Below are 288,358 nucleotides of genomic sequence, written 5' to 3'. Positions count from 1 at the left end.
TTTGTTTTTTATTTAGTTTTGGTTAGGCTGTAAAAAATTGCAAATAAGTCCGCCATTTAACTGTGTATGCCTTTGATATTATTTTAGTATGTATGACATTGTATATTACGGTTAATAACGATTGATTATAATTTAAATAAATTTACTACGTATACCTAAAACCTAAGCAATTACCAGTAAAACTAGAAATCAACTAACGTCCTTCTACATCGGACAACAATTTCCCTGACTCCCCCTGTTGATCTATTCCTTAATTTGTTTACCAACCTGCGTTACCGAACCACTAAACTCTTTGGATACCGAATTATAAAATAATTTCCTCCTCTTTTATTACTCTCCTGGAAATAATAAAGTTATTGCCTTTTAGAGGGAAGTAATAAATTTTAAAGGGATGGGAGTGATTAACTTAACCAACGCACCATATACTTAAACACTATGATAATTTTATAAAATATTGTTTCAATATTATTAAAAATCACCTTTAAACATAATTTAAGACTTTTTTTAGTTTTAATAGACAGTTCAACGGAGATGGAGAACCTTTTAAAAAAAAGGAATTCTAGGCATTTAAATGACTTGTGACCTGTGACTGACTGGTTTAAATTATTATTTCCGACACTATAAGTCATTACTCAAACTAGGATTTACTATTCTGCCTATGTTTATGCTTTAGCTCCTTTACTTTTAAAAATAATCAACAAACGAAAAAATTGCGCTAATATGGATGTTTAAGTTCCACAGTATTTAAATTGACCACTACTAAGTACTAAATAAACATGTAAAAAAATAGAAATTGCAAATTAACAACATTACAAATACTTTTGAAAAACTTATCTAAGTTATAGTAATCAAAATACGTAGGTAGGTATATAGTTATTATTTATAATTTGTGACACCGGTGTCATTAGTTTGACGATGTCGGTCACTACGAAACCCGGTCACTGGTAAAAAATATAAATAAAAGTGGAATAAAACTATTAACTGATAATTTGAGTTTTTCTACTGACATTTCTTGGTGGAACTGTATTTTAATTATAATAATAAAAATACTAAATTGTTTTGTTCCACTTTTATTTATATTTTTTTACCAGTGACCGGGTTTCGTCGTGACCAACATCGTCAGACTGGTGGGACACTAAACAATTTTTTTTTTTTTAATTTAAAAAAAATATGTATAAATAAAAGTGGAATAAAACTATATACATATGTTTACTATTATAATTAAAACCATGAACGTATTTTTGAATTATTTTAATTAAAACGCAGTTCTACAATTAAATGACAGTAGAAAAACTAACTCACATAAATATTCAAAACGATGCAAATGAACTTATAAATATATTTTTTGCATTGTGCCAATCAATTTTTGAGTGCAGTATAATTGGATGGGGTAGAGCGAGTGACATAGTGTTGAATAGTATATTTGTTGCACAAAAATCCATTATTAAAATAGTACTCAGGGTCCCGATGCAGACATTTAGTGAAGAAATACTTCACAAAGTGCAACTTATCACACCAAAACACATATAACCCTAACAATACAACAACAACACACACAAGATCCACAACACAAAGGCAACATAAACAAATACAGAAACTTATACCACTTTCTGTCAAATGAACCTTGAGTACTATTTATTCATACAAAGATGCATAAAAAAAAAACAATAACGTATCCCTAACTCCATGAGGCCAAGAACCCGGTGTTGAATTTAATAAACTATGATATTAAAATCTATAACCTACTTCCACTATCCATTGAAATAATAAATGACAATCAAATGTTTAAAAGGAGCTATGCAAAAAAAAGAATAGTGGAGGTAGGAAAAAATAAAATGGATTGTGTCATTCGGCCAAATAAATTTTGAAATATTTACTCATCACTTAGTACTTACGTGAATTTAAAGTTTTCTTCGTGTAATTTCATTGGTAAAAAAAAAACAAAAAGCACATTTTAAAGCGTCCTCGGAACGGATTACACCAGTAGATATATTATTTTTACATTTTGTAAACAGACAATGTAATTTTTTTTAAAACCAGTCAATAATTGGCCATAAATCCTTTAAATGCAAATACGTTCATATTCCTTATTAAAAAATATTTTTTCTCTGTTACAATATAATTTGAAAAATTATCTCTTTCCTTGAGAAAATGTTGCCAATTATTGACTCTTTGAACCCCAGTTAATTTATATTCCTCAATTTAATCACTTTTACAAGCCGGATTCTGATAACGAATATTCTTTGATAATAAAACTTTAGATTCCTTTGAACCATCAAAGTCAATGATTGTGAGCATTGCTTTATACTTTATAGGTTTAATAATTTAAATGATGATCAATGGAGAAAGCATCGATGTAATCGTTCTTTAATTAAAGTAAGTAGGTACGTTATCAACATTCAATTAAAACGATCTAAGATACAGTATACAGCTATTTTACATTTTTGTCCTTTTTTACCCTTTTCGTAAGAATCTTATTTTTCTAATGAAAGAATTATATATTTTTCATTAAAATCATTAATTGAATAAATTTTGAACTCCAATTATTGTTTTAATTTTTATTTTTAGTTCATTCATTTCCAACGCTCTGGAGGGTTTTTACATTAAATTTTCAATCGAAACAATCGAAGCGCATACATTTATATGTACCGAGCAAATATTTAAGAGCTAGGCACCACAGATCATTTGAACGTAATTATGCAGAAAGCAGCCAGCCATGGAAAAGTGAAACTAAGATGATAGGATTTTTATGAAATGAGTTAATAATCAAATCTACACAATAGTCGGAATGTTTTTGACTTTGACAAATGATAAACAATGCATACATTTTTTTTTATACTACAAACAATAATCTTATTAAGTACACTAAGATTTTTCTAGTGTTGTGGGTGTTTTCTGCAAATTGAGGAATTCCGTTTTTGTGATCGACCTTTTTTTAGAAGGTGATTATTGAAGGTGGTGTGTGTTAGATTTGTTTCGACGTTTCGGCTACCATTGCAGGAGCCATCTTCAGGTTAAACTGGGCGTTTTATAGAAATAAGTATAAAAATAAATACACAAACATAAACACAAATAATGTTAAAACAAGTACATATGGCAAAAATGAACAGTAACGTGAGACGAGGACGACCAAGAAAGACGTGGCATGATTAGATAAACCAAAATCTTAAGTCTGGTCATGTCAAAAGCAGACAGAACCGAAGGGCATGTATGACAAGATGTATGAATGTGGAAGAAGCTGGGAATACATGCCAGGATAGACGTGTGTGGCGGTCCGTTCTCTCTGCCTACCCCTGCGTAGAAATGGCGTGATGGTAGTAGTAGTAGTAGTAGCACAGACACCCAAATAACATAAACAAAGACGACAGGCTTAAATTAAACCCAACATGGTTCCCAGCACTTTATACTACAAAAACTAATAGAAATGTGCCTACTGCCGACTGCGACACGGAACAAATTACCAATACTTAAACACATACTTTTTCCAACAAAACGCTCGGTTTATCCTGAAGATGCCTTTTGCAATGGTAGCCAAAACGTTGGAACAAATCCAACACACACGGTATCGCCCAAAAATAAACATATTGATACCTAATGATATAATTTATGTACATTGTAATTGGCAGTAGTGCTGTTTTGTACATTTAAATAAATAAAATAAATTATGAGAAATATACATGATAGATTTAAACATTAAACTGCATAGCGATAATCAATATAAATTTAATAATCACAAAAATACAAATGGTAATAGAATGATATAAATAAAAGCGCTTAAACAGTAATAAGACTCGAACACAAAATGGCTAAATGACCCAATAAATTATTCTTCCATTAATAAATGTATTTCTTTTATTGTCAACATTGAACAGCGGAAGACATCAATAGAGCTAAATTCATTATCAAGTTTATGTTGTCTCTGAATAGGCGAGTGAATATAATAATTATTACTAGATTTGTTAATCTAAAATAGCGTTGCCTGTGTTTGTGGCGTACGAGTTTTAGGAACGTTAAATTTTATGAGGATCGTCAAATCGAAGACGTCCAACCGGCCATTCAAAATTTTATACAAAATCATAAAGTCGCTGATTGTCCGTCTGCTAGATATTGTCCTTAGATTAAGTTTACATGACTGGTGAAGAAAGGCTTTAGTTTTCTCAGTGTTAATGTGCGGTGTGGAGTGTCGGACATGGAGAATCTAAAAAGAAAAATCGATTTTTCGAAATACGGTGTTCGCGGCAAATGCTGCGGATTCCGTGGACAGCCTGGCGTACAAATATATCTTTACTCCAGGAATTAGACATTAGAGAAAGACTGACATCCATCCTCCTGGAAAGTGTCGAAGGATAAGGATAGAGCGGCTCAGTCCCTGAATTATTATTATCACTTACAAATGCCTACAGAACAGCAAAAGACCATTTCAGATGGAAGAGACTGTCCACGGACGAGCGATACGTTATTGAATTATAATTCATTTGTTCAAGGGGAAACGATAGTTTGAAATTTGTAAATCTTATGAATTTACGTTGAACTTTTTCAAATTTACACTGGTGAGGCGATGAGACATAAAATGGAGACGAAATCGTGGAATTATGTTCATACCAACTACCGCATTTTGAATGAATTCAGTAAATTGAAATATTTTACTGTTCGTAATATAAAACCTTAACTTTCTAAAGCTTTATTAGTAATTTGATTAATATGAGGAATAAAAGTAAGATCATCATCAAAAAGGATTCCAAGATCTTTAACTTGTGATAGTTTTCTAATATTTTCAATTTCGAGGTCATCAACAAATAAAAGTATATTAACCATCCGGATTGATGAGTGCCAGACGTTATCCAGATATGCAGAAATCCGGAAAATTGAATTGACCATTGTATTAAGGAAACGTTTAAATAGAAAACGCAAATTTTATTAAAATATCACTTTTTTATTTCTTTTGAAATGATACGGGGAATTAGAATTAAAATTATGCAGAAAATTTTTATGCAAACATTCAAATTTTCCTATGGAAAATAAAGTTGTACTGAGTACTGACAAATCGGTACAAAAATACTTACTTTCAAATTTTAATGCGAGTCCAGAACTTTAACCTATCTTATGTTAGTAAATATTTGTATCCAACCACTTACAAACTTTTTATGTCTACCGGTTTCGAGACGTACACTACACTAACATGCAAATACTTCACCTTTACCACCACCGTAGTATGATCGACAGTATTTACGAAAAAATGTATAAATTATGTGCCGAGTTAAAGGGGATGCAAACACCACCATTTTCGAGCATGCACGAAAATTAGGTTAATAATATTCAGTGTTATGTCAGCAAATAGGTGGGGATTTGGGCATAAGAAGGGGAGGGGCTAGGACATCGAATATTACACTATAAAGATAAGGGTACGTCTCGAAACCGTAATATTTTCATTCATATACAATATTATACTCCGCAGAAATTTGTTTTTTGTACAATGTTGTATTTTTAGCCTGTCAAACCATATTTGCCTCCAGATCTCCTCTGGAGGAGAAATCTGAGTACTTGCTAATTTTCCCTTGTTACATTTGTATTTCTATAGAACCATCAAATTACATTTATCTTCCAGCTGCTGTTGACAGCGTATTAAAAGATGTGCGTAAGTGCTTACACTGCCTACACAGCTTACTGCCAGTGTTGCCAACCTCCATCGTGCGAAAATCGGTAGACAGAAAAATAAATCGGTAGATTTCGGTAGATTCGTTGTCCAGGGGGGTGGTGGTGGGAAGGGGGGGCGTGTTTTAAAATTTCCCTACCACTTTTCATTACAAGATTTCGCTTAACATGCTAGTGCTTTTTTTATCTAAATTTGTTGCAACAGAGAGGGAAAACATTGTTTAAAAGGGAATATGGAAGCCTAGGCATTTACAGGGCTTATGACCTGTCATTGGCTGGTTTAAGTGGACACGGTAAAAATGAATGGTACTTTTTTCTACAAAACTGTTTACCCTGAAAATGGCTCCTGCAATGGTAGCCGAAACGTTGGGACAAATCCAACACTCACGGTATCACCCAAAAAAGAAACATTGACAAATAATTGTGTTTTTAAAAAATATACAAATTATGTAAGAGGAATTATTAATTTAACACTATGTTTCTATGTTTTTTTCAAATTTCAGAATATTGTCTTTTGCTTGAAGTAACACGATGTTACATCACCGCGTGTAAAGGAATTTGTAGCACAGCCTTTTAAGAGTTAATATATTGCAATCAACAACTTACCAAAAATCAGTTTGAAGGGATAAAGCTCTTCATTTTAAGTATATGATATCTATTATAATATGCATATTAAGTTATTTTTAATGTTTTGTAATTTTTTTATAGCACCTAAATTTTTTTACATTTTAATTTTAAACATAAGTATACTATCCGCATATACACATACGACTTAGATCAGCTTTAAATTTTATACGAAATAAATATAACTGTAAAATATTACGCTGAAAATTACCTTTTATAAATTAATATTTCCTATCGACCTCAAACCTGAAACCTCAGTAGATTAATCACAAATAACTATCGACGTGCTAGTAAGTGACGTGATAACAATTTATCACCATGGTTGTTTATCGTATTCGCGATCACAATACAACATCCGCGAACACCTAATATTAAATGTCAAAATATTTACGTTTCGCGACGTATAATCCTGCTGCGCAATCACATATTTTAATTTCACCGGTGTAAATATGGAAAATATTCCAAAACTACTATTTTCATTTAGTTATTTATTATTTATCATGCTATTTAATGTATTTGGCCGGCAGTTGGCAGGCCAAATGTTAATAAAAGCAGTCGCCATAGTAATTGTAATTTAATTTTCACTTTTTTGTACTATATACTCCTTACTATTTTGCAAATGCAATATATTGTATTATTTTTTTATAGTAAACGCCGATTTTTCGCCAATGAACTGTATTTATTTACGGGGAAAACAAAAAACAAACTGACACGAGCATTGACTTAGAGATTACACTCTCGTTGACTTATGACTGCGATAACTTAGTTCATTGTGATCGCTCAAATGCTTAGCATGTTTTTAAGCACGTCGATAGTTATTTGTGATTGAGCTACTGGCGTGGTAAGCAAGCCACACAGTACACCACGAAGCGGACTAATATTTATTTAATTATTTTTTGAGATTTCTTTTTTTGGGGTAGCCATCGAGTGGAAAACATTCGTCCGGGGATCCAATAATTTTGCGCACGGAGAACTTAATTATTTTTAATTCCGCCCGGACAAGAGAATCCATTATGTTCTCGGTTATTAATTTAGTTGTTAAATGTGTTTTATACTGTTAAAAGGTAAGTACTCTACATTGAAATAAATAATTATTTTAATATTTTCTGTGCAGTCGCCACGTTCCTATCCCTCTCAACTAGGGTTGCCAGATGTCCGGTTTCTGACCGGATAGTCCGGTTTTATTCAGATCTGTCCGGTCAACAAAATCTTGGTAAACCGGACAAAAGATAGTTCGGCTTTAAAAAACTAGTATAATTTTGGTCACTTGCGCTAAAAAAAAACCCGGCGCGGCGCGAAAAATAAATGTCAAGCATTTCGGAATGAAAGTCCATATGGCATTAAGAAAAGGCTATCTTTCAGATCATCAAATACATGAATTTACTAAAAATGCCCTAAATGTTTATTATTATATTAAAATGGCTTATATGGAGAAGTGGTATAACTTTGAAAAAAACAAAGATCTCAAACGCGGAAGATTGCCGACGCTAGATCAATTGGCTGTGTTATGGTCATTATCTCCATGGCAGCAGCAAACTCCCCCTGAGAATATTTATGAAGAACTGGCTGCACTTGAAACTTGAAAGTGTTTTTCCTTCACTTGAAGCCGAAGGCACCTCCATTAAAATGTGGTGCAAAATTTTCAATAAAGAAGCAGCACCGAATTTGTTGAAAATCGTACAATACGTATGTAGCATTCCCATATCAAATGCTTTTGTAGAATTAATATTCAGCGTGATGAAGAATTTATGGTCAGATCAAAGAAATCGTCTGGCCGTTAACACTGTTAGAAGTGAATTGTACATTTTTCAATATTAATGCAAGTTGCACTGAATTTAGAGATGCAATCTTGGGCAATAAAATTTTATTAAAAGCAGTGGTATGGAATGCAAAATACATTAAAAAATAGATTTATATATTTAGATTACTTTTGTGTAGTTTGTTCTTTTGTGTTGTTATTTAATAATATTTTTTTAAATCTTATCCGGTTTTTTTTTTCAACCCATCTGGCAACCCTGCTCTCAACTGTGCAATTATCCCTTATCTAATAATAAATATAAGTTGATAACAATTTCATCAAGAGACAATCTTCTTCCCCCGCGTCTCCGGGGGCAGGGGAGGAGACAAGGCCAGGGGGCGAGACGAGGCCCTAATAGGCGCGTAATTCCGCCCCATCCGAGTTTGTTAATAATTCCCGCTTCAGGCGGAGCCCTATATCCGTCATCAAGCCGAATACGTCTCGCGAATTAGTGCTGCGACAAGTATTTACATATTTGTAACGAATCAAAGTTATTCTGTAGTCTAAACTTTCATATTTGTATGCAAAACATATTCACAGTTTGTCTACAATCATGATACTTCTCGACTCTAACTTAAAGGCAGCTCTACACGTTGGCCTATACGTTCGCCAGTACGCTGGCAAACGTGCAGTGAGGCTGGCAGAGCTGATACACACGCTGGTACATACATGCGCTCGGGCTCAACCTGAATATTGTCGGTTTTTCAACACAGATCAAAGGGCGTTGGGTAAACAAATAATTGGACAATGTTTTGCAGAAACCATCCAACCTACAAATTGGCAAGCTAATCCGAGTAATTAAAAAAAACATTTCCTTATCCAAGTGACTTGCTCTTCAAGTAATTCAGAGTACTTAATATTGTTCAACAGTAAATATTGAGAACGGTAATGGATACACACATAAATAGAAACAAATACCCAAGCGTCAACCACAACCATAATAGAAGATACTCCAATAGGGATCTGATACTAAATGAAGGATTCAACACTGTTCTGGCATCGAGACAACACTATTACGTTGGCAAGAAGGCCCATAACTTTTTGCCAGAATCGTGGAAAAGCGGTTGTGCTGTCAAGTTGGGGAAGGTGTTGACCTCGCTCTTTCATGACTTTGGTCGTAGGGAGTCAGAAAAATTGATGCATGCCACGGATTGGAGTTTTTTACTGGATGTTGAAAATAAAGAATATTTTTTTAAAAATACAAATGACAATCATGAAGTTTCGTAGTATATTAAATAAATTTTCTGTGTTTTATGTATGCATGTATGTGTATGCGCATGGGTGTATGTATATGTGCGTGTATGTACGTATATATGTATATATATATATTTATATATGTGTGTGTATGTATATGTATCAAAATGTGTATACGAGTAAGTTTATATTTTATTAGTATGTGCTTTCTATTAACTTGTAAACATTACCGTGTATTAAAATGTAATTGCCAAGCTTGAAACGGGGTATGTACCATTGTTAGCCGGGCAAAGTGAACATAAAATTATCTTCCACTCCTTGACTATGTATTTGTATTCATCATATCTTTGATCTTCGCAAATTTGACCACATAACCGAGTATCGCACGCAACTACACTGGCTCAGTATCAGGCATAGAAGAAACATTTACATTCTATCACTTCTTCACAATATTTTAAATAATCCCACTTCACCTGTTTATCTGAGAGAACTCATCCAACCTCTTTCACAACACGGACTATCTCTTCGTTCTAGTAACGAGAGAACCCTTTTAATACCCTGTCATCGCTCTAATTTTCTTGCCTCCTCTTTCACAGTAGTACCCGCTCGATTGTGGAATAATCTACCCACTAATGTTAGAGACGCCCCTTCTTTATTTACATTTAAGTCAAGATTGAAATGTCACAATCTAAATATTAAAATTATTCCTTTATCCTTCTTTTTTCCTTCCCATCCCCTCTCCTCTCTTCATAGTAGTGTTAATTTTTTTATATGTTTTTATTTTGTTAATCTTTGTTTCTATTTTTTGTATAAAATTGTAAGATTCAATATGTCCATGTATTTATAATTTTCTCAAACTGAACGGTTTGGGTAGGTAGGAAGAAGTTGCCTTAAGGCAATATGCCCGTCTTTATATGTATATATATATATTGTATATGTTTATAAAGTGTCAAATAAATAAATAAAATTATATTTCTGATAGAATGTAAAAATAAATAAAAATAAACTAAGATAATTGCATTTGAATGTTTTCAAAATTCAAAAAAATATTACTTCTCCGTGTTAAATAGAAGAAGTTAGGTTTCATTAAAAATTACAATAAAGAAGCATTGTTTACGGTGTGCCATGCTATATTCAACATTTTTATTATTTTGTCAATAAGGTCACAGTTTTAAGATTTCATTGCATGGATGGTTTCAGAAAAAAATCATCGAATTATAATAATGTAGTAAACTGTATTATGTCAAGTATTTATTCTATTAGTTCTAGTCTACAAAAATGGTAACAAACTCATAATACTGTTGATAAACTAACTAACTATATATTTACAGCATTACAGCTAATCTCCGCAGTTTTTCAACTCATTCCGATATTATCAAAAAACTTTTAATAAGTTATTTAAATTTTAATTGGTGCCACGGGCAGTAAAGGAATTTCGTAGGTACGATTTAAATTTCAGGGCACATAAACCGCCACTATTTCCCATCGGCTTAAAGGTTTACTGAAATCTATGTTTACGGGTTACTTTAGGAAACAGTACCGTAAATCGCTATTTGGTTCGACTTGACTATTCTACAATCACTATATGTAGAGATGCTCATCGGATGCCGCTTAATCCTTAATATCACGAATAAAAAAATACGAAAATAATACGCTTCAAAAAAATATGATTAAGGGTATAAATTATAAATCAAGTACCTCGTATTGTATAATTAAAATAATTATTACCTATTAATTATAAATATTTAAATAGTATATAATAATACTTAAATATGGTAAACGAATGCTCTGCGGGGATCACATAAAGTTTTTTTTCCACAGCTAGATACTTGCCAACTACAGTAATATAAATAGGTGCGAAGGTTTTCACGGTCACTGTTATCAATATGTTTATTTTTTGGGTGATACCGTGTGTGTTGGATTTGTTCCGACGTTTACGACGTTTGAATATCACTCAGCTTACCCTGAAGATGGCTCCTGCAATGGTAGCCGAAACGTCGGAACAAATCCAACACACACGGCATCACCCAAAAAAGAAACATATTGACTACAGTAATGTGTATATTTTTATTACATACAATAAATAATGTAATATTATCGTTAAAGTACGTTTCTATAAAGGACAAGGTGAGGCAGATCCTAAATATTTTAAATGAAACATTTCCGACATCCTGATAATAGTGTTTGCTCGTATTAAGGAGATAATGAATGCTTTAATTAGGAAAGTTGCTTCATAAAATATTGGTTTTAATATAATCATTCAAAAATAGGATCTTCTTATTGTTAATGTTATTATTAAATAGCACCCCGCCTTCGTGGGCTAAATCTTTATCACAAAACAAGTCAAATTCAAAATACTGCCTCCCTCCTTCCATTTTTAAATGAATGAACCATAATATCGTGTAAAAAAGTATTACCGTCTCCAATTTTACCTCAACTCTAAGAAAAAAAATATTTCTAGTAGTGGGCAGTGGATGTAGAAGTTTAGGATATGACTGCCAAACATAGTTTAACATAATTCCACTATAGTTAGCAAATTCATTGAAACTTTTTTTTAAAAAAAAGGAGAATACCAAAAACCATAAACATAATGTTTTTTAAAAATAAAAGATGCATTAACAAATGCTGCTTGCCTAATCCAATAACAATAATTTTCAATATTTTGCAAATCACTGATTAAGTAATAAATAGTATTTTACCATAATATTTATTACTTAGAATAATATTTACCTATCTTTTACTTGCAGGAAAATTTGTTCAATGTTTACCATCAAGTCAAAGTTATACCATTTTCCCATTGTAAGTACTTGCTTAGCTGAATTTACAAACATGGCCATATAATAACTCACTTAACAGCCACTGATTTTCTCGGCCAGAGGAAAACAAAATCATTATTTTCGGAGAAATGTCAAATTGCTTTTAAAAATTAGAAATTATATTCAAGATGATGTTTTTTAATGTTTTCAGGGTAAATATATTGTGTGTTTATAATGTCAATAATCGGTATAGTTTTATGAGGTGACGTGCACGGAATGATTCGATTGTACCATTTTTCTTTGTTTCGCAACCATTTTGAATCTGATGGCGTAGAGAAGCTGCTGTCTTGCACAGTGAAATTACAGACATTTGTAGTTAATTATAGAAATCGTAAAAACTTTGACCAGTGAATGACGCGAGTGGAGGTATTTTTTTTACTAAATATTTTTGACACCTTTTCCAATCGGAACAATGTGTACAATTGGCAATAATGCCAATCAGCTGTTTGTCAATCAATGTTGACATACAAAAAAAATTACGTAATTTGTTTAGTCTAAAAAACATGAAAACGTCAAATTTCACACACAAATTACGAATATCAGCAACAAAACCTAATAGCTGCCGTTTTTATGTTGTATTATAAGTGAAACCCTTAAAAGTTTCGTGCTTTACCATATTATAACCAACAAATATTATTGATCCGTAAGATGTTTGGAGTGTTCAGTTTTTTTGTGAAATATCGTTGTTGTTGTGTGTTTCAGATGATGTAGTTCTATTATCTATTAAGTTCTAACCAAAACTGGCAATGGACAACGTTATAGAATGCGGAGGGTTTACTTTTGTTCATAATTTTGACTCAGGAAATCTGGGTCAAGTGGAACAAATACCTAAAGCAGATATTGGTGAGGAGGAATAAAAATTACTCGTTTATTGTACAGAAATTGGGTCTTCTCTCTATTAATCTTCTGTTTTTGTTCAGTTCCCACCGCCAATACCGTTTCTAATGTGTTGGAAACCCCGGACTACGAGTTCAATGTTTGGACTCGGCCGGACTGCGCGGGGACGGAGTACGAGAATGGGAACCGGACGTGGTTCTACTTCGGGATCCAGGGTGCTCCACCCCTGGCCCTGGTGAAGCTGAACATCGTGAACCTGAACCGCCAGAGCAAGATGTACAGTCAGGGCATGGCGCCCGTCACGAAGACTCTTCCGGGGAAGACTAACTGGGAGAGAATCAAAGATAGACCTACGTATTTTGTAAGTTTTTTTTTAATTTTAAATTACCATTTTCCTCGATTATAAGATGGCCCCTTATTTTTTGACCCCAAAACAAATACCATTTTTTTAAAAGTAAAACAAAGTCATAACGTCGTCTTAATTTGAATACAACATAAGTCTTTTTTTTAATTATTACGATTAAATTATTTTCACCTTATGAAATAGCATCTATCTCTGTCATTTAAATGACAAAATTTTTGGCAGAAATAAGATCAAATATAATGCATTGCCTGTAAAAATATAACAATAAAATTAAGTGATCTGAAATATTTTATTAAAGTATGTGGTAAAATAAGAAACCGAACTTCAGTCCTCTAATATTCCAGATTCAGTATCTTACCACAAACGGATTTCATTGTTTACGAAAAACTTTCTGTTTTGATTGTTACAAACCTCAGCCTAGTGTTAAGAAGCCAAACCTATTTTGGTCAAAATTGAACTCGCATGTTTTGATTTATACTATTCAAAAATACAAATATCTTATCCACCTATCTTATCCATCATGTATATGGGGTTTTGCCAGCAAAAATCAGATCTTGAAAATACAAGTTCTTTAGAACATAGCTCTAAGAAACATTCTTGGACTTAAATGGGATTCCCATGTCAAGGATATCTACCGACAAACAAAGATACTGTCTTTCAAGGTGATGCCACTTCATAACATAACCACCTCTATTTTAAATATCATAAACTTTTCTGCTCACACAAATTTGAAACACACATTTGGTCATGATATTCACAATTACAATACGCGTTACTCGGGGAATCTTCATGTGTCTAAGTTTCGCTCAACAAAGTTCGGTAGTAGGTCTTTGGAAAATATTGGCCATTCCGAATATAATAAACTGCCATCGGGCATCGGAGCTAAAACACGAAATATCGAATAAAAAATCCAGAAGTGTCGCAATTAAAAAATATTACTTAAATCTTTTTGATAGTGATAGTTATTAATGTAATTTATATAGATGGTTTAAAGTACTGTGTTTTTTGTTTCTTATACAATAATGTTTTCTTACTATTTCGGATGTATTAACTATGTATGATATTATGTATTGTCAAAGGTTGTTCATATAGATAAAAATTATATTGACTCAAATTAAGTTTTTCTGGGTGATTATGGCATCTGTCATTCACACTCTTTGCCGACATTTCAGATGGCATTGCAGCCTTCATCATCTAGTGTCTATGTGTGTCACATTCTGTCTTCTTTCAATATTACAAAACTCAAATTGCAATAGTAAAAATCTAATGAATGTAAAATGTATACACTCTATTGTGTATTATACTAATAATGACTTTTTTGCTATTTCTAGTCTCTAGAAAACATATTCACTTTGAGTTTTAAATACCGTACTCCTGAGAACAAGCAAGCGACAACGTACTTCGCCTTTACCTATCCTTACACGTACACCGAGCTACAGAATGCTCTCATGGCCATCGACACGCGGATGATGAACACGGGCGTTGGAACAGAAGACGATATCTACTACTGCAGAGAGTGCGCTTGTTACTCACTGGAGAGGAGACGACTGGACCTGATAACCATCACATCCCGACACGGAATCACCACCGTGAGAGAAGAGAGACTGAAAAATTTGTTTCCGGATCAATTCACACCGCGTCCGTATAAGTTCCTCAACAAAAAGGTATTTGGTAATAAATTTTATTTTTGTGACACCTTATTCAGTGATGGGTTACCTATGACACGTGTGTCAGAGGTGACACGCCAAGACATTTTGGGTGACACGCATCGTTTACAAATAATCAAAAATAAATAAATAGTTACGCTAGTTAATAAATATTGCACTTTTTTCGTTTCCTAGGCTTACTTTGTTTCTCTTTCATTTACTAGGGCTGCTAAAATTAGTAATATGCCTAGATGTGACACAGCACCCGTGTCAAGCCAGATTTTTTAAGAATTTTGAAACGCGGAGCTAAAAAAGGTTACCCATCACTGCCCTAGATCATTTTTTCTCGACATAATTGAATTACGATCAATTCAAGTTATTTCTGTTGACTTAGAAGATGTATTTTTATTAATCTAATGAAATATTCAAAGATATGAACAATAACAACAACATTAGCATCTTAATACGTTGGTCAAATATTGATTTGTGATTAATTTACAAACTTTGTTGTGGTTAGTAAAACATTGAGGCTTACCTCCGTTTGAAAATTCTACGACAATATTTTTTGTATGTGATAACAAGTATTTATTAGAAATAACTGTGTAAATAACTTATATTTATAAAATCAAAGCTTCCATATTTCACCAATATGAAATGTCTAAAAAAACAAAAAACTAGCTCTCTGATCACAATCGTCTATGTAAGTTTTATAACTATAGCTAGTAATATAATAATACTTATAAAGAAATTGTTAGTTTTATTAATGAATGTGATTTATAAATTAGTTAATAATTTTCACAGGAGTTTGAATGTTTATGAGCAGATCCACAGAAAATTATAATTATTAATTTATTTAACATACACTAAAAATTCATATGTTACTTTTTGTTGTTATTGATAAATTGTTTTTTTTTTGTGATTACAATCTGTTGGTTAGGTTTGTTACAAAGAATTTCTTAATGTAGTAAAGAATGTACAACATTTTATATCTATAAATTATTTTTATTTTAAATATATTAAATAATGAAATAAATTCTAAAAACAAAAACAAATTAGGTCTATTTTAAAAAATTCAGTAAATAGATCACTAGGAACCCGTTTTGTTGCATTTTGTGTTAGTTATATTGTAAATTTTAACTTTTTTTTCTCATTTTTAGAGCCCTACATAAATGAAATTACTTTAAAGTTATAACTTAACTAATAATATAAAACAAATAATGATAATTTTATTATCAAATTAATTCTCAATAAATCTTAATTCTTTTTAAAGGTAAAATTAAGGGGGACACACTAAAGTTTGAATCACAAATAGTCATTTTGGAACAGACTGTTTTGGACAATTGTAGTTAGTTTCTCCAAAAAATTGTAATGTGTTAGGGATATCCAAAAAAACCAAATGTAAAATTTCCAGTGGTACTGCTCATATGCCATAAAGATGATTATCTCATATTTTATACATTGTAAGGTGTAATTATTTACCCCTCAATCGATACAATTGCATAGTCATCGCCTAGACTATAATTGCATCATCAGTAATGGTTGCACGATTTTTCAGGTAATTATCCTGTCGGCTAGAGTCCACCCAGGAGAGACTCCTTCCAGCTTCGTCCTGAACGGCATCCTGAACCTCCTCCTGAGTCGCCACGACCCGGTGGCCATCTGCCTGCGCCGGCTCTATGTGTTCAAGTTCCTGCCCATCCTGAACCCGGACGGAGTGGCGCGAGGCCAGTACCGAACTGACACCCGCGGAGTTAATCTCAACAGGGTCTACCTCGCCCCCTCTCTGCAGCTACACCCCACTATATTTGCAGCTAGGTCCCTCATAAGGTAAATGCTTATCCATATTTAGATCGTCTAGTTTAGTGGTTTTCAACTTGTAGGTCGCGACCCCCCAGGAAGGTCGCAAAGCCTTTTTTGAGGAGTCGCAGTTGCAAGCAAGGTAAATGCAAAAAACGAGAGTTTTAGGTCATACACTACAATTAAAATACAATAATACCACAGAAGGTTATGTTTGTTATTTTCTAGCAATTTGTCAAATATTGGTTCTATTTTTGATGCAAAAATAACCAAGTTGATTTCTGTTTGGAGTCCTATATTTCTCTTTTTAGTTTTCACGCCTACCATTGAAGAGAACCTTAGTTAGCGCCTGTGGGGTGCAAATGGTTCTAATAATTTCAAAGCTTCCCTTGCCAGCTCTGGAATTCTAATTTTCTCTACTCCCAGAAGACATCAATCTTATGCAAATTAAATTTATAAAATTTATAGACAGACCTTGCTGTTGACAGCCATACTCGTACTTTGCATTTTATTTTTTGATAATTAATAATATGGTCACAATAGAATGAAACTTAAATACATTGTCGTTTAAATCATTAACATACAAGTAGTATAATCAAATTAAGGTCCTGGGGGTCACCAGATTTTTATAACTAGTAAAGGGGTCGTATATTCAAAAAGATTGAAAAACACTGGTCTAGTGTATTTGTCAGACAAGTCTGAAAAAATTTAGTATCTAGTTTTATGTCAATTTTTTTTCTCTATCATCTGATGCAGTTCTCAGATGACTGCAAAATGCTACCAAAAATATATATGTAATAGCAAAAAACTTGTACCTAATTAAATGTTAATATTGCTTAGGTCACTTCAAAAATATTCCAAATGGCATATTGCCGTTATTAAATGAATAAAGCAGGCGTATTGCCAATGTAGGCAATCACTAAAAATCAGTCAATTTTTTTTGAATCATGCACTAATCGACAATATACGATTTTATGTGATCATTAAAATAGTTATTTTCTCATTGTCTCTCAACTTGTAATTTGGAGAACCCTGATTAATGAACTGGACGATCGATTTTATAATATACTAATACGTAGATAAAATGTACTCTTAAATCTGGCCACATCAAAAGTAGACACAATTTAGGGACACGTATGATATATAAATGTAGGAGAAGCTGGGAATGATTTCAAGAAGCATGTGCTATTCCTCTTCTCTGCTTATCCCTGCCGAGGAATGGCCCGATGGTAGTAAAATAAAATGACTATGGTTGTATTCCCTTTTTTTATACAGTTTATACGATTATATCGTCTAAATAAGTTCAATACCCCGGAAAAACCATTTGTCAAAATGTTCAGGGGGGACAAAAAACCTTGTAATTTTGTAAAACTGTTTTCTTTGTTTGTTAATAACATTGTGTCGATATTTGAGAAAGTAGACATTCTTCTCTTTGCCGACGATCTTAAAATTTCAAAAACTGTTACCTCTGATACCGATTGTGGAGTTCTTCAGTCTAATTTGGTAAGGCTGTACAACTGGTGCCAGAAAAATGAACTTTATTTAAATGTCGACAAGTGTTGTGTAATATCATTTACAAGAAGTAAAAAACCCATAATATTCGATTACAACATTAATAATATCAATCTGGGAAGAGCTACACAAATAAAGGATTTGGGGATAGTTTTTGACGAAAAATTGACATTTATTCCTCACATTGATACCATCACTAATAAGGCAATGAAATGTCTTGGATATTTGCAGCGAACTGTAAAGGATTTTAATTCCATCACTACCCTCAAAGTGCTATTTACTGCCTTGGTTAGAAGTAATTTAGAATTCAATTCAACAATTTGGTCACCTTATTACAATGTTCATATTTTAAAGTTAGAAAGAGTACAACATAAATTCCTTAGATTCATCAATTACAAACTTAATATACCCGCTGAAAATATTGATTATGATAATTTATTATGTACACTAAATATGTCAACTCTATGTAAAAGAAGGATTATAAATGACTTATTAAATTTATATAAAATAGCGAATGGCGTATTGGACGTCCCGGAATTAACCAGTGTTATCAGCTTGAAAGTACCTCTTCGAAATACTCGGCAGCTAACGTTATTTTTTGAATCTCCTGGCAGTCACAATTATTATTACAATTCACCAATACCTAGACTACACCGGCTAGGTAACGAGTATGGTGAAGTTGATATATTTTGTCTGTCTTTATATAAATATAGGTTAAGTATTCAAAAGGTTATAAATTAATTTATGTAAAATTTCTTAATATTTTTCTTTATTTACTATTTCTTTTTCTCATGTATCTCTTTAATAATGTATAAACTTATATGTATGTATATGTATGCGTGTATGTTTTCATATGTAAATTTTTTAAATATTTTTCTATGTATCATATACCTATGTTGGTACATTTCCTGATTTTTACTTATTATTGTATTTTTTAGCTTTTCTTATGTTATCTTTTATTTTAACCAAATTTACATACTTATGTTTCACTGCTGCACTTAAATGTAATTTCTAAAATATGTAAAAGCCCATTGGGCGTGTAAATCAATAAATAAATAAAAATAAAGAGATAAAAAATTTAATTAAATACACTTGGTGTTGATTTATATTTGAAAATTCATTTTTACTATCGTATGCGTTTATAAGAAGTTAATTGTGGCAGTTACGCGTGACTTACTCGCTGTACTGCCTTTACGTAAATAGAGTACGTCTCATCCGCTGTATTGGATTTAGGGATACACGCAATATTGCTTGTTTCTTTATTGGGGATGATTCATTCACAGTATTGAATTTAATAGAATACAAGCAGACTGTTGGTCAATTTTAAAATTGAAATACACCAATCAATGCAGCTTATCCCATTTAACTGAAAATGCCCAAAAAACCTATTTTTATTTTTTGTCTCATTGAACTTACAAAGAAAATATAGTTCAAACATATTTGTCATCTGGTGGAACACACTTATTTTTAAAAAAGCACATGATTGAAAAGATAGTTCAATTAGATAATAAAGAACAAGTAAACATAGTATTCATATTATATATGTATTACATAAAGCATCTTTTGGCCAGCTACCTGCTGTCATTAATTGCTCCAACTCCTGCGATCAATAGTGTGAGAGAAAGCAGTCAACCATTTCCTGACTTTGATACTTTTTCAACATTTCTACAATTCTGCCAGTGTTATACAGTTTATTACTTACCTCAATGTATTTTTAAGAATAATAAAAACAAAAGGTCACTTACTAATAAAAAGTAATTGTTGTACAATATTGCTATTGCTGAATAGATTCATAGAAACCGTATCTTTATTATGTGACTTAATCATTGTTGACCGTCTGTTTCTTTAAAATAAATAAATATCCAGTTCTGCCAAGATGTCAGGAGTCTGATGCTCGAAAGCAAAGGTTCAACTCGTTGTTACTCTGCCCATTAAAACAACAAAGTGCTTCAAGCTCGTGTATAGAAACTTTTTTTTTTTCTCAGATATTACCATTACGGGTTCGAGAAAGAAGATGATTATGACATTTCGGAAAATGTAATAATTCCTCCTACTTGTGAAGACTGCTCATCTGACTTCCTTTTGGATAAAGATTTTGAGAATCCGGATCAGGTAAAATCCAGAACATATCTTTAAATTTTTCATACAAATATGAGAAAACACAACTTGAATTAATTATGCCTTTAAACAGTTTTCTGTTCTTTGTTGATTTGAGTTCACATTATTTACTCCAGAAACATTAAGATGATTTTATGTCCACATTCTGTTTATTTTTCATTAATTTAATTAATCATGTTCTGTAATTAAAATAATTAATGATGGTGACAGGTTGTGGTGATTTGGTAGCGTTATAGACACCGAATCTGAGATCCAAGGTTTGCTGATAAAAACATTATATATATGACTTATTTTGATTGTAAAATAAAATGGGTTCAGTGTTGGTTACTAAATAAGCATTCTCCGACAGGAGAATCTAAAGTTCTACCAACTGAGCAGCAAGCGGAAAAAGACCAATCTCTGCAAGGATCTAAGTCATCGCTGGTCCAACCTATCTCCATTCAGCCTCCGTCCCCCCCTGCAGACCAGATCCTCGGGAGCTGGCAACACTTCACTCCGCTCCAAGGTCAAAGTGGACAGTGAAGACGACACCTCCTCGTCACTGCTTATTACCAGCCCAACTCTAGCTGATCAGGTCAATTTAGATCAATTAATACCGGATTTCAAATTTCTGTATTTTTCAATGTATTTTTTTAAAATTTATGACAATAAGGAAACTTAATGCCACCGAAATAAGATTGCGCGCATGGTTTACTGGACACCGACATTCTTAAAACATAGGAAAAAAAATTTCATATTAAATTAATCATAAATGTAGCCTCATATTTCAACGTAAGTGATATCTATCATTTCATAGAGCCGGGTTGTGGTCCCATGACTATTGTCACGAACCTGCGAATCAGAGGTCCGAGGGTCGAACCCCACTCTACCACAACTTGATTCCTATTTTCTAATAGTGAGTTATTTACAACTCGTTGAAAATGGCCCCCGAAATTGAAATATTTGGGTAAATCATAAGAAAGCAAATATATTTTTTTTATTATAAAACTTATTGTACATTCTTAAAACCTCAGTAGAGAGAGACCGGGTTGTGGTCCCATGGGTAGTGTGGTGGACTCCGAATCAGGTCCAAGGTTTGAATGCCTCTAGTACAACTTGTTGGCCATTTTCTGATACGGTTTTTTGGGTAAATCATAAGAATGCAATAATTTATTTTTTATCAAAAAAAAACATTCGAATGGCTAAGCAAACCTTTTATTTTCAACATCAAAATAGTTTGATTTTAATAAGAGTTAAATATCTAAATCTGAACCTTCAATTCTACTTTTTATCCATTAATTTGACCTCTTTTAGTGAATACATATTAAACCTCGTGTGCGTTTTTCTCCGACACTAGTGACTAAATTAGCTTTCAAATTTCAAGGTGGAGGATCTGAATTTAAACCAAAAATCATTGGATGGCTTCAACCCGTGTAGTTTGGATGATGAGTGCGCCGTGGACCACATCATCAGGCCGTCGGCTCCCGGCAGGAAGGGAGAAGACACGCGACCCTCTGCGGGAACCAAACTGGAGGAGATGAGGAAACTGATCGCCGCTCCGGAACTCACCAGTGATGATGACGACTCTGTCATGTGCGGAACACATCCTCTGGGGGACGCTCCCAAACTCTCCACTATAATGTAAAGCTCAGTGATTACGTCTTTATAATTCCTGTTTAGTAGAATGGTTATAAAGTAGAATAATTTGCCGATTCCACAACAGCAGCGGTTCATAACCTTTTTGAGGCTATTACCAATAAAGCGGGTGAGATATTAACAAATTTTCAAATCAAATTAGCTAGTGCATTTTTTCTCTTTAAATAACAGAAAACACCCGTTTTTTTGAAAATTTTTTATTAAATCTAAATGTAAGTCAATGACATTGTTGTTTTTTTTTAAAATTTACTGCATAAAATATTTTAAATACACAGATAATTTAAGAGTCCTCCTCACTAGGGAAACCTGTTCCTTGTAGAACTGTACAGTGTTAAAAAAAAAATTTGCACAATGTCATTCAAATACTTTTTTATTTCTTCTGTCCTAATTTTCTTCAGCCAAATTTTGATTTCTCTTTTGATATATTGTTTGTTATAAGGTTACTTAATTTTATGTGAAAGCGTATTAAATAATTTGGCATAAAAATAATCCTCTCACCTTTGTCCAAATGTTGCGTTAAAGGGAGGAATATTGACAGTGATATTACTTCTTGCCCTTGTTATATATTCATGTCCCTGAGCAGGAGGATGACGATGTCCATCTCCAAATCTGCCCAACAAAATAATTTTAGCGTGTATTAGGTTTATTTACCTTTAAAGATTTCTGTAGATTGAGTTCTTATTAATACATTGAGAATAACTTATATTGCTTAATTCTAGAAATTTATTTATTATTCGGTGCAGTTTTGACCAATGCACATCGTAGGTCGTGCTCCAAATTCAATCAGTTCCTTGCTTTTGTTTTTATTCTTACCCTTGTTGAAAATCCACTATCACACCTGTAAGTTGTAGGGAATGGGATCAGTATCTTCAAGGCGTTTTCCGATAATAATGTTTACGAAATGTTTCTTGTTGTTCAATATATATTTCCAGTGTGTTATCTTTCAAGTCTGAAGAATCATGCTTTGGCTTCAATTGCAGTATCGCGAAATAATCCTAGAAAAGGGTCCTAGCACCTTAGTATTTATTTGGCAATTTTGTTAATATTTTTTTATTGTAACTGAACACTGAACCGATCCGATCTTTGTTTTTACCCCTCAGAAACTCCCATTTTACCCCCTAGGGGATAATTACTCCCAGGGGGAACCACTGCACTACAGTCTACTCATTTAAAAATTGTTTGGATGCTTTTCTGGAGGAAGAAATATAAGTTGTAATGTAAATTTCGTTCAAATTAAGTTTTATGCTACATAAAATAACTTTTGTTTGATATTTTGAAAGATACTAAATAGTCGTGAAGAAAATAACGGTTTTGGTAGTAAAAATAAGAGGCTTTGCACTTATTTTATGATGTTATTATAATTTTCATTTATTTTTTATGACCACAGAACTGGAGAGATGTCTGTGAGTGAATCTCTGAAATTCAGCCAGTCGTGGTGCGTTGCGTGTGTAAGGACCATCAAGGAGTTGGAAGGGAGAATGCCCGGAATTTCCAATATGCTACCCGCTAGATACAAGGTATTCCCATTAGTTCATAATTGTTGCCAGAAGTTAGTCTCTGTCTGTATTTTATTGTGATTAATTACAGAACTAAATACATAGTTAAAAATGTATGATATACTGCCATTTATGCTCCAAAACCTTTGCAGTTGTCAATAGTATTTTTGTTTCTCTATCCATTACCATATCTAACTCATTTCAGACCAATGGTGGAGATCGCCATCTTTGTTTTAACACTGCATTATAAGTTCATAACCTCAACCTTTCCTCTAAATTCTCACCTCTCTTTTAGCTATCCATAATGTTAGGTCGATAATTATTTTACTATTTGCCGTGTTACGTAGGACCCTTCGGGAGTATCGGAGCAAGAAGCGCAGCACTCGCAGTGCGTTAACTGTCACGCCCCCCTGCGCAGTCCCCCTCCCAGCTCAACCTCCCAGGAGCACATCACCCTGCAGGTCAACAAGCGCAACTCCACCTTCCTCTCCACCGGTCGAAGCAGGACCAAGAACTCCCAGGTATTATGCTTAACTAACCACCCTTTCTAACTTTTTTAATCTGAACCTGTATTACCACAAAAAAATTACTTAAAATATTTTCAACCATTTCTGTTGGTATTCCATCATATCTTTATGTTTTATTTCCATATTTCCAATTATCATAGAATAAAAAAGGACTTGTACATCACCTATAATATATAGTGGAGTGCGTTTGAATCTATAACAACCCTACGTTAATGTGTTAGTGCCTGTCAGTGAACCAAATAAACACTACTATTACACTAGAATGATTTATATGAAAACTTATTGTTACACACACATAACGCAGCCATTATTAAATATTGAAATGGGATTGTACATGTGTCTAAACTTAATATCACTAAAAAACAAAGACATGTAATAATAAAAAAATGACTTGTTTATTAGTTTGTGAAAATAATTGGCCATGTTAATAATAAATCTATAAAATCCATTCGGATATCTTATCCTTAACTTAAACCTGTGTGATAAAATTTCCCTTCATTTTATTAATCTTCTTTCCTGGGTCCTCTTCCTGTCTCCTACCAAACACCTTCTTAATCCCACATTCTATGCATTCCTTTCCTGGATCCCTCTATTCATTATTTTCCTCATGTAAAATCTTACTACTACGTAATACGTCTATATGTACTAGCTCTATCTGTCTATTCAAAACAGCTGTAAACATAAAAATATACACAATTTATAGAAAAATATAAAAAATCTACAAATTATGACCAAACAGAAACTGAAAGCGAAACTTTGGTCGGTCGCTAATTTACTGCTCCTTAATCTTATTAAAAAATATAACATAACAAAATACTTTAAACAATTGTAACAAAGATTATTCACTATCCCCCTTCGTTGATAGCCTAGAGAATTCCTAAAAGGAATAGTATAATTTATATTACTTTTAGGTATTGTTAAATTAATGTTTTCAATTTTTTAAATTTAATTTTTGTTCTGTGTTATTTCTAAACCATGTAAAAAGAGGTTCTGGTATATATTATTTCCAGGATACCCAGAAAAAAGATTCTCGCAAGTCCACTCTCCCGGGTCGCTCGGCCACTCAGGACAAGGAGTCGGGGCTGTTCCTCTACATGGACATGCACGGCCACGCATCCAAGAAAGGCGTGTTTGTTTACGGTAACCATTTTCCGGACTCTGCGTCCAGCGTGGAGTGCATGTTGCTACCGCGCATCATGTCGCTCAACAGCGCACACTTCCATTTCACCTCCTGCAACTTTACCGAAAGGAACATGTATCTCAGGTCAGTACATGGAGGGTGTGTTTGTGTATGGGAGAGTGTTCCAGTAATCACTCACTGCTGGGAAAGTGGCTCAGCCTAAAGAGAAATTTCATCTCCCACAGGATGGTTTCCAAACATGACTTCTGCTCTTGTATGGTTAACCAATTGAAAGATATCTTTAAAAAGTACAACCATGTAAATAATAATGTGTAAATAGCGAAGCTACTACCTTTAGTCTAATCAAAATAGTATTACTGGAGACAACTTAGTGTATTCCACATATACAATGGAGGGGGGATTTAAGTTGAGTAAACTACCCCGAGTCTTCTTAAATGCCTACCTACCCAGCCGTTTTTGTATTTATTAAAAATGTATTTATTTATTATCTAATTATCATTAACAAATTCAATATTTAGCATGTAAACCATTAGTCCAATAATCGATGACACACAGATGTGCAACCATGTCGTGCAAATATAGATCGACGACCGACAAAGCGAGTCATCATTTTATATAGAATGCAATACAACATATTATGCCAGTCTAACAGTATTGCACATAACAACGAGAGCATCGTCCTGCAGTACTTAAACATCGTTCCTACCATGGAGATATGAAGAACAAAGGAATGTGGCCTATAAAGAGATCACAAGGCGTGGTAACCTCTGTTCTCAGCCAACTCAGACCTAAGTAATGGAATTTCTAACCTCCTGTCTGTGTTCTAGGGACCGACGTGATGGCATGTCCCGGGAAGGTTCAGGTCGCGTGGCCGTCCTGAAGGCCACGGGACTCACGCGCTCCTACACGCTCGAGTGCAACTATAACACGGGCCGAATCGTCAACCCCCTCCCGCAGTCTCTCAAGGACACCTCCTCCCCCCCGTGCTCGCAGCCTCTGTCCCCCCCTAAATACACCCCTGCGCTCTTTGAGGAGGTAATAGTTTCTGTGTTTACTTTTGTCACACGTTTTTTTAAAGGAATAACCTGCCAAGGCTCTATTTTAGAGGCATCAGCAGGTGGGAAAGAGATGATGTGGGAGGAAGTTATGAAAAAAAGATCGCAATAATTGAGAAAAAACGCTTTCTTAGATTTGCCGCTTGCAACTGACAAGAATTTAACCCGCAACACCAATTTTTATAGTTAGCTGTCCAACATACTGCACCATGGCGATTTGAACTGTTTTTTTTTATCATTTTCTTAAAAAGGTAGCCAGCTGGAGCTGATATGATGCCCGTGAATTTAAAAAACTTAAATTGGCTCTTCTGTAAAGTTGCTCTACATGTCGCTTGGTAACTTTTTCCTTTCCAGCATCGTTATAATTACCCAGATAGTACTATAACTATCTCTCTTTTCTCATATTCACAGATCTGTTTTAAATAAGTCACTCGAACCACTGTTGTGCAGCACGAACCGAAAGAGTATCAACCTCGTATATATTGCAAATTTGTTTGGTCCTTTTCGATGCCTTCCTTTTCAGGTAGTAAAAATGTCAAATATGGCAAATTTCTTCCTTTGAGACCTCCATACTCGACGCACGATAGTTCACGACTGAACCGACCAAGCGCAATACTGTCAAAGAAGCGTTTGTAGTATACACTCACACCTTTATAACGTCGTATCGTATGATCCGATGTGACCAATAATGAACGAGATATGCTTAGTTGAAAAAAAGGGTGCGAAATACGAAATTACTTTTTCCTTAACCTGATATAGCGCAATTGTTTTGCCTCGTTAGGATATTTTCAAACGAATGACACATTTTGATTTTCATTTTTAAGATTATAATCTTTTTTATACAAATTTAAATAAGGGGTTGAATTTCCTCACTAGGTTTCCTTTTTTAGCCGAATAATGTTCAGCGTTAATATTTTTGGTTTAACCAAATACACTACTGACTAACTGCTGATTACAATAAGAAACTTCAGCCCTACGGGAAATTGGATACAATTTTTTTTTCTTATGGGAACTTTGCCATATATTAAATTATATGGCAAAGTTTCTTGAAAATGTACAAAAATATTTTTTTATAAAAACTAACTACTTTGAACGATGTCACTAGTTCATAGTAATCAACCAATGATAAGAGAGCTGTGAAAGATATCCGGTTTACTTACCATCAACGAACCAATTGACAGAACTGACCGAGAATAAGCAAAAGAGAACCTGTAATGTCACATGTGGACTAATTTCAGAAATACAAAACTTTTAAAAATGATAGCACTGATAATACGATATATGAAAATTTCAAATTTAAAATTTGGCTTAGTTTAATAGTCTATTAACAAATTTAAAAATAATAAAAACGCTGAACTGCCTCATTGTTAAATAAGTCATTTTTATTTTTGAATTATTTAATAATTAAACATTTTGCATTTTTTTCTCATCATTAATAAGATAAAAATATACGTATTTTTAAAGATTATAGTTAAATTATTGCTTTTCTTATTTAATTAAATGTCCAAAAAAAAATGTTTGTAATACTTGTTTATGATTATATTTGAAATGGGTTGTGGTCCCATGACTAGCTTCATGGACGCACGGATCAAAGGTCCATGGTTTGAAACCCACTCTGTATTTTTATACAAAATAAATAAATTAATTACCTGTGTAATTGAGATTTTGTCTGTTTGGAACCAGGTTGGCAGGGCTCTGGGAGCCTCCTTCTTGGACCTGACCGGGCAGCACCCCAACTCCAGGATCCCCAACTCGGAGCACAGGAACCTCCACGGGGTCCGGGAGTGGCTCAAGTCTCGCCAGCGAGACCAGCGCCCTACTCAGGTCAGTTGCACGGACCGCCACTCACCCAATTAGAACTAATTCATCTATCACTACTCGTTGCTCTTTTTTTAAATTATGTTTTCACAAGATTGAACAGAAATATATAAAATTTTTATGAAGGGAATATGGAATTCATTTACAGGACTTTTTGGGGTCCGATATTAGAAATGTCACTTTGCATTATTGAACTGTTAATTCTATACTGATAGTTAGGTAAATATCTAAAGTATACGGTGATTGAAAACTCAAATGACTGACTATGTGTCTTGGCCCCAGGCGGATGAAGAATACAGACAGCTCTGTGTATTAAATAGAACCAGAACTGTGGACATGTGTTTTCGACTCAATGGCTACACTCGGGTAAAAATCCTGAAATAGGAAATCGAGTGGTAGTGATTGGCACGTTTGCCTACCACTCTTGAGGTCCTCAGTTCGATTCCTGGCGGGGTGGATGTGAACAATTGGTTTAAAGGTTGTTCTACACTGCAATATTTCATTACTCCTAAACTAGCACCTGAAGTCTGAGACTACCTTACCTTCCATGTGACAAAAATGATCCAGATACACTGCAATTGGAGTACCAATACAGTACACCACTGGGTGCAGATTGGGAAATTGTGACGATTCAGCCTGTCATTAGCTGGTTTAAATGACTAACTCAGAGGTTCAAATCCAGTACTTTTATACAAACATTTGGACGTACTAAAAATATTGTAGATATATTTTTACACTTTGTTTTTTCCTCAGAAGTTATGTCTTTGTTTCAATTGAGATATATGTGTATGTGAACGTAGTTATGCAGAAAGTTGCCAGCCATTGTAAAGTGAAACTGAGATAATAGCACCTTTGTGAAAATAGTGAATAATCAAATCTACACAACAGTTGGAATGTTTTGGACTTAAACAAATGAAAAACAATGAACACATTAGTTTTTTTTTTTTATATTACAGACAAAAATCTTATTGTGTAATTGACCAGTTTGAATGATTTTTAAAGTACAGTAAAATTTTTCTAGTGCTGTGGGTTTTTTCTGCAAATTGAGAAATGACATTTTTGGGATCGACACTATTTTCAGACGGCGATAAATACAGTTTTTGTATGAAAGCGGCCTGGCTGTTTTTAGCAGAACATAAAATGGACCTTACGGCACATGATAATATCAATATCTAATTTTTTTTCAAAATTGTGGACTAGCTGCTTTCTGCATAACTACGTTCAATTGAGACAAAGACATAATTGTGTCGTTAGACAAGACATATACAAAGGATGAAGGAATTTATGTCAGAGGATTTACCTCTAACCCTGGCTTATGATCTGTCATTGGCCTGTTTGAACGATCACTTTACACACTTTAACATTCACTATTTTGACTATGTTTGAACATCCGTATTTCTCCAACATTCTTCCGTCTGTTGATTAAGTGAAATAAATACTCTTCACGTATTAACTTTATCTTGATTTGTGAGTCCCTTATTCTAGAAATCTCTGATTGCCGATACTTATACATAGATAAAACCAAACCTCTATTGTCTTTATTTTTCTTCATTGTGATGTGGGTGGTTTTCCATATTAATTTGTCATACTACACAAATTTAAGGTTTTTAAAAAATATATCAACAATGTGTTCATTACATTTCAACAATAATTTTTTTAATTAGAAAACTGTGTATGTATTTTTATTATTATAATTCAAATGCAGTTCCACCGAAAAAATGTCTGTAGAAAACCTCAATCTACATTACATTTTGATGAATGTGTTTTACGCAACATTATTAGATCTGCTGCTTATGTAAATAACATCACTCATATTAAATATGTTCATGTATTTTTATTTTTTTATATTGTTTATTCTACATCAATCAAATGAACACAATACTCAATTTCTGTACACATTACATTATACATATATATTATTGCATATAATATTATAGTAATTATTGGAAATTAATGTGATTCTTTCACAAGTTAATACTTCACTTTACATTGTCTTGTTAATCCTCGTGGATGCTCGTTTTAACTGAGTTTACAAATTGAATAATTATAAAATAAAACCTGCAAAAACTGCATATTATGGAATTCGATCCTGGAACATTTGGGTTATCCAGTCCACTACTCTATCCGACTAAGCTCAGAGTGCCGATCTCCTTGTGTTATTATTCTGTCTTAATATAGTGGGTGCGTTTTATATTCCAAACCAATGTTGTCAGGCCGTCATTTCGGTTTGATTGTCATTTGTTGGCTCGTATTTAACAGTTGTGGAGACTGTTTGATAACAATCTGTTACAGAGCATCTACTCCGCAAAAAAGTGTTGAAGTTATAAAAACATTATATCTAAATAATCGTTCGATTGTGAATACTCCAGTAGCCAACATAAACCAAAAAATATTGATGCAGTGAGGCATCTTAGTTTGTTAACATCCAGGCACCTCCCTTTGATGCCGTTCACATTGAAAATGCTTGAGGCAATGCCGTAACAGTTTCTGGTGATCGCTATTGTGACATGTTGGAAAACTTTTTTAGGCCCAAATTGGATCGATTAGGCCTGCAGCACGTGTGATTCCAACAGGTCTCGTCACACACAGCTCATGCTACGGTTTTCCCAGCCGAAAAATGTAAAAAAGTGGTGAAATCGACTGGCCCCCCCAATCCCCTGATTTGACTGCCACCGATTTTTTTCCTACGCGGGTACTTGAAAGGAAAGGTTTAAACTGGCAAACCAATCACAATCGTGATGCTTAAGGACAACATCTGAAAAGAGATTGCCGAAATAACACCAGAAGTCTGCAAAAATCTTATGAAAAATATACTCAACCGATATCATATTTTAAACATATTTTTAAAAGCCATTGTAACGTACGCGTTACCACGATTTCGCGCTGGTTCTTCACCTGCGTCTGCCGCAGTCAGACTTCCCAGCGTAAACGAGAAGCCACCCTCAGTCAAAGACAAAATCGGAAGGCAGGGGCACGACTGTGCCGTCTGCAAGTCAACCTCAATAGCCCCGAAAAAGACTTTCCTCACGGTTCAGAGTTCGGCACTCGACAGATTTATTATTCTAAATTACACGGCTTATAAAACTGCACACGTCGAGCTCCTCGGGGCTAGCCGTAACGCTGCGCCGGCTGGCGCTATTTTCATAATATTATATGTAGTATAAACCACAATTATTTGCTTAATATTGCGGAGTAATTACTACAACTTGGGAACTTCAAAATCTGCATTTGTGAGGTACCCACTATTTTTAATCCTCCTTCGTGATTGCTACAAATAGATAAGTCATGCATTCAAATCATAATATGATTTAAATGAATCACGATTTGCCTATTTCTAGCTTCCACGGAGGAATATACAAACGGATTACTCAAAAATGGTAATTTTGAAGTTTCCTAGTTGCAGTAATTACCCCCGCAATGTGTAACTAATACGCATATGCATATCACTTCAGCATACTCAACACATAATACTGATAGCTCAATATTCATCTTTTAATGGAAATTTTATGTTTCTTTCTGTTTTGTTCTCAATTTCAGTGAAAAATCAAAATTTCTTGCCCAAACCCAGAAGAAAATTCTAAAGCTTAGTGTTTTTATATTTTTACATACGGTAAGATGCTCGACGATCTTCTAATTCATGCATCGCCATATTGGTATATAAACTTCATCATCTCTGTCCTATAATAATACTGCTTAATATAATTACTATCTCCATTAACATCATGACACCCATTTATCACGGCTCTTTATCACTTTCTGGGAATAGCCACAAATTACTTAAGATGTTCATTTTGCTTTTACAAATGTTTCTTTTCTAACAGAAAAGGTGGTGATTTCGGCTAAACCCGTAGACAGAATCTATTCATTGTCTCGCATTCCACGTAGCATTAGTTGACAACCGAAAGTTCCTCTCGGATCACTTAACAAAGCATGGGCATCAGTTTCATTATTTAAGGATGGTAGTTTAGAGTCCCTCGATGCTTAGTTGGTAGGAGTCATTGGATGTAATAAGTGGATATTTAATAACCTCGCTTCTGCTCTATTTGAATTTAAAATGCTCATTCCTAACGAATAATACCATATAATATATCACTAATTGCAGCCAATTAGTAATTTAGATCTTTAAAAAAATGTGTTACTTATATATACATATATTATAATGAATTGATATAAATACTAAAATACAGATTCGGTAATCACATTCAAATGCATAAATAAAAGCAGGAGGCATAATTTAGTTTTATTTACTTAACTTTTGTACATTGACGGGCTTATTACCAAATGGCAATTTCTTCCAACCAACCATGATCGCATTAGCAAAATTATAATTGTTATGCTAATTTTTATTAATATGTTAGCTTGTAATATTTTGATTTCAACTTAAATCATTCAGTATGTTGTTCATTTACATTTTGAATGTGGGTCATTCTCTTGTGCCAAATATAACAGTAAATGCCTATGACACATTATATTATGAGAATATTTTATTATATTAGACATATTGTTACCCTATAGTATTTATCTTAGATGAGGGAACAGCTTACGGAGACATTCAATGTTTGATTTCTTCAATAGGTGGCCGCAGAAGTGCAGACGCCCGCCTCCAGCTCGCGAAGTCCCCGACCGGCCTCCCGGAAAGAAAATCTTCTCGCGGCCGACCCCAACCTCCGACCTCTCTCTTCGTCCCGACTCCACTCCTCCAAATACTCGTCTACCCGATCTAAGGTACTCTCGGACACCGCCTTCTCCTCCAAATCGCAAAGAAACTTATCGTTGATTTCTATAAAAAAACCCGTGGTTGCGAAACACAGCGCGGCTTTTAAAGCGCCGCTTAAGAACAAATCTCCCAGTCGGAGAATCAGACATTGCAAGTCATCGGAAGATGCGGACAGCGCCAAACCAGCCAGAAGTTTGATGGAATCGACTAGGATCAACAAGCAACGCACCTTAAAGGCAGAACTCAAAGTACAAAAAGAATCGGCTAAAACAAAATCCAAACCTCGCGCCAAAGAAGGAGGATCCGCGTATCAGAAACAGCCCGCGCAAGTTGCAACTAAACCCGCAAAGAGACTTAAAGTCTCCCAATTTGTTAAATATTCTGATAGTGGAAAGGAAAAGTTTCGCGGAAGGAAAGGCTTCGGTAAAGCCGGCGTTTCCACTTCTCTCAGCAGTCCGGAAGATTCCTGGGATGGCTCTAAAGATCTCCCTAAAATTGCAGCGCACAAATTTCTGTAATTATCTCAGAACTAACACCTTAGAATTTGAAGACCCCGTGAAATGACATGTTATCTGTACTTTATCTGTACTTTGCTGTATCGTGTACATGGAACGTTTTTGTGGATAACTTTAGAGTTATATTTATTATAGATCATGTTTTTCAATCATTTCATCGTACTATTATTACATTGATAGTAACCTCTCTGTATCTTTATTACATTTGCAAATCTACTTGTGTTAGACACAATATTATTTGTATACATACTACTCTATATAAATATGTAACTTTTTTAATTTGTTCAAAAACAAATTATAAGTATTTGACTGTCAAATTTTTATTTTGTTTTTTTTTATATAATTTTATTTGTGGATGATCGTGGTTTATTATTTGTTAAATTATTCAGATGTGTTTAGTTTTTCCTCAGTGAATTATTTTGAGTTACTAACTTTATTATATTTTTAAAAATGCAGTCATCAACCAGTGCCATACATTTGAATAACTGTTTGTTTGGAAGATTTTATTAGGAAGAATCATTTTATTTAATAATTATACTAACTCGAGGATTCGGTTTCATTGATGGTGACTGCTTATAAAAAAAATATGCTTTATAATTGAATTTACAAGTAATAAAATTGATAAATATTTTTTATGAGTGACAAATAAACAATCTCTCCAACTGTAGGAATATATATTTACATATTTATTTACTGAGATCATTTTGTGGGTGATAATTTTACATTTTCTTTATTTTAAATATAATTCTAGATTTTATTGGCTAATAATTTATTCATAAATTGTATATTTTAAAATTAATTTTAGTTATTATTGTATCTGTGATTTCCCGCCATTTCAGTCCACATCACAATTGGCTATAAAATTGTCATTTTTAATATTTATTTTAAAATTTAACCTCATCAAAAATACTTAAAAATGTTCTTTAATAATATAAATTTATTGACTGTGTATATCGGATACATAACATTCTCAATTTACTATGGATTACCGTGTCACTTGTACTGAAATGTAATATACATATACTATAATACTATGTAGTAATTTTATAGCTGGTTTTTAGTATTCGTTAACCTCTGGCATAATTTCGCTTCCCACGAGACAATCTCACCAAAAGACAATTCATTCTTATTTGAATACAAAAATGACAATCAACGATCAACAAAAGGCGGTCATCCTTCGAGAACAACTAAAGATGGTTAATCATAGTGGACAACAAATACAGTCAATCGTTATTTACAACATAAAATAAGATAGTCAATCTTCGACTTTACGAAAGATTTAGTCTTCTCTACGTTTAAGGAAATCCAATCTCAAGACTGTTGATGGAGATCTGCTATGTAATATTGGCTCAAGTTGGGAATACAAGACAATTGGATTTATATAATATTTAGGTTATTGCGGCACCTTTTTGGGAAATGGTTACTTCTGAAGTTATGTTTTGGTGCTCGAGTCTCTAGTTGGTTACCATTCTCCGCTAAATATTATTATTTCGTATCGGGTGTTTGGTAGGATTAGTGAATGTCTCATTGTGTAAATTATGTAATGTCTGAACTTAGATAAGACAAGATACACTATGTACGAGGACGTATTGTGTGTTGTAATGTGGTCGGCTCTCAGCTGTGAATTTATGTTTATTATTTTCATAAATCTTTATAGTTTTTATTTCTCTTTGCTATGCTTGATATTTGTAGTACATATCTTATTGTTGTGTTTTATATACATTTTAAATTGCAAAAATTCAGGTGATTTTTAAGGGGTGCATTTCTATCTAATTAACTAATTGTTTATTATTTATAAATTTATACCGCCGTATGTTTTATGACTGTCCAAAATTTGGTGAACATATTTGCTCTTATTAAAAAACCTTTATTTAAAAAACTATTTTTATTTCAAATCCCTAATGGTAGTTCTTCTTCTTCCAAGTTCTCGCTGATTTTGCGTGAAAATTATTACTTTATTTTTACTAAATAGTAAAGAACATGTCATTGAAAGTACTGTCCATCACTAGCGACTACTTTCTCCCATATTTCTGGCAGCATTTTTTGGCATATTCATAAGAATGGAAGTGCCGCTTAGCATGAAAAAATTGTTTGTTTACACTTCGGCGGAATAGCATATACCGTCATTTCAAATTTCAAGCCTAATGGCGAGCTTCGTGACGCAGTTGACTGAAGTATTGCCCAGTGTAAAAGGGCTTAGATAAGACCATATGTCGGTAAACAGCGAGAACTTATTCAAATGCCTATTGCATTGGTAGGTACACAAATCATTATGCTTATTTTGACTATTAATTTGCTACTGAAGGCAAGATGTCTGTCTTCTGCATCAAATGCAAGTCCAGAGACTATGAAATACAATAGAACTTTCAAGAAAGTAAATTAAATTTTTACCCCACATTGCAACGTGAGTTTTACTGCATACATATGAGCCCATTGCGAGTGAATTGAGCCAACTGACAAAATGGTCAATCTTTTGTATTCCAAGTTTTAACTCTTAGCTTTTTGCCTATTTTTTTTTTTATTTAACTGTTTTAGTGTTTTTAATTAACATAGGTGTTTTGAAAAATCATTATTTGGTCACCAGGAAAATGAAGGATTTTGCATTATTATTACTAATTACAGAAATGTTAAATAAGCAATGAATTTATTTCACCTTTAAAATATCAGTTAGTTCACTTCACCTGCAATGGGCTCATATTTACTTCTGTATTTCAAGAATTTAAGATAAAAATATACCAAATTATGATTTAATTCCCAAAACTGATGCATCCTGTTTTTTGCTGAAAAATGACCATGATCTTATTTTTGCAACAAAAACATGTTCCACTCTGCTGGTTTGGCCTTGTCTACTGACAACCATTTCTTATCAGGGTTATCAAAATCATGTTATTTAATATTGTTGTTTGATCAAATAAATTTACTTTACAAATAAATAAACTTCTTTACATGTATTTTTTGTATCGCTGTGTAAGATTGCTTACATAAAAGTTATGTTTTTTGTTTTTGCACCACACCAGGCCAGGAAGCCCAACTGCAGTGGTAAATTACAGCACGGAACACCTAGGCTTGAGAAAAATCCCATTTAATGTTTGTGTTCTTACCGGGAATCGAACCTGGAACATTCCGTGAGTGAGTCTAGCCATTACACTACGGAAGTTGAAAATTAATTTATTCCGTTAAGTGTAACTTACTTTGTACGAAGTTCTGAACAGTTAATTTTTTTTTTCACATTTAATATCGTCCTGGACTAACATCAAATGTAGGTACTCGTACAACAACTGACAATTTACATTGTAAAAATAATAATCGGAGCTTGGTATTAATTATTTAATTAATTAAGTGCCTTTTGCTCTGTGAAGCGTAAACAAACAGAATAAAGTGTGAATTAAAGAAGATGTAAAAAAAAAAAAACTACTTTGAACGAAGTCACTAGTTCATATGAATCAACCAATGATAAGAGAGTTGTGAAAGATTTCCGGTTTACGGTAAAACAACGAACCAATTAGCAGAACTGATCCTGAAGAAGCGGAAGTGAACTTGAAACGTCTAACGCGAGTCATTTCATAAATATAAAACTAAAAAAAAAACATATCGCTAATAATACAATAAATATACAGATATATTTTGTTTTATATAAATATATAAAGCATAAATAAAGGTTTCAGCTCTTTAACTTCATCAACAGATAAAAAATGAAAGGAATTTAGATGTTTAAATATGGGCAGAATAGTGAATGTTACACAGTTTGTAAAGTGGCCACTTAAACAAGCCAATGACAGGTCATAAGCCCTGTAGATGCCTAGACTTCTTCATTACCTTCTCTAAAATGTTCTTCATCTCTGTTGTAATATGTTAAAATATATATATATTTTTTAATTGGCATTGTTCAATAGGTAGGCTATTAATAAATTTAAAAAAACACTGAACTTCCTCATTGGTGTAAGGAGTTATTGATAAGTGGGTAAATATGTGATATTATCATGAGAAATGTCAAATAAAAATAATACAACCATAAATAATGCTGATGGAAAAAGCCCCTGGCAGGTTGCGGATGATTCCAGTTCTTCTGTTGACAATGATGTTACTCAATAGTGGCACAAGGACATAATATATATTTTTTTAAAGCATTAATTGAGTGCTTCTTTTTTGTTATATAAAATAAATTTGATATAAGTAGGTACGAGTCTCTAAAAATATGAATAAAAAAAAAAAAAAGTATAAATTTATATGCAGCCACAATTAAAACTGCAATAAAAACTAATAAGGCTCGTTGTCCAATGATGAACATTTCTGGCACTGATGAATAAATCCATAAATTTATTTTTATTAAATAAAAAAATATCATATTTTAAGACATCACTAAAAATAATATCAGCATATTTTTTAATGTCGGCCTCGTGGTGTAATGGTCAGTGCGTTTGCCTACCATGCAAGAGATCTCGGGTTTGATTCTCGATACGGTTGATATGAAATATTGATTTAAAAGGGTGTTTTCACACTAAAATATTTCATAATTCCTGGACCGGAACTGAAGCGCAAGACTGATCATCTTACTTTCATGTTACAAAAATGACAAAGATATGCTGCGATCAGTGTACCAATGCAGTGCCCTATGCACCATTAGGTGCGGAAAGGGAATGATGACGATTTTTAAAAGGTCGTGAATGTTTTATCTTTTCTTAGGATAGTTTTTACAAAAGTAGATATTATCACACATTTTATAAAATCACAAATTAATGTGATTTCTCAAGTTTAATTTTTGATACTCTTAAATTCTTAAATGCATCCTTGCGATGCAACAGAATTTGAGTATAGATATATTTTTTCATAATATTTTGGTATGATCACTTGAAAAAAAATATAGAGCTAGGTATAAATAAGTAAGTGTCACAAATTAGCCCATTGCCATCATCTTTATCATTCCCTTTTCACACCTAATGGTGTACAGGGTACTTCATCGGTACATCAACTGCAGTGTATCTTGATAAATGTTTTGTATGTAGTAATAGTTATTGTAGTAAAATCTCCTGACTCTGTCAAACCAAGTCATCGAAAGGGTCGAGAGTTTCAAATACCTGGGAGTATATGTTACGGAAAATGGCAGCTTTCAAAAAGAACTGGGAGTGCGGCTAGGAATAGCAGGCACCACATTCAATAGTATGAAGGCTGTCTGGAGATCGGATATTTGCTCAGTGAAAACCAAATGCCGCCTATATAACGCCTGCATAACACCTGTTCTCCACAACGGATACAAATCGTGGCACCTCACTAGGGCCCAATGTAGCAAAATTCTGAGTTTTGAGAATAGGTGTCTCAGAAGAATATTGGGTGTGTGATATTTTGACTTTGTGAGGAATGAAGTAATAAGAGAACGGACGCAGCAGACTCCAGTGACAAAGCGGAGGCGATACGGTTGGCTTGGCCATGTGCTGCGGATGCCTCCTAAGAGCCTTAACCATGCTTGCCTACTTTACAAGGCATCAGGTTCTTGACGTCCTGGACGTCCACTGCTGTCTGTTCGTCGGCAGTTCGTGTCAGAACTACTGGATGCGAAGCTGATTTGGGAGGATGCACAGGAGCTGGCAGCCGACAGAGATGCTTGAAGGATCTTTGTGGACACCATATGTTCCAACTAGGCAGCGGACATGGTATTATAATAATAATAAATAATAGTTCGTAGTCAATTCCTCTTAAAATAGTACAAAGATTAATTATTAAAGTAATTCTAAAGAAACCCTCAGCATTCTATACGAAAAGTTTATATAAAATATTTAAGGTTCATACAGTAAACAATCTTTATAAAATAAATTATATTATGCAAATTTATCAAGAAGAAAAAATAAAAGAATTTAACATGAATAAGTCACTCAGATACCAATATAATATTAAAATTCTTAAATTCCACACAAGTCATAATCAAAAAAGCTTTGTCTTTAAAGGTGTGAAAAATTATAACAATCTTCCCAATGAACTAAAAACTATTAAAAATAATATTTCAATAAATAAATTTAAAGTAAATCTAAAGAAATTTTTTGAACACTTGTAAAAACTACATTAAATTTTAATTAGTATGAATGTTTTATGATTTTTCTTTATAATATATCCTTTGTTTTTTTTTCTCATGTAAAATTATACAAACTCTTATAAATAAACAACTGCAACAGTGTAAGTCACTCTCCAAGCACAAAAGTTAGTCTCTTTTTTTGGAGAGTTACAGTGATAACATTTACTAGATGTGTAAAAGTAGATATGTATAGAATTTTTTTAAACATGTACCTTTTATGAAATTTATTAATAAAACAAAAAAATAAGATGATCAGTCTTACGCTTCAGATACGAGTCCAGGTAAAGACACTTGTTTATGTGAATTGTCGGGAATCGAACCCGGAATTGGAAGGTAAACGTGCTGACCATGAAACCAAAAGGCGGTCAATAATAATTATGAGATAAAAATGCATTCACTTTTTTATTGAATGGAGGTAAATGATATGTTTTATTTTATTTATTTGTTTCTTGTGATTGATATCAGTGAAGTTTTAAAATATGTCAGCTCTAATAATTAAAAATTCTCTAATAAATCAGTGATGATTTATTATTATTATGGTTATAATTCACGTCGATTCCAGTTAGAAATTGACTGAATTGATTCACTCAAACTCTGAATCAAAAACAAACCGCAACGTTAGCTGATGACAGTTTAGTGACGTCACTCTTACTCACTCTACTTCGGAGCCCCCTCCCCTCTCCGTGGAATAAGTGGATGGCTCTCAAACGGTGAGCCGTCAGCACAAATATTTTGTAAGTAATATTATCTTAACTCTCATCGATAACCATGAACTAATAGCGTCTACCCACCCCACCTTAATTTTAAATACCTTGTCAAACCTTTTTCCAGCGTTTAACCAATTAAACTGACTATAGTCAATATTAAGTTATTATAGTTACTTCAACTGTATTAAGCTTTCAAATTTTAACACGATTTTGAGTCTATGTTTCAGGTTACAGAAGCATACTACATGTGTGGACATATTAATATCCTTCAATTTATTTGTTTAATTTTTTGTTGTCGTTGGGATTTACCTGCAAATGTTGCACACATGAAACGCAATAAGAAAGTTGTAGTTTCCCGTGTAGATTTTACTGTTTCAACCATGAGACAATAAATATTTTTTTAAATATTCAGTTTCCACGAATAATATTGTAAATATGTCATGCACAATTAGAGAAATTAAATAAAACAAATTTTCTGCTTTAAAAAGCATGATATAATTTGTAAAGCTTACGTCATCAAATAAAAAAAAAAATAATAATTTAAAACTCAAGAGTTAAGACTGAAATTTGAGACATGTATAATGCTAGAACAATAAACAATTATTAAAATGCATACACTATCTTCACAGTCTGTACTTTTCTCTAATAAAATAACTACTGTAGTCGTATCTATTTAAAAAATAATTGTGTTTTCTCCCAATTATTAAACATAACTATCAGTCGAGATTTGAGACAATTTGAGACTTATGCACCTGATTTGAGACATAGTCTCAATTTACCTTCCAAAAAAATGCTTGCAGAAATCTCCGAATATTTAGTTTCATTCTACCAACCTGCGCTGAAAGTGTCAAACATGGCGTTGACTTGTTCACGAAAAAGTGCCTCACGAGATCGTATTATTAAATCGATTTAGACACTACAGTTTTTTTTACTAATAATAGAGTTTTGAGGCATATGTAATTCAGAAATATATTATAATAAGAAAAAGCGATGATTTGTTATCTTTGAAATCAATGAATGCATCATTTAAGACGGAAAACATTGCATAGCTATAACATAATACTATACTCTGACTATACCTACTGAGTTCCTGAGTTGTCTGACTCAGAGATAATGTAGAACTATTACTAGTTCAGATCTGCCACTTAGTACTACGGCGCCGTAACAACCAATTGACGTTTAGGTATAATAACACATTCCTATTGGTCAAATTTTGTATTTGCGCTATTTCACGTTGGCGCTTATATCCGTCGAAAAAAAATTCCGCGGGAAATTCAAAACTTTCCCTAAAAGTTTTTACAGCTCATAGCTTGATCATGAGTAATAGTTAAAAATCAGAAGTATTCACTTTTTTTCCAAATTGTTACTTTTACCACGGATTTTTAATTATTACTACTGATCAAACTACAAGTTTATATTATGAAGGAATTAAAGCTTCTCTATCATTAATGATTCTGCATTTCGAAAATAATGAGTTTTGGGAATTGATTGCCAACCCATAAAATTTAATAAAAAATCTTAGTTTCCTTTTTTGTGATTTAAAAGTGAATTCACCACATTTAACAACAAACTTTTATAAAGCAAACTTGCCCTAACACTGATCATTAATGGTAAAGAGGCTTTGAAGACAGAGGAGATGAAAAAAAAGACACTTTATATGGAACATGATTTTTTTAATAATTTAGTTTACGTTGTTAACTTTGATTCAGTGTTAAGTTGGATAAAAAAACGCCAACATGGAACACATACTTAAACATGACAATTTTTATTTTAAGTTCTGGAAAGAAAAACATGCCAATTGAACGCTTCAATACATATATGGATATATTTAAGTTGATATAATACAGATTTATGCAACAAAAAAAGATAACATTGGAATACAATACTTTCTGAAGAGCTAAACTTATTTGAATTATATATATATATATACTTATATAACATGTTTATAGTTTTAATGTATATATTTTAGTCTTTATTCAGAATAAAACATTACATTTAAATTAAATTTGATACAACTTTAAAACGCATAAAAGAAAAATAATGTGTCGTGGTTCAGATTAGGGCTTCCAACCCTGCAGCTGATTTTCAATCTAGGTTTTTTGCAGAATGAAAAAAATTCAATCCAGTGAAATCCTCGTATTAGCGGGATCCTGCATGTTTTAATGCATAGCTTAAAGTTCCATTTACAGGAGTACAATATAAAAGATATGAAAATATTGTCTAATAAACAGCATCAACCACAAAAGACAATATTCTGGGACAATACAATAATTCCACTTGGATCCTGGGAAAGAACAGTGTTGTATTGTTCACTTGTAAACGGTTGTTATATTTTGTATTTAGTGTATTGTATTATCGAGACATAATTGCAAAAATATTGTAACCAACAAAAACAATATTTTTAAGGAGAACACTAGACTTATTCCTATCAATGAACAAGGAATACACTTTGAGAATCAATCTCTGGACTATTTATTTTATTGATACCATAATAATATCTTGTTAAAAGATATATGACTGTTGACAGATGTGGATAAAAATCTATATCAACCAATACCGTGGGATCTTGCTCCAAGTGGAATCAGAAAATCAATAGGGATCCTAGTATAACGGAATGTGCACATACTCCCAGTTCAGAATACATCAACTTTATAATAATACAAAAAATTTCAAAATAATTAGCCCCTTTTCACATCAAAATTTCTTTCTGGAAGTTATGATTACAGAAAAATTTAAAAATGCTAGAATAGCTCTTATCTCAGAATATAATTGCAACAGCTTAATGCTACTTATTAAAATAATATCTACTTATTGCACATTAAAAGCAAAAATGTCATATTTTGTGTACTGAACAAATAAAGTGAAGTCCATATTTAAAAGAAATACTGTATGTTAGCTAAAAAAAGACATAACATATTTAATTTGCAATAATTATGTGAACAATAAAGGTCCATATTTAAAAGAAATACTGTATTTTAGCTATACAAATACATAACATATTCATTTTGCAACAATAAATAAATAAATAGGTCAATAAGAATTGTTTATTTAAAAATATGTGATAAAAACCATCTGTATTTATATGCAAGAGTAAATAAATAACAGTTACTTAAATACAAATTAATGATTTTAAAATACAAATTAATGATTAATATTTTTTGCTTTTTACAACAGCCAATTTTTGTAAAACATTTAGATTCGAATCAAGTAAAATTACTTCTAAAATTACTTACATTCTAAATAGAATCATATTTTCCTGACAATATTTTATTTATTTCCTGTGTCTAATTGAATAGTTGTAATTTAAAAATCAGCTTTACAAATTTTACTTTTATTACATTTATAACCACTCAAAATTTAAATTTTCCTCTATTATATACTGCAAGTTTTTATGGATATTTGATTGAATAAGATTATTTGGATTATTTAAATACCCATTAATAATTTCAATCCACCTTGTAAATAAATTCAGAAGGCTATTATATGCTAATTTTAAATAATAACCAGTTCTCTCTCTCAACAATACATATTTGTGATGAATTGAAGCTTCTGACTGAGTAAGGGATTGTTTGCAGGCCTCACAAATATTGTCACTTAACAATCTACGACAAATCCAACCAGCAGAATATCCATGGGCTCCAACTTTACTTCTCTCCTGTTGAGAGCGTAAAATAGATACATCATGCACAGTAATGCTATTGCATTCTGCTATTAACAAACTAGATAATGACATCCTAGATTCATTATTGAGCTCAGGTTCTGAAAGTAATGTGGGACCATCACGAGAGAAACTTAAAAACTCTTTCAGGTTTAGTATCATGCGCCCTCTATCGTCTTCACAGTTAAGTGTCGGAGAGTGTGACGACAAAAAATTACTAATAAGTGCAGACTTAAAAGTGTTGACAAAGTCTCTGCATGTTGGATTCACATTCTTTCCATTGTACATTCTTATTGTACCAAAAAAGTTTTCCAATGGATCTTGGTTGAGACGTCGCAGAACTAGTTTTTTATTACCAGCCTGATGCAAGTCTGCCCAGAGCCCTTGAACACCTTTGATGGTCAAAATATAGTTTTTTAGAGATGGTACAATCGTCTCTCTTCCTGAATTCAAATTTCATTTTCTTCAATTTGTTAATAGCATCAATCCAAAATGCATGGTGTGTAGACTGCGGTGTAGTAATGTATCTCATTTTACCCTTGGAAAAGTTGGTAGCACCATTTGTACTGTCGGAGAGTTTGTCGAAGAATAAGACGACATCACTGGTGGCTAACAAACTTAATTTTTTGGGTGATGACTCTGAAATAGAAAAAAACAAGTATTTATTAAAGACTAAATATTTTTAATTCATATTTTGATCTCATCCGGCACATTTAGATACATACCAAATTCTGCAGCAAAACGAAGAGCAGCAACCGTCCTTTCATTCAACACTCAGTTGCTTACTTTCATTTTTCGGATTTTATCAGGTATAATGTGTGCATCGTGTATTGATTTCAATAACCTCACATCTCCAATCCTTGCGTCCCGTTCATACACAAAAATTAAATCATTACAACTTGAAATTTTAGCCTCAGTTGATGTATTTTTATTGAGAAAATTATTTTTTAACCCCTTTATCAAATGGGGGAGGTCATAAATTATAAAAACCCTATGACTACATATTTCAAAAAATGTTTCATCTGCAAACAAATTTCAATAAAACATTAAACATAATATAAAACTGAAGTAGTATTATTTAAAATATTTGTAAAGAAAATCTGAATGTAATTTTGCATTTATAAACTAAGGAAATAAAAATAATTCTATCTACCGTTTTAGAAATTAATTTGTAGAATTAATTTTAAATAAAAAACACTTTGTATTTATACACCACATACGAGTTTAATATTAGTTAGTACACAAGTCTTGGGTATTCAGAATTCATCACCCATCATTAGGTGTAAATACAAACCTTTGCAAGTTTATGTTAACATTTGATGATGGGTAATTTTGAATACCAGAACCTTGTTTTCTAACTAATATTAATTTCATGATTGACGTATAAATGCAAAGTTTTTTATTAATAAAATATTAAAAATAATTATTACCATAATCTTTCCCATTAATCAAATACATTCTTCGTGTTTCTTCTCTTAAATATTTAAGTGCTCCAACATTCGTTGCACCTTGGTCACATATACTGGCCTTAATAATAAAACCAGTGTCTGAAACAGCAGCGTACACTTCCCGAATACATTTAACTGAATGGCAGGAGTTGTCCCTTCACAGAAATAGTAAGCAATATCATAAAAAATCTCCCTTATCATAAAAACCAGGGCATGGTCCGCAAATCTGAAATAAGAAAAAAATATATATTCTCAAAATTATGACATTACAAATGGAACTAAATAATTTGTTTGCAATACTAATTTTTTTTTAAAAAACAAACCTGGCTTTTTCTCAATTCCAAAATCGAGAAGCTTTTGGAGTCCTTCATTTTTCACACCAAAAGATAGTTATGGTGACAGCGAAATTATTAAATAGTAATTAATATTTTTTTTAAATGCTCTTGTGTTTGCATTTATTCCTGTTCGGAAACTCAATCCTCCAAGAAGTCTATATAAGGTTCGTCTTGAAGGCGATGCAAAATTTTTCTGCACGAGTATGTAACCCTTGGGAGAGTTTTTCAACAAAGCAAGGGACAAAATTAGCGCAGTTTTGTGGTATATTAAATTTTTATTTTTGCTTCCTGGGCTATATGTTCTTCAGTAAATAAAGCCGGTGCTGCTTCAGGAAGTAGCCTACAGTTTCCCTCAATGAACTTTGCCTGAAAATGTCTGACATACGCGAAATGCATAGCGAATTCTACTATGTGATGTGTCTAATTTTGGCAAAGCGATATAGTTTGACGATGTCCCCGGATACATGGCAAGAAAGCATACAACACTTTTTTGACATTGTTATAATTATCACAGGCGAGAAAAATAGAAGAGAAAAGGTGAGAAGACACACGCACGCCGTAGATTTAAGGTTAACACACGTTTTAAATTTAAACAATTTTTCACACGCGCTTTTTGCTTTTAATAGAAGAGAAAAGGTGAGAAGACTGACACAAACCGAAAAAATAACGAAAACGGGACACGCACGCCGTAGATTTAAGATTAACACAGGTTTTAAATTTAAACCGTTTTTCACACATGCGCCATTTGCTTTTTCTAACTGTGTGACGTCATGATGCGACATCAGCGCTCGTACGTAGCAAGTGCGTAGCGCTTACTCGAAATAGCGATGCGATACTACCAATTCCATTACTACCAACACAAGGGGGGTAAAACTCCATGACTACCAACACAAGGGGGGTAAAACACTTCGCAATAGGGACTGTCACCCCAGTGGTCTGACTGAGTTTCACGGTTGCAGCACCTGTGCAGGTATCGGCCGGCTCCTGCCTCCGCCCCCACGCTCCCCACCATACCTGTACCGCACAACTGTAAACCATACATCGTGTATCGGCGGCAGATTAGTAAACTAACGAACAGCAGTTGTAACGTTGCTCCGTTCGACTTGTTTCTAGTTTATGTTTACTAAATCGACGAATCGGCAGTATCTCATATTTATTTCGTAGTGCAACTTTATTCAAAATAACCAAAACAATGTTTTACAACATGGATAAAGTGCTTTTCACCGTCGCATTGTTCACCTTGACAACGAGAACAGGTAAATTTACTCATTTACGTAAACAAGCAGTCAACTTTCCTTCAAACTTTCAACACAAACGACAATGTTTTTAAAAATGGGCGTGTAAAACACTGTCGAACTGTTTTAAACTATTAAATTATATTGTTAATTAGTTTTATAACACCTCACAGATAATATTAAAGCAAACATTTCTGGTTAATTTATACCTGGATCGATTTATAAATTGTCTAATTGAAAGTTACTGGTGAGTCTTAACCTCAAAATGTTAACTTATTAATTCAGGTACTTTAAAAAAAATCTTACATTAATAAACAAATTTTAATTTAGAGAAGATGCATTGTGGATGTATTTTGCCGAACTAGAACGCTAGAAGTTATATATTACTAGAAGCATATTAATTTATTTACATGTTTTCAAAGTTGAACCTACCTTTTAACAACCCTTTTATATTAAAATTCAGAATACCCTCTATTTATGATTTTTTTTACCAAAGCACATGTCATCCGTTTTTACTAGGTAGGTACCTAATATGTTTGGTATTTTTATTCTACATTGGAGGATATATATTATACACTCATGTTTAAAAAAAAAATAGGCAGCCTAAAACGGTACGGGAAAGAATAAAGAAAATACTTATAATTATCGATTTTGGCACAAAGTTTATTAAAAAAATAGTCGTCAGTGCGACAGTTCGGTGTAATCTCTTTGGGATCACGATTACAATGGGAAGTTAACAGAGTTATCTTCGACTATATAGACAGATATTTATAGAAAGAAAAACCGATATTTGTGTACAAAAATGAGTACATTTGCATATGAATATTAAAAATGTTTTCGTCGGTTTTGACATTGAACATGTTTAGAAGAAAAAAATTTATGAATATTCTGCTTTTCATTCGGAAAACTTAATTTTACTTTGAAAATAAATGTTAACTTCCCATTGTAATCGAGGCCCAGATGACATTACAGTTTGCGACGATACTAGGTAAACAACATAGATATAGTATATTTATTCAAAATAAAATGCATATTCAAAGCAAAAAGCAACATTAACTCTGGTCTTGTATTGTTATTGTATACGGGGTTTATTGTAATAGGTACATATTGATTTCTTAGCCCAGTGCCACTCCTAACTGTTGGGTACAGAATGTACCTTCCCTAACTATTTCAACAAATGAATAATAGTTGATATAGGTAAGACTTCTCGTAATTTGCTCGGGACACGAACTGACACAAACCACGAACGTAATTGAGTTATGAAAACACGCGATAATATTGTTAGACCAGATTTTGAAATGCATCTTCTTGATTCAAAAATAATTCATTAATATTAATCGCGTTTTTTCTGATGAATTGTACTGTTTTTGGGGTCTAGATTTTCTGATATTTTAAATGTTAAATTTTTGTTTATTTAAAGACGCGGACGGTGAAAAAAATAAGTTTAATAAAAAAGTGCTTAAAACAGAAAGCATAACATATTATTCTTCAAGGACAATTTCTTAAACCAAAAAAAGTTTTAACAATAAACCTAAATTTTAAGGTAAATTTTATCATGTCTTCACATATCAAATATCAAATAATAGGGGCATAAGAATCTAACTTTATGTCGCTTAAAAACTCATTAGAAATCTGTTTGTTCCCCGAGCACAAAAAAGTTATTTCAATTTTACCAAATGGAAATAGGTTTATGTCAGACTTTTCCCGTTTCGGTTAATTGGTTGCGTTATCGTCCAACTGGGTTGTCAATTTTTTATTTTTTCATGCAACCCATATTGACGAAAACTTAACAATTATTATTCGATTTGAATATCGGAAACTTTTTCACTTTGTGGTATCGGATTTTACACTTATTATTTGTTTTTAAATGTAAAATGCAATACCAAAAACAGCCTGCTTCGAGGTTACAACCTCATCATCAGTAAATTTAGTATAAATCCTGGATGTAACCTCGAAACTGGTCGGCGCATAATACATAAATAAGTTTAATTATTATTCAACAAGTATAAAGTTATGCCTAGGCATAACTTTTTGCTAGCGAATTTTTATCCCCTAAGGGATCAGGGTCCGTACTCTAACGGGAAGTTAAAATTTATCTTCAATTTTACCTACAAAGTAAAATGAAGTTTCCCGTATGAAAAATTTAATATGTTTAGTTTTTAATTTTCTTTTTTAAACCATTTACAATTTTCTTTTCTAAACATATTCAATTACAGGTTGCCGACGAAGATACTTTGAATTTTCATACAAATAAACACATTTTCGTACATAAATATCGATATTAGTTTATACCGTCTCGATATATACCGATGAAGATATTCATGGGTAGGAAAAGCTAGTACCTAATTGTTCTAAATAACCATTTTCTTTATTAATTAGTATTGTTCAAAATTGTTTAAATTTCTTTATGACTATTTTTTTTTTCTTGATTTTATTTATAAGTACAACATATTTATATTGATAATTTTTTTTATATAAGTACATGTTTTTATATATTTTTTATCGTTTAATGTTATTCAAAATCTAAAATCAAAGTTTTCTTATTTTGTTTTACAGGTTCAAAATATTTATTTTGCCAAATGATTTTTTTATCAATATTTTTATAACTTAAAATATTTTTTGTACTGTTTATCTTTTCAGACTTCTTAATTTGTGAATAACTGTTTAGTATTACTTAGTTTTCAATGTTATATTTCACTTATAAATCTACTTATATGTATGCATATTATTGAATCCGCAACTTATATGCTAAAGTCACCAAGTGCTATTTATTTTAATAAAATAAAAGAAAATTAACTCTATGAGCTTTTTGCCTATAATTTTTTACTAAACTTATTTGATATGCTTAACCCTTATACTGCTAAACAACGATATATCGTTGTTCTTAATCCCTATCATAAAGTTCTAACTAGACTGATGCTGACGTCATAATCCCCAAAAGGGTAAATGAATTCAGGAACTGCTTGTTGCACTTAACCGTCAGTGGTATAAAACATTTTCAAAACATAAAAAATACTTATTCGACGGGTTATATGTGAAAAGCAGACATAACCGAAGGGCATTTATGACAAAATGTATGAATGTGGAAGAGGTTAGGATTGTATGCCAGGATAGACTTGTGTGGCGGTCCATTCTCTCTGCTTACCCCTACGGGGAAATGGCGTGATGGTAGTAGTAGTAGTAGTAGTAGTTATTATTTAGTTTCGTACCTATTTCAGCCCTACGGAAAATTTTATACAAAAAATGTTTTCTTACGCGCAGTAAAAATTTAAGCATTAAATTGTACGCCAAAGTTTCTTGAAAATGAATAAAAAATCATCAAAAATATTTTAATGAAAACGAACAACTTTGAACGACGTCACTTGTTCATATGAATCAATCAATGATAAGAGGGTTGTGTAAGATTTCCGGTTTGCTAATCGTCAATGGACCAATCAACAGAACTAACCGAGAAGAAGCGAAAGAGAACTTGCGACGTCACACGCGGATTAATGTCAGAAATACAAAACTTTAAAAGATCGTAGCGCTGATAGTACGATACATAAAAATTGAAAAAAAAAACTTTGTCTGTTAAAAATTTATTCTTTTAAAAACCACTAAACATCCTCATTATAAATTTACTTATGATGTTTAAATTCGCAGTGCTTTTAAGAAAAGAGAAACGACTAAACACAGGAAACTTCTAGCTAGTCGGGACCTGAAACAGTGAACATTTTTACATTCCAAAAACAGTGAAATAAAAAATAAATCAATGTTAATAGTTAGATTTTTAATCACCTATATGATATTTGAGAAAAATAATTATATTTGGTGTTTTCCCGCTATTAAACCCGATTCAGTGATTACGAAAATATTAATGTACTTCCGTAATGAATAACTAATTGAATACTTTACCTTTAATATAATAACTCTTGTCTAGTGAGGTCCCTATATCACCGGAAAACCCCATAATTAAGAATATAAACAAATAAGTAAAGAGCCATAAAACATAAAAATAATTCACCATGAAACCTAATGATTGTCAATTAGGACGTTTGAATATTAAAAAAATCATTTGTTAATTTATTATAATGGGTACCCACAGTAATGGGAAATCAAAATGTTTTAGCTGTTCATTAGGTAGTAATTATTACTCTACTAACAAAACGTAATTATTACTATACAAACTCTATTCTACAAACTATTCTACAAACCAAACGTAAATGAGGTATATTAGCTCGATATTGATCCAAAAATACTTCAAGAAAAAGCTTCTTCGATTTCGTGCTCTTCGTAAGAGTCATATTATAAATTATTATCACTATCACTTAAAAAAATATCGTTATTGTCTTATTCACTTTCGGAATAGGGCTGCTAAGCCTCCGAGTTTCTCGGCGAGGTACTATTATTTCTTTATCACTTTCACTGTCCGGTATCATTTGGAATGATATATTTTGTAAATTTATTCATAATATGGAGAAACTAGAAGAAATAAACCAAGAAATATTCTATTAAAACTAACAAAAAGATATTTAAAGGAAGATCTTCTATCAGGTGTTAAAGCCAAGAAAGGAATAACTACCTCGGATCTTAACATCTCTGGTGAACAACGTAAAATTTACTTTTCTGACCATCTGACCCCTATTAACCAACAATTATTGAAGGAAGCGAAAACGTTTTCAAGAGAAAAAAACATAAAATTTTGTTGGGTAAAAAATTCCAAAATATTTATTCGACTAAACGATACTTCTCCATTACATTTAATTACGAAATCTTCAGATATGGAGAAAATAAAACTATAAAAAGGAAATTCCCCTCTTTTTTCCAAAAATATAATGTTATACATGGATCCTCATTCTTGATTAATTTCATTATTATATTATGTATATTATTATTGTCAAACGATAATGATAGTGTTCATCACACATATATTTTCACTTTATTAATTATTTTTTATATCCAATACTCATATTTCATGCACCTATGTGGAACATTTCGAATTATTCCTCATAACGAAGTGATTACAACCTTATTATTTTTATTGATTCTCATATTTTGTATAATATTACTATTCCTAACTGAAAAGGTCATCTTGATTTCTTTTCAATTTTTTGTTCTACACTATTATTTTGTATCTCAAAGGGCACGACTCTAAAATTATATTACCAAAATGTTCGTGGACTACGAACTAAAACTAATCTTCTTTTCAACTCAATTTTAAATAATGAATATGATGTGATAGTACTGACAGAAACATGGCTATGCAGTAGCATCAGCAACCGAGAAATATTTGATGATAGGTATACCGTTTTTAGGAGAGATAGAAATTATGCAGAAACAGGTCAAAAATTTGGTGGCGGCGTGATTATAGCTGTCCGGAAGATTCTTTTACCAGACAGTCATTTAAATTGGTCAACTATAAATGAAGATTTATGGGTTTCAATTCCAACTTATTCCAAACATAATATATTCATATGTTCTACATACTTACCCCACTGTCGTTATCATCTTGAAGACATAAAACGCCACTTTGAGAATGTTTCTAGTATTATGTACAAATATCCTGATGATTTATTCATTCTACTAGGAGACTATAATGTACCTAATATAAATTGGAAATCTAATTCTGAGGTTAATTACCTTTCTCCGTGTGAATTTAACGATTCACTTAGCACTAATTTAATTGATAAAATAAACTTTTTGAATCTCAAGCAATTTAATTCCCAAAATAATAGTAATAATCGCATACTTGATCTCATTTTAAGTAACAGTGACCTGTGCAATGTAATAACCTGCGACGATCCTCTCGTTACAGAAGATGTTCATCACAAATCACTTTGTATTGATATCACTGCAAGAATAGAATCAAATGACGCAAAAAGTGGTTCTAGACTTAAATTTTCATATCATTCGGCAAATTATATAGCTATAAATGAACTACTCTCGGAAGTAAATTGGAACGATAAATTTGAGGGACTAGATATAGAAAAAGCGACATCAGTATTTTACTCCATACTTAATGATGCAGTGACTTTATTTGTACCAACTAAGACGGTGAAATCTTGTGAAAAATTTCCAAATTGGTATTCCGCATCACTAATAAAAATAATAAATGAAAAACTTAAATACCATAAAAAATGGAAAACTTATAAAAACCTTGCAGACTATAAAACATTTTCTCTTCTCCGTTCACGCCAGAAACAAGAAGCCAAAAATTGTTATGACCAATACATTGATCAAACTGAATTAGCTATTCAGAAAAATCCTAAACAATTTTGGTCATTCGTTAAATCGAAAAAATCTCTAAGTTATTATCCAACTGAAATGTTTCTTCATGATACAAAGAGTGATAACGTGCAAAGCAGTTGCGAGTTATTTTCTACCTTCTTTCAGTCTGTTTTTATTAATAACGACATTGATTTACCTATTGTGGACTCTAGAAATGTCATTGACATTCAAACTGTAACATTTAATTCTAAATTAGTTCTTAAATATTTAAATGATCTAGATCCTTCAAAAGGAGCAGGACCTGACGGATTTCCTACGTTTTTCATAAAAAGATGTGCAACGCAATTGGCATGTCCGTTGTCATATCTTTATAACCTATCATTAAAAGAAGGTAAATTTCCAATGTGCTGGAAGAAATCTCACGTTACTCCTGTCCATAAAACTGGTGATCTACACAATATTGAAAATTATAGACCAATATCTAAAATTTCAATTTTTAGCAAATTAATGGAAAAAATCATCACTGAACAAATTTCTCCAGCGGTGAAGCACTTCATTGATCCAAACCAACACGGTTTCTTTAAAATGCGAAATGTTTCTACTAATCTTGCTGAATTTACAGATAGGGTTCTAAACGTAATGGGCAGCCGACATCAGGTCGACGCTCAGTATACAGATTTTAGCAAGGCTTTTGATAAAATCAGTCACAAAATCCTTCTTCACAAATTAAAATGTTATGGCTTTCACGGTAATCTACTACGTTGGATTGAATCTTATTTAAAGTATCGCCTCCAATCAGTTGCACTATTAAACTATCAGTCTTCATTTAAACAATGCTATTCCGGTGTACCCCAGGGATCCCACTTGGGTCCATTATTGTTTATTCTTTATATTAATGATATGGGTAACGTCTTTAAATTTTCCGAATACAAAATATTTGCCGATGACACAAAAATATACAAGAAAGTTACTTCCCTACAAGATTGTCTTGATATGCAAGAAGATCTTGAAAACTTCTCTACTTACTGTGTAAATAATCAGCTCATATTAAATCCGCTTAAATGCAAAACAATTACCTTTACGAGAATAAAAAATCCGATGGATTATTCGTATTCTCTATCGGGTACAGTCTTGCACCGTGTCCAAGAAATACGAGATCTAGGTGTAGTTCTGGACTCAAAAATGACATTTCAATCACATATTGATAAAATTATTGAAAAAGCATATAAAATGTTAGGTTTTATTATAAGAGTATCTAAGCCTTTTAAAAATGATCTAACAATAAAAAATCTTTATTATAGTTATGTAAGAACCCATCTTGAATTTGCGTCTATCGTTTGGAATCCACAATACATTACTTATATTGACAGGCTGGAGAAAGTACAAAACAAATTTTTAAAACATTTGAATTTCCGATGCTCTCTTATATTTCCAAATCATGAATTATCTGGACGTTTTCACAAACTGATTAACCTCGAAAAAAGGAGAACATTAATGGACCTCACATTCCTCTATAAAATTATTAACAGTCTAGCTGATTCGTCCCAGCTCCTAAATAAAATTCAAATTAACTGTCCATCACGTGCCCTACGAAATCACCCAACCTTTAGAATACCTAGTGTCAATACGAACTATTGCCAGAATTTGTTTTTACACAGATCGTGTTCCACTTTTAACAGCTTTTTTAACCATATAGATATATATCATACAGGATTACAATTATTTAAAAATAGTGTATTGAAAACTTTTGAATAAAACTCCGGTTGGTCCCTTTTTCTCTTATATCACTCAAATTACATACATTCATATTATTATTATAAATTAAATTTCTCTTTTGAAATTTTGTATTACTTCTAAAATCGCTTTAATGAAATTTTATCGACTTCCCTTGGTTTAAAATCTTCTCCTTATATTGCTTTTTCAAATTTTAAATGATTACTTGCCATACTTGTTATTCCTTCTTTATTTTTTCTTTTTTCTCTGCTGCCATTGGCATGTTTTTATACTTGTTATACTTTTAAACTACTTTTAATTACTTATATTATATATGTTAATAAAATCAATATATTGCTGCTCTTACTATAATGTGTCATTAATTTTGAAGATGTTTTTTAAATTGACCTAAATTTAAATTTACTGTCTTATATTTCACTTAAAGATTCTTCTCATCGTTTCTTTGAATCCCTTAAAATAAATATGTGTTTATGTTTTTCCTTTTTTTTAAAAAAAAAATGTTATTACTATTTTATTTTATTTTTACATCTGAGTATGTTTTTCATTCTTCATTCATTCTTTATTTCCATTCTTAATTCTTAATTACTCTTACAAGTTTTCTTCATTTTTAATATTATTTCCATTTGTAAATACTCACTACAAACTACAAACCTTAAAATATATTTTTTTTTCACTTAAATTTAAATTTTTAAACAACTTTCATTTATGTTTTCTTTTTCCTTCTCTTTTTTATACTTTCATAATTAACATTAGATTTAATTGCTTTTTAATATGGAAACTTCACTGGTCCATTAGAATTAAGTCCAATTGTGTAAAATATTATACTTTGTAACTGTACTGTATGTTTCCTGAATAAAAGAAAATAAAAATAAAAAAAAAAAAATAATAAAAAGGACGCTTCGCGGAGTTAAATTGTTAGTTAGAGTAACAAAGTAAGATTAAAAATATATATGAATGTAAAAAATATGTAATTTACCTCAGCTGTTTGTAATTTCGGTAACTGTTGTCTATCTCGCTCAATCCATTATGCGTGAACTAGCTATTAGTGAAACGGAATATTTTTCTTAGAAGAGATATCAATTTGTGAGACAGTTGTACAAAAACATTATTTTTTTAAATTAAAATTATATTATAACAACTACCAAGAAATAATATCACTTCTTAGTACATTTACCGGTTACCTTTAAGTTTCAATCTAAATAACTCCCTACAAACATTTGGACATACTCAAAATATTGTTGATTAAAATAACTTGCATAAAAATTTTTAAGTAATTTTAGGCATTACCTAGGAGGTGAAATAATTTATCCAGATGAAACTCACCGACATCAATAAAGGTTTCAGCTCTTTTAGTTTGCAAAAGTCAACAGATGGAAGACTTGAGGTAATGTAAAAATAATCATGAATGTGGATATAAACATACCCAGAATAGTGAATATTTCGCAGTGTGTAAAGTGGTCATTTAAACCAGCCAATGGCAGATCATAAGTCCGGTAAATGCCTAGACTTCCATATTCCCTTGGCAAAAATGTTTTCCCTCTCTGTTGCAACAAATTTCAATATATATTTTACTCAATTTTTGTTTAGATGCATCGATGGAAGTGGTAGGTTTGATAATATATAACAGAGCACTTTGCCTCGCAATCAACAAAAAAACTATAATAATTATTTCGTTTCAATAATAACAATGCGCCTTGAGATTGCAGTACGAGATCAGTTTTGTTTGTTTTTATTTTCAATTAAGAAAGGGTTTACAACCGCTGTACGAAAATTGTCTATTTGCGGCACGAATTGTCTATCTTACTCACTCCATTAGGCTTGAATTAGATATTTATGAAATGGAAGATTTTTCTTGGAATTGCTATTAATTGATAAAACAGTAGTGTGTTTGGAAAACAACGTATTCGATGAAATATGTTTTAAATGTATAAATAAGAGGATTTCTGATTAGATTCTTGAAAAACTGCGTAGCAGCGTAAGGGTTAATTAACAAGGATGCTTTTTTACACCAAGAACCAGGAAAAACTTTTTGGATTTTACTGATTACAGAAATGTAACATAAACTATTAGTTTACGTCATGTTTTCTGGAGCCGAAAGTTTGTTCTTATTAAAGGTGTTAAAAGTATCAGGTTCTCGACGTCCTGAACGTCCACTCTTCTTTTTGGCTGCAGTTCGTGTCAGTATGCATAAGGCTGTTTGTGGATACCATAAGCTCCAATAGGGTGCGGACAATAATGGTGATGATGATAGTTCAAAATAATGCACGTAAACAAATTTGGAAATCCAGATGCGACGAAATTAAACGAATCTTACTAGATTCTTGCAAAAATCCACTAACATGAACCCTCATTTAACCTTTCCGAGCCTGAACGTGAAAAAAACCAGGAGTTCCTGAGCGGGGTACCTGGAATATCTCAGCTAAAATTTTATAAATACGACTTTAAAAAAAAAATGTCCATATATATTTATAAAACTAGTTCATAATATTTGTAGTTTTCTGCGAAACCCATACATTTATTCATAAAATACTGTTGCGAGAGGATGCTGTATGACATCGCGCTGCTCTCGGTGTGACACGTTAAATAGCACTCATGCCACTGGTCTAATGTCGCGCTACTCGTTAGCGGGGAGTTGGGAGGGAGAATGCATGTAAAATGTTAAGCACGAAATCTGGATTTTTAAGGTTATGGCTGAAAACAAGCGACCAAATAGCAGAAAGCGCACGTGCAATCTGACCAACATATAAAAGATTATCAAACTATAAACAAGAATTGTAATGTTTGCTATTTTTGCACGGGATAAAGCAAAGACAAATGAGAATCATTTTGAAAAAAATATTTTAAAAATTTTGATACATTCTCAACATAATGGAGTTGGATTATGCAAAAATGAAATCAATATGATGATTAACAAAACGTTATTTAAAAAAATACGCTACCTGGGCCCCGATTGCAATGGGAAGTTAACATAGTTATCTTCGACTGTCTATAACGAAAAATCGATATTTGTGTACAAAAATGAGTATTTTTGCACAAACATTTAAAATATCTTCATCGGTAACCTATAATTAAACATGTTTAAAAGAAAAAAAATGTATGTATATTCTGCTTTTCATACAGAAAACTTAATTTTACTTTGTAAATAAATGTTAACTTCCCATTGTAATCGGGGCCCTGGGGGACCCTTGACACCCCCTTAGGCCCGGAAGGGTAAAATATCATGGAACCTCTTTTTTTTCTCACTGACATGGAACCCTATCATATCGAAGTCAACCTTCAGTCTATTGGACCATATTATATAGAATGGGATTGCAAATTGCAAACAATACCTAGGAGCTAAATCTTACCATAACTTGTAAATAGTTTATAACCTCTGTATATGTAAAAGCCTTTTGGGCGTTAATAAATAAATAAAATAAGTAACGTATAATATTTCAACTTCTAGCAATATTTATTTAGATTTAGGTCAAGTTCTGACCAATCGAAAAAAGTCACCGTGATATGCTTAACTTCAAACTCATCTTATAATAGCAAATCCAACCAAGTGGAACATAATATAATAACGTTCAAGGATGCAATCTCGCTCTTCGTCCAAGACGAAAATATATTCAATATTAAGCATTTTAATTATATAGGTACTATTACCTACAAAGCACAGGTACATTTAGTGAAGTAATAAGGAATCCCTCGATTTTCGATTATTATTTAACTTTTGGAGAGTAGGTAAAGCACGATATATGTAGGTATGCTGTTATGTACTAACAAAACAGATAACTCTCGTTGATCGTGGGGGATACGATCAGGATACGTATTCTGATGGAATGTTAAAATTTATCTTAAATTTTATCTGCAAAGTAAAAATAAGTCTTTTGTATGAAAAATAGAATATGTTTACATTTTTTTTCTAAACATGTTCAATTATCGGTTACCGACGAAGATACTTTAAATTTTAATACAAATATCGATTTTAGTTTATATCGTCTCAGTATGCACCGATAAAGATAGCCGTTCATAATCGCGGCCCTGGACACGGCCGCGATTATCGAAATCTCGCCATCAACGGGGCACATTTTTCAGCTGAGATTCTATATCTGCTCCAGCCGATTCGCCAATCATTTTAAGCCAATGCAAGTTTGATCGTTTTTTAAACCGATCAAACCAACCTTTTCTTGCTTTAAATACATCTCCTCCGTTTTGAGATTTTAAAAGACCCAAAAAAAAATTAATTTTGTATTTTTGTTGCGCAGTTTATTGCACTGAAGACTATAGCAATTGGAAATTCTTATCTACTGCAAGTTTGCTGCCATTTTCTTTCATTTCGATTATTTTTAGTTTCTTTTCTGAAGTCACTACATTGCCAAAAATATCGCGTTATAACGAATCTACACTCTTCGGGGTTACCCTGTATAAGATATTGTTTAGCAAGCTGGTCAAAAGTTTAGTTTGTATCTATAATAAGCGCCGATGTTGCCTACTGAATTTTGGATCGTCGAAATTCTCGACTGTGGCGTTTATGTCATACTTTCTCAGAGAGCTGGTAAACAGGCTACGCTGTGCACTGTGGATATGTGGGTTCACCATATCTGCACTAGTTCACGGAATGATATAAACAGTGCGATTTCCAGGCGACTGGTCCGCTGAACGCTGAAGCCACTATCACTCCTTCACATGGCTGGCTCCGGACTCGGGAACAAGATAGGGTTGGTTAGGCTCCCATTGTATAACGTTATCCCCTACAGCTACATATGTACATAGTACTACCGTACTTTGTACATATGTAGCATTTACCAATGGCTTATTCCAGAACTTGTCCAATCGCTGGAAATTCCGTATTATGTTATTTTTTAATAATGTTCAAAAGCCAAAGGTTCAATAAAAACCCGATGTTGAAACTTAACTCTTAAAAGACTGTGGTAAATAATCCCTTTGCGCGCGGTGATGTAACATCGTGTTACCACTAGTAAAAGACGGAATATTCTCAAGTTCAGAAATTTAAAAAAAAAAACATGGAGACATAATGTGTTAAAATTATTTTTCCTTAATTTATGCAAAAAACGTATAATTTAGCCCTGTTATAGCAAAATAAAATTTTAATCATAAATACGCCGCTCATATTACGCGCATGCGTCCCCCATCAATTTCATCAACCTACTGAAGACTGAATCTGTTTTACACAACACCCGCCAAAGTAGGGGGATATTTTTTAAAAGACCATGGTAAAGAATTCCTTTGCGCGCGGTGGTGTAACGTCGTGTTACCACGAGCAAACACGGAATATTCTAGAGTTCAAATATATCTGAAAAGCGAAGATATATAGTAAAAAAAACACGAAGACCAGTAGTTCAATAATTTATTTCCATAATTAATAAAAATAAACACGTTATTTAGCCCGGCTAACTTTATTACATGCGTGTATCCAGACGATATTGTCAATAACCGAATAAATCAGTTTCACACGAACATCGGCTACAGAGCAGCGTCTCTGTCTTCCTTGTTATGAATTCTATCTTCGCGCTCTCTCTTATACAGATGTGTTGCTGAATTAGCGTACATTAATTCTTCGCGTAGCAATGATAAATATTTGTTGTATTAACATCCAGCATAGTTATTCAAATTTTGCTTTCCAAATCCGGTGTGAAAATGTCCATTTGAAGATTACAAAAAATACGAGTTCATCATTTTTAAAAATAAGAGAGATATATCAATTCTTGTGTTCTATGTCGGCTAGTGTGACATCACAGCCACACAAGAGTTAGAAAATAAGAAAGTGGATCCGCTGTAGCACTGAAAATCGTTGCATATTATGCCACTTCTACCGTGCAGTGCCACTGTGGTACCGAAAACAAAATTGTGCAGTAAAAGAACTCTCACATTTACATGTCCAGGTGGATGAAAAATACAGTGGTGTGTGAAATAGAATCAATAGGAAATTGAATTTAGGCTGGCACGATCAGGTTAACGAAGTTAGTGGTAAATTTTATAGCAATTTGCACTCACTTAAAAGATTACATAATTTCTTGCCAATTAATGTTAAGCAAACATTAGTCCAGAGCTTACTTCTTCCACTCCTTTACTATGCGGATGAATGTTATTCAGATGTTAACTCTGAATTGCTTGATAAATAAGATAAGGCGGCCTCCGTGGTGTAGTGGTAAAGACGCTTGACTCACACAAGGAAGGTTCCGGGTTCGATTCCCGGTGAGAATACAAAAAAAATAAATGTGATTTTTCTCAAGCCTGGGTGTTCTGTGATGTAATTCACCACTGTAATTGGGCCTCCTGGCCTGTTGTGGTGCAAAAAAAAGAACCATTGCAGAATGCTTGTAAACGTCATATCTTTAACCTACGCAAATTCAACCACATAACCGAATATCGCACACAACTACACTGGCTCAGTATCGGGCATAGAAGAAACATTCACATTCTATCACTTCTTCACAATATTTCAAATAATCCCACTTCGCCTGTTTATCTGAGAGAGCTCTTCCAACCTCTATCACAACGCGGACTATCTCTTCGATGTAGTAACGAGAGAACCCTTGTAATACCCTTTCATCGATCTATTTTTCTTGCCTCCTCTTTCACAGTAGTAGCTGCTCAATTGTGGAATAATCTACCCACTAATGTTAGAGACATTATTTACATTTAAGTCAAGATTGAAATGTTACTATCTAAATACTTAAGTTGTTTCTTTATCCTTCTTCTTTCCTTCCCATCCCATCTCCTATCTTCATAGTATATTGTTAACAAAAAAAAATGTTAATCTTTGTTTTGAATTTTGTATAAAATCGTAAGATTCATTATGTCTATGTACTTGTAATTTTCTCAAAATGAATGGTTTGGGTAGGTAGGTTGAAATTGCCTTCGGGCAATATGCCCGCCTTTATATGCATATGTAGATGTATATAAGGTGTTAAATAAATAACTAAATAACAGATAATCAAAATACGCTGCATTTGGTTTATTAATGAAGTGTGCTATGAACCATTGGGTGTGGAATGGGGAATGATGACGGGTAATAAACAAAATAGTTTTTTGTTCAGTGGTATTTTTCTATCTTCACCTTGGGGGTGAGCATATTTATGTATTTGTATTTTTCGACCCAATTTCAAACTAAAAAAAAAGCACCAATTCAACCATATTTTATGAGAATTGATATGAAATTACGTATTCAGTATTCAGTGAAGATTAGATTTGAAATATTTCAGCATCATATTCAGCAACTTTCAGGCCACGAAAAACCTTCAGTTATTTATTTAATTGTTTGTTATTCGCACCACACAACCCAAGAGACACAATATTTAATTACACTGACTTAAACTTAAAATGTGTTTTAAATCCAGAATTAGACCACTGCACTACTTACATAAATGGTGAAGTGGCCAACGTTTGTTTAAAATTTTACCGATAAAGCGGTTTGACGATGCCACTGAAAATCCTGTACCTAGTTAAATTGTATAAGGTATTTTAGAACGCATTCACGGTAGCTGGAAAAAAGTGTCCTCGAAGAAATTCAGAAGTCAATGGTTGTCATACACCATCACGCGCACGGCCTTGCACACTTTGATGGAGATCGTCAAATGACCAATGAAACCCCGCGATTCGCTCCATAGACTGTAACCTCGTTTGTCAGAATTTCATAAAACATTTTTAAGGAGGATTTTCTTAACACAATAATATAATACTAGCAGGCAACAGTCGACTACATGCCAGGAGATTCGGCTCTTCGGGCCTCATATAAAAAGCCCCTCAGGCCTCAGTTGAGATCACGGGCACTGTGAAATTTCACCGCTTTGAGCCTTACAATTATTTTTTTGCTGTTCGAAGCAATCTAAACGTAATAAAGAATAATATGTCACTCAGAATAATACTACGAAAACCACACAAAAAATACAGATATAATACACTTAATATCCCAGTGGCCTCCGTGGTGCAGTTTTTAAGATGATTGACTCACACGCCGAAGGTTCCGGGTTCGATCCCCGGTGAGAACACAAAAATTAAATGTGATTTTTCTCAAACCTGTAATTGGGCCTCAAAGCCTGTTGTGGTGCAAAAAAAAGTATTTACGAAAAAAGATCGATTAGTAAGTGGTTAACATTTAATAGCGAAGAATATGTCAATTAAAATAATAACAGTGAATTATCGCCGACTGCAGCGTTGCCAACCCTACCGATTTTGATCGAAATTCTACCGATATTTTAATATTTCTATTTTTCCATTTTAAAAAAATACCATTTATTTGTCCCCGACACAGGCAATCCACTTATAGATGAATAAACCAAATACTAACTTTTTCTGTTTGGTCATAAACCTACTTTTTCTGCCATTTTTTTATTATTATGAATGCTACTTATCCTTCGGTCGTACATAATACGTACGTTGATTGGTTAGTAATGGTAAATAGAGATTCCTGGTTATTTTCTAATTCGATTAATTAAAATTATGTCATTTTTCTTCATAATTTCATAGTTTCTATTTTATGAAATGAGCCCGTGTCAAGTTCGGAAGCTAAATCACTTGCCGCCAATTTGGAGAAGTTCGGGTTTTTGCTGTCGTTAGTCATTTGGAACGACGTTTTATTCCACGTTAATATTGTCAGAAAATCCACGAAATCAGACTTAAAACTTACTCATGTCCAGCAAAGTTAATTACTTTGACGAAGAAACGCTTCGACGATATTTGTTATTATAACTTCTCCTCTATTTTTTGTTTCCTGACAAGGATCTGGATGACGGCAGTTCTACTGTAAATCTCTCAACTTTTTATACTTCTCTTACCGCAATACAAAAGCTTCATACATACATATTCACAATTTTTATAAAATATGACATCTACAGACACGAAGCAATAATCATATAATTATTTTTATTTTATAAAATCGATAGGTCTACGCATTATAGGCGGGACAAAGTCAAATTTACTGGGGGGTATTCCCTGAGAGGGTTTTTATATTTAACTCCTCTCAATCCACTCGAATCATTGATTCCTAATATTCCCTTAACGTTTTACGGGCCTAAAACAAAATGCCGATGAAATTGCTCTTTACTTTTAACGAACTGACATAAAACACGTCATAGAAATGAATATCATGCATCTCAATATTCGTATTGTTCTCTACTGTAGGTACTTACATTATAATGTAGATAATCATTTTCATTACTTACATCATATATAAACGACACCTTGCCGCTTATAAGTTAAACTGGTAAAACTGTAATAAGGTAGTGGGTCTACAGTCACTATTCTACTGTTTCAGGCGAAACAAATTCCTTGGAGGCGGAGAGAGTGTGACGTAGAAATAAATACAGAAATGTAATTATTTGAAAAATCTTTACTGCACGTACTTTATTCAAACAAAACATACAGGAATATCCTCATATATTTGTTTTATTCAATTCAATGTATTTATTTTTAATATAACATATACATTACAAACATATATTCAATACGTACATATTATAAAAAAGGAAAAAAATACACGAAAGAGACTCATGTCAAAGTAGTAGGAGAATCCTACTCCGGAAAACCCCTTCGGATACATGGAACAGATCAATATCCAGAGCGATGTTGTTCAGCATAGCGGTAGCCCTTCCAACAGGCATAACCATAGGCAGGTTGGTCCTGAATATCGAAATATGAAACAATCTGTGCTGACGCTGTTTTAGGTAATTATCAGGAACATTCAAACCAATGCTCACCAGAATCTCAGAATTATCGATCATACCGCGCAACAATCGATAAAAATGTATAGTCAAATACACATTCCTTCTAGTCTCTAAACTGTTATAGCTAAGCATACCCTGGGTCGGGTAGAGCCAAGGGTAATAATAACCCGCACTCTCTCGTGTAGCGATATCCCAGAAACTTCTTTTGGATTTTCTCTATCATAAGAGAGTACTTCAGTTCATGTGGACCCCAAATCATCAAGCCACTCTCGAGTCGATTTTGCACCAAGGAGTTGTAAAGAGTTCTTAGTACGCGGGCATTTTCGAAAACCCTGGCAGTACGCAGAACAAATCCTAACATCTTCAATGCATTACCACTTTTGTACCATACCGCAGCCGGTCTTAGCGCGAAACAATACTCGTACAGCAGTGTACGCGCAGGCGCCGCGCCGCGCCGGTGCCCTGGATTAGCACGCTCTCATATTGGTGGAGATTTCTTCAAAGTGTTTATATTTAGAAGAAATATAAGATAAAATTGCTAACAAAAATATAATATAAATAAAAAAACACAAGCGAGGCGCTCCGCTCGCCGCGTAGTGTGGAAACCCCGAGGAGGTCCGTCAGCGCGGTAATATATAGCTAGTTGTGCGCTCAGTGCGAGTTCTTTTTGTTATTACTGCGGATAAAATTGATGAACCAATTAATACAATTTATTTATTATCATAATATTATATAAATACAATTATAATTTATTCAAAGTTCCTTTAACTATCTAACTAGGGTTATTTACCTCGTTCTAAGACAGTAAAAATATATATACACAAAACAGTAATCAATATACAGAAGCAATAATAAAGGTAACGGAAATAGTGAAAAACATATTGAAAATGTAGCGAAAAATATAATAAAAAACATTGTATTTTTTTTTATTTAAAAACATTGTATTACCGAAAGTATAATTTTACGTAGAAATAAAGGAAAATGACACAAAAATGTATGTGATTTAAAATGCTTGTATTTCTTTTTAAAAACAAAAAAAAAATCTTTCTTCCACTTTCATATTCAATCTCTATAGTATCTTCAAATTATTAAAACAAATTTTAGTTCTATACTTAGTCTTTATTGAAATCCCAGATGCCTAAGTTTAGTCTAAATTTTAAATGGCGTAATCTGCCGGTCTAAAAGTAATAATATTTTAATTACATAAAACTTTTAAGTATAATTTTTAACAGAAATACCTTTAAAAATTATAGTTTTTATCTAATTTACGTTTAAGTTTTTTTTATTGCGCAATTAAAAAAAAATATTCGTTTTGAAATGGCAAAATCGTATGATTTCCTCATTTTGCGTGCGTTTTACCAGACTACAGCCTTAATGATATTAATGCTTGAATGTTGATTTCTTAGGCCGGGTTGTGGTTCCGTGGTGGTATTTGGACTCACGGGCCAAAGGTCCGAGGTTTAAATCCCACTCTACCACAAATCGATTTACATTTTTACATCACTACAATTATTTAAGACTTTTAGAAAATGGTCTGGAAAATTTAAATATTAATAAGAACTCAAGTATTTCTCTTTACCATTAAAAAAAAGTTACTTTTAATAGTAGTTAAAATCGAATTTAAAACAAAATATTTTTTGTATTAAAACAGAAATATTTTTTCAAAACTTCCATTGTTGATTTTTAACTATTGCTAACGTTTAAAGAACCCGGCCTTAATAGTGCCATAAGAAATTCGCATTTAAAAAAATGGTTTCAATATTGGGGACTTAAAATTTTAATATATGTATATATTCCATTGGACGTTGTGATGGTTGAAACATTGTTATGATTGAAATAAGCACTTTTGTACGAGACTTAATACTTCTTATTACTTCCATTATATTTAATTCCAGGTTGGTGTCACTTTTGGACTGTGTAGATTTTATCATATGTTAATGATTTGTATAAGTTAGAGGGCTGAAACTCATATAGTTAAAAAAATATTCAAAAATATTTATGCTCATTAATATCGTTTTTTTTATGTTACGAGTACCGATTTTGCACGATCTCGTTACACTCTGTAATATTAAACGAAAATTATTAAGGCTGAATAAATAACTGTAAATGTTCCATTAAATAGTTAAGTGTTTCAATAAATCCACCCTACTGTTGTACACCCCACACTGGGGTCAATTGAAACGAATTTTTCCATCTTCCTAATGTGGTTACTGTAGCTTAACTTATGGCGATATAGCCACCGAGTGAGTTTTGTTAAGGAGCCAGATATATAATCCTTCAAGTGGTATAAACATATTATCTTTAAATACTGAAGATAATCCACTACATGCAATTAAAGTCAAATTGTTTCAACTGTCCCCGGTCTGTCTTACGGAGACCCCTGCTCGGGTCATTTTATAGCGCGGCGATGTCCAAAGTCCGACACAACATACAGTATGGTGCATGCAGATGCATGTAATAACGCTTCGTAAAAATATTTGTTTTATAAGTTTTTTCTTAAAGTTCAAAATTAAGTGCACGTTGGCGGGTTTATTATTAAAAGCAATATCTTCCAGCCAACCAAACAGCGGACTGAAAAATTGATCAAAATTTCTGCTTAGCAAAAAATGTTTACGTAAATACACAAAATTATTTTTAAATTTCAGCGTTGTTTAGTGAACAGATAGAGCTAGCACATATAAACCATATTATAACTTTAATTATAAGTAAGAAAGGAAACAGGAAAGGATCCAGGAAAGATAAGGAATAAAAACAGTGAAATTAAGTACGTAATTTTTATATTTCACAATTTCAAAAATTGCTAACCCCAAATAACGATATCGTGCACATACTTACCTTTTAAAAACATTTATAATATTCCACACAAAGCAGTTGATTGTGGCAGGTGCAGATTTAGTGCAAAAAGTCCGCACCTTTAAAATATTTTGAATTGATAATAAAGATTTTGGATAAAAACTCCATAACTATTTCCGGGGTAGGTATTAAAACACGAGTGCAGTGGTATACGCCACGCACGCGCGCGCACCACAGTTTTACAACCCTGTGTTATTGTAGGGAAATTTGCAAACTCGGTACGTAGGTACTGATTTTTTTCGGATTTTAGTAAAAACAATGGACTTCTCACAAATTACTGTTTTTATTTTGAATTCTAAAAAATAGTATACTTGTGATATTTTCCGGGTTTTGCGGTGTATTTATTATTATTTTTGTCGACGTTTCGGACAATGTTACAGTTCATATCATCCAGGCTGATGTCACTGATGGACTCTGTAATCAATTTGCTGTAATACTGCGTGAAACATCGGCAGAAAGATGAATAAATATACAGCACAACAACCCGGACAAAATTCACCAGTATTTGAATGGCCCTAAAAATGATAATTAATGGTAATAATAATAAATGGGCCGTAATAATGATATTGTATGTTTTTAAGTCTTGATAAAATACAATAAATATATAATACACACATCCCTACTTTTTATTGTCTTCCGAATCAAAATTCCCTTGATTTGCATTGACGTATAATAAATTAATTTTATAATAAGGAAGCTGTGTTTAGGCGGCCTCCGTGGTGCAGCGGTTAAAACGCATATTCACTCATGCATGGGTTCCGGGTTCGATTCTCGGTGAGAAAATTAAAAATGATTTTTCTCAAGCCTGGGTGTTCTGTGCTTCGGCACCACTGTAATTCGGCCTCCTGGTCTGTTGTCGTTTAAAAAAAACATGAAGTATTTTTTAAATAAAAATGTTGATTTGTTTGATTAAATTAATGTTGGTATTTTGTAATCATGTCAGAGAAAGCACTGTTTATATTCAATTTTGGGTAGCACTGACATCCTCATTGCGAATGCAAATCGAAAGTACAAATCTTATAGCGATGTATAAACGCAAGTTCATTTAAACTTAAAAATGATAATTTTATCAATAATCAAATAATGTATATTTCAATTAATAAATGTGATGTATATATATATAGTGCTGGCGATAGACTGCTACCAGTGTGTCGGTACTGACCCAACCAACCCTTTCCTCTGCAACGAGTTCCTCGACGACGACCAGGACTTGGCTCCACGGGGGTGTGACGACGTGTACGGCGCCAGTTACTGCATCAAGCACATTGGCCGCTTCGAAGGTACCCTTAAGGGATGGACAGGGAGCAGCGATGGGCCTAATCCAACCTAACCTAACTTAACCGGAAGGCTCGCTACTAACACTGCTTGACTGATATTATATTTCTTGAACTTTTAATAGGTGGTATGAATAGTATTCTAGCTAATAACAATTTTATTTCAGGGTTCGAGATTTGCAGTTCTGGGGAATGCGGTATTGTTAAATATTATTAATTCCGACACTTTACCTTTAATATTTACATGTTCCACAATATCACATAAGATCTCATTTGAAGTACAGTGGAATTCGAATATTAGAATCGCGGATAGTGTTATTAAATTACAAGTCCCATAGTGATTCCACTGTATTAACTGAGTATAATATTATATGTGTCACCCGGAGCAAATTTTTGACCTCTGATTCCTTATAAAAGACAACATTTGCAACAAGTGGTGTCCCCTCAGACTATGCTTTTTTACAAAACATGTGATATTTGCACAAAACCTATAAGTTTGTTTGCTCATCATAATAATATATACTAACCAATATTAATCTCTCTCAATGTAGATTATCTAATATGCTACATACTATACTAACACGAGTAATTTCCTTACTTCACGCTGCTCGCCATGGACTGGACTGGACTATATAAAGTGTGGAGTATAAAGTGCTTCCAGTGTGACTCGGCACAAGCCATCGACTGCACGGACGTTCTGATAAATGAGCCGGATAACACCTTCACAGCAGATGAGTGTGATGATGTGTTCGAAGCGCAATACTGTATCAAGAGCACAGCACTAAGGGGTCAGTTGAGGACAAACTAATGTGACACATGCTTACTACGTTGCTTACAAAAGTTGATTTATAAAAACAACGAAGAGGTTACTTTGAAACAATCTGTTTGAAAATTCTAATATTTCAGAAGCATTGAAAATTTAGATTCCTCATAGTGTTACTATTTGAAAATGTAGTTTTATTCTCAAAAATATATAGGGAAAATGAATAAAAAACACAAGCCTTATGTAGAATTTATTGTGCATGCTTGGCAAGCGGACACATCGTAAATACACTCAGATTTATTACAAACCTGGCTTACTAATATTACATACTGCTCAAATTTAGAAATATTGTAAGTGATGCAGTCAAAATTCCATGATATAAAATATTTGCTCATTACAATAACATCTAGAGAAATACATACAAAAGTTAGACCCGGAGATGAAATTGTCTGTCAGCACTGAAGGGTCACAGTTTGTCATATAGTGCGACCTACACAGGCCATGCGGACAATCTTGAGAACAATGTCGCACACTCAATTTATAATATACATAAATCTCGCTTCACATTACATTTACAAAGGCCTCGACAGTCAAAAGCTAAAATAGACTATAATATTATTTTTTTCCAATTGATTATTGCAATTTCAATGCACTGTTTTTCCATATATTTAAAATACCCACACATTATCACCAGAAATGTTGTAAAGGAGAAAAGAAAAAATTAAGTTTGTTGCAATTAAAAAAATATATACAAAGATATATATATATATACTTTACAACAGAAGTTTTTTTTCTGTAGAATAGTTTTTTCAAATATTAATCATTTTCTTTTATTACAAATAATGAGTATTTTATCCTAAGCAAATTTCCTGTGATGATGTGTTCAAAATGTGCACTTCAGAATATCATATTACATGGAATATGATAGCTCCCAAATTAATGAACATGAATATGAAATCTACAATTTTATCTAAGGAATAAAATTCTTACATTTAGAACATCACATTTTGAAATTTGATGCCAATCAATCGGTACACCTTGATCCAGTTTAGCCTATGCTTTATTGCAAATTGTATAATTATATTATTTCTATAGCAAGATAAATGCAATGAAATGTCATTTGTATAAACATAATAACTTTAAAATCGAAAAACAATTAGATAATTCCTCTACAAATTAATAAAATACTTTATTTTTTCTTTAAAAAATGGTCCATGTTGTTACATACATAATTAAAAAGGCTTGAAAAATAATTGGCAATTCTACATTTACACATAATTTTTTAACACATTTAATTAATTTTGATTTGGGTAATTTATGCCAAAACTTGTTACACTCTTTAGTTATATAATTGGAAAAATTTATTGCAACTCACTTTAAAAAACGGCTTTAATTTTATTCCGAAAGTAATTTGTTGATTGAAAGAAGACTTAACATTATTTTGAATGATATTTCCGCACAGCCTAAATGAATATAATTTTATTAAATAGAATTATTAGATTTGTCAATCGGAAAGGAAACACTATGTACCGGTGAAAGTAAGAGCCAATTTAAATAGGTGTTGTTTCGCAGGTGGTATAGGAACCAAGCGTTACTGCTCCGCTCTGGACCTGGGGAATTACTGCAACTATGTACAGCACCTGGGAGACCAGTTGGAGTACCGCTCGTGTGTATACACATGCTCTACAGATGGCTGCAACTCCTCAGGTTCCATCTCTTCCAGTTTGTGGCTCCTCGCCTTGCCGGCCGCACTGGTCGCTCGCCTCTCCAGATAAAAGAAACTGTCCGGAAATAGTGTATACGGACGCATTACAGATGTCAGGTTAAGTCTATGTTGTTTTGTACATTTTATTTTAACTATGTTATTTCGATAATGTGACCTTTGAAATTACGCTATTAATTAGTTTACAATTACAAACGACGATGTAATAATATTAAATAAAGCGGAACAATCAGATTAGCGAATAAAAATTCACATTAAATTACAAATGATTATCTTACAGAGTGACTCGAAAAGATTACGTATTATCCGATGATTTAATTATATTTTAAGCGTCAGTATTGTAGTCAAACATTTCTGCAAATGTTAGTAAATAACGATTTACTGTTTTTTTATGTCTACTGTTTTCACAATTAACTTTGTGATAGGGCACTTACTGTTCTAACATGACAAAAAAGCTGAGTGAGTTGTTACATACTGACATCAAATTAAATTACACATAATATTATATACCGATATAGGTGTACACTATGAAGTAGTAGCTATTGTTTCCGCTTTCTAGTGGTTAAAATAATACAAACTAAACATAAAATCATCGGTGCGTATGCAAAAACATACGCAAAATAGGCAACATTAAAAATCTTTGGTTTTGTGGAAACAATTTTAAAAACTATATTAGTCGGCAAAATACAAGCAACATTAAGTTTGACTGTAAATATATTCCAAACTAGGACATACATAATATATGTAGAGTAAGTGAAGGGTGCAATGGTTCATTAGTTAGCGGAAGGGATCACGTTGGGTTGCCCATAACTACACGGTTAAATATGTAAGTGTGATTGTACAAAATACGTATTAAAGCACCAGAATGTGTGCGAGGTCCATAGAAACATCTTCCGTGGATGTGCTAGTGAAATCGTGCGTACTAATTTTAGTGAAAAGAATGATAAACGATAGTTACATTAAATTCTAAACAATGAAAATATCACCCGTTTAGTGTAAATAATACTGAACATCCCAAAGTCTGCCTCAACCGACAATTCCGCCATTATAATTATATTACATAATGTATATGTATTGCACTCCAACTCCATTAATTAGCTCTAAATGTCTATACGTGCCTGTCTTATGTATTGTTCTAATTGATATTAAAAATTGTAAAAGTATGCTGTTTGTACTCTTTTTTCCCCGATACATTGCTGACATCACTATTGTGATGACACTTTTTTTGCTGTCATCGATCGACATAAATCGAAATGAAGAAGATTTACACTTACTTTAATGTCAAAAATCTATCAACCGTTGTCCTTCGCATCTCTAAAACACAAACTTCAGTCTGTGAATACTAAAATAGAGTTACAATTTGTAATAAAATGACAAAAATATACAAGCGCTAACTGTTCACACATTTCTCCCCATCTCGCGCCACCTAAGCCTTAGTAACTACAACACCAAATATAATAAAATTCTAAAAAATATTTTCTCAACTATCAAAATTAGCTTTAAGTATTTTGCTTATAATTAGTGGCTACGTTGCGAAGCTTCAGCACAAAAGTACCCTTTTTATTTCACCCTCCCGACACTCAATTGACAAACATAAAATGCATGGTGAAATATAAATCATCCGATAATTTCTCATACAAAGCAGCCTTTATGAAATACTCAAAGATTATTGTCAAATATGTACTTCAAAATATAAATTTTAATTTATTCCAAACAAAATTAACTGTGTCGGCTGCAGTGTTTTGAAAAGGAAAATACATGTCTATATTTACTGCGAAAATAGCAATACATAACTATAAATACTAAAAATATGGAATTAAAATAATATACATATTGGAGATCCATTCATCGATAGCTAAACATAATTGAAATATTTAAAAAAGAACATCGACAAATTCTAATGCATAAAATCATTCCGAAATAACTTACTATGGAATAAACAAAATTAATCAAAATATATCGATGTTAAGTATATTGGATATAACAATATGGTATTATTAGTGGACCCGGTAATGTACATTTTTCTTATGTGATCAAGATATTCGTAGCATAATTATAATATGTTAGATTGTCAATAAATAAAATTGAAATACAATAATAAATTCATTACAAAATTTAAGTTGATGACAAAATAACTATGGTAAAATACACTTAAAAAGACGATAATGTAACAAAACAATGAATGTAAATTATAGTCTAATTGAGGAAATAAAATCAAATGTACAACATTTAAATAAACATCAATGGTATAATGTGGCAAACTATACTGAGAATAGACACTCCTGAGTAGACAATAAACAACTTTAATACACAAATAAAGTTAAGATCACTTTCTTACAGTTTTACCGTAAATATATCAAGTTAGCTTAAATGCAGAACTTTATCATCGGTGGAATGCATGTTTTATATAATACAGATAATTTTATATTTGACTACCAAAGTTAACATGCAGAAATGAAATCCATTAATTTATGTTGGCCAGGAATGTGTGTTATTCGACAAGGAATGTTAAAAGTAATTCAAATGTAAAAATTTTGTGGTATAAAAGTAGCAAAAAGAATGATGTAGAGCTCACGCAGAAGCAATTTGCTAGCATAAGCTTTTAAGAAAAGTAGAAGAGCACTAATATAATTGCCGCGTTGGATGAAGTAGGTAAAATAATTAATGATTTACAGTAGCCAACTGAGCCTCCAAATCGCGAACTCGCTGTTGCGAGTTGATTAATTGTTTTTTCACAATTCGGAGCTCTTCACCCTGACGATTGTAGGCCAACCGAAGCTGAAAATTAATAATTACTTTTTATTCAATTCAAAAACATTTTTAAAAAAAGGTCAACAAATAATACATAACAAAAGGACAGTTAAATAGTTTAGTAAAAAATTCATAATAATTTTATTTCAAACTCAAATAAAAACTTGACATAACTACGAGTCAACAAATGTTATGATAACTTAAATTGTTTTCGTGAAAGTTCAGAACAACCCACAACACAAATAAAACTTTATTCACAGCAAATAAATAATAATTTCTGCTACTAATAGCGTTTTTCTCGGTTAAGTGTGTAAATACGTATATCGATGGTCCCTACGTGTACTATTGAAACAGCATTTCGCGCGGTTTACAGGAGAGCAAAAACAAAGCTTGATATTTTTTTAAGAAGCTATCAGATACTATAGTAAAGTAGTAAAATTGTTAATACATGATATACAATATACACATGTTTGCAATTCTACAATATCTGACAGCTTCTTAAAAAAATTATCATGTTTGGTTTTTGCTCTCCTGTAAACCTCGCAAATTTCAGTTATCATACTATACAGGGACAGTCGATATATTAACACCCGATAATGGGTAATTCTGGATACCCAAAACTTGTGTTCTAACTAATATTAAACTTATATGTGGCGTAAAAATGCGACATTTTATTTATAATATATTTGAATACTTTTTTTATTAATACACAAATAAAAAACCCAGATGCAACCATTATCTGAAAAGATAAGAATCTAACACATAAGTTTAACAATAGTTTTTGAATTACAAAATGAAAACTAAATGTCAGCAAGATACTCGAATACAATATTACCTCATTCTCCGTAGAGAAGACATCTCCCTGGTTGATTTGCCTATACAGGGGAACTTGCTCGTCTCCCCCGGCCGGCTGAGCACCAAACATCTGCTGCAGACGGTGGAACTTGGTGGCCTGGTTGGCGCTTGTCTTTTGACTCTTTTCCATCACCTGATTGTTAGAAAGACACTATAATATAATGCCCCCTGAATATCCATTAATCTAATAGCTTGAAGTCAGTTGACATTTGAAGTTTTCTGATCCCCAGTAGCATCGTCATTCATCATACACTAATATAGTTTATTTTACACTTATGCAAGCGGAGGGCAAGATAGATAGAGGGTAAAAGTAAAATAATATCATGGCTCAGGAATCTTCGGCGGTGGTTTGGAATACCCAATGCAGCGATGCTCATCGGAATAGGCCAGGATTGAGAGGAGTTTCAAGTGACGGTCGCCAAACTCTGATAGGAGTGGTACATGAAGAAGAATAGATGAGGCGGTCAGCGCAGAAGTGACGCGATCTACAGACATGTGGAACTGATATAATCACATCCAAGGTTTAGCCATGTACATAGCGGGTGCGTGCGGTGACTAATATCAGTAGGAATGCTGACAAAAAATAATAACGTTCTTACTTTTAGAAGTTATTAGGTAGGTATAGGTATGTTACGTATGTAATAGATAATATTGAGGCAACACTGACAGAATGCATTAAGTCAACAGTCTTTATATATTTCAGATATTTTTTAACATAGGTGTGAGATGTTGATTTTAAATTTTATGATATACCTAGAATAAAGATTACTTTTTCAAAGCTTAAAAAAAAAAAAAAAAATTGTGGGAAAATAATCCGTTGAAAGAAAAAAAAAGCTTTAAATGCGATTATCTCTCGGAACTAGTTTTAATGACTTAATGCATTCTGCCAGTAAAGCCTCGATATATATCCATACTAATATTATAAATTTTAATATAAATTAAATACTAACATTGTCGGCTTCGTGGTGTAATGGTCAGCGCTGCCTACCATGCGAGAGGTCTCGGGTTCGATTCCCGACATGGTTGATATGAAATATTTATTTAAAAGGGTGTTTCTACACTAGAATATTTCGTTGTCCCTGGATTAGTACCTGAAGCGTAAGACTGATCATTTTACCTGCATATAACAAAAATGATTATGCACTGCAATTACTGTGTCCTGTGCACCATTAGGCGAAGTAAGGGAATGACGACGAATATTATAAATGCAAAAGTCTTTGTTTATTTGTTTATGTTACCTTCACGTCTCAACGGAGCGACTGATTGACATAATTTTTTGCAAAAGGTTAGCCGGAGAGATTAGAAGTAAAATAGGATAATGGATAGCGGATGTATGACAGCAGTAATAGGAAACGATGGAAAAATGGTGAAGAATGATAGTGGAATAAACACCAATATATTGCCAGAGAGCAGGCGTGTCACGTTAAGCTATAAGCATCACAATACGCAAAACAAGAACCGAGGGTTGAGCCGAATTCCAATAATACGCTACTTCACAATTATTGCTATACATTATAAGAGTCGATTTTCTTCTCTTACACAATTGACGTACCAATACGGGGCGGCAAGTATTATTACCTGAACGGTGTGATTGTCTTCCTCATTCCTCATCTGCCAGGGACGGTAGTCGGGAACAGTTTCACAACTGAGGAAGGCAAACTTCTTCTTGTTGTTATTGTCCTGCGCCTGCAAGGCTGGAGCTTCCTTGTTGTAAACTCGGGGCTTGTGGGTGGCGATGCTGACTCCTGAATATCCACAATTCCAAAAGTAATTAATAATGATCTTCCAATAAAATAGTTTGACTATTAGAATGTCCGGCAATCATACTGTTTCTTCCCGAAAATGATAATTGTCCGAGCTCTTAATAAAAGAACACAAATTAATAAAAGACACATTTTTAAGAATATGTACAACTAATGACGTGAATCGTAAATGTGTTCCGAAAAACTTGTCAGTGATGTGTGACAGTTCGGAAAAGAAAACACACCAATGGCTTGACAAGTCAAATCCACAGACAAAATGTATGGCTTTTCTACTTTGTTGATTAAAATATTAGAAAAGGTTGCCAGTTAATGACGTGAAAATGGATGTTTTAACGGCACATTCACAATACAGGGTTTCAAATAACAGATCGAGCTACATAATAGGAGATATAGTAAGTGTCAACCTGTCTTCATACTGAAGAGTAGAGGAGCCACATTGCGACCACTCATCCATTCTCGGGCCGACAGGGAGGGGAGGGGGGCGGCCGTGTCGGGGTACAAGTCTTCCTGCAAGTGTCAGTCAGAGTTAGTTCCTAGCTGGTGCAACTCCCAGCGAGGGGGGTAGGACACGACAACATTACCTGGAAGTGATCCGACTTCCTGGGGACCACCATGGAGATGGGTTCGCAGAGTCCGCGCGCCGTGTGCAGCTTGTAGAAACGGAACACTTCGCACTGAGACACATTCACTCCTCGCTTGGGCATGAACCCCAGACCTCGCTGTAACGTACATTTGACATTATACAGGTGTACTGGTATATGCAGGTTGTGAAAATATTCAGAATATAGCGCCGAAAATATTAGCATTTATTGATTATATTTTCATACAAAAAAATACTAAGAGTAAAAAGTGTACCGGAGTTCTTAGTTAGTTTCTGGGTGTACTAATGTGTGATGTAATTCAGCACTGTAATTGGTCATTTGGCCAGTTGTGGTGTAAAATATATCAAATTGCTATCACGAAGCGGATAATGGGGGAGATTCGTACATGGATTGATGAGTGGATCAGGCCAAATAGGTATAAAAAAAAGTGTTTTTATTTAAAGTGTTACTTATTTATAGAATAAATATATTATGTAAATTCTTTGCATATTTAGGGCATGTTTCAAAATGATGTAAAATGGTTCTCTCGGCACAGGACACCCCAGGGAAAATTATTGTAAAAGAATAAATAAACAAAGCGTTCGAAAGGAATATAAACATCTTTAGGTCCTCAGTCTAGAATTTTATATTGCAAAGTGCGTAATTTGATATCAAGCCTCTTTTTTTGTTTCGTCGGTGAAAGGAAGAAAATGTATAGCTACCTGGGGATTTCCAGAAAGAAACTGGTTGAGAAAATGTATATAGGGAGCTTCGTCTACTACTTCGTAGTAACGGATGTTTCCATCTCCTTTCCCAGCGAGGTAAACCTGGGACACAAAAATTAAATATTCATTTTATGAAAATAACATAAGAGACTTTCCAAGGTTCACATCGCAGAATCTTTAATCTTACCATATTGGTGTCGTAGTCGTAATACGGGAACACGACTCCCGAGGAGCTGTCGATGGTCTCCGTAGTGAGGGGGCGATCCAGGCGATGTTGGTCCCACACGCTGTACTGGCGGTCGCTGTGGCGGCTGAAGCCAACGGTCAGCACGCGCCCGCTGCTCCCTAGGAAACTCGCCTTGGCCGCCTTGGTGCCCTGGTGGCACTGCCCTTCCTGGAGGACAAGCGACATTACAGGCTGATCCTCGAGCTGGATTCACACAAGGACAATATTATCTTGTCCCAGCTCCATGAACAGCCTCGACAGGACCGGACAAAGAGACAATACAACGATTCAACTGTAGTAGTGGAAATGCAAAAATTAATATGCAACGCGCATTACAAGGGAGTTTGTGAAAAACATTATTTATTTTTTACCAAGATGTATTGGAATTGTTGGAGGACAAACTAAATAAGATATTTTTTCAGCTGAAATTTTCGGCAGAAAAATGCACGGGAGCGACACGCATATGCTAAGCATGCGGATATTGTCCTACTGTCCTGTCCATGTGCATTTGCATAAGGACAATACGGCCACGGGCAGTAGTGGAGGTATGTAATGCATTGCCTACGGAAATAGCCTGCCCGTACATCTCTAGGACAGTCTCGATCCATTGTCCTGTCCTCTAACTCACAAGGACAATAGATTCAATGCTAGGACAAGACAATATCGTACAGTTCTGAGCCCTACTAAAATAATAAGTTATAAATAACCGCAATAGAATGCATCAACTGGACAGCAACACTTACAGAGACGAGGATCCCGGATCTCGGTTCGATGATGCGGAGCTTCTTGTCCTTGCAGGTGGTAGCCAGGAGGGAGCCGTCCCTGTTGAAGGACATGCTGTAGATAACATCGCTGTGACAGTCTATCACATTCATGGCCTCTCCCTTGCCGACATCCCAAACTATAATCTGGAAACACCAAAAAAAAAAATTGCATTAAACTGATATATTATATTCAATCTTAAAAAAAAAACAATAAATACAGTGCGTTCGAATGTTAAATAACCCCATGTAAATGTGTTAGTGAATAAAATATTCTAGTGTGCCTACTAACACAAACCGAATTTGTATGTTTACTCGGTTCACCGACAGACACTAACACATTAACATACAGTTATTAAAATATTGTGTTTGTTATTCCGTGTGATGTTTGGATTATGTGATATCACATCGCCACGAATTATGGGCGATGCAATACAGTCTGAAACATCAGCAAGAAGTACTAAAAATACACCGCACTATAACACAGAAGAACACCATAAGTTTTACATTTAAAAGTTTACCCTTTAAGGTTTTTATGAAGTATGATTCGTAGCGTATGGTACTCACTAAGTAATCAAAACCGGCACTGAGGAGCACATTCTCGGCGCACGGGTGCCACTCCAGGTAGGCTGCCCTCCTCTTGTGTCCCTTGAGCTCCACCAGCCACTCCGTGAGGTGCATGGATAGGCCACCGTCCGGGATGTGCCACAGTTTCACCTGAAAGACAAAATAAAAAGTTGTCGCGGTCGAGAATCAGCCTGGAGATAGCCAAATATGTATCATGTAGACAGGGTACGCTTTAGGCATTGAAAGCAGTAAATTTAAGTATAAGTTAAAGGCATATTTGAGAACAAAAACTTTTTTGGTTATGTTTTCAATGCTTCCATTTTTCATGCGAAAAACTCAAATAGAGTACTGTTTGCAAATTATTTAAATCAATCCTAAAACATGGAAAAAAAAAATATTTCTTAAAGATGCCATTGTTCGTAATAATATATATAATAATCCATTTTTAAAGCGCTAAATTAACATTAAATATTCTCATAGGATCCACTCATATGGACACTTAACATTATACATATATTTTTTTAATATTTTGCTTCTGATTGGACCGTAGTTGATGGTTTGAAGTAAATCTAATTTGATAAACGTACTGGGACACTTTTGTTGCTGACTGTTTTTCATAGGGACACAATATCTCCTACTACCATATTTATTACTTTTTAGATTTATTTTAAGCCTTTTATTCATTTTTCACCAAACAGAACTTTTAATTAAGAATGACATTATAATGCAATACGTACTGTGGTATCGTCGGAACATGATGCAATAATATTATCGTTGAAAGGATTCCACTTAATGTCCAATACGGGCCCGCGGTGTCCCGTTACTCGGCTGGCGTTGAAGTCGAGACGACCAGTCTATAACAAGCACAGATAGAAAATGTATCCTTACAATACTAGTATTAAAATAAATCCTGAAAGAAAATTACTACATTCTTAAAAGAGAAATAAAGAGAAAATGGTAAACATAATTTAGACAAAATATAGTAGCGGCAGTAGATGCCATACGATTAAGGAGTGTTAAAATAAAAACAGCAATCTCCACCATCGATCTGAGATGAGTTAGATATAGCGATGGATAGAGAAACAAAAATACTATAGACAACTGCTAAGGGTTTGGAGCATAAATGGCAGTATCTCACACATTTTGGACTCGATGTATTTAGATCCGCTACAACAACAGCAGCCTCCTTTACATTTCAGAACAAAAACTAAAAAACAAACCAAAACCATTTAAAATAAGTCAATAATTTACTGATTAATACCAAATAAAATATACACAGAGAGTAACTTCTAGCAACAATAAATTATTAACTAAAATAATAAATTATCCTTGCGGCTGCATAAACTATCTAGACTTGGCAATAGTACTTAAATATTTAATACATATTAGTCATATTACTCGAAATGAAAAAAGTGGAGAATGCAGTTTCTGTTTTAACACGACTCGGTTTAAATAGATGTAATCCAAATTACTGTCATTTCTTTGCATGTGGGATATTATAATAGCGATACATGTGTTTAAATATTTATATAAAAATATAAATCATTTGTATATCATATAAATCAATCATAAAGTCGTCAGAAATTTTAAATGCTGTAAGTGACAAAATGTAAATTGTTCCAGTGGGAGAAAAACTAGCCATTCTAATAATAATACAATTTATTTTCCCCCTCTCAATTTACACTGTGTCTCTTGCAGCATTTCAAATTACCATCAACAATATGTATTTTATATTAATTCAAATACATATTATGGTAAGCTCATTTGCCTGCCATACAAGTCTCGGTTAACTTCCCGACATGGTGGATGAGAAATATTTCTGTGTCTTAGGTTTAAAAGGGCCAACGTGGGATTTATTTTTTTTCTTGCCAACATTTTGTAGATAAATAGTTTCAAACACCTCAAATGGTTTATTATAATGTCACAAAATGGCCGTAAAATTACTCTCGATGTAATGTTGTGGTTTACAACATTGGCTATTTTAGACACAAGCCGCAGATTTATTTAAAAGGGTATTTTTACACGGCAATATTTTATAGACCCTGGACTAGCACCTAAAGTGTGAGACTGATCATCTTACCTTTATGTAACAATTGCCAATGCAATGCCTTTGCAATATGAAAATGATAATGACGATGATTTTAAAATAGAAAAATGTCTTATTTGTAATTTGGTAAAAAACATATATATTTACTGTTTTTTTTTATTGTTTAAGTTTCATTGCCACGAAGTTATGTTCACAAGAAGCTGCAATAATCTATGTATATTTTGTACTAGGTTTATCTGATTTCCATGTCTTTTTTTCTATTATAATGCTATATTAAATAGACTCCAGGAACTCGGCAATAGTTATTCCCACGTATCGGCTATATTTAGTGTAGGATATTGTTCTTGTAGATCAAACCTATTGAACTTTTTCAAAGATGGTGAATGGTAATTCAGCCTTTAGTATAATTGTTATATGAAACCATGCATTATGATTTTCCTGTTATATTTATCTTTTAAAATATTTTATTATTTCATCTAATTTTTACATTTATTTTTAATTGTTTTAAACTTCTACTAAATGTGACATATGTTTTTACGTTTAATTTTTGTTTCTAAATTTTGAGTATAAAGTAATGTACAATATGTTTTTTTTAAAAATAATTAAACCAAATATGTTTGTATTACAAGTTGTTTAAAAGGCAATTTGGCCGAATATGTTAATAAAACTATTGTATGTTTTGTTTCTCGCTGATATTACCAAGAATGTTCAAAGCTTTAATATGATAAATTAAAAATAAATAAATAATGGAGAAGTCATTCTGAAAACCAGTTGACTGTGTACACTGGAACCTCATTTTGCATGGTTTTTAATTAAACATTAATTTAACCTTAGTAATATACTATTCGTTATCGGAATGCCTTACGGTACTCGGTGAATAATGATAGTAAATAATCTTTTCTATGATTTATATTATTAAGTATTTTGATGTCATGTTATATTTTTTTTTTAAATTAGGGCAGAATAAATATTAAACAATTTTTGATTTTAATACAAGGAAACTTATCCAGCATTGTTCTTTTTTTAGTATACTTTTTTACACGGTACTGTGTGGAAAGTATCCCAAGTGTAAAGAGGTTACAGTGTATTTGATTTGACAGGAAATGTTCAGTAAAGTAATGGGTTACATTATCCAAGGGCAGCACGAGAAAGGCGCCTCCTCCTGCGACCTCGGTGACGATAGCCACAAACTTGGGGTTGACGGCGCAGAAGTTGGAGTCGTGGGCGTTCCTGGTAATCTTGATATTGTCGTAACATCGCTCCCGCTTAAAGGACACCCCGTACACGTGTCGGAACTTGGAACTTCGCACTCCGCGGAACCATAACTGTGAAAACAATTTAAAGATTTAAAAAATCATTTTAATTGCTAGTTTTATAAATTTACATTCATTTGTTCCCATAATTTGTTTATTAAAAAGCAGTCTTAGATCGTAAGATTTTTTTATTTAGATATTATAACATTTTACAGGGGTAGTTAATTAGGAATTTACAGGGATAATGACCTGTCATAGGTTGTAACAAGTGATCACTTTACTCACTGTATAACACTGTGTCACTCCACAAAAACAATAAATAACCTAATCAGTGCACGTAAGGGTTGCTTATTAAAATTCATGACATGTTGATTTTATATTTTTGTGCAACAACTATGGTGAAGGTGTATAGAGGGGTTTTGCATGTCGGTTAAATCGGTGTCCTGACAAAGAGACGGGTACGTCTTGAAACCGGTAGACATTGAAAAGTCGGTATGTGGTTATATTCAAATATTGAATAACATTCAGTTTTATTTTTATTTTCATGATAACATAATTTCAGGTCAAGTAGTTATGTCCCCCCTGTGGTCTAATAATCAGCGCATTTGCCTACCATGCAAGAGGTTTCGGGTTTAATTCCCGAAATAGTTGAGATGAAATATTTATTTAAAAGTGTTTTTACACTAGAATATTTTCTAGTCCCTGGACTAGCATCTGAAGCGTAAGACTGATCATCTTGCCTTTATATAAGCTGGCCAATATACCATTAGGTGTGAAAAGGGAATAATTAAATTATGAATTTATGTATTATTGCATTTTCCAATGTTAAACAAGTATCTAGTCAAACAATAAATAATGAAACTTCCAAAAAATACATTAAATTGTTTTATTTGCTTTCCTAAATAACATGTATTTTGAAAGAAAGCTTTTTTTTCAAATATACAATAGTGAAAAATAATATGTATTGCTGAATGGTTATTGGGAAAATACAAGTGCGAACCATTTAAAATAAAAATAAATGTTAAAAAAGAGATATTTGCATTCTTATGATTTCCCCAAATATTTCAACTTGGAGGCCATTTTCAACGAGTTGTAGATAACTCACTATTATAAAATAGGAATCAAGTTGGGTTAGAGTGGGGTTAGAACCTCGGATCTCTGATCCGTGAGTCCAGAACACTAGCCACGGACCACAACCCGATTTGAATTATTTTTAGTGTACTTAAGGTTGAGTAAATACAGGATAAAGGAAATAAATTGATTAATAGACAGCTGATAACTTCATGTTACAAATAAATATTACTAATAAGGTTGATACTTATATTTAATTAATAACATCTATCCTATAACGACAGCTCTTGACGTTACTAATAATCATTACACATCATGATAATTTGATGTAATATTGTGCATGCTATCTACAATCAATAATTCGGGTCCAAATAAGGAAACAATAACCAACGGAAAAGTGTCAATTAGCAATATACATTTACTGAGACCGGCAGTTATGAATACTTATGCATAATTAATTGTGCCAAATACAATCGCTAACAGTATTTATTGGAAACTTGGATCTATTTCCTGCAGAAGATAGCTTCTCCACCCTGAAATACAAATCAATCAATGTTGAGCGAAGAATACAATAGAATTGTTGCATATTCAAAACATGCTAATTAGTAAATACTTTCCACACAGCGATTCATTCATACCGTGATATCATAATGAGAATTATTTCAATCATATTATCGTAAACAGAGAAAGTTTGCATAATTGTACTACAGTTAAATTTGGTATTTAACTATTTTTGGACATTTAAATCAAACGGAGATAAGTATGCCTCGTTGTGTAGCGATTGGTGCATTCGCCTTTATGCTTGAGGTGGACCTGAAATATTGATTCTACACTGCGACATTTCACCATTGTTAGACTAGCACCTGAAGCGTAATACCGATCACCTTACCTTCCATGTAACAAAAATTACAAAAAAAATTCGTAATGGGCTGGGTGCAGATAGGGAAACGATGACGATTAAATCAATGAGTCGAAATGAAATATTTTATATAATTAACGATAAATATAACAAGTATCGCACGAAGCCTAAATAAAATCAATGTTTAATTTTACCTGGATATAATTGAATCATTATCCGAGAAAAACTTACAATACTTTTATCATCAAACCATTTCTCTGCAGAGTGCGCAGAAAGGATGGAATTCCGCACAGGTCAATATTGGCACAAAAGAGAAAAATTTCAACAACTAAAGAGCTATGCAAATTATACTGAAATTAGAACAGTGTTCGGTATAAATTGGAGCTTGTTTCATCCACAACACAACAATGAATACAATTTGTGTTGTAGTGCCAGCACTAACATTGTGTTGAAAACTAAAATATGATTTCACACAAGACAAAAAGCATTATTCCCATACTACAATACTTACTGCACTTGTATTATTATAGTGAGTGAACATAAATCCCAACTACTGAGAAAATTCACTTTTTGCACAATAGAAATGAATTGTTCACCATGATTCTTGATCAAATTTCATTATGGAGATTCTTCATTGAATTCCCCTTTGAACATTACTTACAAATAGTGATTTCATACACCAACTTTTTATATTTCTAAGTAATATAATTAGAACATTTGAAGATCAACAAATTGTTTGCATTAATTTAAGTCCTTCATTAATAACTAGTCCTATAACTTGACATAAATATGTTAATCTCGCATTAAAACCACATAAAAAGAAGGTATTTATGTAATTTTATAGTTATAACATTTAGTTTTAAGAAATAATTAACTTGTCAACTAATTGTTTTTGACCAACAATAACATGTTTTTAAGCTATAGCACATAATTTCACGTATTTTCAATTTGTATTGAGAAAATAAGAAAGTAAAAGGTATCCAAATCACGGAGAATTGATCAACAATATTTTAAGTTTGTCAAAATTTTTGTCAACAAGGACTGGATTCAACTCCCTGGGGAGCTGTTAATATTAACATATTACAACAGAGATGAAGAACATTTTATACAAGTAATATAGGCAGAAATAGTAAAGGTAATATAGGAAAATATGAGCAGAATGGCGAATATTACACAGTGTGTAAAGTGGCCACTTAAACCAGCCAATGACAGGTCATATGCCCTGTAGATGCCTCGACTTCTATATTACCTTCTCTAAAATGTTCTTCATCTCTGTTGTTCATCTTCATCTCCATTTACAAATATGTAAATGGAGAATTGAGTCTACGTTTTAAAGGGTTCATATTATTAGAAGGTTTAATTTTCTACAAAATATAAATTTTTATATGGCATAGCTAGGAATCTAATATGTGTATTCGTACCACATGGGAAATCTTATAATTATTTATATTTTTGAAATAAGTACGATGCAAATAGGTGCGTAGATTTTCACGGTCACCATTATCAATTGTCAGGTAATCCCGTGTAGGTTTGATTCATTCCGACTTAATATCTACCGTCGCAGGAGCCATCTTCACACAGTTCACCCTGAAGATTGCTCCTATAATGGTAGCCGAAACGTTGGAACAAATCCAACCGACACCGGATCACCCAAAAAAGATGATACATATTAATGATGCAACTATTAGCCGAGTTAATTGTACACTTTTAGAAGCACGCAAGATCTGCGGAGTCGACTCACCTGGGAGTTGGTCATGATGATGGGGAGTAGGAGATAGCAGCGGTCCGCAGGGTCAGCCGGTGAGGGGTTTCATGCAGAGCAAACTTCAGTGCCCGACGGTAGCATAACACACCACACATATCAAGTCTACACACTAATCTAACACTGCAAAACACATAACACAAGTAGTAAAATAAAAGCGCGTGACAATAATCTTCAACCACGGTAAGGCTCTCTAGCACCAAACAGGAAGTGGAGAAATGACCATTACAACTGTTGCCATAAATTAAAATAATAAATGAGGTGAAAAGGAAAGTGTACGGGGGATAGGTCTAGGCAGCGTGAACACACCGGTCGCAGTGTTCACTCGTTCCATTAGACAGCCGCTAGTTAACAGATACTGCTGTAATAGTCTCTACTCTACATGGTGTTCCCTACGTGTCTTCCCCTTTTTACTTTTATTGCAATAATATACATTCGAACAGTTGATAAACATTATTTTTTTAACAACACAATTCATAATTCAAACTAATAAATTAAAAAACTTTAAGATATGTTTTTTTTAAATATTTATCTAGCGCGGGTTTTTTTGATCGAGGCATTATTTTAATCTGTGTAGAATATTGTTTCATATTTACGTAATAAATAAATAAGCAGTTGCTTTTTAAGACCAATTCCATTAGTATATCTTTTTATTCACTTTTAAAAACAATAGAAATATGAAGATTTATATATTCGTATTTCAAAACTTTATATTTTCAAAACCAGAATTTCTAAACATTTATTTTTGAAACATGAAGCAAAATTGAAGGTAAATTGCCAATGATTGGATATCTTTTTTTACGCAACTTTTTTTTAATTAAAAAAAAAACTTACATTACCAACTGGTACAAGAAGTATAAAAATTTTAGCATATTTTCAGACGTTGCCTGGTATGCGGGCGAAATAATTCAGTAAGATGAATCTCACTCGCTTCAATAAAGTTTTCAGGTCTTTAACTTCAAAAAAAATCAAGACATGGAAGAATAGAAGAAATATCGACATTTTTAACTCGAGTCTGCGAATTCAAATCATCTATTTATAAATATTTTATGATTTTCTATAGTAACGATTAACAAATTATTTGCAAAAGCTACTTATGCTAATGATCTGGTGTTTATTCATTTTATATTTTTTATATCTTTTGTATGCTGACATACATACATGTATATGTACATATTTCTTGTTATTTTTATTTTTCTTTTTATCAAATGTTTTAATATTGTTTTTTAATTTTTGTATGTCTAACTAGTAAGTTATCGTTATTATATATCGTTATATTTTATATCGTAAAAGGCACTTTGCCATATAATAAATAAATAAATATTAAAAAAAATAAAACCCTAAAAGATTTTTTATTTTTATTTTTAAATATGGATTAACAAGCGCATGTTTACATAATGCGTAAAGTGAACACTTAAACCAGCCAATGACAGGTCATAAGCCTTGTAAATGCCCAGACTTCCATATTCCCTTCTCATAAATGTTCCCCATCTCTGATGTAATATGTTGATTATGTTTATTATATGATTGTTGATGTTCTCATTTTCTAAAATTGAACCCATTGCTGGTCATAAACAGCCTGTACTTATTGAGTGTCGGTAACTAATGATCCAATGAATGTATCTCACTTAACATGAATATTGGTGCAGGTGTTTCTGTTAATTAGAATTCATCATACTCATACAATATAGTTATATGTAGATTGAATTAATTATAAGGTTCTGATCTGATCATCGAGAGAATTGGTCCAATTTCTACACATCTGAGATAGGTATTAAGATTTTTTTAAACACACAAAAATATTAATAACTGAATTGAAAAGCGGTTATAAAATTTATATTTGAAGCACTAACTGGTTATTTAATATTATTAAAATAAAAACATTGTGTTTTTATCCACTTGTTTTTATCTGATTACCGACTTCGAAGACTTCTATACGTATAATTGGGAATTTATTATACTTAAATCTTATTTTATCATTTTAACGCTGTCTTAATTTCTACCTGCAGGTAGACATTAAGTTTACAAGTGTGGAGTGAGGGGTGAGAGGGGTTGAAACAGTTGTTCTAGAATTAGTCAGGAGTGGACTAAAGGAAATACTGTTTGATTATTTTTTATGGCTTTATTGATTTGTAAGATTTCTAAGTTTTTTTTTTTTTTTTTGTCTAATTAATTGCAATGTTTCATTTTCAACACGTGGAACCCTTGACCGAGTGTCTTTATTGAAATCATGATTATTTTCTATTAGTCGGTTCGCAAATTCACTTCAAGTGTTCTCCATACCTCCCCTCCACAGACACAAAATACTAAGTGACATAAAAACTTGATTTCTACCTCCAAATATATGAGACTTAAGACACTGTTAAAATTATGAAATGGGATTTATATTGTATTCTAATTATATCTCAATAAAGGAGTATATGTTGTTTCGAAACCGGTCGGTTATAAAAAAAACGGTTAAAACAAAGTGTTTTTATTTTTATTGAAAGGCAATTATTGAAGCGGCAATATAAATTTTTAATTAAAATATAAAAAAATCAGGTATGCAGACACATTATCGCATTTGAATTAATCCTGTTAAATATAAAATATTAATATTTAAAAATCTACAAAAAAAAGTACTAAAATATGGATGACTTTCACTGGAATGTTTAATGATCACAGCGAGTATTATCATTAGTGGAGTTACTCACTCTTACACAACGGGGGCACCCAACCGAAGCACTAAAATCAGATAACTACCGCTGCTAGATTACCATAAAATTATTTTTGCATGGCGTTGGGGCCTACAGAACAGATAACATATTATTACAATCCGACTCATAGCAGGTGAAGATAATCATTAGATTATATTATTATAAGATAAAAGATAATATAGCAGAGCAAACTTCATTAATATATTTATGTTTAATAATGTAATAATTAGTTTGCCTATCAACAGATGGCGTGTCAAGCGCAAAAAAATACATTCCTCTCGGGGACAATCTATTACTACGCAGCTGTCAAAATCACAACTAATTTCAGTGTATTTTGACTGTGTGAGAGCATTTTGCTTGCAATTCAAAAAACAATAACTGGAGAGTTTTATGAGTCATTATTGGATCGATTTATGGCAAAAACTACTGAAGTCGGGCCTCATTCGCAACAGAAATACACCTCTTCCGTCACAATAATGCCCTGGCTCGTTTGTTAAGGAAAGCGATGAATTGGATTTCGAATTGCGACTTCATTTTGTACCCAAATTTAAAAAGATGGCTTCGCGGAAAGCGATTTGCATCGAATTAGGATGTTCAGTTAGAAACTAAGGGGTATTTTGCAGATGTGCCGGAATCGCATTATGCGGAAGGAATAAAAAAGATGAAAAATCACTGGGATCGCGTCGAGCTAGGTTACGCTTTCAATGTTGCATAGTTTAAAAAGTAAAGTTATCGGATGTAACAAGTAGTAAAAATATAATCTTGGCATGGACTAAAAATATAATCATTTAACCTATTTTTAAATTAATTTTAAAATCCATATTGCTACTTTTTTGTTTTACTATAGGCTCAAATAATTACAAAAACTTTTGTTTTGAGAATATACTTAAACATCAATCAAGGCAATTCAAACATCTCAATTTTACAGCTAAACAATAAAACAAATGTTTGACGTCAAACTGATAAAATCAATTCTGATAGTGCAAGATACAACCGTATCATCAAAATACATGCGCAAGAAAAATCTGATAACCAATCAATTTCAGAATAAATAGAAAATGCTTCAGAGTGAAAAGGGTGAAGTTATTTATTAAGTCTAGTTATTATAGAAATTTTCAGGGGCATTAGACCCAAGTATAATGGACCCAATAACTGTGATAAAAAACAAGACTCGAGATGTGGTAGACTGTGGATCAGACCAAATCACATCCACAGTCCACAAATAAATCATTTTTAATTCTAAATTATCGTAATCTCAAAATTATAGTGTCTTGCATAAAATTCCTGATAAATTTCTTACATGCAAGAAAGAAGACAATAGACCCCGAACCATGAAGAAATTAATGCACAATATTTTGGGAACTAATAATAGTTTCTTTTAAATTGCAATTCGTATTTTTGTAACTATATTCTTATGTATGTTTCTGTGAATGTCACTAATAAAATAAACTAAGAATATACCTAAAGGCGTATTCTTAATATTGCTGGTGGCATTCCCTTTCATGATTATAAATATTTTGTCAATTCGATCTCGCTTCCTGTATAAATATTGGGTTAATTTACAGTTTTTCATATTTATTTATATATCAATTTGATATATTGAGAGTGAAAAAAAAAAACAAAGAATAATATACTATGAAATCTAGGTGATCGTGTAATTCAAAGGCGTAAAATGCATGAATATAAAAAAAATAAATGCTCATACAGTGGACTATCTCAAGCAATTAATGATTTTAGGCGTACTTACAGTACTTACACATTAATTAACAAAAACAGTAAATATGATGTCACTCACTTTTGACACAGGCTTGTTGCAAGCGCGGATGTCTACAGAGTTGATCCCTGAATTACGATCGCAACCATTCAAAATATCGATAAAACACTTTTCAGTGACACAATCATCTTTCACGGGCGGCATATCACGCGTAATTTTGAGTTATTGCAAAAAGAATTCTAAAATAACAAACAACAGACCGCCGAATGACAGGGGTGACAAATGCTGTGCTGACGATTTTTTATTTTTATCTATGATTTTGTACTAACAAAGGCGGTGCCAGCTAAGTTGTAGGTAAGTACGATTTATTTATAAATAAGTGTAAACACTAATATAGAATCAGTCCACAATATTTATATATTTTTAAAATTGTTTTATTCATTTTTCTAAACAGTAAAAAGTTTGTGATGATAGTTTCAACTATTTATGGATTTCAGATGTTTAAACGTTGAGTTAAAAATTTCTCGAAATGCGATCTTTTATACGAATGTGTGGGAAATCAATGTATGACAGAGTTACAAATGATGACATCAGGTGAGTGCAAATCTGAAACTGCTTTAATTGATATGATTAAGATAGGTCACTAAGATGGTTTGTTCATATAGAACGAATGGGTGACGAAAGAACGGTAAAACATATATTCAGGATGTTCTTTAAACCCTGTCACATCCGAATCCACGATGATCAGTATGGGCAAAAAGACATATTTGCATATTTAAAAAAATATTTTGAACAAAAATTTTGTTTTAAATAAAATATTTAAAAAAAACAAATGGTTGCTTACTTCTGCAGGGGAGAAGAGAGGGAAGCGCTGTCACTCGGTTGTCGGCGCATCAGACTTCCTCTTCCCCCTTCTCGTTTCTCCCCTGCAAAAGTAAGCAACTATTTGCTTTTTTTTATGTTTTTAAAAAAAAATTATACGTTCTAAAAAATAATTTTAATGTGCCAATATGACTTCTTGCTCGTACTGATAATCGTGGTTTCGGATGTGACAGGGTTTAACGAACACCCTGTATATGGTGAAAATTAATGTTATAGTTTTACGAAGACGACCAAGAAACACGTGGTATAATCAGATAAACCTACATTTCAAGTCTGGTATAAGGTCAAGGTATTTCAAGTCTGGTATAACCAAGGTCTGGTCAAAAGCATACAAAACTAAAGGTCATATATAAAAATATTTATAAATGTGAAAGATGCTAGGGATGTATATCAGGATAGACATATATAGCGGTCTATTCTCTCTGCCTATCCCTTCGGAGAAATAGATTGATGGTAATATAAATGACATACTAAATATTATTGTACATTAGGCTTTTCAGATCAAAAACTGAAATTAATATTTTATTACAACACTGGATAAATAAAATTAAAATATCTATGAAAATACTTAAAAATGATTACAAGCCTATTAGAAATTTGTCAAACTAATGGATATTTAGTTTGACAAATTTCGATATTTTAAATATAGTTCATTTCACAAAGTAAAACAAGGAAAAAAATGTAATATGGTATCAAAAAGTAATTTAGGATGTTTGTCGTAAAAAAAACGGGTCAAGCGTCCTTGAATTTTCGGAGTTGTAAACCCCTGTTTTTGTTTCCGGAAACCGTACGTATATGATCATCCTACGAGCTCACGAGCCCAAACTCGCGGGTGTTCACGCATGGTTTTTGTTAAGCTAGGGTTTCCTAAGACAGCAGTGCCCGTATCTTAGCGGTCTTAATGAACGGTGATGCGGTGGACAGCCGCCGTAACGGTGACTAGAGAGCGGTTTCCTAGGAAAACAGTGTTATCAATACTGTTACGATGGCTGTCCACCGCATCACCGTTCACTACGGCCGTTAAGATACGGGCACCGCTTTCCTAGGAAACCCTAGCTTTAGTATCAGTGAGTTCGGAACGGAGAAGTTTGGGGAGAACGGGAATGAGGGGACTGCTCCGAGTTTTGGAGTAAAGACGAGGGCATTCCATTTACGCCGCAGTCTCGATAAAACGTGTTATGGTCTCTTTTTGTCTCGTAAACGGAATCGCCATTTTTTTTTGTAAAGCGCAGCTTCTAATCTTTGGGTAAAAGTGTAAAACTTATAATTGCCTTGAAGCTACTTATGTAAATTCGCCAGTGTGTCTTGACCCTACCACTCTGTAAAGCTCGGGTTTCCTAGGACAGCGGTGCCCGTATTTTAACGGCCGTAGTGAACATTAATGCGGTTGACAGCCGTCGTGACGGTGGCTAAAGAGTGGTTTCCTATAAAAATGGTGTTGATAACACCGTTAAAAAATAAAACCACTCTCTATTCACCACTACGACGGCTGTCCACCGCATCACCGTTCACTACGGTCGTTAAGATACGGGCACCGCTGTCCTAGGAAACCCTAGCTTTACTGATGCGGAGCAACCTTTTAAAACGAGAAAAGGACAATCGAGACTAATAAACCACAGACTGAAATTAAACAATAAACTGCCAGACAAAACTAAACAAAAGACTCAGACAACCTTTACAAAATGTATGTAACCCAGTAAGGGTTTTTCAATGGAAAATTCAAATAAAAAATTTAAAAAATCATCTGCCTACCCACTAGATCTGAATAACTAAATTACTATTGTAAATTCTTAATTTACTGCTCCGAGGGATTATTTCATCATGTAAATTAATTTAAGTAATACTTGTATAATACCTGGAAAGTACTTGGACGCTGACAGGTGAAAAACTTATTTAAACTAATTTGCTATATTTCCCCTGCGGTTAAATAATCTCAAACGAATTATAATTTAATCCCATGTTTGATCAGTCCATTATTTCTATTCACTGATAATCTGTCTGAATGAATAATGTAATAAATTTATTTTTGTTCGATTTCGAATTCTTTCAATAAAGAGTTTTTAGCCCCTGCTGTTTTCTAATACAAACACACATAAAACATTGCGACACAAAACTAGTCACAAGAAACCAAAATATCCTGGCTAACCAAATTTTTTATGTAGTTTTCAAGGTGAAACTAATTATTTTTTATGTTTACATTCAATTACACCATTTTCATTTTCCTTTCAACGAACCTTTTTTTTCTCATCCGTGATTTGTGAAGCAATCATTACAATTGTTTAGTGGTGCTTCTTGCACGAATTCATTCATATATCCCTAAAATAATATTTTTTTAAAAGATTTCTTTCCTTTTTTCCTGTTGAAATTTTCAAGAGACAAAAAAAATCAAACCATTTTTTATATCAATATTTGAGTATGTCCAAAATGTTAGTAGACAAAAGACTGGATTTCACCCCCTCGGGAATCGTTAAGATTAACAAATTACAACAGGGATGGAGAATACCTTAAAGAAGGGAATATGGAAGTCTAGGAATTTACAGGGCCTATGACCTGTCAATGGCTGATTTAAGTGGTCACTTTACACACTGGGTAACATTCACCATTTTGCCTATGTTTGAAAATCCATGTTTCTTCAATTCTTCCATTTGTTGATTTTAGTGAAGTTAAAGAGCTGAAACCTTTATTGTTGTGAAGAGATTTATTTGACTGAATTATTTCACATACTAGGCAACGCCTGAAAACAATTTTCCAATTTTTAAACTTTTTTTGGACCAGTTGGTTTTCTTACAATATTTCTATGGTAGATTAAATGTCGTAGCTAGGTTCATGAGCATCGCTAGCAAAATTTGAACTTCGCGACCCCCAAGACTTATTTTCTAAGATAAGAAAGAAAAAATAAGGTTGCGGGTCAGCAAAGTATTTTTTTACACATTTGATGGTATTCTAATTAAAATAATACAACTATAAGTAATGCAATGCAATATCTAAGTATGTATTTTGTATTTATTACCCAACTACATAGTATGTAGTTGTGTAAAATTGCGTGAACATCAATTAAAAAAATAAATTATATATTATGAGCTACGTACATTATCCTTTTCGTTTTTTATGGCCTTATATCACCTCCCAACTGGAGTGTTATAGCCAGTATCAAGTTTTCGTTTATTTATAATATTTACACATGTGTTTTTATTATTATTATGGATAACTTATGTAGCGCCATTTTCGTAATAAAATACCTTAAGGGCGCTTTACATAGTATATAGTAGCATACATAGTGATTCTATTGTTAAATTAATTTAATTGAAGCTTTTAAATTTGTAATTTAATTAAAACAATTTATTTGGTTGTCACATGCTACGGATTTATTCAAATGATTTAGAGAACAAGTGGGTTTTAAGTTTTTTCCGAAACATCACTTCACTTTCACAGCCTCGCACCTCTGCTGGGAGAGCATTCCATGCCATAGGGCCTGCGACCGTAAATGCGCGTTTCTCTAAATTTAGTGCGCTGTTTGCGTAGAGGTATAATAACTTTTCCTCTCGCCGTAGACGTAGCTGATCTAAGTGTGAGACGCCTGTCAGCTAGTTCATCTGGAATGCATAGTTCCCTTAGATATTCCGGAACAGAGTTGTGCAGTGACTTATACATAAGCCAACAGAGTTTGTATTCGATTCTCTGTGGAAAACGTAGCCAGTGTAGTTCTCGAAGTAGTGGAGTGATATGACTGAACTTAGAGATTCCGGAAATAAGTCTCGCTGCGGCATTCAATACAGATTGTAGGTGAGTCAATTTGTTCATTGGTAGACCTGCATAGATACCATTACAATAATCGACTCTAGACACTACAAACGCATTTATTAATTGACGGGCGGCATCAACCGGCAAATTTTTGCGTATGCATTTAATTTGTCCCAGCTGGTAGAAGCATGAACTTATCGTTCTACTAATTTGAACGTCAAGAGAAAGGTCAGAATTGAGTAAAACTTCCAGTAGTTTAACGGTGGGTAAAGCGGTACTCCCTACGGTAGAGCCGTATCCTGGATCAAATTCTGTCGTCTGGCTGAAACCACAGTTGTTCAGTTTTCGATGGGTTTAATGTAAGTCGGTTTTCAGCCATCCAGTTTCCTATTTTCTCGATGCATCTATCAATTAAATTGACAAGCACACTTCTCTCGCCTGGTTTGCAATAAAAATAAATCTGCACATCATCTCCATAGCAGTGAGACCACAATCCACATTATTTGATAATGTTCTCTATATCTTTAGTGTAGAGGAGATAGAGGAGTGGTCCGAGTACTGACCCTTGAGGCACTCCTGTAGACACCAGTGGCGAGCGGTGAGTTTTTAAATTGGTAAGCTATGAAAATTCTGATAAAATGTCCATAGCGGTAGTATGGCATATAAAAAACAAGTCTATTTTATATTTAATCAATAATTCCTAACAAATGGCTCCAGCGGCTAATAGTTTCAGTAAAAATATTTTTAATGTAGCACAAACATTTGATTTAAAAAATACAATTTTAAAAAACATAGATCCAACCGCGCAGCTATATAGCGTTTTGGGCCAAGGGTCGAAAAAGTTATTAATAAACTGGATAATTCATTAGCGCACCAGTGCATCTTTGGTTAAATCAGACTATTATAACTTGTCTTGAAATAAAACACCATTTCTTAATAAATGATAATAATTAAATAATTTTAAAGTATTCCTTACCGAGTACGATAGTTCACCAAACGAAACATAAATTACGTTTTAAGAATCATTGTTTCATCGACTTTTATATCACATTTTTATTCACAAAACGACATAAGTTATACATATTATAATTCTTCATATATATTTATTCTTAACGCTATACACTAGTAACGTTTTTATCATAACTCTAACTAAATTTTAAAAGTTTAAATGGATACTGAAGAATAACCTACCTTATTCAACTGTCATCGTATGCACAAAAACGAATTACAATCAAAAAACAATTAGCAAATCTTTGTTTTTTTTTAAACCCACTAAAGGATTTAAACTATATTATGGATTAAAATATCATTTCGTTTCGATTAAAATATCAATATATTAATTTATTTTAAAGCAAATTTACTTTCAAACCACCGAAACATAAGTATGATCAATTACTGTCAATTACTTACTTATTATTGTAACTTTCGTGTTAAGACAAACAAAATATATTCGTTATCTCTTTCTCACACATAACGAGTGTGTAAATTGTCACCTCCCTTAGACTGTCGTAAGTCAAATTGATGTATTTTAAAGAATACTAGCCCTAATGAAAAAGTATTGAAAGACTAAATTGCATTAATGAAAGCTGCAAGATTTTACTGTAATCGCAATTGTAATTTTTCGAACGAGATTCTACAGTTTTAGGTTAAAGACGTATTTGAATTAGTGATTTTAAAGTGAGCAGAGTAATCTCGTGTAATCCAGTAGTAATATTTTTTGCCAATAGAGGCGCAACTGGTCGCTGTATGGAATAAAGGAATATATAAATTTACTTACCCAAGAAAAGTAATATATTTTTTGGTGATGTGTTTTTTTCTAATAATACTACAGTGTTATAAAACATTACTTACGATGTCAAAAAAATATGATAAGCTGCATGTAATCGATTATAAGGAGCATTCGCCCCTGGTAGACACCCGAAAGTTAGTTGAGCTTTTACCCTGGAACACAACTGCATATTCTCTTTCATTAAGATATGAACTGAACCACATATGTGCCTGATCACGGATACCATAAGTTTTCTCCAGACGTTCAAGCAAAATATTATGGTCTACAGTATCGAATGCAGCACTCATTTCCAGAAGAGCCATCAACACCAGATTACCAGAGTTTACCGCCGTTATAATGTCAGATAGTACTCTTATCACTCCCGTCTCCGTGGAATGAAAACGTCGGTATTCCGATTGCCTTACCGAAAATAAAGAATTCTGCTCGATATAGTTAACGAGCCTATGAGAAACTATTTTTTCTAGTATTTTTGATACGATAGGAAGATTTTAAATAGGGCGAAAACTGAAAAGATCTTCCACATCTAGTTGAGAATTTTTTAAAAGTGGAGTTACATTTGCTTTCATTGTGGCTCTCGGAACAATGCTGCGCTCCATAGATGTATTAAACAAATCTGTTAAAATGGAGCTAATACGTTAATGCATTTTTTCAAAAGCCATGTTGGCATCAGATCTAATATACATTGTTTGTTGGGTAATGCCGCAACAATTTTTTTAACCTCATTTATAGATGTGGGTTCAAATTTACTGAGTTTTTTAAGGGCATTAGCTAAAATTACAGATTTTTTCGCTGAACTACACGCTAGTCTGATTTTTTCGACTTTATTTGTAAAAAAGTCGGCAAAATCAGTGGCAGTAGCGCCTGTGTTAGATGTCTCTACTATACAGTCACCACGAACAGATTGAAGGCTTCGCCAGAGTTGTTTTGGAGACTTTTTCTGTTCAGTGGTTTTTGTAAACCAGAAACTAGATTTTATTTCTTTTATAAATGTCCTATAAGAGGCTTGCATATCTGTTAGTAATAAACACATGTTAGTGAGTCAGTTTTTATTTTTTTGAAAACTTTATGTATTGTATAACATATTTACAACTAAATACCATTTATCACAAGATATTTACATATAATTTTAAATACACGTTTCTCAGGTGAGGACAGGAGAGTTAGAATATGAGAAAGGAATGGAATATTAATCATTTGCAGGGCATCCAAAAAAACATGGTTTAAGTATTTTTCATCAAAAAGACATTTACGCATAGCAGAGTCCCGGACGTGGATTTTGAAAAGGTGAGAAACATTGCGGCAGTGCCCAGTGCGCATTCTGCGTATGGAGGATGTCTCAAACTTGTTTAGAATCACATCGGAAAACTAAGGCTTTTCTTTAACATTTGGTTTCAGTTAGAAAAGTTTTCTACCCTTAGATTGGGAGGAGGCTACCCAATATTTTTGCCATGTGCTAGGTTGTTTCTCCTTTGTCATAACGAGGAGAGTCAGAAGAGTTACATACGGTGTTCAAGATATACCGCATATTTTTATCCATTCATCATCAATGGCGCTACAGCCCGTTGTGGGCCCTGGCCTCCTCTAGATTTTGTCTTCATTCGTCCCTGCACCCTGCGGCTCTTTTCCAGTTCGTCAGGCCAATTGCTTTAATGTCACTTTCCACATTATCCAGCTATCGTAATTTTGGTCTGCCTTCCGGAGTGGTAAAAATATTTTTTTTTGGGGTACGGTTATCATTCATTCTGTGCACATGGCCCAACCACTGTAATCTTCTTATTTTGATGAATTGTGCAATGTTGGGTTCACCATTCAGTGCCTCTAATTCGTGATTAAACCATTTCCTCCACACTTCGTTATGGTTGACAGTACCAAACATCTTCCTTAATATTTTTTATTCTAATACTAATATCATATTTTCATCTCTTTTGGTCATAACCCAGCATTCGGCTCCATATACAATGACCGATCTGAGGATTTTTTTGTAAATAATGGTCCTCGTTTTTTTAGTGAGAAATTTGGATACCAAATGTTTAAAAAAGCCATAATGACATCTATTATCTATTACCAACCTAAAAAATGATTTTTTTGGAATAAGCAGTAATGCAGAATAAGTTACTGTTTACGTCAGAAATATCAAATCGCTTTAACGCGGAAAACTGATTTAATTAGGGTGAACGATAGTACAAAACTTATATCTCACAAAATGGACGTTGGTTCAAAAAAGTTTTGGAGCCTGTGATTTACTGTGTACAGAAAGCATAGATGAAATAATTATTAGAATGGGGTGAAGTAATTTTTTTCTCTACTTTCTGACGTCACCCATTTGGATTGATTTTTGACGTATTGCTTTACGGTATTTCGGCGTTGTATTATATTTCATTTTATCTTTAAATGTCGTATTATCGCGGCATTTATGTTGTACATCATTTTATTTATTCACAAAAATAAAGTTCATGAGTTTTGTCTTTTGTTGAAATAGAGGTTTTATAAAGGTGTGTATTCTGTCGTCAGGGTCCGCATATTTATGCAAAGGCTTATTTTCCAGTGTTTAAAATGCGGTTTTATGCTTTTGATTATTTAGTAAATCTTGTTATTTCAGATTCAATCGGTCATGTCGGACCGCAAGGCAGAGTTAGAGCGAAAAAAGGCGAAGCTTCAAGCTCTCCGAGAGGAGAAAGATCGAAGACGCCGCGAGAAGGAGCAAAAGGATGTCGAAGAAGCCACCGTAATATGTTTTTATATTAAGTTGTTTTTAATTAATGATTTCGTTTATTTTATAATGATGGAGATGTTTGCATTTAAATAGTTCGTAATAATATTAAACTTAAGTGCATAATATTTTTGTAAAAATCCACTCGCGACGTCGCCTTAGTTTACAGCCCAGAACAAATGGTTAAATGTTTGAATAGAAGGGAGCGCAATAGTAGAAGATAGAAGTTTGGTTCATTGGATTATTTATTTATTTAACAAATTTACAGACGTTGTCCAATTTCAACAAATCATACAACGAAAAACAATAAAAATACAGTAACAAATAATAGAAGCAATACAACAAAGAAAAGCAAAGACAAGTTAATAAATTAGACAGGCATTATGGAATCCAGGTTAATTCTACAAATATTCAGTCAATTTATTGGGAATATTTCTTCAGTCTATTAGTAAAAAAACAATCAAAATAATTTAGATCTTGATTTTCTTTCATAAATCTTATCATTCTCAGTAGAGGCGCATGGAAACCATAATTAGTCTTATGATGACCTAGGAACAGAATTTAATTATTTCTGAGTCTACGTGAAGGAACATTAAGAGATATTTGGTGGAGAATATAATAGTCAGGACATCAAATAAACCATTAAGTATTTTAAACATGCAAATTAAATCTGCATTAAATGGGCGTTGACGTGAGAGACCGGATATATTCAGGGAAAGTTGCATGTCGGTATAATTATAGTGATCTCTTGTGATTCCTAGTTTGAATGCAATTTTTCTTATAAATTTATGCTGAACTGATTCAATGTGATTTATATGAGTAACATATGAAGGAGACCATATTACGGAGGCGTATTCAAGAATGGGACGAACCAATGAACAGTAAAGTGTTTTTTAGAGTTAATATGTTTTCAAAATCGGATGTAGTTCTCTTAGTAAATCCAAAGAATTTAAGAGATTTGTCAATGTGTTCATGAAAATTTAGTTTGTTGTCTAGAATCACCCCAAGATCTCTTATTGAAGTTACAACGGAAAGAATTTGGTCATTAAGTTTATAGTCAAAATGTTGTATGTTGTCATTTCAGGCGTTTACGCCTGTAGAACTATTAGGCAATATTTTAGGCGCCACCACTCCATGCTCCAGCACACAAGGCGTTGTGTTAATGGCTGCTTTTCACTTTTACCGCCTATTCTCATATCTCGGGGAAGTAAATATTTTGACGACAATGGGGTCATGTGCTGTGTGGATGAGTGGTTGGGACAAATGTTCTACCAGGAAGCCATAGAAATGCTGGAGTCTATATTAATATGGAGGGATAAAGTGCATGCAAGTCCAGGGGGATGACGTCAAAAATTTAAAGTACAAAAACTTTTTTCATCCACTTCGAAATAGGTTAGGGGTGTAGCGTATCAAGCAACCCTCGTATTTATCAGACACGAAAATTAACATAAGAACCTGTTGACGAATCGCATGGATGTAAATATCTTTAATAATGTTGTCAGATCCGCGCGGCAGGGGGCGTGGGCGGTGAGAGCCGACGGGACTTAGATGAGATGCTGTCCTCGCTGGGAGTGGCTCCGGTGCACGAGGTGCTGTCTTCGCTCTCCTCCCTCCCTGCGCACTCCTCCCTGCCCCCGCTGCCCGCCACCCCCGACTCCAGTCTGCTGTCCATCCCCCCGGGGTAACTAACTACGCTTTACATAATTTCATATCTCATCATCACCTCGTCTTCATTTAACAAAAAATATCTTGAAATTCAAACAATTTGAGAAAGTATCGATGTTCGAACCCCGTTCTACCAGAACTTCAAAGACCAAAAGGGAAAATTTGTATTCCTTTAGAATGATGACAAAAACGTAGAATGATGTATTTTTAGGTATTATGTACTCGTTTGATAACATTTGAAATTATTTAGTGTCAGTTTATTGTTAAGTCTTGACGAAGGAACAGTCGTGTTCTGAAACCGGTCGGAATATTAAATTCATTTTAGTAATTTTACCCAAAGTGCGATATATATCTATAATGAGAAGTATTCTACCTCCTTTCCATTGCAGAATTCCCCGCCGCTCACTGCCCCAGCTGAGTGTGGTGTCCGTACAAGCCACCAACATCCCACCCAAGGAGGCCGTCACCTATACCAAGCAGACTCAGACCAACAACTCTTCGGGACACGATCGCGACGGTTAGTTACGCTCAATTCTGTACTACAACAGTCAACATGCGTGTTGAAGCCGATTAAGCGGCGAAAGAATTAACAAACAAAATAAGTTTTTTCTTGACAATATACAAATTCAGATTTGAACGCGTATTAGGGTGATGGAAATTCCAATCTTCATAGAGCGAAGTGTGTTCTAATACTTGATAGTATTTCTTCAGTTGTTTTCTTCTAAATTAGCGTGGGCTACTTGGTAGGGTATAAATTCATTGTTGTTGTACTTTGGTGCAAAAGAATGGTAAAACAAATTCAATCGATTTATTCTCTTATTAATTTTTCCTGAGTTCTTTACATCCATATATTATGGTACATTGTTTTATCGCATAGTTTAACATAAGTAGTTATCATTAATTATCCTTCATATGTCCATCCTATGTGAGATGTGTTGTGTTGTAGTAGTAATAGCCGCGTGTCTTTAATGATCGTATTTGGAGAAATAAGTGTTAAGACACACGGCTTAGCGTAATAACAGTGTCCAATTAGGAGTGCTATATTTCTAACTTGCACTATCTGTAAAAGTTAAATTTGTGGTTTTATTTTGAATGCGGATACAAAATACAGTAATGTGTGTGATTTAAGGATGCTAAAAGTCTTCCATCCTCTATAATTCTGAAGGAATGTTCCGTTTAGTTTACAACCCTCCCATAATGCATGTCACACTGTCTTACAGACATAACATAGTACGGGCATAGTTTTTGAATTAATACTTGCATCCTGACTAATACAAACATGTGTATATTATGTACCTACACATTATTCTTATTAAATGCACTTATGTATTAAATCTTTATAAACTTATCGGTATAAATAAAGTTAAACATTAAACAGATAAAGTAGCTGTAGATAGTTTTGTATTGTAACAATCAGATTTATTTTATTCTAAGATGGTAAGTTGAAAATAGTATTTTCAACATTCTTTACTCCATTTATCAGCACAGAAGGGATGTTGCATATTGAATAACTTTATTTTCCAATATTAAAAGCTTACTTAGCTGCTGTGGATGTTCGAAACTCAACAGCCAGTGTTTAGGTCCAAAAGAGAATGAAAATATAATTTCATATATAATTATTTGCTGAATAAATATTTGAAAAAAAAACTGAAGCGATTCTCAAATTATATTTTTACAATAGACATAATTTGATATGAAAATCCTGCATTATGTATACCTGTTTTCATTATATTATGTATATACGTACATATAATATTAGAATATTGTAGTCGGTGGCCGAGGTTATTGGAGTACTGGTAAATATAGCTTGGCTGTAGGCTGTCTTCATACAGTTTGGTGGAGTTTGTTTACTTATTCTGTAGGCTGAAATCAGAAGCTAGGTGTCTTGTGCGAATAACTGTTTTTCTTTTCTCATACACCTCTGTGATGTTATCATCTTTAAAATGTTAATTCAAAATTACTTTGGTGCTCAAGTAAAGCTATATAAGTTATAAACACACATTCTATTTGTACGTTATCATAAATAATGGTTTGTAATTAATGATATTGAACCATTTTACAGACAATCCTCATGTAAATATCGTAAATGAAATGATCACATTAATCTATTGTGTCTGCAATATAAAAATTAGAAGATAAATATCGTAATATGATGTTTTAAATCGATACTAATTGTGAATGCCCTCCATCTCCACAATTGGTATTGGTTTACCGGCGAGAATGAGTTGAGGACTGTCTGTGTTATGTGTTAGTGTCCAATGTATACATATGTATGTGTTAATACAAGTTGGAATTGGGCGATTGTGTGTGTTGATGTGTTTTATGCTACCCTAACCAAAGGATGCTCTTCCAATGCTTCACCACTTGCAGGATACATGGAGGACTGGTGGAGACCCCGGAAAGGTAATTGTGGATGTCTCGAGCACCGCACTAACACTGCACTGACTGCACACGCACACCGACTTGACCGACTCTCACAGACTTACCAGCACCGTAATATTACACTACTTATGCCAAATTGCAAGCATTTATACTGTATTATGTCAACATTAACACCATCAGCAAAAAATACATCTTAATGTCCCACTGATTAAACTAAATACACTTACACTAAATGCGCAAATATTCTATTTTATAGCTTATTAAAAAATATTAATAAATAATTTCTTCCCTAAAAATGGAAAAACCATACCTATTTTTGCTGAAATATGTAAGCGGTCTTCTTCAATGTAAAAATAGAATATTTATCACACATTTTACAATACAGCATGATATCACACAAGCACTGTTGGAAAATATTAAGCATTTTTGTTAACGCTTCGATTATTAATTTATGTATTCTGTGCATTATCTTCATAATACGCTCCGAAAGATAATCAATTGTTAAATTCTATCATCAAAAATACACATTTAAATCCCGAGTACATATTATAAGCAATTTGAAAGCTAACTAAAGAGATTTTTTGATTTGTCCCATGTAATCTAAAGAGTAAAATAAACTTTTTTTATTACAATAATTTAGAGGAAAATAACGTTATTTTGTAAATGCGATGGATTTTGATTAATACTAATTATATTATCTCGAATAAATCACAGATCTCTTCGGGAAGCTTTGATAGTATTGAAAGTATCGGGCGAAGAAAGTAATTACTTTAAGTTTTATTAGGCATTACTATGTCAGCAGTTGCAATCCTTCTAAAAATGATGTTTTTTCTCCTTTCATTTCATAGCACACGCGACAGACTACTACGGTAAGTTATTATTTCTCCTGATTGTCAACACATTCACACTCATTACTCACATTAAGTGTTCTGGCCAATTAGTCTCCTCTCATTACAGTGTGTCTAACTAATAATTACTCATTCTAACTTTCGATTAAATGTGAATGAACTAGCTTTTTGCATTACGTCGATAACTTTGCTAAGAAAAAATACATGGAAAATTATAAGAAATATAAAACAAAAACCAATGAAAACCTTCCGGAGTTCTCCACTCATTCCACTTCAGTTTTCAATAGTCTAAACATCCTTCTCCATATTTCCGGTGATCTGTCTGAAAGTGCGTCGAGACATATTTAGCAGTCTTTAGAAATACCACAGATAGATTTTGTTTCAAACTTGTTCCTACTCTTTTTGAACATGATATTAGGTTATAATTTTTTCGCGTGTTCTCAATTGTTCAGCTAGTTATGTACTGATTTGAAAATTAACACACATTATTGGCACAAAAATAACTCGACACTATTGATGTAAGTCTTTGTTTAGAGAAAATAAAGCTTCGCCTGCGTAATGTGAACTAGACTAGTAATAGCGATCACCGTTCTCGTCTTTAGGACTGTTGGGTTTTGTTTCGACGCATTTTCGGTTGAATAATACACGTCTGTCCTTATTACTCTACTCTATCTTAGTATATAATGTATCTGGTAAAGTACGGCGTAGCGGCTGGTGGGCGCGGATAGAGGGTACGCTTGCGGGCCTAACTTGGCGGGTTACTAACTTCCTTCTACTCTTCCCACACGGCTGGTTTCCCTCGCACCTTCTCTAGTCGCTGTTCGCTTGTTATTCTGTACACTGCAATCCGTGTTGTGAATTAAACTTACATATTCTCTCCATTGAGTATTTCTACAACAGTTCATAAGACTTGTTCAGCATTCATATTGACTAAATATAAATATATTGTATTCACTGAAATTGGCTTTATTCATTTGAGCCGATTGGATTGCTTCTATACCTAGTTAAGATTTATTGTTAACACACCGTACTGACTTTGTTTTGTTTTTCCTCTCCATTTCAAGATGAGTACAATCTAAACCCGGGTTTAGAGTGGGAGGACGAGTTTACAGGTAGGTCCCTTGACAGACACTACTTTCCTACACGAACCCTAATGGAGCATGATTTGCTGTGCTGTGTTAGGTTTAGAGTAAGTAGGATTAATCACTTGGTTATTCTATGGGTCTGATGATGAATTCTCGCTACTTACGGTGTGGCTATAGCACTCGGCTATAGTTGTACTCTGTTCAGCTAACTGCCATTATCACAGTATACCACCGATTGGATCCAGCATGACATTGGAATTACCTATATCCAGTAAAATAGTATCCATCCATGTAGATGTATCGCTTGTTGCCTTGCCTATATTTGTATTTATTTCATTGAGTATTTATTATACACATGTATGTATTATATGTAATCCACCTTAATGTGGAGAGCTCGGGAAAGTTGTACCTTTATTTGTTATTTTCTTATGCACTTTTAAGTATTATTCTTTGCACCGTTAGAGTTTGTACTAGAGATTGGAGTTAATATTATTATTTTCTTTAGTCCGTATCACTCGAGTGGAGTAAATAATATCGGTGGACTCGTGAAGTTTGCTTTTATTCGCTGTAATATTGCAATACGGATTGGCTTTGTCTTGCTTTGATCATATTGTTATTTTTAGAATTTCAGTTTTTTGCATTTTCATTGGTTTTTAAAGTAATTTAATCTACTAGGTTTAAACTTTTTTGTTTTCGAGCCATTCATATTAGAGCGTTCTTGTTCCGATTCACACTGATTTCCCTCCCAGAGTTTGTTCATTATGATTTTACTTGGTTCTGAATCTTACCACCCATATTAGATAGAAATACATTTTCACTTTACTTGTTGCTATTCTTGTTTTGTGTTATTATTAGACAGATCCTTTATACTAGCCATCTGTATGTTTTTACTATAGCTAACCGCATTTTTCTGCATTAGGGTTTTTTAATAATTAATGTAAAATGTCTCGTCACATGCCTTCGCATTCCGGTTTCGATTCCCGGCCGTTAAACACAAATAACCAAAATGTTTTTTTTCACTATTATTACTACTGCCATTGCGTAATCTATATTAAAAGCACTTCCTTGTCATCAAAATAAATTTAATTTCACCTCTAAATTCCAAGTACATTTACTCAAGTTAGGTTAGGTTAGGTTAGTGTAGTGTAGTGGTAGGGCCTCCTGCCCGAGTACGTGGCCGCCTTATTGACCGCTTCAGTGTTGACGTTTGACGACTACGCGCGCCAAGGAGAGGAAGAGGAGCATAGCCTCAGCGCAGGAGGAGCGGGGAGCGGAGCGGCAGCTTTCCACTCGCGCCTGCCGCCCGGTATCCTTCCCCACGGCCTCCCGCAAGTCAAGGAGGTGCAGCCCGCCGTCACCGACACCGGCAAGGACGAAGACAAGAAAGAAGGTGAGGATATACTCAAATGACATCTCTATTTCCTTTCAATCGCCAAATCAAAAATCTCAGAATTATTTTTGAAGTGAATTTCAAATTTGTTTTATCTAGCCTTCATTCCTTTTCTATTTTTCAAATAACTGATAATTCACATAAATAAGTGAGGGGCTTATCAGCTTTCCCTTTTAGTAGCAATAATTTTATTTTAAGATGTCAGAACATCTGATATATTTTTGAAAATTATATTGATTTTATATACTTAGATCTCGATAAATGTTTTTCAAAATATATTCCTAATATAAAATACCGTATTCCAGTCCGTGAATTAAGTGAAGATGAGAAGCAGATGATCATCCTGTCGGGAGACTTCCAGCGCTTCGTGTCCCGCGCCGGACGGGTAATGGAGCGCGCTCTCGCCGAGAGCGTGGACATCTATACTGACTATACGGGGGGAGAGGAGGATGATGATTCCAGGCGAGACATTTCCATATATTACACACAACGGCATACGTACATCGTATTCCCGGGAATATTGTATTGATAATACTATAAACGTTTATTAATATAATTTATAACACTTAATATAACAATAATGACATTTAAATAATAAATAAACATCCCCAATACTAAATCACATTCCACATACTACGGCCATGGGTAATATTCTCCGCCAGAGTAATTTCTGAATTCTTGTAATACGAACATTTTATTTTATTAGTTTATGTAGATATAGTCTAAAGTTTTTGTAAATTATATTATTAATTATTCCCTTTAAAAATTATTAGTCGCATCGACGAATATGCGACAGCAAATTCGCTGTATCTTTTTGCCTCGCATGCCGATAATCATTTTGTCGCTTGTCAATTCAGAGCTTGCCACGGTCTCTCAGAGACAGTTATGTCCAGCGACGTTTCTTTGTGAGATTTCTTAATTTTTTTCTAATATTAATATCGAAGCGACGCAAATAGCCTTTAAATGCGTGCTATGAGCAGAGTTTTTCATGTCGGACTACCGTGTACGCGTACGGCGTGTACTGCTCCCGTGCGCCCGTCCCGCTCTGCCCCGCTCGTTGGACAGTAAGTAGTAAGTATGTATTAAATAGCGCGTTATCTCTAATTCTTGTCCAGTCGTGTTACTTCAGTAATCATAAACATTTTTTATTGAATGCTGTGAATAATTTGTATTCTTATTGTTTTAACGTTATCTAAATAGATCATGAATCGGGATTAACATTTCATCTTTAGATGAGTTATGATGTAATAACTTATATTTTCATATAAGTTATTAATTTAAAAATACTTGGTACACTTCCACTTATTTATTTGACCAATTAGAGCTTTGTAAATATAAGTTATTACATCATTACAATGGAATTCCATCAAGAATTGTCAAAAAATAATTTAAATTAAAAAAAAATATTAGATGAGTTACATAAAACCGATACATTGGAAAAGAATGGTCTTTATTTAGTAATTATGTTTTCGTTGATAATAGTTTTTCTATAAACGGATTATTAGTTTATCCTTTAGCATTCTGTATTCTCTTAAGTTTGGTCTGTGAATATTTTCTTCTTATATTATGTAACGATTTTATAAACTAATATTAATATCATATTAATAATTGCAACACTAATATTTTCTTATTGACAATTAACGCGTTTTAACCGAGATTCAAAACCAGAATCTTTATGTATACACGACGCAAAAATCTTTACCATTTCGTCACGGAAGCCATCAAAGGGATGTTCTATTACGTGTTTTGCTTCTGTGGAAGTTTTAAATACCCACAAAAATCTGACTAGTAAACAGTCGCTTAAGGTTTTTATTTATGCAATTTTGTTCGTATAAATGTAAGTTATTTCTACACTGTTACATGAAAATGATATATGTTTTTTTTTATGTATGGTAGAATTGTACTGCACTATTTAGCCATTTTACTGGAATCATTTTACTATACTGCCATTATTAAAATCGTTATATTGTCGTTTATTCTTCGTATATTGATATATTGTGAATAATTATTGTTATATTGTCCTTTAAAATCAGCAGTTAAAAATAGCATGTGCCAAAGGTTGACATTATCTACTAATCCTTATGGTGTTTTATCTTATGTCCGCGGTGGCGACGGTGGATGCGATAAAGATAATAAATACGGCCGATGCGCGTTATAAAATTAGCAGGGACAATCGAACAAATATATTTTTTTTCCATTTTTTCATGTTTTCTCTCCGATACTCTGCTCCGAAAATTTTCATTTGTCTCGAATTGAAGCTAAGTTTTTTTTTTAAAGATTAGGCTGAACAAAAATTACATATTAAATTTATTTATTGCGTAATTGATAATTTTCGTATTCATAAGGTCTGAAAATCCCATCTCCGGTGGGTATGAGTTATTGAGGGTAAAATATCAACAACAAAAAAATTAACCGCTCTTGTGTAAAGTTAAAGAAAATCACATGAATCGTTGTTCTACAATCGTGATGATGTAAGTTTAATAATAATACATTTTATGTGTACACTTAAAGAATTTATTTTGTTAATTCAAGGAACTATTTATGGTCAACTAAATAGATAAATTACAAAATAAATTCCTTAAATACACTCAATATAAATTCCCGGGCTTAAGTAATTTAAATTTACCCTGCCTTCACAAACGGCGCATAGTTGCGTATCAATTATTTCTTTATAATTCACTTAATAATCGGATCGATTTGCTGTCTGAAATACAACATTAGTGGACAGCAACAAATGACTGACTATAAATAAAAATTTATATTTAACATGCTTACAGGATAACCCCTAATGTGACTGTCAAACTCCTCTCTCGTGATAAACATTCCTTTGGATTCTTATCGCCTCTTTTTATCCATTGCAGAGAAAAGAACGGCAATGCTTGCCTGTCCCTGAAGCGCACGTTCGCGTGCGAGCGCTGGTCTCGCGGCCGCTGCGCCACCAGCCTGGACTGGAGCCCGCAGCATCCTGAGCTGCTCCTGGCCTCCTACCACAACAGCGAAGACGCGCCCCACGACCCCGACGGAGTGTGTCTCGTGTGGAATACCAAGTTCAAGAAGACCACTCCCGAGGATGTCTTCCACTGCCAGTCTCCCGTCATGAGCGCTACATTCGCCAAGTGAGTCCGCAACAACCTTAAGAGGGGTGATAGTGGCAACCTTCCGGAATTATCCGGATGTGTAATGAATAGAGACCGGAAAACAGCGGTGTTTTTATTTGTGAAAAGCGGTGTTATTTTTTGCCAAAAGCGGTGTTATTTTTGAAAACTGGCGGTGTTATTTTTTAGAACAAATTTGAGTACACAGGTTGATAATAAAAGTCAATGGTTTTGTTTTTTTTGCATTAAAAAGATTTATTTTTCAAAAATACAACATTAAAAACACTGAATATTATAAACTAACAATATATTTTTTTAAAAATTGAATTTAAAAATTAAGCAAATATTACATAAATCGCGGAATATATATGTGTGCAATGCACATGCAAAGACGGTCACCCAAAACCACCTTTAACGTCTCAACACATTTAGTCATGAACCACGCTGAATCTGTCACTACACTCTTCACATTTTTAAACTCAATATTGTCGTCTTTCCAGGCATCTATTATAGCCCTGACACAATTTGTAGCGTTGGCTGACTCTAAAAATTTTACCCATGCCTCAAACAGTTTTACCTCTTCAGGACTTGTATTAATTCTAAATAATATGCGAACACACAACGGCCTGAAGAATCGGTAGTTTTGTCGCAAAACAAATCAATTTTTTTGTTTTGTAAAACTTCTTTCACTTTGCAGACTCTGTCGGAAGCCACAATTCCGAGATACTTCTCCCTTAGTGTTTTTGTGCACGGCAAATCTCCAGCACCTGAAAAAAAAAACAATTTTAAACTGAGAAAAAAAAAACAATTTTAAACTGAGAAAGGAAAACTGTATTTTCGACAATTTTTTAAGTCTACTGTCAAATGTTTTCATTCGGCGTTAGTCTTGAAATTATAATAGTGTTTGTAAAAGTTGTGGCTTTGGAAATTGTTTTGATCAATGATGTTTATGAAACAAATTCACTGCGTACTATAAAAATTACAGGTAAAATGTTTAATGTCGTAATTTTACCACTCAATAAATATGTGTCAAAAACAGTTAGGGTATCAAAATCGGTAAAATAATATTAAAAATAAATGATTTGCTCAGATTAAAGTAAATAAAAATAAATCAAATACCTTGCATATATTTGTCAATCCTGGCTCTGAAATGCGGATCACCGAGTTTTTTCAAAGGTATGTTGGCTTTGATAAAGGTTTCAGTCATGTCTTTAGCCAATTCCGTAACAGCGTCCTGTCTTCTGGTGACATCTTTTATTTATAAGATTGCTTTGGAGTGCAAGCTGAATTCTTCTCGGCATTTTTCCTATGTTTCACACCATGAATATGTTTTTCAATTCAAAATATTGTCATATTCAGCAGAATCGGCACATAACAACACTTTTATGGAAATATGACAGTTATAAAAACAAATATGGCCTCCAATTCGAATCAAGCCAAGATTCCATAGAATGACACAGAGAAACAAGCGTGAAGTTAGCAACTTAAAATATTCGGAAAATATTTTATGGCTGTTCATAGCTTGCTAAGCTTGTTATTTTCCAAAAATGCCAAATTTAGCGTTATTTTCAAAAAACACAAAATTTCGCATTATACAACTAAAAATGCCAAATTTCGCGTTATTTTTCGTTTTTATCGCGATCTCAAAATTTTCCAGTCTCTAGTAATGAAATAATTCTTTATGGATGAAAATAAAATTATGTAAAAATTTTTTTTTTAGTAAACTGATATTCTCACCTGTCAAAACCTTGAATAAGAAAGAGTTTTTTTAATGCAAATATAAAAATTGAATTGTCTATAAATCATCTTATTTTATAATTTTTATTTCCGCCTTATGGTAAAGTGCTTAGCGCATTAGGTACGCTCGGAAGATGTTTGGATTTGATTACTGACACGGTTAAAAGAAATACCGGGGCTGAGTCAACAAAACAATTAAAACAAAATAGGTTCCTTCTAAAGCGATACATTTTTTCCAATGAATAATCCAGTCATCCTTGCGCTTTTTGTAGGCATACTTTCTTCTCTTTGAACGCTTTGTACCACTCAAATGCTCTTGTTTTCGATATAGTAGAGTCACCGTAGGCTCTCTGCAACATTTATCATCAACGCGTCAACCCCGAAATTTCGTTTGCAACATAAAATTTAAGACAAATTCTATGTTATTTTTTTTTTTCTCAAGTAAAAATCGCACCATGTACTCGAGTACAACCAATGTTTTTGACTGCTGAAAACAAACTAAATTACAAATAGCGCTCGAACTTAGCATCAATATAGAGTACAGTTGTGCCAACTTTGCAAAACAAAAAATCTGAATAGAGCATAAAAGAAATAATTTATATTATTACATTAAGTATGTAAACAAAAGAAGGTAAGAAAAATTTAAACAAAAGGAAAATTGAGGTGATGCGGATAGGATAGCTAATTTAATTACATTGATTCTTTGTTGTCAGATTCCACCCTAACCTGATTTTGGGCGGCACGTATTCGGGCCAGATAGTCCTGTGGGACAACCGCGTGCAGAAGCGAACTCCCGTGCAGCGCACGCCGCTGTCGTCGCAGGCTCACACTCACCCCGTGTACTGTCTGAGTGTAGTGGGCACGCCGCACGCGCACAACCTCATCTCCGTGTCCTCGGACGGCCGGCTGTGCAGCTGGTCGCTGGACATGCTGGGCTCACCGCAGGAGACGCTGGAGCTGCAGCACCGCCAGAGCAAGCCGCTGGCCGTCACGTGCCTCGCCTTCCCGCACGCGGACGTCAACAACTTCGTGCTGGGCAGCGAGGATGGAAACGTTTACTCGGGTGCATATACATCTTATTTGTTTAAAGTAATTGTCATAAAAACAAAACATCGAATGCTACAGTTTGGCCTCGTATAAGCATCAAATGCTCGTTCTGGATTCTTAATAAAACTGCGTATCAAACTGTTGATATGTAACTCTTACAATATATTAAATACTCAAAACCAATTGCGGTGTCCTAATTTAACGCTTATCGTTCCCGATTCCTCCTAAACACCAAAAATATATATTTCCAGCAATGTATTTTCAGAATAGCGTAACTTTTTTTTTATGGGATCCATTCACATTGACACAGATCATAGCTTAATGTATTTTCAGAACAGCGTAGCTTTTTTCTCATGGGATCCGCTCACATGGACACATATCATAACTTTCTTATCTTTTTTAAAAATATCTCACTTCCGATTGGACCGTTCTTGGTTTAGAGTAAATATTATTTGACTGACATTCTGGGACACATTTGTTGCTGACTGTTTTTTTATAGGGACACAATATCTCCATTTACCATATAATGACTTCAGTTTCAGGCTGTAGCCATCGTTTCCTAAATGAGACACGATATTGGCGACTACAGCAGGCATAACTGCGAACGTGTTAATAATAGTACGCATGTTTAGGTTGCCGTCACGGGACGCGCGCGGGGGTTAGCGAGGTGTACGAGGGCCACGCGGGGCCCTTGACGGGGGTGGCGAGCCACGCCGCGTCGGGGGGCATCGACTTCTCTCACCTTTTCCTCACCTCCTCCATGGACTGGACCCTGAAGCTCTGGAGCCTCAAGGTATATTTATTACAATTTTCAATATTTTGACCATGTGCATTATAGAGGAGGCTGGATTCCACTCCCTCGACTTATCGAGACATTTAGATATACTCAAAATATTGTCGACTAACTGGTATATTATAAAATTGAAAAGTATTTTTAGCATTGCCTAGTAGGTGAAATAATTCAGTCAGATAAATCTCACCCACATCAATATAGGTGGCGATGCGTGAGCTGGTTCTCGACAGTAGGTATATTAAATTTTGTAAATGTCACAGCGCAAATGGATTACAAGGAAATGGAATGAATGGACTGACTTTTTTTATAGTTTTTCTTATTTCTCAGCTTAAGCGGCAAAAACTCCACACTGTAAATTTGTTTTCGTTTATTATTAAATATGTTTTTCGTGGCGATTTATTAAAATGAATTATTGGTTTAATGTTTTGCGATGCGTCTTTGTACAGACAGTCGATTAGCGATTAAACATGTACTTCAATCGAAGTCAAAGCGGACACTGCTCCAGGTGGCAAAATAATCAACTAAATAGTTTTTGGAACTATAAAGGTGCAAAAGGGACAGGATTCAAGTGGGCGAGAGAAAAGGAGACAGGTATAGGAATTTATTTACGCTGTGACACATTTTCAAACGACCTAACCAATAGGTTTTATATCTTTTTATTTATTTTACGTAAACGGCATAAATGGGGAAGCTCTGTGTTTTTTTTGTATTTTTTTTTATTTCTTAATAGACCATTAAACTAAGCCAATTAAAATAAAATATAAATTTTTACGTATCATATTACCAGCTCAATGATTTTTTTAAGTTCTGAAATTTTGAAATTACTCTGCCGGTGACGAGTTCTCTACGGTGAGTTCTGCTGATCGGTGAATTGACTGGAAATCTATTGCAACACTCTATCATTGATTGATTCACAAGAGCTCAGTGGCGTCATTTAAAGTGGTTCATTTTTATTAATTTTTTCATACATTTTTGAGAAAATTGACCCTATAATGAAATGCTCCGATATATGCATTGAACATAAGAAATGAAAAAAAAACATGTGAAAAAAATAATAAAATAGCATAACTATAAAAATAGTAAATAAGTAAATCCACATAAGTACCTGGATATAAGTATAAAAAAAGCAAAAACATTTTCAAAGATAGAGAAATGTCAAAGAATAGCAAGTGTAAAAAAAAAACACTCAATTTATTACTATAGTAAAACCCCAAGTTAGGTTTTTTAAGGGACCGGCAAAAAAAAGTAAACAGAAAGAAAATGTAAATGGAGCTTACTGAAAAAAAATAGTTCAACAAATTATTTTTTTATTAAAAAGTTTATGAAGAAATGTTTGAACGATTTTTTAATTGTAAATTTTAAGTGTAGGTACATTTAAATATTAGTTGAAAGATATACAATATGTAATATTTCAATGAAACAGAGTGGGACAAATGATTGAAAACATGTGTTGACGGTGTACTGTAAGAGAGGATTCTTATCTATGAAAATATTTATTGTTTTATTGCAATGTATAGGGTCAAACCAAGGGTACTAATGAGGGTGAGTTTTTAAATTCTATCTGCTGATTTACTGAAATTCTATCGCTATCGTTTTTTATCCTATTTATTTATAGTAATAATTATAAATCTTAATAATATTTCTAATCTACCTAACTTTGGACCTTCATGTTCTGCATGTAAAATTTTAATGTCTTTTGATTCGTCAAATAACTTAAATCAAAACGCTGTAATTGATGGGTCTGTAATGTAGTTCAAAGTAGTTGATTTTGAATTGATTTTTGATTGAAGTCAGTGATTTATTTAGTTAAAAAGGAATTCCATAAGTCATATTTCTCCAAAGATATTTCGTAAAATATACAAGACCTATGTAGGATGTTTATCGGAGTACGGATATTTATTATGGAGTCCCCATTTCACTAAAGACATCGAGTTACTGGAAAAAGTCCGAAGATGTACTAGAAAAATCCTTAAATTACTCAAAAGGATTCCTTACCACGGTAGATTAAAAGCACTAAGACTTACATCATTGGAAGAACGACGGAAGAGAAAGGGACTTGATAGAAACTTATAAGATACTCAATCATCAAATCCCAACACAAATTTACGGTGTCGTCTCCAATTCCACCTCAATCCCAAGAAAAACTTCCTTTCCAGCAGGATAGTTTCAGACTGGAATAAATTGCCAAGCCTAGTTGTCCATTTCATTTCGGTCCATCAGTTCAAAAACAGTTTGGATGCTTTTTTAAAGGAAGAAGAACCCAGGCAAAAAGTAGTACACGAGATTTAGGCGCATTAGCAAAGGCTGCCTGCCTATAAGGAATAGAATAGAATAGTAGAAAGAATTACACTCTAATATTTCATAGTCCCCTGGACTGGATCTGAAGAGTAGAACTGATCATCTCGCTTTCACGTATCAAATGATTAAGATACGCTGCAAGTGAAGGGCCGATGTATGATGATGATATTTATTTATAGTAAATAAATGATACACATATAAAAATATAATATTCTGTGATTCCAGGAAAACAAACCTCTGTATTCGTTCGAGGACAGCGGTGACTATGTGTTGGACGTGTGTTGGTCCCCGGTACACCCGGCACTGTTCGCCTGTGTGGACGGCTCTGGGCGCCTGGACTTATGGAACCTCAACCAAGACACCGAGGTAAGCATTTCTGCACTAATTAGAATCAATAAATCATAATACTTTTTATGTACATATTTACTATCACACAATGGAGTTTTAGGTCTTAACAAGCTAGGAATGCATGTCAGGATAGACACGTGTGGCGGTCCATCCTCTCTGCCTGCCCCTACTCAGGAATATGGTGATGGTACTAGTAGTGGTATTAACGACCAGATTGTTTTATACTAATTGGCTTAACAAATTTTAATGACGTTATCTACATACATACAAAGGAATATGAGTGAATCAGTTTCAATTACGTCAATATTTTTAATAAAATCGTCTCCCGAGTCTGATGATGTCCAGTATAACAAAAACTGGTTGCTCGTAAATATTTTATTGTGAGGGTCAGCGTGAGAGAGACGGAGTGTTCAGTGGCCTCTAAGCACTCGGGTGTTAGTTTCCGATCCTGCTCCAGGAAAGTCAACTAGATTGTTGAGGTTTAGAAACTGTGTATTGAAATGGAAAAACTATTTTTTTAAAAGCCAAATGGTATTTTATGAGTTTTATTATTTATGGCGTGCAGGGTGCACTAATATATTTGTTTTTCATTATTACTATAATGTAGTGAACATCATAAGAACCCTGGGTCGGCCTTGGCTATATCTACTCCACTCTTTTCAGTCTGTTGCCCTTCCTCTCCAGTTCCCCACTTGCAACGTTGCCGTATCCGCGTTGATGCAGTCCATCAGATTTTAAGCCTTCCTGGTCTTCGTCCTGATGAAGCTGATCACATCGGGCCCTCCGTAGATGTCATATAGCTCGCTATTGTAGCGACGACGCCGATGGTTGTTTTCTCTCACCGGGCCACAGACAACTCTGAGGATCCTTCTTTCGAACGCTGCAATGGTTCCCTCGATATTCTTTGCCATAACCCAGGTTTCAGAGGCACATATCAGGATTGGTGAAATCAGTGTTTTGTACAGTGCTATCTTAATGTTTCTTTGTGTTAGTTTAGATCGTAGTTAGTTAGTAGGACCGCGTAGTAGCGACGGCTTGCAGCCATTATTCTCCTTCTGATTTCTTCCTGTATAGTAATGCTCCTATATGTTGTGTCGGACACACTCAGCTTTGAGAGGATTGTGTATTTATAATTAACGTTGTATGTAACTAGGTTCCAGCGGCCAGTATCCAAGTGGACGGAGGAGTGGCCCTGAACAGAGCCAGTTGGACACCAAATGGACTGAATATTACCGTTGGAGATGATACCGGCAAGATCTGGGTCTACGATGTGGCTGAGGTAATTACATACATATGTATCCTTGTTAATTTATCACCATCAATGCTATATATGCATCTATAACACTAAAAATCTTATCTACTTGAAAGTCAATGTTGTTAGAGTGTAAACTGAAAGAAAATGTACGATAATAAACACCTTTCTTAAAACCTATTTTTTATATACATGTACTAGTGTCGCGGACTCGCGGATCATAAATCTAAAGTTCGAACCTTACTCTACCCCAACTTGATTCCCATTTTCTAATAGTGAGTTATTTACAACTCGTTAAAAATGGCCCCATTTGAATATTTGGGTAAATAATAACACAATTTTTTTTTCTAAAAGATAAAATGGCCCGAATAACCATGTCAGAAGATGGGAATCAAGTTATAGTAGAATAATGAGAAATACTCAAACTTCTGATCTATTAGTCTGTGATACCACCGTGAGATTACAATTACACTGGAACCTCGTTGTGCACGTTTTCGAAATGACAGTCTAAAAATATTTTTTGAGCATTAATTTAACAATATGTTATTTGAATGGCCTACATCGCCCTTCCACTTATTTTGGATATATGATAGTGATAGTGAACAATCTTTGTTATGATTTTTCAAAGTATTAAGAAAAAAAATAAGACACAATAAATACAGTAAAACCGTTTTACATTTTTCAAGGAAGCAGCAAAAAAAAGTGTTAAACTGAGGAAAACGCTAAAGAGAGGAAATAAAAAACTGCAGAAAAATTGTATTAACATTCATAATAGGGAAATTCCATATTTACGTATGATTTCATTTTAAAAAATTGTATTTTTCAAGTCAATGTGTTTTTTTTATTGAATTTTAAAAAAACATGTTTAAATAATTTTATGCCGGTACTTAACCTTAAAAACACAAAAATAATTTGAATTAGCATAAAATGCATAAAATGATTTTTTCCCCAAATATTGTGAAATTTTATTTATATGGTATCATTTTTTAGTATGGCACCACAGAAATTTGACTGTCATTTACATCGCGGCAAAACTGTTTCACACTTTAACGATAACCGTTTAAACAATCTTCTTTCCAAATTATGTTTATAACTTCAAATAATATTTCTATCACTAAATTTTTTAACTTTCTGTATCGTAATTTATTGATGTAAAGGCTTCATTCTTCATGTGTCCACCGCATGCCACAATTTAGTAAAATGTAAAAATTAGACACTTAAACAAAATAGTCAATTACACTGAACCTACTTTGAATTTAGTTTGAGTCAACAATTTACACATTTTTTTATTTACCATTTTTGGCGGCGCGCTGCTCGGCGTCTTTTGACAGATCGAATGAGTTTTTAAAATTTTTCAACATAAAACCGTATGAAAAACGTAAAAGACGTTAATTGGGGGGATATTTGAATGAGAATCTATGGAAAAAAATGGAACCTAAACATTTCTGCATAAAAAGCGGGAGGAGCGTAAAAACCAGGTTTTACTGTAGTAAACAATTTAATTTTTTTGAAATTTGATTTGATTTTTATACAAGGCATTATTCTTTTTTTAGTTTTTTTTTATGCAGTACTGTGTGGAACGTATCCCCATTTAAAAAAAGTTTCCAGTGTCATTCCAATTAATTGAAATTACTGATGGAAGGTTCCTTTATTGTTAAATTGATTAAATACAGAAAGATAAGCGTGACGTTTGCATTATGTTGCGTTTGTTACAGCACTTGGCGCTCCCTCGTCACGATGACTGGAACAAGTTACTCTATACTCTGCAAGAACTGCGCAACAACCAAGCTGATGAGGAACTGGAACGTGCTGGACTCGCTGCTACAGCCTCCGGACCGGCTTCTCTGTCCAGTGTCGGCTCTAACCCACTTCGCTGAATACTGCGTCTACCCTAACTGCTACTTAATATCAACAAATGCTTTGTAGCTTTTATAATGTATATAATTTGATAACCACGAAAAATTTAACTCAGTTTTGTATAAGTTAATTTTTAGTTTCATCAGTCTATCATATAATGGATACGCAGTAGATTGGGCAATTGAATCATGTTTATGGTCTTTAGCTCTTCAGCAAAACATTCTGCATTAAAAAAAAATATATAAACTTTTTATGAAACACTATTTGACATGCATTTGATTATTACCAATGACGTATAATTAAATAGACACGTTACTAGCGCAAAGAAAATGGCATTTCAATATGGGGTTATTAATTGCTTTCAGTCTCTAACAGACTTTCATCGTTATCAGATGTGAGCTTCGCAGAAATATGCGATGGCATGATGGTGAGTGATGAAAAAAATGCTTTAATTGCACTGCAGTTGTGAAAAGTGAAACACATGTCGTTTCATTCATAATTATAATCCAATTTATGGTTATATTTTTAAGTACATTTTTCAAAATTTTGACAGCAGCTCTCGGCTAGTGTCGTATCTATGGTAACGAGTTACAAAGAAATAAATATGAAATAAATAAATATGTATATCTCTTTCTTACATGAATGATTGCATGTGTATCGTGATATGCTATCTCTTCTATTTTATATTGTTGAGAGCAATGCAATATTTGCTATATCTTAGATGTAGTTAGTGTGGGAGTAACGTGTCTATTTATTATATGTCTGTGATTATTACCTACATATTCAACAGGGAAATATTACGCAATAATTTGGATACATAAAATAAGTTGCACTCTGTTTTGCATGCAATAAAATGCATCAATTGTTGGAACTATTTGTGAACCTTGTCTTCAAAGTTTTTTTCAGAAAAAATGGTTTACCATGAGAGATTATTTAGATAATTACCACCCAGTACCACGTAAAAAAGAATATTTAGATTCATAACAGCCCCTGTGTACTAGGAGCATTTAATACATAAAATTAAAAAAATTATAATCATCTCACTGAAGGAAAAAACCGACACGATTTTGTACGCATATCACATTATTTGCTTTCTCATTAAAATTCAATGCGTTAAGATAATTTTGAGTAAAATATAAAGGAATTTCAACAGCATAAAAAGGAAGTTTGTATACTTTATTTGTGAGAAGAGTTTAGTGGATTATTGAAAAAGTATGAATGTAAATATTATGAATATGTGATCTGTTGAATCATAATAAGTTTAGTTTAGCAGCATTATTATTTATGTAATTTTTAAGCCCTATTAATAAAAAAATTACCTTTAAAATGGTCACTTGTTTTTATTTACATTTATGTAGTTCGTAAATGTGACTGTAAAAAGTTTCACAGTCCTGTAGTATTACATATTTGATTAAACCCAAAAAACTTCAAAAACCCAACTGCCGCGCCTCAGCCTGAGCTTCAAAACTTGGTCAGTTTAGCTGTTAGGTCAAGTTTGGTATCATTTTCGTACAAACCAAGGATGAGAAATTCATTCTGAAACCATTTTTTCAACCTGGCATAGTAAAAAACAAAAATTTGGAAAAAAGTTACTGAAAAAGTATGTTTTTACTTATCCACCTGTAACTTTTGAAAAATTGTGATATTTATAAAATAAAAAACAGTAGCAAGTACTCGTATTATTTTTATTTATAAAAATATAAACTTTTATACCAGTTTTCCAAATAAAAATATGCTTAAAATAATAAATAAAGCTGCACCCCGAGGGTGACGGCGAGCTGCGGCTGTAGGTCATATTGACATGGAGACAGTGGTTCCTTGGATCAATTAAGGATTGAGAAAAATGTTGTTGAATTTTTGTGTTCTCACCGGGAACCGAACTTGGAACCTTCCGTGCATGAGTCGTGTGTCATAGCCATTAAACCGCGTAGGCTGCATTCCTCTTTAAATATTTCAATCAACATCGAGGTGTTGGTATGTATCAGTATATCTTCAAAATGGGCATGGCAGGCATTGTTTACCAATCAATGCATTAGCATTAGAAGATTCCTTATCATTTGATGATTGGAATTGGAATGGCTATTGGAATAGCTAAATTGATAAGAGATTGATTTCCATTTTATCCTTTGTAATTTTCCTCGTTTAATAAATATTCAAATATTTTAACTACGTACCGAATTGAATTGTTTTTAACGCCGATTTTCCTTTAGTTAGTCATACAAAATAAATATCACTTTTTTATATTATATTGGATACATGTATATTGTGATATATTATAACAGATATTTCTTTAATATATTAAGTACTGATCAAACCCTCTAAATGCATTATTGCCTATACTGAGAAAATCGATTTGAATGTTTGACTCGACAAAGGTCTTTTTCCAGAAAAGACCTTCCTTCCTTATTCATATTTTGGGCATGGTACACATACTCACGAAACCATCTCAGTTCCTGGAGGGGCCAAGTGGCCGTATGGAGCGGTGCGGTGAGAGGAATTAAGGAGATGGGTTCGGATCCCAGCAGATAAGTTAAAATAATCTCCTACCTCCCGGATCGATCCTGTCGAGTTGACTGGAGGCCGAGAGATGCCTCTGGGACACTTCGCATTACTCGCTTAATTCGGAGACTATGCGGAGATGCAGTAGCGGGAGCGGTATGGGGGATGGTGTGGATGCGGCCGCTCCGCAAATTAAGCGAATACGGTTGTCTCGACGACACGGTGGTCAATTCTCAACTAACTACCGGGTGGATGAGGTACATAGGTAATGGTATTAGTGAGAATATTTTGTCAAATGTGGGTAACATAAAATATATATAAAATTATAAATAAAAATGAGGTGCATAATATCCGCGCGACCAGTTCCTTCATATAATTGTTTCTGAGAAATTAAACTACTTTAAATGCATTTTTAAGCGTGCTAAATTTGAAATTAAATCTTTGAGGATATTATCAGTTGATAAACCTCGAAAATCAACATATCGTTATGATCGTAGGATAGTAACGGAAGTGCGAGAAATGTGACTTTGATTTTATTTTATATTTGATTTTTAAAAGGTTTTATTAGGGCTTTATATTCCAGGTCAGAAAAAAAATATATAAATAATTAGTTAGCCCAAGTATCAAAGGATATACTTTTCAATTTATCAAGTTATGAAAAAGTGTCAAAAAAATTAGCTTAAACCGCTCTCATGTAAAGTTGAAGAAAATTACATGTGTCATTGTTCTACGATTATGTCAAATATATGCAAGTGCATTTTATTTTCTTTTCTGCATTTAGACTATTTAGATTTAGAAGGTATATCCGCATACAGATGATTGGTATAAAATAAAAATCGTGATATTTTTGAACCCTGGTTTTTGGAATATTTATTTGAATACTAATGAAGCAGGAAAAGGAAGATTAGGGATAATAAACGCTACAACTTCCTTAAAAGTATTTTTATTAGCCACATTAAGTACCTGAACTTGGCACTTTTTTCATACAAAACCACATCAATAACCAACCATAATTTACAGAGTCTAAAGTATTCACAATGTAACGCAATACATAATGGTAATGAACCGAGTCTGTTTGGCCCTTATTACATACAAAAAGATTATGAGCATTGTTCATGGTATAGAGCTAGTTAGATTATTAACATCGGGGAATGTTTTAATACTAAAACAATGTAATAATAAAATGAAGGAGAATGCTTATACATATTATGTGCCTTTTGTACAGTGAATTTATTCATTGCTATCTTAGTGTCATAAATGATTTATAAAAATGTTCTTCTATTACTGAAAACCAATCTATTCTCACAGAGCAAAAACTCGACAATTCAGAAAACTGACTATATTTTTTACCCACTCGGGTGCACACTACTATGTATGTAATAGGAACAACTTAATTTAATCAGCCTCAACATCGGACTTAACTCCTATCGCGGGTCTTTTAATAACTACTAAAATATTTGGTAGACACAACGTTGATGAGCCATTCTTATTCGTTATTAAATTATGAATCCACCTACAGTATCTATATATAATGTATTGTATTACTAATTTTCACATTCAATACTAAGAGTTCATTCTCAAACTCCTATTGTAATATGTAAAGTCAGTGACTATAAAAACAAACATAATATTTAGACACAATATGGAAGCATTCTTGTGTTTTCGAAGAGAAAACATTGAGTTATGTGTATTTATTACAAATATACTTATAAATAATGATTGAGTCGGTGTATACGTTATTTGATATAAATCTCCATTATTTTGTTTTCAAAATAATACATAGAAACAAAAGAAAGTCATTTTTGCAAAGTACTAGTCTCGAAGACAAAATTCTTATCTACTAGTAAAGTACAAATTACAGTTACTTATTGCGTCATTTCTGAAGAAACATTTCATATCACCCCGATGTTGTGTGGCTTCAGTAATACAATAAACTAAAAACAGTACGACATTGAGCTATGAAATTATTCCCTTATAATAGTTACGTAATGATTATGAGAAATTTCTTACTTATTCAAATGTTCGATAAATCATAATATTATGTACTACATACATACAAAATACTGAATATGGACCAATATCACCAAGAAACCGTTTCATGATCAGATCATTTCTATGCAACAGGTGAACTAGTGCCAGAAGAGTGAAATTTATTAGGTGTTATTATTTCATAAATATTATTATCATTTTTACTGTTACTCAAATTTAATTTCACTGGCCGCTATATTTTATGTAATTTCAAACGTGTAGACTTTGAACGTATTAGACGGGGATTTTAGTTTTTAAATTTCACCTTTTGACAGTGGGAAAATATTGACCAAATATAGTTATGGCACAATACCGACCTGGCACTTCTTGCGGACGGACACGGATCGTACAGCGAGTGACTCGAGAGAAATATTCCGAACTGTAGAGAAACTTACGTTTTAAGTAATTGACTGCGGACTGAATCACACTTGTTACAAAAATGTATAATAATATAAGCTCAATGAGAATTAGCGTAATTTTTCAAGTCAGATACGGTAATTTTCGATGTTTATTTTACTTTTGTCTGGGTAAAGTACCTAAGTCGGATATAACTATACGAGGTATTACATCGAATATCTTAATGGAGACCTGACGCGACTACATCGGTAGTAAACTCGCTCAACTTTCATTCCCCGCACAGAGAAGTAACGTCGACTAGCAACTCGCGTAATATACAATTCACAGCAAACATTTTTGATTTCCGCACACAGATTGTTTCGGTCTCGCCGACCGCGAGTCCCGATCACTAAACACAGGCGGGTTGGACATCGACGTCGACGTCGCCGTCGCCGTCGCACGTATATCAGCCCTTCCCGAAGGTGGGCAATATGACAGAGACAGGTTTCCGGGCTGAGGAGGCCGGCAGGAGCTCCTTATCCGGCTGGCTGTGGATGGTGTCGAGTTCCTGCGTCGTGGTGAGTTTACACTCCACCGAGTGGAAGTCGTGCGGCGGGGACACGAAGGCGAAGGTTCGTTCTCCCGACACCATTGGGGAGCTGAGGGCGCTTTCCACATCGCAAAAACTGGATCTGAAAACGGATATTTGTTACAGTTTGCTGTCTGTAATGAGTAGGTACAAATGAGGAAATCCAGTGTTTTTTAAAATTATTTGTTTATTTTATTTAAATTAATTTTTATGTATTGTATTATCATCGCTGTGATATTTGGAAGTTTTGTAATTTTGAAAATTCCAACCGAAACTTCAGAATTACACCGCTCGTGACGTTATTCTGGTCAGCGAGAGATCAAAACACACATCTGAAGGGTGAAACATAACTGACAAAAAGCAAAGGAAACGAAATGTTTATTATACAAACCGCTGGTTGCCACAACAACATATAAATCTTATAATTTATTGGCTATTCATTGCTAACACGTGGTCACATAAACCTGTGACGATGCAAAACATTCATTTTTATTAATTTTATCATACGTTTTTGAGGAGTTTCGCGCTACAATTAAATGATGTTTTTTTCTGATATTTTTTGTGACAATGTATGTAAATTTAGGTCAAAAATTATATAAATTTTGAGAGAAGCAGATATTTAACTTTATTATTATTATTATATACATATTTTTTCAATTAGTTTCTTTTACATTTATTTTATTGAACATAATTTAAATTATTGTATTAAGTGTAAACAATTTTTTGGTGTGTGCATGAGTTTCTTACACTAATATACAAAGAAATTGGCAATATATGTGTACTTACTGTTTGTTTACCTAATAAAATAAATAAATGCTCTAATTTTTACCGCGTGTTAGCAAACATTTTTTATATCTTAATTCCTGTAGTGCTGAATTTCCTCATAGGATGAAATGTACAAGTTAAGTTTTTATTAACGCTTCTGCAGTGGGGATAAAAAAAACGCTCGAATGAGCGTTTATCGAAAATACCCTATTGTGTAAAAATTCAAAAGAAATAAAAGAAAATAAAAACATACAATATCGATAAAACGAAAAAGGATTTTCAAGGAACTAAAATTATATTCTTATATATGAAACATATTGCTCAGCTTCCTGTCTGTGAATATATGGCGAGTTTTTTTTTAAAAGGAGACTCGTCACAATAAACTTTCACAGGTCGCGGTGATGTCATGAGCCTATAAGGTTCTCATGCCCAAGTGTTAAGAGCTTGTCCAGAAAATGCGAATTCGTCGCGATTTTCTCGTGCGTAATACGTAATCGCGAATCAAGCGCGAGTCAAGACTCTCGCGAAGTGCACGCGATTTACGCGCGTATTTTGAATTCGCGCGACGCTTGTGGACGCGATGTATTGGCGCGAAACGTTTCGCGGCGAATTCGCCCCTTCCGGACAAGGTCTTAGTAAGGGTTTTCTCGCGTCTCAAAATAATTCTGAAGAGTGTCACAGCTCTTTTACTTCATAAAAAACCTATTATATCGCACCCCCAGCAGCCTGATTCTAAGTTCGCGATAATTTGAATTTACGCTCCAAGTGAAGCGCGGCAGTGATAATTTCAGCGTTACTGTTAAATAGGCACTATCAGGTTTTGGTAGGTTTTTCTGTTAGTGCTTATTTCAATTTATGTTGAAATTTTTCTTAGTTTAGTTATATGTTTATTATTACAATTAATATTTCGATGTTATTCTTGTACTTACGTTTTTGTTGTCTATTGTTTGTACCTATATTGTTATTCCTTTCTGTTTATGTTGTTCTTATGTTTATTGTAAATAAATGCAACTTGTTTTTGGCCGATGTTATCAAGTTTTGGTTTAAAAAAAAAACATGCGACATCACGGACTCAGAATCAGACCGCAGATGTACACTCTCGTAAGTCTAAATTTGGCTATTTTAAGTTGTTAGTTTTATTTTTTTTTCTTTGGAGAACACTCACGTATCTCTACGATTTTTTTAGCAAGATAATTATGCATATTATGATATCGCAATGTGCTTCTAATGAGCAAGTGCCACAAAAATACTGAGTATTATAATGTCAATATACATTAAGTTACAAGCATTAATAAATTTTAAAAAGTTCGGTTTTGCTTTCCTATAAGATGGCAGATTTAGACATGTCACCTAGACTCGCGGTAGTAGCGGTAGTGCTTACTTGTGAGGGGGCGGCGAGGGGGTGCGGGAGAGGGGGAAGCTGGCGACCTCCCGCGGCCCCGACAAGGAGCGGATGGAGCCGAAGGTCTGCGCGGGACTCAGGGGAGCGCCCGGTGCTGACAGTCCACTGGAAAAAAACACAATTGTTGAATGTCGGTTTCTGTACACCATCCGGCAGGATGCGCCCAGTTCCATTGAGGGGTACGAGCTGTGCATAGAGTTTTTATTCCCATTTTATTATTGCAATGGTCTTTGACCCTTCCGGAAAAAAAATCAGCTTAAACACCAAAGTCTCTTAAAAACTTGTAATATACTAAGTAAACTTCGATTTTATAACCTAAAATATTTGACGTTTACGTAGAACCAGCCCGTTGATAAGAGAGAGAGAGAGAGAGACAGCGGTTTACAAAACAATTAAAGACGCATGTGTATTCTACCATTTCTGTGATGAAAGAGAGCATTTTACAAACCAGTCTGGTGATGAGGGAGTCAGCGCTTTACAAAACGACATATATGTACTACTATCACTGACATGTCGGACATTCTACTGTAGCATGAAATAACATAGGATGGATTCGTTACCTAATATATATTTTAAAAATTATTTCATTTAGGCAGGTAAAAACACGAAACAGTACACCATGAGGCCGGCTAATCTCCACGCGATTTCTTTTAGCAAAATTTTCATCCGCGAGTAGAAATTAAATAAATGAAACTAAAAAGGAAAATAAGAAATATGTGGACACATATTTCACACCCACCCAATTTTACTGGACCTACGCGTTAAACGGGCCCGTACGCGTAAGACACAATCAGTCATTTTTAGTGTTCGTATAAAGGGTAAAATATTGAATAACGTATTTTTTTATTTATTTAATACAAAAAGGTTTACAATGATATTTTTCGAGAAGAGAAGAGAACTTGAAACGTCACGCGCGGAGTAATTTTAGAAATAGATTTTTTAAATCACAGCGCCGCGCTGATAATATGATACATAAAAAAATGGTTTAGTTTAATAGTTTTTTTACAAATAATAATAATGTTTCTAAAAAAAACACTGAACTACTTCATTACCTAAAACCACTATTCTTTTACAGATATTTTTTTTAGCGTTCTTCCAGAAAATTAATTTTCTTTTCAGAAAATATAAGACGAAACTGACACATATTTTACTATGCCCATATTTCAAAATGAAAACAAAAATGTAAAATAGGAAAAAGTGTAAAAGGTTTCCTTGTTTAGGTACCTACCTACACCTAATGTACAAAATGGACACTTTATATTTTTTGCATACAATGTCTCATTTAAAACAAACACGCATTTAATAAGGTTTAACGACTCAACCTCGTGGCTACAACCTAACACTCTTATTTAATTTCTAGCAGGCCGGGACGTGAAAATAAAAACAACGTCACTCACATACTATAGAAAATATAAATAAATAATAATATTTGAAACTTTTCTTTAAACGTCGTATTGACGTCAAATATACTTATAACGTAATATTGCGAAAAACGCGAATACAGTAAAGTTAAGCGCAAAGCTCGTATAATGACGTCATACTTCAGGTTCGCCGGTGCGGTAAATCGGTGCAGGGAAACAGAAGACTGCCCATTATATGGCAGTACTTATACCAGGCGTAGGTGTATCCCCGCATGACGATGCGATGTAATTATTTCAGGCAGCTCCGAAGGCTGCGTTTGAGCTTGTTTTATTGACTTCCGTCTCGCAATAATAGCGACCTTTCTCGTCCGCAACAGCCGACCGATGCGAGACGCTGCACTTGACACATTATTAGGCTCCTGTTGTGACATTGCGACGACTCAATTAATATTGTTCATTTTTATATATATATTTGGACCCCTGTATTTAGTAGCCTTGCGTGTCATGTACAAGGCTAAGTTACTCGGAACAAATCGTTTTTGTTTGTCATGGAAATGGGATGTTCGATCACTGATTTTGGTTTATTACCTTTATGAGTCCAATCACCATCGTTGCAAAGTCCAAGAACAATGGCGCGTGATAACTACTTTTAACGACAGTGTGAATATCTGTTGAAGATATTCCATCTTTCCTGCATTCTGCTTCAAGATTATGGCGTTGTAAACTGAAAAATGGGCACTGAAATAACAACATATGTTCGATACTCTGTGAAGAAATATCATCGCATGGACAATAGTCATCATTCCTTAATTTAAACCTATATATGTAACATTTCATAGATCCGTGTCCGGTAAAAATTTAAGTCGTTTCGAAAGTATTTTGGTGATGACGACGGAAGTTTGCTGCATCAGCCAGCGTTGGGAAAAACATTTTAGTGATTTTACCTGTAGAAGAAGCGCGGTAATGATCCTGCCAACGCTGCTGCGTATTTTGTTTTATACAGCGTTTAGCAAAGCTAAGGGGAAATTCTGAGAAGAAAGGTGCCGTTCTTTTACAAGTTGCGGCTATTGCCCGTTCATCCACTCTCTCGTTTCCTACGATACCAGCATGTCCTCTTATCCAGCATATTTGAATCATCATCTCTCTGATTTTTAGATGCTTAATTTTACTCTGAATATCTACAATTGATGGATTCACCGACCAAGTATCAGTTATAGCTTGAACGCCCGAACGACAATCTGATAATATTTTTGCAATAACTCACCTCTCTGGTGGTTTTTTTAAATAACCATTCGAGAGCTTCTCGTATTGCGAGTAGTTCAGCCTGAAAAACTGAGCAGAAATTGTCTAATTTGAATGTTCTGCCTGGCAATTCTTTATCAACCTCAAAAGGTTGTTATGTATTCGGTGTAAACATAGGTTGTGACAGTTTTTTCCAAATTTAAAAAAGAACACCAAAAGTAAAACCAAATGGTAAAGGTAGGAAAATTTGCCGCTCTGCAAGATATTGTGTACGCTTTTACATTACAAATATTATTTTTTTACAAGCTTACAAATGTCAAGTAGACGAAAGTGAGCATTTTCGACATCTTCTGTTTGCGTTCAATCGAGGGAATAAAGCTGCCAAAGCTGCTCGCGATATTTGCGCAGCGTACGGTGCAGATGTTATGTATTATTGACTAATTTGTTATATTTTTTTTGGCTGCGTCATTTGGAACAAAAACAAACACAACCCAATATTTTTTTGCATTTTCAACATAAAATTAAATTGAATGTCTCTCTAAGTCCTTTTTAAGTTTTGATAATTAGATCCGGGTGGATAGCTAATATAGTTATGTGTGAGAAATAGAACCAGAACCACGGACGAGTGTCTTCGATCCGATGGCAACTCCCAGATAAAAATCCCGAAAAGGGAAATCAAGTGGAGATCGAAGTCCGCCGCGTAGTGTAGTGGTTGGCGCGTTCGCCTACCATGCTTGGCATCTGGGCGTAAGACTGAACGAAAGGAAGACTAAAAGTTCACGGCCACCCTATCAGTAACAGCATCCAGAACCTCAAGCATGCTTGGTAGGCGAACGCTTCAATCTTTTTTCAAGATTTTTACCGCAGAATCAGCAACCGAGTCTATTTCACACACGTTCTTCCTACGTCTGATTAAACAGTACGTAGAATAAGTCGTACGAAATTAGTTATTATTTGACCCAGGGAAATTATAGTTTCTAATAATCTTAATATGGTAAACTAAATAAAATATTAATCATAACCAATTTGGTATAATTATTACAATTATAATTTTAGATTAATATTGTTTTTTTAAGTTTAGTAGTTTATTAGACAACATAATATGTTAAGTCTGATTTCGTTATACATCTAAACTTCGTAAATTGAACAATATATAAAATTAATACACCTAGTAGAAGAACATTATATGATGTGAAACGAGCTTTAATTTCAAATGAAGCTTTCATAATTCATTATTCAAATACCCGTTTTTAATTTCCACTAAAAATATCTTAATTGATTTTAATAACAAAACGGCCGTTTTTTAAATAAGGTTGTGACACAATAGAACTTATACACAAATGGTAAGGTCAATTGAGATAAGATAACAATCCAGTATTCAGCAGTTTCAACATTTCATGTGAATTGTGAATATGCCCCTCATATGTGAGATTAGGCATATGTTATGATCATATAACGCTAATGTTCCTACAGCCCGTAGTCCGTAGTCGATATACCGATACGATGAAGAAGCTCGGGTCAGTGCAATGGTGTGACGTAGTGCTCGTAATAATGCTGAATAGATTCCAGTGTAGATTGTAGATGTAGATAGGGTGCCCTCGCTCGAGTCACTACTCACTACTCACTGCGAGTAGAGTGTAGTGTGTAGTGGCTAACCGTAGAGGAAATTATTCCCATTACGGAGCTCGCCAAATTCAAGGTTACCTCGAGGAGTGTTACGTGATATTTATATTGGATAAACATGGTAGTGTTAAGTAAAGCTAATTTGCCTATCAAAGCGCATACATAAACATAGCAGATACTAGATTATTATATACACGCTACACTATGGTTTATCAGTAGCAAAAACAATTTCATTTAGATAGCAACATCTATGTACATATTGTACATACTTGTAATGAGCGGTGCTTAGGAAAGTCGTTAGGTAATGAACTATTTAAAAAAAAAAAAAAAAAAAAAAAAAAAAAATATTAGCGTTCTTATAATTTACCCAAATATTTCAATTTTTGGAAATCAAGTTGGGGTAGAGTGGGGTTCCAACCTCGGACCTCTGGCCGGTGAGCCGCGATACTAGCCACGGACCACGACCCGATTATGACCACAACCCAATGATCTCATTAATAGCGATACTGATTTGTTTTTAGTCTTGAATATTTTTTTCAATAGAAACGAGTAAATGAATTGGTCGTCTGATTAGTAATAATTATGCGTGTCATATTGTGTCATATTATGGAAAATCTTTTGCCAGATGGTTTCATTTAAGCGCTCAAATTTCTGATTTATGCATAAAATACAGTATGCAGTCTAAACATTTACTAACGAGATTTCGTTTGCGAGCATTAATTTAAAATCATTTCAAACTTTTCAACTTCATTATAGACTTGTACATTTTACAGTATGTTTATTATTTAATCCATTCTATGCCGACATTATACCAGAGTATAAGGGATATTGAATAGCGGCATTTGAAGCAACTTCTAGGTAAAATGGTCTAAAATACCAGTAAAAGGGGTGAAATTGTTCGGATCGATCGTTCTTATAGCTACGAGTATAATATCTCTCGTTTTATCCTGAAAACACATCCTTCGAAACGCAGTCGCCATTGTCCCCAGGCGCGGGGAAGAGTGGGGGTTGGGGATGCCGGCGAAGGGAAGGGATACGGACGGTGAAGGGGGAGGGAAGAACTTTCCAAGTTTTCTATTTCCAGAGAAGCCTCAATCTAATTTTAGCTCCCAAGGTTCTCGGTACACCCTCGGTGGGTATTATTTATCACGCTATTCCACTTCCCCTGACCAGTCAGTAATATATGCGCAGACAACGGACCTCATCCCCTATTAAACCGAGGATCCCGAATTAATTTGCATCAATTTTGCTGATAGATTGTATGCAGTGGTTTTTTTATCGTAAAACATAATATTTGGAGGACTAACTTTGTGATTTTCCATATTAAATAATATAACTGCGTATTTACTTTAAATACCAAGTAAAAGTAATTTAGGTTCTTGCTATTTAGTAAGATTAAAAATATTTAGTGTAAAAATAAAATAAATAAATACAAGTTTTTAACCTTTTTTTTCTCCCGACCGGTTTCAAATTATATTATAATGAATAACTACAAAGTGAGTGCTTTAAATATAAATTTAATAATTAGTGTAAGTTCATTTTTAAGATTTGACAAAGGAAAAGTCATGTTCTAAAACCGGTCGGCATATTACATTTATTTTATTGATTGTGTACAAACTAAATATAACCTTACATATAACTTTTATATAATATGGAAACTTCACTGGTCCATTAGAGTTAAGTCTATTTGTGTAAAATATAAAACTATGTAACCGTACTGTATGTTTCCTGAATAAAAGAAAAGAAAATAAAAATAAAATAAATAGTTATAAAGTTATTATAATCAATAAAAAAATTCATTGATTTTGTTTGATTCGGCGATTTGATTTTTATTGCTCTGATTTATCAACTTTAATAACAGTATAATAGTATTTCTTAAATTGATTTTAAACGTTTGAGATTTTAAACTTATTTAGAGTTAAATGGATTTCTGTTGACAATAATTATTAATTAATCTTAGAATCTTGCACTTGCGAAATAGTTATTTTGAGGTGCTAAATGAATTAAAATAAAATAAATAAATAAATCAGTAGTAATATAATACGTTAATAATTAGGAAAACATGAATGGATATTTTCGGTTCGCACGCAACATATACTCGTAACTATGGGGGAGTGTAAAAATAAGTATATTGTAAATTATTAACGACTTCACAAAGAGCCCCAAGTTCAGCCGCTAATCGCTAATCGCTAATCGCTAATAAAGACGTCGAGTAGTATTACGTATTAATACTCGACGTAACTAAAAATAGAGGAAAATGGGGGAAGTTTTGTCCGAACTATTTACATAATGGCACTATTGAATGCCCTCTATATTCTACAAAGTTAAATTGTTCATTGCGCATTCCTTCGACAAAGTTATTGAACTAAAACCAATAATTTAAAGGCTATACTATTTATACGTTTTATTGGAAAACGGCCCCGTATTGGGCAGGGAAAATTAGCTCTAGCGAGAGTGTGAGAGACTTAACACATTTTAAAAATATATTTTGAAATATGTAAGATATTTAGAAACCACAAAAACTTAGAAATAAAAATCTAAAACTACGTAAAATAATGATTAACATATTACAACACAGATGGAAAAAGTTTAAGAAAAGGAAAATCGGAAGTCATAAGCCCTGTGAATGCCCAGACTTCCATGTTCCCTCCTCAAAAATGTTTTCCCTCTCTGTTGCGACAAATTTAGATCTAAAAAAACACCTAAGGGAGGAATCCAGCCTGTCTACAAACATTTGGACGTTCTTAAAACATTGCTGATTTACAGGACTTATGATCTGTCGTTGGCTGGTTTAAGTGGCTATTTTACACACTGTGTAACATTTTGCCTATTTATGTATTTGTTTTTTTAATATTTGCGTATTCTTTTTTATAAGTTAATGATAATGTGGGGTGTCCCGTGGCGAGAGAGACATTTCATAGAATTTCGAAACATGTCTGTTTATAAAACCAACTAGTCTAAGAACAAGTATAAACATTGAAAAAGGTTATCAGGCGCGGTCTGGTATGTGAAATAATTCAGTCAAATGAATCTTAACAACACTAATGGAGGTTTCAGCTCTCAAAAAATTAACAGATAGAAGAATTAAAGCAATATGAATGTTCTAACATAGGCAAAATGGTGAATGTTACACGGTGTGTAAAGTGGCCACCTTAACCGGCCAATGACAGGTTATAATCCCGTACACTGGTAGACTTTAGAAGCTGGAAGTTACGTGCGCGGTTTCCTGCTCGGAAAATGCATTCGCAGGTGCGTAACAATATGCGACGTGTTCTGCATAGTCAGCGCTCAGCGCGCAACATTCAAGTTTATTAATCTTGACATCGACCCGAGGACATTGACAGTGAAGAAGTCGGATGGAGAGGGAGACGGCGGGCAGTGGCTACAGGCTACAGGCTACGCGACTACCGGTTGTCTGCGCATACATAGATTTGTGTTTTGTTTGGTTTTAAAATTAACACCTGTTACTTTAATAAACTAAAACAAGTGTTACATTCGAAATCCTAATTAATAACTTCACAATAAGCTCCTTTTGTAGGTGTATACTCAATTTTATTAAATATTTGTGTATTACCACTTACCTACTTTTCTGTATCTACCGGTTTCAAAACGTATCCGTCTCTTCGTCGGGACTTTTCTTTACGTAAATACCATATCCACAAATGTATCCAAACTTTGACCAAATAATGTCAAACTTGCTTTTTATACAAATAACAATATTAATAAACAATTAAAGTATTTTAAAAAAATGATTCAGTATTTTACCAATTAAAATGCAATTTTGTCCTTCAGTTTACGTTGGAAGAACATCAAGAAATTTTGGTATTCGTGTTAAAGAGCACATGAGGTGTCTTCGCAATAACAACTTCTCCGAATTCGCAAATCACCTAAAAGACTTAAATAAAGATACAGGAATTAAAATCCTCTCTCTCTGATGGAGCTACAGCCCATATCGAGCTTTGGCCTCCTGCAACTTTTGCCTCCAACTCTGTCGGTCCTCAGCCGCCGTCTTCCAATTTGCTGCGTCCTTTCTCACTTCATCCTCCCATCTCAGCCTGGATCTTCCCTCTAATCTCTTTCCTCCCGGGTGCCCGCTCATTATTTTTTAGGGACGCGTGAGTCAGGCATTCGCTGTACATGTCCGGCCCATCGTAATCTAAGCAACTTCATATGTGCCGAGATGCTCGGGGCCTGGTAGATATTGTACAGTTCTTCGTTATACCGAATGCGCCACTGATTATTCTCTCTCCCTGGTCCGCAGATTCTTCTGAGTACTTTTCGTTCAAAAGTGTCCAGCATTTCAGCCATCTTTTCTGTCAGTGTTAGCGCCTAACACCCATATGCCAATACAGTACGTATAATTGTTTTGTATATGATAATTTTGGTTTTCCTGTGGACGTTACGTGATTTAAACACTGGCAGCAAAGAAAAGTATGTTTTGTTAGCTGCTGTGATTCTTTTTCTGATTTCTGCTGGATCCTCATTATTCTCAGTTATACTAGAGCCCGGGTAGGTGAATTGCTCGACCACTTCGAAGGAGTAGTTATCTTTGTATTAGACATAGCCTCTTGCTCTGTGCGATGGGTTTCTGCTCTGTGACATCATTTTTATTTTAACAACATTGATTTGCAGTCCCACATCTCGTGCAGCTGTTTCCAAGGGATCAAAGACCTCTTTAATGGCTGTTATTGATCTCCCGACAATGTTGATATCATCCGCATATCAAACAAGTTGATTACTCTTATAACAAATATTGGAGCTAGTGTCTATCAGAGTTCTTCTTGTGACATGTTCAAGCACAATATTAAAAAAAGATGGGGCCAGGCCGTTTCCCTGTTTTAATCCCTGGGATACTGCAAAGTCTTCCTTTAGTTCTCCGTCTATTTTGACCTGACATCTTGAGTCTGACATGGCTGATTTGACAAGTTTTGAAGGGATTTAAAACTGTAGCATTATTTCGTATTCCCGATCTATGCTATCATATGCTTGTTTGAAGTCGATGAAAAGTTGGTGTATGACTATTTGTCAAACTCTCAGCATTTTGCCAAAATTTGCCTAACGGAGAATAGTTGATCTGTTGTGGATCTACCAGCTCGGAAACCTGCTTGATACTCTCCCAGTATATTTTCTGCGTATGATTCAATTCTTTGTTTTGATATTGTTATTGATTACTTTCTTTCAGCACAGAGATGCTAAGGCTACAAGATTTCAGAGAACTCTTTTGGGCAGCTTTTCTCGTTTGACAATGAGCAAATTTTCCGTGTATGTGGGCACCGCACCGCCAAGGAGACTCATGTCCTCAGATGCGGTGTGCGGTATGTGATGGGCAAGCTGTTTTGATATTGTGGCGAAGATTTTGTATGCTGTGCATATAAGTGATATGCCTCTATGGTAGTTTTCACTCCTCTGATATTTTCTCTAGGGTCCATATCTATTTTATTTATAGGGAATTAAAATCCAACATACAAATAATAAAGGGTTAAACGTAAGAAATATTTCACATTAGGAAAGCTTTAAAAAGAATGTTCCTTTGATCAATAATCAAAATTATTTTCAATATGGCCCGTTATACGATATTCCATTGTTATGGTCACAATAGCATGGACGGTAAGTAATCTAGCCCCCATTTACATTATGTTTTAATTGAACAATAAAGTTTAGTGTTTGAAAATGTTAAGCTGTGCGACAAAGCGCTTGGGCGAGTGGAATTCTAGCAAATTAAAATGATCATCATCATCATTCCCTTTCCCCACCTATTGGTACATAGGGCGCTGCATTGGTACATTAATCGCAGCGTATCTTGATTTTTTGTTACATGAAGATAAGATGAATAGTCTTACGCTTCAGGTACCAGTTCAGGGACCATGAAATATTCTGGTGTAAACACCCTTCGAAATAAATATTTCATATCAACCATGCCGGGAATAGAACCCGAGGCCTCTTGCTTGGTAGGCAAATGCGCTGACCATTACACCACGTGGCCGACAAAAAAAAAAAAAAAAATAAAAATCTATTAAAAAAAAAAAACAAATATGGATATAAAAAATTGAAAGAATGGTTCGATGACAATATTTTGTCTCTGAATACTAAAAAACATATTACACCACTTTTACATTGTAAGAACAAGTTATACCTTCAATAAATATTTGTATGCACACTACAAAATGCAATGAAGGATATCAGTTTTATAATGATAATTGCCTTCAAATCACTGAAAAAATAAGCATAAAATATTAAGGCATTATAATTGATAAAAATATAAAATAGAAGAAGCAAATAAATAATATTGTCAATAGAATGAGAAAACTATGTATTGATTAGATTAAGGAATATATTAACCATCGAAAAATTAAAATCAATTTATTTTGCATTAGCCCAATCCATATTACAGTACGGAATAATCAAATGGGGTGGTGCTTTAAAACAAATATTTTACCGGTCAAAAAAATACAAAGAATAATTATAAAGGTTATTAAAAAAAAACCGCTTTCTTTTCCCACTGTTCAATTATTTAAAAAATCTAGGGTTCTAGATATAAAATTGATATATAAAAAGAATCGTTTGCTTCAAATACATAAAGACAAAATAAATAGTATTGTTACTAGGTCACAAAACGTAAGTACGCGACCTAGGACAGGTGGTAATATCTTAATTCCCAAATTAAAAACAACTACAGCACAACATCAGTATACTTACAGAGGAATATTTTTATTTTATGAAATGAACAAAGAAGATGAAAAGTGCAGCCAGTTATACAATATATTTAAGAAAGATGTGAAAAGTTACATTTATAATTCTATTTTGGTGTAGAACTGATTTAAAACACCGTTGTCCAACATATATTTTTTGTAATTTATATATATTATCCTAAAAATGTTAATAATTAAAAATAAAAAAAACAAACTATTGTAAGACGGTATTCCCCATTATTTACACAGGAATTGTTTTTTTATTTTACGTAATGGGAAACGTTAATGTAAATATGTGTATTTATTTAATATAAAAAAAATATAATATTGTTTACTTATATTTGCTATCGGAAGAAAATAAAATTATATCAAAAAATTTACAAAAAATAAACATTTAGCATAGTAAATAATTTGTCAATTGTTCGTGCTATTTGTGTAAAAAAAATAATAAAAGAACTGTTTCAACATTATGGTTAATTAAATAAAAAAAGGTATCCGAAGAGAAGCTTTTGTAGATTGTAGGTACCGCAGTTACTGTCGGACATGTGACTTACAGTCTGCTCGCTGATTCCTGGAAGACGGTCTGCACATACACAAGTGCAGTTATCGATGGATGGTGCGTATCGTTCCCATGACTTGGTGTCTATTTTGGTCTGAATTTTTTCGTTTTAAGATAGGTGCGCAACATCTTTATCAACATCAATATCTTTTTTTGATAATATTAGACAAATGCGTGTGAGAGTGGTATAAGGAATTATCTATAATTTTTTATGTTATTAGAACGCAGATATTTAATATATTATGAATTCAATAAAAAAACACAAGTTCACTTTCAGTAGCACTTATATACCTATTCTACTGCTACTGGTGACCGCCAACGGTCGGATACGCTAAACTTAGCAAATGCAACATACACTACTGTGTTCATGTAGTATAGTGCATAGTGCATGAGAGCCTGCAGTAGTTTGTGACTACAAGTTAGTAGACGGTAGACAGTCATTTCCGCAAATCCAATTATGGGTGTGCTGTGGTCTGTGGTGACCAGCGGGCGAATAATTTCTACTGAATTTCACTACCACAACCACACTCGCACTATACCAGACTTGCATGCCCGACACGCGACACATATTATACTTGTACTGTGTAATCTGTGTAATCTGTAATATACGATACGTACACACTGTACACATCAATTCGTTTCGATTAAAATATCAAAATATTTATTTATTTTAAAGCAAATTTACTTTCAAACCACCGAAACATAAGTATGCTAAATTATTTACTTATTATTGTAACTTCCGTGTAAGACATACAAAATATATTCGTTATCTCTTTCTCACAGATAACGAGTGCGTATATTGTCACTTCCCTTAGACTGTCGTAACTCAAATTGATGTATTTTAAAGAATACTAGCCCTTATGAAAAAGTATTGAAAGACTAAATTGCATTAATGAAAGCTGCAAGATTTTACTGTAATCGCAAGTGTAATTTTTCGAATGAGATTCTAAAGTTTTGGGTTAAAGACGTATTTGAATTAGTGATTTTAAAGGGAGCAGAGTAATCTCGTGTAATCCAGTAGTAATAATTTTGGCCAATAGAGGCGCAACTGGTCGCTGTATGGAATAAAGGAATATGATATAAATTTAATAACCAAAGAAAAGTAATATATTTTTTTGGTGATGAGTTTTTTCCTAATAATACTACAGTATTATAAAACATTACATACGATGTCAAAAAAATATGGTAAGCTGCATGTAATCGATTATAAGGAGCATTCGCCCCTGCTACACTACGCACACAGATGCGCATCTATTATCATCTACGAAAGAACAGCCAAATGTGAACCAAATGTTTTTACAGTTATTTACTAGGAAAAGGACAATAGATCCTGTAAACTGTATACCAAAATAAAACAGGGACCCTTCGAGTATCGTCTATCATCTTGTTAACCTTAATAATAAGTTAAAGACTGCTATCTTTGTCTAGTTTTTTATATTTTGCTTTTTGTGCTGTTACATGTTCACTTAATTGCCATACTTACTAGTTCTTTGCTCAATGTATTTTTATTGTGTTTTTTTATTATTTTGTATTGTTAACTTTTTAAAATCATTCTTATATTGTTGAAATTCCATTCGTCGATGCGTTTTGTAGCTGCAAGACGATTGTGATGTTAGCTATCATATTATTTTTATCATATTATGTAAATGTTATCAACTATCAAATATCTAAATTTAGTAATTGGGGTCTAAAATTTCGACCATCCATGCGCTCAGTAGCTGCAAGACTTATTGTAATCTAACTTCTATTTTTATAAATTTGCTTTTTATTTCGTTTTTTAAAATTTCACTTAAACTCTAAACTTCATTGTCAAATAACAATTTAAAAAATAAAAATGTAAATAGGGGCTAGATTTCTTACTATCCATGCGCTCTGTAGCTGCAAGACGTGCTGTTATCTAGCTCCTATATATCGTAATTGTAATATATCATAATTTGAGACGAGGAACTAGAATCCCAACCGTCCATGCGCTCTGTAGCTGCAAGACGTGCTAAGATATGTATTTATTGTACAGCGCCCTTGAGGTGATTTTCACAAAAATAGCGCTACTTAAATTTTTCAAACGTTATTATTATTAAAGAATTTATGTATTTTATTTGTACGTAATTCGATAAATCGTCCGAAGCGAATATGGGAACACGTACAAGTAGATTGTGTAAAATTTATAAGATGAAGCAACAATAATATCCGATACTTCTCTAATGAAAATATTCCTACACGAGTATGTATGTTGCGAGCACGCGAGAAACGGTGCCAAGAATGAGACATTGACACAATTAATCGGTTGGGATGATAATTCTACGACATTATTTTATTGTTTACGCGACAAACATTTATTTTATAAAAAACATAACCTTGTGGACAACTAGACGAAATTTATATATTTTATCACCATAATGATCTTAACCAGAAATGTAAAACCGGATAATAATTTCTTATTATAATAGATTATGCGTAAAGCCCGTTCATTCTACAAATATATCAATGTAATGGTTAAGTTGAATATTTTAAAAGTAAAATAGCTAACACTTAATTATAAACGAAAAAAAATCACATGAAAAACTTTTAAAATTGATGTATTTACCATACCCGGTGAGGATAGACAGTATCTAATATGTTTGCTTATAATATAATTTAACATAATAGTACTACACCTAATTTTATTTAATTGTACCCCCCTTCACTGTTTTGCAAACAGAAAATATATTGTTTTATTTATTAAAATAAATGCCGATTTTCAGCACTGAACTGAAAAATTATTCCAAAATAAAAAAACAATACAAAATAATTTTACATTACAATAAATACACATAAATTATTAAATTAAAAAATTAGCTTCCTTCAGATTTTTTTGTTGATGGCTGTTAGGTCGGCGTAGGTATATTTTTTAAAGACAGATGAAGATTGAGATTTTTTTAAGACAAAAGTTTAAAGTATTCAATTTCCATAACGAAAATAGAACATGATATTACAGGCGTCAGGCGGTGAGATTTTCAAGCGGAAAATACTCAACACTGTTACTTTACACCATATACTCGTAAATAGTACACAGTTATACAGTTATATGGATATAATATATTTATATTATATATTGGAGCAGAGTATAATATTACCCGTGTATATATATAGATGACGATAAAACTAGAAATAGTCAAGTTTTTAACTTGGCGGGAGTAGGGGTACACGACGGAGAGGAGATTTTCAGAATTAAATAAAACGCGATGCGTCGGCATTGAAAACAAACGATATTCAGTTATGCTAATAAGCAGAAGCGCAAAACTATGTATGCAGTTGTTGTTTTATACATCGAATAATTTTATTACGTACATTAAATTTTCACCATTTGTACCTACGTATTACACACCGCTTTATTCGCAAGAGTTTGGTATGTATTATGTATGAACTTCAGCTGCTAACTAATAACTAGATAATATTGACTGTTGAATCGTTTTCGGAATTGGCGAGTCATTACAACTTGTAATTTAATGTTTCACTCTCACTAACTCATCGAAGAAATAATGAGCCAATCAGCCAATACACATATCACGAGTAATTGTTTTCAGATGCTGTTTATATAACGTGGCAGATGTTCGAGCGAATGGTTAGTCGATACTTAGTCGTGTAGACTGTAGACGATCTACTAGCACCGGCTGATATTCCGATTACGAAATAGGCAGTTAGAGACTTCTGAAGGCAGAAAGTTTACGTGATAAGCTTTTGGATTGAAGCGTGCAAGTTTTCCTTCGCGTTTTATGTTGATTATTTTTATAAACCATTACGATTAATTTGTTCGTATTTAAAATATTTTTTCATTTACGTTTTAGAATTTATATTTTTTAAATATAATTCATTATACAAACATACACACTAGTACACTTATTACATTAATAGAAGTTACTTTGACTTTCTACTGGGGTTAGTAACCCTATTCAACAGTAAAACATACCTTATTTTCCTAGCTAAAAATGCAATATGTAATAATGAATACAAATAATAAAGAACTTTAAAAATGAACAACAAACAAGAGCATGCGCTCGCCACCTATCAGCTTCAGCCATCAACAACCTCGCAGACTCTCCGCAACCGATTTACCTACACTATTTATTATCTACTTATCTTCTCTTCAAGATCGTCGAAATAAATCCGACCTTCTAGTCCTATTTAAAATTCTCAACTCACTCTTTGATGCGACTGAGCTCAATAAAATTAAATATCCCAACTAGAACCTCAGACAAAACTTACTATTTCATACCGATAACCATAGAACTAACTATGGTTTTTATTCCCCTATGCCTACAATTCTTGGGTCTGCCAACAAACATACCAGTCTTGATTTCTTTGATAACAAGTTGTCTTCTTTCAAGCACTGAATAAAATTCAATTATAAACACCCCTCTCCCGCTTCCACTCCCACAAAGTCTACTATAAACCATTAAGTCTTTCTAATTTTTTTATAATAATTTTCTATGCATAAATATTTCCTTAAAAATGCCCATTGGGCGTATTTATAAATAAATAAATAAAATATTCTTAGAATCTCTCCATGTATTTTATTGTTTTTTTAAAATACATATTTTTATCCCTCTTCTTTCCTCGGTTCCTCTTTTTCTCTCCTTCCAAACTCATTATCTGATTCCACATTCTTCATCCTTTAATATGAATAAAATAAAATATATTATTTAAGTTAATCATAGAAATATTGAGAGAAGCAGATATTAAATTAATTTCATTATTATTTACATATTTTCGATTTCTTATCTTTAACATTTGCTACATTTAACTTAATTTAAATGATTGTCTTAAGTGTATTTTTTTTGGTGTGTGCATGAGTGTCCTACACTAATATACGAAGAAATCGACTTTATTTATTTATATATTAGAGAAATCACCTAAGCCAAATTACAAACAAATATTCTACGAGTACTTAAACACTAAGGATAAATCCAGCAAGCGAAGGAGTGCGGTTTAGCGGAATATTTATGCACATACTCGTGCTGTTTGTTTTCCCAATAAAATAAATAAATATGTGCATGTCTTATCTCCCCATTAAAAAACAGCTGTTATTTTGAATTCATTAGGTTTTTTTTCATGCGTAATTTTTTATACATATTTTCGTTTTTTAGTACAAATTTTTGACCAACTCTTTTTCTGACCAGTCTGTTTTTTGATTGGCTGTAAGATATTGATTTTAGCAATACGTCCAAAAAAGTACTCATTCTTTAGACTCGAAGACTTAAATAGATAAATAAAAATAATAAAAAAAACTATTTAATAGTAGTTTGTAATATTTCACCGAGGATCACGCACACAAGAGCTGCTAGAGGTGGATAGTAAATTAATTGATTAATTCCCCCTTTTGCACTCAGTGGTACATAGGGCACTTTACTGACAAACCAAATGTAGCGTATTTCAATAATCTGTTACATAAAGGTAAAGTGATCAGCTTTACGTTTCATGCCAGACCAGGAACAATGAAATATTGCAGTTAATTAAACAACCTTTAAAAATCAATATTTCACGTCCATTCTACCAGGAATCAAACTCAAAGTCTCGAGAATAGTAGGCGAACGCGCCAACCGCTTCACAACGATGCGTACTTATCTCTCCACTTCATCTTTAGAATTTTTACCTGAGAGCAGCCATCGAGTCGAACACACTCGTAAATGGTTTCGGTTCTATTTCACACACATAACTGTATTCTTCATACGCCGGGATACAGGTAGAAAATAAATGCCTTTTTTAGTTTTCTGTTACATGGTTTAAAAAGAATAAAATTGTATTAACCTAATTTTTGCATCTTGACCCATCAAAAACTATCAAAAGGGACTTTGTAGCCAGGCAGCTATTTTTTATACAGAGGTCGAGAGAAATTAGAAAATATAAGATCTAAAGGTGGCCCCATATCTGGATGGGTAGATTAAGCCGACCTCGGGTGACATGACAATCGCCCGGAGACTTCAGGACTTCAGACTGAGAGAGCGCAGGACTATAAATAAAATATTTTTTTAAAAAAAAGTACTGACCTCATGGACGTGACGAGGAAGGGCAAAGGGGCCGGGCAGGAGGGGGGCCCCCTACTGCGGGGGCAGGCGGGGGCCGTGTGCCGAGGGCACCACTGCCGCCACCGAGACCCCCCCTTCTCCAAGGCAGCTGCAATAGTAGGACAAATAATTTAAACGTGGATAATAAAACTTTTATGAATAACTGTATTATTAGTTTAACTTATTATTCATTAATGTAATTAAAATTACACGATCATAGGTTTAAAAAGGACTTCGCTTATTTTAAAAATATTATTTATTTCTGTTTTTGTACATAATGTTAATCATACATTGGCGGGCTTATTGCTAAATGGCAATTTCTTCAAACAGACCAATAAAATAAAATAAATATTTTCATAAGTCAAGTTGCAAAACGTTGAAAAAAAATGAAAAAAAGCTCAAGATATACAAAAATATAAATAATTATATTTGTATATAAATTACCTTAAATCAATACTATTACTGAATGAGAAAAACGAATAAAGAGGAAAGAGGGAGAGATTAAGGAAGATAAATGAGATGTTTCTTCAGACGAGATTTAAACAGAGATACTGTAGTAACATCTTTGATGGTGGATGGGAGATGATTTCGCAGTCGGACAGCATGGACACTGTATGGGCTATAGAAGAAAGAGGAATTGCGGATGGTTATTAAGAGGGTGCTTTGAGAATTATAACGAAGCGGTAAAGCATGAACTGATAAGCGTTGAAATTTTTCACGGACAATACTGACCTATTGACAGATGCAACCTTAAAAATTACTTATTTTTTTATTAGGAGGATTTTATATGTATGTAGAACAAACCTCCGTCCACTTTTAATTCATGAACAAAATATTGTTTAAATAATTATTAAAAAAACCTAGAACCTATCCATTAAATCGATACCTCAGTTTTAGGGAAATAACTCAAAATCTTAAAATTTGGAGTTAATGATGCTAGATGGTAAAGAAAAACCCCCTTTCCATATTTCAATAAGAAAATAAGCCAAGTTTGGCTGCGCAACATTATCATTAATGTAAAAAAAGTCATACATAAATTGTAAAATAATAAATAAATAAAATAAAACAAAATGAATGCAGCTCACGCAAAATGAGGTATTTTGAGTAATTTCCCTATGGAATTAGTATTTCAAGAACTTTGTGTAAAAAACGTGGATGATATATTCAAAATAACCTCAATACTACAAGTTATTAAAGAAAGATAAATCATTACTACTCAATCGATGTTTCAGAATATTTATTTGGATAATATTTAATAATTTAATTTACACAGTCGCAATACAAGTGCTGCACAAAATCACTATTCTTTTACCGGCAAAAAAATATATAACACTCTCCCAGATAATTTAAAAAAACATTTTGAAAAATACAATTATTTAATAGGAAACAGAAAACTCATACTAATGCAAATATAAATTTATTTTCCATGGAAATAAAAATTATATTTTGAAAGAAATTATTACTATACCTGTATTTGAAAATATAAAAAAAGAAAAAAAAATGTAAGGAAATTTATTATAAAATAAATGTGAAACGTACGCCCTCTCTAAACAAGAGCAGCCAGTTACATACATATGAATAAGGTGTTAACTCTCAAAAGACTGTGGTATATAATTCCTTTACGTAGTGATGTAACATTGTGTTACCACATGCACACAAGCAAGAGACGGAATATTCTAAAATTCAGACATTTGAAGAAAAAAAAAATTAAGACATACTGTTAAAAATTCCTTTCACATAATAAAAAAAAATAAACGTACAATTAACCCTGTTATAAGACATTACATTAAAATCGTAAATACACCGCTCATATTATACGCGTGCGTCCCCTATCACTGTCAACAACCGACGGAATCTGTTTCACACAATGTTGGCCAAAGAACAGCGTCTCTGCCTTCCTTGTTATGAGTTATATCTTGCTCTCTCTTATACAGATGTTTTGCTGTATTGGCGGACATTCATTCTTCGTGTAAATATAATAAATATGTTTTGCATTAAAATCCAGCATAGTTTTACAAATTTTGCTTTACAAATCCGGTGTGAAAATGTCCATTTGAGGATTACAAAAAATAAAACTTCATAATTAAAAAAAAAAAGTCTTGTATAGTATGTCAACAAGTGTGACATCACAGCCACACAAGAGTGGAAATACTATGGGAATCTATCTATGATACGAGGGTTGCTACTTAAGTTTTGAGATATGGCAAGACCAGTGTAAATATGTCGAATCTGACATTGTCATCGTAAAGTTTGCCATTTTTAATGGTAAACGTACTCAGAACGTTTTGTCATACGAGTGATGTTTGTGTTGTTTGCTTGAAAAAATTTTTTTTTTTTTAAATGGAACTAAATCGTGAACATTTTCGTGCGATGACTTTCTATGACTTTCGACGTGGATTAAACCAACAAAAGTGTACTGATCAACTCGCTGCGACTTTTGTTGATGAAACACCATCTTGAGCCTGTGTTGTGTTTTGCTGGTTTTCTGAATTCAATCGTGGTCGCACTTCGTTACAGGACGAATTTCATGAAGGTCGTTCAAAATCAGCTGTTGTGCCAGAAAAAATCGATGCTTAGCGCAAACTGGTATTGCAAGATTGTCACGTGACATACCGTGAGATTGAGGCATGCTTAGGCATTAGCTCCACTCGCATAAATTCAATATTGCATGAACATTTAGTCGTCAAAAAGATTTGTTCGCGTTGAATATCGCATAATTTGACAAACGCTTAAAAATAGGCTCGTGTCGATTGGTGCAAAGAAATGTTTTAAAAAATTTCAATCGCCGTGCTTCAAAAGACGTCTGTTAGATCGTGACAGGCGAAGAATCGTGGATCTATGCATATGAATCTGAAACTAAACAACAATCGACTGTATGGGTCTTTCAAAACGAGCCAAATTCAACAAAAGTTGTACGCGCACAAAGCACTTCGAAGCAAATGGTCGCCTGTTTTATCGGAATAACTGGACATGTCGCGACCGTTCCATTAGAGCAACGTAAAACGGTCAATTCTGAATGGTATACCACTATTCGTTTGCCAGAAGTGTTCGGAAAAATAAGGGAAACCAATTGCAGAAGACGAATCACTTTCCCCCACGACAATGCAAGCTGTCACACATCAGCTCAAACAAGTGAATTTTTGAGCATTTAAAACATCGAATTGATGGGTCATCCGCCGTACAGTCCTGATTTAACCCATTTTTTTTTCTTATTCCCGCATATCAAAAAAAAAAATGCGAGGTCAACGTTTTTCGACGCCTGAAGAAGCGGTTGATACGTTCAAATCACATGTTTCGAAGGTACCTCAATCGGACTAGAAAAAGTGCTTCGAAATTGGTTCAAACGCATGCAAAAGTGGATCGATCTTCAAAGAGAATATTTTGAAAAGCAATAAAGCTATTTTAGATTATAAATATTTTTTTTTACTTGTCTATCTCAAAACTTAAGTAGCAACCCTCGTACATGTGATTTTTAATGTTTATTTTGTACTTTGTTTAAATATAAAAAAGCGTACAAATACATGTTTAATTACTATTATTTAATTTTGAGGCCATTTTCAACAAGCAAATAATTGTGTAAGAAAATGAGAGCAGACCTCAGACTTTCATTCAGAAGTTCAGAGTCCGGGACACTGCCGCGGGAATGGGAACAAGACTGACTCAATCTATTATATTACGTACATTAGATTAGACTTTAATTAGATTAAATAATATATACGACTCCCGAGATCTGTTTAATCTTATAAACTTTAGTGACTTAAAAAAAATAAAGATGTTCAGATGTTTTTTATATCCCTACCACGTGCTCCAATTATCACAAATATTTGACTGTACCAAGAATACACAATCTAGGTAACACTTAAGTAAACTTATCCTCGCATAGGTTTGCCTTATGTACTAAATTTCTGGTAGCAAGCGTAAGTGATATATTATATGGTTGATTATTATTATTATTATTACGGATAACTTATACAGCGCCATTTTCGTAATTAAATACCTCAAGGGCGCTTTAAATAGTGATTCTATTGTTCAATTAATTTAATTGAAGCTTTTAAATTTGTAATTTAATTAAAACAATTTATTTTGTTGTCACATGCTACGAATTTATTCAAATGATTTAGAGAAGAAGTGGGTTTTAAGTTTTTTCCGAAACATCACTTCACTTGAGTCCTATCTTTTACTTTACTCTCACACTACTCTATATTGATTGCAACAATTAGGACCTAGTTTATTTTATCAGTGTGTCTTTAAAAAAATATTTATCTTTCTATGTGTATATTATTTAATTTAATTATGTTAATTAAAAGAAAACAACCAATATTTAGTAATTTAAATGACTTTTTAAAATTATTCGTACTATTTGTATATTCGCCAATTATATTGGAGCCTTAATAATGGACTAAAGACAAAATTTAGCAATACGTATGGGACAATTTTTCATTTGTGCAAGTATTATTTCACCATCGGCAGACCCAGGAGCCAGGAGCCAGGAGCTAGGAGTAATAGCTTATCTATTATCGTACCACAATATAATAAGCAGTTTGATGTTCGTGATCCGCGATTATGACACTGTTGTGAGCGAATACATCAATTGTCAAATGGAATCATTATTTACAACAAACGTACGGAAGTTTAACGAGAATTGAGTTTGTTCCAGTTTGTACTGCAGTCGAACTGTCATAATATGTTACCTACAGACATGAACTGAAACTGTTATTGTATTTCACAGGGGTTACGGTATGTATTTCCCGGATCTACTCATACTTGTACTACTACAGATACACGGGAAAAGGCCCTTATCAACTTTATAGGCAAATAGAGTCAATGAAATATATATTTTTTAAATTAAACCAATCGACAGGTTATTCGATAAACCCTTATGGATTGATGTATAAACTAGTATTTAAAAGTGAATTAAATTGATATATAAAAAGTATTATTAAAACATAATTTACATATTGTAAACAACATGATGCACGGTAAAAAAATGTATATAAATATATAATTATTATATCAGAGTGATAAGAGACAAGATGTTATTGCCCTGTCGGTAATAACTCTTTGCATTTTTTTTTCCAAAAGTTTTTATTCAATAAAATACACACATCATTACAATATTAATTCATTATAAAGAAAACAAAGTATTAAAACCTATTTTGTCCCGATAAACTATTAAGTAATAGTTTGTCATTGGGTGCTAAGACATTAGTTTTAATTAATAATCAAATAAAAGATTACATACATAATATACGTATAAAATAATGAACATATTTTATTTTGTTTTTGATGCTTTGAAAAATATTATTTTAAAAGCAAGAAAATAGAGTAAAATAATACAATTAAAATTAAAGAATAGTTATTTACTTGAATATATTTTAAATATAGGAAAAAAATATGTACACATATACAAATAGTGTGGGCTCATAAATGTAATCAAAACAAGATGAAAAAAACAAAGTAAGTCGAAAATTTCAATTCATATCTACAGAAAAAATAATAATAAGAAAATTAAAAGTACCTACCTATTAAAATTAAGATCTAAAAAATGTAAATAAAATAAGAAAGAAATAAAAGAAAAGGTTAACCTAAGAAAATAACAAAAATGTATTCAATGAGAGATAAAAAATGTATTACATAAATAATAAATCAATATAGGAACGTTTCGTCTACTGGCCACTTTCGTAATAAAAACATTATTTTATTTTTATTATGACATGTTTTTATGTCAAGTGGCATAATATTAAATATTTTTGGAACAATATAATCCAACGTACGTTGTCCATATTTATTTTTAAATTTTGGTACAACTAGGTAATCAAAAGCTGTGTTCTAATTTATTTGTAAACATCGAGCTGAACATCTGTTGGATAATAATTTTGCTCCATAAAATACCCTTAACTGGTAAAACATTTAATTTATTATATATGAATGGAGTATTATGTCTCTGATTGTATACATAATTGGGTGCAATCAATTTGACAAGTGACATTGGTGAAAAGTTGAAAGAAGCCCGTGTTGGTTCTGAAATTTCCCACAGCAAATAAAGTACGATTATACAGTTTAACGAAAAACAATGAGAGGAAAAACGTCGCAGCAATAATATCGATTATTTATTTTTATTTATTGTTGCGTACACAATGCTATGTTGGTATAACACATATACATTATTACAAAATAAAACATAAACCAATACAGCACCGATTTCGTACACAACTCAACATACATAATGCAAATATCTAAACAGGACAGCGAGACGAAATGAGAATAAGTATTTACTTACAATTTTATTTGTGTTATTGTTTTGTGAGTTCGGATTGTGGTGTGTGGTATATAGAGATAGAGTGATGTGTGTGGAATGTGGTGTGTATGTGGACGTAGATTTAGATTAAAAAATAGCTAAATATTATTAATGTCAATGAGACTCAGCTAATTATAATATTATTATCACATTGTATCACCATAATTCCCTTTCCGCATCTAACGGTGCATAGAGCACTGCATTGGAACACAAACTATTACATTACATTACATTACAAGGCTAATAAATCAAGGACTGAAATTATACAATAAACTACCAGACAAAACAAAACAAAAGACTCAGACAAACTTTTCAAAAGATGTACGAAATATTATCAACAACAGAGAATGAATAAAAAAAAAATTATTATTTTGGTAAAATGAATTTAATTACCCGTAAGGGTTAATAAATAAATTTTCATTTTTTTTTTTAAAAAAAAGGTAATACGCTTCAGGTGCTAATCCGGGGACTATGCAATATTCTACTGTACAAACAATCGTAGTAGTTTTAAATAAATATTTCGTGTCAACCATGCCGGGAATCGAACCCGAGACCATCTGCATGGTAGGCAAACGCATGTCATATTATAACATACTGAAAAATAACTTATACAGCGTCATCACAGTCACAATGTGTAATTGCTTACAGCGTGACTGCGTGGAGCAGAATACTAATTCTTGAGAAGAATTTAATTTAATTATTGCGATCTCACCGGGAATCGAACCCAATGGCCAATACCCTGGTGCGTTTTTGACATAGACATTAAGCGCATAAATACGAAACAAACAAAGAAAGAAAACTCACAGTGAGAATGCATTAATCATAATATATCATATAACGAGCATTTCACAAGAAACGAAACCACTACGTGTTCTATCTTCTACTCGTATATCTGAAACCGACCAAACTTCCTTACGCGAGGAAAACCTTGGGTCAGAATTTTATTATATTTTCTTATCGCATCTTATCGAAAGTTAATAATAACTTAATAATTAGAAGAGTAAGCTAAAAAATAAATACATATTTTATTCGAAATGCTCGAAAAATTTTGAGCGCTTTCTAGTCATTTATTATTACAAACAAGTAATTATAACTAGACAGGTGATACTGATTTCGCTTAAAGTAAAACGAAATATTCGGTAAATTACAATCTGTGTGTTAGTTACGAGTTACGAGTTACGAGTATCAAGTTAAACAATACTGCTGGGTTCTAACAAACTCGGTTTAAAACAGTTACTTTGAGCAATCTCTAATTTGATGTAGTTAAACGGAAACTAGGAACATAATCGCTCGAAAGTATTTTATTATTCTGGTCATATTTGTACCAAGAGATAATATTACTAGAAATAGCCCATATTAATTACAACGATTGTTTTTGATTGTCTGTTCATCTATATCTGTTCGTCTGTAGTCTATAGAAGTAGAAGGTGGAAGGATTCGCTACTGAAATAATAATATGGATGTATTTTGTAAGCTTAACGTTATTCATGAAATGTCACGTGTAAATATTTTCTTGATTGAATTTGCGCGAATCAACGAACACCGTAGAACGGTTTATAATGTATACGCTGTTCTCTATCTACACGTACTTAATGCAAATTAATATGCTTCAATTGTTGCGTATCTAAATAAAATAACTTTGATTCACTTTGTACAGTGTTATAATTTTAAATAAGTGAGGTAAAGTAGGTAATGATTGTCCGTTTAAGGAAATTTAAATTTTGAACGGTTGTAGGTTTCAAATTCAAATCAATTTATTTGACCAAAATAACATATTTCAAATATCAAACCGGGAACCCTCGAGCGATAGTTCGACATTATTAAGGTATACAGGAATACATGGCAAGAGTATTTTATTTAAATTTTTTGAACAACAACAGACCAGGAGGCCCAATTACAGTTGTGAATTACATCACAGAACACCCAGGCTTGAGAAAAATCACATTTATTTTTTTGTGTTCTCACCGGGAATCAAACCCGGAACCTTCCGTGTATGAGTTTAGCGACTTGACGACTACACCACGGAGGCCGCCCTTTTTTTTTTTTTTTGCCTCTCAAACATAGTTACACTGATGTGAAAGACGTCGATTTCCCCGAAGTGATAATGTTCAGCTGCCTGACTGCTCTTCGAATCGGCATAATCAGAGAGAGTTTGGTTCTGGAAGTCGGGAGGTTAAACAGTCTGTGCTGACGCTGTCGTAGATAACCATCAGGAACATAAACATTAATACCCCTTAAAACGGGTGAGTTCTCGATACAACCCCTAACCGGTCTGAAAAAATGGGTCAAGTGAACCTATCCCTTCTAAGTTGCAAACTGTTGGTTCCAAACGTGCCCGAGAGGAATGAAGTGGGTTGGAGCCGCGGATAATTACCATACTCCTTCATGTAGAGATACCTCAGTTTTTTTTTTTGACCTTACTCATCCAATAACAATAAAACAGTTTTTAAAAAATACAAAATATTTAGCTATTTACCACATATACTTGGTATTCAATTAATCTTTATTTTTTTTTACAATAAAAGAAGAAGCTCATAAAATAACAGCGATTGAACACTTTAGTATTTCCGTAAAAAACAAACAATATTTTTTTTTTAACAAAAAAATCATTTGTATACACTATCAAAATTAAAAAGAGCATTATAAATATTTCGGTGAATCATATAGATGCGTTATTTAAAAACGAACGATCAAAGTGATAGCGGGCAATAACTACAGGGCGGCCAATCATTACGCATTTTAGACTGCTAGAATGGAAAGTAGATAGTAGAATATTAAATAGAAACGTTTGAATGCCAAAAAGAACAATTTACTACAGAAAATTTCACAAGGTAGTTTTAAGTACTTGTTCATTTAAAAAATAATTTAGACAAAGATAGGATTTAACCTTCGATGGATTTTTGTAAAGTGAATTTTAGCTTTTTGCCAATGACATGTTTGAGATAGATGGACATCACAGACGAAAAACGTGTATTTAAAAAAAATATATTAGAAAGTTTAAGAATTTAGAAGGATTTTGTCTTCCTTCAGTTTCGCATACTCACTACCAATTTTTTAAAAGAATCGGGTTGTGACCTAAAATTAAAATATTTGGGTAAATTATAGGATTGCAAATATTTATTTAAAAGAAAAACATGGTAACATTAAAAGCTTTTTATACCCCCCACTGCAACATTGCCAATTCTTGATCAATCAAATCCACACGTTTGGTACATTCACCTTATTCTGGTTTCCCTGGGGTGACAGTGAAGGAATACTGTTTAAGTTTCAAATTAGGACCGCGGCTATACTTCCCGAATTTCGCTTCGATAGGAAGAATAACCTAGTAATACAAACGAAATAAATAACTACACAATCCTCCAATATATATCCCTATTAGGAAAGATAAGGAATAAACTAGACCTGAAAACCCCTCTGCTGATATTTACAAGTATTATAGTTCCCCACATTGATTATTGCTCCAGTATTTTATATTCAAGTAATGAGGGAGATCTAAAGAGACTCCAAATAATACAAAACGAAGGGATGATGATAAAATTAAGATGTGGGAGGCGCACGAAAGATAAAAAAATGATTCAACTTCTAGATATAATGACAGTCGATCAAAGAATCTAATTCAATGTTGCTAATGAAATAAGTAATAATATAATATCGGAATAGTTTCGAGATATTTTCAAAACAAACTAAACAATAATGAGTTCTTTCATAACTATGCAACATGAGGATCTCAAATATAAGACGAAAATAATTTTATTTTATTTCATTATTTTTTTAAATAAAAACCTTTATTAGCATAAATAAACAATACATTCAGTAAACAAATGGAACACTTAGGGTTGAACTTGCCAAAAAAGAGTCTGGCTCTTGTGTTTGGCAAGTTTACAAAATAACATAAAAGAGAAACAAAAAATGCAAAACAAAAAAATTAAAAATTAAACAATTTTAAAAATTGAAAAAATTTAACACTAAAAATATTTAAATAAAAACACAAAATTCATAAATTTATAAACACCGGCACATATAAAAGATACATCTTTATTTTCAAAATACAGCAAATCAAAAGCAAAAGCAATGTCCTAGAACTGCCTTATGTACAAGGGAAAACAGTTATTTGGGGAAATGCCAGAAAGCATACAAAATGAAAAAAGTGTAAATGTATTTAAAATTAAATGTAAAGAGTATATATGTAAAAATACTAGGTTTTATATATTGTAAACAGTGAATATACATAGGTTAATATACATAAGTGTGCATATTAAACAGTTTGAATAAAATATTAGGATAGTAAGTGTAGGTACCATAGTAATAAATATTGTTAGAATAAGTTAAGACGTAAATATTACGTTGTAAATATATATTAGACCATGTTTATCATAGAACACATTCAACAAACATTCCAGAGTTGAGATAGTTCGGATAGGGAATGAATAAAAATCGAGGTGGAGGGTTACCTATAGTTCTGGCGCTGGCTTGCGGGCTGAGCGGGTAGAAGTCGCCGTGCAGCGGGCAGCGGAAGCCGAGGCGGCGGTGCGCGCGCGCGGCGTAGCGCGCCAGCGCGCACAGCGCGCCGCCCAGCGCCGCCATGAGCGCGCCCGCCGCCAGCAGCAGCGGGCCCAGCGCGCGCGACGTGCCCGTGCCCTGCACGCGCGCCAGGTAGTGCGCCGGGCCCTCGTCGGCCCCGCGCCCGCGGTACGACGCGGCTGCAACGACAGAGAGGATTTCTGTTATTCGTATGATATTTCGTCGGCAACACGTAAAAGACGAAGAAGGCCTGTCAGTTGTCAGTACCGAGGTTTGTAAACAAGTCTGGCCAAAGAACACTTCATTATACAATTCACAAAATTTTCAATAATATTCCTAAGCAGATCTTAAAAGAAAATGTTGACAAAACTTAAGAAAAAAATAATTTGATGGTTAATATGTAACAAGGCTTTATATTGATTTTTATTTTTTGTTTAAATTTTTGTAAATATATTTGTGTGAAAAACACGTATGCTTTTAGTTCTTAATAATGTTTATATTACTTATTAAATTTATATAATTTCTTTAACTTTCTTTTCTTTGTAAAGGAAAAATGATGAACCTGCTGACAAGCCGGTTCCGCGGTTTAGTGGGTTTAATTGTTTTTCCTTTTATTTTTTCTGTTCATGTTTACCTTCTTAAATAAAAAAATAAATACAGTAATAATATGTTCCTCTATATTTATGACTTGATAAGAAAGTACATCCAGCTTTTGAAAAGATTATTTATTTATTAAAAATACTTCCTTGTCATTTTTCTTGTACAGTGTGAATGGGGGGCTAGATTTTTAAACAACCGTGTGCTGCAAGACGTGTAGTTATCTAGCTCATGTAAAATGATTAAAATTTAACCTTATTGGAAATGGGGAACTAGAACTCCAACCGCCTATGCGCTCTGTAGCTGCAAGGCGTTTAGGATGTTTATTGTACAGCGCCCTTGACGCGATTTTCACTAGAACGGCGCTGTATAAATTATCCTAAATAAACTCATTTGAATAAATACACAAATTATTACGAAGTTGTAAAGATTAGAACATTAAGTACGAAGTACGAGTGTTGCACTTCACACTTCACACTTTACACTTTACAGGCGATAAAACTTCGAGTGCCTCAAGTTGACGCTGACGAGTGGCAGCTGCTGCGTTACGTCTGGCATTACGGAAACTAGGGAACCACTTGAGATTGTGAAGTGTTGGATGCTGTGCATGCGTAGTGATTATGTTCCTGTTTGTTTTCTAATTAACACTTGTAAGTTGTAATCCGATAAAGCTAAACATCCGCAGTGCCAAAACCTCGAGAACGGGGAATTCTGGCGCCGCAAACATTGTTGTCTGAAATTTCAGAATGAGGAAGTTCAGTGGTTTAAAAAATGTATTTCTTAATAGACTATTAAAATGTTTTTAAAAAAATATTTTTAGTAGGTACCGTTTTTCTTTTTTTTAGAAAACCTTTATTTATTTATTTGACGGACTTATACAGTCCATTCTAGCGATGGTAAATACAATTTCTTATAATAAATACAGGCACTAATAAAATAAAATACAATTAAATATTATGAGAAGAATGCATAAAGAAATAAAAAATAAAACACTTCAGGTTGAAGTACCCAAAAAAGAGTCAGACTCTCGTGTTTGGCAAGTGTACAAAATAATATCAAATAGAAACAAAAATGCACTACAAATAAATAAACAATTAAAAAAAGAAAAAAATACAACACTTTAAAAAAAAAAAATAACTAACATTCACAAGAATATATACACATATAGTGAACTCTGCGTGGCTTGCTCTAAAAACAGCAAATGTCAGGAATTTTATATACTCGTATATTAATATTTAATTATACGCGTAAATTTACCCGTTTATTTTTTTAGTTTTATGCACCGCTTTAAACAAATGTCTATAATTTATTGATTTCTTATAATTAAAACAAATATTTACATTTTCGGACTATTTCCAAAAAAGTAAATATATTGTGCTGGAAAAATGGAAATCGAGTTGTGGTAGAGTGGGGTTTGAACCTCGGACCATTAGCCTGTGAGTTACTCAATACCACGGGACCACAAGCCTGTTATTTATTTTATTTATACTATCGCGATATACATTTTTTCGTTTGTTAGATACAAATTTATTTGTCATATCATTAAACGCTTGAATTTTAATTTAGTACCTGTCATGTAAAAGCTCTCTGGGATGGCAACACCCTCATAAAAAATGTCGGTTAGTGAGATTTGAGGTTTTTAAACCTAATCAAGATATTGTAATAAAGTACTAGGTTAATTTAATTGATCGTTCTCTATTGTTTCTGAAAAAATGCATCTATATTAATATTATAAATGCAAAAGTGAGTTTGTTTGTGATTCCTTCACGTCTTAACGGAGCGGCCGATAATTTTTTTTTTTGCGTCGGGATAGCCAAAGAGGTGAGAAGTAAGGTAAGATACTTATTTTTCATCCCCGATTTAAAAAAAAGCAGAATTTAAAAAAAAATCCAGGCCAGTAACGAGTAACATTATTTGAAAATGAATAGGCGGTAAGGTGAAATGTCAAAAAGAATAAATATGAAATTATTTCTATAAATTTCAATAATAGACTCGCTTTATCTATGGTTAGTTTGGCTTGCTTTTCGTTTTGGTTTAGCAGAAGGATTTTGGATTTGTGAACAGAATAACCATGCTACGGCGCCATAGATTAACGGATCGTCATATTTTTTTCATAGCGATAGTTGGAGGAACGGCAATCGAAACTAGCTACCTTCTATCTCGAAAAAAAATATAATTCCGACCGAAAATTTCTTATTGATAAACGAGAATAATTTGTTAACTATCTTCTCCGGCTATCACTATGCAAAAAGCTATGTCAATCGGTCGCTCCGTTGAGACGTGAAGGGAACACAAACAAATAAATAAACTGACATTTGCATTTATATTCTATAACTTTAAAACCGGAATTTGGCACTTAATGTTAACACTTGTATATGCGCTATAGCAAATCATTTATAAGTTGTCAAAATCAGTCAACGGCGTTATATTTGCTTGTGCGCATCATATTTTTTTCAATCACGGAGAATTTTAAAAATTGGCGAAAAAACAGCGTTTGCGAGAAGTTTTGCTGAGTCACTTTTTTGCAAGAAAAAATGCAGCCGAAAGTCATCGTTTGCTCGTGGAATTGTACGTGAACATGTTCTTGCGAAATCGCATTATTTCGAGTGATTTCAACGTTTTTAAAGTGGCAATTTTGATATCTTGATATGATGGACAGCCGAATAAGTTTGAAGATGAAGACCAGAAGGGAGTTGTGTATTATGAGCTTCTAAAACCGGATGAAAAAATTACTGGAGAGCTGTATCGACAACAACTGATTCGTTTAAAGAGAGCATCGAAGGAAAGACGGCCAGAATGGGAGACCAGACACGAGCCATTGATTTCCTAAAATGACAATGCTCGGCCACACGTTGCTCAACCCGTTAAAATATATTTGGAAAATAACGGATGGGAAGTTCTGCCCCATCCGCCATATAATCCAGACTTGGCGCTTTCTGACTCACATTTGTTTCAGTCGATGCAGAATGCACTTTTTTCAAGGCACCAAAAATTGGCTCGATTCGTTCATTGATTCAAAAGATGACCGATTTTTTCGGGATGGCATCCACAAATTGTTAGAAAGATGGGAAAATGTTGTAACGTTTGATGGACAGTACTTTTAATAACAGAATTATACAAGATTTTCTTTAATAAACGCTCGAATTTCCTAAAAAAAACACAGATTTTTAAGTTATAGACCTAATAATAATAGTATGTATATAGATGGATGGATGACAGACAGTACACCATATGTACGTAAAAATCATACTTTTTTTCTGTAAGACGTATTTTCAGGTTATATATCGTAGACTGAAGACTGAAATATTTTCCCAAGGACTGGCTCCTGAGAAAACTGTGACGTTAACAACTTAATCTTACATCAGCTTAATGAATAAGACAGACAGCCACTGATTATATTTTTGAAATAGCAAATTTTTTTTTGCTGTAAGTACGTATTGCTTTTAATGCAAGAGAATAAACACAAACAATATATGTAAAGGTACATTTTATGAACAATGTTTTGAATAAGTCCAAACGTTTGTAGACAGGTTGGATTTCCTACCTAGGGAGTAATTTAGATCTAAATTTGTTGCAACAAAGAGAGGAAACATTTTGGAGAAGGGAATATGGAAGTTAAGGCATTTATATGGCTTATAACCTGTCATTGGCTGGTTTTAGCCGGCTGAACCAATTCACCTACTAGGCAACGCCTGAAAACAATCTTACTAGCATAATAAAGGTTACAGCTCTTTTAGTTCACATAAGTCAACAGATGGAAGAGTCGAGGAAATGTAAATGTTTAAACCAGCCAGTGACAGGTCATCAGCCCTGCAAATGCGTAGAATTCCATATTACCTTCTCAAAAATGTTTTTCCTCTCTGTTGCAACAAATTAAGGTATATTTTATAATTTAACAAAGTAAGGATAAGGTGTAAAAAATTATAATAATCTCCCAAACGAGCTAAAAACTATTAAAAATAATATATCAATAAATAAATTTAAAGTATACCTTGATAAATTTTTTGAACACGTGTAAAAACTACATTAAATTTCAATTAATATGAATGTATTATTGTTTTATGTTTTTCTTTATATTATATCCTATGTTTTTATTTTGTTTCTTATGTACTCGTTACTATACTATTTAGAATGATATAAACTCTTAAAAATAAACAACTACAACAGTGTAAGTCACTCTCCAAGCACAAGAGTTAGTCTCTTTTTTTGGAGAGTTACAGTGATAACATTTACTAGATGTGTAAAAGTAGATATGTATATAATTTACAAAAACATGTACCTTTTATGAAATTTATTATAAAAAAATAAAATTAAAAAAAATAACATTTTGATTTCTACTATAAGAAAAGCTCAAATACATACATGTAAAAGTACATTTATATATATATATATATATTTGCAACACAACAGGCCTTGAGGGCCCAATTGCAGTTGTGAATTACAGCATAGTTCACCCAGGCTTTAGATAAAGCACATTTAATTTTTAAGTTCTCACCTAAAATCGAACCCGGAACATTCAACCGAGTCTCAACCACCACACCATGGAGGCCGCCTTTATTTATTATTTTTTTTATTTCATATTTATTTAAGATAAAACTTTATATTTTTTTCTTTTTTATACGAACACCGTTTAAATCTACATATACTCCGTTTATCCGAACTCCAGTCATCCGGATTGCCAAATATACGGATCGCTAGGAAATAAAAAGCGTATGCGGGACCTCGCCGATCGTAAACGAGTTTCTACGTGAAAGCAATTAACTTAGCTGGACAATCTGGACATGTTTAAATAAGTTTTTAATGTGACGCAATAAAAAAATTATATTAGAGTAATATTTGCGTTTTCTTTCAAAACATTGCCTTAATTTAATGGTTAATCCAACTATCCAGATAACGCCCGGCATTCGTTAATCCGGATAGTTGGAATTATGCCGTGTACTTATAGGCAGTAATAGTAATATTTAAGTGCCATATGCAGCCGTCCATTTATTTAAAGCAATCGATATGTGATATGTGGGTAGATAATTTTTTAACGTCCTTAATTTTCTTGTTTTTTTTATTTTAATATCTCAGTCCGGTTAAGGGATTGTCAGATTATCAAGGTTAGTTAGAAATTAATAATTATAAGCTGTCGAAATAAATAAATAACAAGAATAACAGTAGGAAGGGGGTTCAAAAATAAAAATAATAAAATTAAAATATATAACTTCACAATGCGAATCTAAATTTATTTTAAAAGACTGTTGGTATTGTCCTAAATCGTATTCCCATGTTTCAAAAATTCACAACTTTAAATTGTCAAAAGAAACATCATTATAGTATATAGTATATATAGTCACAAAACAATATTTACAATGTTTGTGGCAGTAAAATCGTAATAATTTTCAAAGGACACTATAGCAAAACGCCTTTAAAAAGAAATAAAGCAATCAGCGTAGCATACAAGATAAAGGACTACAAAGGAAAAAGGCGTAACCTCTGTTCAAGCTCAAATAATATTCAGTAAAATTCTATTCAATATGTCAGTGATAGTGGCAGAGCGGTCATAATTATAGTGCTCTACTCGTATTAATGAGTATACGCCACTATACGGTATACGCGATCATGTAAATAAATTTGATCCATTATTTCATTATACCGAATTCATAAAAGCTCTATTTTTATTAGATACGTAATCGTCTTTTTCGACCTGTAATAACAATATTTTTATCAAAATTAAAAACCGCTTAATTAACCTAAATAAAATTCCATCACATTTATTGCCTTTAAAACCATTACGCATTTTTATCATTATCATCATACTTTTATCCGCACCCGATAGTGATAGTGAAAGGGCGCAACATTGGAACCCCAAATGCATCGTATCTCGATCACCTGTTACGTGAAAGCAAGGCGATCAGTCTTACGTTTCGGGAACCAGGGTGTTAAACCACTTTAAAAACAAATATTTCACGTTGACCAACCACTACAATCCGAGGCGGACTTATCGCTTTTCTATTTCCTTTTTCAGGGATGTTACCTGAGAGTGGTTGAATATAATAGAAAGTACTAGTCCGGGGTTCTAGTTCTATTTCACACACACAGAACTGTATTTCTTTTCCACATTTTTAATTAAAAAAATGAAATATTTACATTATTATGTAATTGAAAATATCGAAAACATTATTTTACCTAAATAAGATTCGTTCAAATATTAAAATTTTGTTGAAAAATTTGACGGCTGAAAAGTATTTATAAATACGACGCAGCATGAAATGTAAAAAATATAGAGGAAGTATTTCCGCAAGTCAAGTGACCTCTGGAGAAATTCAACGTGGAAGCTATGAACGGTGTTTCTAAATGAAGATGTTTAGTTTCCGATTATTGAATGAAGGAATAAATGGTTCCTGATCACATCACTAACGAAGCATTGTCTCGCGAGCGGCCATTGTTCTCCTATCCGTATTCCTCACACTTCTCTGGGAACCGATTCCTAACTCCTAACTCCCAACTCGCTGCTTGGCGCGGCGTAATAATACATACATGGCCAGTTGACGTGACCGGTGTAGGATATAAAGCGCAATATATACGAGTGAATTATAATATTTATTGTAAAAGGAATGGAATCTACTTTTGTTCGGATCAGCTAAATGATAGCGCTACAGAATTAATAATAATGATTCGATTGAGCGGCCTTTGTTTTTCCTTCCGGACATCTGCATCAGCGAGCCCGCTCGCGTCTCTAGTCTCCGCTCTGTGCTCTGTGCTGTATGACAATATATGTAATACCATGTACATTAATAAAACACGAGGAACGGGAAGTCAAGCGACACTTGTCAACACATGATCGGTACGGCAAGACTACCTGTTAATAAGTGTCGAGTCGACAGTTTGACAAGTGGTAGTAAGTCCTGTATCGAGGCGTGTGTCAGCTAGTTGATTACGTCACCATTTTCTATTTAGGATTGCTTTTAAAAAATATGCTATAGTATATAATATGTATTATTTTCGATAGTTTTTACTAGTATTAGTATTATTCAGACCATAAGACGCACTTTTATACCCTGAAAATTCGACCAAAAATTAGGGTGCGTCTTATCGTCCGCAAAATACATTTTTTCTAAAAATATAGGGTACACCGAGGCTATTCAGATCACTTTTTATGTTTCCTTTAAAAAAATTAACACTAATGCGTATTAACAAATGTAAATATTATTTTTTTTTGCACCACAATAGGCCAGGAGGCCCAATTACAGTGGTGAATTATATCACGGAACACCCAGGCTTAAGAAAAATAACTTTTTTTTGTGTTCTCACCGGGAATCGAACCCGGCACCTTCCATGCGTGAGTCAAGCGTCTTGACCACTACACCACGGAGGCCGCCAAATTAAAACTATTACTAAATATAAAACGTTTGACATTTTATAAAATAACGCAAAAGGAAATATAAATGAATATTTATTTTTATTATTATAATACTAGACACGTCTTAATATTTCAGACAACATCCGGCCTACAAAGACAATACTCGTACATACAACAATTATCATTCCTTAATAGGATGTTCCTCGAGGAAACGTTTGTATGGCATTTTGTGCGATGTTTTGAGTACGTGCAAATATTTGTAGACTAACACTGGAATTTTAACCCTTATCTGTGCTGCCAAGGTAAAGGGGCACAAGTCTGTGTGGTGTAATTTTACAGTATGGCTGCTTTACTTATTAACAGCTAGGGTCTCGGTGCTTTTTATTAATTACGATCTGACTTAAAATGTTCATCTTCAATGCTTGAATATGTTTAAATAGAGTATTTTCTACGAGATGTCACATTTATTTCTTGAAAAAATCGCGTATTTATACTTATTTACGACTTGTGCCCTTTTTCCTTGTTATTTTTTTACTCCATACTACAATCGATTTGGCACTAACTGCACTTAGGCCTAAATTCAAAGATACATTTTATCTTTTCTATTGCTCAAATTAGAGTTATATTTCCACTTAACACTCATTTTTTCTACGTTTCTACTTACCTCTTCTTTCTTAAGCTCACCATCAACCTTTAACTATTTTAGAGGCTCAAAGGATATTGGTACTTTCTCCCGAGGGTTCTGCCCTTTGCTGTCTTACTGATATTACTACTACTACTACTACTACTACCATCACTCCACTTCCCGTAGGGTAGGCAGAGAGAATAAACCGCCACACACGTCTACCCTGGCATACATTTCTAGCTTCTTCCACATTCATACATCTTGTCATACACGCCCTTCGGTTCTGCCAGCTTTTGACATGACCAGATTTAAGATTTTGGTATATCTGATCATGTCACCCTTTTCTTAGTCGTTTCGTCCTACGTTACCATTCATTCTTGCCATACATACCTGTTTTACCATTCTTTTGGCATCCATTCGTTCTACATGACCAAACGATCTCAGAGACTCTTTCTTAATTTTATCAATTAAACCTGACTCAGATTGACATTCTCGCTTGATTTTATCATTTGTAACCCTGTCTTACATTGATTTCCCACACATTCATCTAAGAGATCGCATTTACATCACGTTCACTCGGCGCTCATCCTTCCTCTGCTCTTACTGATATACTTCAGGTTTGACGATGACATCGACCAGAGATAAAATTAGTGCCCTTCTAAAATATATCATATCACTGCGGGAGCAAGTCGACTTGTCAAAATATTCGTAAGAAGGCATGACTAGAGTCAGGTCTATTTTCTTTAATAATAATAATATTTGGCTGATTTATATAGCGCCATTTTTGTGAAAATCACCTCAAGGGCGCTTTGCAAGTGTATATCTAAACTTACATTCGCTTTTGTACTATTTTACAAATATCGACTTAGGCCCAAATGTAAGATTGCTTTTTTATCGTTAGGGTGAGGATTTTTTTATTTTTCTTTATTTTCTTGTGTGTCTGTAAATGTAGTATCAAATTATATTAATAACTCAATTTGGCAAAAAACCCGACTTGTGCCCTTTTTCCGTGTCAGCACAGATATGGTTCCAACTTTTAGCATATTTATAATAATAATAATAAATTTTTAATAACCATAATATACAGTATGATAAATACAAAAATAAAACAAAGGTGTACATACATGGTTAAATGGCGGACTTATTGCCGATTTCTCACAGCCTGATCATAAACAAATAAAAAATACAATAATAATAAAAATAAAAAAATAATAAAGAAAGTTAAGAAAACACATACAGTTGAAACATTATCTTAGATTATTCTGTATATTGCTTACATTTAATGCATTTTAATTTATTCAATTGCATCTTCCAAATATTTATTTATAGTATGGAAACATTTATTTATTAGAAACACTATTAACACTCATACAATTTTTTAATGCAATTTATTTCCTTAATTTTGTATGAAAGCTTATTATAAATTTTTGCTGTCATGCATATGAGCCCTATTTCTATAAATTATCGTTTCGCGAATGGAATTTTTAATTTACTTTATATTATCGATGATAAATCAGCATTCGTCATTCATCTTTCTGCACCCAGTCATAGGGCACTGCATTAGACCAAATGCAGCGTATTTCGATAATCTGTTACATGAAGATAAGGTGATCAGTTCTACGCTTCAGGTTTCAGCTCAGGAACAAATTAATATTGCAGTTAAAACGGCCTCTGTAGTGTATTGGTTAAGACGCTTGACTCATACACGGGAGGTTTCGGGTTCGATTCCCGGTGAAAACACAAGAATCAAATGTGATTTTCCTCAAGCCTGGGTATTCTTTACTGTAATTCACTGCTGTAATTGGCCCTATCTGGCCTTTTGTAGTGTAAAAAAACAAAATTTAAAATCACTATCTTACGTCCACCCTGCCAGGAATCAAACCCAGGACCTCAAAAATGATAGGCAAACGCGCCGACCACTTCACAACGAGGCGGACTTATCTCACCTCGATTTCTTTGATTAGGATTTTTACCTGACAGCAGCTATCGAGTCGAAAGCACTCATACAGCGTGGTTTTCGTTCTATTTTTTTTTACACGCATATCTGTATTCTTCATCCGCTTGGACACATACTATATTTTACATTGATAAAAATATAATATTTATATTACGAGCTCATAAATAAATTTCATAAATGTAAAATTTACGACTAAAAGACTAACTAAATCTATTGGGTGTGCGCATATTTTGTTAATTAAAAAAAATGATTTTATTTTGTACTAGTTCAGTATGTATATATACATCCATGTAATTTTTAAACTTTTTCAATTTTCTTTCCCAGATTGCATAATGTAAACATTATTTTGAATTTATTTCCATGCCTAGTATTCTGTTTATTCTGTTATTTTCAAGTATTTTTCATACCCTTTTTAATTTGTAGTATATCATAATTTTAATTTTTCTGCTTTTGTTAAATAATATTATAGTTTAAAATTTTAAAACGTCTCTAAAAAAATTATTATCTGTATGTCCCTAAATGAGTTTTTTTAAAAAAAAACTCCTTGGGAATATTGTATATAATTATGTATAATATGTTTTCAATATAATAAAAAAAAAATAAAAAAAAAAATGTAAAAATATTCATATCAATATTCCTCTTTCCTAACACGAACTTATTAAACCTCCACTATGGCTAGTTGCTAATGAAATATTTATTATATGACTGCATCATATTTTTTTAGTTTGCAAATTATCTAATTAATACGCAAACTTCATAATGGAATTTAAATTGGCAGAAACTGATTTTTAAAAAAAAACAATAATAATAATGATATTAAAAAATAACCACGAAAATGTTAAAATAACAAAGATAAAGGATGAAAGTAAGGGGTAAGTAAGTTTTGTCGCCGTTAAGATTTGATGTTGGTACGAAACCACGAAACCACGAATCCGAAATTCGAAAGTTGTTCAAATTCAAATTACTTGCCATATGTGTTGACCCTTTTTACCCTCTGCCTACGAATGCGTTCATTTTTTAATAATAATGTTATCTCTTATTTTTATTTTTTCTGCGCCTCGGCGGTGGATAGAAAAATAATTAGCCTGCTAATTAATACATGGTTTTTTATTAATTATTACTATTTTTCGTATCCAGGTGGATAAAAAATACGGTTGTGTGTGAAAAAATGCGGTTGCAAATATTATGATACGGTAAAATATATTTCTGAAGAAAAAAAAACTAAATTAAAACATAAGGTTTAAGATAAACATGTCAAACAATTCATAAATTTATTTAAAATATGTATGTAAAATGATAATATCAGAGCACACATGATAATATTCTGTTTACGTGTGCCTTGCCTCCAAATTTATAATAAAATAATAAATAAAACCAGAACCTCGGACGAGCGTTTTTGATTCGATGGCAATTTTCAGGTAAAAATCCTGGAAAATGAAATCGAGTGGATATAAGTCCGCCTCGTAGTGCAGGGGATAGCGCGTTCGCCAATCATGCTTGAGGTCCCACGTTCGATTTCTGGCAGTCAATATGAAATATTTATCTTAAAAGTGATTTACTGCAATATTTCACTGTCCCTGGACTAACAACTGAAGCATAATACTGATCACCTTACCTACATGTAACAGATGATCAAAATAGATTTTTTTGGGTGCCAATGCAGTGCCCTATGCACCATTGGGTACGGAAAGGAAGCTTATAGTTATTTTAAAACAGATAAGTCGATATTTAGCTGTTAATTCCTTGTGGGATAAATACATTAATTTATTCAAATTAGCTATAAATGCGAATCGATTAGTTTGCAAACAAGTTGATATGTTATGTTAATATTTATTAAATGGAATTCGAAGACATTTATTGTTACAAGTCGATGACCGTCGCGTCGCTGCAGATACAACAATTCTAGTTCTAGGATAATTCCCAGAATGAATGCATCTATGTTAGCGAGTCTGGCGGTCTGGCGGTCTGGCCTGATATAGTCGAGCGGTGTCGGGTGTCAGGTATCGAGGCCCCGCTCGGTGAAGATATTCGTAATAGTAAATGAGTGGTATTATACGAGTACATACACTCTAAAATGTGCTAATTTGAGTGCTTTCCGCAGTCATTCCTATGCTTCGCGAGCGTGTCGCGTAATATTTTGAATAAACTCGAACTCGTGTCAAGAATCCAGACATACTTAGTACTTTTAATTTTAATAGGCGAGATGTTTCCGAGTGGGGAACATTCAACAATATGTACATATATACAATAGTTTTTGAATAAAAAAATACTCGAAACATAGTAATCGTTATGCAAATTTGAGTACATAAATTATGCAAGTGGCGTACCAAACAATATACATATACGTAAGTATTGTGTCTATACTACCACACGTATATTACCAATATACATTATAAAAACATATAATATTAAGTAGTATCGCGGTTTATCGGTAAATTATAAGTTCTGTATTTCACATGTACTTTTATCTTGAATACAAACAATTCATATATTCCATAATATAGGTATTGTTTGCCTATAATAGAATATTCATTAAGTAGCGAGCTTTTAGTTAGGTTTTTATTACCTTCATACCGGCCATTACCGGTACCGCTATGAAGGTAATGGCCGGTATGAATTTAAAGAAAACCTTAGTAAGAAATTGTTAGAAATTGAATATTACAACCAGAATGATCTTTTTGAAAAAAAATAATACAATTCTATAAAAAAAGGTTTCAACAAAAAAATATTTCAATAATTATTATTTTTAAAGTATTACTGAAGGCATAACTTTACGTAGAAATAAAGGAAAATGTCACAAAATTTATGTGATTTAAAATGGTTGTTTCTTTTCAAAAACAAAAGATTAGGATTTCGCCTCCACTACTTTAATGTTTAATTTATTATCTTTAAATCATTAGAATTTTTTTAGTTCAATACTTAGTTTTTATATGAGAATCGAAATACCAAGTTTAGTCTAAATTTGAAATGGCGTAATCTGGCGGTCGAAAAGTATTTATAGTTTAGTTATATAAAACTTTTAAGTGTATTTTATGAAAGAAATACCTTTAAAAAATATTGCTTTTATCTAATTTATGTTTTTTATTTTTGCGCGATTAAAAAAAAACATTCGTTTTAAAAAGGCAAAATCTGATTTCCTCATTTTTAGTGCGTTTTACCCGACTACAGCCTTAATAAAGAAACCAAAAGAACCTTCTTTATGAATATTCTGCTTTAGAACGCATTCTCCGGCTATGTTTATTTTTACTTTCCAGGTAATAATTACTGTATCTGGATTTTTAATAAATAAAATATTTTGATATAATTAAGCAAATATTTTTCTAGCAATAGGGCCATTTACCTGTAAGCACGCATCCTACGAGTAGAAAGAGGAAGCCGAAGATCGGCAGCACGAGTTGGCAGTTAGCGGCTACAGCAACCCCGGCTACCAGAAGCCCTCCTTCTATCTTCTCCACGCGCAGCCTGCCCAGTGGCGCTGCACAAGGCGCGCAACAAGAGCGCCCTTCCCTGGAAAAACAAACACACGATAAATATAAGTATTATACACGTCTCTGAGTGCCAGTTGCACCAAAAAAGTAATGTAAGATAAAGTTACATTATTGTTGCATTTTCGTCGAAATTGACAGACGGCATAATTACCTAGAAGAATAGGATTGGGTTGACTTCGGCACATTTTCAAAAACAAAGATATTCCAATTTGTCTCAAAATAAAAATCTTTGACTACCGATGATAACTTATGGTCTGAAGACAACAAACCATACATTAAATAGTTTAAAATGAACACAACGGCTCATGGCACGGCAGATGTTTGGTGTGAGTCTCCGAGATATAATAAGAAACGAAGAGATTAGAAACCAAACCGAACTAAAGTTGCCGATATTATGAACCGCGGAGTAAAACCAAAGGGGAAATGGGCAGGACAAATGGCAAGGACAGGGGGACACCAGAAGTGGAAGCCCTGGAGAAATAAAAGGAGCGTCGGAAGGCCACTGAATAGGTGGACCGACGACATTGTCCAGATAGCTGGTGGTGCCTAGATGCGGAGTCGAGACAGACGAGTGGAAAGAGTTGAAAGAGGCCTATATACAGCAGTGGAGAGAGGAAGGCTAAAGAAGAAAAATACGTAATTTATTCGCGTAACCCAGTTTTTATTTGACCTTTTTGGTGCAACTAGCCCCGAACCACAAAACAAGACGATATCCCTTCTATCTGGCTATACAAATTGCAATGAGTGTATGAGTTCCTTGGTAGAGATAGCAAATAATATTGCTTTTTTGCTTAATATACATAACTAACACGCAAAATTAATTGTCTAAGCATTTAAAATGGTATCGCTATGCTATGCTTTGCTTACACATTTCTCAGCACTGTTATGTTACAAGAACGTTCAACTTTTTAATATTTTAAGATTTTAGATTTGGGGACCATTTTTAACAGCTACGAGGAATTTTGGTACTTATAATATAAGTTGAGAAATAATAAAGCGGTACAATTTAATCGAGGGTGCATTTGAAACTGGCGAGTATATATTTTTAATAGTTCATAAATAATCAAATACGAATTCACGATGCTAATAATTATTATATCAACCCGAAATTCCGAAGTTAATAAAGATGTAGTTGTTCGTATAAAGAAAAATAATATATTCATATTCGCAAACAGTAAAGGATTTGGTATTTTTATCATTTCATAAGCGTCTTCTGGCCTTTAACACATATTTCCGGAAATTTTACACTTCCTATTTTGTAAGATTGAGAAATGAATAAATCACAAGTCCCTACCTTCATAATTAATGTAGGTAAATAAATTGAAGAAATAAACGTTATTCAACTGAGCCAAGCAGGTAGAATATGTAAAGTAAGAAACGCTACATGCAAATCAGTCGTCACTACAGTCCTCCATGTTTTAACATGACGAGCGCCTGTCTATAGTCTATACCAACAATCGGAGAGAGTCGACGAACTGAAATTCCGCTATACACCTAAACCTAATAATATACAGGTGATAATTAACCAATACCATTTTTGTCCGTGGTTTGATTATTATTATATATATACACTCATCCGCCGACAGGAAGGGCTTTACTTGTTGAAAGGGAATCTCCCGGTTAACCTATCCTTAATAATTAACCAAACGCGGACGTTGCGATTCAAATGACTCACGATCGAAAAATTTGCAAAAAAATCACTCTCTAAAGGACATAGATATCATCCCACCGGGTAGATGGATCGAGATAACATAAAAATAAATCAAGCCATCGAAATTCTTCATTGTTCTCAGAACAGGCGTTAATAAGGATAATTCTCGGGAATCATGTTTGGGACTCGGGACCTCTTCTGAAACGATCTCAATACCTTATTTATGGAGTATTATAATTTACGAGTAAAAGTGAGGCTGTAAAAACAACGCATAACCACGAGCATCCGGAGCTTGTTTTGAAATGTATCGTTAAAGGATGAATTATAATAATCAAGTGGTCGGTTCCTTAAATCGATACATCGGTCAGCCTTATTAGTGGTAGTTTATTTTCATTAGAAGATCGGCTAAGGAATTCGAGACAAAAACAATCATACAGTAAGCGACTAGCTCGGGTTCGGGAGTCAGATAGCTCCAAATTCCGAGGGCGAGGCGGGGCGGGGCGGGTGACATCGGAGTTAGTGACATCTGACATCGTGTACCGTGGTACCCGGGTACCGGGGTACCGTGGTACCGTACCCACTGCTGACAGTGCTGACTGTGCGAGTGTGCGCTGTGTGAAGTGTAAAGGTACTGTATATGTATACAGTGTATACAGTGTATACTGTGTCTGATTACGTAGCGAATGTAGCGTGACGCGATTGTTACTGAGGAGGAGATAATGCCCGGAATATGCCGATACAGAAGGACAAAGGGAATATTTAATCAGGTGGAGCGGAAGGCGCTGACCTTTAGACCGTGGGCGGGAGACGCCGTCCGCACTGCCTTCCGTCCGCGAGCATCACTTTTGTCAATAAAAGTTTTTAACCTACGGTAGATGACTGCCATTTATTTATTTATTTTATGTTAAAAAATTATCGCATAAATAAGTATACATATTTAATACCAGGGAATATATATGAAACTAGTGAATTAGAAAATAAATACGATCATTGATCCGGGCCTATGGTTCTGAACGTCCGCTGCCGACAGTTCCGCGTCTGGGACTGCAGGACGTGAGCCCGACAAGTAAAAGTTGGCAGTCCGGAGGTAGTCGGTAGCCGTATGCTCTAACTAGGGAGCGGAAAAGGAAAAATAAGAAGATTATTGATCATATTTGATGTATCTTATTACATCAATGAGTTCTGGTATTCTTAAATTCTTAATAAATATTATTATTTAACACATTTTACCGAGTTGTGGTCCTATTCACGGAGGTCAAAGGTTAGGGCTACGTCTAAGAAACGCCGCTTTACCGCAATTTAATAATTTTCAGAAAATGGCGTTAAAATTAAAATATTTCGAGTAAATAATAGGAACGCAAAAATTCATCATTTCAAAAAATATGATACAATAGGTAGACAATATACAGGTATGTTTAGTATTCACGAATAATTTCACAATTTCTAGACAGTCAGGTTCACACGGCTGTGTTACAAGATAATGAAAATAAAAACAATAACACGCCCACTTACATTTAAGCGAGAGAAATGAGCCGTGTTTTTATTTATTAAAGTACACATATATTAGAAAAAAATAATAAAAAAAATTATCCCTAATTCTATGAGGCCAAGAGCCCTGTGTTGAGTTGGGATGCAACATAATGGAAATACGTAATTATAACATAATTATGTTGCTACTTTCGTTATTTATAAAATGGGATTTAAGGTACCTACGGTAAATCATCATAAGTATTTGTTTTTAATTGTTAAATGAGAAACAATAAGAAAATTAATGAGAACAAGCTAACGATCAATGAATTTTTATTAAACACATCACATACTTGATACACAATTAAACGACTGTTGGATACATGTGTCATAACAGCGTTGCAGGAATGAGTATGTGAACGAAATAATTAATCGCGATGTTTTTGAAATTTTATTGAAAACATAATCATCAAATATTATCATGATTAAATATTAGGAATTTTATTACAGTTATAAAAAAATAGTAAAGTAAACATCGATCTAGTGTCCATAAATTTAAATCAATTTACGTAGGTTGGAAACCAGTTTCTTGTTGATTTCTCCGTTCTTGACGGGTGATAGCTGTGGGATTTAGAAACTGATGTGCGAGTGCAACTTTTCACTATGGGAATAATTTCTAACGAACGCCCGAAGGAACAAATATGGCCATAATAAATCAGTATCAGCGCGGAAGCTAAATATTATATTCTCGTAGCGCATAAGCGTGTTTAGATTGAAGTCTCTGTAATACTTTTATATTATAATACACGTATAATAAGGGTTATGTAAAATGATTGATCGTACACCGTCATCGTTACGTAGATCTTTGTTGCTTTCACCGACGATTGTCCGCATTCTATTGATAAGTAATCACTAATTACTTATCACCGCAAGGCAAGTAACTTATAGAGTAGGGCATTTGTATTCTCTCATTTGGGACTTAGTCTACTCCAAGTTACTGAGAAGTACTCTACACATGCTCGTTGAATCTTCAATATCTACATACACCTCAATAGCTGGAAAGAAGAGAAAATCCTACCAATTGCTATGATTCTAAAGTAGGTAATAAGATAAACATCCACAGTAAAACAGCGTAAAACTGCGAAATTAAAATGAAATTTATATTACAGTGTTATACCGCATTTTAAATACTATTTCTTTTTTATTATTTTTGTTAATAATATATGTTAACACATTACAACAGAGATGAATAATACTTTGGAGAAGGGGATATAATATAATTTTCTTACCGCGCTAGAGCGTCGGGAACAACCGTTTCCGGCGCCGAATCTTGTTTGTCTTCCGTAGCTCCTCTGCCCTCGGGAGATGCTTCCCTTCTGTCCACATTCCCTCCTTCGATTATCTTCTTCTGCAGTTCCTCCATCTTCCTGTGCCTGTCCATCTTGTCTCCGCCCCGGCCGAACTTCATCTTCCACGACGTCGACACTTTCTGGAGCATGAAGTCTCTCGGGGTTCTCTATCGGCTCTGGCTGTCACCCTCATTTCAGTGCACCCTGAAGAGGTGTAGCATCTTGAAGATTTCACAATTCAATTTTATAACACTTTAGGCTAGTTGCCAAATGTTTTATCTATACGAAAAAACACGCACTTATTAGAATTAACCGACGAAATGATAAAATGCTGATCAAAATCAGAATGGCGGCCTATCATTCTTTCTATAAAACATATCCATATTTATACATATAATATTTATATTTAAATGTTTGTATTTATAAATACTTACGCTTCTACTTTTGGTTGTTTTAAATGTCTCAACGCAAACGGGGCTTGTTACTGCCTCACGGAGTTGGAGATACGTGGCTTTATGTATTTAAACTGCTTTACTTCTTTTTTCTTCAAGCGCTTAACTGTTGTTTACTGAGGAGGTGAATATCAGTAGCGCCAACTTTATAAATAAACATAAACACAACCTCTATCGTAAACATATGCGGGAAATGGTACGAGGGAAAGGAAGTTGTCTACACGATTATTTGTATCTATAAAACCAGAGGCAATAAACAAATAAGTACTTAAAAGACGAGAACCATTTTGTTTACTTTGGGCGGGAAGCTCTTCTTTATTTTCTACTCTCTACTCTCTACTGAAAACATTCCGTGTTTAGTGTTTAGTGAACACATTGTCTAGGTTAGAGGTCTCCGAACTTTTTGTCTCGTAGACTATTTGTCGTATCTGTTTTGACGCTGACGCGGGGCTACACACATTTTCATAGGCTTAACTGTAGAGCGGAAAATTTTAAAATAAAAAAAGAGTTTTATAATTGTGTTAATTAAAACGACAAAAAACTTAGTAACATTTTTAGATAAAATAAATACCCAAAAAAATAAATGCTTTAAAAGGATAGGGCTTTGATAGCAATATTTCAATATTTGGCTTCAATGTAGTCTGGTTTAACCGTAAATCTCCTATAATTAGGAAATTTATATGTCTACCATAATAATTTTAGGTAATTACATTGATGAGTTTTGTAGATATTTCTTGATAAAACTCCATAGTTAATGATTTAGATAAAATTATCAATAAAACTTCTTGGTTTAGTTTCAATTTTGACCAACGAGCGCTTTCGCCTAAGGAAGGCATCTTTAGGACTGGTAAATTGTTAACAACATTTTGAACTTTTATAATATTTTCTACAATGTTAAATAAAATAAGAGTAATAACTTAATAAAATACTTATGTGATCTTCTTATACCCAAACTTTGTAACAAATATTATAAACGTTCAAAATGTTGTAAACAATTTACCAGTCCCAAAGATGCCTTCTTGGGCGAAAGCGCTCGCTGGTCAAAATGAAATAAAGTGAAACTAAACCAAGCAACCTTTTATTGATAATTTTATTTAAAATTTCATCTAAATCATTAATATTAGATAAGTTCCATATATTATACTATCAGTATTAGGCGTATTATTACAATTGCCATAACATTTTAGTAACGGCCTGCATTAATGTCTAAATGGAATCCACCCTCGTGGACACTTACATCACACGGACCCCCAAAATTTTTTTTTACTGCCATGGACCCCTTCCAGGTCATCTTGGACCCCCAATGCCTCGATCATGATGGGAAGTTAAAGTTCATCTTCACGTTTATCTATAAAGTATCCACAAGTATCTATCCCACTTGCTTTTTAATGATGCTCACACTTACACACACCTGAGCACTTACTTCCACACAAATACACACAAACACACCTCTACAGTTACTCTCATACAAATACACATTAAGACACCCGTTTGTTGTACCACAATTGAATATGTACGATTTTTATTTAGAAACTTTGCCGATCTGTCTTTAAACCGTAACTTTTTTATGTTATTAAATCATTGTCGACTGTTTGTTTCTGTAAAATAATAAAAAATAAAAAAAGTAAAATTAAGTTTTCTGTATAATAGTTTTTTTTTCTTAACTTGTTCAATTACCGGTTACCAATGAAGATACTTTGAATTTTAATACAAATATACACACGTTCGTATATAAATATCGATAGTAGTTTAAACCGTCTCAGTATATACCGATGAAAATAGCTGTTCATAATCGCGGCCCTGGGGTTGATATATACCACTTTAGGAATGACCGGTCTAGGCCCCAGGGAATAGTAACAGATAACTTTGTACCCGCTGAAGGCATTCCATACAAGTGAAAAATGATAATCAAATATGTGTAAATATTTGACTTTGACTATTGTGACACGCGACACGTGATAAACTTTAACAACGCGTAATCGAGTTTACGGGAGTTCAATGTCACGCGCCTTCCTTATAAATATGCATCTCTATATTCTCGGCTCTCAATGCTGAGTCGTTTAGTATAAATAATTATATTTTACGAGAAATAGAAAATCACTTTCTCTACAGAATTTCGCTTTAGCATTTTATTTTAATTAAAATGCATCGGATTATGTACTGAGCGGACAATTATAATTATTATATTAACAGTTTTAAAAGAACATTCAATTGTATTTATGTAAGTATGTTCAAAATGAAAAAATACAGCACTAAAGAATTATTTTTTTATTGAATGAATTTAATTTAAAAAAAAAAAACAAAACAAAATCTGTAATCCACGGATTTACGAGTCGCGTCGTGCGGCGGAGGCGTTTGTCGCGTCCCCTCGGGCCGATGTTTCCATTTCATGTCGTCTCCCCTTTGTCCCGGGTTTTGCATGTATTTACTGCAAAGGTATCACGCGAATGCCTAGAGTTAACGTGTTCATATTCTAATCGCGGGTGCATAAAGAAAAATAATTACGCAAAATTACACGAAAAGGTACTAAAAATATACTTAATTTTGCATTTACCTCTCTCGACGTGTTTATCTGGTTGGGACTACATAACAGTTCAAGCGGAGTATTATGGTGCTTTGCCAAGACCTAATGGGTTAGGTAATCGATAAATTATCGTGAAGTTCCTACGCAAAATAATTTTAATCAGTGAGATGAACATTATATTTAATAAATTTATCGTATAGCAAAGATCAAACGTAACACTTAATGTGCGATAATGTCAATGATATTTAAAATAAGTGATGTTACTACGCAATTGAAAAGTAAATAAAATAATATGGCAAAATGCCATGGTATTTTTATATGCTATGAATAATAGAAGAATTTATTTTTATAAAGAAATCAACAGACTAATAATAAACTTATTATATTTTTAATATCTGGTCAGTAGGCCATTTTCAGATTTCTCTCGCATAAATTGTTATTTTTTGTGTTTTTACAAAGAAGTGAATGAAATATTTTGAAACAAGAAAATGAAATAAGAGATTTTAAAAAGAAAAAGGATTAAAAGAAGACAATATTGTACTAAATCAGCCTATCAAAGCTTTTATATCCACAAAATAACCGTAGTCACTGACAAATCCGTACCCGTAGTATTGATTTATTAACTTATATAATATTATAAACAAAACAAAATTAAAATTTGAGTATTGCCAAAACTTATACTGTAATATTTTATGCTGAAAAGACAGCAGGTAAGGGAGTTAAAGGCATAATTATTACTAAGCGCCGTTTACACGTGGACAATGTCTTGTCCCAGCTCCGCGAACTACCACGACCGCGCGGGATGGAAATCTGGATAATAGTAAGTCATTTGAATTGGAGTGTAGCGGTAAAAAAAATGATCGAGATTGGAATTCCACTCTACCACAACTTGATTTTCACTTTTAGCCTGCTAAATATATTATTTTACGCATAGTTGAAAATGAATGCAAAAATTAAATGTCAGGGTAAATCATAATATTATAAACAAAAATCATAATCAAACATTCTAATCTCGACTCATTTTCAATGGACTGAAAATGTATATAAAAAAAACAAACTATTCAGAAATTGAAAATCGAAGTAAAATAAATATTGAAACATTTCTAAACGTTAAACGTATGTACCTAAATATTTTAAAAATATTCATAGTCATACAATACAAAACAATGACAATGTATCAGATTCCTGGGAGTCACTGGCACTCAACGCGGGACGAAAATGAGATTTTAACATAAAAAAAACAAAGAAGAAAATAAGTTTAACATTTAAAAAATAAATATATCAATACAAAATATAAACCAAATAAACTTTAAAAATTCTTAAACAAACAAAATATATTAATAAAAACGCTTTCAAAAATATTTTTCACTTCAAATTTCCAAAAATAAGGTTAAGACAGAAGTCCTCAAGAGCCGCACCTCGCAATTGCAGTAGTTTATTATACAGAGTTCGAGAAACATTCTCCAAGGACTTTTTACAAAAGTTGGTAGAACTAAATTTCGGTACATGCAGGTTGTATCAGTTTTCATTCGACGTATTATTATGGCGTAATACCCCGAGGGTGCGGAACACTAAGTACCCGCTTCCCAAACTCACGCTCCTCCCGGGAATAAGGTCCAGGTTGACTTTTCCGGGACGGATGGTCTCCCTCACTTATCTACAAGTGCCGTTCGTTTGTTTCTAAATTATGAACGTGTTGCATTGAAAATGTTTAACCCTTTATATGACATCTAGAATAATAAATATACCACCAGAATCGAGGTAATTTCTATATCTTCTAATATTTCGTATTAATAATAAGTCTTACGTCAAAGTCAAAAGACTATCATAGTAACGCATGCTGGGGTAGAGCAGTTTTCTACTTAGCTTTTTCAAAAGCAATAGGTTTATTATCCCTTAAAAAAAAGAAAAAAAAATGTTTTGAATTACATAAATCAACACAAAACATGTGTCCTATAAAGGGTTAACCGGAGTTGAATATTATTTTTGCATAGTGTTAAATTTATTCCGAACACAAATTTAAGTACACGCAACTAAACGGTGGTGATTTTCAAAAATGAATAGTCTTAACTATTTTCCATGTTTGATATTTTTAAAATATTGGATCCGTCGACGTAGCGCGCGTCAAAGGTTATATTTTAAAATACACGGGTTAGGAGAACTTTTTGTTTTATTTATTCACACATTCATATGACGTAAACAGATTTTCAAACATTCCGATATACTAAATGTATCATAGGTACGCCGCAAATAATCGGGTTGTGGTCCCGTGGCTAGTGTTGCGAACTACGGATCAGAGGTCTGAGGTTCGAACCCCACTTTACCCCAACTTGATTTCCATTTTCTAATGAGTTATTTACAACTTGTTAAAAAAGGCCCAAAACGCAAAATATATTTGGGTAAATCGCGAATACATATTTTACTAAAACAAAAAAATGCCGAGAACTGGTAAGCGCGCAAATATGTATATATTTTTCTAAAAAAAAATGCTAAGCAGGCACCGAACTACATATTATTGTATTGTATGTTAAGAAAGAGAAATGACTTGAAAAAACGAAATCTTTGAAATCGTACGTATTGTGGAATATTCCAATATGTATGCTACAGTTCAATTCCCGGCATGGTCGATATGAAATGTTTATTTAAAAATGGGTTATGTATCAAAATAATATTTCATAGTCCCTGGACTGTCGCCAGGGCCGCAATTACAAACGCTTACTTCATCGGTACATATTGAGACGGTATAAATTAACATCGAAATTTATGTACGAAAATGTGTATACATGTATGGAAATTCAAAGTATCTTCCTCGGTAACCTGTAATCGAACATGTTTAGAAAAAAAATGTAAGCATATTCTATTTTTCATACAGAATACTTTCTAGATAAAATAGAAGTTTGATTTTAACATCCCATTAAAATACGGGCCCTGATGTGCAAGACCGATCATCTTACCTCCATGTAACAAAAATGATCAAGATACGTTACGGTTGGTGAATCAATGCAGTGAACTTTGCGCCATTAGGTGCAGAAGGGAACGATGGTGATGATGATGCTATTGTTTTCATAAAATTCAGACGTCATTAAAAAAATAATAATAAGTGGGGTATTAATGAACTAACACATATCAACTTGGTTTTATTTATTTATACTATGCGTATGTCAATATTAGGGTGTACTATTTGTTTTAGTTTTAATATCTGGAGTTAAAGAGCATGTTTATTTCGTTTTTGATGTTGTAACACCAACGGACATACTACATAGGACCTACATACTACATACCTAGTTTTTATGCAGAGTTAAGTCGGTGTAGTGAGAGTACTGAGTAGTGAGTAGTGAGTAGTGAGGTTCACTCGACAGTTTTATAACTTCCAGAGTAAACAGAAGAACGAAGATAACGCCTTACATACAAATATTTACATTTTACACTGTACACGCGTCGCTTTTTAAATTTATTTCGGACCTACGTATATTTAACTGAAAGTCTTAGGGATGATAAATTTATGAAATACCTTCTGAATTCATTACTGCGCGAAGTGATGTATTAGGTATATAGAAATTGATTACAAATTTTGAAGAGTTATCTTGACGGAAATATAAGAAGCATTTTTTTTTATTACCGGCATATTTTAAAAATGTTATTAATCAGTAAGTTTTTATCCCGCTGCGATGAGATATCTGATTGAAATTTAATATATTTATACGTTATTTCAAATCTAAAACAATACTTTACTGTTTATTTTTTATTTTTTTATTTATTTACTTATTACTTCACAAGAATACGTAATATAATTGAATTAACAATGTATTCCTCATTGGGAAAACCCGTGCCGAGGAAGACATTTCACAGTTTTAGTTTGATGCATAAAGGTAGGCATATATATATATATATAAATATTACACAACGAATTGTTTTAGACTTTTTGCGAGACAGTGAAAGGAAAACAATGTTTAAATACCTATTTGTCAAAATTCTCTGTCACCGCACATCTTTATAATTTATGTAATCCGAAACACAAAAACAATAATTTATTTCATATTATATTATATGCATAAAATTAAAATTTATACAAAGTTGCTTTGACTATCTAACTAGGGTTATTTACCCCGTTCTAATACAGTAAAAAAAAACAGTAATCAATATGCAGAAACAATAAAAAATAGCAGTGGGCACAGTGAAAAGCATAGTAAAAATTGTAGTAAAAATCACGTTAAAAAAATAGTAAAAATATTTGAAAATTCAGTAAAATACTTACTAAAAACAAAATACATAGTAGGAAACATAGCAAAAAAGATAGTAAAAAACATACTTAAAAACCCAGTAAAATACTTAGAAAAAACAAAATACCCAGTAAAAAACATATTTTAAGTCATAGTAAAAAATATATATATGGCAAAAAAACTTATTAAAAAAAAAAAACGTACATAATATTTGTACATATCTAATTTGAACTAAATACAATAATTGATATCAAACTTTCGATTGGGTTCATTTAATATACTCAAAAATCTAGTAATAGCAAAGCATTGCCGGGTTCAGCTCGCAGACCATAAAACTAAGGTAAATTATAAAAAAATATTTTAATGGATCGTTTTATTAAACGAAAACATGAGAATGCTTCTTTCATATCGTCGAATGAGAAACAATATTGGTAATAATATTATGTCCCTGAAGTTGAAACCTGAAATCCACTAAAAAATAACGGGGATAGGTTATTAAGTAAAATGTTTAAAAATGTTTTGAGTTTGTCCAAATTTTTGTAGACAAGAACTGGATTAACCCCCCACGGAGCTGTTAATATTAACATATCACAACAGAGATGGAGAAAATTTTAGAGAAGGGAATATAGAAGAATGAAGAAGTTCAGTGGTTTAAAAAATATCATATTTGTTAATAGACTATTAAACTAAGCCAAAAACTTTTTTTTCAATTTTCATAAATCGTATTATCAGCGCTACGACTTTTAATGTTTTGTATTTCTGAAAGAACTCCGAGTGTGACGTCAGAGGTTCTTTTCCGGTTATTCTCGATCAGTTCTTCCCATTGGTCCATCTACGGCGAGCAAAACGGAAGTCTTCCTTAACTCTCATATCATAGGTTGATTCGTATTAACCAGTGACGTCATTTAAAGTAGTTCGTTTTTTTAAATGTTTTACATTCTTTTTTTCGTACATTTTCAGGAAACTTTGCCGTACAATTTTATGCTCTAATTTTTACCACACGCAAGAAAATATTTATTGCATCCAATTTCCCGTAGCGCTCAAGTTCTTCATTGAATGAATATAGATGTTGAAATATGGGCAGAATGGTGAATGTTACACAGTGTGTAAAGTGGCCATTTAAACCAGCCAATGACAGGTCATAAGCCCTGAAGATGCCTAGATTTCTATAGCTCCTTCTCTAAAATGTTCTCCATCTCTGTTGTGATATGATAATATTAACAACTCCCTAGGGGGTTATGATAATATTAACAACTCCCTAGGGGGTTGAATCCGGTTATTGCCTACAAAAATTTGGACAAACTCAAAACATTGTTGATAAATCCACCTGGTCCAAGAATAAGTAAAAAGAAATTAAAATATTTTCAGGCGTTGCCTAGTATGTGGGTGAAATGATTCAATCGGATGAATCTCACCCACATCGATAAAGTTTTCAGCTCTTTAACTTCACAAACATCAACAGATGGAAGAATTGAAGAAATACGTAAAATTTGTGTATTGTATATGAAATTTGGCCTACAGGTTTAAATTGGTTATGTTTTTTTTATTTTTTATTATTATGTTGACTTTGTTAAATAACTAATTTAAGGCATGTTTCACTTTTTGTAAAATGTTTCCCTCGGCACGGGACACCCCAGTAAGGGAACATTATTCTGTATAAAAAAAGAATACAAACATTGTAAAAGTATATAAAAATAAATAAATGTAGATGTTCGAATACAGGCAGAATGGTGAACGTTATAGAGTGTGTAAAGTGGCCACTTAAACAAGCCATTGACAGGTCATAAGCCCCGTAGGTGCCTAGACTACTATATAACCTTCTCTAAAATGTTCTACATCTCTGTTGTGATATGTAAATAAAATAATTATTTAATTTAAATAATATTTGACGAGTTTATATCCCCAGATATAAATTTTAATGAAAATAGGATGCCAAAGGCGAATACGATTCAGATGTATAATTTGACTTTACGTGAGCTACAAATTAACAACTAAGTCCTGTATTTTTTTAACTTGCCAACTTCGGTGTTTGTAATGCGTCACATTGTTTTTATTACACTTCCTTAATTTTTTAGCGACCTTATTGGTGTAAAACAGTGTTCTGGCGCGGTCTGGGAGGGGTTGGCAAGAGGCGGGAGGGAGGGAGGGAGGGAGGGAGGTACAGTCGAGTACCGAGTGCTGACTACTAACTGATGCCGAATAGCCAGTGAAATAGGAATGGCACGATTATTAAAAGCTTCGGCATTGCGATTGTTTTAGTGAATTCATGTTGAATTTGCAAAAGCATAAACGGGTAAATTGGTAAATGTGTTAATTTTATTTCATTGTACAAAAAGGCTTTTTGTGCCTTTGAAATGTAAGGAGAAAAATACATTCTATAAAATACTAGCGGACCCGACAGACGTTGTCCTGCCCGAACGTTGGCTTGCCTGCTATTACCTTGGAAAAAGACTTTTCGTTGATAAGTAGGTACCTAGGTACTTGTTCATAAACATCTAAAATTGAATTCCAAAACTAAAAATTATTAATATTCAAATATTGAATTTAAGTAGGTACCTAGGTACTTGTTTATGGTTGAATTCCAAAACATAAAATGAATAATTTTTAAATATAGAATTATTTTTGCAAATGTCAAACTCAGCTATTTTCTGCACTTAATTCACGAATGCGATTTTTAAAAATGTATTAAATGTTAGTAAATATTATTTTAGTATTACCGAAAATCCAGTAAAAAGAAATAAATGGGAAGAAATTATAAGGAATGTAACGAAAGAATCTGATTGGGATCCATTAAAAGCGAATGTTGTTTGTACACATTCAAAAACAAACTTTTTTACACACATCCTTCCGTTTTTTTTTTGTATATGCATTCTCTTCGAATGCAACCCTGGTAGGTCGACGAATAAAAAAATTATGCTCCAAACTTAAAAAAAAAAATTCGATAGAAGATTTTAATATCTCCGAACACGTGCAGCGCAAAGATCTACATTTCTCTGAAAACCGCACGTCAATCGGTTAAGCCGTTTAGGATGGGTTCAGTGACATAACACGTGCAGAAGAATTAGATAAATAAAGATACGTACAAGTAAAAAGAGTTCAGTTGTTCATAAGAAAATGACACCTTAAAATAAATTAAAAGTAACAGTAAACAAACAATTAATAAATAGTAAGTGCGAAAAAGGTAAATCAAACCCTAATCCGCACTTGATGGTGCATAGGGCACTGCATTGGCAAAGTATACGCTGTATATCTCGATCTTGTGTTACAGGAAGATAAGGTGACCAGTCTTACGCTTCAGGTGCCAGCCATGGACAGTGAAATATTGCGGTTTAAAACCACCATATAAACAAATATGTTTTCATGTTGACCCGAGATATTTTTTTATATTAATGGTAGGCGAACACGACAACCATTACACTAACTGGGGGACTTTCCTCTACTCGATTTCCTTTTCAGGCGGCCTTTAAAAAAAACCTTACAGTGAAAATCCCGAAGATCACAATAACAATGATTCTGTGATTTTTTTCTGTGTCCGAGCGGATGAAAAATACAGTGCTGTATGAGAAATAGAACCAGAATCCTGGACGAATGTTTGTCACTCGACGGCTACGTTTAGGTAAGACTCTTAAAAAGGAAATCGAGTGAAGTCCGCCTCGTATCCCGTATTGTAGTGGTTGACGCCTACCATGCTTGAGGTCTCGGTTTCGATTCTCGGAAAGGTAGTCAAGAGAAATTATTGTTTAAATGTGATTTTACACCGAAATATTGTATTGTTCCTGAAGCGTAAGACTACAGCAGATAATCGAGATACGCTGCATTTGATTTAACGAGGCAGTGCCCTATACACAAGGCCTACACAAAGAAGAAGGTAAAGAAAGGAAAGTATTTTTCTCTAATGTGTGTGTTCTGGTGCTATACGAGTACTTAATTACTGGCCAATCACAGGCCCAATCGGTTATTGTTGCGAAATAATAATACAGTAAAAGCAAAAACATTTCCCATCTTTATTTAATAAAAATTCGCACGCTAGTGAATAAAATCAGAATAGCGGTATTTTCCATCCGCCCGTCTCGGCCTGGCACCGCCCGCGCCCCCGCGAGTATGCCCCGCGGGGGTGCGGGCGGAGATCACTCCACCCGACCCGCTGTAATCCGCCCTCCCTGACCGACGCGCGGGCGCGGATTACAGCGGGAAGATTACGGGCAATTATTGAAGATATCTCTGTTAACATTCCATTGTAATCGGGGCCGCAGTCCACGCCGCACTAAAGCTCTCTACCAAGAAGAAGCCCTGAATGTATTCATATTTCATTTAAAAATTAACATCGTAGATAAATAAATGACCTTATTGAGCTCGATTGTTGTAAACTCCTGAATCTTATTAAAATCGAAATTCCGAATCGAGTTACTAGAAGTACCGAGTTGTTTGCAACTATAAACTTGATTCCGCGTTTACATTTCTTAGCCAACAAATTTACTTGGGATATAGACATTTTTAATACAACAATTATTCATTTTAAAACGTTCTTATATACATTGTTCAAAGGTAATTATTAAAGTCGATAAAGTTTTTAATTTTTCATGTAATTTTTTCTCTGTTTTTTTGTTGTATATATTTTACTCTTTCTGAAATGATTTTTTCGTGTATTTTAAATATGTGTACCATATATATAACATATTATTATCTTATAAAATTACTGTAGTTTAATTTGTATTATTTATCTTTTATATTAATATGTTAATACCAATAATTACGGATAGAAAAAGATCTGGCACTACTCCCCCTCCCCTTCTAGGATGCTGGTTTTTCATCCCTTGCATTTTTCTTTTGCCTAGAAAAACATTGTTTTAAATATGTATTACATAATCGAATCTGTGGGTTCTTTTCTAAAACAATTTAAATTTCAACTTTTTCAGGAATCGATATTTTTTATTATTAAGACCATTTAATTTATTCGTTTTTTAATATGTTAGAAGGTACGACGAGTATTTTTGTTTCCTGAAGACTTAGGCCAGTCTACCAAATATATAAAGGAAAAAAAAACTGTTTTTTTTGTTTTGAATTTTTCTCAACAACGACTAATTCCTGAAAATAGACAGTTTTCTGGAAATATTTTCTTTATGTCTATATCAAAAATAGTTCTCTCGACAATTAACTGATCTAAAATTACAAAATTATCCATTAAGTTAGAGCGTTTTGGCAAAAATAAAATATATCAATGTGTTTTGCATACCATGCATTGTCAACTTTGGAAAAGAACTCTACATTTGTAATATATTTAAACTATTCAAAAGAATATCCATAATACATCACAGAAAACATCATAAATACATCATAAGTACATTATAAGAATATCACTTATCTAGTTTTTGCAGATTTGAAAACAAATCAATAATTATTTGCGTGTGTTTTTTTGAAGTACAAACTCTGTTAAATGTAACGTGGAAATTGTAGTATAAAACACGATACTGAGTAGCAAAGCTAGGAGCTCGTTTATTATGAGATGGTTACAATCGATTGAGTAATTTCTATGAACCAGGCAATTTTTAAAACAAATTTAGAGCGATGAAACCGGCAATCGGTCTACAACCGATAAGTGGATTAAAATATCGATTAGTTATGTAAATTAAGTTTATTTACAAAATAACAGGCATTCGTAATAACTAAGTTTAAAAGACTCGCAACAAACAACAGAAGCCACTCAAATGTCGCACATCAGCACAGTGAACATGTTTCCAGTAAATTCTCTAGACACATATCCATACTAGAGGCGGACGGGAAAAGTTTCTATTGAAGTGCTCACAAATACGCTCCAGTCCCATCGGGTCTAATTAAGGACAGAATATTTCCCATCCACAGAATGAATGGCTAATTAAACACGGACACTAATGTGGATGTGGGCAATTCATTACGGGACAGAAATGCTACTAATAATTTGGCGGCCGATGCCCGGGCCCGGAGGAATAATGGCCGCTCGAGTCTTGGGCCCAAATTTACTCGCTTGCGACTACTATGCGATACTGAACTGACTTGGGTACTGATACTAAATTTGACAGTAGTAACGCTCTTAACGACTGCGGCTGTATGAACAGGTGACCCAAACATGTTCCCACGATTTTTTTTAATGAAAAAAGAAATATTTGCGTTCTTATGATTTACCCAAATATTTCATTTTGAGGGCTATTTTCAACGAGTTGTAAATAGCTAACTATTAGAAAATGGGAATCTAGTTGGGGTAGAGTGGTATTCGAAGCACGGACCTTTGGTCCGTGATTCCGAGACACTAGCCACAGGACCTCAACCCGATATATGCAGAGTTTAAAGCTTATGCCGAACAGTCAGACGACAGTTCGGTTTTATTTTTTGCACAGTATTCGAGGAGGCGTCTGCGAGAGAGAAAAACTTTATTCAAATACAGTAAAACTTCAATTATCCGGATTAATGAGAGCCATATTTTATTGCTTTTGAAATAATACAGCTAATTGGAATCAAGTTAAAAACTTATTTGAACGTGCCCAGCAAAGTTAATTGCACATCATCATTTCCTTTCCGCACCCAGTGGTGCATAGGGCACTGCACCGATCCCAGCGTATTTTGATTATTTTTGTTACATAAAGATAAGATGATAAGTCTTATGCTTCGGGTACCAATCCAGGGACTATGAAATATTCTTATGTGAAAAAACCATTTCTTTTAAAAAAAAAATTTCATATCAACCATTTCGGGAATTGAATCCGAGACCTCTCGCATGGCAGGTAGTGAATTTTAATGTTATATTTTGTCGGCCTCGTGGCGTAATCGTCAGCGCGTTTACCTACCATGCAATTGCACAATTAGATTAAATTAAAAACTACTCCTTAATGTTTTATATCTCTTTTTTTTCATTCTTTTTTTTCTGTTCTTTTGAATTTTCATTTAATTACTATTCATTTTATGTTCGAGAATCTTTTTTAACTTACTGTGATGCTATTTGTGAAAACCTGTAATTGGCTTACTTGTTATTTGTTCTGTTATATATATAAAATATCATTATAGCTGTTGGTTGTCCAAATAAATAAAATAAAATAAAATAACGATTTGGAAATTTGACGATCCGGATGACTGCAGTTCGAATTTCAGAGTTCTAGTGTCCCTATTTATCAAATCGCTCTTCGCCACTTATCCTCTTAAAATATCGTTCCAAACTTTCAGTAAAAAAGGAAGCACCGTGTATGAGTATTTAGTATTTCCATTCAATAAACTTACACTACACAGATTTATTCTGTGTCCGTTGGATGAATAATACAGTTATGAAAGTTAAATAGAACCAGAACTCCGACGAGTGCTTTTGACTCAAAAAGTCCATCTCATAGAATAGTCCTATGTTCAATTTCTGGAAGGGTTATAATATGTCTACATTTCTCTTTTTACAAATCTACGTCTATGGTCGAAATAATTGTGGTATCAGTTTTATACGATTAATTACGTAATTAGCTGCAGCTATCGAATATCATTTTTTTTATTTATCTTTGAAGATAACCGTTGCTTTATTGTAAAATGGAATCCGTATATTTATAATTGCAAGATCTGTATTAAAAATATCTACTAAGAACGTACTCATGTGGGAAACTTAGGGGTCTAAATGTCAAATGGCAAATTAGTATTTATTAATTAATATTTTAATGTTTTCACAAAACATATATGTTTGAATAAGATGACAAATAAAGGTGTTTATAAATTAATCAAAAAAATTGAATACCAAATGTGTCAATTTTTTTAAAAATCATCAACATTCATTTTGTGTGGAGGTAATTAAAAAATATCAAATTCACACATTGTGCCTTCTACATACTCACATGCACATGTTACATACATATATATATGTTACGTATATATTACATACGTATACATATATATATATATACACCTATGGACAACAATATTACATACGTATACATATATATATATATTTATATATATACACCTATGGACAAAAAAAGTTCGCACTTACCCCGCTATCCGTAATTCTCAGTTTACCTGACTCTATTTCTTAGAAACGATTTTATTATTTAACCCTTAGACTGCTAAACAACGATATATCGTTGTTGTTAATCCCTATCATAAAGTTCTAACTAGACTGATGCTGACGTCATAATCCCCAAAAGGGTAAACGAATTCGGGAACTGCTTGTTGCACTTAACCGTCAGTGGTATAAAACATTTTCAAAACATAAAAGTTACTTATTCGACGGGTTATTATTCAGTTTCGTACCTATTTCAGCCCTACGGAAAATTTAATACAAAAAATGTTTTCTTACGCGCGGTAAAAATTCGAACATAAAATTGTACAGCAAAGTTTCTTGAAAATTAATAAAAAATAATATAAAATATTTTAATAAAAACGAACTACTTTGAACGACGTCACTTATTCATATGAATCATCCAAGATATATTTTACTCAAATTTTGTTTATGGAAGTGGTAGGTTTGATAATAAGGGCACTTTGCCCCGCAATCAACAAAAAAACCATCATAATACTGTCGTTTCAATAATAACTATTAAAACAATGCGCCTTGAGATTGCTGTGCGAGATCATTTTTGTTTATTTTTATTTTCGATAAGAAAAGGTTTACAACCGCTGTACGAGAATGTGTTGCGGGCGGCACGAGTCGTCTATCTTGCTCACTCCACTGGGCTTGAATTAGATATTTATGAAATAGAAGATTTTTCTTGGAATTGCTATTAATTTTTAAAACAGTAGTGTGTTTGGAAAACAACGTATTCGATAAAATATTTTTAAAATGTATGAATAATAAGATTTCTGATTAGATTCTTGAAAAACTGCGTAGCAGCGTAAGGGTTAACAATTGCTTTTGTTTATTGTTAAGGAATATATTGGCTACACATTTAAAGTAATTACATTTTTAAAAGCTTCATCAGTCTTTTGAAAACTACGTCTGAAGAAACATCGCTACGAAAATATGGAAAGTTCGGGTCAAATGTCTATCGCGGTAAAATCGAAAATTATTACTCTGTCACTGGAAAATATGTCGATTCGTGAAATTTCTCGTAGAATCGGTTTTTCGCAGTGTTCTATGAGAAAGTTTAAAAAAAAAAAACTGAAATCGGCTCTCTGGAGCGAAAAAAGGGAAGTGGTCGGCAGCGCAAGACAACTCCAAGAGAAGAGCGACCTGTTGAAAAGCTTAATATAATATATAATAATATAATAACTGCTGCAGAAATACACGGAGAGATCCAGTCTACGTGTCAAACTACGTTCTCGGTGAGGACGGTTTTCAGGAGATTATTGGAGCAGGGGTTCCAAGCAAGAAGTCCCGCAAAAAAACCCCTTTTAACGGAGAAAATGAAGAAGGCTCGTCTAGATTGGGCCAAAATGCACCAAAATTGGACAATAGACGATTGGAAACAAGTCATTTTTTCCGATGAATCTAAATTTAATGTGTTTGGTCCAGATGGCAAGACGATAGTCCGGCGAAAATCTGGCGAAAGATTTCACCCTAAATGTATTACCCGAACAGTAAAGCATTCACCCTATGTCATGATATGGGGGTGCATGACAGCTCGTGGTTTGGGTCCACTACAGATAGTCCAAGGCACTATGAATGCCATACAATACAAAACTATTTTGAAAAATCATTTGTTTCCTACAGTTGAAGACATTACACAATTTAGTTCAAATCCTATATTCCAATATGATTCTGCTCCTTGTCATCGAGCTCGATCTGTGAGTATATAACTTTATTTTATAAATTTAAATTGTTGTAACTTGGTTTGTAATATCATATCTTTCTTACAGGTAACTGAACTCAAAGAGTCTTTTGAAGTTACATCACTGAGTTGGCCTGGAAACAGTCCGGATCTTAACCCGATAGAAAATTTATGGGCAATAATGAAACAAAAAATTGCGAAGAAACGGGCCAAAAATACCCAGGAATTGATTAAAATCGTAATCGGAATAACCGATCTTAACCAAGAAGAAGATTATTTACATACATATACACAAACATACACATATGCACACACATATGCATCACATACTGAACTTATACATGTACAAGTAGGTATCTGATCATAATTTTTCGACGGTCCCGACCTACTATCGAATCCGTAATGTGAATACTATCGAATCTGCACTTTGCGAGGTTTACAGGAGAGCGTAGGACGGTCAATTTATGCGGTGCCGGATCTAACGGGATCTAGCGCCCCGCCACTTTCTGAAAAGGGACAAGAATATGTACATTTTTGAAAAACCGAATTAAACAGATATAGTAGATATAGGTAATGTAATTCGAAATTGTCTTTTTTCACTATAGTTAATTATTGCATCGTTTGAATAACAAAAATCGCAGTAACGTTACATTGGATCATAATACACGACTCGTGAAATAAGATAACCGTTTTGCAACACAAGTAAAAAAGACTTGACACTCGAGTGCACGTTATTTGAGTAGGTAAGGTTATATGCAATATTGTGCAACAATGAATGCATTGTGCAAAATACTTGCTTTCCAAATATGGTCCATTTACAAGTACCTACTTATTATGCATCTAAATAAATATCACCATAATACAAAAACAAATAAATTAAAATTTAATCTCACTTTATTCAACAAACTTCATATTTCTTTTATGTACTTTTATATTATATTTATTGTTTTGTCTATAAAAATAACCAATCTGGGGTCTCTTCGTGTAAAACCGCCGGCGATAAGATTTTTTAAAACCGTTGTTATCAAAAAACGTTTCCTTTTATAATATTGTATTTAAAGTTAATTATTTTTAATCTATTTTCTTTACAAGTAGCCTACACAAGTATTTATTTTTGGCATTGTATTTAGTAATAGATAGAAAACTACGATTGACCTATAGTTTTAGTTTATTTCAAACTATTGCTATTTTTTGACTAGGGCTGTTTTTTTCTTAAAATTAATAAATAAATAGAATAGTGAGAACACTATAACGTTATATTTTGATAGAAAACATTGTTTCCATAATCAATAATACTAGCATCAAGTAGAGATCATATTGTAGCCGAGCTAAACATTGCACTATATAAAAAGACACATATACGTCCATGAAACTATAACTGGATACTATATAAAGCCATATTTTATTTTGTGCGCAAAAACTGAATATTGACAGACATGCTTACATCAACTACCGTCGAGAGTCCAGAGAATCTTACAGAGAAAATTGTTTGCCATATTTATGTTTTTGGCAACAGTTGGAAGTGGAACTGCGTATTAAAATCTGCTATTGTTAAGTTTTTTGTGTGTTACAACGACGGAATTATAAGAACAAATTATAATTTTATAACGACACAAATAATGGCTGAGATCAAAAGTTGACGTCAGTTATTTCAGTTCAGATTTAGTGCCGAAAAATAAATATACATATATATTTTATGTATATATTTTTTAAATATAATAACTAGATGTAATCAATATGAGGGTACATGGAGGGGAGGGGATAGTCACGATTTGTAAAATGTTCAGGAAACACTTTTAAACTTTGAAAATTTCCTCTTTTAGCCAGTAGGCATATTACTTCGAATCGTTTTTTAACCGGTACAATATCCTTAATTATATCAAAATAAATCGGAAACACAGGATTCTGAACAAAGTGGCGTTATAAGTTATTAGTTTGTTTTGACAAAATAATAGACTATCCCTCTTCTCTCCCTGTAACCTTCGATTGTAAAAATATTAAAACAAAATAATAATAAAAATATACAAGTTTAGGTTTTGTATAATATGTACCATTGAAGTTGTTTGTATATTTAAGATGCTATTAAATATTATTGATGTTTGTAACGAAAATAAATACAAGTACAATTTGAAAGTGAATTTTCAGCAGTCGAAGAAAAATCCGAAGTAAATATTGAATTCAGATGAATATCACGTGAGTAGGGTATTTATATTATATTTAAATACCCGTAAAGTCAGTTAACATCTATGATAATTACTATTATTTGTAATAAATAATTAATATTATAGAGAATGATGTCAACGAATGATGATATACTGTACATAGGTGCAGTAACGAGTAATGACGGTGATTACTTCTAGTTCCTTCTCTCAGTGTAGATAGAACAACATAGACTAGATATCTACGACACACGACACGAAATGACGAAGCCATCGAGTGATGATGGCGCGTGGAGAGGAAGAGTAAGGAATGTCAAGTTATATCGGTTTACCGAAGGTTGGCTCAACTCCAACTGTTAATATACCATCACGAAACTGTCCGCGGGTCAGAGCAGACAGAGAAGCGACTAGATCGACTTCATTCCTGCCTGATGACTGATGACACTTCTCATTCGGATCAAATAGCCAAATAATTGTCAATCAAAATATATTGAGAATCCTTCGTGGCCGAGAATTTACCGCGGTATGGACCAATTTACAAAGACGGTTTCAGAAACAATAAAATAGGTCACTGCCGACAGCAAAGTTGCGAATTCGCGTAATTACGGTCGCGATTATCGCCAGTTGCAGTAATGATATCCACTCAAATTTAGGGCTTTGACGAATCACATCGCGACATGTTGTGACCCAAATAATAAGACGAACACGCCGATGATTATTTATTCCGTTCAATACGGTCGCATTAACATAAAATGCAAATATCTACCCACAAACTACGACTGTGTATTGTATGGACGAGTATATTGAGTGTTGTCTACCGGCACGCGGTGCCGCTGCCGCGCCGCGCCGCCTGCCGCCTGCTGCGGTGGCTTGCCTCGGATTTTACATTATTACATGTTGCAAAATGTCAAAAGAGAGGGGATAACAAAACCCCAGTAAACGTGAACAGACAAAATACTGATTTCTCAACGTGAATTTAGATACATGTTTTTAAAATAATTTCGTAGGTAAATATTACTTGAAGATTGAGAAAAAGACGGCGATATTTCGTATACAAAAGGAATTTGAAGCACATGGTTTTAATTTTCAAGTACTACTCATTATAATAACACGCAATACGTAAAGGCACGTGGGCTGGAGATAGGAGACAGTTCGCCTGCGTAGGAATAGGTAGGTACTAATATTATAATTATTGTGTATGCAGTTGCAGCACTCGAGTTGAGAGTACAAGGTGCATACGGTGCATACTATGGGTAGCGCCGCGCCACCGCCGCATGCTGGGCCGTATATACTAATATGGCAACCCCAGAAAAACAGCTACTTATTGACGAAGCGCGGCGCTGGCGAATACTAGAAAATACGAATTGGACAATATTATTTGATATTCCAGTTTTTGTGTGAGAACCAGTTGATAAATTTGACGAAAGATTTATGTAACAATATTTCGATAGTTCGTCTAAAATACCCGAAGACGTGAAAAAAACAGTAAGCATTATTTAGATATATTTTATCGCAAAAATAATACACCATTCTTTGCGTTAGTTTTTGTAAGAGTGTGAAACATGAATTTCGTAAAAACGTTCGATAGACAATACGAGACTAATTAGATGAATAAAAAACCGGAGAGTTGTTACTTCGTCGCAAATATCTTCCCAACTCGGGAGAAGACAAAGGCGATAGTAAATAGTAACACAATAGATGTGGAAAGTGGTTTGACAATATTGATTTGAAGCAACATTATAGCGGCATTTTCTAAGCGTTGCGTTGGCGCTGTACGCTATACGTTCGCGAGAACCGACTGGTTTTGAATTTGTGTTCGTTTCTCTAATAGACAACTGGACATTTTCTCGCAAAATGTAAATCGAGAGCATTTTCTATTATGAAAGCGACCTTGCGCGACGCGCGACGTTCAGATGAGCTTACCGCGAGTGAGTAATGGCGATCGGGCACAGCGGAGCTACGATGGCAGAAGGCTGAAGGAAAAACAAATAGCGGACTCTGTACAATCGGTTTGTGAATACTTGAATATTGTCGACTGCAAAAACACATTTAAATATATTTTTTTAAAAACTACTATTTTCTCTCTCGGTGCGAGGACATCTGTCTAGTAATGAAATATATCAGCACAGTCCAAAGGACACGACGCTACAGAAATAACACTTAAAAAAACATATCACCGGACAGAGTTTTCAATTTATTACATACATTCTTAATATATCGAGGCTCGAAATCAGTATCTTTGAAATATTTAATGGTTTATTCATATCCCAATTATTGTCCAACAAATACCTCTTAATGTTCCTTAACGTAGTCAGAAATAACGAAATTCTGTTTCTCGGTCATCGTAATACTAATTTTTCTAGCTATCCGATAGATCACGGCTTCGATGATCAGGTTCTGCCTGGGACGGCGCAGGAAGAGTTGAGGATCTTCACAGATGGCAGTCTCTTGGACGGCAAAGTGGGTGCAGCTTTTGTACATTACGATGGCGTCAGAGAGTTGCCGTCGAGAAAGTTGAAACTCGGCGATTTCTGCTCCGTGTTTCGGGCGGAACTCTTTGCGATCAGAGAAGCCCTGGTCTATATTTTGAAGAAGCCACCGAACAGATGGAAGAAAATAATTATCCTGACAGACTGCAAATTTGGTGTCCATGCAATAACAGACCGGAATTCGGTCAACCCTATTGCAATGGTAACTATGATTTCAGGAGAATGCAGAATGCTGGCTACGAGCTCACCCAGATACTTACGGGTCACAGTGGGTTCATGAGCTACCTGCATCTATTCAAGTTCTCTGAGATCGACAGCTGCCCATGCGACGATGAATGTCCCTCGCCTGTTGATGCATTGCCCCCTTTTCAGCTTTCAGAGACAACAGCAGGAGGCGCGGTGTAGAAGCCTGGGTGGAGATATACGCGACATACCATCGGTGATAGTTCATCAAGAACTCACACCAGAGGTAGTATCATACATGGTCAATATAGTGCAGGCAATTGGTAAAATAAACCAAAGTAGGGAACAAAATGCCAAACACTCTTCTAGTGGAACGGAAGGCCTGTTGACTACTGTCAACAGGTCGGCTCCATCTGAAGAGTTTTAAGTGGTTTCCTCTCCACATGAGCAAATGCTGAGAAGTTCCCGATTGGCCCACTTTAGTATATCCTTCCATCAGGAATCATCCAACAATTTAGCTAAATTTAAAGTAAGATTTGTCTGTTATTTTTATTTGTATTTGCTTTAACTTTTCTTGTTTCGTTTTTAGTTTTAGGTTATCGTATTTGATTGTTTCGTAATAATATACGTTTGAATGGATTTCGGCTGTACATTACAATAAAAATTAACGCGATAACATTGCAATATCTACATCGTAGCTTCGGTTATACTTGTAACTTATATAATTCGAGAAATAACACTGCGAGAGACTGCGATACGGCAAATCTAATTATGCAAATACATATGTAGGCTATATACGACTTGCCATATAATGTGGTCGAGTACAATTATATTGATGTTTCATTGCTGCCGGTTTTTTTAATAATTTCTAAGTTATCGAAATTTGTGGAGAAATTGTGCAGCGGTTTTATGTCGAGTAACGGGAATTCGCAGCTATGCTATACCTCTATCTGAGCACCGTGTACCGTGTACCCGCGTACGGGCCACGCGAGATCTCTACAGGTACCGCGGGCAGGTACTCGCACTGCACCAGGTAGAGCACTCGTCCCGCGGACCACTTTCCTGTCAACTAGTGGGTCGGCCGATCTGCAGAGAGGAGGGTCGGGCGTGCGCTTCTGCGGACCTGGTCGTATCACGGAGCCGAGAGGACTGAATGAGGATTCGAGATTTTATCTCCACCTTGACGGACACTTATACGAAACTAAAGTCAGGGGGTAGGCTGCATTATTTTAGTGTGTTTATTGAAAGGCGTGGATTAAAGAACAATACGAAACACACATTCACAGTCCGCTGTGCGCGTTGAATAGATTCCTCGCGACCGCGACGTTGGCACACTAAAATCAATGACTGTTGACCACGTTCATTTGAAATAAAACATATTTTTTCATCTCGCGCATCGGTTGAAAAAGACAAACCTAATTTTGATTATATTTATTTATTTGACAAGTTGTAGTCTGCATTACTTTACCGGCTGTTAACCATTACGCAATGCATACTGTAAATATAAGTAAGTATTAGTAGCTGTAATAGAAAGCAGATAGTTGCTTAACTGTCAATATGAACAGAAAAATAGATCCATATTATCCGCAGAAGCCATATTCAGCGAGCGAATTGCCCTATTAATGGGCGAATTCTGACTTGCATTTGTACGGCTTCGGGGTGTGCAAAACAGTGCACGAGATCTCCCTCTAGTATAATTATTGGGAACATAAAACTAGATGAAATCAGAATCATATATTTAGATGAAATCAGCTCACTTATAGAAATGTTTTCCAAGAAAAATTTGACGAGATTCGAGGGTGTTGTAATCCAACATCCCTGTTAAAAATAACGATGAGTACATATACACGGATACATGAATATAAATTTCAAAAGAAAATCAATATGGCTACCTTATATGAAATTTTATTTGAAAATTCTCCGAATCAGTATTATGTATATTGCTAATAATCTCAACGCCTCTCTGACCTACTTATCTTTGTGTGAAGAGTATTGCTCACTGTAAACAGATTACCTACACTCGCGAGTCTGTTCTGAGATGGAACATATTAAGTTAACCGAGTATGTAATGTACTTACTTACTACTGCTAGAGGATGTTATGTCGTGGACCGAATACCGAATGCAGGTGAATGTAAATCACACTAATACGGAGACAATATTTGTACTATCACGAAGTACCTCTCGATCTTAGAATAAATTAAAATTAATCTTAAAACACTATAATTTACAATAATGTCAGTTTTAAAGTATACCTACTTTGCACGTGAAATGATTTCAACGCGTTTCCAGGGTAATTCACAAACCCATCAAAAGTCACTTGATTCTATTTTCCGATTGCGAAAGGGCGTTTAATACAGTTCTTATTAACTACAAAAAAGTACAAATAATATAATATACGATATGTTAACTATAAGATGGGTCTACCCTTTTCTGAGATATCGTATGATTTGTTACTGGAAAATTTGCATTTATCTTTGCTTTCAACTAGAAGCATAGTAGTAGCTGATGTTGTCACACTACGCAATATTGTAAATAATGTTTAATATTGTCCATGCTTGCTACATAAAAAAACTTTAGGATTCCATTTAAGACCACCAGACTTAGATGTGCTTTCCACACAAAATCATTTCAAACTAATTATGCTCAGTTCTCTCCGTTAGTGCGATGACATATATGCCAATAAATTTAGTGATCTTTTGATATATTTAATACTGCGCCTGCGTTGATCAAATAAAAAATTATGTCAAGTCAATAAGTCATTAAAAACAATGTTTAAATTAGTCACTATTTTGCTACTTAATTTTTATATTGATGAAATAACCTTTAAATATTTGTATATATACACATGTGCGTGCATTTTTAATTTCTTTATTTTCGGTTTTATTCTTTTAGATATTAAGTTACATTTTGTAAAAAGTAAATTGCGTACTTAATAACTTCGATTGTATCTTTTTAAACATGTTTTCACTAACTTACTTTTTAAACCTTTGTATAACTGCAATCTATTATTGTTTATAAACTGAATTATGTATTATATATAGGCATATTTGTATTATGAAAGCCCTATGCCCCTAAATAAGTTGTAATGTACATATTATGTACTCGTATATTACGGGTAAAGGTGCTATAACCTAATACAGATTAACTTTTATACAGTTTCAGAAATTGTTCGTCTGTCTCGAGTCAGGTGACTCAGGTCTAGTATCTACTACCTACTGAGTGCCATGCACATATACGAAATTCATAAGGTAAAAATCTACATTTACCTATATATAGCGACTACGCAAATTAATCAGAATAATAAAATTCAGGTCGATTGTACTTACTCGTACGTAGAAAGCGTACTACACAAATGATTATTTTTAACAATAAAAGAAAAACATTTATGGGAAGATTAAGAAATGCAGTAGACATTATAAAGATTAGTGTCCTTATCTATAAAACAATAATATGTCCATTCACAAATTACTGTTCTTCCATTCTTTTTTTATGTAGTGAAGGGGATATTAAAAATATACAAATTCTTCAAAATTAGGCGACGAAGATTATACTCAAAAGTAATATGTACTCGTATTCTAATGCAGAAAGAATGCACAAAACAATAGACTTGTTCATAGTAAAGCGTGAAGCAACAAATAAAATATAATGTAGCATTTTTTATACATAAAATAATAAGAAGAAAGATAACATATAATAGTCATACATATGAAACTAGGGATATAAAAAGGATATGATTACCAACGGGGAGAAAAACAGAGTCTCAAAACTCATTGTACAAGGAATCGAAGCGGTACAATGTGTCACCCGAAGAAATAGAAAGCATTTAATTTGAAAAAACATGTTATTAAAAAGTTTGGTAAAAATATTGTAATGTTTTTAAAAGTTTGAATTAGTTCTTAAGATGTTATGAATTAACTTAAAAAAGCATAAATAAATAATAATATACACATGCAATTAAATCAACGTCAAAAGTATTGAAATAAAATATAATGCACATTGAAATATTGTATTGTTTACATTGACAATATAAATGTTCATAACGGGGAACATTTTTGTTTAGTGTTAGTATTTAATTTGAAAAACAAACCATTTTATTTGTTGTGCGAGCGCGAGCGGTTAAACTGTTTCATTCGCCGCCGCCCGCGCGCCGCGTTGCGGTGCTGCGGTGCCGGTGTTGATAAACAATGAGAGATTTATTTGTTATTGGATGCATACTTTTACTGTGGAAACATTCATTTTCCTTCAACTTTATGATCATAATTGATGGATTGCACTAAACCTGATTCCAGAACTGCCGCAGAAACCCAAAATATCTCGTAAATTTACATTCATAATCTAGAAAAAAGACAGAAATCGTACAAAAAATTTTGAGCTACGCATGAACTAAATTGTGTAAAATGTAGATTAAAAAATATTAATTTTGTACTCCCAGCTACAACAAGCTCATTTTTAAAATATTTTTAGTTTTATTTTAAATATTGAAGTAGGGCACACATAAACATGTTATTTTGTGTGCTCTAATAATAATATAAAAACATTATATATTTATAAAAATAATTATTTGTGTATTTATGATTCACCAAAATATTTTTCAATTTTGGGGGCAATTTTTAACGATTTGTAAATAACTCACTATTGGAAAATGGTAATAAAGTTGTGGTAGAATGGGGTTTGAACCTCGGACCTCTGATCTGTGAGTTCGCGACACTAGCCACGGGACCACAACCCGGTTCAAAAAAAAAAATATGATAAAAGTTCGTTAGAGAATGAGGGAACAAAAATCAATGTCCTGTATGAAAATATTAAGTTCTTCGAAATGAAATCCATTTTCAGGAGAAGTGTACAAGTTTGGATTTCGTCTAAGGGAAGATATTATAATTGCAGAAGATTACTGCAAGACATTGCATGGATTTATATACTATTAAAAAACACGCTTAAACAAACGACGACAGATTATTGAAATCGATGTTTAAGTAATAATTTTTATTTTTTGGTATTATGCATGCTTCCACTTTCCATTAGGTTGTATCCCAACTCAACACAGGGCTCTTGGTCCCGTAGAGCTAGGGACACGTTATTATTTTTTCGTTATATGTATCTTTGTATGAAATAATAAATAATTAGCCACGAATTGTGATGCCATTTTCTTCACGCCCATAACGAGCTTATTTAGTTAGGTATACGTCATTGACCTAAACAATATTTCATTCGGACGATTTAACTTGACAGTATGTTCAGCGTGTCCAAATCTTTGTAAACAAAAAACTGGATTTTACCATTGATTGATATTTATTATTTAAACTAATATAAATATTTTTTTAAATAAATATTTTATGTTAGCCATATCGGATATTGAATCCAAGATCTCTCGCATGGTAACATAAAGTAAGGTATAGTAATAACATACAAAAGACTTAAATAATATAGCAAGTATTACAATTACATAATTGTTTCAGACATACCTACCCTAGTAATAAAATAAAATCGTATCACGAAAATGCACTTTATTATGGCTGACACAGGCCTTGTGACAAAGGCCCATTCCATACGTATCGTTCAAATCTACACACCACAGTAAAATAAGAGTGGATTGATTTTTATTATTTTATTTGCCTCGCTTATTTGATGGCTACTCTTAGGTTAAAATCCCGCAAACGAAAATCGAGTAGAAATTAGCCGGTCTCACACTGGTTAGTATGTTTATTTGCCATAAGATAAAAATGATATATATATATATTAATTTATTTTTATTTATTTAACTTTTTGTACATAATGTTATTTGTACATTGGCGGTCTTATTGAAAGTGGCAATTTCTTCCAACCAACCAATAAAATAAAAGTTTTATTCAAGGTACAGAACACATTATTCAATTGAAAAAATATATATTAAAAAGCTAAAAATATATAAAAATAGAAATAAACGTATTTGTTTATAAATTACCTTAAATCAAAACTATTACTCAATGGGAAAAGGGAAAAAAGGAAAGGAGGAGAGATTAAAGAAGAGAAAGGAGATGTTTCTTCAGACGTGATTTAAACAGAGATAATGTAGTAACATCTTTGATGGTAGATGGGAGATGATTCCACAGTCGAGCCGCATGGACACTATATGTGTTAGAGAAGAAAGAGGAATTGTGGATGGGTATTAAGAGAGTGCCTTGAAAATTAGAACGAGGTAAACCATGAACTGATAAGCGTTGAAATTTTTCACGCAGGTATATAGGAGCGTTAGGACTATGAAGTACAATGAACAGAAGTGAGAGGGAGTGATAGTCTCTCCGCTGTCTAATTTTGAGCCATTTCAGTTGCCTACGATAATGATATATATATATATATATATATATATATATAGTGCATTTCTCCCGCGGTGGATATAATAATACAGGGCTATGCTCGTACGGTGCTATCGGCTGACGGTGCGGTGTGCCAGCGTGGGTACCGCGATACCAGATACCCGCCGGAGCCGCCCGCGCCCGCGCCCGCAACCGCCGGGAGAGGACAGCGGGACAGGTACCGCGAGCCCGGCCGTCGACCTCCGGTATTCACTTGGCGCTGCAAGAAGCAACGTGCATATTGAGAATCGCTACTCGGTAGTAAGATGACTATTAGATTTGCCCAATATTGTCATTACGCAACGACAGTTACCGAATCCACAAGTCAAAGGGAGAAGAGTATTTTTAAACGTGCGAGTAGGCGTCGACAGTGCGTAAAACACTTCTAGAAAGTAGTTATTATGGAGAACAAAGTGGAGACTCGTCGAATCTTGGCTCGGAAATTCACGAGCTACTGTAAAAAAGCTGTTACACATGTCGGACTATCTGTTACGACGTATTATTTATTTGTACTTTGTACGTGTACCGTTTAGATAACTTTCGGTAAACTGGAGTATAAGAGAAAGGATAACCTGAATCTCTAGAACCGCACAAGTCGGTTGCTCGCGAGTCCGTCCGACTCGAGTGTTCGGTGCTGCATACAATGGACGATGGTTACTGTTAACTGTTAGGTACACAGTGCACAGCACGCTAAATGCTACATGTGAACCCCTCGCGAGAATCAATAACGGTGCATTGAACCTCAGCCTATCTCTGTGCCAGAACCGGAAGCCAGAACTGACAGGTTATAGTTAACTCTTAGCAGAATTTGAGTCATTTGCAGATTCTAATTGGCTCTAATAAAGCGTCTTACCATTTTTGGAGAATTTAATGAAAAACAACGCGTACAATAATAATATATCATCATTTCATATTATCGACATCAAATGGTGCATGGGTTACCGATTGCAGCGTATTACGATTATTACATAAAGGCAAGATGTCCGGTTTTACAAAAGGAACCTTATTAGGTATAAGTACTTTTTGCAATACCGACAAATTTCATAATTTACGAACGGGGATTGTTTTCAAAAGGTTGAATGCTATTAAGTTTCTTCTGGAAAAACAAAGAAAGTCAAATGGGAACCCAATGAGGAAGTTCAGTGGTTTTCAAAATGTTTTTATTTGTTAATAGACTATCAAACTGAGCAAAAAAAAAATATTTATCGTATTATCAGCGCTATGATTTTATAAGATTTTGATATTTTGAAACTACTCCGCACGTGACGTCACAAGTTATCGCCGGAGAGTTCTGGTAGTTCAGAGTAGTTAATTTTTTAAAACTCTTTTTCGAGAAACTCATACTCAGAATTATGTTTTTTGCAAATTTTATTGATAATATAAAAATTGTTCGCTTCCATGCAGTTGATCCCGCGGTCAAATACCTATATCAGTAACTCTGTCAAATGAATACTAAATTGGTAAATGAAATTCACAATGAAAGTGAGGAGGAAGACACTGATAAAATCAAGATCGTTAAGACTTAGATAATAAAAAATATGAGTAAAATTTCGGACTATCACGGAAAAATGTGATCCTAATGGAAAACAAATATCACAAGCACGTACAGCGCCAGCGATTGATAAAGACACAGCGTGTTTTACTATAGAACTCTTTATCAAGAAAAAAAAGGATGGTATTCAACTAATTTTCGACAAATTTATTAAGAAAATATCTTAAAGCACTTAAACGCGTCTCATTAACTTAGTAATGTTAGTTAATTTTATTTTTATTTTTTGCATTCCTCGACATTCGAACATTCAACATACGCACACATTTTCAGGAACCAATTATGTGAGAAAACGAGAGCCTACTGTAAAATTAAATCCTCTAATTTTTGAAAAGGGGAAAAAAAACATTAATTATATTAAATCTCCCGTAGCGCTGAACTTCCTCATTCTAAAATCAGATAATTTGAAAAAAATGACAATGACAAACAGTGTTCATCGGGTCTAGTTGCGAGAGGATATGAATTTACTTATTGTATTACGTATACGTATTAGGTGTGTGTCCGATAACATTTTAAATGTGCAAATGTACTTGTCGGAGAATAAAGAACTATAATAAAATATATAACCGTGGAGTGATGAGTTTCAGTCGACAGTAATCCATGTTACGGTAGTTTAGCTTTATTTTAATACGAACAGCTGACTGTCGGAACAAAACATCTTACCGCACACTTTTTAACGATATTCAGTGAGTTTAGCTTTTGGATTTCCCGTCACGAAATTGAAATGACTAGAGTGCGAATGGACAGATTAAAAAAAATCCTACCGCGTAGTCACGCAGTTAATATAGAGAGAAAAGGAAAGAGAGATTAAAAACTTCTCGCAGTGGACACGAAGAAAAATGAAAGTGCAGAGCGAAGATCTTCGATCTGCAGATGACCGCGACATTACCATCAGGGAGAGGCGGAGGGAGAGAGTAGCGAGGACGGTCGCTGATGCGCGGTGAGGCTAGCGGGGGGAGGGGAGCTCGTCATACAACCTACAATATACCTCCCTGTTATAGGTGCCGAGTTAGAAAGGGTCTCGGTCATTGAGAAATACCAACCGGCGCAGCGGAGTGCTCCGCGAGGGAGGAAGTACTTTAGTGGGAACGCAGAGCGGGCTTACAAGTTCGGTCGGCACTCAGTCTAATGTAATAAGTACCAACTCAATAGATCATGATTAATCGGTAAAAGTTCTCAGCTTATTCGTAATAATTTACTTCTAGTCCTATTTAAAAATCTCAACTCACTCTTTGATGCACCTGAACTACTGAGCCCGATAAAATTAAATATCCCAACTACTTAGAAACCTCCGACAAAACTTTCATACGGGTAGCCATTGAATTACCCAGAATTCTTAGGTCTGCCAACAAACATACCAGTCTTGATTTCTTTGATAACAAGTTGTCTTCTTTCAAACGATCACTGAATCAAATTAAATTAAAAACACCTCTCTCCCGCTTCCATTCCCACCGAGTCTACTATATACCATTGTGTCTTTCTACTTTCCTACCCGTGCAAAAAAAGTAAGTACATTGACACAAGATATATATAAAAATAATGAAATAAATAACTGGACTTGATTTTTATTTATTTTTTAACACAGGTATATTTATTGTACACTGCGTTAAAATAATTGTAGATGGTATCACCATACTTTATGATATATCCTTCGCCTCCACAGGCGAGGCGAGCATTAACGATGCAGTGTAATCGGTCCTCAGCAGAGCTAAGCACTTGTGTATTATTGATAATAAAATAGGGGAGATTCTGCCCTCATCCCGACATGTTTGATCAGCATTTCATCGCAAAAAAAATCACTTACAAATACATAAGAATTCCAAAATCACAACATGTACATTACATCAAATTAGCCGAACGATGTAATAAGTTGAACGATGCACTAAAATAGAATTGATCGAGAGAAATCTTTCCCAGCTGGGGGGCACTCTATATTTATTTACAAATATAATATCGCGTTCTATATAATAGATTTATTAATAGTACGAAGGTTGCATGTAAATACGCACTGACACGTGGCACTTGTGATACAGAAAAATGTATTTATTGACGGAACACAATGGGAATCTGATGAGAAAAAACAAAACTCTAAAGCTACGCTCCGTCGCGGTAGGACCAATTGCAATTGCGGTATTTGTCCGACTGACAGCTGAGTTTAGTTTGCTAGAATTCCGTCGGAGCGCAGATCTCCCAAGTTTGGGGACTTGCCGCCAGAGCGCCGCAAAGCGTCGTGTAGCGTGTAGCTGTCCCTTGCCCCCCCCCCGCTACAATTTCATGCGAAAGCTCCATACTGCACGCTCTCCTTTTCCCTTTCTTGCCACGCCCAGGGGATGGGATAACGGATAATAATAATAATGTAATCATGAGGATATTAGCTTAAAGTCAAGAGAGTTGATGAAATTGGCCCATTTCAAACGACGATAAAAATCCACACGGTACGATAATATAGCATAGGTGGATTAATTTTCTATTGTATTATAATGATTATTTCTTTTATTTTTATTTATTTAATGACAAGTAAATGCTCTAACAAGTAAACCACGAGGCCGACTAATCCCCACTTAATTTAATTTGCAGGATTTTTACCTGATGTAGCCTCTGAATAAAATTAAAAAATAATACAATGCATTGTATTTTGATCCACCTTAATTTTATCGTGCCGTGTGGATTTGGACGATACGTGTGAAATGTGCATTTGGTTCCAGGAGACACGAATTTTTACTAAATATTTTAGTCAAGTAACCTGATAAATAATTCATTTTCTCGAGTAAAGACGCCATACAAGTATTATTATGATTTTTCATCATCATCATTTCCTTTCCGCACCTAATGGTGCATAGGGCGCAGCATTTGTACACCAATCGAAGGTTAGATGATCAACCAACCGAAGGTTAGATGATCAGTCTTACGCTTCAGGTACCAGTCCAGGGACTTTGAAATATTATAGTGTTAAAACACCGTTTTAAATAAATATTTCATATCAACCGTGTCGGGAATCGAATCCGAGACCTCTTGCATGGGAGGCAAACGCACTGACCACTACACCACAAGACCGACTTATGATTTTTTACCGATTTGTTATTTTTCTAAAGTCAAACAGTATTATTTTAAATACATATGAAATAACTATGGTTTTCATTCCTCTATACCCAGAATTCTTAGGTCTGCCAACAAACATACCAGTCTTGATTTCTTTGATAACAAGTTGTCTTCTTTCAAACGATCACTGAATCAAATTAAATTATAAACACCTCTCTCAGGCTTCCACTCCCACCAAGTCTACTATATACCATTGTGTCTTTCTGCTTTCCTTTATAATAATTTTCTATGCATAAATATGTCCTTAAAAATGGCCATTGGGCGTATATATAAATAAATAAAGCATTGTCCACGTTTAAACTGCTTTTAAAATTACGCCAGGCGCAGATTATTTTGATATCTGTTAAATGAAGGTAAGATGATCAGTCTTGAGCTTCGAGTAAATATTGTAGGGTTAAATAAACCCATTTAAAACAAACATCCGAGGTCAACCATTATTATTTAGGTAAAATGTGGGTCATTTTTAAAACGGCGGTATTATAATAAATTTCAATTGAAATCCAATTTCATATTGAAATAAGTACCTACCTACCTATGGTGAGATAGCAAAATGTCAATGTATTTTTTAAAAATCGACAAAGAAAACTTGTAACTATTAGGTTATGGTACGGATTCTGAGAAAAATAAACCATTTACTGTATTTTACAAAAAGTACAATCATAAAAAGAAATGAGAATAAATATACAAATCTGAAATCTAAATTTGTTGCAACTGAGAGGGAAAACATTTTTGAGAAGAGAATATAGAATTCTGTGCATTAATAGGGCTAATGGCAGATCAAAAATGTTTTCCGCCTGTGTTGCGAAAAGTTAAGATCTTAGTGACTCCCTAGGGAGGAAATCCAGCTTGTCTACAAACATTTTGACTTACTCAAAACATCGTTGATTAAACTAACTGGTAAAAGAAGTATCAAAATAAACAGGGTTTTCAGGCGTTGCCTAGTAGGGGAAATAATTTATCCAGATTAATCTCACCCACATCAATAAAGGTTTCAGCTCTTTTATATCACAAAAGTCAACAGGTTGAAGAGTTGAAGAAATGTGGATGTTAAAACATAGGCAGAGTGTTGAATGTTACACAGTGTGTAAAGTGGCCACTTAAACTAGCTAATGACATGTCATAAGCCCTGTACATGCCTAGACTTCCACATAAATATTTTCCCTCTGTATTGCAATATATTTGGGTATTGATAAGTCTCTAGGGTGGAAATTCAGCATGTCTACAAACATTTGGACCTACAAACATTGATGAATATCTGAAACGATATTTTTTACCAAATGTTTAGAATATTTTCTGTTTGCTGCCGAGCCTTAATCATTAAAGAAACACCAGGGTCCAGGGTCTTGCTCGAATAAGATTGTCCTGAGGCCTTGGAACACGATGCCAATGTCAATTAAAAGTTCTACAGAATATATTTTTTTTATAAATGCACAATATAGTCTTTAGTCCAGAGAAGAGATTAATTTCTCTAGCACGAGGTGCTCTCTATATCTATACCTACCCTTTCGAGGGTAAATACGTTCCCAGTACAGCATGAAGCCTGCGGAATAATGGAGGGAGTCCAGACTGCGTGGCTGTTGACATAACGGGCTTGTCTATTGAGAGCGACGCACCAGATAGTCGTTACCGCCACAACGGCACATGTACACTGTACAATGGAGTATTAGGTTACAGTGTTTACAGTACAAAGGTGTGCAAGTTTGTTTGGCATCAGCAGCATGTCAAGCTATATTTTACTGGGTATATTGGCATATTCAAAGTTAATAATTTCTTTTCGAATAGTTAAATATGTAATTATTTATATTTGCTCGGTTACTTGTATCGGTTGTCTGAATTGAACTCTTGTCCGCCTGCTTTTATTATTGTCCAGCCGAAGGAAGGTCAAAACTAAATAGCTGACTAACTCGAGAGGACCGCGTGCTAATTGTCCTCTAAAACCCTCTTCGTCCGCTATAAGTTCTGAAAGGTTGTTGTTATTAGGGATTCGCACAGGATTGTAACTACCGTTAGTATTATGACAATTCTGGTTTTGGAGTAATCAATGGTGTTATGAGAAAAGGTAATTTCGTGTGAGTTCGATAGGGCCATGTTAGGATATGTGTCAGGCTTTTAGAAGTATTGTGTTAACAATTTGATGTACAGAATATGTGCTTTAAAATGCGAATAGTTTTTCTTTGCTTAATTCTAATGTTTCCTATGCGTTTAGAGATTTTGTGTGATTGTTAATTTGTATGTTCTTCTTCCTTTCAAAGTGGGATCTGGGAAGATGGAGGCAGTGCCAATTTGGAACTAACACTGTATTCCTTCAATTTCATATAGGAACACTAGAATAAAGGCAAGCACGAAAGAAAGGCATTTGATTTTATGCCCAGTTCGGGAAAAGGGTGGGCGCTTTCACTGTTTACGAGTATTATAATTCCTGCTTCGATATAGGCTTACCTAGTAAGGCATTAAACCAAGCATTTATCGAAATAAAACATCAAAATCTAATAAATATAAAACGTAACCCCTTTTTCTCGAATGCTTAAGTAGTAGATAAAAGATAATAAGATCTATAACAATGCGAAAGATACTTATACTTTTAAGGATAAGTAACCCAAAAAAATAAAATTTCCATTAAGAATTGTCGGTGTACATTTTTTATAATCCTTTTTTAAATTCATGTGTAGAAGTCCTTTGCGAGACATTGAATAAATTGATTTGTTTTTAATCATATGTACACATGCATGCGTGCAGCGTGTCGTTCATAGGGTGATATGAAAATAGTATTTATATTGTAATTTGCATTTTTAAATAATATGTATACTTTCAATTTCCATTATGTTTTATCTCAACTTAACAGAAGGCTTTTAGTCTCGTGGAGTTTGGGACACCATACTATTTTATCTTACGTAGTTACTTCTGTAAAAATAAATACGAGTAAAGGTTTTTTTGTTTGTGATCTTCTATGTTTATACTTACATGTTGCAGACAGTTTCATTTTGTGTTTCACAACACTCATGCGCTCGCGTGCTCGTACTGTTGGCTGTGGTACGCTGTGTCGCCATTGCTACTGTGCAGGGTCTCTATACTTGATTTTATACGATGCACGACATGGTTAAATTACAAAATCCACTGTCAAGGACAACTAAATACCTTGATATTTTTATTTGGGGTCAAGATTATTACGGACTCGCAGAGTTTTAATTTTTTTTTGTACAAAAAATACCCTTTAATGTCGTTTTTCAATATAACACTAACATATTATGAAGGTAATTTCATTTCGTTTTTTTTTGCACCACAACAGGCCAGGAGGCCTAATTACAGTGGTGAATTATATTACAGAACAACCAGTCTTGAGAAAAATCACATTTTAATTTTTGTGTTCTCACCGGGAATCGAACCCGGAACCTTCCGTGCGTGAGTCAAGCGTCTTGACCACTACACCACGGAGGTCGCCAAGTAATAATGTATGTTTTAGTAATGGCGATCTTGAATTGTTGTGAAATAAGAAATACGTTCACTACTTAATATAAATTGAATCCGTTAGTAACCCAGAATAACATTATTAAGATGCGTTGGTTCCATGGAAAAAGCAGGCAAAGTGAAGTAGCAAAACGTTCGTTACCTATCTACTAATTAACTAATCTATTCTCGATTTCTTAGCATCACTAAAGTTTGTTTGATTTCTTTGAATAAACTTAATCAGAAGTTAGCGGGGCTGTCTGACTGTTTCAAAAGATTACGGCGCGGCTATGTGAAAATAAAATTCCTAGAAATCGACTAAAAAATAGAATTTTTTGGGGATTATTGTAACTTCAACATGCACGTAATTGATTTAAAATAGGTTTTAGATAAAATGAAATCGATATTAATAAAAAAAATCAAAGCAATTGGTAATACGGGTTAGCTGCTGGCAGCTTTACTGGTAAATTTAAAAATATAATTATAAAAACTTTTAATAATAATATTTTGAAGTTAATTATTTATTTATTAACGGACATTGTCCATGTAAACAATTTATAAGGTTTAAATATTACAATAAAAGAATAAGTTAAATATTTTTTTAAAAAAGAAAGAAGCATTGACAAACATAAGGGACATCGAGACAAGATCTGGACTATTTATTTAGTGCTCGTTTAAATCGTTGTAAACTTAAACCAAAAAAGTCCAGATCTTGTCTTGAGTTAACAAAACGACAAAGGGTTGGATTGGAGAATTTAGGCCATAGTTTGTTCTATGCTGATCGATGAACAGTACTTCATTGTTTCTCAATCTACGAGTCGGAATATTGAATTTTACTTGTCCCAGTAATGATGGAACATCGAATATACCATTTAGTATGCCGAACATATATATGGAGTCAATATTAGTTCTACGTTTTTGTAGACTAGAAATATTTAACATTGACTCTATTTCAGCATAAGAATAATTATCTCTCTCTAATCCGAGCATCCACGCTATTTTTCGAAGCAAGCGATGTTGGACTGATTCAATGCGATTTATGCGATTGACATAGAATGGAGACCAGACCCCGGAGTCATATTCTAGAAGAGGGCGAACAGTTGAGCAATAAAGAGTTTTGATTGTACGCACATGAGTAAAATCAGAGGATATTCTGTTAATGAAGCCAAGTAATTTCAGTGATTTATTTACTGTATTATCTATATGCTCGTTGTTTGTCAGTTTACAGTCCAAAACAACTCCTAAATCTCTGATGGACTTGACTACATCAATTTTGGAGTTTTCTAATAGGTACTCGAAGGAAATTGGTTGTTTTGTTCTATGAAATGACATTATTTTGCATTTTTTAATATTTAGTTCTAATTTATTGACTTTACACCATCGGTTAAGAGAGTTAATGTCTGATTAAAGAAGAAAGCAGTCCTGTAAAGCTTGAATTATTTTGAGAATTTTGTTGTCGTCCGCGAAATTAATTAATTAATTTATTATAAAAATAATGCGAATTTATGTTTTAAAAATAATTTGCTAAGATGATGTCCTTTTTAACTGATACTCACGTCAGATATTTTCCTATAGAGCACCGATTGTTGAAGGCGAATTGCTGTTCACGTGAGATCTGAGGTAGTTTATTAGATAAAATCACAAAAGGTAAAATCAGGTGATCTTGGAAGCCAGTCTATGAGTATGTCACCAAAGTGACTTATTTGTTTTCCTATAAAAATATTCCTCATTATTGTCATTGATGCTCTAGCGGCCTATACTACGGTTCTATCCCATTAAAAAATTGGTTGTTTTATTGAAAACATAATGTTTCTGTAGCTCTGGTATAAAAAAGTTATCCACTATTGTCTTATATTACTCTGAAGTCACTGTTTCATGAAATGACTCACCAAACAGCGGTCTTCAGGCTGTGAGGTGGCTTTTGAAGGACTTTTTGCGGATTATTTTCACTCTAATAGCATACATTATATTATGTTTATTGGCGTACTTTGCAAAGTGAAAATTCGCCTCATCACTGAAAAAATGCAATTCAAATGTGTCGGGGAAGAAAATCCTTTCAACATCACTCTGGCACATTTTTTTCCTTATATGTAATCATTCACTTTCAACTGCTGGATGATTTATAAATGGTAGGAAAGAATTTTTTTTTTCCAAAATTTTGCGTACTGAAGTCTTTTTAATGCCACTAGATGTTGCAATCTTACGATCAGATTTGCACAGATTTCAATAAATTTTGTCTCTCACGCGATTTACGTTACAGACCTAAAACAGACGTTGAAGGTCCGTTTCGAGGTTCGTTTCTGACTGGTTCTATTCTTTTAAACTTCCATACCCATGTCCGAATCAACTGGTTCTACGGCCGTCAGATTATTTTCGGATATCGAACTGAGAATACAAACTTCGCCTTACCACATTGATGAGCTCCTGTCCATCGACTCGTGACTAGCAAAAATCCGCCACACTTCCGCGTCAAACGACATCCGCCGCTTTTACTATTACCAGAGACAGAGTGATTAAAAATGTCAAATATGCCGGCGCACACACTGTAAGATGAATTTTTATAAATGTCCAATTGTTCATTCTTTTTCCAGTGAAAAGTGATTATTTTTTGTATACTAAATGTATTTTGGTATAACAAAGTCACGAATATCAACAAAAAAATAAACGAAGAACACGAACCGTCGAAGTTTGGAGATTACAACTAGCTTATGTTTATGGATAAGTTTTATCGACTGAAAGAATATAATAATATATTATGGAGAAGTAGTTATTATACCGTCGGTAGATAGGTGCGGAATTGATCAAACAACACGATTTTAGGAAAATATTTCGTTTATAATTTGTTGAGAAAGGTCATCGGTAGCGGTTTAGAGTCTATGTTTATGTGACAGGATAAAGTAAAACTTTATTGCAAAATTTGTCATGTCAACGGATGATTTTAGTTTAAAATGTGAACTGAACATGAATTTCATTACCGCTTAACACATTATTCAACTTGTTTTAATCAATGTTCGACGAGATTAACAATATTTTCTCCTTCCACGGAAAAAAAGCCAATATTTTTTTATTTTATAATGTTGTATATTAAAAAAAAGATTGTTTCAAGTGTGTCGTGTAGTAAGTTATTAGTGAGAAATGTAAAGGTAAAGTATTAAACGTTTAACAGATAAATATATGCGTTTTTTAAAATTTCAATTATTATTTTTAATAAGATAATACATGAATAACATATAATGCTCCCAGGAGTCATAAAAAAACTCTTTTGGGGCGGTACATTTTTGTGACAAAAATTATTATCTTCAGACACACAGTTCTAGCTAGCGGTGAAACATCTCGCCATAAATATCGTGAAACGGAAAAAAATCGTTTCTAGAAACCCGCGTTTATTTAGAGCGGGAGACTCAAACATATTCCCGGATTCTTATTACAACATAAATATTTTGCATATGTATTTGCGTCTGAAGTTGAGTCAGCTTCTTGCTTTACTTTTATTAAATAAGAAGATAGGAAATGGAAGGCGAATTAATCGATTGTTACGAAAATATAACCGTGTGAAATATTTCAATTAAATTACGAACAATTTACTTTACTGTTATTTTTGAATAAGACTAGTTTTTAATACAAATCGGGTTTTGAAATACTGCTAAATAACATATATTATACCAAATATCAAAACTTATTTGATTTAATAGACTCCGTATAATTAAAATTATTAAATTGTTAACCTAAGGTATATTATTTATTATTTATAATTATAATTGGGTCCTTTTTATAGCTTATATAAATAATTGATTTTACGCCTGTTGTGAGGCAATATGTGTAGCACTGATAATTTCAGCATGAATAATATAAATGATATAAGAAAAGTTTTTCTGTTGAAAACAATGCATTAAAGGCTATGAAATTATTAACCATTTATCAGTCTTTAAACTCGCATAAGGAAACTAAACACTTATTTGCATTATGGCAATTATTTACTTAAATTTAATTCATACCTTATAATACGTATAGGTATAGATTTATTACACTTTTATTTGAATAAGATTAGACTCGTATCGAATAAAAGTGGAATGATACTGTATATGTTTTTTTATTATGATAATTAAAATGCAGTTCCACCAAGGTCATCATATATCAATTAACATTCTAAATTAAATCTGCCAGGCTTTTAAAAAACTGGTGAAGTAATAGGTAGTTTTCTAACAACGAAAATAAAGGGAAGAAAATATTCAGTACTTATGTATATATATCTGTATGGGAGTTGCAGTATTATTAACCTTGCCAAGGTTTTCCAAAAGTGGGATTCGTTTCTTGACTATCTATATCTGAGTAGTGTTGGGAAAATAATTTAATTTCAGCTGTGGGCCTTAAAACACTTTACCGCATTTGCTTAGTGAAAAGGAAACCACACATAAGTCATTCAAGAGAAACTGGATTATTGAAACATAAGTAGGCCTTCCGTTTCACTTGAACAGATTATGGCATTTTATGGCCAGTTATCGTTTATTCTGCTTATAATCTCTACTATTTTAACCATAGAAGATACAACCTCTTATTTGTATATTAATCATCACCATCATCATCATTAAATTATACTAGAAAATATTATATTTAAATCGCCAAACTAAGATAAACGAATTCCGTTGAATTAATGTTTTAACTTTACTTAATGTTGGCCAATCACCCCGCGAATCTACTCGTATGTAGATTAACCTTATTGATGGTAGGGTAGAACAGCTGAATTTAACGTTAACCCAAATCGTTCTGAAATATTTAGAATTTTTACGCACTTTTCCAACTAAAAACATTATACCAACATCACAAAATCGGAATTTATTTTAGATTTCAGTATTTTGTATCGGTGGCGGTAGTCAGTTAATATATTGGAGGCCCCCGTAGTGTGATGGCTAAGATGCTCGATGACCCACGGATTATTCCGGGTTCGATTTTCACGATACCACTAAAAATAAATGTGAATTTTCTCAAGCCTAAGTTGTCTGTGTCGTAATTCAGCACTGAAATTGGGCCACCCTGCCTGCTGATATGTTGAAAAAAATTGGCACTATAAACGCGTGTTAGTAAAATTAAAAATATTTTAAAGTACCTAACAACATAATAATATTTTTTAAAACGGCTGAATAGTGCAGAGTCAATATTAACATAAAACAAAAAACATATATTTTAGTTTCAGAAAACAAAATAAAAATAATTAACACATACATAAAAAAATGTTCCAAAGAAAAAAAAAAATTACTGGAAAGAAATAAATAAAATATATTGCCAATAATATTTTGAGTATGTCCAAATGTTTACAGATAAGACTAGAAGGCTTTTTACTCCCTAGGGAGTAATTGAGATTGAAATTTACTGCCACAGACAGGAAAAACATTAAGTTTCAGCTCTTTTACTTCACAAAATTCAACAGATGAAAGAGTTTAAGAAACGTGGATATGAATATGAAAACAAAGGCAAAATCGTGAATGTTACACAATCCAATGACAGATTATAAGCCCTGTAAATGTCGAGACTTCCATTCTTCTCTTAAAAAAGTTTTTCCTCTCTGTTCCTATAAATTTCCAAATATATTGTCTTTTGGCGGTACTATATTAGTGTCAATATCGGTATAAATCCCAGAGTAATAATGCGTCAACCTATAGAGAAGCCCTATCACTATGTTTCATAGAACACAGCGATGTTGGTTAGCAAATAATTGGTGGCCATTTTGTTTTATTTGACAACATAGGCATAACGGTTCCGTCTGATGATTTTGTCTCTGTGATTGGCTTTGTTTGTAAATAACTAGGATATTTACCTTATAATAAATAAAAATAAACTATGGTGAATTGCAGTATGTTTGGTTGCAGCAGTAGGAGCGTCAAAGGTGTTAAAGGAGTCAGTTTTCACAGGTTTTTGGATTTCGAATATTTTCTCATGATTAACATTGATTTTTGGCATTTATTATCCCGACACGAGTATTATGTTGCTTAAAAACTTTCTTTATATCAACATATTACTTACCTCAATTTGTGAATTAAAGTATTTTTACTGTTGATAATGACAGTTGATTATAGGCAACATGTCGGGGCCACACTAGGCATCCATAAAAAGTTTGAGTCTTTATCGAGTAGAGGTCGGTTCAAATTTTTATTGAAAATAGCAACGTTAACTTTAAACTCGCATCTAAAATGACGTGTCTAAATTTCAGGCCACTACGACTCGCCGTTTCGGAGATGTGGCGGATAAGCAAACAAACACAACACAGGACTTTGGTTCCACGGAGTTGGGATTTATGTCTCAATAAATGTAACATAAGTATATTGTGAATAAAATGAAAAAAATAAATTTAAAAATAAACACAACACACACATATATTTTTAGTTTTATAAAAAAAAAATGCGAAATATAAATTGGAATAACTCTGCAATAATAAATACACAGGTACATATTCAAAAGTATTTACAATGCAAAGTAATATCCATTTGACAATTCTCGACCTGAGTACGGCCCATTGTTTTGATGCGAACTGTAGCTAACTTAATATCCAATAGTCATAGAATGGTTTTCCTACGTTTGGGATTCTCTATAGCTTGGCGCATTATTACCCTAAGGTATAAATAAACAATGACGCCATTGATAATCAGGTGTGGCATTTCAGTATTGGAACTTATCGCACTCGAACGGGGTGAGTTTTTGATGGGTAACAGTGTAAATTATACTCTCGAGCTAGATGCGGAGCATTAAAGCATAGTCGTTATCGTGAAATAACCATGAAATACTTACAAGCTATCGAATGTACGAGTACCTATAAAAGGCAAATAATGTGCGGCAGCGCGGAACTTCTAAACTCCTCCTTCAGCGGTCGTCGTTCAAATCATCCACATTCCCAGTAGAGGAACGATGTCAAGCCACGAGCAATCACGAAGAAGTGCAGGAGACGGTTCATGTCGCAGGCTAGCTCCAGGAGGCGGTGGTTCCCGGGCAGGAGCGGGGGGCGGAGCGCCAGGGGCAGCGGCCCGAGGGGCCTCAGGCACGGAGGGGGGGGCGCCGGCCCGGGGGGCGGCAGCTCCAGCCGCAAGTTTAAGGCGAACAATAAGTATCGCTGCATTTTTAATATAAATGTATTCTTCCGCTTAAAACATCTGGCTAGATTCGTCAGTAAAATATACCGAAAAATAGTTTATACTATTCGGCCGCGTTTCCGTCCGCCGACGATAATTTTGATGTTTTTCAACATTTTTCAAATACGAAAATATCGGTTGTTATCATCAATAGGGTAAATTCTATTCGTCGCAACGGTCGGCGTTCAGTTTCCAATTTGTAAATAGGCCCAATCGCAATATCACATTTGGTAGGTAGGAAATAAACGACAAAATATGTAAAACGTGATATTATTTCAATCTCAATTAATAGGATGCCTCAAGTATTTAAGTTTGGCTTCGGAATTATTTATGGGACTGAAATGTCGCGGGGTTTAGAGCGGATTACGCGGTTACGATATTGACCATCCGATCGGATCGGATCGGTACGATCGTGCGATTGTGGTGACCGAACATGCGTATCGAGAGAAACAAAGATATTCGATACTCTTTTCTATGTATATTGTTCCACGACCTTGCTATAAATATTGCACATAGAACTAATCCTCGCGTTGCACTACGCCAACCGCATAGTCGTGGTGTGTTTGGACGAATGTAATATTAAAATGCAATACGCGATATGTGACCACGCGTGAACTTTAATTTTAAATATGATACGCGAGTGAGTATGTGTGTCGTTATTATTTTATTTCTCGTTATAGAGTCGCGCAACATGTCGGTTTAATTTTTCGTAAAATGTGCACAAATTTGTCGCAGTCTCCCGCTACCGAGTGCTAGTACCTCGGGACTGCTTGATAATTAGTCCCCGAAAGAAGTAACTCGTTACTCGTCCTACCTATTGGCATAAGAACATGTCGCGCTTCGGAATTTGTACAGACTACGGACCGATGTGTCTAGAGTCGCGTCGGCGTCGTCTTGCCAACATCGAGCGACAGAGATCGAGAGCTTGCCAAGTATTTCTAATCCTCGATGCACACGTTAAGTGGCGGGCACTTCTACGTATAGAAGTGCCCGCCACTTAACCTTTCCAAGACTTACAATTGAACAAAATAATTTGTGTAATAGGCAGGTATGTTATTAAAATAACGTCGTTTGATCGGCTGGTGTCCGTTCCGAGGGCTCACAAAATACCTGTCAGTAGGTACGTTTCTAACACTCGAGGTGATCGCATGTCTGTTTGTTTAAATAAAAATACGGTGACCATGTCTGAAGCTTCTGAATTCCAAAATTCAACATACCTACTTTCGAAATATTTTTGACTTTTGCATTATTTAAAACATCAGATAATGTATTATTTGTATTCCATGAAGGGCAGGTAATTGTTTTTGTTTACTGTACTTTTGGAAAGATTAATATATTGATATAATATCCTACATTAAAAATTGCCCACTAATTGCCCTAATCCATGAACAAGGAGATTTACTCCTCTAAGCTCATACTGCTAGGTCTTATTATAACTGAACATGGCCGTTTTGGTATTTAAATAATTTTAAAGAAAGTAAATACATATTTTCCATGACATTAAAATTTCGGAATTCCCGGCCGTTGTTATTTGATTGCAAACGTTTTCAGGCAAATACAAGGGATTAAAAGTCACTCTTCATAATATTCTCGCAAATAAATTGTTTTATGTATTATGTCATTTGTTTATACATTATATTGGACATGTAAAAAAAAGTACATAATTTGTCAATAAAGTATTCATAATCAATAATTTAAATATTATCAAATAAAATCTTATTGAAGCAAATTTATTACTTTATTTTTTAAATAACGAGATTTATTTTCGTGATGTTTTTCTGGGTTATTTTGCTACATATTATTACTCCTTCTTGCCTACAATTGTCCATCATCTGGACTGATGTGAACGCTGTAACGCTGTCCGAAATGTCTGCAAGAAGGAGTAATAGTACACGGCACAATAACCCATACAAAAATTACAAGAATCCGAATGGCCGTTAAAACCTACGAACTTTAACGAGACTTTTTCTTAATTTATAAATACAATGTATGATGTTTCGGCAGCTGCTGGTTTTTTCTCCAGAACAATAAGATCACCATGACAAAGATAATGCTATTTTGTCGCTAAAAAGAAAAGAAACCGGTCGAGTGCGTATAATATACTCCAGATTCGTTCGATGTGCGCAACTTATTACTGTTCAACTTGTTCTTCGAGGAGTATTTATGATTTTCATCCAAAGTATGACATATTAGCGACCATTGGAAGGTTATTGCCCGTTCTATAAGAAGTCACCGGTTACAATGGCTCCGAGACGACATTAAGAAGAGTGGGGAACAAGATGAAGATTTAAGTGGTGCAAAACAACGGACAACTCGTCGTCGGCGTCATTGAGTTTTATCGAAAAATTAGTCAAAGAAAAGGTGTCATCAATCGCCATCGCTGAGTGGAATAACGTCTGCAGGCATGTGTGCAAAATAGACAGTACATTTTGGGAACGGGACGTTACATTTGATGATTTCACCGAAAACAGTGATTTGTTTTTTAACGCGTCTGATGACGAAAGTGAGGACGCATCGGATTTTGATGAGCAGTTAATATTTTAAAGAATAGTTTTAGTTTTTATAAACGTGTTAAAAATAAATATATTTTTTCACTTCATTATTTCCTATTTTATATATTACGTAAATTTACTAAATGATGTGATCGATATTTTTTAAATTTTTATGATATGCATATAATTTATGTATTTTATTTACTGAAAACTTATTTTGTTACACATAGTTAATGAGGAAGTTAAGTGTATTTTTTTTCTAAATAGAATATTAAACTAAGGCAAAACATTTTTATTTTTATGTATCCTGTAACAGACGCGGCGGATCACTGGCTTCCGTAGCAATCGCGCCAGTCACAAGAACTGTATACCGTAGGTGCTGATGTCAAAGCAGAGTGGCCGGGCGTAGGCGGGCCTCGGCCGACGAACGATAAGTCGCTGTCTAGAGATCCCTTGCGGGTCGCTAGTGAGTAGCACTGGCGGCCGCAATCCTGAAGCAGGCAACCGAGTTGTAAGGCCGGGTGTCGTGTGTCGGTGGGAACGGCGGGGTGTGTTCCGGGGAAGTAGCCAAGGGTCCAAATTATCCGGGGTCCAAAATCCAATCCAAAGAGTATCCGAGTTTTAAGTCCAGGGGGTAGCGGCGGTCGAATATTCCAGGTGGCGGTGAGGTCCGGTTTGAAGCGAGGCAGGGAGACGAGGTGGAGAGTAAAAGCCCTTAGTAGCGTGACGAGTTGACTTATTTATTATTTGCCCGGCGGGGCTATATATACAATACATTTTGCCGTGCGGCGGCGGTGCTAGGCCAATAGCGGGCAGTACTAGGTTGACCAATCACGCGGCGAGAGAGATGGCGAGCACATTCGCCCGCTCTATCGGTCTCTCTCGCGCCACGTATAAGGACGCCCCCTCCCGCTACCCGGCCGCAGTTCCCCGCCGACCGCGCGGCGATCAACATCCAAACAAAATAATGAACAAGTTTATTTTTTAGGATACATTAAGTAACATAGTGGGCAGTCAATAATATAACATTAAATGATTCCTATTCTATACATGCTTCAGTATGGCGATGACCACCCCCGAAAGCGACAAATACTGGTCTTCATTGGGGAGGTAGTACCTCGCTTACACAAACTGAAGTCCCTATGTTAAAATTATATTGAAAGGCCCCAGGAAGGGCCGCCAAGTTGACATTGGCCGCGTTACGTCGGCAACATATCCTATTATCAGCGCTATGATTTTTTTGTATTTTTGAAATTACTCCGCGTGTGACGTCAGAGGTTGTTCTCTGACAGTTCTTCCGATTGGTTCGTTTACGGTGACCGAACCGAATATCCTTCAAAGCTCTCATATCATTTGGTAGTTCATATGAACCAGTGACATCATTTAAAGTAGCGCGTTTTTATTGAAATATTTTTTATTATTATTTCGTACATATTCAAGACATTTTGCCTTACAATTTAATGCTCTAATTTTTACTGCGCGCAAGAAAACATTTTTTGTATCCAATTCCCCGTAGGGCCGAAGTTCCTCATTGTATACAACAAATGAACCTAATTAAAAAAAAAAAATTAAATTACTAAACTGCTTAACTAGGGATAGCTTCCCCGTTTTAAGATATTTTTATTTTAAATAAACGTTATCTAAAAAACATATATTATTTTATTATTATTATTGGAGCACACAAGAGAATATGCTCATGTGTGCCCTACTTCAATATTTATAAATAAATAACAAATATACCACTGATACCCAAATCCTAAGTCATTACCAGTAAATCTAAAAATCAACTCACGTCCTTCTACATCAGAAATCAATTTGTTTGACTCCTCCATAAAACGTATAAATTGAAATATTTAATTTAAATTTTCCCTTGCCCTAAATCTATATTTATATCGTCAACGTTTTTATATTAAACGCATCTCTCAGACATCTACTAAATTGTCGCTTTATTATCTTGGTGCTTATGTTCAAATGAAAATTTCGATCAATAGTGTTCAAAATAAGTTCTAATATATTAATATTTTTACACCTTGGTCACCCTATGATCGTTGGAATGGTTATATGCCGATAGCTATACATATAAAGGATTCGAAATTCGTATCATTAGAGATGCTCCATACTGAATTTTACTAAACGTTCGATGACAAAACGAGATATTAAATTTAAGGGTGAATTTAAACGAAGTAGGATCGAGTTAATTACAGTCTTTCTTCTCACTTTCTCACAGATAAGATAATAATCTACTTCAAATGATTGTCACCATTTCGCGCCCACTCCTTTGTCCGCGTGTCCGCCCCCCACCACGAGGCAGACTAATCTCTACACGATTTTCTTTCGCAGGATTTTTACCTGTAGCTCAATCGAAAATAACTATCGACGTGCCTAAAAACATGCTAAGCATTTGAGCGATCACAATGAACAATAATGAACATGCTTAAGTTATCGCAGTCATAAGTCAACGCGTGTGTAATCTCTAAGTCGACGCTCGTGTCGGTTTGTTTTTTGTTTTCCTCGTAAATAAATACAGTTCATTGGTTAAAAATCAGCCTTTACTATTAAAAAATAATGCATTATATTGCATTTGCGGAATAGTAAGGAGTATCTAATACAAACTAGTGACAATTAAATTGCAATTACTATGGCGACTGCTTTTCTTGACATTTGGTTTGCCAACCGCCGGCTGAATGCAATAATTAACTTGATAAATAATAAGCGCGATTGCACTGCAAGATTGACAGGTTTACCGATATGGTAAATGTGATTTATTTAAATATTTGTTTTAACACTTTATTTTATAATCCCTGGACTATCGCTTAAAGCGTAAGGCTAATCATCTAGCCTTCATGTAACACAAATGATCGAGATATGCTGCGGTTGGTGAACCAATACAGTGCCCTATGCATAATGTGCGGGAAGGGCAAGTTAGTGATAGCGATTTTTTTTTATTTTACCCTAATTTATTAATTTATTTTTTATTAAATAATTTATTATAATTTTTTATTTATTTATTTACTATATACTCGTGCACTACCTAAGCCAATTAGAGCAGTAACATGAAGAAACATATACGTATATAAGAAACTGAACAAAAAAACATAAAGCTATGTAGCAAAGACAAACAAGGGCAGTAAAATAATGGCATACAATATATTCATAAACTCAATACACTTATAAGACTTCGAGCTAAACCATGTCAATCCATCTTCATCCCACAGTGTTTTAGTGGCAAAGAAATCTACGAAAAGCCGGAAGATCTATCCCAAAGAATTCCAAGTTAAGTGACGAATGATAATAATAAAATCTCCTTATTGGTCATCCGCGCAACCTTATTTTACGCTGTCAAACCGTCCAAAGATTTCGTGTGTTATCTTTATACAGTTGTCAACTTAATTCATAAACTTGCATCGTCTTATCGTTGAGTAATCAGTGTTAGATAATAAACTGTCGTCTTGAACATCATCTGACAGTCTGATAGCACAATGGAAGGATTTATTCATATTTTACATATAGGTATATAGGTATACGGTATACGGTATAGCGATAAACAACGGCACTGTTAACATACAGAATAATTATTAGAAAAAACTTTCAATTCAAATACAATATTTGATGTGAAGGGAATAGCAAAATCATGTTAAAAAACAACTCTAACGCCGAAGATAATATTATCTGTGTTGACATTCTGATATTTATCTATTTTATAATGTATTTATGTACAACTAGTATCCAGTATGTTTGTATACTGTGCTGAAAAAAGTGCAAGATTTAAAAAATAAAGAAATAATTTAACGTAGTTATGCAGAAAGATGCCAGTCCACAATTTTGATACAATCAGTTATGTTCTGCTAAAAACAGCCAGACCGTTTTCACACAAAAAACTGTTATAATCACCTTCAGAAAATAGTATCGATCACAAAAACGGCCTTTCTCAGTTTGCAGAAAATACCCACAGTACCTACTAGAAAAATCTTACAGTTCTTTAAAAATCATTAAAATTGGTCAAATAAAAAATAAGTTTATTTTTTGTCGTATAAAAAAAACTATGTTTGCATTGTTTATCATTTGTCAAAGTCAAAAACATTCCAACTGCTGTGTAGATTTGATTATTTACTATTTTTCACAAAGGTGCTATTATCTCAGTTTTACTTTTCTATGGCTGGCTGCTTTATGCATAACTACATTCAATTAAAAATACCTACCTACACGTTGGTGTAAAAAAAACTTTTATTCAAAACTTTTTTTAATTTACATAATAAAATATTACGTTAAGTTATTTTTTTTAAATGTTAATGAAAAAATATGCCTACATATTATTGTATGTAATACATAATTCGCGCGTGCATTAAAAGTAAATGGAAAAAATAAAATGTAAAACGTTTTCATAATCCAGCCAAAACATCTAGGAAATAAAATTTAAAACATACTGTTTTTTTCCGTCACCGTTATTAAAACATGAAAATGAAATAAATATTCACTTTCAACAATAATTCTGACTCAAAAGTACACACGTTTCTCATATTTTGTACAGGTATATTTTTGCATTCATATCACAGGTATTATGTAAAAATATGTTATTAATTATAACACTACGTACAGGAAATAAGGTGATTCACGCAATGTTTAAAGTAAATACTGAATTTACGGCGATTATCGCAGTTTTGGATAATAATAATGTTAGACTATGGAACTGTGCGCCTGGAAATATTATATTTGAACATTTATTTTCGGAGATAGCCAATACAGATAGTCAATACAGAATAACGTTTCGTAGATAAAAAAGTAGAGATAAAAATATTATAATAAATCGTTACGATAAATTAATGCCGATGGCCAAACACAAGTGGTTTTATATTGTCGACATTCAAATATAACGTTACTTACAACCATCACGCCATTTCCCTGTTGGGGTAGGCAAAGAGGATGGACCGCCACAAACGTCCATTCTGACGTACATTTCTAGCTTTTCCACATTCATACATACATCATCTTGCCACTCATGCCCGTCAGTTGTGTCCGCTTTTGACACGATCAGACTTGAAATTTCGATTAATCTGAACATGCCACCTTTTTGTAAAATAAATCAATATGATCAATTAATTGAGATATTTTTTTAGCCAACGCCAATGCGCGAAAACGCAACACGACAAGGCAGTTAATTTTATACAGGTATAAATATAATAAAAATATTTGAAAAATAAGTTGAAGGTTAAAGATTTAAATGTCACGAAATTATTAATACGGTTTTTTGATAATATAACTCGTAAAATAAAAAAATAAGCGTAAACGTATTTATGTCACGTAGCACGATGTTTGCGTTATTTCAGTTTTGCCGAAGGACTTCTATAAAATGTATCCAGTATCTGTAGCAATTAGTAATCTGCCTACTGGTTACATATGTCTTACCTACCTACTTACATACCATACATTTTATGCATGTTTCATTTGTAGGACTAAATTGTATATATTATCTAAAAGTAACAATATTTAATAAGGTTTAAGAAGTAATATTTTGAAGCAATATTTAAGAAGTAATATTTTGGAGAGTTATTTCACTCTCTTATTATTGTTTAAAAATAAGTAAATTGAAAGTGAACATCAACCTTTCATTGACGATTATCAACAATATGACATAAATAACATATAACCTCAGTTTTTTAAAGTCGATTTATATAGTTTTTATTGTTATTATTATTATCCGAAACGTTAGTTTTATCTACGTACGTGTTTTATTGTGCTAGGCTACATTTACAACTAAACATTAAAACGCATAATATTATATACATACGTGGAATATGTAGGCAATCTGTATGCAAGACACGGAAGAAACTAACTTTATATTTTAAAGGATTTGTACTAATTTTATTAGAATAAAATGAAATGCAAGAGTAAAAGTTACTCTCGTTACATACCTTCGCGAGAGACTGGAAGACCTGGACATTTCTGTTCTTCTGTGTCTCCTGCCCTCCTCCTCCCGGGATCACCTCACCCTGGACATATTGCAGCAGGACGCAGAACTGGCTTCACTTTCCGGATCTCTCCCGGACTACCAGACCTTCGGCTAGAGTGAGGCCGGAACGGTAACAAGGACAAGAACCAACACGAAGCGGAACGACCCGGCGTAGACACCGATCATCGCGGACTGTTATCACTTATCACTTGTCGTACATAATAATATTAAACGGAAACCTATCTTGTACGGTTGCCAATATTATTAAAGCAGTAATCTCTCTTATCTGTACTTTAGTAAACAAATCACGCGGGTTATAAAATATGAAGCGGTCGAGATATCGCTGCGCGGGAATTCAACCGAAATGACACTCGATATTTCGACTTTTAATAAATTTATAAATTAACGGCCAATTTATTTAACTATCAAGCGCGTTTAAAGATTTTTACGAATGTTTACGATGGATAAAAATGAATATCCGCGATTTTATTGTCAAACGTTATACAGAAAACATTGATTTACATCCAGGCAACGGAGAGGCGATATTCGGAAAGCTTCGGATATTTCCGCCTGTGACGTCAAAGCTCCGGCGGGCAGCCATGATGGATGCGCAGTGTGGGGAAGGAAAACTCAGTGCCCGGGAAAGGCGGGAAACGAAGCAGCGATCGAAACTACCATATCTTATCAACGGTATTTTGTAACGAATAAAAACATCGTTTATTTTACATCAAAATATATTTCGTCACAGAGTGTATTGAATGCGAATTTTCTTATTCAAATGTCAATTAAGATTAAGCAATAGTTGGGAAATACTAAAAAAACTTGAACATTTATTGTACATACGTGTAGTCTTAAAATTAGACAAATTTATTTTCTGTTTAGTTTTTCTAAACTGGCGCTTCATAAGCATAAATACATGTTTGTTGCGAATAGAAATATAAATACCCAAAACCAAAAACATGTAATTCACATATTTCTCGACGATACAGAAATGTGATCGGGAATAAGGAAAAATAACGTTTTTATCATAAGTAACCCGTGATTATGCTGAATAAATACATTCGAGCGGTTTTAGTGAAATAACTTAAATTGATTTCTTCTTCTCCTTTTCCTCTTCTCCTTTTTTATCTTCATCTGTTTCCTTCAATACTCCCGCCGCTTCAGTCGCCGAGGGCTCGAATGCCTCGGGGAACTTTTCCTGAAAAAGACCCACATTTCAGGAACTGAAAGCAGTTGGAGGTGAATGTGGCGCGGTAGCTATATAAAAAGGCTATTCGGATATCAGATGGTTTGCTCAAAGAGACAGCAAAGTAATAAATTCAATGTGCATTCGAAATACTAATGCAGTTAATATGAAAAAGATATTACAACAGAGATGAAGAACATTTTAGAGAAGGTAATATAGAAGTCTACGCATCTACAGGGCTTATGACCTGTCATTGGGTGGTTTAAGTGACCACTTTACACACTGTGTAACATTTACAATTCTGCCCATATTTGAACATCTATATTCCTTCAATTCGTTCATCTGTTGATGTAATATAATATAACTGGAGACGTGATTACCATATAAATTAATAAACATATAAGGTATAGTATAGTAGGTAAGGGTATAGCGGTCAACTGACATTCACACTCTTCTTTTATTAATAAAATATAATATAATGAAATACATAACAAGGTTTTTCAATAATTGCCACATAAAAAAAATGACAGACACAAACATGTACGGTACCGTCAAACATGACAATTTTGCCCACTGCCGAAATCCTTAACAAAATCAAGTTTTAAAGTTAGAAAAGTTACTGGTATCATAAAAATTACATTTGGTAAGTATATTTTAATAGTTCCATGGCAAAACTAAATATTTAATTTACCGCCAGCTTCAGTTGATCACTTGAAATTTGAAGTTAAACTTGAAGGTCTGTTTGTGTATATCTACAAATATTGTCAACACTTTTGTTGTTGCGAAGTTTGTGTTGAAAGGAGGCAAATAAGTTTTTTATATTTAATTGCATATATAATAAAGACGCTATACAACGTATTTCTGTATATCTATTTGAACAAACACCATAGATATTTAAGTGGGCAAAATTGTCTTAGATTTCTTAGCTAGTGTTTTGACAATTTTGCCCACGTCTAGGATTGTCGCTACATACTACATTGAAAAAACATTATCCAAGAGCGTAGAAAAAAACAAAGTAGAAAATATAAAAGAAAATGAAATAAATGGCAAAAACATGATTTTAAGCGAGGTAACGGGATGTTTTGTTCAAACTGGCAGATAAATCAGATTGTTTTCCAAAGATTTAACAAATAAAATTTTAAAATCTGATAGGGGTTTCAACTCAAATACACGCTGAAAACGACAAGCCAATCCATCCGATTTTTCTCAGCCATCAGGATCAAAAGATATCTACACCACCTCCCGAGGAGAACATTGAAAAAAATGTCATAGCGACACGTAAACAACAGACTTTGATGCCTACTCAGTTGATTAATCAACAGATTTTGAGACATTCATCATAAGTCATTACGACGAATATGAACAACGTGCCCCCGAATCTTCGGCCGAGGAAAACGAAAAAACAGTGTCTGATCCACTTGAAATGAATAAAGGTGAAGAAGTCACTTTAGTTTTAGTAAAGTTTAACACTGTTAATACGCAAAAAGACAAATATTATGTCAGTTAAGTTATCAGCGCATCAACTACCACAATGTTAATATTGTTATGTCATTTGTAAGACGCAAACGTAATGGAGCTTTGTGTGATCTCAAGTTGAGGATATTGCTGATGTATTTAATTGGAACATAGTGAAATCTTTACCTGAACCTGTAATCTTGCGTCAAGGTTTTCATAAATTCAATGTAAATCTTAAAAACTGCAAGATTGAGTCATTTTCTGTGAGTAAATTAAAAATTGTTATACAAAAACCAATTTTAATTTTTACAATTTAAAAATAATTTAAACTATTTTAAAAAATGTTAGAATATCCGATCACATTTTAGAAAGTCTTATTTATAAAATTTGCCAGCTTTTTGTGAAATTATGAAGACTTATTTTTTTATTTTAAATGCTTTTTGTATAAATATTTTAAACAGTCTAAAGAAGAAAATAAAATTTTGGGGGCAAACTCCCTTAATTACGAAAATTGCATCAGAACTGAAATAGTTTGTTAAAAAAAAAAATGGCTTATGCATAGTCCAACACGAACAAATTAAAATGATTAGAGATAAACTCCTTTGGTTTTGTCAAAAATCCAATTATGTGCCAACCCTGGCCCACAAATCCACATTGTATAGAGAAATTTAGGAAATAGTTGACAATTTTGCCCACCTGTTTTTTTCATTTATTTTATAATGGTGATGCCTCAATGATGCTATTGTTTAAACATATACAGTTTTTTCGTCCAAAAAGTAGTAATAAACCGTATGATAAGGATGATAAAACCAAAAATAACAGTTAATTACCAAGTGGGCAAAATTGTCAACAAGTGGAGATAATTTTGCCCAGCATGTTTTGTCTTCTAAAATTGCATAAATAAAAGAAAAGCAAACGTTTTGTACGTGTAAAAATGCTCAGAATAATTAGTATCACTATTCAACAAAATAGATAGGAGTAGTCCGATACAAAAAAATTATGATATTGTAAAAGTTTGTTAAAACTGGGCAAAATTGTCACGTTTGAAGGTAATTCAAATTTTATTTTTTTTGTAATCGGTTAACAATAATTTTACAAATAATCTCCCATTTTAAACGTTAAAAAATGTTATTCGATAATAATATTATATATAAAAAACATGATACGCTAGATTGCAGTAGGTACAGATTAATGAATACCTTTATTTGAATATTTTTTATCCCAATCAATACTTTAGATTGAAATCTTCTTGAAAAAAAATAGCGGATGCTAAAATAAGTACTCAGGTAATTTGCTTTAACGTGAATAACTTTGGTTTTCACGGAAAAGAATGTATTTCTTACATAGTAAATAATTTCAAATTTCATAGTATTTATAAATCCTTTCTTACTTGCAGTTTCTGCATGGCCTCCTGGACGTTACGGCGTTGTGCCCTGAAGCGGGAGGGAAGACTCACCACCGCCACCACGAGACGCAGGAACACCCCGGCCAGGATGACCACGGCGACGTAGCCCGCCATACTCTGGGCCATGGCCCACACGTCCACGGAGACCTTCTGGTGCTTCATGGCGACACCCGGTGCTGGCGCTCTATAGGCTACTGGCTACTGGCTACTGACTGCTGACTGCTGACTGCTGACTGCTGACTGCTGACTGCTGACTGCTGACTGCTGACTGCTGACTGCTGACTGCTGACTGCGGACGGCCGATACCATTACTCCCCGAGTCGGAGGTCGGAGGTACAATGCCCGTATTGAAGTATTTGATTATTGATAATTACGTCATTATTTAAGGCTGTTATTGCATTATTTTCGTCGCTTTTTTATGAACAGAATTTTACAGATAAAACTTTCCGAATCTGTTGATGTTGTTCCGCAGTTTTTCAACTCTCGCTTTGTGAAGTACGGAGCAACTCGTAGTTGCTTCTGCTGTGAGGTCCGTTGTCAGTTGTTACCTATAGTAGGCCACACAGTATTTCATATTTCCGATTGTACCCACTAAAATCCATAAATTGTACATCAAACCATTGGAAGTGCGACACGTCATGTGACACCACCCACCCTGTAGGCTGTAGGCACACCGCAGCTGGATACTGAGCACATTAATATAGCGATCGATCTACGACGTTCTTATAAATTATATAATAGCACCAGGTTTTATTTTCTGCCTTCTGAACACCGCGCTTTTGTGGCAAACTGTTCAATCAAAATATAGTTTAATATTGAATACCGATCGTGATATGATATCCACCGGGGAGGTGATTCTACCCTTCTGGGTTTACCGATTGTTTAATGAATTTTTTGTCACGATACGTTTTATTATTTAATTCGTGGAAAACAACATTTCTTAATCGTAAGTTTTATGTTATGTACCTAACTGTTACAGGCACATACAAAATATAATTAATGAAATAGTTGTTACCTGCTAAACTGAACTGAACATTATATAAAGTTAATAATTTACTAATATGAAATTGAAAATGTGACAAGAATAGGCAATAATATAAATATGAATTATAAGAAAGTAAGAGTTGCAATTTTATATAAATAAATTTATTTGAGTAACATCAAACTTTTAAATATATTTTTTAAGAAAAATACAACTGAAAATATCTGTTTTTATTTGATGTTCCTAGGCTCACATGCTTCGTCATTTTATTTATTAATTCATGTAAACACATATATATAACAAAAAAAAAACAAAATAACGTATCCCTAACTCCACGAATCCAAGAGCCCTGTGTTGAGTTGGGATACAACATAATGGAAAGTGGAAGCATGTACATTATTAAATAATAGCATAAAAAAAAAATATATATAACATAAGCTTATACTTCAATAAACATCTGGACAACACGCTTAATAGTATATAAATCTATGCAATATCTCGCAGCAGTCTCCTGCAATGCTCTCTTCCTTAGACAAAATCTTTAGGCGGCATTTGGTTTTTTTTTTTTTGTATCACAACAGGCCGGGAGGCCCAATTAGCACCCAGGTTTGAGAAAACCCACATTTAACTTCACGTGTACGTCAAGCGTCTTAACCATTACACTACGGAAGCCGCCTGAATAAATATTATACATAAGTCTTTATTGCATACACCATGATTGGTCTCACACACGTTTTGTATATCCGAATCTTGCTCCCAATTCGCACGTGTTTATCGTGCCATACGAATACGATATTTCTCAGGCATCCAGATGACGCCGAGGCTTTACTTGTTTGTTCCCTCACTTCGAAGTAACTATAGGAGACTGTGGCTCGAGATTTTAAAACCTTAATATTAAAAAATACATTTAAACTTTTTGTTTTACTGACTGAGATAGATATTCAGGAATTATACTTATGTAGGTACTTAGAATCTTAACTTAGAAAATCTTACGCGCGGTAAAAATTGCAACATTAAATTGTACGGCAAAGTTTCTTGAAAACGTATAAAAAAATGTTTTTTTTTTTCATAAATATGAGTTAATTTGAACGACTCGCGACGTCACTAATTCATAAAAATCAACGGATGATAAAAGAGTCGTGAAAGATTTCCGGTTTACAGTACGTCGACGGACCAATCGGCAATACTGACCGAGAAGCGGAAAAGATCTTGAGACGTCACACGTGGAGTAATTTCAAAAATACAAAACTTTAAAAAATCATAGCGCTGATAATATGATAAATAAAATAGTCTATTAATAAATATTTTTTTTTATTAAAAAACTACTGAACTTTCTCGTCACTATTTATTTATTGCATAATATAAGTATATATATTTAATAACAGGGACTCTATATAAAACTAGTATATAGAAAATTAAAATGGAGTGTTCTCTGTTTAGGAAAATCTCCATCTAACATGGCTCAGCCTGTTCTAAGATGGAGATTTTTTATCTTTTAAAGTATAAGTTGTTCTATACTAATATAACAATTACGAAAAAAATAAAACTAATTAGTTTTAAATGCCTCATTTATACTATAAAATATTGGAAAAAAAAAAACAAATTAAACTAAATAACTGAGATAACGACCATATCTTCCTTAGTCCTAGATTTGCCACTTCATTCTTAAAAGCGTTTTTATTTATTTGTTTCCTTTGTGTAAAGAACCGATCTGTTTACGTAATTTCTAACGTTTTTATTTTTATCAATTTAGTATTATTTTTGAGTAAAATCAGGTAGACAGATAAAATCCACAATACTGATGGTCTTCGCAGTGATCGGCAAATCGGACCTTCGGGGAACTCGATCTCGTGTTTTGAAAAATTCACAAGCTAGTGTATAAAGCGCTGAATTTCGAATCTGGCATTTATGAGACTAAGAAGAAGATAGCGGGTCCACCGAGCATCAGCTTCCACTGCGATCTTTACTGATCGTCACATCTCCACGGTCTCTAGACATTGCCATAAAAATGCACACTTTTTTACTCTACAATTTTCCATACATTTTCATATAAATTCAATAACTTTCTTTTGATCCCACGTATCTCCACTCGGCAGATCGTATCAAAGGCGCGATAAAAATTGTCTATCTACCTGAAATTTTCACTATGCGGTCGGGTCGGGCAAATTCTATTTGGGAAAATTATTAATTTGTAGAATTTGGACTTGCCTGATTTTGCACAAATTTATTTCGCTATTTTTACAACTTTAATTCTGTAAAAACCTCATTCAAATCAGTGCTCCAGGACGACCTATTACTATTAATAAAGAAAAATATTTTCCACTTCGACAGTCGGCTCGGGTCTGGCATTCGTTAATTCTCTCATTTCATGAAACTTCTTCATAATTGTTTTTTTTTTTTAATATCCAAATAACTGTAACAAAAAAAAAAACTTTTAAATGTACACTTTTTGTGTGACTGACTGCGGCACGGTGCAACTTTGTTGATAAAACCGAAACACCTTTTTAAAAATGAATATTCAGTTCTACGCTGCGTTACAAATTAGTATTTTCATTACCAAGCCTCCACCATTACCTTCGAACTTCACCGAACTCCACTCCTCTTCAGGCTACAAGGATCGTCGAGCGCTCTGTCGTGCGGCCCTGATCTTAATTTAATCTAAACCAAACCTAAGGTTACTCCCGACCGCTGTGTAAGCCAGACTCTGGACGTGGTTATTTTATGGGCTAAGCGAAAAGGTTCTGCTTCGCAGGCCTCCGGCTAAACCGGGTTATGTTAAACAGCGGCGTGTGCGCGGCAGCAGCCAGGAACCGTAGCAGTAGTCGGACCGGTAGTTTGCATTTGCCGAGTGGCCGCCCGGCACCCTTCCAGTTCGTGCGCGTGTGAGTCGGCAACATGTACTTTTGAAAAATTAAGAGTCTAATTATTAAGAGTCCCTAATTGAGTAGTAGTAACTCCTGGGAATATAAATCATTCGCATTATATGATTAATAAATAAATTTTAAAAATACATGTTTTCTTTATTTATTTACAGTGCACATTCTTTTGCACTTTTTGGGGCCGAAGTCCCAACCTCATGGGACCGAAGTTCTGTGTTGAGTTGGGACGGTATGTGCATATGTACCCAATATCCTTTTGCTGAAATTCAAACATTTATATTTAATATTCATTGTGCGGATTGTTCGAAAGTTAGTAGGTATTTTTGAAATTTTGTGATATTTATATGACAAATGAATTGTTACAAATGTTTAGAGTAATTTATATTTCTTTTTCAGTAGATTTTTAAAATTCATTTACATAATATGTGAAGCAATTTTTTCAAAAATTGTGGGTTAATGTGCTTCTCTAGTCTGTGGGGTGAAGCCATTTCCGGTATAGTGAAATAAAACCAAAATATACAGTCATATTAATTTAATAACGATGGTTCAAAATACATAAATACAAATGGTCCCTAGTAGCAATTAGAAATATTAATCAAGAGAATACTATACAAAAGAGAGTGCGCTAGGGTATGGCAGTGTTCATAGTGCCAAGTGCCTTACATTCAAGCCAGTCACATTTACGAGGTACAGTAATAACAGGCCAATAAAAACAGTAAGGAAATATTTATTTTGCTAAGTATTTTTCATAAAGAAAAACATTACAAGATACCTATTTCAAATTAAGTTTGCTTGTTGTATGTTACTAAAATTTACTAAGAATAAATTCATAGAAAATAAATACTATTGCCACAAATTTATATGTGCATCACAGAACAAAGTTAATATTAAATTTTGATACTTAGTTTCTCAAGATGCTTCAAATTAATAAGTTTCCTTTAAGTGTAGTTATTTTCAGAATTTTTGTTTGTTTCTATATTTTGAAAAAGCGTTGTACGGAAATACTTAAACGATCAAATTATTTAATGTGGAAATAATTTTGACGGTTAGTTCACCGAGTTTGCAACGAGAGGGTGTTATTTCGCTTGTTTGGCAGTCTCACTATTTTTTGATATTGTTAATACGCCGTTTTTTGCCACTCTCAGAAAAGGTCTTTACATACTTAATATTTCCCAGAGAAACGGTCTGAGGATTTACTGTACTTCTATTATTATATATATTCCCGGACTAGTGGCCGATACAGACAAGGCACCGACGTCTTCCTGAGATTATGCACTTTACATAGCTTATTACACTTCACATATATACAAGTCAATTAATCACTTTATTGCAATGCTTATTACTTAAATTGTATATTATGGACATATGTGTATTTTGAAAATAAAAATAACAACAGAACTAATCAACAATATTTTGATTATTGTCTAAACAAACTGAAAAAATCAAAATTTCTCGCTATCGATGATGTCTCAAATTTAAAAATATATATATATTAAACGTTATGTAAAGGGGAAAATTCAATTTCATAATAAATATCCCTTTTACATATTTTTAAAAGAAAAATAAAGTCGGGCAGAGGAAACATCATGAAATAATTTTCTTTTTTATCAGTTTGGCGCGTATGCCGTGCATCGGTGGAATGAGTATTATCCATATCAGTATGTGATATGTAAGAATACGTGTCGACAATAAGTAATAAAGTATTGAGCATTGTTTATGCGATATAATAAAAGTGTTAAGGAAAAATATTTATAAAAGTATCTATTAAGATAATTAAATTTTAATTTAGGAAATTTAAGGCAGTAAGCATATTTATATCAGTAATATAATGAAAGAACTTACTTATGCATATGTGTTTAGAGTATAAGTATACATTAAAAATCAAATCTTTGGAATCACATTTTGTCTTAATAATTGCCACTTACTTCAGCCTCATGAAAAACATTCCATAATAATTGTTATACTAAATACAACATAATTTAAAAGAAAAAACTTTAAAACATATCAACAAAATTTGATTTAAATAATATGTTATAAATAAATAACAAGATATAAATAAACGTAAAATGGTTTATTTGTACAAGAATAAAGCTTCTAAATTGTACATTTTAAAAACAAACACTAACTGAAGTATGTAGTACAAAAATAGATGTACATTATTTTCTACAAATAACAGATGAAGCGAAATATTTCAATGCTTCACAAAAAGCTTCCGGAGTCTCTTCAAGTTTCCACAGCTCTGTATCGATAATAATATTTATTTAAATCATTTTACGAACATGCTACATGATGAAGTTTAGGGAGCAGGCTACTAGATTACATTAATTTTAGTGAAAAAATATATTTTTTCTGAACGATGCAAGTAATACGCCGTTATGGTATTATTTTAGAAGGAAGACAACTCCGTGTGACCGGAACACCTAGGACAAGAAACTGAGCAGCGGCCGACATTACGATATCCCATCCAGACATTCCTTCACTTGTGTCCAGGTCTGAAGACCCTGAAAGTTAATATAAATTTATCATGATTATGTTTCAACTCAATAGTGGTCACTGTTCCCTTGAGGTGACAGTTTGTTTATTTATCGAATCCATCTTACTTTTTATTCTAAAAAGTACGATACAAATTGTTTGTTTTTTTTTATTTCCCTGGGGACTCATCTGCCCCTGTTCTGAAACGGAGAACACGTGTAAAGGTAATAATAAAAGAAGTAAGCAACGGAACATGCATAGTTATAAGTTGAGGTATGCAATGATACAAAGAGAATATAGAAATGTAGGAAATATGAGAAATACATACTGAGTTGAATAAAGACACGGGTCATCCCCGGTTGTAACATTATTCGCTTTTTATTAATTGTATGCTTTCAACGTATTTTCTTCACCTTCTGTTGACTTATAAACTTTTATATGCTAATCAGTATCATGTTTATACTTGTGTAAATGTTTTAAATGTTCACTGAATTATATCAAAACATTTGACCACCATAATTCAGTTGACCTTAGTTGCTGCCATATATCGACCAACGATGCATTTATTGCTCTCCAATCTCTCAAAGGTAAAACCAATCCACTCACTACCCCTATCTATCATTTTCAAACTATTACTTCGATCTGGTGAGTTTCCAGTAGCTTGGAAACCATCGTTTATTACACCTATCTATAAATCTGGAAACAAATCGTACGTCACTAACTTTAGACTAATCTCAATTCTATCTCACATACCTAAACTATTCGAAGCAATATTAGCGCATAAAATTACTCTTATTTTCAAAAAATATCTTGGTTGATCAGCAACATGGTTTTCGGTCTGGTAAATTAACCACGACCAATCTCTTGTCTTTTACCGACACTATTTTTATGGGTCTGGAGGAAAATAAACAATTTGATGTGATTTATACCGATTTTTCTAAAGCTTTTGACAAGGTCGATCACCAAATACTGTTGACCAAACTGTCTTTATTTGGAATTCGTAATCCATTGTTATCTTTCTTTAAGTCATATCTCAGTGAAAAGAAACAGTTTGTAAGGGTAAATAATTCCATCTCAAACAGCATTAATGTATCTTCGGGTGTACCACAAGGTGCTCACCTGGCTCCTTCGCTATTCAATCTGTTCATCAATGATATAAAAAATGCTTTTCTTACTTCATCAATTTGGCTGTTTGCTGATGACACTAAAATTCTCAAACAGATTGACAGCCCTTCCGATTGTTCACTATTACAATCTGACTTATTGTCTTTTATGACCTGGTGCTCATCCAATAATCTACATCTTAACTTAAGTGCAAGGTTATGAGATTTTTTCGTCTGGAAAATCCAATCATATACGACTACTCACTGAACGATGAAATATTATCATCTGTGTCTAGTATACGAGATTTAGGTATTATACTTGACACTAAACTTTCTTTTACAATTCATATTGAACATATTATCAATAAATCCTTAAAAATTCTTGGATTTATTAACCGAAGCTGCACAACAGTTGACTTCAAAAATATCAATACCCTTAAAACTTTCTTCTGTTCCCTAGTTCGCCCGCACCTAGAGTATTCCTCTGTTATCTGGTCTCCATATTATGATGTTCACATCAAGAATATTGAATCAGTTCAACATCGATTTTTGAGAAAGATAGGCTGGAGGTTGGGCTTATCCAGAGACCTATGTACGTATAATGAGTTAGAAACTACCTTGAATATATCTTCTCTTCAAAATCGTCAAAATAAATCCGGCCTTATAGTCCAATTTAAAATTCTCAACTCACTCTTTGATGTCCCTGAACTGCTGAGCTTAATAAAACTATATATCCCAACTAGAAACCTCAGACAAAACTTACTCTTTCATACCGATAACCATAGAACTAACTATGGTTTTCATTCCCCTATGCCCAGAATTCTTAGGTCTGCCAACAAACATACCAGTCTTGATTTCTTTGATAACAAGTTATCTTCTTTCAAACGATCACTGAATCAAATTAAATCATAAACACCTCTCTCCCGCTTCCATTCCCACAAAGTCTACTATAAACCATTGAGTCTTTCTACTTTTTTTATAATAATTTTGTATAATTGCGTCCATAAAAATGCCCATTGGGCGTATATATAAATAAATAAATATATTATGTAAAATCATCATCATTCCATATCCTCTCCCCAGCTGGAGCATATGGTATCCACAAAGAGCCTCTATGCATCTCTGTCGGCCGCCAACTCCTTTGTGTCCTCCCAAGTCAGGTTCTCGTTCAGAAGTTCTGACATAAGCTGCCGGCGAACTGTCAGCAGTGGATGTCCAGAACCTTATGCGTTGTAAAGTAGGCAAGCGTGGTGAAGGCTCTCAGGAGGCATCCGCAGTATATGGCCTAGCCAACCGTATTGCCTCCGCTTGTCGACAGTTGTCCCCGGAGTTTGCTGCGTCCGTTCTTTTATTACCTCATCCCTCACAAAGTCATAAATCCATAGAGGAGAATAGGTGTTATGCAAGCGTTATATAGGTGGCATTTGGTTTTCACTGAGTAAATATCCATCTCCAGACAGCCTTCATAATGTTGAATGTGGCGCCTGCTACTCCCAACCACACTCCCAGTTTTTTTTAAAAGCTGTCATTTTCTGTAACATATACTACCAGGTATTTGAAACTCTCGACCCTTTCGATAATTTGGTTTGACAGAGTCACGGGATTTTGAGCATCAAGGCATGAAGTATTATACAGTGCATGGGTTTTAGCAATATTGATTTTTAAACCCATGCATGCGGAGTACCTATTTAGCTTATCTACAGTGACCTAAAGACCCCCGACTGAATCGTCAATTATAACCGAATCATCGGCATACTCTAGGTCGCAGATTTTTTAAGAGGGGGAGATGGATATTCCTCGACCTAGTGGAATCAACTTTCTAAGGATGAAGTCCATAATGATTATAAAAAGGAACAGTGCAAGGACGCAACCTTATGTAAAATATAAAGGAAAATTTAATAAAGAGGGAGACACTCACCTTTCTGGCATTTTTTACTTGTAAAACAACATAACCAGCTAGTGTTTCTTGGAGGTCTTTGTCTTTCTGCTTTTGGAATCTTTCTATATCTATTAACGCCTTTTCTGTGAATTCTCTGCAGAGTAAAATTATTTTCTGGTAAAGCTTGATGTGTACAACAGTTTAAATTTGTATTTTTAACATTTATTTATTTTTTATATTAAAGATATCGTTCCCTCACTGGTGTTCGGGCCGAGGAAAACATTTTATATTATTTTGAAACATGTCTTAAATACATGTTAAACATGATAAAATCGTACAAAAATGACAAATAAATCACCCTTTTACCTATTTAGCCCGATCTACTTGTCAATCAGTATGCAACACATCTCCATTATCCATTTCTTAATGGAAATTTTATATTGAGAGTACTTACTAATTGTCCTTACAGACAATGGAAGCAGGCTGTACACTTTAATATTACATAAAGACATAGAAAATAGATCATAATAGATAATTAATAAGCCAGAGTAGGGTAAAATTACTCAGCCAAAATATGTCAAAATACATGATTTATTGTTTCAGCATTTACTTTGTGGAAAAACATTTTGAATTTATTTAAAATAAAACACTTTGTAAATTTACTACACAAGAGTTTAATACATTAAAACACAAGGCCCGACCCTATCAGTACCCAAGTATTAATCTGTGTATGTATTTAAGTTTAGTTTATATTTACACCTGAGGATGGGTAATACTGATTACACGAAACTAGTCGTGTTTTAATGTATTAAACTCTTGTGTGGTAAATTTACAAAGTGTTTTATTTTAAATAAATGTCAAAATACCATTGGGGCAAATTGTTATAGTATGAATACTCTACTTTACAACTTCTGAAGAATTTCTAAATATTAATATTGTAAAATTTAGTTATATCCACAAAAAAGCGGAGAATATATCAAGTTGATTAACTGACCTTAGTTCCTCGCGGGCTTTTTCTATGGCAGAGCGATCAGCAATAATCTTAGTATCCAAAGTACGGCAAGTTTGGTCGCGTACAATATCAGGATCCGTTGTTCCAAATAACCGGGACATAATCCCCGCCTTGCCTTGTGCCGCACGTTCTCTCTCTGCATTCCTGTAATTATTTATTATTAAACTTCGCCGTAGGTAGGTATAGGTAACTCAGCCTAAGTTGAGGCCATCACAGTAGTCACACAGATGTATAGCTTGTACACAGAGTGCTACTTTTCTGTCCAAATTATAATTTTTTCAATTATTATTATTTATTAATATTTAAAAACACGTATTTTATGTCCAACATGTAGTATAGTGGTTGGCACGTTTGGCTGCCGTGCATGAGGTTAACATGAAATATTTATTTAGAATGATTTTTCGTAAACCAATATACTGTATTTTTTAATATTTTTTTTTTAAATTGTAAAAAAAATACATTTCTTTGTTAAATTGTAATTTTTTTTTAAATGTAAAAAATATAAAATTAACAGTCATTACTAAGACTCGGACGGTTCGTAGCAATGTGGTTATTTCCAGTGCCGCGTCATGGTAAATAAATTACAAATTTATAATTCTATTGTACTCAAAAAATACATTTATAATTGCAACTTTAATGGCGGAGGAAAACAATGGCTAACACAAATATTTATAATACATACAGGCACAATTGAAATAAAATACAAATAAAGAAAATTAAAGCTAGGACGAAAAAATTAATAATAATTACTACCCCAAGACAAGATCTGCTCTAATAAATTATTTAAAACAGGGGTGCTCAAATGGTCGATCACGAGTGTTTTTTGAGTCGATCTAGGGAAAAAATATCCGTGCATATTGTGCGGAAAACTAATATCTATGCCACGATACACCCTACCTAGGTGACAATCCTGCATCACACATACTTGCAGCTTCTCAGAGTCGACCGATAGTAGTCTAACAACATAGAGGTAGATCGCCAGCAGTTCAAGTTTGAGCACTCCTGATCTAAAAGAAAGCACTCAAACTTTCCTAAAAATACGCGACAATTGCGATACAAATGATTTATAAATAAAAAACATTAAATATATATAGAATTAGCTCTAATTATTATTTCTAATCCGAGTTTTATATTTATGATACATTTTAAATGCATACACCAAAATACTTAATGTATTATTTACCACGACTCCCCACCAGAATTTACTGGAATTCGTTGGAATTACTGTCGCAGCATAACTGTTTGGTATTTAATATTAAAAATAATTATTTGATTTGTATCTATGTATTTAAACATAAATTAAAACATCATCCTATATCTGCTTTAGGGACACTTAAATTATACCTGGAAGTACGGCCCATTTCACACCATGGTAAAAATCTAACGGCATGAGAATATAACATAGGGTGGATTGATATTTATTGTATTCTAATTATACTTTTAATATACAATATTTATCAATTGAATGCTAGGCAAACACAATGGGCTGATTTATCTTTTCTTTATTTTATTTTGGAGGATCATCTGAGAGTAGGTCCCTGAATAAATTTTAATAAATACAAAAGAATATAATAAATGTCAATCCGCCCTAATTTTACCTTGCCATATGAATTAGGATGATATGCCTGAAATGGGCTTACATGTTAGATAAAAACACACTGTTGTATCCTTCGGAAACAAAAACAAACATTTTACTATGCGTGCGTTGGCATTGTCTGAAGTCGAGTTGCCTATTATATACCGCGTCACACTGCTCTCAAACAGGGGAAAACAAATTATGAAAGTAAATTCTGGCACATTATGAGGCAATGCGATCTGATTTAGAGCCAAAAGCAATGCTTTTTTAGATGATATTGATATCTTTCTTTAATTATTTTAATATATTATTGAAAAATTGTTTCTTATGAGAGCTAGGACCATTTAAAAACCCTTAAAAGCGCCCAGTTTTATCTGCATTATTCGGAGGTATGGTAAATACATAAATATGATAAATATTTTTGGAAAATGCAAAAAGACACAGAAAATTTCATTCTTATACTCTTTATTTAAAAAAAACCCAAATCTGGTCAGTTTTGGGGTGCAGAAACAGAGAATCTGAGACCTCGATTTTGTCGATTTTAGTTAGGCATAATCAGTCCGGTGTGCAGTTGTCTTTTTCACAAAGTATCGGGGAGGCATTTGCGAGAGAGTGACAGAAAAACTATGTTTAAATACCTATTCATCTAACTGCACTGCCACAGCATATCTTAAGATTTTTGATGGAGAAAAATTACTTAGTGCAGTATTTAGTAGAATCTCACACATTACATTAAAGGTTTCAGGTCTTTACTTTACAAAAATTAACATAGGAATTGAAGAAATGTGGATAGTCAAACATAAACAGGATGATAAAATAAAGTTACCTCGCATTGAGGCATTCCTCTGAATTCTCTACGGCTAACTGCAGAGACTCGTGGTGTCGACAGACATTCTGTAATGCCTCTGCGAAGAATAAGTATTCCTTGAGCTGGTCAGCATACTGCTCTTCATCTTCTAATATACTGTCTATGCTTTCCGCTATGGAATCTACAAATATTATCAACTTCTGTAATAAGTTAGCTCTAAATCTCTAGCGTCCCTGGATACACATATACGGACTTATGATTTTTAATTTTATTAAAATGCTGAAAATGTTTTTTTTAAACTGACAATAATTTTTGACAACTTTCAAGATGTATTCTGTATCCATTTGTATTCCTCAAATGTAAAAGATAGTATTCTTTTGGCAAATTTATATGGTTATTGTTTCTGTAAAAAATCGTCGAGTGCGAATTACTCAAATTGGAGTCCAGTTATGCAACTATTTTACGTTTATTAATGAGTTTTATTAAAAGAAATTACATTGGTAGAAAGCACTTAGGTCATTTTTTATAAAACCATTATTAAATTGGCTTTAGTAATTTATATTTTTAAAATAATTATTTATTAAATTTCTAAGTACAAATGTTCAATAATTATTATGTAATAATAATTTAATAATTATGTAATAACAATTCAATAATTATGTGCTAGTTTTCATTTTTGTGTAAATAGTAAAATGTCATAATTTATAATGTAATGGTCAACGCGTTTGTCTACCATACAGGAGGTCTCGGGTTCAATTTCCGACATGGTTGAAACTAAATATTTATTTAAAAAGGTGGTTTATACTAAAATGTGTCATAATCTCTGTACTGGCACCTGAAGCCTAAGACTGATCATCTTACTTTCATGTAACAAAAATGATCACAAAATGCTGCAATTGGTGTACCAACGCAGTGTCCTATGCACCATTGGGTGCGGAAAGGGAATAATGATGATGATGATAATAAAATAATTTTTAAAAAACATTTTGATTGATTTGGTTTATGTTTACCATCTTTATTATTTATTCAGAAAGAAAAAACTCATTTTTCTGGTGAACATTTTCGTCTCAGGTATCGGAAGTTGAGGTTGAAGTAAATAAACTAGTGTTAGATTGACAGAAGAAGTTACCAAAATAATGTCCAGCTTTCTGTAGGCCATCGCCCATTTCCTTTTCTATAACGCTCCATTCGCTAAACAGTTTTCCGTAGTTTGCGTGTAGTTTACAGAGAGTGAGTTGTTTTTCTACCATTTTGGACCTAGAAATGAGAATTTTAAGAATACACTTTGACCATATTGTAACAATCATACATGTTTGTCAAATAAACATTGTGCACTTGCCTCGTATACAATAAATTATTTAGACTAGATTCGAGTTGTTTGCCATATGTCTTTATCATTTCAAACTTAGCATCCGGTGATTTTAATCTTATCGTTATCGCCAATGATTTCAGTTTCTTCTCGGCCAAAACCATGTAACCTGAAGCAAAAATATTCATTAAAAATTTGAGAGAAGAATTAAAACAAACATTAACGTTTTTTTCAATGACGAGATAACAGTATTTATTTTACGTTCAAAATGAAAATATATGGAAATAATAAGGTGAGGAAAACTGTAGTCAACAACATTCGGTTTAGTAAACAAATACGATGTGACTCCGGTCACCCGAAGCAAGTAATAAGTCAAAGTGAATAAGAACCTGTCTCCAGAACAGTTTCTCTCCAGCCGTGTTGTAGCTGCAGGAAGCCGAGGAAGTGAAGGTCGTAACAGAGTGCAGAGTGGGCCGCCACGCGGAGAAGGAAACTCTCCAGACCAGCTCGACGCCGGTCCACAAACTCCGCACTCAGCGTGTCACTCTTTTGCCATCCGTACAGGATCTGCAAATAACATCACTTCATTGGGATCTCATTACAAGGTCCGGGCGGAAGATTCAGAACCCGGGGTGAGTTTTTTGGGCTCGATGAGAACTCTCGGATAAAATATTGAAAACGGAAACCGAAAAGAGAAAAGTCCGCTTCTTAGTGTAGTGATTGGTACATCCGCCTATCCCATTGGAGTCCCGCATTCAATTCCTGGGATGGTCAACGAGAAACATTAGTTTATTAAGTGATTTTACAATGCAAATTTCAATGTCCTTGGACTGAAACCTAAAGCGTCCGATAACCTTACCTTCACAACAGATGATCACGATACGCTGCATTTATAGTAATAATGCAATGTCTTATGCACCACTGGATACAGATAGGGAATGATGACAAATAAAAAAGGAAAATGGGATGAACACACTAAAAAATACACACATAAATTTTTTTTTGTTATCCAACACAACATAAAACATACAGTGTGGACCAATATAGGCATTAAGTTGAGTTCTTTGAGAAAATACTTTAACTGTGTATATAACTAGTTTTTATATAACAAAAGTGTTTGAAAAGAAACTTTTTTAAATTTTTTATTAATACACGCGCAAATTGAATTATTATCTATTTATATTGGGATAATAATTGTAGTAGGAAGAAATGAAAAAACGGATTACATAAAACAAAACAAAATATGATGAAAAATGCATATTTGGTGAAAAATATAAGTACTAACATGACTGTTTTTAAAACATATGATCCATAGACCATAGAGGGGGGCATTCTCAATAAATTACATTAAAAAAAATATTGACATTTTTGCAAAACTTTTATTAGTGCCATCGAGTAGTACTCTTCAGACAGTGAAACTGCACAAAAATGGATAAATAAGGAAAACAAACCCTCTTTTCTGGTAAGGGGGGCATCACAACAAACGGATAGGTGACTTGGAGGTAGTCGTGAAGTTGTTCGAACTCCGTGTAGCGACGCCATATTGAACTTATTTTATTTTGGAGCAGATTAAAATGTTCATCAGTTACTCTGAAATGAAGTAATTATGAAGTTATTAATTGAAGTAATAATTACTAGAATTGTAATTCTAAACAAGTGGATGATTATGTATATTGGCCATACACGAGTACCTACATGCATACACAGTAATTATAACATTAAAGTTAACTTATTAAACTCGTAAAACTGCACAACTCCATAAATACTTCTACCTACGATTAGATATTATTGCCGTGTCTAGGGGAATGAAGAATACAGTTTTGAATGTGAAATAGAACCGAAACCCCGGAGAGCTACTCTCAGATGAAAATCCTGGAAAAGGAAATCGAGCGGAGACAAGTCCGCCTTGTAGAGTAGCGGTTGGCGCTTTCGCCATCAACGCTTGAGGACGTCCCATTATGCAGTCCCCTACGCACCACTGGTGCGAAAAGGGAAAAGATGATGATTATTCCAGTATTCGATAATGTGCGACATATTTGTGATAAAAGTATTGTGAATCACAATCCAATAGGACCAGAAATGTAAGACTGAAAATCATTTCTTTGTGTGATAACATATTATAGATGATGTTATTCTTGTATCAATTCAGTAGCCCGTGCACTACTCGGTTTACTTGTACTTTTGTTTAGTAAAATCTACTAAAACGAACTATATTACTGTCCTCGAATATTTCATTGAAAGGTGAAATTCATCATACAACTGAGAGACGGATAATATAAAATTTTCATTGTTCATCGGCAATTAATTCCCACTAAGGTATTTTATAATGCGTTAGAAAGATTAAAGTGCAATTGCGGGTGGTAGAAATAATATTTACAGAGAAAGGTGACTCACTTGACATCGATAAGGTACACCATGTAGTGATCACGCACGTGAAGAGGACCATTCGCTCTCTTCTCCGATTCCAAAATGTTTATTTCTACATGCTTCGATAAGTAGTCCTAAATTATAAAACAGGCAATTGGAGAAACAACAAAGTATTACATGTCAACAAAGGTGATAATCAATTCAGTACACGAACCTCTTCTTTAGTATCTTTGAGAGAAATATAAGAGCTGATTATTTCCTTAGTATCTTTAACACCTTCCATTTTTTCCCACAAAAATCAATGTCCTCGAGAACGTGGAAGAAAGCTGCAGTAAATACTTCGTACCTAAACTTTGAAAATCAAAACGAGACTCCAAATGTCGAGTAAATTATACGACATTCCTATCGAAGAGTGGACAATTTTTAATAGTAATTATTATATAAAATTTAAACATAATAATGAAAAAACGTGTGGTTAGCGATATACCTAGAAATAAGCAAACTACTTCATAATTAATCCAGAATGACAGACACTCACGGAGCTTAGAATGACAAGTAAAGTCATAGATTAATAACAACAGAGAAGATAATAAATATACGTTTGACATATTATTATCGTTTTGGGTGTGTTTCAATTTACTGGACGATCTTTGGACGTTTCATCCAGCAGGTTGACAAAATTAAACTTTTTGAATGTTACACAAAATAAAAAAAGGGATTCTAATATAATTGCCCCCACTGATTCCGAATCTGCTTTCAAGAAATTTTCAGCTCGTTTTTTCAGAAAAGTTTTAGGGTAAAACGAGTCAGAAATTTAAGAAATTTGTTTTTTGGGGTGTAAATACTGGCGGCCTCGTGATGTAGTGGTCAGCGCGTTTGCCTACCATGCAAGATAGATCCTTAGAGTATATAAATGTATATATTCTAAGGTTAGACCAGATCTTGACTTAAGGTAGTAATTATTATTACATTTTTGTCCTAGCTTTAATTTTCTTGAGCTGTATTTTATTTCAATTGTATTTGTATGTATTATAAGAAAATGTGTAGTTGAATGGACTGAATAAGTTCGTAAATAAATAAATTAATAATAAATTATAAAAGGTTTCGGGTTCACGGCTAAAACGAAATTTTTATTGGAAGTGGTGTTTTTACACTAGAATATTTCATTATCTCTGGACTGGCACCTAAAGTCTTACCTTCATTTAACAAAAATGATAATTATACCCTGTGACTGGTGTATCAATGCAAAGCCCTATGCACCATTAGGTGTGGAAAAGGAATAATGATGATGATGTAAGTAAATGATAAAATTATTTAAATGTGAAACATTATTTTTGTTCGATTTTGCCTTTATTTAATTGGTGGCTTGTTTCTTTTAAGATCCGAAGTGAAGTTTGCAAGCATGCTATCGTTTCATTTTCGATTCCCAAGAAAAATGAACCAAATCCAAAAATATCGTAATTGAGATTACTGAATAAAAGGTGTACAAAAAGTTTTAACTGTTAACTGCGGTAATGAAAAATGTCCTTAGTTGATTAGTTTTACCATATATAACAGTTGTTCCGGACACGCGAATAACGATGAAAGTGATATATATACAAACGATAAATGCGGCTAGAAACCCCGGTATTTATATAACTGAGTGCTAGGCTCCCAATAAAGATAAATGATTCGCTTTCGAGCCTGGCCTCAGTAGTACCGGGAAAATAAAGCCAGAAAACAACTTTTATTAAAAAAACCTAACATATTACATTTTAAAACATATTTTATTTGTACGAAATATTCCCAATCAGCAAAAGTGCTGGTATGAGGGAATATTATATATAATAACACAATAGTTTAAATAAAAATTCAATAAAATAACATCACATATCTTTCGTCACATGGGCTGTAAGAACTGTTTTATTTAGGTGTTTTTTAAGTACATACATGTTTTGTATATTTTTTAGATCATTAGAAAGTGAATTGTAAAAATGTATTGCGGTACACAAAAAACTGTTTCTTTTTCTGTTAGTCCTAGGTTGTTTGCAAGTTAAATTATTTGATGCTCTTGTATTTATTTTATGTATGTTGTAGTTAAAATTGAATTTAATATTTGTCTTTATTTTATTCTGTATTTTATATTGTATTAATCTTGTTTTGTAAGACCCTGAAAAGAGCCGTTATATTGTATTGTTTTGTTGCTCGCGTGGCTGCCGGTGAAATAGCCTGTACGGGCATTAGGCGCCCGTATTTACGTGACCCGTGGCCGCCGGCATGTGGCGAGTGATAGGGATAAGCCACCTCCACCACTTCAAGCCAGCCAGCGTGGGTGGAACGGCCGACTCACGGAGTCCGACGCGCAACGCTTTATTATGTGTGTAATTTTAAGGAATAAATCAGTTGAGCTCCTAACTCTGAGCAGTTCAGTCGTGTTTCATTAAGTTTTCCGCCCTGTTCGCCCTCTTGCACTTCGCTCTGCCAACTGACTGCCTTTGCCTCTCTACACCACTTGGACCAGGTCGAAAGTCCTTTTCAGGGCTATTGAGGTTGACTTGCGGTCAGCGCAGTTGTGCCCCTACCTTCCGACTTTGTCTTTGAATCTGTCTAGGAGGGGGATTCTCGTTTACGCCGGGAAACCTGACTGTGGCAGACACGGGTTAAGAACCAGCAAAACACGTGGTAACGCGTACATTACAACAGTGATACCAATTATTATATCCTTCCAGAATTAAAAATACTAAAATATGTTTAAACCTAGTTCACTCAAAACTACTCAGAGTGGACTTGGTTCATTTTGCTTTTGAACCACTCATATCTCTCATAAATTTTATCCTGATCTCCAACTTTATACCCGAAGTGCAGTTCATAACTTTTAAAAATATTTTATATTGTGAGGGTTATATATTTATTTTCGAGAAAAGTTTAAAGTACTATTTACACGGTTGCGAGGCACTGTAACGTTAACAAATATAATCTATATAGTTTGTATTTGCCAAAACACACGGGTGCGGCTATATATTGAGAAGACAATGAATTTTAAAGAATATATAAATTACACAATAATGCTTCTGTATTTTCAGCGGAATGTATTGTAATCCAAAAAGCTGTCAAGTATGCTTTAAGCTCACAATATAGCACGTTTCTTATCTTGTCAGATTTCCTGAGTACTCAAATATAAAATATCAAATCCGCCCTATCCTTTTATCCCAACGACGAGGTTTTGCGTGGAAATTCGATTTCTTATTTTGTTATAAGAGGCACCCAATAAAAACATTGTAATGTCATGAATCCCTGGTCATTGTGGTATTCCATTAAATGAAAGAGGCGGTTCATTCCGGAGATCATGCCTATGGTAATTTACTACCACTAGGAGATCTCCTCGTTATGACGAAGGATGGCAAGAATATTGGATAGCCTCCTCCCAAGCCAAGTTAAGGACTCTTGCATTGGCTTTTCAAATCTATTCTGTAAAAGTTTGAGACATCTTACATATGAATGCGCATTGGGCACTGTTGCCGTGGTTCTCACTTGTTCAGAATCCACGTCTGGAACTCTGCTATGCGCGAACGTCAGCTTAAGGATGGAAATCTAAACCACGTTTTTTTATAAAATATACACATACACGTGCATCGCATGCGGTATAAAATATAAACATATTATAAACTTCTCAAAATGTGAATTCAGTAACTATCACAAATAATCAGCTCCACGAAAAATTAAAAAAAAAAGATATTCAGTTGTAAATATTTATATGTATCATGTATTTTATTTAATACTAATACACTGAATTATTAAAAAAATAAAACATTTTTATTAGTGTTGCAAAAATGTATTATCGGCGATAATAGTACATGTTTCAAAATTATTGTCGATCAGTGTAATTTTTCATCATATCGCACCTTTAGGACGAAAACGACTCAACTAAATAAAAACTTTTTGGGAAACTACAAAAAAATAATGTAATTTGTATTGTTGAAACATCTTCGTATTGTTTCGTATTTTACGAAGTGAGCACCAAATTTTGAGTTAAAAATCATACCAAAAGCATTCAGCTACGAATCAATGAAAAAAAAAGCGAAATATTTTTTTTTTACAAATTAAAACAAGACATTTATTTCATGAATTATTATTAGATTAAAAAAAAAAAACAAACAAATGCACTTTGATAAATAAAAAAATGAAATAAATGTTATTAGGTCAGATCAGGTCACCAAACAAATGTTTATATTTATTAACGAAATGACATAAACTTAATGAGTCACTAAGATTATCGGTAAGTTGGAACGAAACAATCACAAAGCTCAATTGGTCATTTGAATATTTAAAAAATAAAGTAAAGTTGCCATTTGTATCGGAATAAAATCGACTTAACCAGCTTTCGGTCATTATATGTTTGTCAGCGTTGCATCTTTCACAAAGTAATATAAACACAACACTAATAGCGTCGCTTCCGTACTGACACGGAACCTAAACTTTCTGAGTTACCGACCGTTAAAAGACCAATGTCACGGTATGGTCCTACTTCTACCCAAATGTTGATTTTTTTAAATGCACAAAGATGAATAATGTTCATCGAAGTCGTTTTTGATCTAAACTGAACTAATTTTAAAGTTTTTTGAGTTAAGTTTTTTTCGTTTTGAAGGTGCTATATGTAAATGCAAAAAAGAAATAGTTGGTTTTGATTGATTCATTGATCATTGATCGTGTGGTATATTTTTAGTAAAATGGCATCGAGTGCAAGTCCATTAAAAGTGATCGCGAACAGTCCATTGTTATATATATATATTTTTTTTTTTAAACGCAGCCCCGAGCTGATTTGACAGCTTCGATGACATTTCAAATCTCAAGAACTTTATTTCATGTATGATATGTAATTCTGCTTATTGAAAGGTTCTACGTCTATGTTTCGTTTTATTAGTTTATATCCAATAAATAATATAAACCTAATGTAAAGCGAATTTTCGCATTCAACTTGAATAAAGGTACGATTAAAATGGTTTTAAGTTACGTTAAAATGTAATTATCTTTTGTTTAATCAGTGTATTAAAAATGATTGATCGACGTTGAAAAATAATAATATAAAGGCATATTTGTTCGTTAAATAAATCAATTATTAAAATGAAATCATATGATAGTAAATTATAGAACAAGGAAAAATAAACCTATCAAACTAACTTTGTATTCTTGATGATTTATATTACAATATTACTGGGAGACAAATCAGTCCATTTCCAATTTATAAAAAGTCAGCATCCGGTATGTATTCTGGTTTAACCTTTGAAACTGATATAAAAAGATAATCGTTATTGCGTAATTATTAATAATGCACTATTACCCAAGCTTATAATATTCCTTGTTTTGTATTTAGGTTATACACGATTTTATGTAATTAATTGGTAATGTATCCATAATCATGAATGCATAATAATTTGTACCTATGTACGCATTTGCGCGAGGTTAGCTAGAACATGTTTTAAAATATTTGATTTTCAATAATAATGCTCATTTTCATTTCTCCTTTTTTTATTATTTGGAAAAAAATGAGATTGTGAGGTAAGCTCAGTTTCAATAATGCCATAATCATATTTTCTTTTCTTTCGAGTTTCGTAGAATTCAAAATCTATATTTGCGTTTATCATAAAACCATAGTTTTGTAGTTACATTCTTATGATCCTAAACCCCGAAATATAATAATGGGATTACTGAAACTAAGCTCAACTCTCTATACATATTTTTGTAGTGATCCCCCTGTATTCCTAAACCCCCGAAATGTGTTCTACTAACATAATCTGTGCTTAAGCCAGCAGTCGGCAGCCACCAGTTGTGTAGTTAGTATGGAGGTGCTATCCGAGACCCTCAAGTCAACGAAGAATGGTGTGAATAGTCTCTTCCTTAATAAAGAGCCGTGGCAGATTGCTTCCATTACGGCCACTGCTGTCCTCGCTACAGTTTGGATTTACGAGTTCATTTTCAATGGAGAAGGTGGGTTCTAGAAAAACCTTTCATTACGTTTTTTGTAATCTTTTAATACTTTTTAGTACTCAAGATGTGTTATAGTTTGCGTTATATAATCATGTTGTCATTGATTTTATTTTCTTAACCATTCATTTGCAGCTACTACTTAAGGCAAAAACGATTGAAAACTTTTTATACAAAGCAGTGACGTAATCAGTATTTAATCGTCTTTGTGACAGCGCAAATTAATATTATGTACGATAAAATGAATAACTAATGAGAGTCACACAATACTAAGTTCCTTTAATTAATACAAATAGGTTAAAAACGGTATAAGTAATAAATATAAATGTTCCTACCCATGAACTGCAAATAAGCAGTTCGGCAGGTAGTTAAGTTAAATATGTGAAATGTTATGAATATATATATATATAACGCATTACGAACCTACACACCTACATTGTATTTTTCCAAGTGATACTGATGATTTCTACCCTTTCCTTTCTCTCTATGAACAAGAATATCGTTATCGTTTCTTTAATAACTTTCTTTGAAAGCTTTAAATCCAAAGTTTAATATATAAACCTTTTTCAGATATTACAAGCAGATCTAAGAAAGCATTCTTCAGGTTGATGCGTAAGATTCCGTCCGTTCGTAGAAAGATAGAGCGAGAGTTGTCACCGATTCGCGTTGGATTCCTGACAGATGTAGAGGAGAGAATATGCGGAGTACCCTCGGTGGCTACTCTGCCGCTGCTAGGAATGGGAGAACAGGAGCTCATGGAGGAGGTCAAAAAACATCTCAATCTTGGTAATATACTTTACTTATTATTAATAGTTCTTCAATAAAAACATTTTTTCTCGATAGTATGACTATGTAAACCACCCATACAGATGTGAGTGTTTGTTGTGATGTTGATTATATATGGTCATAGGGATGTTCGACTGGAGCAACGGCCGAGTGTCAGGGGCCGTGTACTGCCAGGACAGTGGGGTGCGCAAGGTAACATCCGCGGTGTACGGCCTCGCCGCCTACACCAATCCCCTCCACTGCGACATCTTTCCAGGTGTCAACAAGATGGAGGCCGAGGTGGTTAGCATGGCCGTCAACTTGTTCAACGGGGGAACTGAAGCTTGCGGAACGGTAAAATATTACACATAATTATGTATTTTGATTGATTCTTAAAGAAATTTTATTCAAAAGTTATCAGTATTATTTAGTCTGAAGATGCCCATTAGAGGGTGAAAGCGCTAATTGGTCAAATAAATAAGTGGAAGTGTACCAAGTATTTTTAAATTAAAAACTTATATGTAAATATACGTTATTACATCATTACAATGGAATTCCATCAAGAATTGTCAATAAATAATTTAAATGAAATAAAATTCAATAGATTTTCTATTTAAAAAAATTAACTTGACAGTTTCTTTTTCAATACCCTTTAAAGATTTTATCGAAATATGGAGTCTCATATAATAAAAAATATTATCATTCCAAAATGTTTTATTTTTTGTCTTCTGTTTAGTGATCGACCGATGTTTCGGTTTCGGCCAAAAATTGTCTGAAACTTCGGCTCGGCCAAAACCTGCGGTACTCGAGTGCATCTTATGGCCGGTGACCGCGTGACCTGCGGTCTTTAGTTTGTTATGGCTTTCACATTACTATTCAATTATAAGAAATAAGCAGAATTACAGATATTGGATTGTTGTCCATTCAAATTAGTTATATTATTGCCATAAAAACTTGACTGATTTTGTGATTTGTTGACTATAGTTAGTAGTTCTAAGATCTTTCATATTTATATTTTTGTAATTCCTTTATAGTTGATAAGTTAAAGTTCTTAGAGCGTACATCGAATAACTGTTACATGTAAGTTATTTGTATAACATAACAACAAACCTTAAAGCGCTAAAAATAAACAAATTTACTCATTACATTTATGCTTTTTATTTCATTGTGTATTTTATTTAACATTTATTTTAATGAACTCGTAAGATTTAACAATACAAATGGCTTATTTTTAGCATTTTGAAGTGACTTTTAACTTATTTCAATGGTTTTAGTTTTGGCCGAAACCAGAACAGAAACCAAAATTCGGTTTCGGTTTTGGCTGAAAATCTTGTTTTGTTCGTACTTCTGTTATTTTGTCTTGTATGCTAAATGTATTGTGATTGTCTTGTATTGTTGTAATGTTGTTTAATTTTATTTATATACACAAGTGTTTTATGCTTTGTTAAGGCTATAGGCATTGAAATAATAAATAAATAGGTAAATATAAACATTGCGAAAATATTTTCATCATCATCATACCCTTGTCCGCACCTGATGGTGCATCGGGCACTGCATTAATACACTAAATGCAACATATATAGATAGGTAATCTCTTACATGAAGGTAAGGTGATCAGCCTTACTCTTCAGGCACCAGTCCAGGAACATGAAATATTGCAGTGTAGGACCACGTTTAAATAATTTTTTCATTTCGACTTTCCCAGGAATCAAATCCGGGACCTAAAGCATGGTCGGAAAATGCGCCAACCACTACACTACGAGGCGGACTTATTTCCTCATTCAGGATTTTTGCCTCTCTGCTTCAGAGCAGCCATTGATTGGAAAACACTCGTCCGGTTCGATTTCACATTCAGGACTGTATTCTTAATTTGCCCAGACACAGATATATTACCTTGCAATTTAACTCTCAATAGGTTTAGTCACCCTGCCCTATATGTGAGGCGTTTGGTTGCAGATGACAACTGGTGGCACGGAGTCTATAATGATGGCGTGCAAGGCGTACCGGGACCGAGCTGTGGATCGAGGGGTGAGGAGGCCGGAGATGATTATACCCGTCACCGCACATCCCGCCTTCGACAAGTCCGCTAAGTACTTTAATATCAGGATCCGCTCCATATCTGTGGACGCCACCACTCGCACTGTGGACCTGAAGGCCATGCGGAAAGCCATCAACTCCTCCACTTGTATGGTAAGTGCATAAGACTTTTTAGTCCTTAAAGCATTATTTTATTTTTTATTTAAAGGAAGAACCCGCTAAGCCGCTATTTTAGAGGCTTTTCAGCAGGTGGGAAAAAGAGGATGTGGAAGGAAGTCATGGAAAATACACCACAACACTCAGACCAATTGAGAAAAAGATCTTTCTTGGATTTCCTTCTTGCAACTTGCGAAAATCGAACCCGTGACACCAGCTTCACAGTTAGTCGTCTAACCAACTGCGCCATGGCAATTATAACAATTATTTTTTTATAGTTGATTGAGAGTTATTAACATGCTGATGGTATAAACGGTGATGGGATGCAATTAAAATCACCCTAGTACCACTTAGTAGTGATTAATGAATACAAGAAAAACTTAGACTGTGAAACTGTTAGACTGTATTTAGGGGCCGACTACAAAATGGTACGAATCCTAAGTACAGGTTACAAAAATCCTCGCACAAATTACATCAACCCTGTGACGATGGGCACTGTTATGTGATCCGAAACGTCTGAAAAGAGTATGAACGAAATGCGGCAAAGTAACCGTTGGTGTTGTTGTTAGATTTATTGAAAATTGAATATAATTAAATAATAAAAATATCAGCTTTTCCACCGATACATACTATGGTGAATATTAATTTTCAAATTAAGAATGATTTTTTTATAGAAATCAAAGAAATAGAAATATTTGACTTATTTACATTTTTTATGTTTGCAACTAACATACATACTACCAGTTTCGAGTTGACTTAAAATGATTAGTTTATGTAAAATCTAAAAATTTTCACAATATGAATTCACTAAAAATAAAAATTAACTTACTTGTATAGACTTGTTTTATCTACAAGTAAAAGTGTTTATATTTTTAATGCTATTAAAATTATTTTTTTGTTTTATTATTTTATAATCATATAATATGTATGTTCGTGCAACTTATAAAATTATTCAGTCAGTATATCCAAACACAGGTTACGCTTGTGGGGTTTTCATATGTTCGCTTTAATTATAAAATTAAATTTATATTATATCTGAATAAAATAAAGGTAAGAATTAATTGATCATTTTTCTCTTGTTACTTATAAACTATTGTAATTCCTTTCAGTTGGTCGGTTCTGTCCCGAACTTTCCTTACGGTACGATGGATGATATTCCCGAGATAGCTAGACTGGGAGAGCGCTACGGAGTACCTGTCCACGTAGACGCGTGTCTCGGGGGGTTCCTCATCGCCTTCATGAAGGCAGCTGGTTACGATCTGCCGACTTTCGACTTCCGACTTCGAGGTGTCACCAGTATATCTGCCGACACACACAAGGTATATCTATCTACGACATGTGAAATATGTGAAAACAAAATAAAAAAATAAATTAAAAAAAACGCTGTACAGTCCTCCCTGGAACAAGTTTCTCTGGTTAGAAGGGGTTTTAAATTAATGTATACAAAAATAGTAAAAGTTTTTCAATTTATTCATATGTATTTTAATTTATTATTTATTTAAACAATTTAAAACTTTATAAATAAATGTAAAAATATAAATTAAATTGAAAAATGCATCAATAGTGTTAACGAGTACATAATATAATATGTAGTACCTTGGGAATGAAATAAATTGGATCGATGTAAACTGAAAATGATTTCTTAAAACACGTGTTCCTTCCTTCTTCTCTTTTTTCTCTTTCATATTGATGTCTTTTATCAAATAATATCTTTATGAGTACCTTCATATTTGCATTATATTTTTATTTGTAATTTTTGTTCAATTTTATAGAAGAAATCTCCACTTGGAAATATCTAAGCCCACCAATGAACGGCAAAGTATTTATGTACAATTAAAAAAAACGAATGGTCTTATGATTACAGTATGGATTCTCCCCCAAAGGCACCTCTGTGATTCTGTACCGGGAAGAAAGTTACCGCCACTACCAGTATACTGTTACCACAGATTGGCCCGGAGGCGTATACGGCTCACCCACTGTTAATGGTAACAGACATCATCCGTTTGCCATAGTGCGCAGCTGAACTTACAATCCTCAACATTAAACTCCGTATATTCTTTCTCTCTCAGGGTCTCGAGCGGGTGGAGTGATAGCGGCTTGTTGGGCGACCCTGTGCTATTTTGGTTTCAACCGTTACGTAGAGATGACTAAGGCTATAATACAGACAACCAGATACATAGAACACAAGTATTAGTTATTTTAAAACGCTCTTTCAGTATCGATTCTGTTCATATCTGTGGTGTTATTATAGATGAAAATGTGTGCTTTTTAGCTTACGGGAGATTCCGGGTATATTTATTTTCGGTACTCCAGCAACTTCAGTCATCGCTGTCGGCTCCTGCGACTTCGATATTCTTCTCCTCTCTGGGGAACTCCACAAGCTTGGTTGGAACCTCAACACTCTTCAATATCCTTCTGGGTAGTATTTCTTTTCTTTTAATTAAAATATCGTATGTTTTTATGTCGAGTTAATTAGTATGTATTATTCAAATAATTTATAATATATATATATATTTCAAGCACTTACTTTGTGGTTATTCATTATATAATTAAATTTAAATAAATTACATACTTTGTTTTTAACCATTTATTATTTATTTGACTACCCACCGGTTTCAACGGTTTAACCTCCTTATGTATTAGATTTATATTAATTTGCAAATTATTCCTCGATTGAGGAGCACGTAGTTGCTCAGAAACCGGTTGTTAAGTGGTATAAAAAATAAAGTTTTATTTTAACTTTAAGTATTTCTATATGTTTTAAAAATATTTGTATTGTGCAAAAAATATATTAGCACCAAAATGAATTTAATTGAAAAATATCAATAATTTAAAATCAACACATGATAATACAGACATTTAATTAAAAATGGTAATAAAATACATTAATATTTTTTGATAAAATAATGATCAAAATAGTTTACGCATTTTGTTGCTGTTTATTGGGTTCCAGACTCGATTCCCGGCAAAGTCGACTTTAATAATTTATAATTTTCCTTAACTAGCATTTAATCCTCATGTATTGTTATAAATGATTAAGATACCCGTACTCTTACTGTTCCATATGCGCTATTAGGGATTATGTATTATTATAATTGTATGCATTCCAGATTCCACCTTTGTGTAACCCTTCTGCACACTGAGGATGGTATAGCTGATGCGTTTATACGGGATGTTAAGAGAGAGACCGCTCTCATTATGAAGAATCCTAGTAAACCAGTGGAAGGAAAGGTTGGAATAATCTGTAACCAGACATTACTTTTTCTTACTTCAAAGCTAAATAATTTTAAGCATAAAAATAGTATATCCCGAGTTAATTATAAATTATGTCTCGATTTTTAGTTACATTATCTGATAATTATTGTTTTATTTTCAGATGGCAATTTATGGAGTAGCTCAAAGTCTCCCGGACCGTTCCCTAGTCAGTGATATAACCAAATATTTCATAGATTCCATGTATTATGTTCCCAAGAATTTACCTGCCACCATTAAACCGGTCGAAGAAAAGGAATCCGTCGCTTGATTTTCCATTTTCACTAAAAATGTTTTTAATTATTCCTTTGGTATTCACTTTTCAAATATATTATCATCCTCTAAATATATTATGGCGGCCTATGTGGTGTAGCGGTTAAGACACTCGACTCGCACACGGAAGTTTCTGGGTTCGACTCCCGGTGAGAATAAAAAAATTAAATGTGTTTTGTTTCAAGCCTGTGCTGTAATTCACCACTGTAATTGGGCCTCGAGGCCTGTTGTGGTGCCAACAAAATAAAAATAAGCAATAAAATAAAATAATATTACATGAATAGTTTATCAATTGAGATTTTATGTTGAGTTTGTTTCATGAAAATGCGGTTTTAAAAATATCTAATTGTGAAATACTTTTCTGTGCGGACTTGTAGTTTCAGTGTATTTTGATACATATATTTGCTTCTGACTAATTTAAGGTTAAATATTTTTTGATATGCATTATTTTATTGAGAACAAAAAACTATATTTTTGATATGTCTGATTTTATATTATCGTTATATTTTTCATTAATCAACTTGATGGTAAATATTTTATATAAATGCTGATGATATTTTACACGTAATTGATAAAATTCATTTCGGAAAGAGCGGCATTTGAGGAAAGAGGATGTTATAAATAATGTGTTGTGTAATTATGATAATTAAATCTTACGATGCAGATTACGTTTCGCTTACTAACTTGATTTATAATGGTCGTCAACCTTTTTATGCCTATCGCCCACTTTTGTTTATTTTTCATGCTTGAAATTTCCCAACCGCCCACCGAATATATTTGAATGAATATTGGTGAAAAAATTTCTAGAAGGAATTTCGAAGATTTGAAAAAGCAAGTTTTTATAACCAATATTTTATTGCAACAAAAAAAGAGTGCGTATACATATATTGAAAAAAATAAAGAAATTTTAATAATCAAATTCAATAACTAATGAGAACCTTGAGCCTGATGCTGTGTGACTAAATATTTTATGTCTGGTTCAATTTTCGTTAAAAACAAAGGAACATCTCCTCTTTCAGTGATTTTCAGACGATTTCTTTGTTTTGTCATGATGTTATTCACCACACTGAAACCTGATTCAACAAGATAAGATGTGGGAAAGGGTATTAAAATTTATTTCATTGGATACAAACCAGACAATTTTTATTTTGCCATAGTTTTTGGCTTCCGGAAATGTTGAAAATATTTTTGCTCTCGTCATATTTTAGTTCCAGCAACTCTTCTTGATAAATTAAATCAACCTCATCCAAATTTGAGGTGAAAGGATTTATCATCCAATTATATATCTTTAAATTAAAAATGTCTTCAAATCTTATTTTCATATAAATTTTAAGTTTGCTGACATAGCAACTAAATCTTTCGATTTCTTCCGGTGTAATATCTTTTTTTATAAATAAATTGAAAAAGTTACTGTCAAAGTCAGCTGTGTCCACAGGTCACTCTCCATAGCCAAAGTTAATCCGATCAAAATGTGTTTAGTCCATTGGTGAAGCTATGCCGAAAAACAAAAATTGTGAAGCAAATTTTTGGGGTAAAATCGCCCACCGGGGAAGTCTTTACCACCCAATAGTGGGCGGTATGGACCAGGTTGTGACGACCCTTGTCATAATGTATTAAAATATATATTATTTTGGTACGTACCTGTATAAGAAAATAGTTTTTTATTTATTTTATGTAATATATAAACATTCCATTTTTAATTTCCCAATATTATTATGTTTGTCTTTTGTTAATGTTGTAGAGTTTATATGTATCTTACCGGGGGGACAAAATACATTGTTTTTTTTTTATTCCAGGTTTTCAAAATGCTTAAAATGTTATTTGAAGTATTTAGTTTAGGAATATTTCTATGTAGTATTTATGAGGGATTTTTAAAATTTCAGCGTTATTTAATTCTGATTGTGTGATTTTGGTTGCTTTGGTTGGTAAATAGTTACAATTAAAGACGTTAGTGATATAGGTGTTATGTGACAAAAACAAAAAGAAAAAGCAGAGATATCTGTTTTGAACACCAGTAAAATTGTTAGTCAAATAACACCTTCATTTGCTCTTAAAATTGTTTTTCTGCTTCTTTTTGATGGTGTAGTTGGCTTTATGTAAAAGGGTTTTGAATAGCCTATTCACATTATAATGGGTTATTTATTTTTTTGATTTGACTATTATCAAGTAATACATGAATTTGTAGGTTTTTTAAAATTTATTTTCGATATAGGGAGCTCCAGTTGGAGATGACAGAAGAAAGTGATGTTACGCTTCGATGTGTATTTATTACACGTTGAATAATACAATACATAATCGGTAATGGAGCTATCTGAACTGCTTTTATAGTAGTTGTTCATAGTGTTCTCATTATTAATTAGGCAAGTTATCACAGTGTCGGAAATATGTATAACTGCTTGATTGTTCACCATTATATTATTATTACGTATTATTATATCGCCCCGGGTTCAAAAAAATATCACAGATACCTATTAATCCCGCGTGCTAAGGTCGGTTATTATTGTCCTGCCAAATTTTGGAGATGCATTTACATCTTCTTTATTTTTTCAGTAGCTGCTTCTACATATACCGTTCACTACGTGCATATATATAACCTTTTCATTGCAAAAAGTTAATTAGTTAAAACTAAACAGTAAACTGAATGTGCTTAAACTGACACATGTTCACAGAAATTAATATAGTACCTATAGATCATATACACATATATTTATTTAAAACATTTTACAAACAAAAAAAATGCAAATAAACCACACCAAAAAAGAGACGATCTCTTTACTCGGTGTGGGATTGTATTTATATTATGCTAACAAAATGTTATGAAATAAGTAAAGGTATGTAATTCTAAATTTATACATGTAACATGGTTATAGACTGATAATTAAAATAAAGTTTTGAGTTGCTATTCAAAAGAATATGAAGAGATAAAATTTATATTGTAAAATATATATTTTTATTTTTTAACGATGTATGTATTTAAATACGCTAAAAAGGTACAATTATTAATTAAGGTAGTAGATAGATAAATATTTTTTATTTCAATTTGAATTCAGTTAAGCCCTTGATAATTTTTAGTTTATGAGGCGAGTATGTAACATAAACATAAATAATAATATATTTTTACATGTGTTTTTTTAAATTATAAAGTCATCAGAATAAAACTTAATATAATATTTTCACAAGTTCATTTTGGATTAATTTGTTAACTATAACATCATTATTGTAATGTATGTAAATAAATTAAGAAAAATAATTTGAAATTAATTTAAGTTATCAATAAAAGTGTTTAATAGCCAAATAATAATTTCTTAATTTTTGTCCTATTTACTACCCAATCTCAAAAAAATCCCAACTTACATATCATGGGTGTACTAGCAAAAAACGTGAAAGAATTGAAGGAATAGAGATGTTCAAATATAGGCAGAATGGTGAATGTTACACAGTGTGTAAAGTGGCCACTTAAACCAACCATTGACAGGTCATAAGCCCTGTAGATGCCTAGACTTCTATATTACCCTATCTTAAATGTTCTTTATCTCTGTTGTAATATGTTAATAAAAAACGTTAACTCGAAAACATGCGAATTTGACTTAATGATGCAGTTTTTCAAAGTTTTTAACGCTCTACAAACTGGCAAAATACACTAAGTCATATTAAATTTCATATATCTGTAGTTTTAAAAATAAATTTAAGGTTAAGTCGTATACCGGGTATTTTATTCAGGCTAAAAGCTTTAAATAACTTAATATAAAATTAAGAAATGAAAAAAATAAAAACATGTTTTTTAATTAGCGATACAGGTCTTACTATATTTAAATAAGATGTAAAATAGTAAAATTGGAACAAAACTTTAATGCTTGAATTTTTAAAACAGGGATTTGAGTTGAGAGTTAAAGTTTTTTGCCAGTATACCCATGATATATTTGCTTTCTTTTTCTCTAAAGAGCTAAAGCTTCACCCAGCAGTGCGATTCTGAACTCTCTAGAGAGCGTTCAGAATCGCATATCTGGTATTGCCAGGATTCAATATCTGATAGTTTCCCAAGTAACTGACGCGTTATTCGTTCGGGACGTTTCGCTAATTACTTGTCAGGTATCTATATTTTTGAATCACTTTACTACCTTGTACAATTCCCAGCCAGATGGGGCCATCTAAGTCTACTTTGGTGTACCTGTGCTGTGTGCATTACTATCATTACACATATTTCATTCAATTATTTAAAACGGAATTTGTTAGAAACTTAACTTGTCACTTTAATAGGGAGAAACATAGAAATAAAAAAACCCTGTTCGAACTGGTGGGATAATAAAACTTAATTTTTTAACATTTTACATAAAATTATAATTGCTCGAGCAAAGGTGAGGCAGATTGGCTTATAACAATACCGCTTATATATTATTTACTGCGAATTAAATTATAGCACGCTGATCCCAAAATTCATGGTTTTAGAATTTTTTTAAATTTCAGGCTGAGAAATATTCGACTTAAAGATAATGCGGTTTGTCTAGAAATTTCAAGTGTTGTGGGTCTAAATTTCACGTCGCTGCGACTTATCACTGAGGAATTTTTGTTTTTATACCGATAAAAGTCGGGAAAAGTTGGGCTTAAAAATATCACGGTTGACTTAACAATAGCAACTGACATTTTGTGTTCAAACACTTCCGTACAGAGTTTGATTTTATATGGAAGAACACCTAGAAAAAAATGTTTTGAATACAGCACGGTTAGCTTATTTCTAGTTTCTCCGAATGACAGTGAAAGAATAATGCGATAAATAATTCGATTACTGATAAGTAATAAATGAATATATTTTGTGTAAAATCACTTAAATATGAATAGGTACGTGGTTAAATTATTGACGAAAAATCATGTCAGTGCTTTAAATATTAATTGGGATAGCAAGATTGGGAGATTGAGACAGAAAGGAAGAATAATAAAACATCTATAATAAAAACGAACGACTTAATAAATCAACTATCTATTTTTATCATCGCATATTTGTGTGAAAAATGCACCGTCATCTTTAAGAAATGCCTGAAAAATGAACCATCTTTCCTGGATCATCACCGCCTCACATTGTCTTATTCCAAACTCTTTACCTGATTTCACTGTTCCAGCTGAGGCACTATCGGCCCATTAAAAAACAACTGTAAAAATCGGTAAGTGCAAACCTTGACCGACTTACACTAGCCTGGGTTGGGTTGTTTGGAGGATATTTTTTATAGCAATAATCTCGCCAACATGTCTTGTACCAAAGTTCAATAAACAAATAAAATGTTTTTAAAATGATCAATATTTCACTGGGAATCAAACTCCCTTCAAGAGAGACTTTGTCATTCTGTTTCATAACGTATTTTTTTATTTACGTAGATACACGTGCCTTTTAAATTTAAATAAATATTTTGGCCATATTAATCAAAACAATAAATACAATTACTGGCGATTGGGTTGTTGGCCCGTTTATTGTTTCTCCTTCATGTCAACATTTCGTTGGTACTTATGGATATTTTTTTCATTAAATGTTGTTAATTTTAATAATGAAAATAAGTATTTAGCATAGAATTAAGAATAGTCCAGAAACCGCATACGCACATCAAACAGAAGGCGACTCAACTACTCATAAATGAGTAGGTTTACGTTTTGCCCCATTAGTTTCTTTGTAGACGTCGCTCAATACGCAACTCGTGATTTGAATTCAACTATGCCGTGTTGTGTCCTTTTAAAGTGTAGAAATACTGCTAGCATCTTAAAGAAACAAGATGGCACCACATTTCATGTGTTATTAAAACAAACGAATGTTTAAGGCTGTAGTCGGTAAGTTGGATCGTACGGTTTGCCGCCGAATGCGTAAAATATACCGCTTCAAGACAAAGCAATTAAAAAAAATATCCTGTTACATTGTATGTTCGTCAATTTCTTACGTACTCTTCATACTTTGTTTGACAAAATGAGAAAGACAGAGATAGATAGAGTTTTTGCGTGATTATTTAATAGGTAAAATCTATAAATAGCATACTGCAGAGATAATGTAGAATTGTATAACTATCGGATAATCTGTTGATTTCTGGCTTCTGGGTAATTATATATATTTGTATTTTCGAAGTTGACTGATAACACTGTTGTGTTTTAATGAAAATGCACCATGTCACTAAAGTGAATGCCAAAAAAATAATGCACTTCATAATATTGTTTTCAAGAGAAAAATTATTTGATCTCATCAAATTACGTAAGTAAAAACATTTTTTGACTGCATGACATTTTATAATATTTTTCCTTTAAACTGATAACTTTTTTTGAATTTGCACTTAATCATGTATTTCGTAATAAAATTGGAAAAATATGGTAGATAAATTCTGAAAATTTAACAACATATAATGATAAAAGACTCGGCCAAGTACCTAAAAATATTTTCATAGGTTAAAATTATGGAAGGTGTTATCGGAGTACGGAGTAGGCGGAAATCTAACACGTGCTATCTGTATAAATATAGCACAGCATGTGTTAGGGTAAACGGCTCATACACATCGTGGTTTGACATTCATAAAGTGTTCAACGTGTATATCGATAACTGCATGAAAGAACTGAAAGGCTTAAGAATGGGAGCAAAAATGGGTGATTTAAAAGTCAATTGTCTTTTGTATGCTGACGATGCTGTACTCCTTGCTAACAACAAAGAGGAACTGCAATTCTTGGTAACAAAGGTCTACGATGTATGCAAGAGAAGCGATTTGCTGATGAATGTAGATAAATCGAATGTGATGGTTTTTGAAAGAAATTAAAGTATGACTAAATGTGAAATCACTGTGAATGGAGTTATACTAAAACAAGTAGAGGAATTTGTGTATCTGGGAAGTATGTTCACTAGGGATGGAATGACTGAGAAAGATATTGAAAGGAGGGTGAGTGCCGGGAACAGAGTGAACGGTGCACTTAAATCGACCTTGGCAAATAAATACTTGTCACAAGAGGCAAAATTGGCAGTTCACAACGGAGTCCTGGTCCCGTCCCTGATGTATGGGAGCGAAGTATGGACTTGGAAAAACAGGGATGAAAGTAGGCTAAATGCTGTCGAAATGCAATCTCTCAGGCGAATGTGTGGTAAAACTATGTACGATAGATGCACAAATGTTGAGATCCGTACATTATGTAAGGCTGAGACAAGCATTATCGACAAAATCAAGAAAGGAGCTCTGCGCTGGTTTGGACATGTAGAACAAATGGACAGCGAGAGAACGGCTAAGAGTATTTACAATGCGAATGTTGATGGATGCAGAAATAGAGAAAGACCGAGAAAGACATGGCATGACCAAATCCAACAAATACTTAAAGATGGACATGTAAAAAGTCGGAATAATCGGCGCGCGTTCATGAGAAGATGTATGAATGTAGAGGAAGCGAGATCTGTATGCAAAGATAGAGTGTTGTGGCGTTCTATCCTCTCTGCCTACCCTTACGGGGAAACGGCTTGATGGTTTGTTTGTTTGTTTTGTTTAGGTTAAGAATGTATTGTGTAAATTATTTTACTTGATTTTATTTTCTTAGTTACTATTTAAGTTCAAAACCATGATAACTATCAATTAAGGTAAGCATTGCATTTAATCTACGTAAAATTGATAAATACCTTTCATTCCAGGTGCAACAGACAAAATAATAATGCAAAAGAATAAAGTCAAAAGGGTGCCTACCAACTTTTACACTAAAAACCTATAAAAGCGCATTTAATCACCTATCTAAGAGTTGTGTATCTATATTGTAAAGCATGTATTCCACTCAGAAAATACTGTGATACAATTCTCAAAATTAAGCACAAAACATTGATAACAAGCAATTATGCACTGTCAAAAGGATGTCTACATAATCTTACATGAAAAAAACTAAAACAGTAATTCAAGCATTTTAAGAGTTTTGTGCATAGAGTGGAAACCTTGTATTGACAAAATACTGTAGCGATTATTTTAATATGCATTGAGAAAATATAAATATGCTAAATTACTTACATAATAGTTTTATTTCTATTTTTACACCTATGTGAGAGTGACGTAAAATATTTTAAAAATATATACAAGTGTTATAAACCTTTTCGAAGTAAATAGAATTTTGGATAGATCATCATCCCTATCACCTATTCGTGCATAAGGCATTGCATTTGAAAACAAAATACAGCGTATTTTATTTATTTATTTATTTATTTTACATAAACGGCAGAAATTGCCTTTAACTAATTGAACATAAATATGAAAAAAAAATTAAAAAATACATATATAGAAACATAACAAAAAATTATAAAAATTGCATAACTATAACAATAGTAACAAGCAGGTAAATACATAAAAGCAACCAAAAATAATAACGAAATAAATACATAAATATGAAAAAACAAAAAAGGAAAAAACATTTTTAAATAAAAAGAAAAGTTTAAGAATAATATTGCGAGAGAAAAAAAGAAATCGGACTCGTTTTATAACTATCAAGTCCAGAACCAAATATATCAGCCTTGTCCTCATACTGATTGCCATATCTATGGAGCCTAGGGATAGGCGAGTGCATGTGATAGTTGGTTCTAGAACTTGCAGAACAAAAAGGAGATCTGTGGCGGGTATGTCGACCAGGTACACGGAAACACACCAACTCCAGCAAATCTGGACAGTCAATTAATGAATTGATCACCTTAAAAAGTAATATTAGGTCAGTTAGGATTCTTCTATCAGAAAGTCTTAAAAGATTTGCTGAAGACAACAATTGATTATAATTAAATAAAGCAGCAGGAATATGAAGTTTAAAATTAATATATTTTAGAAATTTCTTCTGGACGCGCTCGAGTGAATCAGAATGTACACGATAATGGGGCGACCAGACTGGAGAAATATATTCTAAACGACTTCTAACCAGGGAGCAATAAAGTGACTTGATTGGTGCGATACTTTCAAATTTATTAGTAACCCTACAAATAAATCCCAACATACTTAGCGCCTCATTTGAAATCTTGTCAATATGTTTGATAAATGTAAGTTTATCATCAAAAATTACGCCAAGATCCCTAATGAAATTAACTCTTTCAATTGTTGCGTGGTTCAACAAATAGTTAAAAATTAAAGGTTTCTTACTTTTTGAAAAGGAAATAACCTGGCATTTATCTATATTGAGAAAAAGATTATTTTTATTGCACCACTCGTGAATTCTGTTGAGATTCATCTGCAGGGTATTGCAATCATCAGTATTATTTACAATTCTATAAAGTTTAAGGTCGTCAGCGAAAAGCAAATATTTTACATCGCTAAAAATTTCAACAATGTCATTTATATAAATTAAAAATAAAATAGGTCCCAAGTGTGATCCTTGGGGTACGCCGCTTGTTGCTAAAAAACTATAGGAGATATGAGAATTTATTTTAACTGCTATTTTTCTATTATATAAGTAACTAATGAACCATTTTAAGAGTTCATCACGTATTCCCAGTCGACCAAGTTTCTGCAACAAGTTAGAGTGGCAAACTTTGTCAAAGGCTTTACTGAAGTCGGTGTATATAGCGTCGACCTGGTGCTTCTTATGAAGTGCACTAGCAATAAAATTCTCGTACAAAATGAGATTGGTGACTGTTGAACGACCAGTAATAAACCCATGTTGCTCAGGAGCAATTATTTGTTTTAAAGGTATAATTAAGTTATCAAGTACAAGTTTTTCAAACAACTTAGGGAGGGTAGACTGAATACAAATAGGTCTGTAGTTGGATATTTCATCTTTGCTACCCTTTTTAAATATGGGTGTAATGTGGCTATATTTCCATATATCAGGAAATACGCCAGTAGTTAAAGACTTATTGAATAAAATTTTAATAGGATGTGCTAATATATGAATACAATTTATAATGTAGACTGGACGAATACCATCAGGGCCAGCAGACTTACGTTTATCCAACGATTTTACAAACTTGATAATTTTTTTATCAGAAATAGTAAAGTTAGGCAGGTCAATAAGCTCAGTTAATTTATTTTCCATTGTGTTATTTAAAGTTACGGCATCATCATAAACATTGGAGAAAAAGTCAGCGAACATATTAACGGTATCTTGCATATTACTAGACCTATTATTTCCATATCTCATAGATTTAGGAATACCAGTATCGCTATTGTCTAGGATTTTAGCATATCTCCAGAAATACTTAGGATCAGTCAGAATATTATCTTCGATCTTTTTTATATATGCATTGTGACATATTAATGATGTTTTTTTACAATACTTCCTAATCTTATTGAATTCAATATAATCAGTTATTGATCTGGTTTTTTTATATTGCTTATGCATAATTTTTTTGGAGATTATTAAATCAATCAAATCCTTAGAAAACCAACTTGGATATTTGTTTTCCCTTTGAACTGAAATTGGTACAAATTGCTCTATAGAAGAGTTTAAAATAAATTATATATATTAATAATATATTACATGGAGGTAAGATGATCAATCCTGCAGTCCCGGTGCCAGTCCAAGGAGAATTAAATATTGCAGTGTAAAACACATAGAAAAAATATTTCACTTAACCCTGCCAGGAATTGATCGTGGGACCGCTTGTAAGTAAAAATGAACAAATTGTGGAGGAAAATTTCATTTATTATTGAAAAAATACTAAAGTGCAAATGGTTCAAAAACATATATTATTGGGAAGAACCAGTAAAGAAACCCAATATTTTTGATAACAATAGATCGCTGGTCATTATGACTGTAATGTTTTTACATTTTTTTTTTTGCACCACAACAGGCCAGGAGGCCTAATTACAGTGGTGAATTACATCACAGAACACCCAGGCTTGAGAAAAATCACATTTTTAATTTTTGTGTTCTCATCGGTAATCGAACCCGGAACCTTCCGTGCGTGAGTCTAGCGTCTTGACCACTACACCACGGAGGCCGCCAATCGGAGGCCGTAATCATTTATTGTAAATTTAGTTTCTTTTTATTTTATGAAAAATACATTGTGAAAAAGAACTAAGAATATATTTCACGTTACAATGGTCTTGATTTAGGAGGGACAAGTTCAATCAAAGTTGTGTATCTGGAAACAGAAATTAAAAAATTAATAAAAGCAACTTTTACATAAATAAAAATATAAAGAAAACCATCATGGTTGAAAGAGGGCAGAATTTCTAAGCTGATTTAGGTAAATATTTTTCTGAAACTGGTGAGTATAATTTAACTTTTACTGGTTGATGGGATGTTTTCGTTAAACAGCCTTTTTTTACAATTTATGACTTTATTGGGGGCAACTTTTTTGTTTTCGATAGCCTCGAGAACATTTGGTGGATCTCTGATAGGCATGGATCGTGTAACTCGGGGGTCAACAAGCTCTGGAAGCAAACAGTTTAAATAAAAAGATTCTAATTTTAATTTTATTTTAGATTCCCAAAAATCATCATCTTTACTTATGCATTCTATTTTAATTTTATGTTGGGCTCCGGTCCACACTCCAAAAATACATATATTTTTTTTAGTAATATGCAACTGTCTTTGAACTTGGTAATACCAATCGTGATTTACATAATACTCCGTATGGTTTCTATTTCTTTTCCAAAACTTAATTTTACCACTGTCGATAGCGGTTTCAACAGTCATATTAGAAGCAGACGATGGACATTTTATTTCTATAATGATACCGCCATGATCCGTACTAATGCTATCTGGTTAGGCGCCTAGAAAACAATATTCACTATCAATAAACAGCCCACACTTCTGAAATTTGATATTTTCTCGAAGGCTTAATTGGTTTAATGCGGTCAGTTCATTATCCTGACCATATTTAATAGAAAAAATATTACTTAGCGATTTACTATATAGCATAATTTTAACTAACCCTGAACAACTAATTCCTATTCTTCTTTTACAAACTTTACTAAACCATGAGGCAGTGAGTAAATTTCTACGCTTTTCTAACCATTCCCCGCTATCTGATTGTAAAACCGTTCTTCTTTCTATCAAATTTCTTTCAGGACTTGACAATTTCAATTTATTTAAAAAAATGGTTTTGGAGTTTTCAAAAGACTCTTCATCCAACTCCGGGTTTTGGCAGAGTTCGCCATATTCAGCTTCTTGAATTACCTGGGAAATTGAATTATTTTTTCAATCAAATTTTTTGATATAATTTTTTCTTAATTTACTGCATTTTATTTAATTTTCTTCAAACCTTTTAATATTTTTTGGACTTCGATTGAATATGATTTTGTTAGTGGAATAGTGAATTTTTCTAGTATTGAATGATATGACAGCTCCAGAGCAACGACCACTATAAGTTTGCCTACCAGTCAGGTTAGTTCTTTTGCCCCCAATAAATTTAGCTATGATACTATTGAAAGCTTCAACTATATTACTGTCTACATTATGGATTAAGCTACGAGAATTATTTGCGAGTCGAGAAGTATGATATATAATTCTAGTAAATAATTCACAAGATTCTAAATTGAAAATGACATTTTCATTGAAACCTTTTTTTTGCAAAAGTATGTATCGCAATTTGCATGTTCTCCAAAAACATGCCTCGGTGTATTTAAAATGTCTAGATTTAAAAGGCGATTTTTTTCTTCCACAAATATATTATTTTGTGAAAATCCATATTAAATTGCACTATTCATAGCTACTCTTAATCGCATTATTCTGCTTTTTAATAGTTTACGAAGAGCAACATCAAATTTAGTATCGGAAGTTAATATATACATTTTAGAACAAAAGTTTCTTAGTAGATGATTGCGACATTCATTTTTTCAACAGTTATATTAGGATATGGTCGACATTCCAAAATTTTTTTATACGTGCTCGAATCTCCATCCGCAATTAATCTAGAATAAATTAAACCATGCGTCGATATGGAATTTTAAAACCCCTCTAAAATGATCGCTGATTCCATACCACTTGAAGATCCTGAGTAATTTTTAAAACATTCATGTTTTGGTGCCTCAATATTCTTATTAGTTGCTCTGGCACAAATCAGACAGTATTTATTTTTAACACCCATATATAGAACTTTCCCCGTACGAAACCCTACTATAGAAGCTGCGCCCGAGTTAGACGAGTAGTTGGTTTTGTATGATCTCTTTTGTATGACCAACACCCGTCAGCCACAACAGTTATCATTGGTATACCATTTTCATCAATTTCACCATTCGCAGTAGCCAGTTGTCCCTCTTCTTTCGCCGCCTCCTCCATAACTTTTAGTTTCGCAGTATCCCACCATTCACACACTTTCTTATTGATCTTCAAATACTTCCATTTACTCATGCAAGGAATTCCAACAGCAGCAGTCAAACCGTCCAATTTTGCCCTGGATGGATATTTTGCCCAAAAAGTCTAATCTATGATGAACCTTTGAAAAAATATATTTTCATTTGATTTCGGTAAATTCGGTACATTAAGGACGAAAGTAGATTTATGTCACTAACTTCCCTCAGAAGCTTTAGTCACTAACTTTACTCAGTGGCTTGTCAGAACTTGTCAAAGTGCGCGTGTAATTTGTTGCGGGCCAATTACGACTCTGTGTTTTTTAATAAACTGCTCGATGGCGAAGACAAAGGTAAGTTTTTCTTGTTGCATAAAATAGACAAAGGTTTTTAAATCATTTCCTGTTTGTATTGTGTGCATTCAGTAGCTTAAATCAAGAATTATGACGATGGGCAAATTAAAAGGCATAAGTTGAGCCTCTGGATTGTCAATTTTGCCCAAACGAAAAAATGTGTTTGGGTTATCACTTTCTTATTTTAATAATTAGTTCAAATTAAATTAAAACTATTATGAAAGTTTTGAACACATTAGGTATTTTAGATTTTCAAAAATATTATCATAATTGTGGATAATTTAATTTCATTCTTCTTTGCCCTTCTTAATTCATTTGATGATGTGTTTTTATATTCCTTATATTGCTTTTTAATAGATTTTTAAGCATTTTACATTTTTTGTATGGTATACAATTTGTTTCTATATTAATCATTTTCATTATATCTGGAGTTAACCAGCCTTAATTATTATCCACTCTCAAACAATAGTTTTTCACTTTCGTAGCTATGGACTTAGATTCTGAAATAATTTTTATCAATTTTTAAAATTGATGTCATCTAGTTTTAACCTTCTAAGTTGTTCGTTACCTAACTATATTCCTGAAACAGTTATTATTTCTCACAATATAGGTATAAGTATTTGCCATTTCGAAAAATGTGTGTACCTACCTGATATTAAAAAATGTCATATACGTAATTAAGACTAAGGTTATTGGCATGTGTACTTAAATAAAATATTTCTTTGAATAAACAAGATTTATTAATTTTTCTTAAGTTATCAACCAGATTTTGACAACCCTAAGGCCTATAAATTGCTTGTATGAAAACAAATAAAGTTTAGCGGGTAAATTTGCCCAATTGTTTTTAGATAAATATTTTATTAGTTAGCCATTGAAAATATGCTAAACGACAATTTTTCCCTTGAATTAATAATTCAATAAAGTAGTTCTTAGACAAGAAGGTCATATGAGCTACAGTTCAACAAATAATGGTTGAGGGCAAACATAGAGGAACATGGAGGTAATTTTGCCCGCCATTTAAATTTTAAATTGCTTGAAATCACATTTAAATATAGCTGAATTTACAATTTAACCCAATTCAATGATTAGCAACGTCATTCAAAATTTACATTTTTTTTGAGAAAATCAACATAATTGCAAAATTAGACGGTTTCGCGGTAGCAAATGAATTACTTAAAAATTGAATTATTTTTCCATTTGTCAGATTGTCGAAGAAACAAAATGAAAATTTCGTTAGTGTTGCCAGGGTGGAATTTTTTTTACCCGACTTCGCTCATTTAATAAAAGAACTAATGAAAATTAGATCTCGGATTAAACAACGCCGTGGGACACATTTGAGCGACATTATTTTTAAAATATCAAATATTATTTAGCATGATATAAAAATATCCGTTTTGTGTCAAATAAAATTTGTTTTATATATTTTAAGTTAAAAGTTCATAAATTCGATTACTCTTATTGAATGACCCTTTATTTATCTAATCTGTTGTGTCAATCAATGTTTCCGCGTGCATAATAAAATTTTAGAGAAATTAACAGATTGCTTTTTTTTAAACCTTACATTTGTGTTATGATTGATTTTTTTTCCCATCAAGCAACATTACCCGGCGACTTAACGTACGCGCGCGGCAAAAGTGTGTTGAAGTGGGGGAATTATTGGACACCGATGTATTCAAATATGATTCTACGCTCCTTCTGGACTATTCTTAATTCTATGGTATTTAGTTTAATTCCAATTTTTACTGATGACCGGGATTTTTTATATTTTTATTATGTACATACTCGTATATCTATCTTATTTCTTTATATATAAAATGCAATGTTTGCACATGTGTCCTCGATATACTGAATAACTACTAGATCGATTTACATGCGGTTTTCACTAAAATGATGAGTTTTGCCATGTGCATACTTACAGTTTTTAAAATTGTCAATGTGTTGAGTAGAAAAAAAGTTAAGAGCGTAAATGTTTTATTCATCATTCGCCAGGGCTGCATTTGACGAGAATTCATGTACAAAAAAATGGTAGGATGTTGTTTTTTTGTAAATAAAAAAAAATTGTTTCTGAATGTTTACAAACTTTCACTTTTTATGAATCCCAATCAGATTCATTTTTTAAATTCCTTATAATTTCTACCTATTTATTTATTTTTAATTGATTATCAGTAATGAAGAAATAATATTAACTGACATTTGATACATTTTTGAAAGCAGCATTTCTACATAAAGTGCACTCCTTTTTCTTTTTTTCCCTTTAATATGGCCTTTTACCAAAACATGATGACATCAGCCAAAAACAAGTAACATTAATTTACGATAAACATAAGAAAAACACAGATCAGAGTTTGACATCTGCAATAAGAATTTTATATTTGAAAATGAATAATTTTATGTTTTGGAATTCAAACATAAATAAGTACTTAGGTACCTACTTAAATTCAATATTCGAATATTAATCATTAGCAAATTTCCCTTCTATCACTAATACATATTATTCATTTTAACTGCTTCATTGAACATTTATAGTTAAGCTCTTCAATTGGAATGTTTAATTTGAAATTTAATATATATCTATATATGGAGTATGGACTCATATCCAGCAATAGCAAAGCATTGCCGGGTTCAGCTTGTATTATTAGAAACGATACTCAAATTCATATAATTATTATTACATTATGCTTAAATTAGTTTTAATGAAACTCTTATATTCTTATAATGAAATAAAAGCATGATTGACAACCCCCGTTTGCGCTTGTATACAACATAACAATTTGTTTAGTTTTTCGACAGTATGACGGTGTCGATGTCGGTCTCGACGAAACCCGGTCACTGGGAACAAAAAAAAAGTGGAATGATTTGAACTCGTATTTTTACTGTTATAATTGAAATGCAGTTCCACCAAGAAATTTCAGTAGAAAATCTAAATTAAATAGAAAATATTATAAATTTGTTTTCGTAATTTTTTGGCAAAAATGTAAAAAAAAAAATTCAAGCACACATACGTCATAAAACCGACTCAAGTCTAGGGGGAAATGTAATCCATCTAGAGATCACTATACATATATATATTATTATACTAGACCAGTGATAGGCGACCTTTGTAGCTCAGCGAGCCATAATTTTAATTAAAATTCTGGCTTAACCGGGGTGCCGTGTCCCATCTAGGAATAGTAATAATTTTTGAAGCCCTAGAAAATGAAATAGTTTTGTTTTTTGAACTTTGTACTTATTATGAAAAAGCAAAAACACATCATTATTTACACTAGTGACTTTTTTGTTGCAGAATTGCATTCGCTTTAGCAAGATTTACCTTCAATTGTAGGTTGGTATTTCGGGCATTTTTAAATATAATCAAGCGTTACAAACTTTATCCGTCAGCGCGTGTCATAGGTTACCCATCACTGCGTCCTGTGCTAGACTATACTGCCTATCTATAATAGGTAGGTATTTTCGTATCAGACGGTATCTGTGCCTGAAAGCTTAGCTGCGGTTCTGCGAGTTGTGTTTATCTAGGCGTAGGATGTCATGCGATACCTTTTACAACAGTTTGACATCTTGAAAATTGAAGTTCGAATGTTTGTTTTTATGAATGAAATTTATTAACTTATTATTTTGTATAAAAAATTAACAAATTTGATCATTTTTACCAAATACATTTATATTGTTTTATGTATTACTAACTACAGATTTTAATATATTTGTTGAACGTACTGGTGTTTTTTAAATGATTGATTCTTTTTAGTATTTCTGTGCCTTTTGTGAATATGCTCTATGTGCGAAATAGAACCTGAGCCCAGGACGAGCGTTTTAGACCCGACGGTTGCTCTCAGGTCACGAACAAGTAAATCGAGCCGAGATAAGTCCGTCATACTGATTTCTTCACGAGTAGATTACACGAAAAACCACCAAGGTCTAAATTTTGTCTAAAAACAACAAATACCACACTGAAATTTGATAAAATACAATATACATAAAATATTTATAAAATTTGCAAGTTGCAAACAGTGCACTAATAATTATTCATATGATTTTATTTAATTACAATATACTCGTGTGTTGGTTTTGTGATATTTGAGGTTTTCAAAACAAGGGCATCATTGGAGTACAAATTTAGTGCTCTATGCACCACTGGGTATGGATAAAGAAATGACAATTATCATTTTTCTTATCCATGCGTATACTTATAAGTATTTTAACATAAAAAAACACAATATGATTCCACATTCTGTTGTTGTTGAACTTGAATAAATTTTCCTAGTTACAAAAGCAATTTACCTTTTTGATCTTGAAATAGAGATTTTGAAAATTGGTTCAGATGCGCTGCAATTAGAGTATCAATGCAGTGCCCTATGAATTACTTAATACGAATATTAGGAGGAATCTTTCCTAGAATATGTGATATTTTATTTTTTTAGAGTACAAACAGATGAAATGAAATGATTATAAACATATTTATTTGGTTTACAAACATTGAAAAATAATACATAGATACATAATACATATAAAGAAATATTAAAAATAAAAAAAACACCACTTATTTTTCATCAATTACACGTAAACATTAATAAAATACATGTTTAAATAAACATATCAATATAATGATTAAAATTTAAATTAAATTATTGTAAAAAATAATTCATCAATATAAAATACATCTTAAATACAAACTTAAATAAAATAACAATACACATGATTTAAATTTAATTATTGCTAACAATCATTAATATCAATCATAATAATTCATAATATTAATAAAACTGATATCAATAGATAAAACACTAATAAAATATGCATAAAATAAAACAAGCAATGCAAGTTATAAAAATTAAAATTATTGTAAAAATAAATATATTAATATAAAACGAGTCTTGTATATACCTCTTAAACCTAAACAATCCAGTGTCAAAAATATCAGTCAATGCTGTCGTATAATCTGAACATTCTTGATAATGGACCGAAGGACACATTATTCGTAAACGAATCTATGTAGAATGTTTTTGGGTTCCTTAAGGTACACTAACTTTCATATTACTCAAACAGCTTGAATTTTCTAATTTACCATTTAAATCTTATATAAAAATAAAAAGTCATTTACCTTTTCTAACGTTTTGAAGTGAAAGTGTTGAAGTCTCTTTTCTTAACTTTTTAGTGTTGTAAATTCAGTATTATAAATAGAGACTACATTTTTTTAAATATATAAATTGTAGGGCCTGCCATCCAATAACATGTATTCACTTTATTGTAATGAAAAAATGCGACTACGGTTTAAACAATAAAAAAAAATATTATGACGAGTGCCTAAAATTAAAACAATTACAGGTAATTAAAACAATTTTATTCAGATAAATTAAAATAAAAGAAATAGTGACAAAACAATGAGATAGTGTGAAGGGAAAATAAGAAAACTGATTAGTAGTGGTAAAGGATAAATTAAGGAAAGTAGGAATTGAAAATTTCATTTAAACTTATTTAGGAATAACTACAGAAAAAAATTGTAAATAGTCCATTATAATCATCAACCTTGGCCACTACAAAATGAACAAAATAATTTTTTAAAACGTTAATTAAGTAGTTGAACGGTTTAATTTAATAAAACACTGACAGTAAAAAGTTTCGACCCTCTCAATTATGTTACTGAAAATGTAGACATGCTTTGGTGGATTCTTTATTAATGGCAAAATAAAATGAATAGGTCAACCAACTCTAGACTTGTAGAGTTTTTTTTTTAGTTTTTAGTTTTATAAAAATAATCAAATAAGTTCACACTAATATAATAATATTTTAAGTTCCATACACTACTGTCTTCCATAATAGTTCTTTTTAAGAAGTATGCCTTTTATAAAAAAAATGAATTGATTGTCCGTCATGTTTAGGACATTGTCGGGTATTCTATTGTAGAAACGTGCGCTTACCTTACTTAGCTTTTATTTCGGGATTGCTAATTGGTCTCTACTTCCCGTATTATTATTATTATTATGTTTATCGCTATTTTTGGGAATATTTGATTTGTAAACAATGTACATATAGTCAAACCAATAAAAACAGCCATTACATCAAATAAATATTTTCAGGCATGTCTGTATGGACTATGCCGAGTAGTATTATCGTATGTAATAAGGTGTGGCGGATGTTTGGTCCGGTCAGCTCGGCTCGCACATCCTGACACGATCGACAACTTGATTAGCTCGCCGCGCCCTCCGTCACCCTCGCCGCGCCGCGCCGCGCCTGCCGGCAATCCGAGCTGCCATCCGCGGAGCTGTGCCTGCACACTGCACACTGTACGACTGTACAGCGCACACCCGCACGGTGTGTGTGTGCGCGCTGAAGTCTGGGAAGCTACGAATAAACAAACGGTTTGCGTAATATCCGCCGGACAATCACGTGTCGAGGTAAAGGTAAAAAAATTCAGGCAGTTTTCCTCGTTCAGGCTCTAGTTGGGTAAAACCTACGAAAAATGAGGAAATCATACGATTTTGCAATTTTAAAACTAATGTTTTTTAAAAATCGCCCCATAGTAAAAAATTAAAAACATACATAACTAATTTTTAAAAAAGTATTATAATAAAGGAAAATATCACAAAATTTACGTGAAATAAAATGCTTGTATTTTTTTTAATGTTTGAAACACTTACTATATCTATATCCTAACAAAAAGTCACTCATTCAACTTTGAAGATGGCATCGAAATTCTACATACAAATAAAAAAGGATATGCACTTGATTATTTTGATATATTGGAGATTAGAAAGGCTGTACATAAATTTAAATATTATCAATCAAATAAATCTTCCCTTTCCGTTCCCTCTCCTCCAATCCCCACACAAACCCCCTCTCTTCTCTACCCCCGTAGCCACGCCCACTCTACCTTCACTGTGAAAATTTTATATATGTTATGTTAGTTTGTAATTAACCCTGAAGAAGGCATAGTATTGCCGAAACTAGTTGGTTGTCAAATTATAAAAAATATATGTGGTACATAAAAACAAAGTGATTTTATTTTATTTTAATATATTCAAATGCTTGTATTTTTTTTCAAAAACAAAGAAATAAGATTTTGATTCCGCTATTTTAATTTTCAAATTATTATATTTTAATCGTTGGCACAGATTGTAGTTCAATACTTATAATCGAGATACTAAAGTTTAGTCTAAATTTGAAATGGCGTAATCTGCCGGTCGAAAAGTAATTATATTTTAGTTGTAAAGTATATTTTTAAACAGAAATACAATTAAAAATATTGTTCTTAACTTTTTGGATTTTTTATTGTTTTTAATGTGCGGTTGACTCGTGGTTCGCAGTTCGCACGCGTCTCGGGGTCCAGTTTCAATGAACGGGGTTTATATAGGTATACGAAATATAGCCGGGGTCTACGTTCAAGACGCACGAAAGAAATGCGGCAATGTGTTGTGACTGCATAAACATTCTTGAATATCGAGGCGCCAACTTTTATCGAAGCTCAACCGCGCAGCGTCAAAACATAATACCGCATTCCTTCCGTGCACCTTGAACATATATATCCTAGGTAGGTAGTGGGTACACAGACAGAGCCAGTAACATCTACTCTGTCTGTAATTTTAGAAATAATAAAAAAAACAATCTAAGCGTATTCCCCTGTAGAAGTAATAAGAAACCACTAAATGTAATGTAGATACTGTCCGCCACCAGATTATAATAATAATATTGATTTTAGCAGCTTTGTATTCCTAAAATGAAAATGTAAGCTTACGTTGTAGTAAAATGTTGCGTGGAGCGAGAATTCGAACAGTAATACTTACGTTCCCCCCATTCTAGCTCGTAATTCCGTAAATCGGTGTTTGGTAAACCAAACAACGTTTATTTCTCGAACGTGTTCGTATACAAATATGTTCGACAGAGTTTTACGCAAAAAATGAAATCTCGGAGCTTTAGAAGAGGAAATCCGTTTAGTTTAGTCGGTTTGCACACACACACACACACACACACACACGAGTGAGGTAAGGTCACTGAATACCGTCCCCTGCCCTAATACATGACCTCCATCTGTCTCGTATAGTAATAAGCAGAATCCAGCTGACATAATTTGTACTTCTGCAACATTATGCTAGAACGCCATTTTGAATAATCGAATGTGTCGCGTTCTGTCAGAGATGAGAAAAACAAATCTGAAATAATCTATCAAAAGTGAGTTTTTTTTTATTAATACTTTCATCAGTATCTAAAATAATGTTTTATTGAAATACCGTAATACTTAGTTTCTAGTTTTATAAAATATTCTTCAATATGAAAACGAATTCGTTTAATTAGTTGATACACACGTGTTTTTTTTAATGAATGCCAATATGCTGCTCTCTACCCGAGATCCTAATACCACCTCCCGTGTCGTACTTAATATCGCCCCGGGGTGGTATTTGGTTTAAGTATTTTAAGAGTTGGTATCTAATAGATTTGTAATTGAAGTTATGTAAAAAAATAAAATATTTGACAGATATAAAAAAAGAAGTGGAATCCTTAGGAAATGATAAAAGCCTTGCTTGCAGTACGTAATAAGAAAATGGATAAAATTGCTAAAAAGCAAAATCAAAATCAAAACACAAAACGGAAAACTAAAATAAAAAAAGAAAAAATCTCCTTCACCCGGCAAATGATTGCCGAGGATTGAAGAGGGCTTCTGAGGACAAAACATCAGAATAGGATACAATAAGCCTTATTTCCACTGATGATGAAGACAGTGACAGTAATGATGCGATATGTTTATATTGTGAGCACAAGTTTTCTTAGGGTACAGGAGGTAAGTGTTTTTCTCGGTGCCACAAAGACTGTGCGGAGTCTCAAGATGTTTAATTTATTTGTTTATATGCTTAGATAATTGTTTAAGAAAAGGTATTTTTTATTTATTTTTCTGTCTAATAGTCTAACGCTCATTCCGTCCCCGGGGGCGATATGAAGACTCAAATAGATGAAAAAAAATTAGCTTATTTTTTACAATATTTTTTATTTTACAGTTTCGTATTATCATACGTCAAATTGTATTTTTTAATTTAGCTAAATATAAACGGATACTTTCGTATTATTTTCAACCTTTGAATCGAAAGTAAAATACAAAGCGCGGTGCGGTATTTGGCGACAGTGCCTTATGGCACATGGCACACGACACGAGTACCCGCAACCTACTCGTGCGCTCGCACATCCATCTCGCGCCCGATGTGTATGTTTTGTTCGCGTTCTTTACTAAACGTTACATTGGCTTCCTCCTTAGGAAGACGAGTCACGTTCGGTCAGAGTTGAAGATAGTCCAGCTACAGCTACAGATGACGCGGGGAGGGTGAGTGCATATACGTCTACGGCCAGAACTTATAACTTATCTCCATCATTCGCGATATTGCCTGCGTTGTCCAACTCGGTATGTCCTCTAAGCTAGGCCGCCAATGTAAGAAGAGTTTTTCGTTTTAGAATTGTGATAGCGAAAAAAAGTTGCCGAATGACGAATTTTAACTACATAAAAGTTTCATAAATATTAAACAACAGCTTTGGTCTCCGAGATGACTTAGAAATTTTGTAAATTTTTGAAAAAAGATCCATTATTTATCTCTTTGCACGAGTATGTAAATTGATTAAAATTTCCAATTTATAAATTAAAATAGTAGTTAAGGGTAAGTTTTCATGTATTCAAATTAATAAAAAATATTTCACAGTTACATACGCAAACTGATTCTTACTAATTAAATTGAAACTAATTACTTAAAAAATATTTTTTCCTCGAATTATGCCATAATACTGAAGATGCTATTTTCGCTAAAAAGTTTCTTTTGTTGCTTTTTTGGAAACCAAAGCTTCAGTGATATTCTTCACATAAATTATTAACTGTTTCCATATTTATAATACGATACGGTGACCTTTTTTCATTTGCCAGGGCACTTCACTTTCACCTCCATGTATTATAAACGACTGAAGATTTTTGTTAGAAAATTATTGTTGTATTAATAATAGTTCAATTATATTTAGCTGCTAGTTTAAAACATTTTCGTAAACGGTGACTTCAAAGTTTGTTTATAAATACAGAATATGAAAAAACATTATTTTTTTCTCTATTGTGCGATCTTTCGGAGTCGGGCGTGCAGCTAAATTATTAAATAAATTTTCGCCTACTGTTTGAAGGTCATTTGATTAAACAAGATACTCTGGTTTCTCATTGATAAGTGTTTGAATTGTTAGTAAAATTAGCTGCAATAGATGTCAGAAACCGTCTTTATAAGTAGGATGACACTTTATTAAAAACCAATTTGGAAAAACAACATAAGTTGCCTAGGTCTTTGTTGTCTAAATCTTCAGTCGAGATTGATGAATAGATTTTGTAATAAAATAGGAACGTCAGACTCGATATTGTGCAGAATTGATGAAGCGATGGCTACTGCTGCTGCTTTTCCGAATATTCTAAATTTTCATATATGTGGAAAAATCCATGTTACTGGCAGGCCCTTTGTTACAAGTTGGTATTGCAGTTTTGAAGATGATCGTGATGTTAGATGTTATTGAATTAGATATAATAGATGTTGGAAAAAAGAAAGTTTTTTTTTTTTTTTTTTTAAATATATTTGGATCCCTGTATTTAGTAGCCTTACGTGTCATGTACAAGGCTAAGGTATTCGGAAAAAAAAAAGTTTTTGTTTGTCTTGGAAATGGGATGTTCGATCACTGGTTTTGGTTTATTACCTTTATGAGTCCAATCACCATTGTTGCAAAGTTCAAGAACAATGGCGCGTGATAACTACTTTTTACTACAGTGTGGATATCTGTTAAGGATATTCCATCTTTCCTGCATTCTGCTTCAAGATTATGGCGTTGCAAACTGAAAAATGGGCACTGAAATAACAGATGTTCTATACTCTGTGAAGAAATATCATCGCATGCACAATAGTCATCATTCCTTAATTTAAACCTATATAGATAACTTCTCATAGCTCCGTGCCCGGTAAAAATTTGGGTCGTTTCGAAAGTACTTTGGTGATGATGACGGAAGTTTGCTGCATCAGCCAGCGTGGATATGGATCCAGCATATGGATCCATATCGACGTTGTTCTATTATCAATTCCGATTCCCGCCAGTTGCAAGACAAAATCCAACAAAAGATTTTTTCTCAATCGGTCTAGGTTCTAGATGTAGTGGTATATTATTCGTAACATCTTTCCATATCCTTTATTTCCTACCCACTGAAGAGCCTCTAAAATAAAGATTCAGCGGGTTAGTGCATTAAAATATTTTTAAAAAGCAGTATTTTTTTAATTGCAGGATGCTTATTGGAAATTTTCAATTTAGTAGGTACGGTTACTCCTGTGTTTTTTTCGTTTTTTTTATGTTTGTCGATGTTCTACTCTCACGCGGGCAGGTGGCGTGGCGGTCTCAGAAATTGGAGCATTTGTTCGTTTATCCACTTTTATGCGACGAAATGTCAATGAACACTTTGTTACCGCGATGGAAATCTTCTGCATTTGTTTTCGTCATCTTAGGGTATGATTTAACAGATTTTCGCCGACATGAATTGTTATATTTCACTTTTATGTAAAGTAGGAAATGATGCTATTTTTTTTGTCAATTATTTTGTTTGGTATCATGTCAGCTATTTTCGAAAATTATGAACGTTTCACGTGCTTATTAAGCCACCTTGTCCGCTTTGGAAACTTGATTACATCTCCGAAGATCGGCAACACGCTATCTGAATAGCATCAAGAACGAGCTTTTTAATAATTTCCGATAATATGCCTAAACGCGAGTAAGTACTCATTTAAATGGCTTAAGCTCTAGCGCATAGAAAAAAAGCGTTCCAAATTTCCGGTTTGGTTTGAGTTTGGTTTTTAGTTTGACGACAAACGTTGCAATTCTCAACCCAAATACCTACGGCCCGTTGTATTGTTGTTATCTATAGTTGACTTTGTGGTCAATAATCATTTCATTTCATTTCATTTTCATTTCATTTCATTTATTTATTCAGATATTTAGAACATTACAGAAAAAGACCCAATTCATTCTAAATACAATAATAAATCACAAATTACAGTAGATAATTATGTTATTAAAATAATATAACAAAATGTAAAAAGAAAAATTAAATGTTAGAAAGTGCTTTCCTAAGGGAAGGCCCACTGTCGTGAAATATGTCGACATCCGAGGCGATGCGATTAAGTAGCAAGATTGCCCTACCAACCGGCATAACCATTGGCAGGTTGGTTCTGCATCGCGGTAGGTAAAACAATTGATGCTGTCTTTGTCGAAGATAGTTATCAGGTACGAACAGACCTACATCCATCAGAATTTCTGAGTTATGTATGCGACCACCGATCACCTGGAAAAAGTGAACACCCAAATGAACGTCCCTCCTCCTCCATAATGACTGATAGCCTAGCATTCCATCATGGACCATTTTTTTTAAACATTTTTTCTCCGTATGGGTGACTCTATTAGGTCATTACTCCAAGGCGAGAGCAGGGTTTGGTCTTTGTGCCCACTTACCACAACTCCTATTCTGTCAAAACAAATGTTCGTAGTAAAAGATTACATCAAGTCCATAAAACTAGGAAAATAAAGATAATATCTTTACTTACAGAATCATTTATACAGACACAAAAAAATGTTTCAAAAATTTCATAGCCAATCCGGAGACAGAAGACGACATTCAATTTGAATGTTTTTTTGTATACGTAGTTTTGACTCCATTTGACACCTTTTTTTGGCTATTAGAATAGCGAAATAAAAAAAAACTAATTTCGGCCCACCTTAATGTCCATCTCTTTGTATGGCGGTTTACGCATTCAATATTTAGTTACTCTATTAGTTAAGTATTACCTATAGGCAAAAACGGCTGCAGATTCAGAACACTGAATGTACGATGCGAGTACAGAACACATAACACATTAATCTATTCAGCGACAAAGAGGACAGAATTTCCTTTCATGTACATAATTACATCTCGTATACTTACACCCGAGAAATGTTCCAAATAAAATTTCATTGCAGTTTTTAATGAAAAACGAATGGTTCCCATCTCGGGATTAGTGCTGTGAGGGCTGCGAGGCACGGCTATAGATACGATCTGTACACATAAACGCGCCGCGGTACACACTCGCATATTGTGGTCGGAGTGTCGTATTATTCCCCGCTGCGCTGTTATATTGTCTCCCGCTCGCGGAACTCGTAATCTCGCTACTGCTGACTGCCGCTGCCTGCCGCTGCCGTCTGTTCCTCTGTTGTCTGTTGTCTGTTGACTGTCGACTGTTGACGGCCCGTCACGCCGCTCGTATATATATACAGTACCTATACGGTATTATACGGCGCACATACATTTACTTTCTAGACGTGTTAATGTCTCGGAGCTACCGCGTTATTATATTTATATAAACACAAATAAGACAATGCACTTTTGCCGTCGTAATCATTGCGGAGATAGTTGTTGGCAATACTTAAGGAAGTTGAGTGTTTTTTTATTTTTTTTTTATTTTTGAAATTACTTCGCGTGTGAGATCTCAAGTTCTCTTTTCCTTCTTCTCGGTGTGTTCTACTGATTGGTCAGTTGATTTACCGTAAACCGGAAATCTATCATAACTCTCTTATCCATTGGTTGAAGTAGTTCGATTTCATTAAAATCATTATTACTACTTTTTTCTTACATTTTCAAGAAACTTTTCCGGTCAATTTAATGCTATAATAAGAGTACAAAAAAAAAATTACCCCGCAAAAGAATACATTTTTTATATCCAATTTTCCGTAGACCTGAACATTTTCACTTTTTCCCCTTTGAAAATATCAAAAAAATTCAAACAAAAAAAATTGAGAACAATAAGTACATTTCTTCTTTTTTAAAAAATATAATATAAATATACTTGAAATGAAATGCAACAAAACGATAAATGATTGAGTCACCGAATTAGGCGATAGGGTGAAAAATGATTACCCGCAACTCGCAGCGTGACAACCACGTTACACGAATTTTCTAGAGAGAGGGCGAAAACGATTTTGCCAGATAATATTACTCGTCATGTGTAAAATGTATTCTTCAGCATAAATACTTACATATTTACTAAGTTCCTCAGGCCGTTGATTTAACCGGTAAAAATTCGAAATGCTACTTACACTCCCCTAAGGGCACTTTGCCCCTTACAGCAATTCAAATTTCCGCCGACGCAATTTGTTTCCATAAAAATTGAATTTATTTTGTTGAATGTATAAATAATTAATAAGAAAAAAAGCTTATCGGCAGGAACCGGATGTTCCGATCATTATCAATGAACTTACGAAAGCTTTACCTGTCAGGAAGCGTCGGCGTCGGTCACACTTCACACCGTCGCATTGGCACCGCCACCGCCATCGCCACTCGCGCTGCGGTCGCCCGATCCCGGCTGCACCGCGCCTCGAGCGCAACGTGCGGCGTGCAGCGCGCGGCGTGCGGAGACTGCTGACCCGGACCCGGAGCGGGGACATGCGGCCGCTGCTGGCCACCTGGGGCCAGTTCGCCAGGGACACCTCCGTGCACGGCCTGAAGTACTCCACGGGCCGCCGGAGGATAGACCGGTGAGGGACACCGTAGTTTTTCGTTGCTAGAGGTGGCGGTAGTCGTGTACGGCTCTCGATATAATTATGGCACGGAGACAAAACCCCCGCTTTTAAATACTTAATTTACTATCTCGCTGAGTTTTTCAAAAATTAATTTTGCTTTTAAAAACTGAGGTGTTGTTTCCAATAATTGCGTTTAATATTTTATGTATGTATTATCTAATGACTATTTATATCTAATAAGTAATGCGTTAGTCACATTGATGTAAGTCTCGTTGCTTTCAAATGGACTTTTTTTATCAAACTGAAAATATAGAACCGAAGTTATTTAACAATCGAACAAATTAAGTAACGCAAAAATCGATTCTTACTAATTTTCAGTCACATCATCTTTTTGACGGAAATCGAAATGGTTTTGGTGTGAGGGGACTCGTGATTAGGGGGGAAATGTAGGAGAAGGGTGGAAGGCAGTTTCAGGCAGTTTCAGGCACCCCATCTTCCATAAAACGATAAGAATACATTTTTAGAGTGGTGGATTCATAAAGAAAAATTACGATTTTGCTCCGCAATACAAACGAAGATTTTTATTAAGGAGTAGGCTCAGATATATATATATTTATGTACGAATATATAAACACAGATATTTATGTGTAAAAGTCCCTAAATACCTTCCCTTTTTTCTTCCATTTTATGATCTGAACGCGCGTTTTTATAATGGGCAATCTTGTAACGTGAACTTTGTAGTCCTGTTTGCATTTATGTAGCTCTTAATTGTTAGAGTGGTATTTTTATAAACGCGAGGAACGGCTATCAGCTGTAGAATTTTCACGGCTAATAGTATTATTCATTTTTAAAGACCACTTTTTTTTCTTTATGAAAAAAAGAAATATTTGCGCTCTTATGATTAACCCAAATATTTAATTTTGAGGGCCATTTTCAACGAGTTGTAAATAACTCACTGTAAGAAAATGGAATCAAGTTGTGGTAGGGTGGGATTTGAACCACAGACCTTTGGTCCGTGAGTCCGAGACACTTACCACAGAACCACAACCCAATCTTGAATAAGTGTGGTTAATTAAGTAAATAATTATTAATAACCTGTACTTTTGATTCTGAATCCGTGTCCGAGCGGATAAAAAATACATCTATGTATGTGAAATAGAACTAGAACCAGAACCTTTGACTAATGTGTAAGATTAAGTTCAACTCAGTTGGAAAGCGCTACTACGAAGATCGTCAACCATTTTCCACTTCATATTCATTTACCTACGACTCATCACCCATCGTGATGTGCTGGACCGCGGTATCATCCATAGAAAGCACCCTTCAGCGATAGACTTGCGCTGATCTTTTTATAGAAAATTAAGGAAAATTCACCAAAGATCGACTTGTTTAAACTGCTGCTATAAACAAACTACATGACAGATCACGCTAAAAATCAACACGAATGTCTATAATACTCTCGAGCGCGGGTCTTTTGAATTACAAATTCGGATTCATATTTGAACATAACAGAATATATCGGGAGAAGACTGAGCAGATACCATACATCGTTATTGCCAAAACTAAACAAGTTGAAACTAAATGTTAGTAAAACAAAAGATATTGAAATAGGAAAGAAGGCACCCTAGTAAATTATGTATTGTTATAACGATGAATTAAAATATTGATGGGGAAATTATTAAAAAGCTCAACGAAATGAAATATTTAGGAACTATTTAATTAAAAAACTCCTTCCTAGGAAGAATCCGGAAAAAAATGTCTGTTCCAGGTGGGTGTGGAC

At 33.4% G+C, this 288,358-nt stretch overlaps 8 protein-coding genes, 3 long non-coding RNA genes and 2 pseudogenes across 37 annotated transcripts; 5 read left to right on the top strand and 8 right to left on the bottom strand.

Moving 5' to 3' along the window:
• The first annotated feature begins 12,124 nt into the window (after positions 1-12,124).
• Positions 12,125-35,141, top strand: LOC148280409 (cytosolic carboxypeptidase-like protein 5). 3 transcript variants are annotated; one of them, XM_088228431.1, is made up of 14 exons: positions 12,125-12,236; positions 12,787-12,927; positions 13,005-13,282; positions 14,617-14,949; positions 16,487-16,758; positions 20,226-20,352; positions 20,720-20,932; positions 21,722-21,978; positions 23,381-23,510; positions 23,837-24,010; positions 25,027-25,280; positions 25,985-26,192; positions 27,896-28,036; positions 32,606-35,141. In XM_088228431.1, exons 2-14 carry the CDS (start codon positions 12,831-12,833, stop codon positions 33,263-33,265), a joined length of 3,144 nt encoding a protein of 1,047 aa, XP_088084557.1. In that variant the 5' UTR covers positions 12,125-12,236; positions 12,787-12,830; the 3' UTR covers positions 33,266-35,141. The 3 variants fall into 3 exon arrangements, with proteins under 3 accessions (XP_088084557.1, XP_088084555.1, XP_088084556.1); XM_088228429.1 differs by having other exon boundaries at positions 20,708-20,932; XM_088228430.1 differs by lacking the exon at positions 12,125-12,236 and adding an exon at positions 12,339-12,450 and having other exon boundaries at positions 20,708-20,932.
• Positions 35,142-44,150: 9,009 nt separating this feature from the next.
• LOC148280408 (uncharacterized) lies at positions 44,151-46,331 on the bottom strand. Of its 3 annotated transcripts, none has more exons than XR_015822620.1 (4): positions 45,463-46,331; positions 45,122-45,332; positions 44,417-44,713; positions 44,151-44,330 (listed from the first exon to the last, which is right to left on the bottom strand). It is a non-coding gene; the product is annotated as an uncharacterized LOC148280408 (long non-coding RNA). The 3 variants fall into 3 exon arrangements; XR_015822619.1 differs by having other exon boundaries at positions 45,122-45,365; positions 45,463-46,330; XR_015822621.1 differs by having other exon boundaries at positions 44,417-44,550; positions 45,122-45,365; positions 45,463-46,330.
• Positions 46,332-46,440: 109 nt separating this feature from the next.
• Positions 46,441-72,094, top strand: bou (glycosylphosphatidylinositol anchored membrane protein boudin). Of its 3 annotated transcripts, XM_088228464.1 has the most exons (4): positions 46,530-46,730; positions 68,296-68,451; positions 69,084-69,233; positions 70,781-72,083. In XM_088228464.1, the coding sequence occupies exons 1-4, from the start codon at positions 46,667-46,669 to the stop codon at positions 70,981-70,983; spliced, it is 573 nt and encodes a 190-aa protein (XP_088084590.1). In that variant the 5' UTR covers positions 46,530-46,666; the 3' UTR covers positions 70,984-72,083. The 3 variants fall into 3 exon arrangements, with proteins under 3 accessions (XP_088084587.1, XP_088084589.1, XP_088084590.1); XM_088228461.1 differs by lacking the exon at positions 69,084-69,233 and having other exon boundaries at positions 46,441-46,730; positions 70,781-72,094; XM_088228463.1 differs by lacking the exon at positions 68,296-68,451 and having other exon boundaries at positions 46,485-46,730; positions 70,781-72,094.
• Positions 72,095-73,110: 1,016 nt separating this feature from the next.
• LOC148280406 (coronin-2B-like) lies at positions 73,111-90,858 on the bottom strand. Of its 2 annotated transcripts, none has more exons than XM_088228459.1 (12): positions 90,644-90,858; positions 82,335-82,532; positions 79,898-80,014; positions 79,161-79,310; positions 78,576-78,740; positions 77,794-78,000; positions 77,604-77,708; positions 76,882-77,019; positions 76,705-76,807; positions 76,116-76,282; positions 74,518-74,670; positions 73,111-73,709 (listed from the first exon to the last, which is right to left on the bottom strand). In XM_088228459.1, exons 1-12 carry the CDS (start codon positions 90,764-90,766, stop codon positions 73,593-73,595), a joined length of 1,743 nt encoding a protein of 580 aa, XP_088084585.1. In that variant the 5' UTR covers positions 90,767-90,858; the 3' UTR covers positions 73,111-73,592. The 2 variants fall into 2 exon arrangements, with proteins under 2 accessions (XP_088084585.1, XP_088084586.1); XM_088228460.1 differs by lacking the exon at positions 90,644-90,858 and adding an exon at positions 86,132-86,275.
• An 8,433-nt stretch (positions 90,859-99,291) lies between these two features.
• On the top strand, positions 99,292-120,808 carry sw (cytoplasmic dynein 1 intermediate chain short wing). Of its 10 annotated transcripts, none has more exons than XM_088228434.1 (15): positions 99,292-99,327; positions 99,574-99,699; positions 101,187-101,365; positions 101,739-101,866; positions 103,720-103,752; positions 104,580-104,600; positions 105,644-105,691; positions 106,893-107,054; positions 107,360-107,516; positions 109,916-110,170; positions 112,600-112,949; positions 113,566-113,726; positions 116,250-116,390; positions 117,526-117,651; positions 119,340-120,808. In XM_088228434.1, exons 2-15 carry the CDS (start codon positions 99,586-99,588, stop codon positions 119,499-119,501), a joined length of 2,037 nt encoding a protein of 678 aa, XP_088084560.1. In that variant the 5' UTR covers positions 99,292-99,327; positions 99,574-99,585; the 3' UTR covers positions 119,502-120,808. The 10 variants fall into 10 exon arrangements, with proteins under 10 accessions (XP_088084560.1, XP_088084559.1, XP_088084568.1 ...); XM_088228433.1 differs by having other exon boundaries at positions 99,292-99,466; XM_088228442.1 differs by having other exon boundaries at positions 99,292-99,466; positions 106,863-107,054.
• Positions 120,809-122,907: 2,099 nt separating this feature from the next.
• On the bottom strand, positions 122,908-226,703 carry LOC148280403 (uncharacterized). 8 transcript variants are annotated; one of them, XM_088228451.1, is made up of 7 exons: positions 225,592-226,703; positions 173,854-174,117; positions 169,299-169,465; positions 155,365-155,613; positions 144,598-144,724; positions 127,080-127,205; positions 122,908-125,036 (listed from the first exon to the last, which is right to left on the bottom strand). In XM_088228451.1, exons 2-7 carry the CDS (start codon positions 174,060-174,062, stop codon positions 124,811-124,813), a joined length of 1,104 nt encoding a protein of 367 aa, XP_088084577.1. In that variant the 5' UTR covers positions 174,063-174,117; positions 225,592-226,703; the 3' UTR covers positions 122,908-124,810. The 8 variants fall into 8 exon arrangements, with proteins under 8 accessions (XP_088084577.1, XP_088084575.1, XP_088084570.1 ...); XM_088228449.1 differs by lacking the exon at positions 225,592-226,703 and adding an exon at positions 205,539-205,684 and having other exon boundaries at positions 173,854-174,192; XM_088228444.1 differs by lacking the exon at positions 225,592-226,703 and adding an exon at positions 205,334-205,683 and having other exon boundaries at positions 173,854-174,192.
• On the bottom strand, positions 174,452-217,992 carry LOC148280404 (uncharacterized). Its single transcript, XR_015822617.1, has 2 exons — positions 216,853-217,992; positions 174,452-174,481 (listed from the first exon to the last, which is right to left on the bottom strand). It is a non-coding gene; the product is annotated as an uncharacterized LOC148280404 (long non-coding RNA).
• Positions 226,346-230,759, bottom strand: LOC148280402 (uncharacterized). The gene is made up of 2 exons (XM_088228453.1): positions 229,661-230,759; positions 226,346-226,827 (listed from the first exon to the last, which is right to left on the bottom strand). Exons 1-2 carry the CDS (start codon positions 229,835-229,837, stop codon positions 226,714-226,716), a joined length of 291 nt encoding a protein of 96 aa, XP_088084579.1. The 5' UTR covers positions 229,838-230,759; the 3' UTR covers positions 226,346-226,713.
• Positions 230,760-235,590: 4,831 nt separating this feature from the next.
• LOC148280401 (sorting nexin-4-like) lies at positions 235,591-246,482 on the bottom strand. Its single transcript, XM_088228443.1, has 10 exons — positions 246,277-246,482; positions 246,090-246,196; positions 245,147-245,285; positions 244,085-244,262; positions 243,726-243,864; positions 243,516-243,643; positions 242,405-242,567; positions 239,985-240,146; positions 239,030-239,144; positions 235,591-236,037 (listed from the first exon to the last, which is right to left on the bottom strand). The coding sequence occupies exons 1-10, from the start codon at positions 246,343-246,345 to the stop codon at positions 235,987-235,989; spliced, it is 1,251 nt and encodes a 416-aa protein (XP_088084569.1). The 5' UTR covers positions 246,346-246,482; the 3' UTR covers positions 235,591-235,986.
• Positions 246,483-250,473: 3,991 nt separating this feature from the next.
• Sply (Sphingosine-1-phosphate lyase) lies at positions 250,474-259,174 on the top strand. 4 transcript variants are annotated; one of them, XM_088228428.1, is made up of 11 exons: positions 250,474-250,554; positions 251,852-252,026; positions 252,594-252,809; positions 252,934-253,142; positions 254,745-254,978; positions 256,091-256,300; positions 256,846-256,966; positions 257,051-257,168; positions 257,254-257,400; positions 258,092-258,212; positions 258,358-259,174. In XM_088228428.1, the coding sequence occupies exons 2-11, from the start codon at positions 251,879-251,881 to the stop codon at positions 258,502-258,504; spliced, it is 1,671 nt and encodes a 556-aa protein (XP_088084554.1). In that variant the 5' UTR covers positions 250,474-250,554; positions 251,852-251,878; the 3' UTR covers positions 258,505-259,174. The 4 variants fall into 4 exon arrangements, with proteins under 4 accessions (XP_088084554.1, XP_088084551.1, XP_088084552.1 ...); XM_088228425.1 differs by having other exon boundaries at positions 250,523-251,026; positions 251,849-252,026; XM_088228426.1 differs by lacking the exon at positions 250,474-250,554 and adding an exon at positions 250,866-251,026 and having other exon boundaries at positions 251,845-252,026.
• A 5,362-nt stretch (positions 259,175-264,536) lies between these two features.
• Positions 264,537-266,497, top strand: LOC148280399 (uncharacterized). Its single transcript, XR_015822618.1, has 2 exons — positions 264,537-264,729; positions 266,137-266,497. It is a non-coding gene; the product is annotated as an uncharacterized LOC148280399 (long non-coding RNA).
• A 3,122-nt stretch (positions 266,498-269,619) lies between these two features.
• Positions 269,620-270,605, bottom strand: LOC148280398 (uncharacterized; annotated as a pseudogene).
• LOC148280397 (uncharacterized) lies at positions 270,562-271,691 on the bottom strand (annotated as a pseudogene).
• Between the last annotated feature and the right edge of the window lie 16,667 nt (positions 271,692-288,358).

This window comes from Micrasema longulum, unplaced genomic scaffold (genome assembly GCF_059751315.1).
Source record: "Micrasema longulum isolate JH-2025_06_02 unplaced genomic scaffold, ASM5975131v1 h1tg000582l, whole genome shotgun sequence".
Taxonomy (NCBI): domain Eukaryota; kingdom Metazoa; phylum Arthropoda; class Insecta; order Trichoptera; family Brachycentridae; genus Micrasema; species Micrasema longulum.
This window is presented reverse-complemented; position numbering and strand designations above follow the sequence as displayed.

Bases quoted from the DNA above. Each gene is read 5' to 3' on its own strand.
- LOC148280403 (XM_088228451.1), bottom strand. From the start codon at position 174,062: ATGCTCCAGAAAGTGTCGACGTCGTGGAAGATGAAGTTCGGCCGGGGC. The intron at 144,725-155,364 runs GTAACCCTCCAC...CTACTATTGCAG, and splicing joins AGCCAGCGCCAGAACTATAG to CTGCCTTGGAGAAGGGGGGG. The intron at 125,037-127,079 runs GTAAGCACTACC...ATCCGTTTTCAG, and splicing joins CCCTCGCCGCCCCCTCACAA to ATCCAGTTTTTGCGATGTGG.
- LOC148280402 (XM_088228453.1), bottom strand. From the start codon at position 229,837: ATGAAGCACCAGAAGGTCTCCGTGGACGTGTGGGCCATGGCCCAGAGT. The intron at 226,828-229,660 runs GTAAGAAAGGAT...GGTCTTTTTCAG, and splicing joins AGGCCATGCAGAAACTGCAA to GAAAAGTTCCCCGAGGCATT.
- bou (XM_088228464.1), top strand. From the start codon at position 46,667: ATGTTTTACAACATGGATAAAGTGCTTTTCACCGTCGCATTGTTCACC. The intron at 46,731-68,295 runs GTAAATTTACTC...ATATATATATAG, and splicing joins CACCTTGACAACGAGAACAG to TGCTGGCGATAGACTGCTAC. The intron at 69,234-70,780 runs GTCAGTTGAGGA...GTTGTTTCGCAG, and splicing joins CAAGAGCACAGCACTAAGGG to GTGGTATAGGAACCAAGCGT.
- Sply (XM_088228428.1), top strand. From the start codon at position 251,879: ATGGAGGTGCTATCCGAGACCCTCAAGTCAACGAAGAATGGTGTGAAT. The intron at 252,027-252,593 runs GTGGGTTCTAGA...AACCTTTTTCAG, and splicing joins GTTCATTTTCAATGGAGAAG to ATATTACAAGCAGATCTAAG. The intron at 257,401-258,091 runs GTAGTATTTCTT...TATGCATTCCAG, and splicing joins ACTCTTCAATATCCTTCTGG to ATTCCACCTTTGTGTAACCC.
- sw (XM_088228442.1), top strand. From the start codon at position 99,586: ATGTCGGACCGCAAGGCAGAGTTAGAGCGAAAAAAGGCGAAGCTTCAA. The intron at 101,366-101,738 runs GTAACTAACTAC...TTTCCATTGCAG, and splicing joins CTGCTGTCCATCCCCCCGGG to AATTCCCCGCCGCTCACTGC. The intron at 117,652-119,339 runs GTAATTACATAC...CGTTTGTTACAG, and splicing joins GGGTCTACGATGTGGCTGAG to CACTTGGCGCTCCCTCGTCA.
- LOC148280409 (XM_088228429.1), top strand. From the start codon at position 12,831: ATGGACAACGTTATAGAATGCGGAGGGTTTACTTTTGTTCATAATTTT. The intron at 21,979-23,380 runs GTAAAGCTCAGT...TTATGACCACAG, and splicing joins CCCAAACTCTCCACTATAAT to AACTGGAGAGATGTCTGTGA. The intron at 24,011-25,026 runs GTATTATGCTTA...TATTATTTCCAG, and splicing joins GCAGGACCAAGAACTCCCAG to GATACCCAGAAAAAAGATTC.
- LOC148280401 (XM_088228443.1), bottom strand. From the start codon at position 246,345: ATGGAAGGTGTTAAAGATACTAAGGAAATAATCAGCTCTTATATTTCT. The intron at 242,568-243,515 runs GTAACTTCTTCT...TAATATTTGTAG, and splicing joins GAAAGCTGGACATTATTTTG to ATTCCATAGCGGAAAGCATA. The intron at 240,147-242,404 runs GTAACTTTATTT...AAATAATTACAG, and splicing joins GAGGAATGCCTCAATGCGAG to GAATGCAGAGAGAGAACGTG.
- LOC148280406 (XM_088228459.1), bottom strand. From the start codon at position 90,766: ATGCCGCCCGTGAAAGATGATTGTGTCACTGAAAAGTGTTTTATCGAT. The intron at 79,311-79,897 runs GTACGTATTGCA...TTTGTCTTTCAG, and splicing joins CATGTTCCGACGATACCACA to GTGAAACTGTGGCACATCCC. The intron at 74,671-76,115 runs GTAATAATACTT...TCTAACAATCAG, and splicing joins AAGACAATCACACCGTTCAG to GTGATGGAAAAGAGTCAAAA.